Consider the following 253,473-nt stretch of genomic DNA (forward strand, 5'->3'; position numbering starts at 1 on the left):
CATACCCCTCAAAATCGGGTTTAAACAAGAAACCGTCAGCCACTCTATATCTACTATCCCATCACTCCACATTCAACCTCTAAATGCATAATACTAAAAGACAAAAAATGTACATAAGTGCAGTATTACAGACTGGCTGATGTAATACAGGCATAAAGAGGAATAAAGAACTTGAAACATTTTTTCTGAATTGATACTTGTTCAATAAGACCATTGCTTGTTAATTTGGTAACTGGATTTGGTTTCTGCTGTTTTGTAATGCTTATTTCAAACAGTTCAAATGTTTGTTTTTCATACTGTGGGAAAATTGTCATGAGTTCCTTGGAGTTTTGAGTTTGAAATCCCACTTACAGACATAAGTGCCTGTTATAAGTGTAAATGATGGAGATTTACTAAGTGATGATGAAATTGCAATTGTTCCTGAAACCGTCCACAAAATAAGTCAAATAAAAATGAGAAGGGGTGTGTTTGTGGAAATAAATTTGTAATTATGCAAACTTTTTTTTACATGTTCCTGTATGATTGTATTAATTTTTGCAAACAATATGAAACGCTATACTGAAAATCGTAATACTATGTGTAATACTGTAACTAACTAAATTGTTGTGTAATAAAACAGTATTCACGTTTCTGTTGAGTTGTTCTGTCTGACTGTGGTTTAGTTGACAAAACAGTTTTCTGTGTATTTCGTTAATATCAGTGGAATTATATACAAACTCAGAGCTTTTTGTAGTACAGATCAGTCATGTTTTATTTCACCAGATAATTTCTTTAAAATTAAAGAAAATTCATGGTGCTGCATTTTTCTTATTCAATTTAAGCAAATGTGCTTCTTCCATATCTAATTCATTCCAACAAAAACTTCCATTTTCATATTTAACATGTTACATTTATCAGCAAAACACTTAACTGGATCACAGTGCCTTTTTATACCCTTTATAGGAGGATGTGTGGTCCAGCGGTTAAAGAAAAGGGCTTGTAACAAGGAGGTCCCTGGTTCAAATCCCACCTCAGCCACTGACTCATTGTGTGACCCTGAGCAAGTCACTTAACCTCCTTGTGCTCCGTCTTTCGGGTGAGATGTAGTTGTAAGTGACTCTGCAGCTGATGCATAGTTCACACACCCTAGTCTCTGTAAGTTGCCTTGGATAAAAGGCGTCTGCTAAATAAACAAATAATAATAATAACTGAAGCAACAAAATAAGAAAAAAAGTAAATCTATATACTACAGTATTAGTACAATAGTGGCATCATAAACAAAATGTAAATCCTGTCTATGAAGTCTACACTTAAATAATTGTATCTGGGCAGCGGTCTCATTTCATGGCAACTCGAATATGTTTTTAATGCCGTGTAGACAGACAGCATGAATCAGTTAGTACAGAGCAGTCTATGGAGACCTGAAAGTTGCAGTTCATAGGGAAGGAACATTTTAGCAAACATTTAATTGTTTACTTTAGTTTGTTATCCATCTCGCCTTTGACAACTTAGAAGCCCATTCTTGACTTTTTCTTCCTGGGCTGTGAAGACATCATTGACCCTTGAGAGGAAGGTATCACCAAACGGTTTGTCTGCGAGGATTTGGGAATGGAGGATCTCTGTGAAGAAGAAGCCAACGGAAAGGACCAGCTGTCGTCCTCATCCTGCTCCACGCTATTTTGCGGCTCAGACAAGGCGGCCAGGCAATCCTGGGTTTTCCTCTTTAGGTCCCTCGGAGTGCCTATCCTTGGGAGTTCTAAAGAGGGGAAAGCTTTTATACTGGAAGGGCGAGAACATACCGTCTCTTGATCGGAAACTGCTGCTGGATTATCTGTGGCGACTGTTCCAGCTCTAAGACTTGACCTCTGGGTTGAATAAGACAGCGAGGTGGTGTCTGTGTCAGGTAGCGAGGATGGGCCACTGGCTTCTCCAGCACTGCTAGCTGCCGAGGACCACCCTGAAAAGTCGCTGAAGTCAGACAGGTCAGACTGGTAGCTGGCGGACGAGGTGAAGCTTTGGGAGAGGCCCCTGCGTTTGCGAGCCCGGGCCTGCTTCTGCTGCTTCCGTTTCCTGCGCAGGGCCTCAATCTTCTGGTCACGGTTTAACCCCAGCTTATCCTCCCACCAGCTGCTCCACCTGCCCTCCCAGGAAGCAGTGAGACGCTCACTCAGCTCATCAGTCCAGAACGAGGGGTCCACAGGGTCTGGGATAGTGACAATCTCCAGTGGGTGCAGCTGGGTTGTGCTGCTGCTTAATACCTTCCTCTCTTTAACTGCCACCTTCATTTTCTCTCTCACATCGCAATAAATTGTGTTTTCTAATGTTGGTCTGTAATTGGGAATTCTTTTGGCATTGTAAATTCTGAGGGATTTTTTTTCCTTGGGTAGCTTGTGTTGCTTTTTAAAAAAAGTCTTTAGCCACGTTTTCCACTTGGCAAGAGCTGTTCTGCTGGGGATCACCATTTCATCCAGGTGGCAGGTTTCTGTGGAAGGTTGATTGTCGTCGTCTCCAAGGTGGGACCCACTTTCTTGTGTGAACTGTGGTGACCCACTTTGAGGCTCTGTTTGTGCACCCAAATCTGTCTGCTCTTCAGGGTCGTTTACCACAATCTCAAGCTGGTGGGAAGCCCCTTGTTCCTCATCACTTTCCAGAATGTTCTCTATGGCAACTGTTTCAACTTGCTGCTCCACACTTGACTTCTGTGTTGCTCCAGTATTTTCTTCAGGCTCTTTGTTGCTAGACTCTGTTTCTGTATTTCTTGCCGCTATTTCGTCAGGGTTTTTTTCGTGTCTCAACATCTGGTAGAAAATGTCTCCTGCCTGAGACAGCTGGAGCACACACAGGGACTCTGGTGCCCGGTGATGATACAGCGCCGTCAAACCTAATAAAATAAACATATGCATAAATGTAGTGCAGTATTCATAGACACACCCAACTGTCCTCTACATAGTTTGTACATTTTATATTCATTGACTTTAAAAACTCATTCTTAAATGGTAATAGTACAGAAGTTATATGTGTCCACCTATGTAAACATAAAAATTTAAAGTATGGTTCTTTTTATGAAACCACTGGCACATCCGACCCGTGAGGGCTCGGTACGGTACGAGTACGGGTGCTTCACTGGCACATCCGACCCGTGAGGGCTCGGTACGGTACGAGTACGGGTGCTTCACTGGCACATTCGACCCGTGAGGGCTCGGTACAGTACGAGTACGGGCGCTTCTCCACTGGCACATCCGACCCGTGAGGGCTCGGTACGGTACGAGTACGGGTGCTTCACTGGCACATCCGACCCGTGAGGGCTCGGTACAGTACGAGTACGGGTGCTTCACTGGCACATCCGACCCGTGAGGGCTCGGTACGGTACGAGTACGGGTGCTTCACTGGCACATCTGACCCGTGAGGGCTCGGTACGATACGAGTACGGGTGCTTCACTGGCACATCCGACCCGTGAGGGCTCGGTACGGTACGAGTACGGGTGCTTCACTGGCACATCAGACCCGTGAGGGCTCGGTACGATACGAGTACGGGTGCTTCACTGGCACATCCGACCCGTGAGGGCTCGGTACGGTACGAGTACGGGTGCTTCACTGGCACATCAGACCCGTGAGTGCTCGCTACAGTACGAGTACGGGTGCTTCTCCACTGGCTATTTGTCAGGCCGAGTGAGAACCAAACCGTGAAACTCCTGCCTCACAAGACACCTGAATCTGGTGGCAAACTGAGTTAATTAATAACAATATTTAATAACAACTGTCTTTCGTTGCGTGTGACGTCAGTGGCACGTCTTGGCTCTGCAGTGGAAAAACAACCCTGGCTCCCCTTAACCGCACTGTGAGTGCTCGGTATGGTCCTGGCGCGGCTCGGTTGTACAGTGGAAAAGAGGCACAATATACAAGCTTTCAAGACTGCACACTAACTTTGAGAAGGGCATCTTTGGGGGGGTGGGTGGGTGCAATGTAGAGTATAGGTACCTCCTCCTTCCCCCTGGGAAAAGATTACTTTGAGGTGCTGTACACAATTAAAGCCAGCTCATATTCAACTCCAAAAATGTGTATTTACCTGCCCCATGTGATCCCAGTCTCTCATTCACAGCGTCTTCTCTGTGAGGTATCTGGACAGGGAGATGCTTCAGGCAATCAGGAGGGCTAGAAAGTTTCCGAGGAGGAGCAAGAGACTGGCAAGCAAGCTGGGTACCACCTGTTAATAGGAAAGAATTAACATCCAGCAATATGGAATTGTTGTAAAAAAGAAAGATTAAAACATTTAGAAAAAGCAGCACTTTAACATAATAACTGAGCTAATTTGATACAATGTTCCAGATTTTCCTAGCACATTAATACTTTACTTATTGTTCTTTGCTGTTAACAGCCAACAGCTTACCCAGATAAATCAAAATTTGGAATATAATTAATGACAGGTTATGTTCTCTGAACCAATTTCACCAAAGTACTATATTAATTTATTACCCGCAGTACAGCAACATTTCTGAGGTTTGAATTTTGGCGCGTTTTGTTTTGTTTAAAATACACCTTGTTGTCCACCGGTTCTTTCAGTGTATTAATAGGGGGCCCTAGAGTAACTTTTAATCATGGCAAACTGTTTTGTCCGAGGGTCAACACTGAAAACTATATACAAACAGATGGATACTGCAAATGGCAAAATGGCGTAAACGTGGAAATTACAGAAGCTTGTCATCTATAAGACAGAGACTGTTCAATACTCTTTACATGCAACACAGACAGAAAGAACAGACCACGGTATTAGTATTAATTTACAAATACGTCATTTAGTTTTGAAAGATAATAATCTTATAACGCAGTGATAGCTGCCATATTTAAATGCTCTAAACATCTAACTTTGGATCTGGAGCAGTAGTGTTCTCTGACAACTCGGAGGAGTTTGAAGACCCCAGAGAGTGCTCCAGGAGTTTACGAACGACTAGAGTGCCATTTGATGAACGCAATTGTACTGTGATACTAGAGATGTACGATACTGAACAACATGCAATATGACTGTTGTGTTACTGTTTTATTTGCCAGTGTTTCCTCGTTGTTACCTTGTTGTTTACTTGGTATTAGTAACTGACTGGTTTAAAATGGACTTTTACTGCTTAAAATGTCAGAAATGTAAGCAGTTTTTTGTTGAAAGAAAAAACTTTGTATGTAGAAATTAACACTCACCAGTATTTCAGGACCATTTTGAAATATAAAAACGGAACAGTTAGGCAATATTTGGGTAAAATCATGGTTTTTCACTCCAAATAATCACACTAGATGACAAACAAGAGCATGTGGCAGAGGATTTGAATTGATGTAAAGTGGAAATGATGCCAATCACATTTAAAAGCCATAAAAATCCATTACACTTGCATCATTCACTTGTGAAACAAACCCCCTGGATTGACAGGAGAGTTTTACCTGAATACTGCAGCATCAAGAGTTCCTGTGAGCGCTGAGTTGCCAGCAACACCTTGTTACTCCTGTTCCAGGGTTCCCCAGGTAACACCTGGGAAAACATTGGTGGAGACTCCAGCATGTGTTCCCACTTCATTACCGGCAGACAAGGAAAGCGCTCATCCACAATATAGGCTGAATACTGACCAAAAAGAAGAAACAGTAAAAATGTCACAACATGAATTTTAATTCCAATTTTAATCCCAAACCAGAGGCCCTAAAAGTAGTTCTAAAATGTAGTGCTGTAGGCTTGTCCCATACCTGTGTAGTGATTAGGTAGTGATAGGCATTTACATCACTTAGATATTTGGGCAGGATCACTCTCTCCCCTTTACTGCACTCTGAAGCTTCTCCAATTGAAAACAAGGCCTGGCTTTGATTTTCTGGGGACTGTAAAAAACACGTCAAGTGAAAAGTTAATACATGAAGGATCACTAGGCAGCTGCAAGCTCTCAAACAGTTTTATGTTCTACTTTTTAACCAGTTATGGCCACACCTGTGTAGTTTAAAACCCTGTATTGGGAAGGTAAAAAATGGACCATGAGCTTAAGGACTAACCCTCATGTCTGTAAGGTCCACTCCTGACCGGTCAGCATACGTCACCACTCTAGGGTGGGCAGTGAAATCACACCACCTCCAGGAGGACTGGGCATTGAAGTGTAAGTTCTCAGTTTCATGTCGAATCTTATTGAGACTATATATATATAAAAATAATAAAAAGCAAAGAGAATATGCATTAAGTCATTGTTGCACTTTTAACAGCAAAAACAATTATTAAAAGCAAGTCCCTTTTATTATTAAAACATTAAAAGTTCTTCACCCTCTTTCAAGACTCCACAGATATGCAGCTCCACTCTCACTGACGACAAGCATCTCTCCCGGAATGTGGGGACTAATAATAAAAACAATATTATCCACATGTATTTTATTAATTTTGAAGGATAACCTAAGGCACAAAACTAAAGAGCAGCCACCTGCTTTATAGTGATCCACATATTGGTCCATCTCTTTCAACTACAGTTTACAGGTTAAATCAGCAAAATGTGCATAAAAAAATAAAGATGAAGTGAAAATGACACAATGCATCTTAGTAAAGGTGAGTGATGATCATAACAAGCACATATTTGTATAGAAAAATGCTCAGCCATTCCCTGTTCAAACTGTAACCAAGTGCCTTGGGTTACAAGTTACAAATAGGAAAACATTCTGTCTTTGAATGATATACATGACAAACGGATATTCAAATGTATATAATAACACAAAAAGAGTATACCTGACGTTGATGCAAGTGGCAATTTGCTCTGTTTGAATGACCTGAAGGGAGGCTGGTTTCATTTTGCTGTCAACTCTCCAAACACCACAGAGATAATCCGAGCGGACACCTACATAAACTGAAAAAAAGAGTTTTGGGATTATTATGCACACTACCAGAATTGGAACCAGCCTGCTCCCTCCTTTCTTTAAAGTAATAATAGCGAACTTTCATTGGCTACATACGACTCAAATGTGCAGGAACACGTCACAGCACACGCTCAGTTTCTAATATCTGGTACTCTTAGGTTAAAGGAAATTCTCAGTTTCTTTGCTTTACTCCAGGGTTATCAGTTTGCATTTGTACAGCTCAGCAGTATCTTCTAGGTCAAAGCATGTTACTGGCTGAAAGCATGTCAGTCAATAAGGGTAGCAGCAGATTGGTTATTGACAGGAAAGAAGCCAGTGAAGGGCTGGGGACAACTTCACTCGCCACGTGAAATGACCTAGGAAGTACAAGACAGTCAAAAAGCATGGCTTCCAAACAGAGTTGTGCAGTACCGGATAGTATGTTTTGCTACAACATGTGTTTGTTTCAAAACTGTACACTTGAGACCTATAAAATAAATAGATGTGCATGGCAGAGACACTTTATAGAACTATTTTGTGAGCTACAATTACTTGGGATCACATATTAAATTGGGAGGGGAGGGGGAGCTCAAGACCCAAACCGTACCGAACGGGTTTTCAGGTGCAAAACTGTCACGGGTCGGGTCGGATTTTGTTTACTCGGTAACACACAAACTGTTGATTACTATTAAAGAGAGATGGCCATTGCTCTTTTTGGTACTAAAAATCTTCCCCCAGTAGCACATGTCATGGCTTGCAGAGCGCAGCAGCAGACATGTGATGCATATCGAAGGTGTTTCTTTTAGATCATTCTTAAGTCAGAGTAATGGATTTGTTTATGACAAGGAAGTGAAAGAAAAACTTAAGAGGAACCAATTCCATGAACAAAAGCTCACAGAAAAATCAAGTATCAAGTGTTGCTTGCGAGGCAGTTTTTAGCATTGCCTTTTTAAATAGCAATATGAAGAAGTGACAAGACATTATTTGAGATTGTACTTCAGTTAATTTGATTTTCAGATAATGTATTTATCTTTGTATCTTTTACACAAACATATTATATATTTAATTGTACAATCCTCTGTGTAGGTTCATGATGGAATAAACACTGTCTGTAGTTCAGACAGATTTCCAGGTTAATACTGTATCTGGTCAGTGCATATACTAAGATGGGGAAAGGAAAAGCGTTCCACTGTTTTTTCGGGGCCGGGTCGGAACCGGATCTAATAACAAGAACTTTACATCAGGTCGGGTCTGGTAAATAATTGTCAGTTCATGGTCAGGTTGATTAATTTGGACCTGTGAAGACCAATAATCCAGAGTTCATTAGCTTGACAACAGCTGGTTCGCCTGACATTGGGAAAAGTCAAACTTCAGTCCGGATTAAATCACATGTTAACTCTGAGGCATTTATTAAATAATATTTACAGTATTTGTATAAAACTTGACCAGGAAACACTTGCCTTGCTCTTCCACATTCCCCATGCTGATTTGCCGGATGGTCCCATTCAGTTCAAATGTTACAGGTTTGTTTCTCATGCTTAGCTTTGGCGTATCCTCCTCACCAAACTCCACCACAACCTTACGGAAATCTGTTTAGTTAAAGATTTAACAACTCTGAGCTCTGGTCTGCTGTATGAGCATAAACAAAACAAAGGCCAATTTATCATTCAAACAGATTCAAAAACCGTGAAAAGGCTTAATCTGAGTGCAGTTTCTGTTAGCAGGATACTGAGGTAGTTCAGGGCAGCTTTGCTTGGGTAAATCAGACACCCCTCTTGAAAGTGTTCTTTCTCCTCGAGTGGGAAGTAACCCAGGGCGCCCCCTGTGGTCGCGCTGTCAAACAGCACCCTGTTTCTCTGCAGAGCCATCTCCTCATGGATGTTCTCAGCCAGCAGTGCAGGAGGGATATCATAAATGCTATCACCAAACAGGTAGCTCTGGAGCCTCGATCTATCACCAAGAGTGGTAAATGGACACCTGAAAAATAAAGGCGGTACTGATGGCTACTAGCAGCATACAAAGCAATCCCCGAGAGGTAGCGATTAAGATAACTGATGGTGGACACGGCGGAGGCACCTGTACATACATACAGTACAATATGTCACATTTACATTTTAGATTATACATTATTCAACTGTGATGGTACTTTGGACTTTGTTCTAAATATGGGGAGAATTTCAGCTCTTGTAAATGACAGTGCTCAATTGTCGTAAGTATAAAGTCTGCTGTGATTTCTGTTAAGGCTGTACTCTGAAAAGGTGGGGTCTAATGGGACTGGCTACAGTCAGACATGATGCAGTTATGCATTTCCAATTACTTTGATTTCTGGCCACTCCTGGTCTTGCCTACAAATATGATTTTTCTAATAGTCTTACTTACGTTTTGTACTTCATATTCTCTAAAAATTTATTCAGCTGTGACACACCAATGGTAGTCTCTCTTATTCTTCCCTGAAAAGAAATCAAAGTGTTCATATTTTATTGAGATAGTGCCACAAACATATGAACTAGAAATGATACAAGCTACAGACCCAGACACATGCAAACAACCACATAGAATTCTACACTGGCTGACTTTTACCTTGAGACTGCCATCACCAAAATATAGGTGTTCCTCTAGGAGTCCCCCCATTGCACTGAAGGCATCATCGTAGTTATCAAGGTAGAAATTACTCATCTGTAAGATAAAAAAAAAATGAATTAAAAAAGTTAAGCATCTATTAGGGATGGGACGAATACAGCGGTTACGAATAATTGTCCTTTATTATTATTATTATTTCTTAGCAGACACCCTTATCCAGGGCGACTTACAATTGTTACACATATCACATTATTTTTACATACAATTACCCAGTTATACAGTTGGGTTTTTACTGGAGCAATCTAGGTAAAGTACCTTGCTCAAGGGTACAACAGCAGTGTCCACCACCTGGAATTGAACCCACGACGCTCTGATCAAGAGTCCAGAGCCCTAACCATTACTCCACACTGCTGGCCTTTAAGGTCTCACTGAACCGACATGTTTCAATTGAAAGCCGGTTAAACTTCTATATCACACAATTAGGTTGTGCTGTGTGTAGAATCTCAGAAGTGCTTTCAATTAAACAAATTGTCACCTTTTAATCTGTAGACAGGTGAGTTTTGTGTGGCAGATGCAGATCCGCATTATAAACACATAAGCATAACAATAGTGTGCAACGTCTTCATGTACAGTGTATATACATATATATATATATATATATAAAAACGAACCGACATTTAATTTGAACATGGTTAAATTATGTCATTAGGTTCTGCAGAGTGCTTTTGATTCAAAGGGAATTCAGCTTTTAACTGGCCAATTACCATAATGTATGTTTTACCTCATCTCAATTTTAAACCTCAACATCAATAGATCGAAGAATTGTAACAAGAGGGATTTTTTTAAAACCCTGCCTAAAGACATTACACACTTGTTATACTTATGTGTTTATAATAAATTCCAAAAGGATTCAAATAAATGTTTACTTAATGAAATGTGTCTGCTAAAACAGCATCTCATTTACAGTAACTTGTTATACTAGCATCTACAATGTCATTGGAGCAACTTGGAGAACAAAAATGGCCTTCTAATCAGTTAGACTAGCAAGCACTGGTAAAATCAGCTCAGTTTTTATATGGTGCAGAACTAATTTATTTTAATATTTTGTTTATGGACTTTGCAATACCTGCACAGTGGGTGTCTTTAGTAATATCTACAAGGTATCAACAATAACAATCAACCATTTTCTTACAGACTTTAACAAGTCTGGCATAAACAATTTTGGCTGTTAATTAAACCCTTGTGAAAAATAACAAAGAAAATTGCTTAACATAAAAAAAGAACAGTCCTACTACAGTAGCAAATTGGCTTCATCACTGCCATTCTCATATCCACTTTGACACCTGACACATATTTCCCTCGTCCAGCACTTCTTTCCCTGTTCTGCATAGCAGTCTGCCAGATGAATATGTACTGCATGAAACAAATGCGAAAAAACATCTTGGTGGATTTATCTTTTAAAATCATTGACAATTCTACTAACACTGTCTGCAGCGAATGCACATCTTGACCTTTAACTCGCAAGCATTTCCTGCTCAGCTCACGTGATAACTCGGTAAAGCATGGAAACGTCACCTTTTTCCACCAACTCGAGTTGTCCAGCAACTCAAGTTCTGGGAGAATTCAGACCAATTTGAGTCGACTTGAGTTGGCTGTCCATGAAAATGAGGTATTAGACAGAAGCAGTAAGCACCAGAGGGAACCACTTTTTTATTACAAATTAAATTGCACAAAAAATCTTTATATACAAGTACATCATGTGCTACTTACAAGTACAACTGAGCTCGCCAGCCACCCAACACTAAACCCCAGTGAGGTGAAGTGTGGTGCACCTGCCCTATGCAACTCTGCTCATTGCAAAGATTTAAAAATACAATGCACTGCAGCACAATACAATCAGTTTACAGTACAATGTAGTACACAAAACACATGTAAACAGGTAGATTATGCTAGACTGGATAGGGTGCTCACTGCTAGCATTCACAATACCTACACCTGTGCTTGCGGACTGCCCCCCCACACAGACAATTGACAGGAAAACGTTTATTGACTAATTTTAAAAAACTGTCAGTAAACATTTATTAATTACATGAGGAAAATAGCTCAGGTGGTCAATTTACCATCACACTGCTTTTCTACCCCATTTGAAATGCCTAATTCACATGTTACTTCACCATTGCAACCCACTTGTCGAGCAAACTGCCTCTTGCAATGAATACAACCAAGCTCCTGAAGCCTGGCAACGTCAATCCCAGGCATTATGCCCTGCAGTTGGGCTGCCCAATAATAAATGTAAGCCGCTCTGGAAACTACTTACATGTTCTGTGAAGTCTAAAGCCCCTTTTAAAGACTCATGCTCTCCAATGCGTCTTATGATTTTCCCTTTTGTAGTCAGATCTGCTGGGGTAACAGTGGAAACCTTGCAGGCTGAAAAAAAGAACACCTTTCTTATAATGATATACAGCATGCTTCTGTTTACCCTACAGTAATATACATAAGGTATACAATTATGAACCCTCCTACAGCAACCATAATAAGTATGTTGCTAATGGACAAATGTACAGATATTGTAGAAATCGTAAAAGCAAAACCGATTACAGTAACCTGTCATATCCCTTCTGTTAACCGATGAACCAATGGGCAGCAGTGTGGGGCAGTGGGTAAGGGTTGTTTTTTTTTTTTTTTTTTTTTAAATTTAGTCGTCTCCAATTTTTTACCCAGGTTTTCTCCCCAATTTAGTATGCCCAATTATTATCTGTATCCTCAGCTCACCGCTCGCAACCCCCCCCCCCCCGCCGACTCGGGAAACGGAGGCTGGAACACGCGTCCTCCAAAACGTGTCCTGCCAAGCCATCATTTTTCCACTGCAGAACCACATGCACCCTATCGGCCACAGGGGTCGCTGATGCGTGGTGAGCTGTGGATTCCCCTGCCGACCTAAGCCCTAACACCAATTGTGCGCCGCCCCCTAGGAACTCCCGGTCACAGTCGGCTGTGACATAGCCTGGATTCGAACCTGCAATCTCCAGGCTATAGGGCACATCCTGCACTCCGCGCGGAGCGCCTTTACTGGATGCGCCACTCGGGAGCCCCACAGGGCTCTGGACTCTTGACCTGAGGGTCGTGGGTTCGATCCCAGGTGGGGGACACTGCTGTTGTACCCTTGAGCAAGGTACTTTACCTAGATTGCTCCAGTAAAAACCCAACTGTATAAATGGATAATTGTATGTAAAAAATAATGTAATAATGTGTAAAAAAAATAAATAAATAAAATAATGTAATTGTATGGAAAAATAATGTGATATCTTGTAACAATTGTAAGTCGCCCTGGATAAGGGCGTCTGCTAAGAAATTAATAATAATAATAATGAACCTCTGGCATGTGTCATCTGTCATGCTGCTATCAACTGAACGGTACTGATGGAAACTGATCAATGCATGTTTTATTATGGGTCTAAAACAGTAAATTAAGTTCTTAGCAGGATGGATTAGGTTACAGATGGATTAGGTTGCAGATTCAAAAAATAAATAAATAAAAGGAATTCAGTTTCACTTTTTACATGGTGTCACTTCACACAACTGCCCAGATTAACCATGTAAAATAAAAGAAAACAAGTAAGCACATAACTGAAACAAGATTTTTTTTCGCTGACCTCCAAAGCCAGTTTGTGTGTGCGCTTTCTTCATGTTGTTTCTGTCTTGGATTAACACACACTGCAGAAAATAACCTGTTGGATTACTTTGGCAAAGACTCAGAAAGCATGGTAAGAACTGTTTTTGGAATTCTATTGTGTTAATTGCCAAATATTGTATTACAGTGCTTTGTTCTGCAATCATTTTCATTATTTTCTTTGTATAGTATACGTTCATCAGTATTTGGTGTTTATTGACATGCGATATGATATTTGTAAATATCCGATGGACCCCTAGAACCAATAAAATCAGATATGACAGGCTGTACTGTACTGAACGGTTTTGAGGAAGAACTTGAAACTTGACAGACTAAAGAGGTTTTGTTGAGTGGATAACATGCTGTACACAACCAATACACAAGCTGTGTGTGCTGTTTAAGTGCCTTATTTAATGCATTTTTTCGTTCAGTGTATTCTTTCCGTTACCTGAATTCGGTGACAACAGAGGAACTGCTACCGGTTCGACTGGCTTCCATTTTTCTCCCTTTAAACTGTGCTGGGCCTCAAACTTCAAATCAGCTCCCTGGAAATAACAGAAAACACAGTACTGCAATGATAATATTAGAAGCAGATATTGGATAAACATATACATATTATTCAAGCTTAGTGATTTGCCAGAGATAAACACGTTGGCATGGTAACTAAATCCCACACGAGATAATGAAAAAATATCTGACAATAGGCTTTATATATATATATATATACACACACACATACATATACATACATACACACAAAATAATGTCGGAGAAAGGCTATACTACTTGTAACAAGGAGGTTCCGTAAATTCTCTCACAAAATCCAAGTCATTGAGAATGATTAATGCCGCCAGGTTTCAAAACCTGAAATACAGAAGATGACCAACCTGCTAACAACGTAGGATAAAGACCACAATCCACACACAGTACTCAGTGATTAAACTATTGGTACTTACGCGTGACTGGGCTGTACCGATTGTCATAACATGCCCGTATTCTCCCCATCCATCAACTGAAGGGATGGAACTGGGTTTCTTGCGTGGTGGACCGTTGTTATATAACCTGGGGAACTGCACCACTGGGAACTTGTTATTCATAATGTCGTTTTGACAATCTTTAGGTTTTAAACATATGCATCTGGTTCCGAATAGATGAATATCTTCTTACTGTGTCTGAAGTGCTCGTCAAAAAACTATTTTCACACAGGTTGCAGGCCAGCCATCATACCTGTTATAAACAAAAATACATTTACATAACTTTACAATATTTGATCGTTTCATACCACATTATAAACTACTTTTAGCAAAACCTCTCTGGTGCAAACGGAGGACATCCCACATGGTTTACTTCTGGTACTGAAGCACGGCTGGTAAACTAAAGCAACAGGCATAGATGTTAAAATGTAAATAATAGGCTCAATCTGTTAACCAATTAAGACAGGACGATTGGGTCACATGCTTATAAAGACAACTGGAACAGCCAATAATAACCGAGGACAGGATGTCTGATACGGTGAATCGAATGGGACAAATTGTACGTTACAAAGCAAGTTCAGAAACGCTTTTTCCCCCCTTTTTTTTTCTTTACTTAATTTTTAATGCAAACTGACAGCAGTTTCAATCTAAAAGGGGTTAATTCAAAATGAGTTCAACTTTACATTGTCAACACCAATTCTTCACTTTTCTTTCCTGCATGAAATGTAATGTATGTATTTTGCAATTTTTAAAGTAACTCCAAACAACTCTTTGCAAATGCGAATCTGTACTTTACTGTATGCCAGGGCTGGCGATTTAATTTTTTAAAAAAAATCGAAAATCGGATTTTTTTTTCTTTTTTTAATTATGGATTTTTTTTTTGTAGTAGTAGTACCGGAGTTGTAGCTGTACAGTACCTCCAATGGTGGTTTGTGAATAGTTGCATACCAAACTAAATTACACAATCTTACATAAATAAATAAATACATAAATAAAGCAAATTATTTATCATTGTGGCATCCTCTAAATGTGAACTACAATATGTGAACTACAAGAATTTAGCGATGGAGTACGCCAGAGAAAAATACTCCTCAGTCATTCTTTTCTTTACTTTTCTTTCTTTGATTTCCTCTTTCTGTGTCAGTCCAAACACACGCAGTTGTTATTTAGGACTACTTTGCTTTTTATAGTGTGTTCAATTGTTAAAGTTCCTGATTGCACCACTAAATAAACCTGGTTTCAGCGGGTCTTAACACAGTGCTCAGTTGTCTATTCAGGACCCCATTGAACTATCATTAGAATCGCTTCGGCGAGTATGTTAATGATGGGGCAGGCGCTCTATAACGGGGTAAGATGTCTTCACAATACCATTTTTTACGTCTTCGCTCTATTTATGCGCCACAGAACCGGGGGCAGCCATTCGTTTTAGTTTACAGACAGTGAGAATAAGACGTTTGTGTTAATAACAGGTTTTTGAAAACATACTTTTCATGTATTTTCCTTGAGAAACTATATAAAATAGGTAGTAAATGAAAAAAAAAATCAACTGGATTTAAATCAGACATAACCCTGCTGGATCAATGTAAAAGGTTACTATGCAGCGTTTATATAACCCTGCAAATATGAAGCCTCTAAGATATTAGGCTTTGAGAAGAAGGGTTAGCGTTTGTTAGGAACAGGCTTAATTGAATGCAATTATTTGTATGAGGCCAGAATATAAATGCGTTACACACATCCCACGGTGTCAGACTTCTTCGATCACAGATCAAAGTGAAGGTTAGGTTTTCCCAGAGGAGTAACAGTGAAATTACATAAGAACATAAGAAAGTTTACAAACGAGAGGAAGCCATTAAGACCATCTTGCTCGTTTGGTTGTTAGTAGCTTATTGATCCCAGAATCTCATCAAGCAGCTTCTTGAAGGATCCCAGGGTGTCAGCTTCAATCCCAGGGTGTCAGGTGTGAAGTTCACACCTAAAATGGTTAATGCATTAGTGTTAACTTGTACAGAAAGCAGAAATTGTGGTGGCTTTGCCTAAAATAAATGAACTCCATTCACTAGCAGGCTTAATAATCAGAACTGAAACAGTGGCGCTCTATTTTTTATTATTATTATTTAAAAAAGACACAAATTAAACAGTACTGCAGTACAATCAATAGCATAGCAATGACAGTCACAGTCATCAGATGATTATATAATAGAAACACAGTGCGCACTACATAGAAACACAGTAAGGATTGATTTATAGCTACAGGTAACAGTAAGCTTTAGCTGTGTAAATCCTCTATTTTTTCCCCACAAATTGCAGTCACTGATTCTACAGGTCATAGCATTTTCTTCTAACATTTCAATACAACAATAAAAAACAAACATTCCATAAGCAATAAACGACGATTAAAAGAAAAACATACCATGGGATAATAAACAGACACAGATATGTAAATTCAGAGGGCATAAAGTATTGATGCAAGTACATGGATTATCTTAAAAGGTACTGTATATAAAACACAGGGCCATATTGTTTCCCAGCATATTTAAAGTTTGCATCACCTGAACACAGTATACTATACAACAGTAAGAGCTTCATGTTCACCACGTCAAATAAGTCGCATGGAAACCCTTGCTACAAGGGAATATATATATATATATATAAATATTTATAACATTCTGCTTACAGTGCACGGCTTGACTGACTAAACTTATTTCAAAACTGGAGCAGGAACATTCCTTTTACATTTCATCCGAGCGATGTTGCTGTATTATCACGGTTGTGGTTTTCTGGTCGAGCCAGTCCTCCTTGTTCACTGCGGCGGCAGTCATTGTGTAGTCCACCGCCTCATTTCCAGGGCTGAGGTGTCTTTCTCCTGCCGGTGACAGCTTGGTTTTGGCTTGTGAGGGCAAGTCGGAGGAGGAGTTACTGTTAACTGCAGATTCAGATTCTGCTTTTTCTACTTTTTGAACCTCTGGTGTGCGATTCAGCCCTTCAGACAGCACAGATTTTGTGATTTCCACATTTAATAACAGATCCTTCTCTGTGGCATCAAGGGAATGTGTTGTTGCTGGTTCATCTTTAATGGTTTCCACACCAGAAAGTGAACGAAGGCTTCTTGAAATAACTGAACAGAAGAGAAAAAAACGTTACTTAAAAAATGACACCACTGATATATATATATATATATATATATATATATATAATGCAAGTGTCTTATATACATAAATGAGATGCACAGATAGCTCCTTATGTTCCCAGATTCTGATATTTTGTGATAATGTCCTTACCAAGCAGTTGTCTGAATAAAAAAGCAACTCTAAAACGTGACATATGTCTAGACCAAATCCAGTCTCTAATCAAGGGTGCTGAAGATTATGGACAGAACTCATAAGCCACCATAGCTACCTTGCCTCACGATAGCTGTAGTGGTATGTGCAGCAATATTTCTTTTAAACATTAATCCAATAATACATCGCTCAACTAATTACACAAATGTATTTCCCCTAAAAGTGAACTGATCTTGGCCTTTACCTCCTGAAGGGGTGTACAGTTCCTTCTGGGACCCGCTTGTACCGAATGGGTTCACACTTGGGAATACAATCAGGCAAAATGACAACAGGAATACCTGTGGGGGGAACAAATACAAATATGGATCCCGAAAAATAAAAAAATACATAAAACAAGAACTCCAACACTAAAAATACACAGTTCTGCAAAATAGTCCCAATGCACAAAAAAAGAGATTTGCCTTCGTCTTTTTGTGAACAAAAATGAAAGTATGTCTTGCAATATATGTCATCTTCAATGCAACAGCAAAATGCCATAACGCAGATATGCAGTAGAACAATTAAAATGGCTGGTTTTATTCTGAAAACTAATATTACAACCTCTGTATAATTCCTCTTAACCACTGTAAAATTACCAGCGTCTCCATTTATCCACATAGCCGTAAAAGCAGCGAGTGTAACCACATTGCCCTTCAAACACGTCTCACATCTGCCTGGATTAGGGGGGCTCGGTTTTTGAATGAATTTAATAAAACTCATCTCAATTGCGAGACCCAATCCAGACTCCATTTGAGGCGAGAGCATTAACATCACAGTGCCATCTATCTCTTGCTTGACGCTGACTGCAAAGGAGCAGTTGCCAAAAGCCTCCCATATTTGCAGAGCATCTAAGTGCTTAAACAGAATGGTATGAAGAGGAAAGGCTCACCATGATGCAGGTGCTCGAGGTGGTTGATTTCATTGTGGTTTGCTTCACCAGTGTCTGAAGCTTCCGTAACTGCTCAATAAGACTCCTGGTAAGCAGATTGAACAATTTGTATTTATTTTTGTTTGAGCAATATTTGTATTTATTTATTTTTTAAATTAGGAGGTAGAAGACTCCACATAACACCCACAACCTTAAACAATCCATCATGAGATATTGAAACACAGTGCCAAAACAGTTTTAAAAAAAAAACAAGGTTATAAAAAACACACATGAATTACTAAATTGCACGGTCAGTATCAGAGATTGAGAGCTGGTTAGCACATTTTCTACAACATCAGGACAGGAGAGTATTGCACACAATGAGACAGGTTACGAGGAGGCTGTTTGTAAATTGAAGTTTGAATAATCAAGGCTTTTTATATATATTTTAAAAAACTATGGATTTTAACTTATGGTCACATTTTGGAAATGTTTTTCCATTTAGATACAACAAAATGAACAAAGAAATGAATATTCTACTCACAGGTTTTGCTTTTGTAGCTGATTCACCTTCTTCTGTAGCTCCTGGTTCTGAACTGTGCAGGCAGCAACTCTATATAATGATAATAAAAAAAATATTAAAACAATTATATCATATTATATATATATATATATATATATATATATATATATATATATATATACACTTTATAATCAAGGAATGTTAAATGAGTGAAAATAACAAAAGCACAACGATAAACTAGGTGACTGCAAGAATGTAATGCAATTAGGATCAGCGATGAGCCATTAACGTAATTTGTCATGTCTGTTTGAAATAAAAATTACACGAAACAGAATCAGGCACAGTTAAGATATGAAGGTAAAAACAAATGACATTGTTTTGTAATGAACAGCTTTTTCCGAGTTTAATTAGGAAACAGAATCAGCTCAAAAGAAGTGTAAAGGGTCATGTGATCAAAAGTAACACCCAAAAACTTCAAGCCCTAATTCTACAGTACAGTTTACTGCTAGACTATACCCAGGACCTACTATCCTACAGTTATAAGTCACAAAGAGATCCAAGCCACGGGAGTGCCCAATGTAGACTACAATGCAATAACAGGAGGCTGTAATGCCACCTACCTGCTTTCTAGCCCATCCACATAGTGCTTTTTCTTTTTGCGGCTCTCTTGGGCTGACTGCTTGTTGCGGATCTTTCTTCGGATCCTTTTCAGCATGCGCTCCTCACCCTGAAAAGAAACAGGGTTGGTTTAGTTTGAAGGAGAAGTTTCTACAAGTCAACACACAGGGTGATTGTTCTCTTTTGTGACAGGTCATGGGGAAACAATACCACATTAACAATTTTAAACATCTGTGTGTAAAAGTGAAGTCACAGATTAACAGGACTCTTGTTGGGACAGACAGCTTTTGAAGTGTCTTTGTAATGCAGCAACTGTGTATATTATATTAAAATGATTGTGTCAGTTGAAGCAGAATATTGAACCCGAATGTGTCTTAAATGTTTAAATGTTTATCACAATTCTTAGAAATCACACCTATAACTGGCGTGACAACTCGTTTAATCCATTGAAAAAAAACATTCTATCACTAAGCTGTTTTAGGTCACACCTACAGTCTTTAGGAACTCAATACTGAACCATATTATTTGTTTAAACACACCCGTTTTGAATGGAATGCCAAAATGACATAAATGTTACTGGTAACTTCTGTCCAGTGTAGTCACTAAATCTGATAAAAACTATGATAAAACTAAGTCCCATAGTAAAGTGCAAAAGTACACTGTGCACATTCCAAAACCTTTTAGTGTACTTGACCACGTTTCTTTTGAGTTGTGACAATATATTATGATTAAGCAATTCAGAGATTCCCCAGTGCTGTAAAACGCTCCAATAAAATATAGAACTGGGTTAACCCTGCAGGGTGCAAGTTAATCAAAGAATATAGAACTGTGCCACTCCCTAAACAAAATGCATAAACAAGAAGCTTTCGATGTAAACGTGAGAGGAAAACTGACCTTTGTGAGGGGCAAATTAGTTGGTATTGAAATCCCTTCCTTTCCCATAATTCTCTTTTCTTCTTCTGTTAGAACCAGTTCCTTGAATTGAAACTGGATCTGAAAAGAAGAAAAATACAGCTAATGGCTGTTCAGGTATACATTATTACCTCTGATGTCAAACTTTGACACACACACAAAAATATATATATATATTTTTTTTTCTTTTCTTTTTTTTAAAGCAATATTTATGCAGTTGAATTACTTAAAGAGTTGTACAAGGATAACATGTTTGACTTGGTGAAAAAGACAAATCTCTAATTTAAAACAATGCAAGTTAACATTTTCTTAACATTTGTTATTTTTTATGTCACCTATTGCATAACAGTTTAATAACAGTTTAATCCATTCCTGGTGTTAATACAAGCTTGATCAGCCACAGTGTATAGGTAACAAGCTCAGCTGTGATTAAACTCATAGTAAAACCAGGAATGGATCAAACTGCTATGCAATAGGAGTCTTATTTCCATCCCTGAAATTTTTTTATATAGATAGATAGATAGATAGATAGATAGATAGATAGATAGATAGATAGATAGATATTGGATTTAAAAGATCCCTTTCACTATTCTTATTAATCTTTGAAATTGTGTTGAACATCATATAAACTAAAATATAGATACAAACCTATTTTACAAATTCAAAGTCTTCACAACACAATGTTTTATGGCAGAAGTTTTTTCTGTTTTAATTTAGGTTATTTCAAAAAGCATACCTGGCATTCCTTATCAGATTGAGAGAAATCTTCCATTGCAAGAGAGACCGGGGTTTCACTGGAGTAATCTTCAACCATATACTGTGATTCCCAGTCATCTAAGTGGAAATTTTTGTGCAATACAAATATGGGTCAACAAATCAGACTGTACAAGAACATTTTATGTCGAACATTCTAAGTTAGCCTCCTTTCTCAATCCTCTCTTGAACTGACACCTTATTAGCCAAGATCGAGACATGAATTACAGCTACTACATTACATTATATAACTGACCCAAATAACTCAAGAGATCCAAACATACATGTTATTATGATGAATGTAAAACACACAAGCTCTCTGCAAAGCAATACGTCACAGGGTTAGAATTTAGGCGTACTGCTAACTAGCCAATGTGATATTTCAACTCTTGTGATTACGGTGGCAGTGGCCTGACATGTGGCACAAGTGAAAACCTTTACACACCTAAATCGATGGACACGTCTGTTTCAGGATGCTCCGTTCGTACGCTCTGCAGAGTGTCGCTGGTGCTCTGCTGGTCCTGGTTCAGGGAATAGTTATGGTCTGTCTGTATGACCTCGGTGTTGGTTTGAAATTCAGGGCTGTTGACTGGCTGTTCACAGAACTTGGGACTGGGTGATGGTGTGATGTCACTGCTGGAAGAGCTGTTCCAGTTATTGTTATCATCAGATATCCCGCTGTCACTGCCCTGGGGGGACCAGGACTGTAATGTAGCCGGCTCGTCTTCCAAACGGCCCAAAATGGAATTTAAGAAGTCTTCTGTTTCAATGCCATTCAGCATCTGCAATAAATATATAAAAAGCTATTCATATTGCCAAATATTGCTTTTGGGAAACACACACATATATAATTGTCACAACGACGGCCGGAGTGGGTGGCGTCAGACCAGAAACAGGAACACAATAAACAGAGAGATGTGGTTTGTTTAAGCTGAGCGCGTGATCGCGCTCAGCATTTAATAATTAACAGCACAGAAAATAAAAGGTTTTAACAGACAAAAACACGGGACACGGCACTACACGCCAAAATAAAAAGACAAACAAAACGTACTAAACACTAAACAGACGGTGCAGGACAGACAGACGAACACTTTGCCACATATACCCCCCCTTGTGCGCAGCACACATGGCCTCAACGGCCACCTCCCCCCTTAAAAACCCAGCAGTCCAGAACAAAGTCTCGGGCTGGGAAGGGAGGCTTCAGTGGGCCCTTGGCTGGCAATGCTGTCAGCACCCCTGCCGGTAGTGGCACGGCTGACAGCCTGTTGGTCCCATCCTGCAGCGAAAAAGCTGCGGGGGCAGGTGGTCCCCCGACCTCCCCCTTCTTCGTAGCCGGCAGCTCCCTCCTGTGGGGCTCCGGCCACAAGAACTCCTGCAGCGAAACTGCTGCTGGGGAAAGTGGTCTCCAGACCTCGTCCCCCTTCTTCGTGGCCGGCAGCTCCCCTTTCTGGGGCTCCGGCCACCGTACTCCCTGCGGAGGTACGGGCAGCAGAGGCAGCTCCTGCTCCTCTGCTCCTGGCGGAGGCAGAGGTAGCTCCAGCTCCTCTGCTCCTGGCGGTGGTGGAGGCAGAGGCAGCTCCAGCTCCTCTGCTCCTGGAGGTGGTGGAGGCAGAGGCAGCTCCTGCTCCTCTGCTCCTGGAGGTGGTGGAGGCAGAGGCAGCTCCTGCTCCTCTGCTCCTGGAGGTGGTGGAGGCAGAGGCAGCTCCTGCTCCTCTGCTCCTGGAAGTGGTGGAGGCAGAGGCAGCTCCTGCTCCTCTGCTCCTGGCGGTGGTGGAGGCAGAGGCAGCTCCTGCTCCTCTGCTCCTAGTGGAGGAAGCGGTGGAGGTGGCGGAGGCAGAGGCAGCTCCTGCTCCTCTGCTCCTGGTGGTGGTGGAGGCAGAGGCAGCTCCTGCTCCTCTGCTCCTAGTGGAGGAAGCGGTGGAGGTGGCGGAGGCAGAGGCAGCTCCTCTGCTCCTGGCGGCGCTGGCTCCCTCCGCTGTGGCGGCTGGGCTGGTGCGCGCCGTGCTGCCTTCAGCAGCATGAATAGAGGCTGCTGGGGGACACCAGCCTCCTGCCCCTCTCCCCCCCAAAAATTTCCAGGGGGTTGGGCCTGTAACTCCTCCCCTTCCGGCCCTTGGGGCTGAACCAGCAGGCATTTTCCCTCTGCTGGTGGCTTGGGTCCCAGGGCTGTGGAAGCCCCGACTTGCCTCCCTTTGGGCTGTGGACGCACCGACTCCTCCCTTTTGGGCTGTGGACGCACCGACTCCTCCCTTTTGGGCTGTGGACGCACCGACTCCCCCCTCTTGGGCTGTGGACGTTCGGGCTCCCCCCACTCAGGCGTAGGACGTTCGGGCTCCTCCCACTCAGGCGTAGGACGTTCGGGCTCCTCCCACTCAGGCGTAGGACGTTCGGGCTCCTCCCACTCAGGCGTAGGACGTTCGGGCTCCTCCCACTCAGGCGTAGGATGTTCGGGCTCCTTCCACTCAGGCGTAGGACGTTCAGGCTCCTCCCATTTGGGCTGTGGACGCTCAGGCTCCTCCCGCTTGGTCTGTGGACGCTCAGGCTCCTCCCCATAGCTGCGGAAGGGACAGTGGGCGAACAGGTGATCCTGGTCGCAGAGGAGGCACCCCGGCGATGGCTTGTTACATCGCCGTGGATGCCTGGCCCTTAGGCGGCACTCCTCCTCCCTGTCCTTCACCTCTTTATCCGGTTCCTCCTCCTCCTCACCTTGGAAGGGGCAGATCGCCACCGTGTGTCCGTAGACTCCACAGGCCATGCACCAGCCTTGGTCCTCGAGGCCCCCGAGGAGGTCCTCCAGGTCCCGGCAGCCGTCTCTCCAGCCTTCCATTTTCACTTTTTTTTTTTTTGAAACCAGTCCTGTGTTTTTTTTTTTTTTTTTTTTTTTTTTTTTTAAACACAAAACCCCCTCTCCTGGTCTGACGCTTGGAGGCGCTGTTATCCCTCTTCTGACACCACGTGTCACAACGACGGCCGGAGTGGGTGGCGTCAGACCAGAAACAGGAACACAATAAACAGAGAGATGTGGTTTGTTTAAGCTGAGCGCGTGATCAAGCTGAGCGCGTGATCGCGCTCAGCATTTAATAATTAACAGCACAGAAAATAAAAGGTTTTAACAGACAAAAACACGGGACACGGCACTACACGCCAAAATAAAAAGACAAACAAAACGTACTAAACACTAAACAGACGGTGCAGGACAGACAGACGAACACGGTGAGTACAAACAACTATTATTTACGATCTTATTTTACGTTTCTCCTTCTCTCTCTCACCCGTTCTCCACTCTCGAACACCCAACCACCACTGAGTGAAAATGTGCATCTATATATACTGTTGTGCTGGGATTCAATTACTAATTAATTATTCACTTGAATCCCAGCACGTGAATTAATTCTGTGCAACCCCGTGCTCACATATTACATTTAACCAGCACGTGAAGTGATTTGTGCTCTCCTCGTGCCTAAATACAAATCTACACTTTAAATATACGTGAAACACAGACCCGTTTATATCCCGTGTACCAATCTATACACCAACATTAACACACACACGCACGCAACATACAACACAGATCACACAAATGCACACAGGGGCGGGGCACTTTGCCACAATAATAGATGGGCTTCAGTGAGTTACAGGAAAATAATATAATCTAGGGTTTCTGTGACGTCATAAATTACAAGACCGTCTGCTGTGCAGAAAGGATATTACTGCTCTAGAAAGAGTGCAAAGAAGAGAAACCAGAATTCCCGGGTTTAAAAGGTATGTTGTATGCAGACAGGATATAAGAATTGAATCTATTCAGTCTTGAACAAAGAAGACTATGCGGTGATCTGATTCAAACATTCAAAATCCTAAAAGGTATAGACAATGTCGACCCAGGGGACATTTTTGACCTGAAAAAAGAAACAAGGACCAGGGGTCACAAATGAGATTAGATAAAGGGGCATTCAGAAAAGAAAATAGGAGGCACTTTTTTACACAGAGAATTGTGAGGGTATGGAACCAACTCCCCAGTAATGTTGTTGAAGCTGACACCCTGGGATCATTCAAGAAGCTGCTTGATGAGATTCTGGGATCAATAAGCTACTAACAACCAAACGAGCAAGATGGGCTGAATGGCTTCCTCTCATTTGTAACCTTTCTTATGTTCTTATGTTCTTATTTTGTTTTCAGTAAGGAAAGCACAGCTTTTTGAACCCCTACATTTATCAAACCAACTCAACTGCTTAAAAAAGACTTGCTCCCTATCTCCTCTTCTTTTATATACGTGGAGTATGCATCGTGTTTAATAGAAATAAACCTACATCTTGCTCCGAAAGACCCCATTCCTCCATCAGCATGGCCCCGTCAGCGAAGACATCATCATTATCAGCATTCCCATCGTTAAACAGCAGTCCCAACAGATCTGTGCTTTCCATCTCTGGAAAGTCCTGGGTATAGGGCATCTGCAATCGAAAAGCCTCAGTCAGTTTGGGCTATACAGGATAGTGCATGGTATTTTCTGTGCAAAACAGCAAACTAATATTATATTTAGTATGTTTCAACTGTATTGCAGTTCTAAAATCTGAAGCCAGCTATTCATTACAAAAACTGACAATGCAGGAGAAATGTTAAAATTATAAGAAAACCGCCATCATCCAGACCTCCTGCAACACACACGATGAAACATTTTCAAAGCTTTTCAAATTCCATTGGAGTGCGAGGCATTTTTTAGTCTTTTCTGCATTTTAGTTTGTTCGTGACATTTGAATGGATTCGCCCCCTATATAAATTGTATATACCATTATTAAATATTGCAAACAGGCATGGAGTTGACTTAATTAATCCATTGAATACAGTATATGGAAATTCAGTTACGGCAAATTGTGCCTCAGAATAGATTTAAAAATAAATTAGCCGATACATGTTTATTTATGAAGCATTTATGAAGTGTGATAACAAATAGGTTATAATACTAAAATAATGCAGTACAATTGCTTCAACACAGGGTATGAGAGCAAACCTCTCTACCTTGGAAAAGACTTGGCGATTTATGTCATTTTGACAGCCGATACTGATCTGTTTTTTGTTTTTGCATGGTACAGTATTACCGCAGGTTTCAGAATGAAATGCAGCGGACAGCAACTTAAAACCCCACCCACTTCCTCATGGTCACATGAAAGCGAAGCACCATTACATCAGCACAGCCGAAAACCAGCTCAACAGGAAAATGTAACAACATACATTTGTCGTGCAACAAAATAAATGTAATTACTGTGTCGCGAACTCATACAAAGGTAGCTTCTACCATACCATAAACAAATAAATATAGTTTAATAATACGCACAGAAACGTCACTTGTTTTGTTTAAAACAATTGTATTATTCTATAACAAGCTTTAATGTACTTAAGATATGTGTTTGCAGAACTGGTAATCACTATTCTAAAACAAGTTTGCTGGTGCAATGTTAAACCTGGACATATTTATCTATATCGTCATCATCACCTAATCGTCAATGTTAAATAATAATGTTTTATTATGATGATCATGTTATAACTAAAGACAGTACAGGCTTCAAGTATTAATAGCGCAAAGTGCGGTACGTCATCAAATATTTTTTTTATATTTTTACAAACCAACAATCCTGCTGGTATTAAATATGATATTTAAACAACAGAAAATTACCGTACCTTTTTAGAACTCAACATCTGCTATAAGAACTACACAAACGTCTCTCTTTCTAATCGCTGTTGTTGCTGGTTGAAGTCTACTTTCCTGCTGAAATCCCCTTCCAACAAGACAGAAATTACGTAATTGATACCTACAGCAGTGAACAAATACGACATTACCATGCGCCTTACTTCCTCCTCTGAGTGGTACTTTCTAGGAGATGTAGTTTTTCTAGCCTGCGTCCCTCAAGCAGACTCCTTGCTCAGTTTGTAATTACACGTTTATTTGCTGTGTTGGCGATCCATTCTTGCAAAAAGTATTTTCCAGTTCTTTCAAAATAGCCTCAGACAAAATAAATCGTGTCTTAATGCTGAAACACATTACTACAGGTTATAATTAGCACACAATTTAGAAGAAGCTCTATAATTTAATAAAGGGAAGAGTACACTGGGCAAGGCTAAGTAGGACTGATAGTCTATGCAAACAGTAGCAGATGGACACATTTCAGTAATCATACTTATTATGAAGCACAACACACTTCATTTAAATAAGTGAAACCTTTATGTTTATCGATCCAGCAGTGTCATTTTGCAAACATATTCTACATAGACCCTTGATGACGTTTAAAAACAGCAAGGGAGATCCACAAAAAGCCATTTTCTACAAATTGTCATAAGCACCATTTTTTTTCTCAAATGACAAACACTTGAAGCAATAAAACAAGAAATAAATAACTGAGGTATTCCTAAATTGTTTATTTCTAGTTTTGCGTTATCAACAGGTCCTCCTGGCACTTTGTAGTAAAACGCTTTAAGAACTGGCCCCTATATCCTCATTGTGGATGCACTGTTTTAGAAAGAGCTATGTAGACCTCACATCATGTGCAGTTATGAAAGAAACACGTTACATTAAACATATATATATATATATATATATATATATATATATATATATATATATATATATATATATATATATATATATATATATATATATATATTAGGTACATGCTTTGACCAAAGAGTTTTGTGCAACCTAGTTCTTTGACCAAAACACACATTTAAAACAGAATGGATTTTGGTATACATGGTATTGTACAGCTTACAAAATGTAAATGTTAAAAACAAAACATGAACAACTGTTAATTACATTGCATTTATATATTTGCAGTGTATGGATATGTGGTTATTCAATCCGTGACTCATGAGAAAATGCTAAATGTTATTTGGTTATATACTTACAGCTACTGAAGTTGCAGGACTTGGGCTTACTGTATATGTTTTAAAATAAAAGCTTTCCTTCAAAAAAATATAAATAATATTGTATTTGACGTGTGAGCAATAGAGGCTTTCAATAATTACTTGTTGACCAATTTCAAATGATAGTTATTTGAACTAAGACGGTTGTCATGCTGATGCGCTGGGGAGGCTGCACTGTGGTTGATCCCCGGAGCCAGCATCGCAGCCGTTGTGTGTGCTGATGCGCTAGGGAGGCAATAAGCTGATCCCTGGAGCCAGCATTACACTTCAGCCATCAACACCAGACAGAAGGATATCTACATCATCATATGGAAGGAAGCGCAAATGGAAGGAAGCGCAAATGGATGGAGACACAGATGGATCACATTAGTTTACTGTAAAGCTACGTCTTAGTTGGTGCTTATCTTGGCGAGAGCCGAGTTCAAATCAGCATGAAGTTTTAACATCTACTCTTGTGTAATAGAAATCAAATCACATGTACATTTCCAAGCTTTTCTTGAACAGTTTGCTTCCCTGTGCTTCATGATGAAACAGCACTGTGACTTTTTCTGTCAGACACATAGTGTTTCTAAGAAGGTGGGTTTCTAAACAGCTGTGTGCAATTACAAAACCTTCTCTTGATCCTAACATTTTGATTAATTATAGACTTGTCTCTCCATTCCCATTTTAGGCATTTCTAACTTCATAATGAGTAGTAGCTTCTCAATTATCTAACCATCTGGCTGACAATGACCTTTAAGAAAAACAATCACTCACCCTTTTCACAGTACTGAAATGGCTCTAGCAAAAATTGCTAATGATTTGCTGATGATTTCAGGCACCTGATTCTTAGCAATTTTGATCTTGCTTGATCTTAGGACTGATTTGGACACCATTGATCACAGAGAACTTCCTCGCCTCCATAGTGCCCTGTCAGCATGCCTTAAGCCTACCTTGGTCTGACCACCTCATTAGAGGATGAGGGACCAGTCTAGTCGCATCTAATGGTTGGACTTCATTTTTTTTTTATCAATGGAAACAAAAGTTCACAGTGCAATCATATTGAATGGTGTGGTTTGTGTTGTGAACTTTTTCCAGAGGTGCAGTGGTCTAGAATACCACCAATGACAAGCCCATTGTTACTGTTTCTCTACCCAGCCCCAGCATGCTTTTGCAAGTAGTTTACCGCAAGTGACAGGCTAGAGGTAAGCCACAATCACTAATCTTTGCATATCTAAATTATTCAAGCTTATTTACATGTCTACAGGTTTTATAAACAATATTTCAAAAATGGTGATGAGGGTTTGTTTTTATTGTTGAGGAAACATGTCCCCAAGAAAAACACACAATTATTGTGCAGTACAATGGGAGTGCCACTATGGTGATGTACTTCTAATATCCACTAGGTGGAGCAGTTTAAAACAAATACAGAGAGCGTCCCTTTTGTTGAAAAGCACACAAACACAAACCATTGAAATTAAATACATTAAAAGAGATGTTTCCATATTCTGTGTCCGTGTATGTGTTTATGTGTTTAGAGCATCCTCCCGCTTCTATCACACGGATGTGTTCTAATGGATCTCCTCCTAGTGGCTGTTGTGTTAACTGACACCAGCATAAGACGTGTACTTCACTGGACTACAGAGCTTGCTATTTAGCTGAGTGGTAAGATGTTTGTCTTTGATCCCTGCAATTCAATGGGCCGAGAGGGCAATTCGTTACAGTATGTCTGAGGAAGATTGTAGATAGCTTTCGTCTGTAGGGAAGAGGAAGCTCTGTTGGCTGATCTGTTTCCATTACACCTCAGAAATCTGTTTAAGAAAATAATTTCCAGGTCTGCTCAACTTTTTTTTTTTTTAATTTAGTAGTCGGCAATTATTTTTTTTACCGTGTTTTTCTCCCAATTTGAAATGCCTAATTGTATTTAGGCTCAGACCATCTGACTCGAGAGCGGCGAAGAGGAACACACGCTGTCCTCTGGAATGTGTGCCATTAGCCGACCGCTTCTTTTGACTCTGCAAGCCCGCCATGCAGCCAGCCCAGAGCTACAGCGTTGGCGGACAACGCATCTCTCTGGGCAGTTTACAGGCAAGCCCGCAGACGCCCGGCCAGTGCAGGGGTCGCTGGTGCACTGCTGCTGTACCCTTGAGCAAGGTACTTTACTTAGATTGCTCCAGTAAAAAAACCCAACTGTAAAAATGGGTATTGTATGTAAAAATAATGTGATATCTTGTAATAATTGTAAGTCGCCCTGGATAAGGGAAATAATAAGAACAAATAACAAATTATAATAACCACAATAACAGAAATTGATATGTACAAAATATGTCCAGTATATGCAAGAAGCCTTGCAGATAAATATGCTCTTACTGTAGCATGTAGATGTGAAAAGGTTAAGCATTAAACATAAGCTCATAATGCATGCTTGTACTGTAGATGTAGATAACATGAAGAAAGTATTCGTTAGACACCAGTGATTTACACACGCTATATAGCGGATTGTTCAGGAACATAAAGAAGAGACTGCCAGCTTTGCTTCACCAGTTTTGGTTGCAGATTCATTCTTAGGCCAAAGTATTTTAAAAACTATGGAGTCAAAATAATTTTCAAAATAGGATGCTGATTTTATTTAACTACATGTACCATTATAGTTTAATAATAATCTTTTTTATATCAGAGCAGCAGTTCTGTTTAGATAAACTAACAAGGTTTCAACATTTTTATTCTATCCCTTATAGTAATTGTTGCTAACAAAATCTTTCATGTCATGCACTTCTGTTTGCTATATATATATATATATATATATATATATATATATATATATATCAGAGGACACAGTTGGAAATTAAGTCGAGACAAACTTAGGACAGAGGGTAGGAGACACTTCTTTACACAAGGAGTGGTTACCATGTTGATGCTGAAATTGGGATCATTTAAGACCTGACATGACAAAGTTTTGAGATCAACCAGCTACTAGGAACCGGGTGAACACTGATTGGCATAATGGCTTCCTATCATTTATAAATATTATTATTATTATTATTATTATTATTATTTATTTCTTAGCAGACGCCCTTATCCAGGGCGACTTACAATTGTTACAAGATATCACATTATTTTTACATACAATTACATTATTTTTTAACACATTATTTTTTACATACAATTGCCCATTTATACAGTTGGGTTTTTACTGGAGCAATCTAGGTAAAGTACCTTGCTCAAGGGTACAGCAACAGTGTCCCCAACCGGGGATTGAACCCACGACCCTACGGTCAAGAGTCCAGAGCCCTAACCACTACTCCACACTGCTGCCCTATGTCATTTGTATCTTATGTTTCCTATAATTCTGAAGTTCAAGAGAACTATATTACTTTCACACCTTAGCATTTTAAATTACAGTGAGTTCCATAAATATGGGACCGTTTACTTTGCAAAAGTAAAATGTTCGGGGGACTTTATTAACCATGTAATAACAGTGCAGGAACAGTAATAAATGATGATTAGAAACACATATCATAGGATAATAGACAATAGATAAACAGTGCGCATAAGGTTTGGACTGAATGTTTAATTGTGTTTTATTATGAATATTAAACCCAATGTAAATGCAAACATCAATACTGTGCTCTACAGCTAAAGAAGACATCTTATTTGCACCCTGACATCCAACATGACAAACTGTGCTGCACAGACTGTTCTTTATTTTATAGGAACGCTGAAATGACAGAACATTGTCTGGCGGAAATGTAACAAAGTAATTCAATTCTTCAATATAACTGCAAGCATCCAACTCTGAAAACATCAATGACTAACGGATGACCTTGAAATTCAATTACAATAAGTCCTGATATTTGCTGGGAGGAAAAAATGAAATCCTTTTAAACTGTGTGCTGGAAAATAGTGTTCCTCGTTAACTTTACATGCTATAAATAAATAAGTGCACATCCTGCAAAGTTAAAATGTAAGGGACTGAGACACAAATAATTTCTGGTCAGCCACGCAACATAATGCACCAGTGGGGGATTAAAATTTCGGCTGCCATTTTCTAAGCATGCTTTAACCCTATTCAGATCACAACCAGTAAAGCAACTCGTACATGAATTTAATGCAGTGGTAAATTACATTTTCTTTCATCCTATTGCCAGTATTATTCGCAGTATTCTCACTAGTTCCCTTTAACTTCTTCTGCTTAATATATGTTGGTTATTTGTTTGTAATTCCTCAATCTGCAGATATTTCAAAGCTGTTGCTACTTCCTGTTATTTTATGTGTTGCTGTACTGTACTGTACTGTAAACTCACTCCTACGGTCTGGCTGCAATAAGATGTGACCCTACAACAAACACACAGAGATTAAGCGCTTTAGCTGTAGTTTGAAATACGTGCATGTCCTGAAATAATGTAAAAAAACAACAACAACATATTCTTAGAATAATAAAATGAGGACCAGTAATAGTGTTACAAACGGCAGCCAATAATTGGATGGAAATGGATCTTTAAAATCGAAGAACTCCTTTAAGCATTGTTTTCCACAGCAATTATGATCCTTATGTACAGTACCTGTACATAAAGCATGCCAAGATAACAATCACGGTAATAAGAAAATCTATTTCCATCTGGTCATGGTGAGGTGTACAAAGGCTGGTTTTATACAGTGGAATCATTTTCTACATCAGAATGGACTGAGTAATGGGCCTAATAGAAAACTGGACATTGGAGAGCTTTAGAATCCAGAGGTTCAAAACTCATGTTGTCTTTATGGATTTATTGCTTTTGAGGTTTTACAGGGTTGGAAATCCGACTGCATCTCAATTTCACACATTCCAGACTTTAATACATGCTTGATTACCAACAGCATATATGTAACAATCTCAGGTGTGTCTTATTAAACTCATAGTAAAACCAGGAGTGGATCACTGCTGTGCAATCTGCGTCTTATTTCCATCCCGATTTTACCTTTAAATGTATGAAGAATCTTTTTAGGAGCGAGTGTTTAATAATGTTTGAGGGCCAGTTTTAACAAAGCAGTTTGCTGAATCCAGCTTAATTATACTGATGAGAATACATTGAAAGAAAAACAAGTCAAGCTTGCAATCATTTATAACTAACTTAGCTGATTTTCTTCAAAACTCTTCCGTTGTGAAATAGGCAGAGAGAATACCGTTTGCTTGCTAAAACCCTGCTAAATGCTCGGAGTTCTTTGTGAAACTGGTCCCAGGTTTTGATAACAAGCTGATTGATTTGAACAGCATACCTTCTTTCTGAAATATTGCAGGTACAGACAGTGCCGCCCACAGGGGGGCAGACAACCAGCAATTTTGACACCGGGCCCGGCATTACGGCGAATCCCTGACTTAAAAAATTGTCCCGGGACGGAACATTTCTGTGGGCGGCACTGGGTACAGGTTAACTATACTCAATGCTCATTACACTTTTTAAATGTTATTATTATTATTTTTCAAGAATTATTCAAGAAAACAAAAACAAGCAAACGAGGCACTAATTGTATTCGTTTTCTGTTGATATGCAGAATTTGAGTTATTTGTAACCTTGATAATATTTTAATATCTAATCCAACTCTTTTCGAGTATTTATTTTCAAACTACACTTCGTGTTTGTGTCTTACAGTTCATTAGACGTCCGCTTTAAACCGTTCTCTTTAGAACTCAGTGACGTGAGCACATATAGGGCCGTGTCGGTGAATGGGTGGAGTTTGTCTTGCTGATCTCATCAGGGAGTGGAAATCACGAAGAGTCTGACATTAACCAGCACTTTAGAACATCACTGTAGGCTGGGGAAAAAAAGGATATTTTTCTATAATTTCCAACAAGAGGGGAGAAACGGGACCACAAAGAGAGAATTGTAAGCGGTAAGTAGTACAGTAATCCTAAACGTGGTTCTGTAAATTATGCTATCGGTTTAAAAGTTTTGTTGTATTTGGGGTGTGAAGTTAGTGTGTCCGGACTACTACTAGAACGAAGCCCCCACAACGTCTCTATGGGCTTTATCGCCAGCTTCTATAGTTTTGTCCAGTGAGTCAGTAATCTGTCATATTTATTATATATTTGTTTTGTTGTAACAAGTAAGTGACATACATGGTCGCGGTCCTGAAAACCGCGTATAATTTACTTTTTACAAAATCTGACTGGGAGGCGAAGTTGTCTGTGGTTGAGAGTTTGAAAGCAGACAGGAAATTAAAAAAAAAAAATACTTGAATGATCAGAACGGTGCAGTTGGTCTCAAGTTTATAAAAAAAAAAGTTCCAAAAACGGTGCTTTTGTTGCGACTTGCAGATATGTAACAAGCACTTTCTGCAGCCCAGGGATATGCTTTATAAAACGGGAACGAGCGTTTGGTAAGAAAACAGAAGTTAAAAAAACGTAAGAAAGAAGTTTAGACACGGAGGAAGATGAAGTTTGTACTGTTCATTCTAAAATAGATAGGTCTAACGTTTGCCTGCGTAAAGAGTAGTTTACACATACTGTATAGCATTTTTGAACTTTTGTAACTGCACTTTTTATAGTTTTCTGCTATGGTTGATGTAATGGCATTTTATAAACGTTACAGGATGCCAACGGGCCTATGAGACAACACTTCCTTTTTACCTGGGGAAGTGTTCATACATTTAGGGCTTTACAGCTTATTAGCTGAAAGTATGTTTTGATGATAACATAGTGTCCTTAAGAACAAAAAAGCAAAACAATTTTACAGATCTGACGTCTCTTAACTGTCTCCCAAATTGTTTTGGGCTGCTTGTTAGAAGCAATTTTTAAGTGTCAGTCTGGACAATTGGAGGCTTTTCTTTACTTGGTCTATATTGAACATTTCACAAGCTGCTGTGGGAGCAAAGTGCTCTGGCTCTGATGCTCAAGGTGCTGGGCTTAGATTTAGGTATGTATTGATAAAAAACAAGTCTGTTTTTCAGAAAGATGCATTCTCCAAGTTTGCAGAATCCTTAAAGCATGTTATGTATTGGCCTAATATGTAAAATAAACACTATTACCAGATATTGCTGCAGTTTGACAGGGTGTAGTCAACTGCGATGGAGTTGCCTGTCAAGGTTATTCTATACATGTTCTATGAGGTTTGTTGCCAGGCATGGGTGTCGTCCTTTCTGGGCATTTTATGCTCTCGTGTTCCTTTCTTCTGTTCTATTTTGCAATCACTTGTTTTGGTAAATCTTCCAGCAAGTAGAAAAACAGCCAAAAACAGGGCATCATTTCTGAGGTAAATGTGGTCAGTGCTTAAATTAGTATTTTTAAGTTTTATTTTTGGAGCAAACAGTGTACCTCAGTGTAGTTATTTTTCTCAGTATTAGCTAATTTTGTAAGCTTGGTTTGCGTGAAGTTTCTGGTTACATGTGTAGGCTTTTGATGTGGAGCTATCCGGTGATGGCTAAAAGCATTATCGACATGAAGTGACTAGTTAGTCAGTGGCACATACTTTTTGTTGCCTCTGGGGGTGAAAAGTATTTGAGAAACAAGTTTTCAGTGTGGCAGCCAGGGTGTGCCCTTCATTGTTGGACAACATAGAAAAAATGTAATAGCTGCAGGGAAGAGCTATCTGTACAAATATTAAGGCTGATCTCAAACACAGAAGCAGCCAAGAGTGGAACAAATGACTTTAAAATAGCCATTTTTTTACTGTTTAATTTCAAGCTGTTTTAGGATTTTAAAATCAGAAAGTGAATTGAGTAACATTGGTTAATCTGGAACCCCCTTCTCCAAGCAACAATTCCCAAACAGAGTAATAGGGATTCCTTGAATTCTTGGGGTGGAAAGGGTTAAGGAATTTGACATGCTCGCGCATGCAGCTTTGAACCACTGTGGAGTGAACTGTGTTTGGAGAAGTTGCTGATAACACTTCACAGAGCTTGATAACAAGTGTTTAAGTTAAACGCTTCACCGGTTTGCTTCGTATGGTGTGACTGTCCACAGAATGGAAAGGGCAGTATTGGTTAGTATATTAAGTATATATGTAGCTAGTTCTACGCCCGCAATGCTTTATCTGCAAAACAGCAGGGCTGCATTAAAAAAAAAAAACTGAGAGGTCATTCTTAATAGAAAATCCATTGTTAATTATAAATCAAGTGAATCACTTTGGTATTTTAAGGTTTCCTTTTTTATGAATGTTTCTCTTGTTTTTTGGACTGATCCTGTTTGTCTGTTACACTCTACATTCAGAATTCACAAATGTGGAATAAATACTGTTCAGGAGGCAGATACGTCAAATCGGCAACACCACCCAGGGTCTTGCATAAAACTGGGTTGGTTGGCAAGTTATCCTTAGTGTGTTGCTCTGGCATCACCCGAGCCAGGTTGTACACAAGTCTGCTAATAAACCCACCGCAATGTTACTTACCTCATCAGACAAGACATGTTATTTACTTTCAGAACTAAGGCAAATAACTGTTTTGCATGAAGTAGGCCTACATCCTCTCACTCTTGGAAAATCATTTGTCTGGATTAAAGTTGACCTCTTAAGAAATACTGGTCTAAGAACAGATTCATAAATATATAGACTGCATGTAAATTGTCGGTTTCTTTCTTGCCTGTAAGGAATTCAAGATGAAATGTGGATTAAGGCCTCTAGGATTTGACATAAGGGTGTTTATCTGGAATATACTGTGTAGTAAATTTCCTTGTACTATATATCGCAGACACGCCTTTTTCAGTACATACATATTTTACAGCCTAATTTGGCGCGAATGCGATTGGGAAATGCTTCCCTGTTTTACTCTGTGCAGGCCTTCTGCTCTGACTAGACTGGAAAAATGTGGTCAGTGAGTAAATTGGATTACACAAAAAATGATCAGGAGGGGACGGGGGATAAGGACAGGGACTGTCTGATTTCTGAAAGCATTCAGGGCCTCTGACCAAAATGTTTTTGTTTTTTTTATCAACAATTCAGTTACTGTAACATAAACAACATTTATGTAAAACGATATTGGAAAAGAGCCCAAAACATAACCCTAACCTCTGTCTCTGAAAGGTTCTTTATTGTGGAGCAATTGGAAAATGAAAACATATTAAGAGGAGTGGAGATACAGTATGTGGCCGCTCATCAGTAATGTATTTTATATTTTAAGATGGATCATTCTAAATATCCCACTCCTTAATACTGAGCAAATCATTTCTTAATCTAAAGCAGTAGTTTAGCAGGAGGCTTCCTAGTGAAGTTGCATGTTGCATCAATGAAAATATCATCAGTTTGTTTTTTTATGTGATAATTATTTGGCAGCACTAATAACAGTATAAATTAATGTAATTGATTGGATAACTCTGCTAGTTGTAAACTAATAGTTGTAAATATTTTGTCTGGGTTTAAAAAAGACGAGAAACCGACAGCAACTGTATGAGGTATTAAGTATTGCTCGACGTGATAAATTCTATACTGTCTGCTTCAGCTAAAACATTATAGTTTTGTCTTGCAAGTTTTAAATGAGTAAAAGATTAAGTTCCTGTTGGTATAATAATACCTGTTATGTTCTGAATTACAGTTAATCAAAACAAAATCCGCCTATTGATATCTCTTTCAGCTACTGTGAACATTCCCATTGTCTTTGGTTTCCTCATTCTAAAAAAGTGACCTTTTAACTCCACTGCCTCTATACTACAGAATGCCTACATTTAACTGAAATTCAGCTATCGGGAGACAATTTTATTAAGAAAGAAAAAGTGAATGTTTTACTTGTATAAATAACCATTGAGGGATTTGCAATAACCACTGTACAGTATTACTTATTGTATAAATAACTACTGTGGGGTTTTCAATGTCTGTTATAAGAGCATGTGTCTGTGTGTGTGGTTTTTAGTCTGAGAATCTATTCTGAAACAATTTTTGTTTGTCCACTAACTCTTGTCTCCACTCCATCCATTTTATAGATGCAGATTCTGCATTTGATATGAAATGGTGGTTTCTGTACAGACGCTTGCCAAAAGTGAAAGTGGTCATATATTTAAAACAATGTTAAATATTAATTAGTGCTGGGACAAATATCAGAATATTCAAACCAATATTTTTTGACATGTATTCAGATACAAAAATCAGATGTTCGTTTGTTCAGCCACAAAAAGGCACAAGTAAACCTCATGTTATTACTTTATGAAAACATGTCTATGGCCACTGTTTACTGTGGTGAAACAGCAGTGGCAAGGAATGAAAAAATGTAAATAAGTAAAATGCGTTGTCAACTTTATGTACTATTTATTTCAGGAATAAACAAAACCACGTTTAACTTGAACTGCTATTTGGCATCCTTTGTTTTGTAGTTAATTCACTGGGGTAAAGTAAGGCCTACACAACATATTTACTCCTGGGATATTTTTCTACTTTAATGTGTGACATATTGTAACGCCTTGCTGTAAAAATAAAGGCACACACACACACACAGGGACCACGCCCCCCCTGCCCCTGCTGCTATGCTGTCTCTGCCTGCGTTCTGAGCAATATAACGAATATTTAAGTTATGAGCGAATATCCAAACATGAAAGTCCTGTATTCATCCCAGCGCTAATATGAATGTGTACTTTGTACATGTTTTGTGGAAGGTACAGTAGGGACGTTGTGTTTCTTCAGTCTTGTGCTTGTGTAGACCAAGTCCTGGTGATTGAGATTCAGGTCCATGGTCAATCAAAGTTCTGAGGCAAAGATCCAGCTCTGCAGAAAATACAAACACCAACCTGGAGATGGACTGGAATAACCAGACCTAAAGGTGTCTGTGCTGTTCTAACTGGATGATATATTGCTCTTTCTGGACTGACTCAGCAACTGATAAGCATTTTAGTTTCCTTTGCTGTCTATATTTAATAATTTATTTTTGTCAGACACCTTTGGAAATGTACGTACCCTTGCACACACCCTTGTGGAATTTCTGTAAAGGCTCTTGTTCCAAAAACTATAGCGTTATACATCCCCACATGTTACTACAACTGTTTAAATGACGTATCAGTCATTTCTTTTAGTTGTTTTCAGCCTGAAAACTTTTTACAGCGTAATGTGTACAGTAAACAAAAGAAACTAATTTATTATTATTCGCATTACATGTTATAGCTTATAGTGTAAGGGTTATTGCCCAGGCTGCCAAATGGGCAACGCAGCAAGAAGGACCCATGATGTCACACCGAACACAAAGCCAGGGCACTTGTATTGCTATTTCTGATCGCTCTTCCTGCAGTAATCAGGGACATGCCCCTGTTCTCAGACACACGTGCACTCGGCTGACATCTTGAAAATACCTTTGAAAAAGACTTTACATTTATAAGTGTAAAACGTTGTCAGGATGTTAAATGCAAAAGAAAAATGTACAGGTACATCATTTAAACATTTGTAGCAACACATGGGGACGTATAACGCTGTATTTTTCGAAACCCCGCTACTTACTCTTTAAGTGTGGGTTTGAACACTTCATATATGAGTGAGAAAGCTCAGTTATTCTGTTCTTTTCAGATATGTGTTTACAGTTGTAAAACTGTTGCTTATTTAGATAGAAGCTGTACAGGTTTGGCATTGCAGCATGACTGCTCTGGGGGCTGTAATAGTAATAGAATTACACTAATCGTCTTTCATTTTCTTACTGAATTTCAAGTAAATAACAAGACCATGTAAGGTATATTTGAGTCTTACCCAAAAATACCCTGCAAAGCTACAAAATGTATACATTGAAAATCTGGGAAATGTAAAATACTGACCTGGTCCTATTTTTACAAGTCAGGCATTGTTCTGTATTCAGTTGAGTGATCCTTAACATGTTTGAATTTGTTAGTACAGTATTAGTATGAACTGCATTTATTCGTTACCGGTTAAAGACATTTACAAGTACTGAATTTTTTATATAACTTTGTCACAGTAATAAATCCTGTACTGGTCGTAATTCTCAAGCACTTTTAAATTTTATAGGCACTTGGGCCTGAATAACCATCAATTAAGAAGACTAGTACATTCTCACTTTCTGGTTTGCTTTCTTGTAGCTGAATTAATCTACTATACCAACTGGTTTGTCTTGGTGGAAAGTACAGCCACATGCAGTGAAGTTGCCAACCCTAGTCTTTGAGCCAGTGGATTTTAAAGCCATGGAGCTGAAGGGGTGTAGCTGGTTAAGTGCTGTGCTGGTACAGTATATTGTCATGCCGTGATTAGAGATCTGGTCAGAATAATGTCATTCGGACACTTGGAACAGCAGTGGCAATATCCTTGACTGAGTCACTACTGTGATTATAGAAGATTCCATAGATTGTTCAACCCCCTTTAACCTGCCAAAAACACAGTACCCCTTCCCTTAAACACATGAAATACTGTAAAATAAATTGAATTGATTTGAGACATACAGGGGAGAAGCAAATTAAAAGGGAATAGCACATATTTGAAACACTTTGCTTAGTAACAAGGTTACTATTGATGCAAACTGTAGTGGGTTCTCTGGGAATAAGGGTCTCTTTGTCCCAAGGGGTCTTGGTGCAGGATGGGAATCTTGCTGAGTCCTGTGTGGGGGCTGCTCCATCCCATTCACCATCTCTCAGGCTAGCTGCTAATCCTCAGCCTGCAAATGATACAGGCTCCTGACTCCTACAAAAAGAAAACTTGAGCTTCTGCTAAGTTCAGAACAACACTCTGTTGTTGTACCTTGCATGCAATGGATTGTAGCCTCCGATTTAAAGAAAGAAAACAGGAGGTTGCTTGCCTGTTCTGACAGAAACGTCCCCCTCTTTAATGACCACCAACCTAGGTCAACATTTTGTGGAGAAGTTAATGGGGAAACCAATAACCAGTTTTTTATAATGGTTTTTAATGATGTATTATATTCCTTCTGGTACAGTCAAGCACCTGACAGCAATTACAGCAAGCGTTGGGAATCTCGTTTCCATGTTTTTCCAGAACTGGTAAACATTGTCGCATTTCATTTCGCTGATAATTTCATAGTAAGCACGGTATTCACACTGTGCTGCACAGTTATCTTCAAACTGTGGAATGGCCTCAAACACTTCTTTCTCAGCTACGCTGAGATACTTCTCTTGAAAAATGCAGGTTTAGATCGGGCAGTAGAGTTGCACTGCATGTATGTTTACATTTTTTTCAGCGCTGTCAGTTGATTTAAAGTGTGAACGGCTACATTGCAAAGTAAGGCTACCAAGATAGTTCAACATCATTAGCGCAACCGTGAAAAAAAAGCTTTTTATTTATTTATTTAATTTATTTAATTTATTTTTGATTTGTTGTTGAGATAGACATTCAAGTAGTGTTGGTAAAGTTCAATGTTCTCCACTAAAATCACGGACACCAGCAAAAATCACGGAATCTGTGACACCCGTGATCACCGTGGCTTTATCCCAGCCTTAACTATAAGTACACGTGTTGCTAGTTTGGAGTAATTTACATAGCTATTGAATGTTGTAGCTCTTGATGACAGTACACACATACTGTAGCCTAAAGCTATTAATAAGTCATTCCAGTGAAGTATGTTACAGTAGCCTAGGCTTGGATTTCTCATAAAACTTAAGAAGGAAGCTATACCAAACAAGTATATTTTAGCCTTGCCTCTTTTTTTTATTGAAACAATAAAGCCCTGTCTCCTATAATTTTCAGATGAACAGAACATACAGGTTTCAGACTCCATTTGTAACTCCAGTGTGTATCAAGTGTCTCATCTGAACCATCATTACAGTCTTCAAAGGTTCAGCTCCCAGCCCAGGATGGACGGTGTGAAGCATACTGATGCAGCAGTGTCCACACTATGCTGGGCCCTGTTAGCTTCTTTTGGAGTATCCCCTGGAGGTTGAAGACACAGTGGGGGTAACATATTTGAACACTGAGCTGTTAAAGTAGCCGTAAGAGGGAATTCATTTAAAAGAAGCTTCTCTAAGGGGAGGTAAATTGGTAAACCTCAACTGACATCTGGAATTGGTTTTAGTCTCTTCCCTCATTTCAAATTCCATATGCCCCCCCCCCCCCCCCCCATGTTGCAGCTGTTTGGCAGTCCATTTTATAAAATGTTGGTTGGAGCCTAACCTTGGTGTCTTGTACAGAGCTAGTTTTGAGGGTGGCCTTTAAAACCAAGCCTGTTTGTTAATAAACAGAAACTTGTCTATAAACAGTTTACTTAAGGCATCTTCACCTCCAGTCAGCCCTTTTTTCAATATCTAATGTAACAGTGCTACTATTTTAAAATGCGCAGTGCTTCACTAGCAGCTTAAATAACCAATTTATAAAAGCAATGCCAGGAGTAAGACCTTGAGGTCCTGCCAGGACTGAAAGGGTTAAGCCAGCCAAGAAGATAAGTGTCTGAATTAAAGAGCTGTTGTTCTAAATGGGCTCAGTGACTGAACTGATCTGAAAACAGCCATATGTTCCTTTTCAGCTTTAATATCGGTATCTATCTTGAATGTGAAGTAGTGAAACTAAAATAGTATTTTAAGCAATGTCATTGTTAGACTTTACTAAATAAATGAATAAGTAAAAAACTGGTTCCTGTAACCAACGAACCAGCCTTGCTTCAAACATAAACTTGGTATGTGACTTAGTAACACACAAACTGATGCTTTAAAAGAATAGGGTACCAGTTTACGTGAAGAATGATGGTTGGTAATAGAGAGTCATGGAGTACCAGTAGAGAACTCTGAATGTATTCTGGGTGACTCCCTTTGAATAGCCTTTTTGATGATGGTTGTATCCATGTGTGAACTTTAAAGGCCTGGTCTCCCGTAATGATCAATTATGATTACTGTCCGCTTCCTCTGGGTATGCATTCTGTTTTTTGGACTGAGGCTCTATATTAACAGTTTGACCTTTGACATGAAATCCATTCGTTGCAATTCAAGAGACAGAAATAGTGCTCGTAGAAATTGAGGCGAGGGGTTTAGGCCTATGGAGTCCCTAGTGGTGAGCCCATATTTGGAGAAGATGTGCCCTCTGTACCCTATGTTAATGTTTTTAAGCAGACATCGGCTATTGTTTTAATGTGGGCAACAGTTCTGTCTGTTTTCTGACAGAATGCATTTGAATAATCAAGTGTTTTCAGTGTGTATTGAAAATTTGGGAGAGCTGGTTGCTTTTCCCCTAAAAAAAGAAAAAAAAAATCATAAAGGAGGATCATCTTAAAGGGAAATGTAAAGCAGACGCATAATTATTACTGTTTTTTAATAAAATGTTTGTAACTTTCAAAACTTGTATGGTTTGCTAATTTCAGGAAGCATTTTAGGTAATAAATTTAATTTACAAAAGCAATGCCAGGAGTAAGACCTTGAGGTCCTGCCAGGTTAATTTACAAGTGGTAGTAATAAGTTCAAGTGAAATTGCCCATCTGCTTCATTATAATTTTAAATTCCAGGTACACTTTGTCTTTTCTTTTGGAGGGCCTGCTCTATCCCTAGTATGGTAAAATGAAGGCAGAGCCTCTAGAGAATGGAGATGTCATATATTTATGTTCGGGGTTTACCCTGCAGCGGTTTCAGTCCTGTTTAGGAGATTTCAGAGGGTGTTTCATTTCCAGTTGCTGGATGTTTTAAGCTCCTCTGGATGGGGTTCAGCTCCTGCCAGTGTTTGTCTAGAGTCCTTATTTGGTCAAAGCTACACACATTATTATTCCGTCAGTTGAAGAAGAGGAGAAATTATTTAGTTTGGAACACAGGGATTTATTTTTGTGTTAATACTTGTTGGTCAGAGGCTGGCAATGTGTGGCTGAAGAATAAATCTTATCCACTTTCAACTTAGGAATTTAAAGAATTTAGGTCCTCCCCTTCAATTTTAGAACCAGAATGCACATTTCTGATATCTGTTGATTTGTTGTGGATATCAAGAATTGGATTTAGGATAGCTAAAATATAATTCTGGGTGATGCTGGTTATGGCTTAATGTTAAAACTGCATGTGATGTGATAACTTCAGTTAAAACACTGGCCACTTGCGTTCAGATTGGTTTCTGCATCCTTCTGTGGCCCTCCTGTTTGGTTAGCTTCAGTTGGAAACTGTAATTGGGACACCACAGACGTGTATTTCTGTTGCATTGACAACTGGCATTTCATACGTGTGAAATATTGTTTCTATTTTTAGTGGTGTGAAATGATAGCTGTCAGTGCATGTTTTATTAAGGGTTAAAAGTTCAACACAATCTATAGCTATATAGAGGCTGCAGGGCATTTAGAAGGGCAAATCTAGAAAGAAAATTAAGATTGGTTAACCAATTAACCAAATAGAGAGTTTCTAAAGCTGTTGACTGGTTTGGTCCATTACAGTGCAATGGGGAGTTATCCATTTCTCCAAAGGTGTACATTTGTTTCTCCCTGTCTTTTATATTAAACGACAGGAGTACATCAGCCATGTGGGAGTATTCAGGACATGCATGTGAAGGATAGCAAATACAGAAAGAAGGCTTGTTGGAAACACACGTGATCTTACAGTAAGGATTGGCATAATGGGTTTTCTTCAAGGTTATGTATGTACAGTGTCTAGTGCTTTGAGAAGACACTTTGGGGGGGTTGGGGGAGAAGAATGTGTTCAAGGCTGTAAGAAGTTAGTGTATTTAAATAAACAATCGCTCTTTGTCACAGACTTACCCATTGCTATAAGGTCTTATTGCAAAGAGCAGTTGTTAATGTCTTGTGTGTGCAGCAGAGACTTCGATCCCGCCACCCAAGTAATATTAAACTCCTTAAGGCAGCTCAACACTTCACAGGTGCTAATGGGTTTAATCTTTTCTTCACTGCCAGTGTCTCTCTATAGCACGTGGTTGGTGTTTGCATTCACTCCTGTTAATGGCCTCAAACAAAGGTTAAGGTGGGAAATCCTCTGATTATTGCTGGCTGGTGATTGGGAATGAGTTATTGATAGCAGCTCACTGTATCTCTCTTAGCTTCGTGAGTGGCGTTTGACAGTGAAGGGCAATGACTTTACAAAGCAGCTTGCTCATAAAGATTGCTTCTTGGTATTCTGCCCTGTTGCTGCCATGATGCAAGGTGCTTTTGCTGTTCCATAGCAAGATGGAGCTTGCAGAGAGTGCACTAGGATGTCTGTTATGGAATGTTTTTGGGAATGCAAATAATTTATTTCCGTTAACAGAACTCTTTTTGATGATAGACTGAAGTGTGTGTTGGAGACTTTTTTCCTCAGTCTTCTGACAATTAAGAACATTGAAAGCTATATTGATCAGAGTGCAGTGTGAACACGCAGGAAGACGTTATCTAAGGATACATGCATTTCCTCCCTCATGCTTTGTCTATAATAAGAAAGTTGAGGTCATTTTTCTATACAGTGCTCTATTGTATGATAAATTGGCTACAAGTTGTACTGAGATGTCAGACATTGTACAATATGCGATTGCTTTGGAAAAGAGGGATTTCTGTTGATACAAACATGACACACACAACTAAAGAAGTCCTCTTTCACTAGAGATAGTGGCTGTCATAAGAGTCCTTTTGAAATAATTTCATTGATTGTGGAATATTATATTTATCCTCCATGAAGCCTGATATTGTTACCTTGGCAAAATGTAAGCCACTTTATTTTTTCAGACTTATAGACTGATTTCAGTACGTAGTTATATTACAGTCGTTGACCTTTTTAAAATGTTCTCTGTATTTTGTGTAAGCAGGTGTCTCTTTTCTTTACACAGTTGTGTGTGCCTCATATCTGCCCTAGTCAGACAAGCCTTTTTGTGTTCACAGCAGCGTAAAACCTTGTAATTTCCTGCAGGCTTGTTAAGCTAAGCTACGCGCCTTTCTTTCCTAGTACAGTAAATACAGTATCTGTATGCATGCTGTGGAGATGGCGTCCTAGTCTCCCTTTCCCTGCACCAGTAGACTGGCAGGGTGCCTGTTGTGTACAGCAGTGGAAGCAGCTCACATGTCGCAGTACCTGTGTGGCGCGGGAGTAAGAGGTTACAGATTGCAGATATTATTAGCTGTAGGCTTTCACTGGCTGGTAAATACAGAAACCACTAGGAGCCAGACTGGAGACACCTGCCAACCACGTGTGATAATGTCAGATAATGTTTCTGTCCTGTACTGTTTCGGGAACACAATTCACTGTACTGTAATGTCAGATAGCATCATATATATATATATATATATATATATATATATATATATATATATTAGTGGCTCTCAAAAGTATTCACCCCCCTTGGACTTTTCCACATTTTATTGTGTTACAACATGGAATCAAAATGGATTTAATTAGGAGTTTTTGCCACTGATCAACACAAAAAAAGTCCATAATGTCAAAGTGAAAAATAAAATCTACAAATTGTTCTAAATTAATTACAAATATATAAAACAGAAAATAATTGATTGCAGTATTCAATCCCTTTGCTATGACACACCTAAATAACCAATTGTCTTTAGAAGTCACATAATTAGTTGAATGGAGTCCACCTGTGAGCAATTAAGCTGTTTCACATGATTTCAGGTTAAATACACCTGTATCTGGGAGGTCCCACAGTTGGTTAGTACATTTCCTAACAAAAACTACATCATGAAGACGAAGGAACATTCAAAGCAAATCCGGAATAAGGTTCTTCAAAAGCACCAATCAGGGGTAGGATATAAGAACATTTCCAAGGCATTGAATATCCCCCGGAGCACAGTAAAGTCCATTATTAAGAAATGGAGAGAATATGGCACAACTGTGAATCTGTCTAGAACAGGCCGACCTCAAAAACTGAGTATCCGGGCGAGAAGGGCACTAGTCAGGGAGGCCACCAAGAGGCCTATGGCAACTCTAAAGGAGTTAGTCTTCCACGGCTGAGCTGGGAGACACTGTGCATACGGCAACAATAGCCCGGGTGCTTCACAAAACTGGCCTTTATGGGAGAGTGGCAAAAAGAAAGCCATTGTTGAAAAAAACTCACAACAAAGTACAGAGAAATCCTGGAGGAAAACCTGCTGAAGTCTGCAAGAGACCTGGGACTTGGGAGAAGATTAATCTTCCAGCAGGACAATGACCCCAAAAATACAGCCAAAGCCACACTGGAGTGGCTTAAAAACAAAAAGGTAAATGTCCTGGAGTTGCCCAGTCAAAGCCCGGACCTCAATCCAATTGAGAATATGTGGAAAGAGTTGAAAATTGCTGTTCACCAAAGGTCCCCATCCAACTTGACGAAGCTTGAGCAATTTTGCAATGAAGGATGGGCAAAAATTGCAGTGTCCAGATATGCAAAGCTGGTAGAGACTTATTCAAATAGACTCATGGCTGTAATTGCTGCCAAAGGTGCCTCTACCAAATATTGACTCAAGAGGGTGAATACACAATCAATTATTTTCTGTTTTGTATTTGTAATTAATTTAGAACAATTTGTAGATTTTATTTTTCACTTTGACATTATGGACTTTTTTGTGTTGATCAGTGGCAAAAACTCCTAATTAAATCAATTTTGATTCCATGTTGTAACACAATAAAATGTGGAAAAGTCCAAGGGGGGGTGAATACTTTTGAGAGCCACTGTGTGTGTGTGTGTGTGTGTGTGTGTGTGTATGTGTATGTGTGTGTATATATATATATATATATATATATATATATAATATATAATATATATATATATATATATATATATATATATATAGAGCAGTTTTTGAGTATGAAAGGATTAAAGTAAGTCCCGGTACAGTGCTCTTATCAAGCATGGCACACCATCCTGACGTTGCATCTGAACTGACATCTGCATACTTTCTTCTTTGGTGTGCTGTACTTGGGGGCACCTTTTATAGAAGTTTACCATAGTAAAAGCATAGCGTAATAAAGCACAGTGAAAGCATGGTAAAACATAAGTCTGCATTGTAAAGAATAGAAAGGTATGGTAAAGCCTATTAATAAACATGGCAAGCCTGGGTAAACTGTGGTAAATGCATAGTATAACCAAGGGGAAAGCATGGGAACACTGCAAAAATACCCTACAATAATACCATGGTAAACTTGTGTAAGGGCAGTTGTGGATGTGTGGCGCCCCTCTGAGAATAAAGGCCAGGTCTTTGCGTGTCCCAAGAACCACTCAGGCTGCGTTGAGTTATATTTTAAAGGGAGATGAGAGCCAAGTTTCCCATCCGTTAATAACTAAACACACATAAGGTTCAGGGATACCAGTCAGATGCTTTTGACAAAGTTGAAAAAAGGAAACAAAGGAACAAGGCTAACTTGGATACCGATGACCAAATACTGTGCAATGACTTTTCCACCTCTGCGTTAATGTGATTTTTAAAGCACTGGCTTATTTTCCTGTCTTGTTCATGCGTTGATGACTTGGTTAATGGATTTAGTGCACAAGCCGCCTGACTCCAGGGCAACTGGAGCTCTGTGGCTCTTCATGTGGCCCAGCAGATATCACAGCAGTTTGTTTGACACGATAGCCCCTGGCAGCCAAAAGTCCTTGAAGAATGAAAACATTACACAGTTTAATTGGATTAACTGTTATTGGTTGCCCCTTTAGACTGGGAGCGAGGGATTCCCCCAGGCTTATAGACCGCCTGTGACAAGGATGGTGAGTGGTGTGTGTTGAAAGGAACAATAACAAAAGAAAAGATTATTTAAACAAAAACAAGTCACTGCTGTGCAGTGGAAGCGGTGAGTCAGGGTTAATGCTGGCTCCGTGGCTGCAGCTCCGTTACTCCTCCTCCTCCTCCTCTGCAACAACAAAACAAAAACAAATGCAGGCTCCGGCCTCCTATTACACATTCAGCGTAAGGGGCAATACTCATGTAGCAGCATCCCCTTTGTACTATCCAACTCCTGCCTGCAATCAGCCCGGCGACTGCCTTTCTCCAATCGCTGCCTGCCCTGTAGCCGATCACAAGGGATTCGCTTGGTGTACGTGCCGCTACGCACTTCCGCCAAGCTGGCCAACTTGTATTTTCCGTCCACCGTCGAGTCAACCTGTCTATGGGGAAGCATACCGTCTACCTTACACAGCGCCCTTTCTGGTCGGGAGGGAGGTTTACAGGTTGGACTCTTTCTCTCTTTGTCGCACCTCCATAGAAAAAAAAATTCTTTGAGTAGCCCTGGAGCTCAAAATAAGTTTAGTTCTGTTTTAATCTTGAAGTGCTTTAGTCATTGCCTTTTGAATATAGGCCAGACAATGGAGTTGCAGGTCAGGTTGCACCCTATGTACACAATAGGGCTGTACAATATCCCTTGCAGTCTATAGCATCTGAAAATGCATGTGGCACTTAATTTACCTGCAGTTTTCCTTAGCAATACATCTCAAGATATGAAATAAAAATAAAAAGGTCAGAACTTCTTGGCACTATTGTGCACTGATAGGGAGCACTGCAAGCGATCAGGATGGACCCAGACATTACTGTTTATGAAAGCGGAATATCAGAAGCTTGGTGATTGTAGCCCTTGTTCTCGATTTCCGTATGAAAACAGAGCTTGCTGTTACTGCTGGCTAGTGAGATATACACGTTTTATAGTAGGTCTGGCTTTAGAATGCATGCAGTTAAAAAAAAGAAAATGTAAATAAAGGACACACATTCTGATTTTTGTAGCTACTTTAATGTATACAAAATCTTTCGCTGCCTGTCAAGTTGCACTTTCCTGGGGCCGACAGTTAAGATAGGATCAAAACAACTCCTGCGCATTTTCAGTTATTCACATTCCTTGCCAGAATCTACTGGGAGTGTTGGCTGCAAGCTCTATTCTTACAAACTGCAAAGAAATTCATAACTCTGTCATGAGCTCGAGGAGCTGTTTGAATTTCCTGGTTCTGTTACACCGGCCTGGTATTTGATGGTCATCTCTGTTTCCATGGCAACCTTTACTAGGCGCAGATATGAACTGGACCCTGCAGCATGTCCAGTCCTGCCTTTCCAAAGAGATAGCTGCTTTATAAAGAAGATCCGACCTGAAAAGTTTTATGATAGGGCAGGAAGAAGATACAATATATAGGCTCAGGAGTTTTCATTTACTACCATTTCAATACAGTGCTAGAATTATTAGTTGCAAATAGGTTTGGATTTCATTTAAATAAAACTCATTTTAAATAGATTTTCCATTAAAACATTTTAAACTAGTTTTAGGTTAAACGGATGTTTAAAGTGTGCAAGATATGTATTTCTCCGTACGCACCCCTGAAAGGTAAACTGGTGCTGAAACATGTTCCAGTTTCCCATTCTGACAGCAATATCAATTCTCACCACTCAGCGTGCCAGACAAGCTTGTAGTTTGCTGTTATATTTCTCTGCATGCCACTGGAATTAAGGCATGCTCAGTTTAAACATTTCCAAACTCTTTTGGGAATAAATACATTTAATTTGCTGCTAGAATGCTCACTGTCAGCCAATGGCAGAGGCTGAGAACCCTCTCTCTCTCGTGGTTTAGACTCCGTGGAGAACCATTGCAGGATTCTAAAGGAATGCTGCTTGAAATTCAGCAACAGAACCTTTGGGATAGAGTACTGTAGTCATGATTTAAAATATCAAAGGACTTTGACGTTCTTCACTGTATTTTTATAAGAAATAATAATAATGTGTTGTAATTAATGGTTGCTAAGGATGGGCCACAAACAGATTTTACAGACATACGTCTGACAGTCCTAGGTTCACTGACTGTAGTTCAGGATCCAAAGAGTATTGAGAATAAGACTTAAGACCCTTTCACACTGGCACCCTGTGACAAGCAGGCTGTAGTGGATGACTTCAGACCAGAAAGGAATACACAGACAGTAGTGGAGTGTGTTGAAACTGAGTCGCGGCAGTGCTCTGTGTTTTAATTGAACAAAATAAAAGGTTTAAACAAAACAGAAGACAGGACACGGCACTTACGCCAAAATAAATAGACAAACAAAATGGACTAACACTCAAACAAACGGTGGACTAAGAGACAAACAAACACGTTGAGTACAAATACTACCTACCAAACACACAAAACCCTGAGTGAGTGAAACGTGCATCTATATATACTGTTGAACCGGGATTCAATTACTAATTAATTATTCACTTGAATCCCAGCATGTGGATTAATTATGTGCAACCTCGTGCTCACATATAAATACTTTTAAATGCACGTGAAGTGAAGTGCAATTCCCGTGCCCAAATACAATTATACATTTTAAATAACTTGTGCAGCCATATCTATACACCAACATTAATACATGTAACATACAACATATAACACACAAATGCACGCAGGGGCGGGGCACATTGCCGCACACCCCTACCCGGGTTCTGGCTACTGGGTCGCAATCCCGCGTAGTGTGAAACCACGTACCTGGGTTGACCCGGGTCCCAGCAACCCATCTCAGGATGTGGGTCGACAAAATGCATGACGGCTGTTCTAAAGCTGACGAAATAACAAACAGCCACGCCTGCGTGAAGGTTTCACTTCCACAAGAAGCGTTTTTATTTATCCTGTTTTTAGCCATATTTTTGTTGCTTGAGATACACCATGAGCTAGATTGCAGCAGGGATGAAGAAACATTTGCTCTAATTAACATTTGGGCCAAGCTGCTTCCGAGGCATTGATACGTGCATGGTTTACTTTAATCAGTCAATCATTCTTTATTTTTGTATAGCACCTTTTAATGAGGGCCGCCACAAAGCACTTCACACGAAAAAATAAATAAATAAAATAAAATAATCGGCTGAAAAAAAAAAAAAAAGAAAGAAAAAAAAAATAGGGTCAACCCTGCTTCATCAAAAGCAGTGTGAAATCACATAGCTGTCCCGTATGACACCGGGTCCTGACCCGGGTAGGTTCAGACCCGGGTAGACCATTCCAGTGTGAAAGAGGCTTAAGACTTGAGGTCAAGTTGTGAGGAGGAACATAGTGTCATGTTAAAAGTTTAAACCTTACATGGAATCTCAAACCGCGCCCACTAGCTAGACTTTTTTAAAATTTGGAATCGGCAATTATTATTTTTTCTTGTTTTCTCCCCAATTTGGAGAGCCCAATTTTATTTATTTTTTATTTCAACCCCGCTCACTGCTACCACCCCCGCGCTGACTTGGGAGAGACGAAGACGGACACACACGTCCTCCGAAACGTGTGTAGTCAGCCGCCCGCTTCTTTTCACACTGCAGGCCTGCCATGCAGCCGCCTCGGTGAACCACTCGGGTCTGGGCAACTTACAGGCAGGCGCCCGGGCAGTCTACAGGAGTCGGTGGTGCACAGTGAGCCGAGGACACCCTGGCCGACCTAAGCCCTCCCCACCCGGGCGGCGCTCGGCCAATTGGGGGAAGGGATTTTGACAATGCTTGGAACTGTAATATTTGACTCCGAGTGAATGGGTTGCAGCTTGACTTTTTTTGTACATCTCCTTAAACTGTAGTATAGTTTCCCTGTTCCAATTTCCTGGCTTGGTTCTGCTTTATTTTGTATGGATTGATGCTTGTCTATTTTATGGTTTTAACGCAATCTCTTTTGGCTACCTGCCATTTATGTAAATTTAAGTAAACTGATGTGTTTTTGGTGACAGCCTTGCAACATCACGTACAGGAGTAGGGTAGAATGCAGTTTTTCTTCACAAGTTTCAAGTTCACACAAGCGGGCAAGATCTTGCATATTTGAGTGACTGAAACTACTCTTATTGTGGACAGATGAATAAGACAGGATATGTGAAATGACATGGTCTAACAGTCTGAGGCTGAGCTACAGAAAAACAACACCATTGTTTGACTTAATTATTATTCCAAACACCAGTAACAAGACAAAAGTTAGCAACTTCTGTGTCCAGGGATGGAAATAAGACTTTATGCTTGATTAGCACCAGTGTATTAAGTAACTAGCTCTGGTGTAAAGCCATGGTGTAAACTGCTATGCAATGGGAGTGTTATATCCATTCCTGGTTTCTAATGTGAAACCTTTCATCACTGTACAAATACATGGGGCTCATACCCTCTGCTAAACGGCTGATTCTAGTACAGTTCTTCTACACTAAAAATGAAGAAATTAAAATGGCATGTGTCATTTTTTTTAAATCTCCTAGTGTTTATCAGAAAACTTGCCTTATTAATCCAGCCCTTAAAATAGGGGACCTCAATTCTGTTTCTGCTAGTCCCAAAATACTGTCTGTATGCACTGCTTTGTAGTGCTTGGGACACAAACCTTGACTTGCTGCGGTCTTTGATTTATAGCTCAGTGCAAACCAGCTGTAAAGTGTCTTAGTCAGCTGCAGAGCATACTGACCTAGGGATGTTCCAGGGACTAGTGTGCATTTTAAATGTCTTCCCGTGCGTATGTGGAAACTGACAAATAGTATAACCTGTATTCACTGCAAACATTAGACATTTATGAGCCTGGATAAAGCCCCAGTTATAATTCTCGTTTTCTAAGCATTCATACAGAGGTACTGCTTAGAGGGCTAATTGTAATAATCTTGAGTGCTAACCTTAGGGATACAAAAAATGACTATTAATGATAATGCTGAACTACATTACACAATGATAACACTAAACAACATTACACAATGTCTCTTAAATGACATTCTATTTTGTCTTGCATGTTCTGTATCATGGGTTAGACGTGAACAATAAAACAAAGAACAAAACAGGTTGATTGTGAACATCAGAGAGTAGTTATTAGCTTGTAAAGATTTAAGATAAATAAATGCCCTTTAGCAATGAGGCAGAGTTTAGAAAATAATAGCAAAGAAGAAAATAATGAATCTCGGGTCATCCAGAGAAATGCAGGTAGAATTTGAGAGCCGTCCCACCCCCTCCTACATTTACTGTTGCTTTCTCAGTTACTTCTGCAAATCTTTCGAGCAATTCTCAGTTCAATTTTCAAATTATAATTTGCAGACATTCTGCAAGTCCCAGTGAGCACCGATGATTCTCTTTCTTATTTCTCAGCAGTGTGTCAACTCGTATACGTATTTGAAAATTTTACAATTCTAATGTATAAAAAGAGCGATTTTAAATATACATTAAGTTATTTTTCAAATGAATCATCACCTACACATCTATAATTAAAACAAACATGTTCTATAGCATTAGAAAGTATAAGGAGGTGTTTTTCAGTGCAAAATGATCCATTATTTAATTCCTATTTGTCAGTTCAAATTTCTATGTAATTTAGAGTACAAATGTATGTGCGTCTCCTAATCTGTAAAACAAACCATGTATTTGATACTGGATCTTTGGTTATTTTGCTCTGTTGGTAACAGAAGAAATTGGCAATATAAATGCAAGGTTAAAATCTGGGACAGACCAGGATCGCCACATGCAGTACTTCAAGCTGAATAAGACTTGCTGTGGAAACAGTTGAGATACGGATGCTTTTTTTGTACACCAAAGAAACAGCAGGCCAGCACTGATAGATGGGGGATATGGGGGAGTGATAGCCATACAAGTGACCGCTGTCCTTCAGATCCAGGAAAGAAGGATGTGATTCAGCATTGTGAACCAAACATAAAAGGCTGGCCTTTCTTTCCTTCTGCTTTGTATAGCGCTTGCTGCCATTGCTTTGAGCTTGGTTGCCACTCCACTGATAAATACAGAATAAAAAGAAACTTGCTATGTCTGAGTGGTGCTGTCTTGTTATAGCCGTGAGGTTTCTCTGCAGTAGCAGTCTTGTCTACTCCAGCAGATTGGGAAACTTTGACTGATTTTTAGTGCTTCAAGCCCCTCCTTAGAGACTGCTGAGCTGCAGAACTCTATTTGGGAGTGCTGTTTGAGTATTTCCACCTGGGTCCCAGTACAGTCAATTTAAGTTGCAAGGTACAGTAGCTGATGCTGCAAGTGGTAGCTGTTGACACATTGCTTGTTGAGAAGTGGCAGGTTTGCAGAATCAAATATTGCTTTAAAAAAATATTTCCAGGAGTTTTGTAAATGATTCATTTCCATTTATCTGCCAGACTAATTCATCCTTCCTTCAATAAAACAATGCAACCCCCTACCACTCAAGCTGGGCGCTGAACTTGCGACCTTCTGATGTGGAGTCAACACACTCAACCAGCTGCTAATTACTGTATCCTTTCCCAGAAGCCTGCAGTTCCCCCTCTACACTAAAATGATTAATACTGAAAATGATTGGGAGAGTAGTGAGTATCGGTATGCTTTATGTACATGTTTACTATATTAAAAATAGCAGCTACAATATTTGCAGTCTTCAGATGACTTTGTAACAGTCCACCATATATTAGTCATTTGTTGGTTGTATAAAGGTGACCTTCTGGTTTGCTGCCTGGTCTCCTCAGAAGTTGTATTACAGATTGCCTAACTACCACAGTCTGTTCCAGTTTACATTTGAATGGGAATAAGGCTTTAGTAGCAAGTCATTTTCATATATGAAATGTATTCATTAAATGAATCCATTAATGCTTTGAAATTGAGTCGACAAGATTGTTAATGGACGCATTTCTCGTTAAAAATCTTCACTGTCGCAGGTCACATACATCACTACCTGCCTCAACGACTAGATAAGGGGAACAAGTTAACATGTTAACAAGATCAATAAAAATGAATGGAAGCATAAGTCACTGTTATGGAAACTGCTAGCATACAGGGAGGCGGCCACATGGAAATAAAAAATAATGGGAATATCTATGTTGTCAGTGGTGACACTTGGTCATGTCCGTCCCCCCCCCCCCCCCGTCCCCCTGATTTTTTTGGCTTAGCCACTGCGTTACAGGAAAAAAGTGCTGAAAACATTTATTTTTTTTCATGCTCTCCATACACTACCGCTTTCAATTAGTATACACACGAACCGCCTTTTACGACCTTTTGAAAATCCTGTTGATTTTAGAAAAGTATATCTTAAAACGTAATATCATTTTGATCATCTGCTGCATTAAATGTTTTAAATAACTTTGTATGACCATTTGTTGATTCATTCTTTTGTTATGTTTCATAAAAAAAAAAAAAAGTCAATTTTTTAGAATGTAGTTATTTCTTATACAAGTAAGAATGCAAGGTTATTCTGACCAGTACAATATTGCATTTCTTGGTGTTAATTATGTAGGACATAATCTGTCAAATTGTTTGGAATGCACATAAGTATGTATTACAGAAATATGACTGTTGTATATTTGCCAGCCAGGTGCCTGAGAACACCTGTTTGTTTTAAATTGCAATATGAGACTATACCATAGTAGTGGCAGCAGCGCTGTCTGGCTCAGATAAGAAGTCAGTTATGTGCCAGCCTCTACACACAAATAAAACCAGACATGAAACATCCTTCTATCAAGTTAATGCAGGTTCTGCACAGACATGAACACACCAGAATATTTGGGTGGGGTCCATCATTATTTCTGAGAAAACACTGCGTTATTGTGTACCTGCTCCCTCCCAAGTTATGCATTGTTATTACAAAATCTTGTTATCCTGATGTAGCAGAACATGGATAAGGAATTGCCTTAAAATGTCATAGTATTTTCTTTTCTGCAGTTTTAAACTGACATGTTTTGGATTTTCCATGCAGAAGCATGCAGAACAATAGTTCTTTAGAATTGCATTTGTATTCAAATAGTTTACAGCAAATTAACTGCTGCAGAATAAGCAGTATAATTGCTGGCCTTTTTATATATTGTGAAAACAAAACTAGATTACACCTGGGATAAAAGCCTGTACTGTATGCAATTGTGATGAATAAGGTTGACCGACATTTCCGTTGGACAGTAAAAAAATAAATATTGTTTGCTTTTTTTATAGTCTGCACAGAGATGCCTGCGATTATTTATGATGGTGTTTGCTAAAAGTAAATATTGACACGCCCACAACTTTACTGTGAATAATTGTCATTTACTGCTGGCATACTGTAACACTTATGAGCTGGTGCTTGTGAGTAATGTATTAATGTAAAATAATGTCCAAAGGCTGTCTCTCTATCAGTTTGTTTCTGTTACTTGTGTGTGTGTGAGGAGAAAGCACGTGGGAATGTGCCTGGGGCCGTAATTGAATGATTAATGTTTAATGAGGCTCCATCACAGGCGTGTAAGAAGGGGAATCACGGGTGCAGGTAAGGTTAATGTCGGTGTTGGTGAAGGTGTGTGTTGCTGTCCTGTTTTTGTTTGTTCCTGTATTGTGAGTTAAACGTGTGTATAGTGCTTCGAACCTGCAGCTTCTTGCTTCCGAGTCTGTCTTCCTGCCGGTAACAGCTGGGCTGTGATGCTACCCTGTCACACTCCTGTATAAAACACAGTTTCTTGGGTTTTTATGGACTGCACTCTTTAATGTTACACTAATTACAAACATGCTAAAAACTGTTGGGTTACTTTTATATTTTATTCTTGGCTATAATATGGTGTGGACATTAACAGCTCCCTTTAGTAATTTTTTTTATTTGTTTTTAGTATGAGGCAGGACGTCAGGACTTCTGGTTCCTATTAGGTGATGTAATTTGCTGCATTAAGTGCTAATAGCTAACAAAATAATTCATATAATTGTACCCATTGTCCACTTCCATTTGCTATGCAGTTTTGATAAATACACATTTTTTTTACAGTTTCACTTCAAAGCATGTTACTGGCTGAAAATCATGTCAGTCAATAGAGGAATTAGACAGTTGGTTAAATGTCATTAGTGTGGCTCACCTGGTAGAAGCGCAGCCTCGTGGTGTGCAGGGTGAGTCGTGCAGCGCAGCCTCGTGGTGTGCAGGGTGAGTCGTGCAGCGCAGCCACGTGGTGTGTAGGGTGAGTCGTGCAGCGCAGCCACGTGGTGTGCAGGGTGAGTCGTGCAGCGCAGCCACGTGGTGTGCAGGGTGAGTCGTGCAGCGCAGCCACGTGGTGTGCAGGGTGAGTCGTGCAGCGCAGCCACGTGGTGTGCAGGGTGAGTCGTGGTGTGCAGGGTGAGTCGTGCAGCGCAGCCTCGTGGTGTGCAGGGTGAGTCGTGCAGCGCAGCCTCGTGGTGTGCAGGGTGAGTCGTGCAGCGCAGCATCGTGGTGTGCAGGATGAGTCGTGCAGCGCAGCCTCGTGGTGTGCAGGGTGAGTCGTGCAGCGCAGCCACGTGGTGTGCAGGGTGAGTCGTGCAGCGCAGCCACGTGGTGTGCAGGGTGAGTCGTGCAGCGCAGCCTCGTGGTGTGCAGGGTGAGTCGTGCAGCGCAGCCACGTGGTGTGCAGGGTGAGTCGTACAGCGCAGGTTCACGTCCTGGCTGTGCGAAGTCTGGTCTTCGCTGGGGACTCCAAAGGGAGCGTCGTATTGGCCCAGGCGCTCCCATGGGTTAGGGAGGTAAAACCTTCAGGGACACTTTCTCCTCATCGCTCTACAACGAACCCTGCCTGCCAGGTGCCCAGTGAGCTCAGAGCAGACACCTGCAGGGCTGACCTTTGTCCTTCAGAGGTCGGTAGCTCGCTGACATCCGTTCTCGAGTTCCTGGGTGAAAAAGGAAGCTGGCTTGGTCGTGGGGTCAGAGGACGCCCACTCAACCTTCAGGTCTCCTGAGCCGTTTGGGGAATTGCTGCGGTGAGGGGAAAAACGTTTGGGCATTCCAAATTGGGAGAATATCGGGGGAAATTATAATTGGACAGTAAATGAAAGAGAACATTTTTATATATATATATATATATAAGTGATTATATATAATGTCATTAGTGTAGTACCATATTTTAGGAAATAAATACATTTGAAAAGTAGGTAATTCAATGTGATGGGTTATCCCATTTACAGCACTTTTATCCAGTGAATAACTGCCCAGTGTCTCGTCATACTCATCGCAATGTTTCATAAATGTCATCCCAGGGTTTCTAGATGACCCATGATGCTAAATGTGATCATTTTAAAATAAGCTGTACTAATGAGTATCCGTTTCAAAGTAAGTAGTCCAGTAACATGCAGTGACCATCTGCTGTGAGTTGTATGCTGCTAAGTAACTGCCTCTTTTTTTTAGGAGTCTGAAGGTCTCATGTATATAAGCCATAATTAGATGCATGACTTGAGCCAGCTTCCTTGAACACTCGAAGCTTGGTGGTGAATACTTGGCCAGATCCTCCTACTTGATGTGCAAAGTGTGTTTTCGTTGACTGGAGTTCTGTGCTTAGCCATACAATACACAACATTAATTAAAACTTCAAAAATACTTATAGGGGCTAAAAGTAAAAAGACATTTCAGGTAGCAATAGGAATTTCAAGTCCAATATTCGTGTGTGTGTGTGCAGGGATGGAAATAAGACTGACCCTAGCCCTAACCCTACTATGAGCTTAATTACAATGGCAAAAAAGAGGTGTTCCTATAAGGCAGGGCAGCAGTGTGGAGTAGTGGTTAGGGCTCTGGACTCTTGACCGGAGGGTTGTGGGTTCAATCCCCAGTAGGGGACACTGCTGTTGTACCCTTGAGCAAGGTACTTTACCTAGATTGCTCCAGTAAAAACCCAACTGTAAAAATGGGAAATTGTATGTAAAATAATGTGATATCTGTATAATGTGAAATAATGTATAATGTGATATCTTGTAACAATTGTAAGTCGCCCTGGATAAGGGCGTCTGCTAAGAAATAAATAATAATAATAATAATACGCAGAGACTACTGTACTGTAAGTCTTTTTGATTTAGAAGCCATTTCAGACATTCTTTTAAGTGCATTTTCTGTTAAGATCTTACAAGCCTTTGTACAGTTACAGTAGTGAGTACAGAACCATTGGCATCTTTTAATTTTATAAAAATGTTGATTTTGATTAAATGTTTTCAAGAGGGCATGGAAACCTCCTTGATTTTAGTTCCTGGTCCATCTCCAGGTCTGAATCCAATCCAGCATTACTGGATCCACTTCAAGTATTGAGCCATTCAAACCATTTGAGAACTTGCCCTTAATCTGAAACCACAAGATGTAAATACTTGTGGGCACCACTTTCTATACAGTACAAAGATAGCTCTCATTGGGTCTTGGGGTCTATTTGTATAATATAAACAAAGGTGGATCTAAATTCCGCCACCCTGAAATTTCTACTCTTGTTTGTTCATGGACCTACTTTTAACTTTTTTTTTTTTTTTTATTGTAAGCATTGATGGTAAGTGGGTCAAAAACAAATCCTTGAGAGGGAAAAACCATAAGGATTAATATAAAGATGTCTGTAGACTATTAAAGTTCTCCATGTCTTTTAATTGGTCCATAAATGCTGCGTACAATTTATTGAAGTCCTAAATGAAGGCTAGTTTTATTTGCTTCCCATTGGAATTGCAAGTCGTTATTACTCACAGGATAAATATATATTTTTTATCCTGGCTTGTATTCCTTGGAACCTGTCATCCCGAGTTGTTGGGTCTAGCTGACACAAGAAGCTATTTCTAATTTCCGATTTACAGCTCTCCTCACTGTGCAGTTCACAGCTGTTTTTGCAAGTCAGATCCAGGTTTCCTGAAGACATTTGTGTTGGATTGCATTTTCCACTGTGGCGGGTGCCAGTGTCTGGTTGTAGATAATTCTCTACCCTGGCCTCTCAACTGCACATGGCACACACCCACTGCGCTATTTTACTGTCATTTTAAAATGCTGGCTGTACTCCAAACCCTGTTCAAGGATGTGGTTGAGTAACAGTGTAGCAATGAAGAACTGATATAATTACAGCTGGTTATGTAAAGTTGTCAAAAGTCTAATGTAAGTTACTGTAGTTCAGTAGGCACTGTATTGTTTTTTCCCAGCATACCAGAATGTCAGAGATTTGTATCTCGTTTAGGTAACTTGCCCTTTTTGTGTTTACTGGTATCGTCAAAGCTAAATACGTGTACGTTTTGTTTTTGTTTGTGTTCTATGCGAATGCTCACTTTTGGTTGTTGTTTGTTAATTTTAATCTAATACAGCTCTTTGCAATTAGGTTAACATTTCTTGTAATACTGTGGGGGATTCTGCAACAGGAAGTCTTAAAATCCAACGTTTGTTTTCATTTCACAGACGGCTAGGTGTGAAGACAGTCTTTTGGTAACACTTCAGAAAATTAAACAACTTGCCAAAACCATTCATATAGTTTCACATCACTGACTTGAATTGAAATGAATGCCATTTGGCTAACCGTAGACTGCTGTCGAATTTCCATTGTTGATACGGGAGAGACAGTGAATCGTCCCTTCAGTATCGAAGTGCTCTTCTTCAATATGCAGGAGTTATTTTACGTTAAACTGGTATTGCTGCCTTCTACGTATCTATTTTCATATTCAGTACTACGGCATCGGTATGCCACTGTTCTTCTCTTTTCACTATGTGTTTCTTCTCTGGGTTCTCATCATGGTATGCCACTGTTCTTCTCTGTTCACTATGTGCTTCTTCTCTGGGTTCTCATCATGGTATGCCACTGTTCTTCTCTGGGCTCTCATCATGGTTTGACACGTTCTTCTCTTTTCACTACATGCTTCTTCTCTGGGTTCTCATCATGGTTTACCACTGTTCTTCTCTTTTCACTACATGCTTCTTCTCTGGGTTCTCATCATGGTTTACCACTGTTCTTCTCTTTTCACTATGTGTTTCTTCTCTGGGTTCTCATCATGGTATGCCACTGTTCTTCTCTGTTCACTGTGTGCTTCTTCTCTGGGCTCTCATCATGGTTTGACACGTTCTTCTCTGGGTTCTCATCATGGTATGCCACTGTTCTTCTCTGTTCACTATGTGCTTCTTCTCTGGGTTCTCATCATGGTATGCCACTGTTCTTCTCTGGGCTCTCATCATGGTTTGACACGTTCTTCTCTTTTCACTACATGCTTCTTCTTTGGGCTCTCATCATGGTTTGGCTGTTCATACTTGGTAATTCCCATTCCCTTTGACAAGAGAAGGAGGTGCTGAAACTTCTTTATAGTCGTATCACTTGTTTGAGCCTCTGCAACTTTAGATTGATTAGAATAAGGGCTTTACAGTCGCACAGTGAGTTTTCCAGGTCGGCAATCAGCAGTAGCAGCTAGCGTTGGACGGTTGACGTGACCTTACTACTTTTATAAAGTATAAAGGCTACTGGATTTTCATAAGTGTCTGGCTACAGTACACACCCTTGTTACCCTGGCAGTTGAAGCAACTAGACCAGTAGATCAAGCAAATACAATAACAGAGAATATTCTTGGGGTTAAGTTGTACTGTTTGCCCATGACAAGAGGTTCCCAAACTTTCTTGGTTCAAGGAGCCTCATGACATTCGGCATCCTGCCTGAGGACCCGCACTTGAAATGTTGATTTTGTTACCTTTAGGGAGAGAGGTTCGTTTGTGCCGCTAGAACCACTACTGCTTTAATTATGTTCAGTGTCATTCCAGACATTTTAAGAAACCGCTCCATAATAACTGTAATTAGGCCTTGGGTTTTTTTTTTTTTTTTTTTTTTTTGGTCAGGGTGGCATGCGTTTGTATAATAGCAGGGAAAGAGTTCTGAGGAACAGTGAAAAGACACACAGTCTCTGTGTGTGTGTGTGTGTGTGTGTGTGTCTGTCTGTGTCTGTGTGCGTGCGCGTGTGTGTGTTAGTGTCAGTATTGATCATACTGAACTGCAGAGTTCATAATAAGCTCATGAGAAGGTTTTTTTTTTTTTATAATTGCAGACTTGTAATTTCTCGGATAGATTCATTCATTAATTCATATATATTAATGGTAAACTGATTGGTGTAAATTGCAAAGAGAGAGGCCAGCATAAATGGCTACAGGATTAAATTAATGTAAATGACAATGATGTGTTGCATGATCCCAAAGTTAATGGTACAAGTAAGCTTGTTCTGTTTAGGGAAATGTGAATTTTGGGTCTCTGCCTTTTGACTACTGTAGTTCCTTTTAATACTGTATTTCAGCAAGATATTTTGAGTTTATTATCTACTTCCTAAATCTCAAGCTAAAGTGTTGGTAGCATTTAGAGTTTTTTTTATTATTTTTTATTTCCTGTTCAAACATCCTCGTACATTTTTTACTACAAACTCTAATCATACAGGAAGAAGGAATGTCAGGAAGGTGAAAGTTCAGCACACAGTGCTTGGCCTCAACAGATGGAGAGAATTCCCTTTTAAGGAGCTTGATCCTGGTGTAAACAGGAAATGACATCATCATGAACTGTGTTGCAGGAATAAATAACATGGCTCCAGTTTTTAGTGGCATTCCAGACACCATTGCTCACTGGTGAGTGTTTTTATATTATTCCTTGAGGATGCCCCTAGCCTTTTAGTTATATTATTTCAAAAGGTATTAAGCAAAATGGCTTAGAAGTAGAGTAAATACATGGAGGAACTGAGTGGTCACAACCTTTCTGGCAAGAAGAATCACAAAGACCAGATGGTCATCTAAAAACCACAAAGATATATAAACTTTAAAATTAAATAAAAGCATAGTAAAACTGGGATGAGCTGCCTTCCTTTGCACCAAGGCATAAGACCCTGCATCACAACCAATTATTACTATGGCCCCATCACACGATTTTCTCTTTAGTGTCAATATGTGGAATTGCACTGACTGTGAATTGGGTATTTTATTTAAAGAAATAATTCAAGATTATGTGCTAAATGATAAACATGTTTTATTCTAGTAAATTGCGTATCTTGATATCCCTGGGGGTGGGGGGAGTAGGAACTTTACTTAAGGCTCTTGGGCATTGCATTAATTGAAGCAAAGCAGTTGAGGAAGGAGACGATATGTTAATAACCTCTTACACTGCTGTCAGAGCCTTGCCGTGCCAGTACTGTAAATAACACCATGGTGGTAACGAACCAGGTTAGCTTGTACTGAATTAAAATCTAGCAAAAGGGCCCTGTGTCCAATCTGAAATGAACACACCAGGGGTGTGCAGACTGGGAAGGCAAACAGACTGTCCCATTAAAGCATAGCAGTACAGTGTGTGTGTGTGTGTGTGTGTGTGTGTGTGTGTGTGTCACTCCCTGGGAGTGGCACTAACATATGGTGCTTGTTATGTATGTAATACCACAGTTCAATACCAACATGCATCATTGGAGGGGGGAGGCAACACTGCAGCTTTCACTTAGAACGATCGGCTCACACAGCAAGACTGGCCACTTGTAACTATAATCTGGGCAAGTTTATCCCTGAAATATGCCCATGAAGCAGTAGAATCTTTTCTGTGTCCCTCGTAACTTAAATGATTTAAGCCTTTACAGCATATTGATACAGAGCTGCACCATGCTGAACGCTTACTTTAAACTACCTTATTAACACTCTGTAGTTCTCCCCAGACTGCAGGAATTTGAATGATGGCTTGGGCAGTCTACCAAATCAACTATTGACTGCAAATCCACCAATAAGGACTGTAGCTGTACTTGAAAACAGAGGTTGTTACTGCTGTGTGTGTTGTCAATACAAGGCTCTTCAGTCATATAGGGTAGGAGTGTGGATGTTCTGTGAAGCCTCAAACAACATATTTTCTTTTTAAAACCGATTATAAGTTACATTATGTGCAAAACAACCCCCATCTCTGCCATGAGGTCAAACATGTACAGTCGTAGCCTAGTTTGAGAAGTGTAAAGCATTGATACTTCAGGGAGTGTTGGCTTTTTTTTTTGGTTTGATCCTGTTCAGAATATAAAACAGCTGTCTTAAAAATGTGGGTCTCCTGGCACTGGTGAAAATCATTTAAAATGAAAAAAGCTTTTGTGGGGATTCAGCAAGTGGCACTATTTCACTAAACTTTTATGCCTTTATCAGGGTTCAAATTCAATTCTGGTCACTAGTGAAACGAGTTGGCTGGTGTCAGCCCCGTGCACATTACTGTAGTTTAGATAACTAGCGCTGCATCTGAAAAATGTAAGATCGATTGAAAGAGGAAATTAGTTTTCATTTGTTTGGAAAGTCAGGCTGCAGTGTTCGTCTGAACAGCACCGTAGGACTGCAAAGCTGTGTTTCTCTAGCCCAAACACTGTTCTGGAAACTGTTCTCAATAGGCTTGCTGTTTCAATGCTTGTCCTGCCCTCCCATTGCAAGCAGGTTCATTCAGATCTCAGTGAGAATGGTCAGGATTGTTATATCTGGGGCTTGGGGTCAGAGGTGAAAACTCCACTCCCATTAGTGCTGCACGTAATTTCCCTTTTTGGACATGGGCACATTCTAATTAAATACAGGTCCGCACCTCAATGCAGGTGGAAGTGATAAATGTCTGGCCTCCCGGATCTGAACACAGCAAAAGTGAGAAATGTTGCTCGGGCTCCTTAAGCTTTTACTTTTATTTTATGTTAATCGGTACAGCGATGCATAGCAGACTTACAAAGAATTTAGCTTCATGAATTTCTTTGTTGGTTGAACTATGTAACCGTTACATTAATCAACAGTTCCATGAAGGACTGATACTTTCCAGCCACACATTCCCTGTTTCCTCAAGATCTTTATATATAGTTTAATGATTTCCGTTGCTGTGGAAGTCCTGGATAATGAAGCATAGGACGTTGGTACTGTGATGGTGCTTTATCACTTCCTGTCAGGCCCTTTAACCAAGGGGAGGGATACAAGTATGGGGCTGCATCTTAATAATTGTGCAATATTTACAGATAACCCACAGGCTTTCACCAATAAAAGCTGCTTGTTTGGGGATTATATTTTGGAATTAGCATGCAATGTGTTGTAAAAATAGTTTTATAAAATATAAACTAGTTTGATAGAAAATTTAAATAAAACAGGAACACTATGCCTTCAAATCATTTATATCCCTGATTCATTTTGTGTCTTTTCGCTAGCCTGGTTGATACAGTATGTATCTCTTACAACGAAAACTACAGTCCTATAGCATTCTAACTGCAACTGAGAAAATAAATGGCAATAAAGACGGGTGTGTTCTGTGTCTTTTTAATGACCTTAAGAGTTTGTTTTCACAGTCCTAGAATTAAGAGGCTGTGCTTGTTGATGCTACTGGAAATGGTATCTTTTTGCGGTCAATGACTATCAGTTGTCTTGTTTGTTTCCCAGGTACGAAAGCTGAGGAACCTGTCGGTGTGAGTCATACAGGGAGGAGGCCCCCCCCCCAGAATTGTTTACATCAGGTACAGTAAGAGCTCCTTGAATTCAGACCCCCCCGCCCGCATTTATTGTTGTTGTAATGAAACATGCTTGCATTCAAGCACTCTGCTTCAAGTGACTTGATAACAGGGTTTCATTGCTCTTGAATTTTTAATGGGACAGTTTGACATAAGCAACCCAAACACAAAATGTACAATAGCTTGTAAAGCCAGTTGTGCAATAAACCATAACCCATTTTCAGTAACTCTTTACCTTGATCACATTTAGGGAATGCCAGGATTCACAAGCATTTTACTAACAAGGAATGTCTGTTTTCCTGCTTTAAGCTACTTACTGCGGTGAGGGGGGTGGGGGGGGAAGAGTAACTTGAATTCTGCAAGTAGCAGGCATCGGTTAGGACTACATTTGTTTTGTATATAAAGCAAGCTGTCACAGGCATCCATTTAGTCTTCTCCTGGATCAGGACGTACGGTTCTTTACGGAATGTAATTTCAGGTGTTTATTGAATGTGCAGGATTTGATTTAACAAGATAATACTATGAAAGCCTGACGTTTCCATGGGGAAGGACCACAGGGGATATTGAGGCCAAGCTTAAATAATTAGGAACTGTATTTTCTTTTTATCAATGCCAAATATTAAACATACTGCAATAATGTAGTTATTTCTTTCGTTCTGGGAGAAGAAAACTTTTGGGTTTCTTTCACTGCTAACCTGATAAAAACTAACAGACTTTAATAAGCAGCAAAACTATTTCTTTTGTGTTCTGTCATTTGCATCATTGGTGATTTTGGTAACCCTTGACCCTAATTTCTTATAACAGAGGCTCTATTTATATGCCATGACTGCAGTATTTTTTAATTCTTGTCACTGGCAGATACACAAACAAGTTGTGAAACTGCTTATCCCAAACTGGACATTTCAAATAAAACTAGTTGTTAGCCGTTATCCCCACTGTGGGTCCTGGGCTTCCTGCTTCACTCTGCTATCCAAAGAAATAAGCACCCAACGATTTAAGAACAGTGAGTATTCAGCAGATACATACCAAGCCAATGAAGTTTCCAAAAAAAGAACAGAAAAATGCACTCGGCAGCTTTCTCTGACCTTTTTTTGGTTTGCTTAGTACTGAATATTGCTTAGCAGTGGCTAAGTGCTGTGGTTTTCAATCCAGTTGAAAATGCAAGCAGAAGATTTGATGAATTTACAAAAAAAATTCTGGATATAATGTGGTTTGTCATTGCTCTAGCCCAGCAGTTTTAGCTAGTGCACAGCACCACCCCCTGAACCAATCAAAAAAAAAAAAAAAAGGAATCGAATCCACTACTTGGAGTCATCAGAAGGACAGTAAAAATCAACTTATGAAACAGTACCTGTGAACTTCTCATAGAAAATTTCTGTTCTGGAGTTTTACTTTTTCAAATATAAAGAGTAAAAAAAAAACAAAAAAACTCCTACTCAAGATTGCAGACACCTCTCTTTCATTGTTTAACCAGACAGTGGCTACATGAGGTCCTAGGATATTACATCACTAAATAACTCCCAAGAAAACATATGTAAAGCAAACAGACATAACTGTTGGTGCTCAGTATTTAAGACTCCAGTAATTCAAGTAATTGCCAATTTTTATGTCAAGGCATTTGTATTAGTCCCAGCTATGGATTTGCCTGTACAAATTTAGAAAACCAGTTATCCAACAGTGCTGAAACTTGGTAAGGACAGTCTGGAGATACACTGCAGGAATAGTAGAAGTCTTTTTTTTTTTTTTACATTATTTTTAAATTTACTGAACAAACCTGCTTCCCAATCTTGTAGTTTGTCAGTCTTTCACCAAGCTTTGGCTCTTCCAAGTACTGCCAATTAACGGTCAGGCATTAACTGGGTAAATCAAGCCGATTACCCTTGTGGAAACCTCACAACAAACCCCCCGTTCAAAATGTGAAGTGCCCCTTTATTGATCTAGAAATACTTCTTGGAAATCTGCAACGTTTATTTTTTTTGAATGAATTTAATTTGCCAGCGGGAAGTGATTTTTCGATGAACGGTCTCAATCTTTGAGTTGAGATGAGATCACTTGGACTAGAGTGGGATTTTTTATCCCAAGCTGCAGAGGTCCAGAGTGTATTCTATTAATACCACAAGTACTGGATACAGACTCTTCCCTAGGCAGTGTTTTAAGAATTGTACTGCAAGTTATAGTTTGCTGTGTAATGCTTCCTCATTAGAAGGTGCACTCCAAGGTACTGTATAGTACACATTTAAGCTGTTTTGAACATATATTTTACAATGTGTTCTAAATATTAATATATGTTTATTTACATTATCGTATGTCTTCTGAGCAGCATATTTTTAGCAGCCATTAGCTGTGCGCCCATTCCAGTTTACAAATCAACAAAGAAGTGTGGTGACATAGTCTCACTAGTGGGACAGACACAAACATGAATTCAAAGAAAGAGCACAAAAAGTTTATTAAAAAAAAAAAAGAAACCCTGATATATACAGATGTGCACAAATTTGTTGGTACCCTTACGGCTCATTGAAATAATGCTTCATTCCTGCTGAAAAGTGATTAAATTAAAAGCTATTTTATCATGTATACTTGCATGCCTTTGGTATGTCATAGAATAAAGCAAAGAAGCTGTGAAAAGAGATGAATTATTGCTTATTCTACAAAGATATTCTAAAATGGCCTGGACACATTTGTTGGTACCCCTTAGAAAAGATAATACATAATTGGATTATAGTGATATTTCAAACTAATTATTTTCTTTAATTAGTATCACACATGTCTCCAATCTTGTTATCTGTCATTCAGCCTATTTAAATGGAGAAAAGTAGTCACTGTGCTGTTTGGTATCATTGTGTGCACCACACTGAACATGGACCAGAGAAAGCAAAGGAGAGAGTTGTCTGAGGAGATCAGAAAGAAAATCATAGACAAGCATGGTAAAGGTAAAGGCTACAAGACCATCTCCAAGCAGCTTGATGTTCCTGTGACAACAGTTGCAAATATTATTAAGAAGTTTAAGGTCCATGGAACTGTAGCCAACCTCCCTGGGCACGGCCGCAAGAGGAAAATCGACCCCAGAGTGAACAGAAGGATAGTGCGAATGGTAGAAAAACAACCAAGGATAACTGCCAAAGATATACAAGCTGAACTCCAAGGTGAAGGTACGTCAGTTTCTGATCGCACCATCCGTCGCTTTTTGAGTGAAAGTGGGCTCCATGGAAGAAGACCCAGGAGGACTCCACTTTTGACAGAAAAACATAAAAAAGCCAGACTGGAATTTGCTAAAATGCATATTGACAAGCCACAATCCTTCTGGGAGAATGTCCTTTGGACAGATGAGTCAAAACTGGAGCTTTTTGGCAAGTCACATCAGCTCTGTGTTCACAGACGAAAAAATGAGGCTTTCAAAGAAAAGAACACCATACCTACAGTGAAACATGGAGGAGGCTCGGTTATGTTTTGGGGCTGCTTTGCTGCGCCTGGCACAGGGTGCCTTGAATCTGTGCAGGGCACAATGAAATCTCAAGACTATCAAGGCATTCTGGAGTGAAATGTACTGCCCAGTGTCAGAAAGCTCTGTCTCAGTCACAGGTCATGGGTCCTCCAACAGGATAATGACCCAAAACACACAGCTAAAAGCACCCAAGAATGGATAAGAACAAACCATTGGACTATTCTGAAGTGGCCTTCTAATCTGAATCCTATCAAACATCTATGGAAAGAGCTGAAACTTGCAGTCTGGAGAAGGCACCCATCAAACCTGAGACAGCTGCAGCAGTTTGCTCAGGAAGAGTGGGCTAAACTACCTGTTAACAGGTGCAGAAGTCTCATTGAGAGCTACAGAAAACGTTTGATTGCAATGATTGCCTCTAAAGGTTGTGCAACAAAATATTAGGTTAGCGGTCCCATCATTTTTGTCCATGCCATTTTCATTTCTTTTCTTATTTACAATATTATGTTGAATAAAAAATCAAAAGCAAAGTCTGATTTCTATTAAATATGGAGTAAACAATGTTGGATGCCAATTACTTTTGTCAGTTTCGAGTTATTTCAGAGAAAATTCTGCATTCTTCGTTTTTTGTGGAGGGGTACCAACAAATTTGAGCACGTCTGTATATGTCGCTAGCTTGTCTGTTGCAGGCTCTGGAGATCAAGGGAAATTTTGAAGTGTTAACTGTTTCCACCAATAAGGTGATAACATTTAAATGTGTTTCTGGTTTTCTTCAAAAAAATACTTAAGATCAACCTATGTTATGTTTAATTAGAAGACAGAGATGATGAGACTCGTCTGATGGTTTCTGTAATGTATAATATGTTTTATTGACACATCTTTAAATTGATTTAAATCAATAATTCTGGGGTTTTCAGCACCACTGCCTGGTTGAGTTTGTGTGAGATACATATGTGTAAATGAAATTGGAGATAAAAAACCGTGGGCTAGTGACAGGATTTTATTATGAATCAGTGTTTGTACTAGGGGAGGGCAAAGTTTCCAAGTATGCGAAGGAGGTGAGAAAATATGTTGGTGGGGATTGTTTTATGTTCACACTGTGTGGGAGAGTGAATTGCTAAAAGCACACACTTCCCAGTTGGGCACAATGGCATATGATTTTTAGACCCAATTTGTATTCCTACTAGATTTTTTTTTATTTTTTATTGCATTTAAGATAGCCCATCTTGTTACTTTTAAATTGTCAGACTCAATCTTCTCAGATTGAGTTCTTCTATTTGGATCTCCTATTATACTGTATCTCTCAATTTCTATCCCCATTATAAAGCATTGCGACCGAGTCAAACTTGCAGGTAGAAGTGGGAGTCTCTACATGTCCAGGTTTGCTTCTCTACTTCAAGATATGCAGGTTATACCTACTGTACTGTGTGGAGCACTTGGGGATACATCTCACACTGGCTAATCAGATAGAGATGTGAAGCCATTGCTACACTGCACATTCAGATCCCAGCCTGATGAGTCACAATGAGATGGATCTCTTGGTAGATTGGATCATTGTAATATTCTCTGATTCTCAAGCATATGCAAACTGTTTTTCTTTGTCTTGCACAGGAATATTAGTTTGACAAATTTGCATTAAAGTATGGATTCCATTTAAAATATATAACTTATACATGTGTGTGGGTTTTTTTTTTGTATTCATGAAATGGTTAAACAGTTTTCCTAATATAAATAAAACTAAAATAATTATTCATTTTTAGCTGAATATTTTCTAAAACCACTTGACCAAGGTTGTTTCTAAGGCACACTGTCTTTAAAAGGCATTTCTAGTTGCCCCCTACCCGAGGCACAAAAAAGTAGAATATAACTTGTAGGATTTTGGTTTTATTTAACAGTGAAAACAATCAATCAATCAATCAATCAATTAGTGATTTAACTGGTTCACTAAATTCTTCAAGATACACAAAAGGTTCCCTGTGACCCCACGTCACCTCAACAAATTTATAATATACTTTAAGGAAATGTTCCTTTTAGTGCAGTTTGGAACACGTTTGCTAGTAAATTATAAGTAACCTACTAAGAGTACAACTATAATAAGCAATGCTTGGGAGTTATTCAATTATTAAAAATAGTGTCTGCCTGTTTTTTCCCCACTTTCTGCATCAGCTGAATCCAACCAGATTTTTAAAGGACTTGTCAAGTTTCTCTGCATTTTTTTCTGTTTTTCTACCAAAATGCACGCAGTATTTACAGTAGGCGCCATCAAATTTTGCAATGACACAATAGTTTTTTTTCCTTTTGTTTATTTCTATTGTATTCAACAGTACAGTATTTTACCGCTATTTTTCCTCATCTAACATCTTGTCCCATGATGGCTAACTGGAACACTGCTGCAGCAGGGGGATCCTGGTCACATTAATCCCAGAACTTTGCCTAGTAGTGTCTTACAGTATGACAACGACTAAGCAGCAAAAAAGACATGGCTCGGTAACACATTCCATACACTTCCGGTGGGATGGCGGTGGGGTAGGATTAAAAAAATGGGACGACTTCTATGTCTGACTTGCTTTGTTCTAGACTGTCTGACTGTCTTCATAACTTCATCCATTTTAGCCCTGGGATCAGTCTACTGTTGCTGTGCTTTTTGCTTGACTCCAGAGCCACAACCTCATTTTGTTGTGTAAAGACCAAATTGAACTCAGTAGTTTTGGTCTCTCCAATGAATTAAACAACCTCACCAACACCTCCCGACTTTTAATTGCTTCCTCACACTGCATGGTTGCGACTGCTGAGGTATGATATTTTGACTAAAGTTCTCTGTCCATGAATGCAGTGGTTGATTAGGGTCACACACATACAGTCAATAGAGGACTATTGTTTCTTCTATTTGTTGACCAGCAGTTAATGTTTGACATTAATGAAGTCTGGGTACCACTTTGCAACCCGAACCAGGGCAAGTGTTTATGTTTTCCAGGCAGGCTGGTCTGCCAGTGTTCACTCCGCTGCTGTAAGTACACAGCTCGTCACCAGTTAAAAATAAATGGCTCCAGGGAGACTCTCGGGTATGCATTCCATACTATACTAACACTGTACACTGCCTCTCATTTACACACAAGACAGTCTTCCAGCGCAGTGAGTAGAGAATGTAGAATAATTCATCAAATAAAATTGTATAACTTTATGAGAATCTTGACACTTTTGAAGTCAATCCAACATAGCTCATGCATCCCCAGTAGTGTTATTCTGGATTTTGCATCATGGAAACTATTGTTGCAGCTCTGTCTCATTGGTCAGCTGCTTGTGTGAAGTTTCCTGACCACCGGATGATCACAGGTCGCTGGGGATGTGAGCAGCGCAGTATTGCTGAAGCAAAAATGATTCGACATTCTTCTAGAAAGCAGAAAAGAAACCACGCTCTGATATGACAGACTGCACAGGTCTTCCAGTGATGCCAATCTCGATCTATATTGTGTTCCGAAACACGTCGGGCAAGGTGTTCTTCTGAGAAGCCACAGGGATCAAAGATGTGTGAATGCTTCAGTGCCTCCCTTCTTTAGCCTTTAATTCTGTCCCTGTTTTTTTTTTTTTTTTTAATGTTTTTTGAAGATTTATTGAGCTCTGAAACAAGTTTGTACTATTTACTGTGAACTGTTAACGTTGGTGCAAATATCTTCGGAATATATGAACCTTGCAGGTAGCATGATGTTAACACTAACCGTTTTATTCTCCATTCGACAAGATAATGCAAATTGAATTTTAGAGCAAAGACAAAAATGAGTATTTTAGCACACGAGTGATCCTGTATTACATTAAGAGTGATACAGTGGTGCTTGATGGTTAGGCACAGTCCAACTATACATGGAACAGATGTCAGTCTTATTAGATTCAATGCACACTAAAATCTGTTTAAGTACTAGATGTTGCCGGTTCACAATGCTACAGTTCTGTTTTTCCTGTAGGTGCTAGTGGTTCATGCTGTGCTCATTCCGTTTGACTGCATGTTGAACAGCTGTTGAGATTTATTTTATTTATGAATGATTACAATCTCAGTTACTATTCTAATCCCCATATTGTCCCACGCAGTGTTGTTGGCTTTTTTCAGCTCTATGTAGATGCTTCTTGGCATCGCAGAATAGCCGTTACTCCAAAGTTGTCGGCAAGTCATGAATCTCTACCCACACACTGCATATTGAAAGCCGAATGAGCTGTACCCAATCAAAGTAGTGTTGGGCAGCATCAGTCATTTACAGTAGTACTGCATGAGAGAGAGAGAGAGCGGTGGCTGTAGCACAAAAAGCAGGACTCTTCCAAACTCTTATCTTGTAGTCAATTCAATAACTCTTAACTATTTGTATAATAATAATTAAAAAAATAATAATTATAATACCATCATCATCAACAACAACTCCCACCATGTCAACTTGAAATGGAGGAAAGGTTGGCGTGAGGAATATTTATTTTTGGCTTTGCTGCCAGTAGAAATGTATTGGCACTCAAGACTCCTCCTTGCTGCCAGCACTGCTGATTCCTGTTACACAGAGTGTTGTCAGGACTGTTCGTTGTGGGCCATGTACATCCTACAGCAAAACCGTTGCTGTAGGAATGAGTTAACACAATTTTGAAGAAGTTACATTTTTGTACTAAACTGCAAGCAACGGTAAACATGACGCTGTAGTAATGTTAGTCATGTGAGATGGACTAAACATAAACTGTAGTCATGAGACTAAACAAAAAAAACAACAAGGATTCATGAGGGTCAAACAAATGGTACTCTAAAAGTTGAGTGAAGAAGTACGGTATTCTGTTCACTTCTAACAATAAATAAATGTAAAAACTTTCGGCTAATTTCATTGTCATGATGAATTTACAAAATGATTTACTTCCCTATTAATGAAGGTAAAGGTTTTCAATATCAGATTGCACAGAAATGTAGCCTAAAAGGGGAACTGTATTTGGTGTTTTTGTGACAAATAGGAAGAGTTACTTTTGTAAGGAAGAGTTACTGGCATGACCAAGGTGTCCTCAATACTGCCCTGGAGGAAACCCCCTCACAGGATAAGAGTGTAGCAAACATCTATCCACAAACATCTCTCCAGAAACACCTATCCTTTCTCATGTTAATGTTGGGTGTTTGGTACACGCATTGAGATATTAGAACGTGCATGTCTGGTTTTTGATGAACCAGTTTGCTTGCAGTTGTTCGATATTCTATTCTACATTGCAGGACATGGTGAATGACATCTGTAAATGTGTGTTTTGCTTTTTTTTTTTGTTTGTTTTATCTCGCCCAGGGGGATATGAATATTACTGACGTACTGTACCATGGTTTTAGTTGCTGTTGTTATCAACTTAACAGTCATGACCACCTGGTCTCAAACTAACCCAGCAATCCTATCAATTCATTGGTGGTCAGCTTTGTTCATGCATATCAGTGCCCTTAGTGTGTGTGTGTGTGTGTGTGTGTGTGTGTGTTGTGTGTGTCGCGTGTTTTTTTTAAGCGTGTTGCAAAAACCAACTTAACAGAATTAAGTCGACACCATCGATAAGGGAACATGTTTCGTGTTGCACTTTAACTTAATATTAAAGTTGTTTTATGCAAATGGACAGCTTGGTGACTCCAAACAATCTTAGAACACAAAGCTGCTGAATTTGCTAGTTTTGAGGTGATATACACTCTATTTTTTTTTTTTTTTTGGAGAGTATCATGGCAGCATGAATCGGATTATGTGTCCTGTGAAGTTTCCTAAAACTCTTTTCCAAAATCATGTTTAACCATCTATATGGGTCTGTTGAGGTACTTCGAGCATGTCAAAATATGCTGCTTACACAACAAGCACCAGTTCTGTCTGCAAACTGTTGTTGTCAAAATAGTTTCTGTAAAAAAGCAATTGAATTCCCTGAAATACTTCAGATGTCAGGGGTTAATGTCATAGAGCTTTTGATTCCTGAATCCAGCAACTTTTATTAATGAGATCAGAATAATGCAGTGAGTCAAGCTGCATTATATAAGTCTGAAGTGCAGAAGGGAGTCTAGTATGTATTTATTTATTTATTTATCTATCTATAACTTGTAATAACTTATAACTAACTATTGGTTTATTTAATAACAGTGGTATCTTTAATGTGTTGTCAGGTGAAGTAGCGGAGCAGAGAGAAGACAGTCGCCATGGTTGCCCTGTCGCTGAAGATTGGCGTGGGAAACGTCGTGAAGACCATGCAGTTTGAACCTTCCACCATGGTGTACGACGCCTGCCGCATCATCCGGGAGAGGGTCCCCGAGGCGCAAACTGGCCAGCGTAAGTAGCCGTTTCTCAAAGTCGTCAACCATTCCTACAGCTTTGTAAGTGAACTCCATAACTCGGGTAAAAAGGAATGCTGTCTGAACACAGTCAAGGGTTGTAGGACCGTATGTTATTTTTGAAAGGAGATAAGACAGCCGTTCATTTTACAAAACTATAATCAAAAGTACATTGTAAGACACGTGGCAAAGCAAAACCGCAAAGAACCCAGCTGACACCCAGAAAGGACACGATCAATATAGGAATGTGTGTTTTGTTTTATAATGCTGGAATTGAATTGTGTGTGCACCGTTCTAGCCAGGGGTGCTACAGTAATGGAATGATTCAGTTCCTCAAATAAAAACAAAAAAAACTAAACAAGCAACACAGCATAATAATTAGTTTCCATTGTTCCAAGGTCAGTGCAGTATCTTTGCACATGTGGTAACAATAACCTTGAAGTCTGTCATTTTTATACACCATGCTCTTACTGTTTATTTAGTATACTCGGCTGTTTACAACATATAAAATTCTGCATTTGATAGTTGATGAAAGTCTTGCTTTATATGATATCTAACCTTTATGACTTTATTATTAGATAATTTTTTTTTTTTAAATTCAGTTGTTTACATGTAACACCAAATCTTTAACCATGTGTTTGGTAGTTTTTTGGCTGTACTAAATAATCTAAGCACTTAAAGTACAGACAGACAGGCCTCATTTATACTGTAGGAAGTAAGGCAGTTTAAATGTGTAAGCATTGGGTATTTAAAAAAAAAAAAAAAAAAAAAAAAAAAGAGAAATTAGTAAAATACTGAGACCATCATGTTAACATGCAGCTGATCCATGCTGGAGCGAAAGAAAACCCTGTCATTTCACCCTTCCCATCCCTGTAGATTGGATCTTTGGGCCTTAGTGGATGGGCCCACCCTTGGCTAAGGTGCAATTCTGTAATATGTAATCAGTTTTCCTTGGTTACCAGCAGTCTGGCCATCTGTTTTTTAAAAGCAGAAAGCTAAGGAGTAACAAATGCCTCACAGCAGACATGCGTTACAATTTAATCTTGTAACTCCAGCTGCGATTGGACAGTTTAGCATTAACAGCATTTTCCCCCAGTCGTTTTCCTCCAAGCAGTATCATATAGTATTGTTGGAATTTCAAATATGTATATTAGGTGTATTGTCAGTTTCACCTCCCTCCTTGTTGCAGGTTTTTTCCTATTGAGGCACCGTATGTGTTATGAAGTACCTCATCCATTACATTTTAGTAGTGACTTAATATGACAGTTGAGTTGTAATAGTTTTTTTGTGTTTTCAGTGTTTTTCGTCTAATGTTGACATGTTTTACTTGAATTCCATTTCCTGAATGTGATATACAAGAAGTACACAGGATTTTTACTTGTATCCAGAGGATGCCTGATCCAATTTTAAGATAAAACTGTGGTTACACCATTCAATTTATCGAGAGCATACAAACCTAGGGACATCGGAAGGACCCATCCTTTTATGTACAGTAGATACAGTATGGAGGATGAAGGTTGTTTTCATGTTACCATTAGCTCTAATATTGTATGTACAGAGTGGCAGGTGATTAAGCCAGACGCTCATTGTTTTCTTTATGCAGACATTCGCACACAACTATTTAAGGTATTGTACACAGACTTCGATAAAATAAAATGTATACTTCTGAAATAATTATGCCCAAAAGTCTGTCTGACGATACTGTTTGTTTTATTAACTGCAGAGAAATGTAATAGTTTTGTCATGTTCTGCTTTCAGCTAATGATTACGGATTGTTCCTGTCGGATGAAGACCCTAAGAAGGGGATCTGGCTTGAGGCTGGGAAAGCGCTTGATTATTACATGCTGAGGAATGGGGTGAGTCGGCAGTAAACCTGTTGCAACAGAAATTGAGCCGTGTAGCAGCGGCATGGTCTATCTGCCTACAAGTTTTCATGACAGCTGAGGCTTGGGGGGTATTTCCCATGCCAGTAGTATTTATTATTTGTCACCAGTATATTAATGAAGTATATTTTAATATTGCTGATGTTGCATCACATTGCAAGTTTTAAGTTTATAATGGGATGCTGTTGGATCTCAGGTATGGTGGGCTAGGGTGTGGTTGGCACACTCGGAAGCCTTGCATTGAATACTGTTGCTGTTTTCAGGACACCTTGGATTACAAGAAGAAGCACAGACCCCTGAAGATCAGGATGCTGGATGGGACTGTTAAAACAGTTATGGTGGATGATTCCAAAATTGTTGGAGATATGCTAATGACGATCTGCGCCAGGATAGGTGAGGATTCTCTTTTGATTCATCAGAGACATAGGGGCACATTTCCTAAGCTTTTACTCAAGTGTAACAGTTGCATCATTTCCCCCCAAAAAAACAGTTCAGACTAAGTGGTGCAAATATGACCTCTGTTAGGCATCTACTGTGGTATTTTAACAAAAAAAAAAAGCTTCTGTGCAACACATGAAATAGCTGCAGATGTATATGCACAAGTATTACAAAGCCCCTGTAAATATCGGCCTAACTGGATACCAAGAAATATGGTGTTTAGTTAAATATAGGAACTCGGCAGAGTCAAGCACAACCTAAGATACACTCACGTTGTCCTTTTTTGTATTAAAATATTTGAATATATTGAAACCAAAAATTCTAATCCTTGTTATTACCGTTTCAGTCGAAGAAAGATACTACTTAACATGGAAGATGTGGTAACTTCGTATTGGGTAGCAGTGTACAGTACAAGACCAATATAATAAACTACAAGTTATTGTGTTGAGGGTTTATTTTCCTGTGTAGTTACTTGCTGTCGAAAGGGGTCCCTTTTTAAATATGAAATTCCACCCACTCTCGTGATTGTTTCTAGCGATTACATTAGGTAAGTGTCAGTAAATGGAGTGTGGGATGGTACACTGGAGTGCGTATGAAAAGCAGGTGTACTAATCCATTTCATCTAATTGTCTTGCAAATTGCATTGCCTGTTGAGCACCTCTTGTTCTGCATTAACACAGGCATCACAAACTATGATGAGTACTCGCTGGTGCACGACATTGTAGAGGAAAAGAAAGAGGAGAACTACGGGACCCTGAAAAAGGACAAAACACTCATGCGAGACGACAAGAAGATGGAGAAGCTGAAGCAGAAGCTCCACACCGACGATGACAGTGAGTTTTCACCCTGAGCTTTCTTTTCTGTCTTCTCGTTTTTAAATGCGTTGTGTTCGGGTGACACTGAAGAACCTGTCATTTGCAGTGAACTGGCTGGACCACGGGCGCACGCTCAGAGAACAGGGCGTGGAAGAAACAGAAACGCTGCTTCTGAGGAGGAAGTTCTTCTACTCCGATCAGAATGTGGATTCCAGAGACCCAGTGCAGCTCAATCTGCTATACGTGCAGGTAGGGAGGGGGGCACTTTGAGAATTTGTGAGGGAACCCAGCGGAGCCCATCTTAAATAATATGCATTAAACTGCGGTAGTTGCATTGCCTTAATTAGTACTACCCAAAATGTTATTGTCTTTGCCAGAACAAACACTTAAATGAGCTCTTTGATGGTATTATAAACACAGCTGAATGCAGTTCATTAAGCCAAGACAAATAATGTCCTTCCTGCGTCAGAAATGTTTTTCACTTATTTGTTATCCCCTCCTTAACTGCTTATCGATGACTGAACTCTTAAGAAATTACAGGAAATTATTTCTTGACGTTTAGAGTAAGCTAGAGATTAAAGAAGGTTTTTAAAAAAAAAAAATTTTGAACCGTTTTAGTTGTATCCTTTGTCATTGTAACTTTTCAAAAGTAATGTTACTGAAAGGGAAGTCTGCACTACTTTTAAGGCAGTACAAGTCCTGGTTCTAATTCAGATTAAGTTATCTGATTAGGATATATTCCCAGCAAATATATCTTTCAGTCTTTCTCCCTGAACGCAATCAATGTTGTGGCTTCTGTCTTACAATCCCACACTTGAAACTTCAAGATAATTGTTGGTATTTTGATTATTTTCACGCTTTGCAAAACCTAAACTGCAGCTTTAGCAAAGCTCCTGGAGTCTGGTTTTATGCTTGCTGAAACAGATCATCTTTTCCTCAAGTACTTGACTTAGCTGGATCTCTGCATTAAGCATGTGCAACAATCCACAGTCTCCCTTGGTGTGAGAACAAAGTATCACAAGAACAGAGTAAAGGAGTGGCCAGTCACTGCTGCTTTCTAAACTATTTTTGACTTCTACAGTCAGCTGGTCATCACGGTAGTTGTGCAATTTTTTTAAAAAAGCAGCCAGGGACTTTCAGTATTATCTCTGAACCCAGTTTGCCAATCCCTAGAGGAAATGCAAGATACAAGCATTTCATAAATTAAACACAGCATACAGATTTTAAAGGAGCCATAACTATATAACCCAATCCATTTCACTAGAAAATTGAGGGTAAAAAGCATTGTAATATGAAATTATGTTGTTTGATACAAATTGGCATTTGTGGTTGATGCTGCGACAAGAATGGGTGATTTGAAAAGAGTACTATGTTTTATCTCTACAATACCTAACTAATATCTTTCTGTCAAAACAACCATTTTACAGTGCATTTGTTCTACAGTACGTGTGATGCTACACCAAAAGGAACTTTGAGTATATATCGTCTTTTAATTACATATAAAGTTATTTATTTACTTTTACTCTTTATTCGCCAACAAATTACAGTAAGGCTGCATTTTTTCTATTTAATGATCAATTTAAAATTATCACCCGAAATGTGTTTTGAAATAAATAGTTCTTTATTTTTTCATGTGAAGGCTCGAGATGACATCTTGAACGGTTCCCATCCTGTCTCCTTCGACAAGGCCTGTGAATTTGCAGGGTTTCAGTGCCAGATTCAGTTTGGAGATCACAACGAGCAGAAGCACAAGCCTGGATTCTTGGAGTGAGTACCACTGGCTTTATCTTTTATACATGTGTCTAACAGGAAACCACACCTTTTGTTTAAGCATTCCTTAATAAGTAGCTCAGGCAGTAGTAACAGACTGGGTTGCTGTGCAGAAGGTCATGGGTCAGATCCTGACTTAGACTGTCTTTTGTATATGACCCTCGTTGACGCAGCTGTGAATGGGTCCCTTATATAATATCAGCGACATCTAAAGGCAGCAGGCGTTATATTGGCCTTATCATGCCAAAACCACATGCTGTAACACATCTACACACATGCTGTGAAGGAATTTGCACTAAATTTAAATGTTATATATTTTTGTTTCAGTTTAAAGGAGTTCCTGCCAAAAGAATACATCAAAAACAAGGGAGAAAAGAAAATCTTTCAGGTGAGTTTCTAGAACAGCTTGTTCTGAGCATGACATCATGAAGCACAGCTTAGACCCGTCTGGCCTGTACTCTGTTAATCACGTTCAGATCTTCGCTCCGGACCCATTTTGTTCAGCCGTATTTGGTCATAAGACAAGTCCTTTATGCCCATTCTCTACATAAAGGTTTGATAGCTCATTAAGCATGTACACCCAGTAGTCAATACCGATTTTTGTTTAAATGTCTTGTGCCTCTATCACATAAATGTTTTTTTGGTAATCACCAGTTTGTTGGTGCTTTTCACCAAATTCTTGTGTTTTCTATGGACCCCTCTCTCTTGTGTTAGTTTTAATTTTTAATTTTCATTTTATACATAACTTGTGAGTACAGGCCGGTTCAAACTAATAACTATAATTTTTCAGTTACCAGGAAGGACTTTTTTTTTTTCTGAGATTACACTGTTATATACCGTTTTCTTTCATGGCAGGCTCACAACAACAGCCAGAGCATGACAGAAATTGAAGCAAAAGTGAGCTACGTCAAATTGGCCAGGTCTCTTAAAACCTACGGAGTGTCATTCTTTTTAGTAAAGGTAATATGTTTTACAAAATAGAGAATACTATATATAGAATACTATTTAAAAAAAACTAGACAAATGTTGCATTTTTTTTGTGATCGAGTCCCCATTTGACGTGTGGATAAAAATAAGAGGATATATGTTTGTCAAACAAGAATAATACGGGTGGGATATTTCAATTCTGAATAGAATTACAATGCAAAAAATGAAAGAATTGTGTCACAGAAGATGCTGTTGTGAACAGCATGGGTTGTCTGTTTTGTGTTGATAGTGATGAAAGATTTTTTTTTTTTTTTTTTGCAGGAGAAAATGAAAGGCAAGAACAAACTGGTACCCCGCTTGCTGGGGATCACGAAGGAGTGCGTGATGAGAGTCGATGAGAAAACCAAGGAGGTGATCCAGGAGTGGAACCTCACCAATATCAAGCGCTGGGCTGCGTCTCCCAAGAGCTTCACCTTGGTATGGGAGGCGCTTTTCATGTTACACTAATAACTTACACAAGGATTTCATTTGCAGCTCACTTCTTTGTCAAACAGTTTGTAACTTCATAGTTAAGATCTGTTTGCGTTCATTTTAATAACCAACATGTCTCTTGGGTTTTCAGGATCTGTGTTAATGTTAAGACATGCTTTATCTTGCTGTACAGTGCTTGGGGGTTTTCATATTGCTCTAGTCTACTTCCAGGGCTGGCAGTTTCCTAGATGATGATCAATAACTACATTTCTATGATCAGGATTTCGGTGACTATCAAGATGGCTACTACTCTGTTCAGACAACCGAAGGGGAACAGATTGCACAGCTGATTGCTGGCTACATCGACATCATTCTTAAAAAGGTACATTGTTTAACAGCCTTGGGTAGTAAAGTAAAGCCTGTTTTATAGTTAATTCTTACTCTGATGCTGATTTGATAACAGATTTTTCTGTAGGTGTTTTACTGCTGCTGGTACAGATAAAGGGCAGTGATGTCAATTTTGGTCTCCGTGGAGATTGGAGATTTGGTTTTCTAACCAAGAGATATATTTAGAAGGTTTCAGTTTTATTATCAATTCCTGAAAGTGTTTTTTTTTATTATTTTTTTTATTTTTTATAATTGACTGATTTCAGCGACTGGTCTTATAGTAAGTTCCTAAAAAATGTAAGAAGGAATCCAAAACCCATTGATTCCACCATCACACTAAAAATCTATATATAATTTTTTTGCATTATCGTAACAGAAAAAAAGTAAGGACCACTTTGGCTTGGAGGGAGATGAAGAATCTACCATGTTAGAGGATTCTGTGTCGCCAAAGAAGTAAGTTGATGCTTAATAACATAAGGGGGTATTTATTTATATTGGGTTATGATGTTGCAATAAGATATCCTTGCCTTTTCTGAGAGAGTTCTTGTACAAGCATGTCTAACCTGGCTACTGCTGTGTTGATGAAAAGACAGACAGTGATTTTTTTTTTTTTTTTTTTTAAACACATTTTTAATCTTCTGTATTAAAGTTTCTAATGATTACAAATATTGTGTGTGTGTAAAACTGAAAATGAATGAATATATATATATATATATATATATATATATATATATATATATATATATATATATATATATATATATATATATATATATTAGGGCTTAAAATGTTTGATCGGTTAATCTATGAGCATAAATTGATTAATCGGTAGATTAACCCGTCCACATTTAAGAAAGGTAACAATCTTTTATAGCGGTAGAATTGTCTTTTTTAAAAGCATTATTATTATTATTATTATTATTATTATTATTATTATTATTATTATTATTATTATTATTATTATTTATTTTATTTTTTTTAGTAAATGTAACACATTTTCACAGAACAACCGTTCATTCGGGCCACTGTCAGTGACATATGTGAAAACACAAGACAGCTGAGCTGCGTTTACCATGACAGCTACGTACATGGCTTCCTGTACTTTTTCGTTTTTATTGCATCTAGCAAAACCTGAAGAGATTAAATCGTTCTGAATCTTGCTAGAGGCACCCGAGACATGTGATTGCTTAACATGCTGTTGTAGAAAGTAATTCCACATAATTGCCTCTATGTCGGTTTGGGTATTTGTGGTATGTATCTCGTTGTCTGACATTTATTTGTACAAAAGTAAATCCAAATATGACTTTGTTCTCAATATAATTCTCAATGATGCTCTATAATAAGCAATATCGCACAAAATTCAGCAATTGTTACACCGCTTAGGGTCTCGCATATTTATGTCCCACCTCTGCTCACTCATGATTGGACAGCTGCAAAACCAGGGCAGATCTTTGACTCTCCCATTGGTTAAACTTACTCAAGGCTGTCAGCTAAGGCAGAGAATACCTTCAACTGTTTGTCCCGCCTCCGCTCACTTATGATTGGACTGACGCGGAGATAATGCAGATCTTCTATTGGTTGGTTTTATTTTATACACAAAAATAGGAATCTGCACAATTTTTTATTGTAAAAAAAAAAAAATGAATCCAACAAAGGTTAAGTAAAATGTGGCGTAGTTTCTTGTGATTTTCAACTAGCATGCCCCTCCCTACTTCCTCTCAGGTCCACCGTTCTCCAGCAGCAGTTTAACCGGGTTGGTAAAGTGGAGCACGGCTCTGTGGCCTTGCCAGCCATCATGCGCTCTGGAGCTGGCGGCCCAGAGAGCTTCCAGGTGGGCACCATGCCACAGGCCAAGCAGCACATCACCAGTGGACAGATGCACAGGGGGCACATGCCTCCTCTGGTAAGCAGCCTTTATTTGTACACTCCCAAGCACCATCTATTCTTCAAGCTAATTTTTGCACAAATATAATATGTTCTTGATCATATCGACAGCAAGCTTTTGGTCGGTATGGCTATGGCCGTGCAGACGCCTTTTGAGCTGTGTGTGTTTTTTTTTTCTTCTAAAAACAGAAAATGTACTACCGGTATTGTTTTTCAAAACTTAACCTTTTTATTAGGCCGGATTATCAGTCTTCTGAATGTTTGTGTTACAGACCTCGGCTCAACAGGCTCTGATGGGTACCATTAACTCCAGCATGCATGCTGTGCAAGCAGCACAGGCCACGCTGGATGAGTTTGACACATTGCCACCTCTTGGGCAGGATGCTGTAAGTACTAAACTTTAGAACAAAATCTTCATTTTTAAAATGTATGTATTTATTTCAAAGCAGTTTTATATAGTTTTCACTTTATTTTGGAAGTGGTGGCGTCCTCTAAAAAACAAGTATTTTTTCTTTCTTCACATATTGTACTTGTGACTTTTTTGCAGTACGTTCAGATTTGCAGTGAAACTCTTTGATAGCTTTAGTACTTTAGAGGTGTGAAAATGTGGTTACACTGCACATTTTACTTTTCCATTTGGCATACACAGTGCTGTTATTTTGAGTTTATTTTATTAAAAGTGAAACAAAAGAATATACATTTAAAATTAGATCTGCTACAATAATATTGGCCAGCTAATTTTAAAAACAAAAAGTGATAGGATGGTAACTATACTCTTGTTCCTTGTCAATCCCAGGCCTCCAAAGCATGGCGTAAAAATAAAATGGACGAATCCAAGCACGAGATCCATTCTCAGGTGGATGCCATTACTGCAGGGACCGCGTCGGTGGTCAATCTCACTGCAGGTACTTTTAAAACCATATGTAACAGGATAGCGGCAGTAATGAGACGCGGAGGCAAGAAAGCTGCAGTTTAACGTGCTAGTGCACACGTTTATTAACAAAACAAGCCAAACAACACACAGGAACTGAGATCAATTACCCACATATGAGCACTCTTCAAACAGCAGTGGACTAACATTCAGCTCTTACCACAGCAGCCTGTTCGTGGGTTTAGCTCTTTACCTTTGTTGATCTACAAAAGCATTCCAGGCACTTATTTCTATCCTTCCTTTGGGAAAGCAACCTAAATTACCAGAGTCGACTAGGCCTACCGTATAATCGTGCATATAGGCCCATGGTTTTATACTTGGTTTTATAAAATGGCAAGAATAGAGGGAGCAATCTCATTGGCTAACAAGTATTCTGCCCTTTTTTTTTTTTAATATGTCGCCATACCAGCACAGCTCAGAACTTTTAGAACCACTCTAAATCCTTTGATTTGCAATAGAGCTTCACATTTTGCAAAACAGTCATGCATATAAGCCAGTGAGTTCATCTTGTGTATAAAAATGCATTCCCATTACATAAGAACATGTGCAGATTTGCAAGAGTATACAGTAATTCAGAGTGATTTGAAAATTAAGCACACTGCATTCACATTGTACAAAGCACATAGATGCTTCAGTTAATTAAGCTACTCTGACGGACCCTTTATTGATTTCATACATCAGTATATTTTTGTACCTTTTGTTCTAATTTCTGATTTATTTTGCTTTATTCAGGGGGTCCAGCTGACACAGACTACACAGCGGTGGGCTGTGCTGTGACCACCATCTCCTCCAACTTGACAGAGATGTCCAAGGGGGTGAAGCTGCTTGCGGCTCTAGTGGAGGATGAGGGTGGCAATGGGCACAATCTCCTTCACGCTGCAAAGAACCTCGCCTGCGCCGTCTCTGATATGCTCAAGACAGCTCAGCCAGCCAGTACTGAGGTAACCCAGGACTTAACTACAGTCTGCTATAAATAGCTACTCTAGAGCCATACTGAACCAAATGCAACTTTACAGATAATAGCTAATGACAAGTGGAATCGTGCCCAGAGTGGAAGCAACACATACCAGATTCTATATTACAACCCAGGACCTTTTTAAAGTAAAATCCATAATTATTATTATTTATTTCTTAACAGACGCCCTTATCCATGGACGACTTACAGTCCTAAACAAATACATTTCAAGAATCACAGTACAAGTAATAATACAATTAAGAGCAAGACAAATACAATGACTTTGGTTCTAGCAAGTACAAGTAAGACACAATACGATTCAATAATGGAGCAGATAACAGTGTCAGTGTTAGTTGCATCAGGATATAATTAAATACAAAATACTACAGATTAAATAACATTTGACAGATTACAATACTCTAAAGTACAGGATTAAATGCAGTAAAATAGGGGGCAGATAAGAGCAAGTAAAGCGCATAAGATGTCACACAATAGCTATATCTAGAGGACATACTGAATCTCAGAGGAATCTCCCTGTATTGTATACATCCAGTAGTTATCGCTTGAATAATACAAAGACAGTTTAACAGTTTTGCTCATCGTCTTTTCAACAGCCCACTATTAAAGCAAAAAAATTTAAATAAAATAAAGAATTTACTAGGATCGACTGGTTCTTGGGTATCCAAATATTGAGCCTCCAAGAAAGCTACCTTTTACTAAACTGTGTTTGTGTTGACTGCCTTAGCCCTCCTGTGTCATTTTTTCATAATGTATAACTTATTCCATAGATTTATTAATTTTTATCTTAATTATGTCAGCCTCGTCAGGTCCTGCTCCAGGCAGCAGGTAACGTTGGCCAAGCAAGTGGAGATCTACTGCAGCAAATTGGTGAGAGTGAGGCAGACCAAAGATTCCAGGTAAGTTAGAAACTTTAACCAACTAAACATACAAAAAACAGGAAACTCATCTCAAGGCGCAGGGTCCTGAGTGAGACAGTGCTCTTCGAAAACAGATAGGGTTGGTCTTGCAAATTTTTCATATGGAATCCCTCTAGTTTTTCTGCAGTGTTAATAGAATTATGCCTAGCAGTGCTCCAAACAGAATGTCAGCCAGGATTTAATAACTGATGTCAATCCAGATGCGAACTGTGATTGACTGGAGTTCTAGGGGAAGAATGGAAGTGTGAATGATTGGGCTCTGCTAGAGTTAAAGCAGATGCTGCAGATCTTGGAGATAAAATAACAACCTCCTTGAGAGAACTTGAGAAACATGTTTGAGTCCATGAGTGCTGTGAGGAAATGCTCCAGCTATGTTTAACACCAGCGCTGGGAGGCTCTGTAGCCAATACAGTGTAATTTTAAAAAGCATGTGAGGAACCTGTATAAAATCTGTGGGCCTTTCTCATTCAGATGTAATCCAGATCAGGCTTCTTGTGTTACTGCCGAAACCAGCCTCACCAGGATCGGCAAGCAGCAAGCATTAGTTTTATCTGAGCTTTTAGATCCTGACACGCCTTTGGAAGTTCCTCTTTGATAAGCACTACAAGTCCTAGACAAGGATACAAGCGTCAGAAAGCATTCTGGGAATCTGTAAGACAAGCTGCAGCATTTTGAAACCAAAGGGTTAAATTGAGTTTTGCCCAAATGCCAATGTATCTTTGTACAACTTAATAGGATTTCCTTCATTTGAAGGAGGAAAGGTTAACTCGCGAGTAATAGTGGAGAGATATATAGGGGTCTTTCTATTCATTTTCATATACAGTACAAATACCGACCGACTTCTTCAAAGTGGTCTATCTATGTGCACAGTGTACATGTATTGATATTGGTTGAACAGGTCTAGCTGTGTGTTCATAGTACAGTTACAAATATTTCAACTGGAATGAATAACAATATTAAAAAAAAAAAAAAGTTGGCCACCTGAAATGCTTCTGTTGAAAATGTTTAAAAATATGCCATTTTTCAGAGGGTTTGTAAGTGAAAATAAGACAAAAGCAGGTAATGCAGCACTAAGCATGCACTATTCTGCTTAAGGGTTCTTAATGACAACTATCCTATAATCCTAGATTGATTTTCTGTTTCCTATCATTTACATTATTGGTTCACCCACTTGTCAGTTTGCAGTGACTGTTGTTGTTGTTGTTGTGTTTTTTTTTTTTTTTTGCTACAACAGTACAAAGTAGACAACTGACTTTTATTATTTCCCTATACTGTACATACACAATTCTATTGCCAGTCTTGAAGAATACTTTTGAAAAATATACTGTACATCCCTTGAGTCAGTGCACAGAGCCTAACAATAAAGGAATGGCTGAACAGAAAGCCTGATTGTTTTGCCTTCCAGAGCTGTAATTGACCTGTGTGTTTGAATCTGAACTAATTCAGATATACAGTACCATCCCCACAGCTGGCTTGAATACACTGTACTGAGGTAGATCTGGACACTGTACAATTAAACTCAGACACAGCTAAAGTTACACTGATCTTTTTGTTGTTCTTGTTTTTTAAAGCAGCAATGTATTATTAGAATGATAACATGTCTCTTTTGTGAATGCTGTGTGCAGTTTTTTCTAGGTAAAGGATCACTTGGAAACACAACACAGAAAGTCTCCTCTTATAGTCAAAGGATGGTAAAATAGCCGTCACAATGATAAAAGAAATTACTAATTTTAAAAAAAATAATAATAATAATAATAATTAAAAAAAAAATTCTGGGGCTGACAATCAATTGTTAAAGAGATTACGTAAATTTGGTCTAATCAAGAACTAACTAAAACTAAAAATTAACTGCTTTCAACTTTTCAGAAGGGTGAACAGGTTATCCCCTAGAGAGCTGTTCATTTATGTATATTACATTTTAGCTGAAGTATAATGGGACTGACAACAAAATACTTCCTGAGCAACTTTTGAGAATGTTGAAAGCAGTTCCTTTTAGAATAATGTATATCTATTATATATACTCAGGTATAATTACTCTGGTCAATTTTGGTCACCAAAGTTTTTTTTCCAAAATTGTTAAAGAAATATACTCAATTAAGTTGGTATTAGTCATCTTTTCTTCAGAAATTGAAATATTTTTTATATTACTAACAAAAATGTTAGTTTTGCTATAGAACTCATACATTTGCTTATTAGCTTTAGCATCATATTCCTTAAAACATGTTCAGTTGTAGCTTTTTGTATGCCTGACCTGTACCTGAGCATATATAGTACACCAGATCTTCTATTTATTGTTCAATATGTCAAAATGTGGGACAATGATACTTAAAGGGACTGTATTGGTGTGTTTTGGTTTTTTTTATAGGCAACATATTTTTATGACCCCTGCCCTCCAAAAAGTTATGCTGCATGTTGCAAGGGATTCAGGATTCCAGCATTCCCTTCTAAAAGTGTGCCATGGTAAAAGCATAGCAAAGTGTAATCAATATTAAACGCTTATCTGTAGTTCAGTAATTGTGGCTGGGGGACAGCAGTAATACTACTGCATGTCTAGTCCATACAACATTAATCTAGCCTAGGCCTATATGTAGACCAAAAGGAATACAGTCTCTTTTTAACTATAATAATAAAAATATGATGATGGGGGTGGAAAAGAAATGAGGATTTGAAAGTGGAATATAATCATTGCCAGTTCAAGCAATCTACAAGAAGTAGTTGAGTGGGTAGTTCAGCTAGTAGAATGAGATTGATGAAACTGCTGAGTTCTTAACCCAAGGCCATGTAAAATATCCCAGGAATTTCCTTTGTTTTGATGAGACCCTGAAGGAAATTTCACATGTGAAGGAGTAAAAGGCACCAGCTAAAAAGTGTTTACAGTGAGAGTTCCTCGCTTGTTGGTTTGTGCTGAATCTAATATATATATATATATATATATATATATATATATATATATATATATATATATATATATATATATATATATATATACACACACACTATTTTTATACATATATATATATACTATATTTTTATACAGTGACATGTTTCAGAACCTCTCGCTTCTTGTGTTTTAATGTGTTTTATAGCATTCAGAAGACGTTTCAGTGGGTTTAATTTAATTTCCAGTTACCCTGCTACTTCAACTATCTTCCCAGTGTTTCTTTGAAATGATGTTCACATGCTTCAATTTTGTTGTCATGTTCTTTGGGGTTGCTTCACAGCTTACAAATCCTATTCTGCTTGTTCTCCAGGTTCCCAAATATATTTCCAGAACATTCAAGTTCAAGAAAAATTCACTGAGAGAAATTAAATATAGCCCAATGGATCATTCTAGCCACACATTTTAAATTACAAACTTAAAGGTGTAAAGGTGCAGTGTCACATATAGTTTTAAAAAAAAAATATATATATATATATATATATATATATATATATATATATATATATATATATATATATATATATATAGGATTGTAGTTTTCATTTATATGGCCAAGTTGGAATAAAAACAAAAAAACTAGAACTGTATTCAGCAGAGACATCATATTGTATTGTAGAATTAAAACAGTGAGACAGCAGTCAAAACAAACCTTCAAAACCATGTTGTTCTGTTCTGACAAATGCTTGATGACCTTAAATACCAATAACAAAACACATGGATTAGCTTTAATTGAATTTAAGAGTAGTGTCACTGCTGTTTTAACAGTACTGTACTAACTGGGCTCTGCTGTTACTAGCCTGGGTTCCAAACCACACACATTACAATCGTTAATTAGTGCTTTTCCAGAAGGCATAACATTTTATTAGCTCTCGCCTTTTTTGAGCAGCTGCCTTCAAACAAACCTACGTTACATACTGTGATAATTATATCTTTAACCAAGCAGTATCACAGCAAAACCAGAACGGAAATTTAATTTGTAGCTTTTTTTTTTTTTGTTCAAGATTAATCTCTCCACTAATTTAATAGCATTTTATTTCACACATAAGCTGCAACATGTTTCATGTTTAGTGTTGGCTAAATATTGTTTCATATGTGGTGCTGAAGCTGAAATATTTTCTCTAAACGTGTTGTACTCTCAGGCGTATGAGTGTTATCCATTTGGTTTCCGTTACTGTGATCATATCAAACCAGTATTGAAGTTTCAGCATCCCGGTTGGAGCCAATGACATAGTTTCACATGGAAAAATCATGCTCTTATTGAAGAGCTGGCTTAGCTATCGCTGGCCGGTTTCCCTGCTCTGCTTCTTGCTTGGCTGCAAAGCTTATCAGTTGCACAAAATATTAATGATGCTGTGGCAATGTGCCCCGCCCCTGTGTGCAATTGTGTGTTATGTGTTGTATGTTGCGTGTGTAAATGTTGGTGTATAGATTGGTACACGGGATATAAACGGGTCTGTGTTTCACGTGTGTTTAAAGTGTATAATTATATTTAGGCACGAGGATGGCACATCACTTCACGTGCAGATAAAATGTGTATAATGTGTGGCACGGGGTTGCACGTAATGAATTCACGTGCTGGGATTCAAGTGAATAATTAATTAGTAATTGAATCCCAGCACAACAGTATATATAGATGCACGTTTTAGTCACTTGTGGTTGGTGTTCGGTGAGTGGAGAACGAGTGTGGAGAAGGAGAGTTAAAATAAGAACGGAAGAACGTAAATATAAAGTAAATAGTGTTTTCACTCACCGTGTTTGTTCGTCCCTGTTTGTTAGTGTCTGTCCGTTTTGTCTACCTGTTTATTTTGGCGTGAAGTGCCGTGTCCCCTGTTTTGTATTCCATTGTTCAAACCTTTTATTTTCTGTTCTGTTTATTAAATGCTGAACGCGATCACGCGTTCAGCCTCATCATCACTACCGTCTCTGTCTGTGTATTCCTTTTCTGGTCTGACGCCACCCACTCTGGCCGTCTTTGTGACACGTGGTGTCATCGTGGGATAGCCGCGCCTCCAAGCGTCAGACCAGGAGGGGTCTGGAAAAAAAAAAAAAAAAAAGGTCAATGGCAGAAGACGCCATCAAACTGCGGGGCTGGTTCCTAGAGAATGCTGGGCTGGAGGCCCAGTCTCTGCCCATAATCGTCCGGGCCCTGTGGATGATGGACAGTGAGAGATGGGAGGCCTATCAGGAGGAACACACCCCAAACACCTTGGAGGAAGGTGTGGAGTTTCTCCTCAGCTACCTGGAGGCAACGATAAAAGGAACAGCAGCCCAGGTAGCAGGCCCACCAGCAGAGGGTGAATGCCTGCTGTCCCCATCTCCACCAGCAGAGGGTGAGTACCTGCTGTCCCCATCTCCACCAGCAGAGGGTGAATGCCTGCTGGTTTTGCCTCCACAGCCCAAATGGGAGGAGCCTGAGCGTCCACAGCCCAAATGGGAGGAGCCTGAGCGTCCACAGCCCAAATGGGAGGAGCCTGAGCGTCCACAGCCCAAATGGGAGGAGCCTGAGCGTCCGCAGCCCAAGCGGAAGGAGCCCGAACATCCTACGCCTGAGTGGGAGGAGCCCGAACATCCTACGCCTGAGTGGGAGGAGCCCGAACGTCCTACGCCTGAGTGGGAGGAGCCCGAACGTCCTACGCCTGAGTGGGAGGAGCCCGAACGTCCTACGCCTGAGTGGGGGGAGCCCGAACGTCCACAGCCCAAGAGGGGGGAGTCGGTGCGTCCACAGCCCAAGAGGGGGGAGTCGGTGCGTCCACAGCCCAAAAGGGAGGAGTCGGTGCGTCCACAGCCCAAAAGGGAGGAGTCGGTGCGTCCACAGCCCAAAAGGGAGGAGTCGGTGCGTCCACAGCCCAAAGGGAGGCAAGTCGGGGATTCCACAGCCCTGGGACCCAAGCCACCAGCAGAGGGAAAATGCCTGCTGGTTCAGCCCCAAGAGCCGGAAGGGGAGGGGTTACAGGCTCAACCCCCTGAAAATTTTTGGGGGGGAGAAGGGCAGGATGCTGGTGTCCCCCAGCAGCCTCTCGCTATGCTGCTGAAGGCAGCACGGCGCGCACATGCCCAGCCGCCACAGCAGAGGGAGCCAGCACCGCCAGGAGCAGAGGAGCAGGAGCTGCCTCTGCCTCCGCCACCACCACCGCAAGGAGCAGAGGAGCAGGAGCTGCCTCTGCCTCCGCCACCACCACCGCAAGGAGCAGAGGAGCAGGAGCTGCCTCTGCCTCCGCCACCACCACCGCAAGGAGCAGAGGAGCAGGAGCTGCCTCTGCCTCCGCCACCACCACCGCAAGGAGCAGAGGAGCTGGAGCTGCCTCTGCCTCCACCACCGCCAGGAGCAGAGGAGCTGGAGCTGCCTCTGCCTCTGCCTCCGCCACCACCACCGCAAGGAGCAGAGGAGCAGGAGCTGCCTCTGCCTCCGCCACCACCACCGCAAGGAGCAGAGGAGCTGGAGCTGCCTCTGCCTCCACCACCGCCAGGAGCAGAGGAGCTGGAGCTGCCTCTGCCTCCACCACCGCCAGGAGCAGAGGAGCTGGAGCTGCCTCTGCCTCCACCACCGCCAGGAGCAGAGGAGCTGGAGCTGCCTCTGCCTCCGCCACCGCCTGGAGCAGAGGAGCTGGAGCTGCCTCTGCTGCCCGTACCTCCGCAGGGAGTACGGTGGCCGGAGCCCCAGAAAGGGGAGCTGCCGGCCACGAAGAAGGGGGATGAGGTCTGGAGACCACTTTCCCCAGCAGCAGTTTCGCTGCAGGAGTTCTTGTGGCCGGAGCCCCACAGGAGGGAGCTGCCGGCTATGAAGAAGGGGGAGGTCGGGGGACCACCTGCCCCCGCAGCTTTTTCGCTGCAGGACGGGACCAGCATGCTGTCAGCCGTGCCACTACCGGCAGGGGAGCTGACAGCATGTCCAGCCATGGGCCCACTAAAGCCTCCCTTCCCAGCCCGAGACTTTGTCCTGGACTGCTGGGTTTTTAAGGGGGGAGGTGGCCGTTGAGGCCATGTGTGCTGCGCACAAGGGGGGGTATATGTGGCAATGTGCCCCGCCCCTGTGTGCAATTGTGTGTTATGTGTTGTATGTTGCGTGTGTAAATGTTGGTGTATAGATTGGTACACGGGATATAAACGGGTCTGTGTTTCACGTGTGTTTAAAGTGTATAATTATATTTAGGCACGAGGATGGCACATCACTTCACGTGCAGATAAAATGTGTATAATGTGTGGCACGGGGTTGCACGTAATGAATTCACGTGCTGGGATTCAAGTGAATAATTAATTAGTAATTGAATCCCAGCACAACAGTATATATAGATGCACGTTTTAGTCACTTGTGGTTGGTGTTCGGTGAGTGGAGAACGAGTGTGGAGAAGGAGAGTTAAAATAAGAACGGAAGAACGTAAATATAAAGTAAATAGTGTTTTCACTCACCGTGTTTGTTCGTCCCTGTTTGTTAGTGTCTGTCCGTTTTGTCTACCTGTTTATTTTGGCGTGAAGTGCCGTGTCCCCTGTTTTGTATTCCATTGTTCAAACCTTTTATTTTCTGTTCTGTTTATTAAATGCTGAACGCGATCACGCGTTCAGCCTCATCATCACTACCGTCTCTGTCTGTGTATTCCTTTTCTGGTCTGACGCCACCCACTCTGGCCGTCTTTGTGACAATGCGCATACGCAGTTTAGGGACACCATGCGGTAGCAGAACAGCAGTCATGTGTTATTGGTGCTTAAGGTCCCCAGGTAGCAATGCGTCTCTCATATATATTTTGAAAACCAACAAATCAAGCCATGAGCGCAACCTTTGACAACAATAAAAAGGAGATCACAAGTACCATAAAGGATATCTGCAAATGCAAGCTGATACGCTGATCAACTTTGCAAAGTAAATACCTGGCACACCTGGTGCAGTAATTTAATTTAACTCTCAACACTGCTTATCTGTGTAGAGGTCTAGTAGAGAACTTGCCACAAAACTGCACACCACCAGGACTATTGCAGAGATTCAGTACACAGTATACTTTATTACTGAAACCACTTTTAAATTGCCCAATACCTTTAATTTAGGGACAAAATTGTTGTTAAAATTGATTGAATTTAAATGAAAATTTTTGAATGACCAAAGAACTCAAGAAAATAGTGTGCATGGAAAACAGTTATTAACCAGACTTCTGTTCACAAACTCAAAATATTTTGGGACATTTCTGGTGATCTATTCTTGCACTGTAAGACTTGCTTTTTTTAAATCTCATTATGAGACATACAGGTAGGTAAGCCAATATGTTCCCGGGAACAAACCAAAACCCGGTTAAATGTGAAGTGAGGCTTGTCCGGTGATTCAGTTTAGAATAGCTTAACGCAGGGGGATCAGGGTTTCTCTCCATCAATGTTTAATGCTCCCCTGCTAGCTAGCTGGCTGGCAGGCTGCCAAGAGCCTCGCATTAACCTGCCCTTCTCTTCCAGGATATGCTGATGCATCTGGCCAAAGCAGTAGCCAATGCTGCGGCCGCTCTCGTGCTTAAAGCTAAGAATGTAGCCCAGAAGACTGAGGACTCGGGGCTCCAGAACCGCGTGATCGCCGCCGCCACCCAGTGCGCCCTCTCCACCTCCCAGCTTGTAGCTTGCACCCGGGTAAGGAGACTGTCAGTGCATTATTCAGCAAGGGACTGGCTTACTCTGGGATGAGGCACAATGCTGCACAGCACATGCCTTTTCAGCAATTACAAAAACACTGCTACTTTGGCATTTCTGTAAGTTGTTTTGGTAAATGAGTGTTTAAATCCATCATATTGCTCTGTTGGTCAGTATGAATTCCTTTACATACTTTATTCTTGTTTTAATTAAGTATTTGTTGACTTCTTCTTAATCATCTATCTCTGTTTTATTTTTAATGCATTTACTTAATATTACATGCCTGTGTGTATTTTGAATAGAAATGTATCTAGTAATTATGACTTTTAGAAAATAAATGCAGGCCGTTTAAATTCTTCCCTCTTATTCCAAAATACTGAATTTAAGTATATAGTAAAGCTAGATAAAAAAAAAATATGTTATCTGGTTATATATTTAGACATTTCCTAGTCTTCAAATAGATTAGCCTACATTTAAGTACTTAAGCTCAGCAGGAGAGGCATAGTAAAGAAGCTGGATTGTGATTTGTTAATGTGGCCATTTAGCTGTCGGTCAACCTGGTCTATGTGCCCTTCACAGGTTGCTTGACTTGGAATACTAGTTCTCAACTCCAGTCCTCGGGAACATGATTTAGTTTCAACTGCTAACTAAATATTTGTTTTAAATTTGCATAGCTTTCCAGTGCACAAAAAAATAAAATAATCACACGCAGCTCAATCCGAGATTTAAAATATTCTGTAACCAAAGTTATCCATGATTATTTGCCCTTCTCCCAGGTGGTTGCCCCCACCATCAGCTCCCCAGTATGCCAGGAGCAGCTGATCGAGGCGGGGAAGCTGGTGGCCAAGTCAGTGGAGGGCTGCGTGGAGGCATCCCAGGCCGCCACCAATGATGAGCAGCTGCTGAAGCAGGTGGGCTCGGCTGCTACAGGGGTGACGCAGGCCCTCAACGACCTGCTGCAGCACATCAAGCAGTACACCACCGGCGGGCAGCCCATCGGGCGCTACGACCAGGCCACGGACACCATCCTCAACGTCACCGAGAACATCTTCAGCTCCATGGGGGATGCAGGTACCAGTATTGCTTCAGAATGCTCCAAAGGTGTGGGGAGGCTGGGACTCTGTTTAAATAACCCAGTAGAGACTACTCTTATTCTATTTAACAGTACATGCCAGAGAGGCTAGAGAGTAGCTCACGTTTTCAATTTTACGTGTTCATGTTCATTAGTTCACAGGAATAGTAAGTAAAGCCTACACTAGACCAGACACGATATTCCTATTAGTACCAGCTTGATGGGGTCTGATCTCCAAGCATTACACTTTCTTTCTAGACTGGAATGTGTTCTAAATGGATGAAAATTGGGACCACTGTGCCCCAAATACCGGCTACTTAATTTTTTTCCTATTGTTATTTAGTAAATGCTAGTCACCAGTTTTCATTCTTGTGAATGTGGAAGCCTCTAGTGTGTAACAAAGTGAAGCCTTCATTTTGCCTACAGATCAGATGTATAGTAAGTTCTTGTAGTTCTGTCTAGCTTTTTGAGACAGTATCATTTATGTACCTATCCGTGTCAGAATATAACTAAACTGGCTAACCGTGCTACATGTTGTCAAGGCAGCTTCTTACCCAGCCGTTTCTCTGCTCAGGTGAGATGGTGCGGCAGGCTCGCATCCTGGCCCAGGCCACCTCGGACCTGGTCAATGCCATAAAAGCCGATGCTGAAGGCGAGTCTGACCTGGAGAACTCCCGCAAGCTGCTTTCTGCAGCCAAGCTGCTTGCCGACGCCACAGCTAAGATGGTAGAAGCTGCCAAGGTAGAGATGGTGAAAGATTACGCTGCGATTGCCAACTTAAACATGTTTAAAAGATTTTATGCAATAAAATAGAAAGGATACATCATCTTACCCAACACTGAGGGGGGTTGCTTTAAATGCAATTACTGAAAGTAGACACACTCAATAAGCATGGGTTCTCCTTAGACATAAGTCCAGTATTATTATAAGCTAGGGCTGCCTTTTTAAAGTAGAGCAACGTTCTGTATGGCATAAGTCTGAAAGCTTTTGGATTATTAGTGGATGTGTTTTTTTTTTTTTAAGATCTTTCCTAATTTGAGTTTAGTGATGTAGTCATGTAAGCACCACTCTGTCCTCTCTTCAGGGAGCAGCCGCCAACCCAGACAGCGAGGAGCAGCAGCAGAAGCTGCGGGAGGCGGCCGAGGGGCTGAGGATTGCCACCAACGCAGCAGCCCAGAATGCCATCAAGAAGAAACTGGTCAGCAAGCTGGAGGTGAGCGAGAGCACAGGATTAAACCTAAATTATACACCATCACAACCAATCAGATTGCTCCGTAGGATATGTCACAATACACTACAGCTTTTTTCTGTAGTGTATGAAATGGAACAAGTTTTAAGTTGAGAAATTTAAAACATTCCATCACTACGACAACCGTAAAGACTACCGCAGAAGAGAAAGTATCTGGATTTATTTAGGTATCTGAGGGAAATAAAAAGTGAAGTAAATCAAACATGTTTTAAGGTATTTTTATTGTAAATTACTTGTGTATAATAGCGATGATTTATTGTTAAGTGTAGTGAATATTCCAAATTCTAAACTAAGCAGACCTTGACGTTTTATTAGAATTCAGAATGTTTACCGCCTTGTATGCTACTCCTAAAAACACAATTTTACTACCCAGTGCCTTGAGTTGTCCAGCCAGAGGATACAAACTTGTAGAAAGAAGGCAGAGAATTTTTGACTTTCACCATGCTTATTGTGTTAGTGTTCTTCAGTGGTTGCAATCTTAGTGAACTTTTTGGGGAAGGAAATGCTAGAGTTTCCTCATTTTAGGGTTAAACTGTGAGCTAACTGGCTGCTGTATCAATCACTCCCCTCCCAGCAGATGACAAGCCTGATAATGGTGTATTGATGAAAGGTATCATGAGAGGTGTAAGATTTTGAAACATTTAACAGCTGGAAAAGATCCATATTTGCAGCCGTTACTTAATCAGCAAGTTTGGGAGCAACCTCATTTGAGTACACTGGAACCAGATAATTGCAGTCAATAGAAGCTGACTGGTTGCAACATGTTTCTGTGTGCTGTAGGGGTTTCTAGCTGACACTCGTTTCTTTTCAACACAGGGCATATTTTTTCAACACTTTTTAAGTTAGTTGATATTTTTGAGGAATAAAATAAAATTCTCCAGAAGTTCTAGAAACTGTTTTATACAGATGTTAAAGAGCAACACCAGTCTAGAAAAGTTTTAATGAGCATGACATTTATTTATTTATTTATTTATTTATTTATTTATTTATCGGATTCTGCCGAGTCAACGCCCTGTTTTGAACGATTGCCCCACCCCAACTTTTGGCTGAAAAGTCACATTTTCATCATTAATTTCCGTTTTTTTAATAACCTAATGCAAATAATGCCTGAGGGGAAATATCACGGCTCACGTGAATAGAAAATGCTGCCTAGAAGTAGTTGCTCTGTGCGTTAATGATTCAGACCATTGCTTATATCATCAATGGTTCAGATGACAGAGTTTGGTGGTTTCAGATCAGATGATACAGACTCCACAGTCTGATTGATTATGCTTTCCTGTTATAGTGCTACTTTGGATGTTAATTTAATATTTTGTGTTGTGTTTTCACACTGGACACTGCAGTTTGTTACTTGGAGAGATTATGTAAAGCCCATTGTTTTAGTGGACCGAAATGTTTTCACATGTTTATATATTTTAAGCATGCATAATTGTAAACGTAATCAATCTACCTAATGTTAAAACTACTCCCTCTGCAATAATGCCTGTAATTTCGCCCAGCCTCAGTCTATGCCCCCTCCCCCCCCTCCACACTTTTGCCTTGACTACTTTACGCCCCCTGGGCATTGCCTCGGCAGGATCCGGTATTTTGATTAATAAACGTGTGTCGTGACGAGGATCCTTGAATTCAAAATCTTATTACTAATGCATCTAGAAATTCTTGACTAATATGTCTTAACATATGCCCATAAACTAAACGGTATGATGCAACAGAGAATACATAGATTAGGGTATTTGTCCTAGGTCAGATGTATAGTAAAGCAAAAACAGATCAGACAGGAAATACTATAGTGTTTGAGAGCATTCTCAAGGGTACCAGTGTTCGTCGTATATAACCAGAAAGGAAGGGATTTCCTGTTTGTGAGCACTGTGTGGTTTTTTTTTTGTTTCCTGTAGAATGCAGCTAAACTGGCTGCTGCCGCAGCCACCCAGACCATTGCAGCTGCTCAGCAGGCTGCCTCCACCAATAAGAACCCAGCAGCACAGCAGCAGCTTGTCCAGAGCTGCAAGGTGAGACGCAGAATGACATCAGCTTTATTGCTTTCACTAGCCGAGCCAGGGGTTAGGAATCGCTTCTCACTTACAAACTGCCTGAAGAGAAAGGAGTGTTTTAAAAAGAGGAGAGCCAAAGTTTCTATTTTGTCAACATTTATATTAAAAATCAATTTTTAAAATGTTTTAAAGCTGTTTTAAAAGATGTATAGAGAATTAAAAAAAAAAGAAAAAAAAAGTTGAGCAAGGCTCAATACAATTATAGTACTTTGTCTATCTATCTATCTATCTATCTATCGATCTATCTGTATCTATCTAATATTTATTTTTATAACTACTAAATAGTTTGAGGAAAGAGTATTATTGCATATCGAATATATCTTTTTTGTAGTAGTCCTATTCTGGTGAGTCTGTTTAACATTACAAATATCCATGAATGCAGAAACAATAATAAATTATGATCATGAACACAATGAGAATTAACAGAAATATAATATTATGTAAATTCAGATAACAAAGTATTAATTGTAATGCAGGTAATATAGTTCAGATAAATGACCCACAAAGTTTTGCTTAATGTCTGCAGCACATAGTAAAAAGTAAACGGATACATTATTATTATTATTATTATTTATTTCTTAGCAGACGCCCTTATCCAGGGCGACTTACAATTGTTACAAGATATCACATTATACATTATTTCACATTATACAGATATCACATTATTTTACATACAATTACCCATTTATACAGTTGGGTTTTTACTGGAGCAATCTAGGTAAAGTACCTTGCTCAAGGGTACAACAGCAGTGTCCCCCACTGGGGATTGAACCCACAACCCTCCGGTCAAGAGTCCAGAGCCCTAACCACTACTCCACACTGCTGCCTACATACATACTGCATCATCCTGCCATAGTCTCTATAACCTATACACTTTTCATTTATAAAAAAAAAAAACTAAAACAAGCAAACCTTAGGCTGACTGTGTAACTTGAAGACCCCGTTGTGTTCTTGAACAGGCTGTGGCGGATCAGATTCCCATGCTGGTCCAGGGAGTGCGAGGAAGCCAGTCCCAGCCTGACAGCCCAAGCGCTCAGCTAGCTCTCATCAGCGCTGGCCAAAACTTTCTTCAGGTAAGAGGTTTAGTAACGCACAACAGAACCATCTGTACTGGCAGTGGGGCTGTTCCATGTGCTCCGAGACCCACAGGGCATTGTGGATTCTTCAAGCATCTTGGTTTTGTTTTTAAGATGAGCTTCACCCTATTGGGTAGCACCCTAATCTCCCGTTTTGTCATCTCTTTCATATGAAAAAGGCAATCGGTGGCAATTCTAGGAAGTTTATACTCTGAAGCAGTTTATGAAACACAGCTATAATAATCTAATCTCTGCATTTAATACAGTATAATTTAAAAGTTTCATCTTTACCATGTCATACCAAAGACCTCACTCATTTAATTTCGGAAGTAGTGTAAAAGATAGAATCCTGCACATTAGCACCACAGATAAGCAGTAGCTCCACTTAATTGTAAAGTGATAATGCTAAAAACTGGCTACAAGCTAACCCCTTAGTTTTTCAGCTGGGTAGCATTCACTAGGAAAAACGAATAAAGATTAGAAATATGATTTTAAATCAGTCGTTTTGTATTTTCAAGGTCTACGGCCCTTACTGCATGTTCATGCGTTGTGAAAAATTACGCTTCAATAAATATTAAACTAATATAGTTATTTATCCCCAACAAATTAAGCTAATTTGAATCTCTGATTTCACTAGTTCTTGTTGTTGTCCTGCTTGGAATGATGCTGTCAGAAATATTCTTCTATACCTGTTGGCCGAGTTTGATGTGGCTGTAAGAACTGGGTCAAACACATTTCTTTGTCTTCCACAGCCTGGAGCTAAGATGGTCACCGCTGCCAAAGCCACTGCTCCTACCATCAGTGACCAGGCTTCTGCCATGCAGCTGAGCCAGTGTGCCAAAAACCTGGCAACCGCTTTGGCTGAGCTCAGAACTGCTGCACAGAAGGTGAGAAGGATACCGGGAGATGTTTTTTTGTCGCATACGATATACAGCTTTCCTAACAGCTCATGGATATAAACAAACTCACTCACAGACCCTTTAGGACACCATGCTGAGGTAGACAGAACATGAACATGTGTCTAGGTTAAATCCCCAGGCCTAGTTTTAACATGCAAACTTCTGTTTGTGCTGCCTGCTGTCATTGACAGCTTAACAACCTCTTCACCTCTTCTTTTTTTTTCTGCAATGATTTACAGGCACAGGAAGCCTGCGGCCCACTGGAAATAGACAATGCTCTGAATGTCGTCCGGAACCTGGAGAAGGACATGCAGGAAGCAAAGGCCTCGGCTGTGGAAGGGAAACTGAAACCCCTGCCTGGAGAAACGGTGAGGCTCTTTACCAGCTATGTACCAGCCACAGTAATGAGGGTTCAAACCCACAACAGCTGTTAGCATAAACACACACTGCATGACTACATCACTGCATCAAGTGTTCCTCTCTGTTTCACTGTGGACCTGGCAACAGGTCATTATCAACTCAAAGATTTGCTTGCGGAAAGTTCTAAAAACAAATACTTTTACAAGTCTATTCTGGGATTTTATAAGCTCCCCCAACACCTGGTCTTGCAGACTGTGTTAACGTGCTGTTTTTCTTTTGGTCCTTTTGCCTTTGACTCAGATTTGACCCTTTTTGCCACAACACATGTTTTGATAGAGGTACTTGTTTCCCTCACTGCTTATTCACTTCCTGTGTCACACATAATAGGGTCCCAAGTATTTTCTAATATGCTAATATTACAATAAAAGTGTAAGTGTTTTTTTTTCTTGTGGAGGGGAAAAAAAAAAGCTTTGTGGGTGTATCAGTGAATAATATAACACTAATGAGAAACAAGGAGACCCATAAGTATTTTTCATATATAAATTGATTATTGAAGCCTGTATCTCCCAGTATTTTGGAGACATCATCATGTCTGGTTGACAGTTTGAATGCGAGTTGTTTCTGTACATTGCTCTTCCTAACCAGCCTCTGAATTTTCCTTTGCTCAGTTGGAGAAGTCCTCTCAGGACCTGGGAAACAGCACCAAGGCTGTGAGCTCTGCCATTGCTCAGCTGCTCAGCGAAATTTCCCAGGGCAACGAGAATTACACAGGTACTGACAGGGACTGTCATAATGGTATGCTAATGCAGACACGCATTTTCCCAGTGTCTTTAATGTCTGAAGATTATAGGTGTAACCACTGTATTCCATCTAAATGCCAGCAATGGTAAAAAAAAAAAAGAAATTGGGCCTTGCCTCAAACCCCCTTTTGTGTCCTCAAATTCTTCAATCTCAGCCTGCATAAACTGGAACAGAGCATTCATGGAAACTTAAAATGTTGCATTTTTTTCAGTAAGGCATTTAAAAAAAAAAACAAAGCAATGTAAGGTATGTCTTTTAATTTGCTGTACCCTTGTAATATTTTCATAAATGCATCTTCATTTTATTGTATGTACCTATTTATTTATTTATTTTACTTTTTTTTTTCTAAAAAACATTAAATGAGAAAAACAGCAGAATGCAACAATGCTTGGAACTGTGGGAGCAGCCCTACACCTCTGTCATACAGGAAACTCCTTTTTCTGGCAGGAAACTCCTAGTGTAGAAGTTCTGAAGTGCCTTTTCCTTCCTAAGCATGAAAACTTATAGTATTTGATTAATTAAATACTACACACTTTCATTGAATAACACTCTTCTCCAGGAAATATTAGTTTAATATACATTATACAGTTTGGATTTTGTTTAGTGTTAAAGTGACCCTGGTCACTCTGGAAGAAATCATCAATGTATTTCAGCCAATAGATATTTTATGATGAATACCATTTGCTTATGTTGCAAGCCTGCATCTGTTAGCATCAGCATACTGAACAGTTGCATTTTATAGCTTTGCAATTCTATCTTTTTTTCAATGTGTTGAAGTTTCCAACACAACATACAGTTTTGAAAATAACCCAGTCTATAAGTCAACCTGCTTTCACAGGCTGCTTTTGACGGCTCTTGTCTGAATAGACAGCCAGGCTTTAGTTAGCTGAACTGTTAGTGACTCGCATGGTGTTTTCACTTGATAGGAATGGCTGCCCGAGACCTGGCTCAAGCCCTGAAAGCTCTGGGCATGGCAGCTCGCGGTGTTGCTGCCAGCACCTCCGACCCACAGGCCCGCAATGCAATGCTGGATTGCGCCAGCGATGTCATGGATAAATCAGGCAACCTGATAGAGGAGACAAAGAGGGCAGTGGCCAAGCCAGGAGACCCAGACAGCCAGCAGCGACTGGCACAGGTAGGTACAATAATGGTGTAACGGTGTATAATCATGAATGAAATAAAATAAATGACAATACATTAACTCATCCGATGATGAACATGTTTCAAAATGAACAAATAATAGTACAAAATTGTGACAAGGCTATTTTGATATGGTTATTATTTTTTTGCCTGATAATGAGACTGACGGAACAAATTAAACATACATATAAAAATATCCTATTTATACCAGTTGTATTTCATGTTGCTTGTGTTTGGTTTTGTGCAGAAAGAAACGTGTTCACTGTTGCCATGGTAACATACATCATTGCTAGTTTCCTAGGAGGCCTGAGTTGTTTTGTTGCTAGTTTTGTAAAATGAACACTAACAAAAACCGTTGCACATTTTGTGTGAACACCATGGTAAATCTGTTTTAATGCATCCATATAGGCCAGGTAATGGTAAAACATTGTATTCTATTTTCATTGATTCTAGTCTATTTTTAGTTTATCACCTTTTACCTTGGCCTCATGAGCCAGTGAGCAAGCAGGAGATAATAATTAGTACTTCTGTGGGATTTCATTATTTTGTAATATTGTTTTTTTCTTTGCAGGTTGCAAAGGCAGTATCCCAGGCCCTGAACAGGTGTGTGAACTGCCTGCCTGGACAGAGAGATGTGGACAATGCCATCAGGACAGTGGGAGAAGCCAGTAAGAAACTCCTGGCAGACTCGGTAAGTGACAGCCAAGAATCAGAGCGGCTGCCAATAATTTCTCCACGTTTCGCATATTAGTTGCGCTTAAGTGTTTTTAAACCCTGGTTTAAGATGGCATCTGCGCTAATCATTCATAATTTTCTAAAAAGGCAGTTGTTGGCAGTGATTGCCAACTGTGCAATCAGCTGGCTAAGCTTTCCCCTGGCTGGAAAATCATATGTTTTCATGAGCTGATAAATTTAGCTTGCAGTGTGGAATTCATATGCATGCCTTCTAGTTGCAAGGAAGGTCAATCTCTGCAACATACAAATCTTGGAAGACTCAGTCCTACTATAACTCTGTTTACCATAGCTACACCAACAGATATAGTTGCAGTGGTTGTAGTGTCCCAGATATAAATCAGAATTTTGTAAAGATCACGCACATCTCTCAAACAAAAAGTGAGGTCCCAACAATGAATATCTTGTTAAAACCAGCTGCTGCTGTGGTGGGATCCAGGAAGAGAACATTTCATAGTCTTTCGTATTGTTTTTGGAGCCCTTCTGAAGCAGTGTGTCATCATTGTGGTGTTCTAAACTGAATTGCTTTACCTAACTTGGTTAGAAACTCGATGTGGTGTTTTTGTAAAGGTTATAAAATGTTTGACATAGGCCTGCAGTGTCAGCCAGTAAGTATTCAAACGTTTTGTTTGTTGTTTTTCACAGTTCCCCCCAAGCTCCAAGAGCTTCCAGGAAGCCCAGGGTAATCTGAACCAGGCAGCCGTAGGGCTGAACCAGTCTGCCAATGAGCTGGTGCAGTCATCCCGGGGCACCACTCAGGACCTGTCCAGGGCCTCTGGCAAGTTCGGACAGGACTTCAATGAGTTCTTACAGGCCGGCGTGGAGATGGCAGGACAGTCCCAGGTAGGTTACACAGTCTAGCTGTCAAATCCCAATCAATCGTCTCCACAAGGGCTGTCAATTATTGATCTGGAATCGGAATCAGACCAACAAATCTCAATCGGTGCATCCCTAGTCTTAACCGCTGGATCTGTTTGGACACGTAACTGTAGTAAGAGATTATCATTGTTATCTCGGAGTCAGGGATTTTTGTAGTAGATATTGCACACAACCTGGCACAGTAGTTGCTCCTGACAAATTTTTGAATAATGTTATCAGCTATATACAACACATATAAACATGTGATCTCTACAAATGTTTTTTTTGTTCTCTTGAGAACCGCCATATTTGCTTTTATATACCTTCACGTTATCTCATTAGTGGCTCCAGTAGAAGGTGGATTAGCAGTCCTGTGTCTGTCAGTCTTCTGACAAGATGCCTTAACTAGCTGTTGGGAGACATTACCTCCTCTTCCTTGTTATCACTTGTTTGAATGTATCCTCACAAAAATAACAGCAGTTCCTGTGTCATAAAATATTTCTCATGCCAATTGTAAATTTTTTTATTATTATTTTTTGTTTTCTAAGGGAAGAAAGGGGTTAACAATCTGAAGTAATCTGCCTTATAAATACGAGCAAACACATATAAGGCGGCCCCAAACATATACAATTTAATGTTTCCTTTACTAAATTTTGCTTTTCTTTGGTTTTAACGGGCTATATTCACAAAGCTTTAAGTCATAATTAAACCAACAGTCATTAGAAATGTTATTTTATTAATAAGAAAAGCACTGTTTAAAAAGCTTGGTGCATAGGGCCCATTAAGTCTTGCCAACTGTGCTAAATGCCATATTGTTAAATACATTTAATTACAAGGTATTTTGCCTTCCGCTTGCTGCCAACATTTTCCAGTATTATGTAAGAGCCCTGATTTCAGTTCTTGTTGTCTCTGTTTGTTTACACTATCCTATACAGTCAAAGGAAGATCAGACTCAGGTGGTCACAAACCTCAAGACCATCTCCATGTCTTCTAGCAAGCTCCTGCTAGCAGCTAAAGCTCTCTCTGCAGACCCCAGTGCCCCCAACCTCAAGAACCAGCTTGCAGCTGCTGCACGGTAAGGAGAGAAATACATTTTGTCATTAGAATTGTTTGTATGTTGTAACTCCTCCTCCTCCTAGGTAGTATTAATATTGTGCGTGTCTCCTTCATCTCTATGCAGCGCTGTCACGGACAGTATTAATCAGCTGATCACAATGTGCACCCAGCAGGCCCCAGGCCAGAAAGAGTGTGACAATGCCCTGCGAGAGCTTGAGGTACGGATGCGCTTTTATTACTTTTCATTTTACATGCACGTGGTATTCTGTGTACTGCAGTACGCTGCATATGTGGAATATGTATGCAGCAGATTGTGTTTACATGATAAGGAATATGCTCTTCCTCTAGAATTTCCATTTATGTGCAACTTTGGTAGAATGCTGAATACTGAGCCCCGAAATGCAGGAAAATCTTTTACCAGCTCTTGCCAGCTTACCCCAGGAAGGATGCTGTTATTCAGCACAAGTGAAATAACACCTTTTAAGAAGCAGACATAGACATTCAGGTTAACGGGTGACACTGCAGCCACTTGCATCCTTGCTCTGCAATTCACATTTCACTTTTAAAGGCTCTCGGTCTACTGTTAAGTAAACTGAACAAATGAACAAATAGGGCTACCAGTTACTATCACTGTTGATCATGTTAACAAAGAGAAGGTTCATTGTTACAGATTAGATATGATAGAATGGATTTGTTAGTTGATTTAGATCTGTGATATACCACCTAATTTATCGAAATTAACAAGAGGGTAATGTAATTGTTTTAACCAGTAACTGAGACACTTGATCATTTAAAAGCTGATTAAAAGTAAATAAACAGCCAAGTGTAGTACTCAAGCTGTTTTTTCAATGTTTCAGTGATATTTGTTTAATAGATTAATAAATGTCTTTAGCCTTACAAAAACAAAATTAACTTTGTTCAGTGTATAATATGATGGGTTTAATCATGTCTTTAAATAATATATCTTTATCTTTATTTAGGAATAGAACAGTATTTAGTAAGCTAACTAAACTTGCAAACTAAATATAATGAGCAAGTAATATACTTTTTTTTTGCTCGCTTAATTTTCAGTCTTTCTACCAAAAAAATACTTTGAGTACAATTTGAGGTTAAACCTCTTAACGTTTAATGTAAAGGTAATTGCTCTGTGAAATGTAAAAAAAAAAAAAAAATGTGATGCAAATCTTATTATTTTTCAAATTTTCAAACAAAAAAAGGATTAATTTATTCTTGAAATGTATTTTTAGTTTACGACTGTAAGTCGTCCTGGGTAAGGGCGTCTGCTAAGAAATAAATAATAATAATAATAATAATAATAATAATAATAAAAAGGTGCTTAAGGTAATTGCACTGGTATAGCCCTAGTTGAATAGGTATTTCAGTTTGACTGGGCGGTTAGCACCAAATGGATAAAAAAGACACTTGTTCCACTCATTAATATTTCACTTCCCCAGTAAGCAGTATACATATTAATTCAATTCACTGACACCCAATCTTTGATGCTTCTAGCAGATTGTGGTAGCTGGGGTTTCTTGTGAGGGATAGGGATAGAAACAGCAACAGGTAGTAGTAGTGTAGAGTCAGGTGGAAGATACAACAAGAGCAAGGGAGTTCATATTTTGTAGGATCTGGCTTAGTTACCTAGCCTGTAGGTTTTTTGCATTTCATTTCTGCTGCTGTTCCTGCTAAGGGAACATTTTCAGTAAAGAGATTTGTATTAATAAAGCGACTCTGGACTGTTATTGAGGCTGGGAATTAGCATATTCATCTCGTCAAGCCCTGTGTGCTGTTGTCTTGTGCTGCAGTGTTTGAGCTGAGCTGCACTGTGTTCTGGGAGATGCTGTTCATTAACTACAGTGTTAACCTGAACGTTGCCTTCCTACAGACCGTCCGTGGCATGCTGGAAAACCCCACAGAAGCTGTGAATGACCTCTCCTACTTCGACTGCATTGACAGTGTAATGGAGAACTCCAAGGTAAGCCAACATGGAATTAAACAAAGACAAGAGCTCTACTAAATATTGCTTTGCCTTGTGCTGTCTGTACACTGTCAAACAAAAACATACAGTGACTTTCCCTGAGATCAGCCGTGAGAAACAGAAGCTCTTTACAGTGAGATACAACAGACTCTTTTAAAGTAGCTCTTTGTAATGATGATCTACTTTATGATCTAGTTGGTTATTTTAAGATTTGATCACAGTATAGGGTCTCTTTCATGGCAGAGCATCGCGAGGTCCTAGATTCTGATGCTTGGTGGTTTTATTTCTTTGCAGGTTCTTGGAGAAGCCATGGCAGGAATCTCTCACAATGCGAAGAACAGTAAACTGCCTGAGTTTGGAGACTCTGTCAGCTCAGCATCCAAAGCTCTGTGTGGGCTCACCGAAGCTGCTGCTCAGGTACAGTTAGTGACCCTTTTTAAGATGTATGTTTAAGTTAACCCTGCAGTTTAAAATACATTCTTGACTGGCTGCTTAACTGTACCATCCACCCTTCTCCTCTTTCTTTTTAGGCTTCCTACCTGGTCGGCGTTTCGGATCCCAACAGCCATGCTGGGCAGAGGGGACTGGTGGATCCTTCCCAGTTTGCCAGAGCAAATCAATCCATTCAGATGGCCTGTCAGAACCTGGTGGATCCAGCATGCACCCAGTCACAGGTTTATAAACTTTACAATATTGGCTTTGATTTAATATTTAGTTTAAATGTCTTACTGTCAGTTTTGATTACCATGAAATTAAGTCATGAATGATCACATCATTTACATATCCATTATACATTCCTTGGCAGCAATAATTGGTGACATTTATCCCTCATATTGACACCTTTTTATGTGTGTCTCTTCTTTTTTCATACACATTTTCATACAGTTATTTAAATGTATGTTAGTGTTAAGCAATGATATAGAATGGATTAAAGCTACATATTTGCAAATCATATTATTTATTGTAGTAATTGTTTTAATTAATGTGTAATAAGCTGATGTTCCTCTCCACAGGTTCTTTCAGCTGCTACCATTGTTGCCAAACACACTTCAGCACTGTGCAACGCTTGCCGTCTGGCTTCATCCAAAACTGCAAACCCTGTTGCTAAGCGACAGTTTGTCCAGTCAGCAAAGGAAGTGGCTAACAGCACAGCTAATCTTGTTAAGACAATCAAAGTAAGCATTAATCAAAGACTTTAATTAATGAGTAATACAGCAGAGGTTCAACAAAGTGCATTGTTTCAAGTATTGTACAGCATAATCCCTTTATTCAAACCCCCTTTATCCCAACCACTCTATTATTATTATTATTATTATTATTATTATTATTATTAATATCTTTATTTGTATATAGCACCTTTCATAGTTGATCACAAAGCGCTTAACTGGAAGCATGTCCTCCGATAGATTTATTAATACCACAATTTGTTGAAACGTCAGTTTATTACATTTTGTTAAACGTCTGACCCCCTTCTCCCCTCATGCAGGCGCTTGATGGAGCTTTCAGTGGAGAAAACCGTGAGAAGTGCAGAGGCGCGACCGTGCCTCTGATTGAGGCCGTCGACAATCTGACCGCCTTCGCTTCCAACCCAGAGTTTGCCAGCGTTCCAGCACAGATCAGCCCGGAGGTCATTTTTTGTAGTCAATTTCATCTCATCTTTTGAAATGCTTTTATGCTGGAATGATCCTTTTCTTGGAAGTCACTGAATAGTTCCAAACAATAGCAGTATATATTTCTTGTTTTGTTTTTTTTTCGCTGTAGGGACTCCAAGCAATGAAGCCCATAGTTGTTGCTGCCAAGACCATGCTGGAGAGCTCAACTGGGTTGATCCAGACTGCCCGCTCACTGGCTGTCAACCCCAAAGACCCACCAAAGTGGTCAGTCCTGGCTGGACACTCCAGGACAGTCTCCGACTCCATCAAGAACCTCATAACAAACATGAGGTAGGAGGTCCTGTTTTCATTGTAGGCATGATAATAGGTTCATTGTAGGCATGATATTAAACCATCTTGCCTGTGCTTTGTTCTCTCCATCTGTGGCATTGTATAACATGTTGGGGGAATATGTTTTCAATGGGTTACTTAGTTTTGTATTTTTGTTTCACAGAGATAAAGCTCCCGGACAGATTGAGTGTGATGAAGCCATTGAGGTTCTCAATAGGTGCATCAGAGATGTGGATCAGGCATCACTAGCTGCTGTTAGCCAGCAACTTAACCCAAGAGATGACATTTCACAGGAGGTGAGTGTAGTGGTTTAATTACACACTTAAATTAAACTCGGTAGTATGTAGAGTTTCTTTTTAATATGACCTTTCTTTCCGGTTCGGAAACACGGAGATGTCTCATATTGTATTGGATCGAAACGTCTGTAGAGTTTATCATCGTTCTGAATTGGTGTGGGTTTCTTGGTACCCAGCAGTGACCTCTTCACCTTTACTATTGCAGGCCCTTCATGACCAGGTGGCAGCTGCAGTGCAGGAGATCAGCATCCTGATCGAACCCATCGCAGTGGCAGCCCGGTCTGAGGCGTCCGAGTTAGGACATAAGGTAAATAAATACCCAGCAGGAACTGTAAAATGTTTTACTACTATTGTGATTACAGTTTTGTATTGCTTTTTGGAAGCTTTGACCATCGTCCTCACATTTCGGTTGGGCAAGTCATAAAACAAATACTGAAACAGAGGAAAATAAGTGGAGCTCAGACGTCTGAAAAAATGGATACTTTAATTATATATTTTTAAATATGATGTAGTATGCCAGGAATAATTGTGATTTTAAATATTGTGTCTTACCATTGCATTAATTTCAAGTTCAGTAGCAACAGTCTTTTATTTATTTTATTTTTTTTCAAGATTCTGGGCACTCTGACTAAAAAAATATGAGCTAAAAAATATGAGGGTTTTAGTGACTATAAAAAAAGACAATATGTTAATAGACGTCTAAATGGAAAGATATATAAATTTCCTGGCATGTGTTCCTTGTTTCTCAGACACAGCACTGCGGGCTGATGGTAGTTGTAATATTGGCTTTGGTCTAATTGATTTACTTCCATACATACTGAAAATGAAAGGGAGCCATTCAGAAATCATATGAGTACTGCATGCAATTAAATCAACTTTCTGTTTTTAGCATTTTTGTAAAGGCTAGTTTCTTTGGAGGTAAGAAAATGGAAATGTCACAGTGCAGCATCTTCATGGTAAGATGAGGATGCTATCGCTTTCAGGGTCTGTCATGAAGAATTTGACTGTGACTCATGCCTTTTAGTTTAATGCTGGATGTTACTCAGGATTTTGCTTTTGTTTTGATGTAGGTGTCTCAGATGGCAAGCTACTTTGAGCCTCTTATCATGGCGTCTATTGGAACAGCCTCGAAGATCCTGGACAGCCAGCAGCAAATGAACCTGCTGGATCAGACCAAGACGCTGGCAGAGTCTGCTCTGCAGATGCTCTACACTGCCAAGGAGGCAGGGGGAAATCCTAAAGTAAGTACAGCATGTAGTGTAGCAGTCAGAACATTGATACCCCTGAAGACCTATACCCTGACTGTTAATCCCCTATTAAGAACATGTGTATTGGCAGTGGTCAAAAGAATATGGCCAAACGTGTTGTGTTTTTGGCGCCAGTATAATCACAAATAGGGGATCAGAGGAGTATAAACCAATGCCCAAAGGAACTTTCTTCTGCATCATGCTTCTTAAAGCTTGGTTGTGCTGACCCGCATGTGACCTTGTCTCTCTCCAGGCAGCCCACACACAGGAGGCAGTGGAGGAGTCTGTGCTGATGATGAAGGAGGCTGTGGATGACCTGTCAGCCACCCTGGCAGAGGCAGCCAGTGCTTCTGGAGCTGTAGGAGGCATGGTGGACTCCATTACCCAGGCCATTAACAAGGTGAGGAATGCCAATATTACAAGATCAAGCTCTAATGAGTATGTACTGCAGAAGGCTGAGTTTCTGGCTTGATTAATCCTGATGGGTGGTGCCACCCCCCACCACTTAAAGATCCTTTTATCCCAGTAGAGGGCAATCTCTCCAGGACTCTGTTGGATTCTCTTCCAGTGTTTTAAAATAAACAAGTGTACCAATGTAGTGCAGACTTATGTGGTTATGGAATAATAATGAAGTTTACTAGTACACAGGCACGTCAAACTGATAATCGGGAGTAACTGGAAATATAAACATACTCTACCACATCCAGTACGGCCCCCAGAATCAAGCACTTTAAAGAGTTTCTTGGTAATGTTGTTTAACAGATTGATGAAGGCCCAGACGGTGAACCAGAGGGCACGTTTGTAGACTACCAGACCACCATGGTGAAGACCGCCAAAGCCATTGCCGTCACTGTACAGGAAATGGTAAGAGTTTGGAAACCTCTATTGTGTCATCCATTGGAGCAATACTTTTTGACAGTATCCTAAGGATACAAATGTAAATGGACTCAGTCAGGTTCCCTGATCTAGTAGGAATTAAACATTCTTTCATTCATTGTGTATTATTTTTTTTATTTTTTGCCCTCATTGCTAGGTTACAAAATCCAACACCAATCCAGATGAGCTGGGCTCTTTGGCTAATCAGCTCACAAGTGAGTTTGGGCAACTGGCTCAGGAGGCGAAACCTGCTGCTATTACTGCAGAGAACCAAGAGGTACAGTATGCCGGTTATTACTCTTAATGAAGTATGAACCAGCCTTTAGCTGAACAGCTCACATTGTTTGAATGTGTATAACAATCTCCAGAAAAACTTTGTAACCTTTCATGTTTGTGTTTGCTGTTTAAACAGATTGGATCCCACATTAAGAACCGGGTGCAGGAGCTGGGTCACGGGTGTGCCACCCTGGTTACCAAGGCCGGGGCTCTGCAGTGCAGCCCTAATGATGCCTTTACCAAGAAGGAGCTCATTGAGTCTGCACGCAAGGTCTCCGAAAAGGTAGGCCTTCTATTTTATTTTTTTATTTTTTGCATTTAAAGGTATTTTGAAATATTGGATTGTGGGGGTAGATTAGACTGTCATATAGAGCTGCAAGTAAATGTACACTCAGTTTTCCCTAGTAACATCTACTTTGAGATTGGAGGACCTCCTGATTTAGCCACAAGTGCTTTCCCTGACTGCACCTTCATAACTGTTTAATATTAAGCTCCCTCAGACATTGGTAAATAAACAATTGGACATTTTAACAAAAGCACATTTGTTTTAACATTTCTCTTTTTTTCTGTTTGCTAGGTGTCTCATGTATTGGCAGCTCTGCAGGCTGGTAACCGTGGTACCCAAGCCTGCATCACCGCTGGCAGTGCGGTGGCTGGCATCATCGCTGACCTGGATACCACAATCATGTTCGCAACAGCTGGCACCCTCAACCGAGAGAACGCTGAGACATTCGCTGATCACAGGTAAACACTAAGACTTAATCAGCTTGAATGAAGGTACTGTTTAGCTGTTCAGAACTTCATGCGAACCATACAGAAACTCCACAATTCTGAACTTGATTCAAAACAGATATTGATTGCATCAAGCCTCTAAAATGTAGCATCCCGCCAGCATTAATGACCTGCATTTACCTGGGATGGTCTGTAGAAAGTTATAAACCACTATTCCATATATTAATAAGTGACCTTCCTGCCTCAACCTTCTTTACATCACTTAATTCTTCTAATGGAGCTCTGCTTTTGTTTTATCCAGTGGGCTGACTGGTTCAACTGGTGGGAAACTAGAACAATTTCTCCCTCTGATTTTAATAAATAACCCGATCCCCCTCCATGCTTCCAATGACACCTCGTTTTAAAATGCTAACCTCATGCTCTTAACCATCCAATTCAAGGATGCTTGTTTTTAGTACTTTGAAGAGATACTTTAGGTGTACTAAATATTTCAGTGATTTGCTTTTGATATCTCTGCCTCTTTCTATCACTCCCTCTGTGTAGGGAGAACATCTTGAAGACTGCCAAAGCTCTGGTGGAAGACACTAAGCTGTTGGTATCTGGGGCTGGGGCAAGCCAGGAAAAGCTGGCCCAGGCAGCTCAGTCATCAGTCAACACAATCACCAAGCTGTCTGAGGTAGTGAAGCTGGGAGCAGCCAGCTTGGGAGCTGAGGATCCAGAGACACAGGTAACAGAGATTTTATATATATATATATAATATATAATATATAATATATAATATATTATATATATATATATATATATATATATATATATATATATATATATATATATATATATATATATATATATATATATATAAGATATTTTATATATATATATATTGTTTATGGAATAGCCTGTGAAAAATGTGATGAAATCAAATATGTTGGAGAGACTGGAACCACTTTATATAAAATAATTTAGAACCACCTTTCATTAATTAGAAATAAAAAAATGAATGAACCAATAGTACAGCACTTCACCAGTCAAGGACATGACATAAATGATGTAAAGTTTGTAGTATTAGAACAACTAAAATTAGACAATGCGACATATAGAAGAATAAAAGAAAGTAAATGGATAAATAGACTGAACACGATTATGCCAGCGGAACTCGACAGGAAAGAATGAACTAATTAACTTCAATAAATATATAACATTTAAATAAATAAACACAATTCATTCAAAAGTTGTGCATGCTGATGCGCTGGGGAAGCCAAATCAAGACTGATCCTCAGAGCCAGCATTGTATGATATAATAAAAATATAAGTTGTCAGTCAGGAAAACTCTTAGAAAAGCAGGTAAAGACAAGGCCAGACACCCCCCCCCCCGAATTACCGGCCTGGATTTGATGTGTCTGCGGGAAATGGAGGCACTGTCCCCTGACACCACGGTCGGATTGGTGCGTAAAGTCTGGTTCGATCGTCAATTTAATCTGTCACGACTTGGACGCGACGGTGTCCAACAACTAACAAAAACATATTTTGAGATCCAAAAGGATGAAAACGTACTAGAATATGTGTGCCTCGCATATAACGAGTTCACAAACTCACTTCAAGATCCGACTTCAATCTCCATCGCAGCTGCTCTCCTTACTTCCTTGGTGTCATTTGAAGCTCCGCCATCATCACAGCTTATGCCCAGTCCTCTATTTTCTAGTGAGATGGCACTTTCAATGCAGAAATTCACAATAAACGAACATTAATAAGCGAACAATGAATTAAATTGAATTAAATTTCGGACTATATTACACTGCAGGTGTATACACAATAAGTGTTTCTGATTTTGTCTTAATTTTAATTGTGTTAATTATTTTTATTATTTTTCTTCCCACAGTATAAACGGTATAAACCACTTCGGGCCGTGCGGTTCCGATGATATATATACCACCCCCGTCGTGGTTTATACCTTTTATATATATATATATATATATATATATATATATATATATGTATATATATAGTGAACAAAAAAAAATGGAAACACCAATGTAAAGTCACTTAATAGGGCGTTGGGCCGCTATGGTATCCCGCTCTGTGGGGTTCTCGGCAGACCAGTTGTTGATGAAACTGGCTGCTCGCGCCCTAGGTTGAAATTAGCAGTCAATTGATCTGCAGTTGCTCGCCTGTTGTGCCTTGCACTTCGAATTAATCCACAGATATCACAATTCTGGAGTATGCGCTTCCGCCCACTGTTGCCCTTTGCTGATGATGTCTTTCCCTCTGAGTTCCATGCCGACATCACCTTAGACACCGTTGCTCGTGAAACAAAGTTGAGCTGTCTTGGTCACTGAAGCTCCTGCTAAACGCGCCCCAACAATCACCCCTCTTTCAAAGTCACTGAGGTCTCCTCTTGCAGCCATGATAGCCATGATTATAGGCAATCAGGACTGTCCAGCATTTTTATACATGACCCTGAACATGCTGGGATGTTATTTGCTTAATTAACGCATGAGCCACACCTGTGTGGAAGCCCTTGCTTTCAATATACTTGTACCTCATTTACCCAGGTGTTTCCATTTTTTTGTACACACACATATACTATCTATCTATCTATCTATCTATCTATCTCTCTCTCCTCTATATATATATATATATATATATATATATATATATATATATATATATATATAGATACATACACACACACACACACACACACACAAGGAGGTTTCAAATTAAGTTATATTTATTGATGCTGTTTTCAGTTGAAAATATTTTCTTGTGAAATATACAGTAACTACAGAAATGCCTTTTATCCCCTTTTTCGTACATGACAAAAATAACCACATCCTCATTTATTTTTCTCTGTTCTATATTTGTTATGAAAAAGGAACCACTACTCACTGCAGCTGGAGTTTCTGTCAGTCAGGATGTGGGTATAGTTTGTGTTTGGAAACAAATGGAACTTGTGAAGACATTTTATAGCATCAGTGAGTGTGTGTGTGTGTGCGTGCGTGCATATGCTTCATACTTTGACAAGACTGGGATGAAAAAAGACGCTTCGTAGGGTCAGGTTCATAAAGCATAAAAGCTGAGACTATGCACAATTTAATCTGTAGTAGACTGAGCAAGATAGGCATTTTATCTAATGCTTTATCCAATTCTGCCAGCAGTGGGAGACATTTTCTAGCTCTCCATTCTTCAACGATATGAATATGCTGGAGATTTGTATGGCCATTGGCCCATTAGCAGTGATTGGAGATGCAGCAATTTCATCTACACTGTTATCAGAATTATAGCAGAGGATACTGTATGTCAGTCTGGATTCTAACAGTTATTTAATGTTTGTTGTATTCATTTTGTTTTTGCCTACTTGCTTTACCATCCATTACAAAAATATGATGTACTTTTTGCTCAACTTTATTTGTGTTTTGTGGTCTATTCATACTTTTGTTTTCTCTTGCCAATCATGCGTTGGTCCCTCACACAGTAAAATAACATGGATCTAAAACCTTAGAATTCTTTTAAAGAAAAATATGTTGGAAATATTGAAAAAAAAAAAACACAACAAGAATTGTGGTAATCATGAAAAGAAAATCCATTATAACTTTTAAAATATAGAAACATAACAAATAAATAGATAGATTTACTGTCTAAAGAGGGTGCATGACACTATCATATATATATATATATGTACCATGCAATGACTTCCTAATCTAGGGACTTGCTGTAAATTCATTAAGGAGATGATTCACAGAAATAATGATACCAAATGCTGTAGTGTGTGCCGAGCAATAGGTTAATTTTGAATCCAGAAAATGTATTTCCAGAATTACTTTTAAGCCAAGAAGCTGCCCACAGTCTTAAGTATTGTGTGATCTGTATTGTGACGCTTTGTAACTGTAATGGTTTAAATGTACAGTATGCATATCCTTTAAGAAGACAAGCGTTTTTAAGGGATTCATTTGTTCGAACCAGCTTATTCCAAAGTTGCAAATATACAAAACAGTCAGTGTTATGAGGTGCAGGTGCAGAAAGGAGTGTTTGAAGCCCATGAAATGCCAGGGTACTTTTTGTGAAACCTTTCCAGGCGACTTATGAACCAAAATTAAATTTAAATTTAAAAATATCAGTTTCAGGTGGTAACTAGTGTATGAGACATGTGGTTGTCTTTATTCATTCTTGTTTTTTGGCAGTGGTATCTGATTAAAATTAAAAAGCTGTTTTCAATTGTATTTGCTTATTAAAAATGATCATTTATTATGATTTTAATTGTAATTTTTTTTTTTTACTACCAACATGAAAACTAACTTGACGAATCATGAAAGCTTTCCAAACCCTGCATTTTCATGTTTTCATGGACTTTAGGCACGTTTTGCTTGTTTTTGCCTGCTACTGCAGCATTGTGATGTCTCATCTGCTTGAATTCTCCATTATGGATATATTATCAACATTCCAATGAAATCAAAATACAAAGCTGCTAAGTGCTTCCATGTAATATAAAGCCCACCGCACACAGCCTGACTCAAGCCGTCCTGACTCATCTCATCTCAACAAGCCGTACAGAGTGAATCGTATCAGTGTGCGTGCCCTTAAAACCAAGATTATGCAGATTTGTCGGGATGTCTTCAGATTTGAAGATTGAACATGTTGAATCTTTTCAGACGCAGTTTCGTTCAGATATGATCAGTCTGTCTGTGTGCAGCGGTTGCCGACCAAGACTGACTGAGACCGATTAGTCGTCATAAGGGTGTCAACCAATGGTGAAGCAGGTTTAAGTGACGTAGCTTGTCAAGATGGCGGAATATTGACAGCTTTAGTTCAACAGGTAGTGTCCTGAATTCAAACATATCAGATATGTGTACATTTGAATAGGTTTTTTTAAGTGTTTACTAATCAAAGGTAAATTATCAATTTACCTTTTTATTATCAATCTACTGGCAGCCTATATTTTCTTACTGCGCTAAAACAGAAGTAACCGGTGTGTCGATCTAAGCCCCTAGATCCACACGCTGAGAAAAAAACAACACCAAAGTCAAATAAAAAATCAACAGGTTGGATTTTATTTACCACAGGCTAAAGTGTAGTAGACAAGCTATACAAAAAGTCAAACACTGCCTGAAACGTTTGCACGGTGTAAATGGTCAATTAATTAATAGGCTAAGCACTTCTTTTGGTTGCCTGGCGGCGCTGTCTCCGCCGTCTAATCAGCATACGATGCCATGCATAATATGAGGGTCGCTATGTTGAACTAAGTTAATACAAAAATGTGTACAGGACAGTATTAATTACATTTGCATACATAGTAATCACCAGGATCTAGTTGTGGTCAGTAATTCAGTCTTAGCAGTGTGCGACACCCAGTCGGGAAAAACTCAATTGTGACGTCAAACCAAAACTGAGCACAACTGATCGCAAAATCTGTGTATACTCAGATGAGATGAGTCGGGATGGCTTGAGTCGGGCTGTGTGCGGAGGGCTTAAAGGGTGTTGTACCAGTGTAAAAAGCAGTGTAAATGAAGCATTGTTCTGGAAAAGACCCTGTCCCATTATTTAGGGAGAGGAAGAACCCTAATTTAGGGTGGAATAGCGGCAAAAGTGTGGTATGATATTTCCAATAAGGGCTGGATTAAATTAGAATTATGTTGCTTCATAAAAATATTAACCAGAAATTAATAAATGAATAAACGATAGAGCATGACAAAATGAAATGGCAGGTTTTAAAAAGGTAGTATTGTATTTTAGCCACAAGGTGTCAGTAAACCCTAACAGTGCAGTTCACCAATCTGTCCTTCACTTCAGTGATGTATTGTCTGTGCTCTCCTGGTAGGTCGTCCTGATCAACGCAGTGAAGGATGTGGCCAAGGCGCTTGGAGATCTCATCAGTGCCACAAAGGGAGCCTCGGGGAAGCCTCATGATGATCCTGCTATGTTTCAGCTCAAGAACTCTGCCAAGGTAAATACAGAGAACCATACGTATGGCCTCTGCACAAATGGAGGGATGAAAAAAAAAAATTAAATTAAAAGAACATCTATTTAAAACAAATATGTGGTAAAACAAACATTTGTATTGGTTTGATATTGATCCTCGTTTGTATTGGTTTGATATTGGTCCTCATTTGTATTGGTTTGATATTGGTCCTCGTTTGACCTGTGAAGTCCTTCTTGAAGAAACCTAGAACTATTCACGCATCAGAGAAGAAAAAATAGAAAAATACTCAATACAATTATATACCCCCAATAGATGGTGCATATCTCTGGGAACAGGCGTTATAGTGGAGGCACTATGTGGGTGTACCTCAGTTTTATAGTTTTACATACATCTGGAGAGCTGCTTATCCATTTGTAATGAAACGTGCCAAAGACATTCTATTGAGAGTGTATGAATCTCTGGGTATATGGATGTATGTGTAAGTCAGCATGTACAGTTTTGTTCTCTCTCTCTCTCTCTCTCTCTCTCTCTCTCTCTCTCTCTCTCTCTCTCTCTCTCTCTCTCTCTCTCTCTCTCTCTCTCTCTCATATATTCATATATATATATATATATATATATATATATATATATATATATATATATAATATTATAACCATGCGACTGCTTTTTGCTGTATTAATTTATTCCTACTGATTGTCTTGCTGAAATTTAGTTTGGGAAAGTTATCAAAACCTGCAGATATGTAGAGCTAGGCTTGTTTATCCATTGACCTCTCCTCTTAGGTGATGGTGACCAACGTGACTTCGCTCCTGAAGACTGTCAAGGCTGTGGAAGATGAAGCAACCAAAGGAACCAGAGCCCTGGAGGCCACCATTGAGCACATTAAGCAGGAGCTGGCTGTGAGTCCCACTTTTACATTGTTCAAGTGTGTGGAAGTATTTCCCTTCTTCAAAGGCTTTGGGGAAACTAGAAGATGGGCCATGTTAGCTGCAAAGGGTATGTTTGTGAAATTGCAGTCTGCAACCTTCTAATCGAGGGTTAAAACCAAATTGCTTTTGTATTGCGTGCATAACATGAAAATATCATAAAATAGCAAATCATTATTACTCATTTACTTGATGTAGGAGGTGGAAGACGGATGGTGTTGCATTGTACAATTTCAAAGCATATGTTTGTTTTCTCTACAGGTATTCAACAGCAAAGAGCCACCACCTAAGACTGCGACACCTGAAGATTTTATCCGCACGACCAAAGGCATCACCATGGCGACTGCAAAGGCAGTGGCTGCTGGGAATTCGTGCCGTCAGGAAGACGTCATCGCTACGGCTAACCTGAGTCGCAAAGCCATTGCTGAGATGCTGAACTCCTGCAAGGTGAGGGAATAAAATAAAATGTGTACGTGCTGTGCAATTTGAGTGCTTTTAATAAGAGATTAAGAACAGGCATTTTAAGGAGGATTTTATTGAGATTAGAAACTGATAAAAGTACATTTAATTTTTTTTTAATGTTGCCCTTGCAAATGTTTCTCATAGTAAAAGCATAGCAAGGTGTAATGAAGCATAGTGGAAGCATGGTAAGCACTGTAAAGCACAGTGAGGTATAGTAAAACACATTAAAAAGCACATCAAACCAGGATAAACCATAGTAAATGCTTAGTATAACCATGGGAAAAGTGCAAAATCACTGTGCAAAAATACTGTGGGAAACTTTTCTAAGGGTGGTTTACATGATAACCATGTTTAAAACTGGTTAAATAAAGCAATAGTTTGGGCCAACCCATTTGCAATCTCAATCTAAGTCTGAATGAAAATAAAAGCGATATAACTCTCTTGTTTATGCAGCAAGCTGCGTATCACCCTGAGGTGAATAAAGATGTGCAAACCAGAGCGCTCCGATATGGAAAGGAGTGTGCCGTCGGGTACCTGGGACTCCTGGAGCATGTGCTGGTGGTGAGTACCTGCTCGCAGCAACGTCCATGTCTTGATGACTGACAACATATACGCAAGCGCTGCATTGGAGCCCTTTCTTTAATTCTGAGGGTATTTTTTATTACCTGAGCAAAGCAAATTCATTCATTTTTTCTAATGTAGGTTTAAACCAACACTCCACCCCACATGGTAAATACTTTTTCTTAAGATGTTTCTCTTGTCATTACATTAAACTTAGTTGAATCCATACTCATTTTTTTCTTGCAATGCATTGTACTTCGGATCCACAGCCATAATGCTTTTACTGGGAGCTCTGAAAATAGATGAACTATGTAACCTTGTTGAAATGGTGTGAGGGATTTATAACACCCAGGATTAGCTTGTAGCATGAGGCACTGTTTTAGCATGATGTAGGTTTTCAAAGTTCCAAAGACTATGTTCTAAATTATACAAGATACAGAGCAACTAGAAGCCTGGTGTCAAAAGGGACAAAGTATTTATCTACATTTTAAATTGTTGGAATGTGTCAGACTTCTGATCTATGCATAAAGATATGCATTACATATAAATGTGGAAGTCTCTCTGTGGGGGTGTGATATAAAAGTAGACTTATGCTCCCGAGTGGCACATCCAGTAAATGCGTTCCGCGTGGATTGCAGGATGCGCCCTATAGCTTGGAGATCGCAGGTTCGAAACCAGGCTATGTCATTGCCGACCGTGACCGGGAGTTCCCAGGGGGCGGTGCACAGTTGTCCGAGCACCACGCGGATAGGGAGGGCTTAGGTAGGCAGGGCAATCCACAGTTCACCACGCACCAGTGACCCCTGTGGCTGATAGGGCGCCTGCAGGTCTGCAGTGGAGCGGGTGAACCGGGATTAATAATAACACAATTGGTGATTCCAGATTGGGGAGAAAAATGGGGTAAAATCATTGGCACTAAATATTTTTAAAAAAAAAAAACTTATAAACTGACTAAGAAGTAAATGATCTCATTTTATTTGTTTTACATACTGTTGCTACCGTACTTTTCTAATTTTTTAATATCGAGTTTTTTTGTGTGGAAATACTAGAAGTGAATGAGGGTTAATTTGCCTTTTATTTAATTTATTTTACTTTCTAATTTAATAATTGATTTGTATTTATTTTATTTATGTGTTGTTTTTTTTATTCTTTTTGTTTTTCAATGTGATAGCCGGTGAGTAGAAAAAACAGTAATGTTGTAAGTTTCCTGGTCATTGGCATGAGAATTTTGGATCTGCAGTGTCTTTCAAAATGGTCCATAGCGTAGTTTTAGCACATAGTTTTGTGTTCCCTTTTTTAGGTCCCCTTTTTAAAGTAGCTGATTCAGCACTGTATGTAATCTGTTAAGTTGTATTCCCACATACAGTACATTCCTCATGCATGACAGTAGTCCATTCAGTAGCAGCAGAATACCAATCATGTAGATAACCACGAAAACCTATGGTGCCCAAATTTTTATTCCCCCCCCCCCCCCCACAGTATGATTTCAGAATATTGTTTAAACTTAACTTATATATATATATATATATATATATATATATATATATATATATATATATATATATATATACATACATACATATATACACATTTAAAGTTAAGCTTGGTTTTCGCTTTGTTTTGAACAGATTAGGAACTAGTGAAATGCTACGTGTGAGCATGTGGTGTTTAATGCATGTACATTCTTGGAGTGTGCATAGGGTCAATGTAGTTTCAGGTTCTGTGTGGTTGAGGGAGGATTACATGTACATTATCTACCAGAAGGCTTTATTATATATGTTAGCATATGGTTACATATGGGAATGTCTGTTGGTTTTGAATGTGTTTTTTTTTTTTTTTTTATAAGAAAACAAAATTGTATACAAAAAATATATATTTTTTATTCATGGTTTTGACATTGAAATGCTTTCAGTATATCGGAGGGGTTGTGAAAGTTGTATTTACTGTAGTTCCATATCTTGCATGTTTTTCAGAAGCATATATTAAGTGTTTTGACCACTTAACATCTCTTGTATGGCTAGGTTACTTTGGAAAGAGCTACATTATGATGATATTATTGCTGCCTGCATGAATAATCAACCTGTTTTTCTGTCAGATTATTCAAAAGCCGTCCCATGACCTGAAACAGCAGCTGGCCTTGTACTCGAAGCGAGTGGCCGGCTCTGTCACAGAGCTCATCCAGGCAGCAGAGGCCATGAAAGGTAAACCTGTACAGGCTCCGCAGTAGCTGCCTTTTTACCTCTCATTTTTAGTTGTCGCCATCTTGTTCTGTGCTGATCTAGAGCCAAATTATAACTGAATATTGTTGACTGCTTGATCTGGAGGAATAGGTTAGTTTGGATGCACTAGACTGGGGTGAGGATGAGTGTTGATTTCCACATACTATATGTTCAGCCCTAGACACCACCTTTGTGAAACTGAATGTGCATGAATTTTTAATTTTAATTTATTTAATTTTTAATTAATTGTAAACTTACACACACATACAGCCCCAGTATATATGTATATATCATTTTAACAAGTTGGAGGGGAAACTGGATGCAAAGATGTCTGAGTCATTATAGGATACATCTATTAAAGTAATTTTAGCTTAACAAAATAGTTCCATAAATTCTGACATGCACATCAATTCATTATATAGGTCTCAAGTGTGCAGTTTTGAAAGAAACACTAGTATTTTCAAATATATATGTCTGGTACCTCTCTAGCTTAAATAAATCTCTGTCCGCAAGCCATGCTTTTAGATTGTCTTGCACTTCCCAAGTCATTTCACCTGGAGAGTGAAATTGTCCCCATCTTTCCTGTCAATATCCAATCAGCTGCTTCTTCTGTTCACTGACATGCTTTCAGCCAGTAATATGCTTGACCCAGAAGACACTACTGTGTTAAAATTACCCAGGAAGTGCAAATGCATACTTTAACCTAAAGTAGTACTGTACCAGCTATCCTGTTTTAAAATGAAAACACAAATCTACTAATAATGTATTTCTTTCAAAACTGCACATTTGAGACCTATTTAGCAGATGGAACTACATAACGGGCAAGATTTATGAAATTATTTTGTAAGCTACAATTACTTTTAAGGATCAGTGAGGTTAAAATCTGTTCTGTAACGTTATTGTGCCATGAATATTTGTTTCCTTGATGAAATTTATAAACCTTTATGTTTTCTGTTTATGCCTTTTTTTCCTCTGCAGGCACAGAATGGGTTGATCCTGAAGACCCGACCGTTATTGCTGAGAATGAACTTCTTGGAGCTGCTGCTGCTATTGAGGCTGCAGCCAAGAAATTGGAGCAGCTCAAACCTCGAGCTAAGCCCAAGGTACAGGAACACCTGCTTTTATATGCCCTTTACTGAACTACCAAATCAGGGGGGGTTATGAAGCACTACTTTGAAGTTTGAGTACAAGACAGGGTCATCTGTGTTCATGAAATCACATATAAACACATGTTGTTGATATCATAATTCCCTTCGCTTTATTACTGTGTGAGTGTAAAAAAACGAAAGTAAAATAAAAGAACGTGTCAGAAGTGTACATTTTTATATTTAAACAATAATTGGAATTAAACTGTAAATGTACTTTTACGTAAGTTTTTTATATGATGAACATGAAAGGAAACAGTACTTTAGAGAATCAAATATGTATTTATTTATATTTTATTTTTGACAGGAAGCAGACGAGAGCCTGAACTTCGAGGAACAGATTTTGGAAGCTGCCAAATCCATCGCCGCGGCAACCAGTGCTTTGGTGAAAGCTGCCTCTGCAGCTCAGAGAGAGCTGGTGGCACAAGGAAAAGTAAGCCAGCCCTGAACACTTGGAATGAAAACCTCATCATTGATTACAATGACCGTATGGTGGTTTGTCCTTGATGCTGTGCTTAAGTTAAATTCCTGTCGTCTTCTTTTCAAGGTGGGCGCTAGTCCAGCCAATGCTGTGGATGATGGGCAGTGGTCTCAGGGTCTTATTTCAGCTGTGAGTATCTCCATGAAATGTTTTTTTCTAGCATGTTGTATTTGAGCTAGTTGACATATTCAAAATAATTGCTGTTTATTGAACATTTGATGGTTGGTATTTGTAAAGGCAAGAACCTTTAAGATGGTGCCTACAGTATAACATAACAGCATCCGTCCCTTCTGCATGATCATAAAGGGCAGAAAGGATTTCATAGAAGCCTAGCAACTTAGTGTAACGGGGTGATTGGGACATTAAACTAAACTGAACAAATATGAATTTGCTTGAACTGTGCAGGTTTAATGTGATGTTCTTCTGACAAAGGCTGACCCAGCATTACATCATCTTTCTTCTTCAGGCCCGAATGGTTGCCGCGGCTACCAGCAACCTTTGCGAGGCAGCTAACTCGGCCGTGCAGGGCCACGCTAGCGAGGAAAAACTCATCTCATCTGCCAAGCAGGTGGCAGCGTCCACAGCTCAGCTCCTGGTGGCCTGTAAGGTGAAGGCTGACCAGGACTCCCAGACCATGAAGAGGCTTCAGGTAAAGAGTGTCTTTCTTACATGCCCAGTTATACACGATCACTCAGATCACAGATGAAATCCGCTCTGAGCTGCTCAGGAGGAGTGGAACTGAGCATGCCGTAGCGTGGGTTCTTTCACTGAGCTGCTCGGGAGGAGTGGAACTGAGCATGCCGTAGCGTGGGTTCTTTCACTGAGCTGCTCGGGAGGAGTGGAACTGAGCATGCCGTAGCGTGGGTTCTTTCACTGAGCTGCTCGGGAGGAGTGGAACTGAGCATGCCGTAGCGTGGGTTCTTTCAATGAGCTGCTCAGGAGGAGTGGAACTGAGCATGCCGTAGCGTGGGTTCTTTCACTGAGCTGCTCAGGAGGAGTGGAACTGAGCATGCCGTAGCGTGGGTTCTTTCAATGAGCTGCTCAGGAGGAGTGGAACTGAGCATGCCGTAGCGTGGGTTCTTTCACTGAGCTGCTCAGGAGGAGTGGAACTGAGCATGCCGTAGCGTGGGTTCTTTCAATGAGCTGCTCAGGAGGAGTGGAACTGAGCATGCCGTAGCGTGGGTTCTTACACTGAGCTGCTCAGGAGGAGTGGAACTGAGCATGCCGTAGCGTGGGTTCTTTCAATGAGCTGCACAGGAGGAGTGGAACTGAGCATGCCGTAGCGTGGGTTCTTTCACTGAGCTGCTCAGGAGGAGTGGAACTGAGCATGCCGTAGCGTGGGTTCTTTCACTGAGCTGCTCAGGAGGAGTGGAACTGAGCATGCCGTAGCGTGGGTTCTTTCACTGAGCTGCTCAGGAGGAGTGGAACTGAGCATGCCGTAGCGTGGGTTCTTTCACTGAGCTGCTCAGGAGGAGTGGAACTGAGCATGCCGTAGCGTGGGTTCTTTCACTGAGCATGCCGTAGCGTGGGTTCTTTCACTGAGCTGCTCCGAGCAGCTTCGTTACTTAACGCACACAGTGCCTTTCCTTAATTTTCAATCTACTAATTATCTGATTTGGAAATCATTTCGTACGTCAGTGTCCAATAATTCCACATGTTTTATTTTGCGTGTGTGTGTTTGTGTGCGTTTATACATACATACATACATACATACATACATACACACAGTTGTAGTCAAAATTTTTCTTGTAAAATGTATAATTTCTAGAAATTTCTCGAATTTGCATTTTTGGAGTTTTGAAAAAATAATTGTAGACATGAATATGCGATCGCTGTAGATAGTTTTATGTGTATATCTGTCGTTCCAGATAAGCTGCTGGGTGTTTTTACAGATCTGAAAAATCTGAATTATGCATGATATTTAAATTGAGCGTGTAATGAATGCGCACAGCAATTTTTCTGCACAGCTTGCGTTCGCATGTTATCAAGCTTCTTCTACTTTGTTGGTTCCTGGCATCTCAGTGGTCAATTTGTTAATGTACTGCATGCGGTAACTACAGAATGAATGGAATGAATCGGTCAGTATTTATTTTATGTAGTGCCTTTCATAGTGGACCACCATCACAAAGCACTTTACAAGATAGTGAGGAACAATGCATAATACATTAAATACAGTGAATAGTACATTAAATACAACATTAAAAAACAATGCAAATAAATTAAATATAGGCATAATACATTAAATAAAAGGCTAGGATGTGAATTCTAAACATTGTGGATGCGTGTGTCAAGCAGAATCCTACAAATAAGATGGAGTGAAAAACCTGAAATAGCAATTTAGACAACAGCTAATAACAGATACCAGGCTTGGAGAGCATTAGAAAGCAAGAGAGAACAATGGGTCTTGATAGGTGATTTGAAGCGAGCGACTGTGGGAGCTGCATGCACTAAAGCTGGGAGAGAGTTCCAGAGAGTCAGGGCCATGAAGCTAAAAGAGCGCTTTCTGAGTGTAGTGCACTTTTGCTTGGGCATAACCAGCAGGCCTGAGTCAGAGGACCTCAGCTTATGTGCAGGGACATAGCGGGTCAGCAGGTTGGAGAGATACTCTGGACCAGTGTCATGGAGGGCCTTATAGGCAAGCAGGAGAATTTTGGAAGGAATCCTGAACTTAACAGGTAGGCAGTGCAGTTGGAAAAGACGGGGTAATGTGATCATGTTTTTTACATCTGGTAAGGATCCTAGCAGCGGCATTTTGAACCAGCTGCAGTCTGTTTATGGCGCGTGACGGAAGACCATCGTAGAGAGAGTTGCAGTAGTTGTGAGAGTTGTGCAGCTGCTCGGACTGCTTGTAGCCTGCCTGGGAATTGCCAGAAACATGTGACCAGTAAGTCCAGGTTTTCATTAAATGTTTTAGTAAAAATAAAACCTACAGCATTCAGAGCTGTTTTCTGTTTTCCAAATAAAATGTAATTTTTTTTTGACGTGAACTGCTGTTCTGCTGAACACAAGATGTCACACTGTTATAGTTTTGATTGGCTCTACACATTGAAATAGGAGAACCTCCTGGCTACGCACTGCTAATGTATGGAAAATAACTGCATTGGAACAATGTGTAATTCTGTACCTAAATGTTCCGTGGAGGATGCAGTATTTTCAATGCTAGCTAGTTTGGCAGGGGCTGCATTTCTAATGTGTGTGAATGTGTCCAAATAATGAATTGTTCTAAGGCTTGTGCTTAATTTGAAGTGGTTCCTAACCGGTATTATAACTACCCATCCAGGCACATTGCTTTACTTGACCTTGTTTCATGCCTACATAAAGTACAAGGTTAAGTAGCATCCAAAAATAGGGCTTCAAGGGAGGGAAATGTGAGTTTTGAGTTTCTAGTGTTTCATATTGACATCCCTGTGAGTACAGCTGTCCCTGCTGGATTAGAGTGAGCCCTATATTTAGGGTAGGTTGTAGTGACCCTTTTATCTGTGAAACTGTTTAATTTATTCCATTCATGCAGTAGACGGCAGCAACAGGCTTCTGGAGCTAAAAACTACAGTCTTGAATATACACTTTGTTATGATTAGAGAGGAGTAAACATGAAAGCAATTTTTTTTTGTATCTTAAAGGAATAATTTATTCACCCCACTGCAGCGCCGGGAGGGTTCTGCTTAAAAAAAAAAAAAAATAAGTTCATAATTCCATCAGGTCATTCTCTATAGTTAGCATTCATGTAAATTGCAAGATATTTGGTATATGTCACACAGTTTGTATATCTCAGTGAAAGGGTTTGTAGTTAATGCAGCAAATAAAGTTTGTTAATAACATTTTTGCTTTGTTTAAAGAAGGGTTTGTTTTGTGATACAGTGAGTCCTGAATTAACTCATCACCAAAGGAAGCGAACATTGGTGGCTGCTTAATAAACGGCCCCTTTTGTTTCAGGCCTTTACTGGCTGGTAAAGTCAGGTCACTGGTGGTACAGTACAAGGCTCCTGAGTTTGAATTTGTGAAATAAATGATATGCCAGTTGGAGGGAAAAAAAGGTCCTACCTAACTGTGCATTACAGAAAAGTATTAAACGAATGTACCAGAATGTACCAATGCATTAATACAATATAATGTTTGTTGCACTAGTAAGTAGTTTTGTATCGGACGATTTTGGAAACCCCTTGATTTTGGGGGTTATGGGTAATCCAAACACACAAATGTGTTTCAAAGTGCTGTGCTTGCCTTAGTCTGATATTATGATGACTTAACCAAGAGATCACACATTGATGGAATTGTCATGCTGTCTCTTAAGTCCCATATTTAACATGTTTTGCAAGGTTAGCATTGCTCAATACATTGTCAGGTAAACTTACCTCTGCCATGGTTTGTCAGGTTGTGCCCGTCTGTGTGTATGATATCCAAACAACGAGGAAGCATATGATAGTGTATGTGTAAGTTTTGATATTAAAATGCTAGCGATGCAGTGTTATCTTTTAACCTACTTTTTAAATAGAAATGTGTCCCACACTCAGCACTGCTGTCATTTGAACTAATCCCTCACCCCATCAGCTGTGACTCAAACCAAGTGCCAGCAGCTGCTAACTTCAAATTTATATTAACCTGCCAAGTGATTCAAATTCTCTGCCTCTGCATTCCATTGAAATCTTAAACCTAGATACTAAACTGTAGATGAAGCTACAGATTAAATACAGTATCTTTTTTTTTTTCACCTCCAGTTATCTTTTGAATAAGAATGTTCTCGTGAGAAGATGGTTCATAATTAGAAGTTATTTAAGTAAGCTGTTCCTCCCACATTGATACCTGCCACATCTCAAGGGCAGTGGGACAGACTGCAGTGCAATCACTTGTGGGATTGAACTGTCAGGTGTTCAGAAGAGGCTGACGGGTGGATGAGAAGGACAAGGGCATATGGCTTAGATAGAGGTCCTTAACTGGATATATTTCCATTAATACTGAAAGTTTAAATTATCTGCAAACCAAGGTGAATATTCAGTTAGATCCCTATGGTGAACTGATGCTATGTTGGAGTCTGATCATGTTAAAAGGAATTCTGTGCATGACAGCAGGCTTGAATAGTCTTCAAAGTGTATCGAACTTCAAAACATTGAAATAGTTCCCAAGCTTTGTGTGTAGGGCCCACTGTGTGGTGTAGTCAGGTACCAGCAGAGCTCTGGCATTTAAGCATGTGCTGATAACGCCCAACTCTAAATAACAGCAGTGAAGTCCTGTTCCAGCTCTCGCTTCGTAACTGCACGGCCCTCTCTCGATTTTTAAAACCCACAAAAGGCAATAAACACACAGAATCTAAAACTCTCTGCCAAATGGGCCTCGAAGATTAATTGTGTTTGTGTTTTTTGCTAATGAATCATGGGTGAGCCAGTTTCTCCTCCAGCCTACCTTACCATTTAAAGCGTTGCTGGAGGGCACAGAAACTTCTGTTTTGGTTCGCTCTCTGGCTTGGCATGGAGCTGCATTCCCTTTGCAGAGGACTGGATTAACTAATGGTGTATGATAAAAACAAAACGGAAATAAAAACAAAAATGAAATAAAAAAAAAAAAAAACTCTTGGATATATATTGGCCACTGTGCTGCTCCCGTGGAAAATGAGACAACAGACCAATGAAACCTGGCAGGTTGAGAACTCCTCTTTTGTTAACAAATGACATGTACGACATGCAAAATTAAGCAATATAACCCTGAATGGAGACTTGTGTGTTACATTACCGTCTGGTACTGACTTGGGGAAAGTAAGAGCTACCATCCAGACAAGTTCGACTGCCAAGATAACGCCCGTTAATCACGGTTTTAATGTTAGTTATTTTAAGCATTTTATTTATTTTCATTGTTTTGCTTTGCTTCCATTTTGCTTTTTTAAAGCTAGATGTTCCATCTGAAAGTTCTACAGTCGACTACATTGTGATAGTGCCCTGCAACAGAGCTGTCTGATTGGTGGATGAAAGTTCTGTGGTTTCTAATCTTTATTAACTCATTCCTTTGCAGTTGTCCAGTCTAGAAAACAATCCAGTTCTAAGCTATGCAGCCGTATGAATTTACAGTGCTTCTTCTACGTTGATTAACTGAATCGATCTTTTTTGCTATTCAGGCTGCTGGGAATGCTGTGAAGAGAGCTTCTGATAACCTGGTGAAGGCGGCACAGAAAGCAGCATTCGATGCACATGACGATGAAGCTGTGGTGGTGAAGAGCAAGATGGTCGGCGGGATTGCTCAGGTGGGTGGAGCCTGATAGTAATTGACGTTTCTTATATCGACTGGAGAGCAATAGAGTCAAGAAGCATTGCTGTCAATCCCTATGTATCTACACTTGATAAACAAATCTCTGCAAGATAGGATACGTGGATTTCCTCTCCCAAATGTTTTTGTGTAGATCCCTAGGAAGTACAAATGTTTGTCGATTTTAACATTGAGAAGCGCCAGAGCAATTTGAAATGGAAATATCAAGGGCTATCATGCCGAGGTGCTCCAGAACTACGGACAGCTTTGTAATACCTGTCTTAAGTGCTGGAATTAAAACGTACACCTGCCTTTCTTTTCCAGATTATTGCAGCCCAGGAAGAGATGCTGCGGAAGGAGAGGGAGCTGGATGAAGCTCGGAAGAAGCTGGCAACGATCAGGCAACAGCAGTACAAGTTCCTGCCCACTGAGCTTCGGGAGGATGAACAAAACTAACAACCTGCACCACCGGATATATTTATATATTTAAAGAATATACAATCTTCTTCAGTCCCCATGGGCTGTGAAACAAAAAAAATAGAAAATCATCAGTACATTTGGACTGTAGCAGGGTCTATGAACAGATTGATTGCTTTAAAATAGGTCAACATTAAGAGAGATGTCTATTTTTACATTTAGTTGAAAGTTGTTAGGTAAAACATTGTGAATTTTTTTTTTTTGCATTGCAGATTTACACCCGTGCATCTGTTAACCTTGATAATGCAAATGATTTTTGATTTCTTGTTTATTCTGTTAAAAAAAATTATGCAATTTAACTGGCTTTACTGAACCATTTAAGTCATTCTACTCCTTAGATTAATCAAACATGTTATTGATCGTGTTTCTTCTTTGTTTGCATGTGCTATTTTAGTGGCACTGGCTTTCATTTTTTTTTTTTTATAATACAGTGCACTTGTTTGCTTGTAAAGCTTTTATTGTACTATAACTAATATATTTTTAACGGATGCAACACATACAGGTTTTTAGCTTACACTTTTCCATGGCTGAATTATTAGTCTGCCACGCTGTGCAAGATGTGTTGCCTGTGGCTTCACCTGCTGGACCAAAAGAGCATTGCAGCTCTTAAATTAGGTAACAGATAAAGAACGAATGAAAAAGTGCTGGCCAGAAAAATAAAATTGTTACATGCTCTGTATTTTGTAATTATGGAGTCATTATATTATATATGTGTAAGTATCCCAAAGAAGTCAGAGGTTAAATGGCTTTGGGATGGCCAGGAAGTTTATCTCGGCCAGCCCTTATCCTAGTGGCTCTAACAAACTTGGTGAGTGTTAGAATGCAATGCTGCAGGGCTACGGTTCTTTTATACATAAATTAATAAACTAAACTTATACATATCATTATAAAAACTATGAAAAACGGTGTGCTATTAAAGTAACCACACCCATAAAATTCATATCTAAATATTGTCATGAAACTTTTGTAGTGTTTTTTCTTAATATAAAGTGCCTGGAATTGGATGCACTTGCTTTTGTCAGTTCTGGGCCTTAATGTGAGAATGTGCTTTTGAGAAATGATCATACAATAGAAAAGGTTACGTTTTTCATTTTATGTACCGAACAATGTTTTAAAAAAATAAATAATAATAATAATAAATCTTTGTATCAACACTGGGGCTTTTGTCGGTAGATTTTTTCTGTACTCTTCACCAATATATTAAGATATACATACTGTATTCCACATTTAAGCTTTTTAGTTTGGGAACCTTAGAAAAACAGTCCATATTTTAAGGATTTTATTTTTTTGTATGTATTGAACAAGAACAAGTTTTGACTTTGAAACATGAGTCCTAAAGTTGAGGGAACTCAAAGCCACTTTTTCAGGAACAGTGGCTTGAACCCTGGTTCCAGGAGACTGGGAGACCTAGTTTGAGGCAACTTTGCTGTATCAAACTCCAAGTCTCCTCTGGTGTGCCATGCAGTGGCCTGTAACCTAGTCTCCTGAAACCAAGTTCCAAGCCTTCATGGTCCCTCAACTTAACAGTGTGTAGGAGGAAGATTGTAATGTCAACCTGTTGTGTGTCATGCTTTTGTCATGCGCATTCAAAGATGTATTAGTTTCAGCACCTTTTGCCAATTTTGTATTACAGGTAATTCTGTTTTAAATTCTAAACTTTAGCAGAGAAACCTGTGTTTGTAATCCTGTTCACAATTATTCTTGCTCATAAAAAAACAAACCCAAATTAGTCCCTTTGCCTCTCACCCTGCCCTCCTCAAAAAAACAACTTGAGCTTGAGGTTTGCCTACTTTGCTAATGCTGCCGGTATATTTAGTATATATTTAGTATATTTTTCAGCCTCAGTGTTTTGTTTCTTCAACATATCAATTCATCGAAAAAGTGCCTGCATATGTATTTTTAAAAAAGATTCTTTATGTAATTAACTTTTGTCAGTCGTTAAGTGCACTTATCAATATGTTTAACTTAATTAAGATCACATAACTCATCTGCCTTTTGTTCTTGCAGATCTATTATATTTTGTATTCTTCTGTTGGCAATTTTGTGAGATGCAACAGGCTTGTTGAAATATAAAGAGCCAGCATTAAATTGGTCCATTTTTTTTGTACTCTTGCCTCTGTTTAACATCATTTAATGCAGGGTGTTGTTGCCTGTTTTTTTTTTTTTTTTTTTTTTTTTAATTTGTTTTCATGTCACCTTTTTAAATTTTATTTTGATAAGCTTATTAATGTTAAGGGATACCAATTTTTTTTCCCCCAATTAAAATTTATGGACAGTTTTTGTGTGTTTATTTGAAAGTATTAATGTTCAATAAAGCTGGTTTTCACAAAGGGCTGTTAGCATTTTGTTTATTGCCATGTAATTCAAGTGTTTATTTATTTTTTATTTTTTTTTGGAATCTGCAATTATTTTTCTTATTTTCTCCCCAATTTGAAATGTCCAATTATTTTTTTATTTCAACCCGGCTCACCACTGCCACCCCTGCGCTGACTTGGGAGAGACAAAGACGGACACGTGTCCTCCGAAACGTGCGCCGTCTGCTTCTTTTCAGTCTGCGGGCCTGCCGTGCGGCCGCCTCAGAGCTACAGCGTCGGAGGACTATGCAGCTCTGGGTAGCTTACAGGCAAGCCCGCAAGCGCCCGGCCAGTCTACAGGGGTCGCTGGTGCGCGGTGAGCTGAGGACACCCTGGCCGACCTAAGCCCTCCCCACCTGAGCGACGCTCAGCCAATTGTGCGCCGCCCCCTGGGAACTCCTGTCCACGGTTGGCAGTGGAATAGCCTGGACCAGAATCAGCGACCTCCAGGCTATAGGGCGCATCCTGCACTCTACGCAGAGTGTCTTTACCGGATGCGCCACTCGGGAGCCCTCCCACGTTTCTGAACCCTGTGTTTTACCTTGGTAGGACAAATCAAACCATTAGAGTACTGATCCTGACCTACTATAAAGAAATTACTAAACAAAGAACTTAAACCCCTGCTCTGCTCATAACACTGGCCTGTGGTACTACTTCAAGTGCACTACTGTACAGCAGTTAAAATAAAGCCATGTAGTGTTAAAGGTAACTAATCAATCTACAAAGGAGACACAGCTGCTTTGTTGCAGTGTTATGTGTAAGCACGATAAGACAGTTGGGAGCGACTGTGTTCATGTCTTTTGACAAGTTGTGTTGACAACTACATGCTTCAAATGTTTCATGCTTCTCGAAAACCCATTTCAAGCATTTTGAATGCACCTGTTCATGTTTTTTTTTGTTTTGAATTTTTATATATATATATATATATATATATATATATATATATATATATATATATATATATATATATATATAATCTGCAAAAGTGTAATAACTACTATATAATTTTTTCCACAAGCTTTCTTTTGTCAGAGTAGAGAGTAACCATGTCAACGCAGCAGTGTGGAGTAGTGGTTAGGGCTCTGGACTCTTGACCGGAGGGTTGTGGGTTCAGTCCCCAGTGGGGGACACTGCTGCTGTACCCTTGAGCAAGGTACTTTACCTAGATTGCTCCAGTAAAAACCCAACTGTATAAATGGGTAATTGTATGTAAAAATAATGTGATATCTGTATAATGTGAAATAATGTAATATCTTGTAACAATTGTAAGTCGCCCTGGATAAGGGCGTCTGCTAAGAAATAAATAATAATAATAATAATAACGCATACAGAAAGGTTAATAGCACACACTTGGATTTAAACGTACTATATTAATACTCTCAGAAAACAGCTGACTCTGTCAGTAACATGGATACACCATGTTGTGATGTACTGTAATAACACTTCTGACTGGCCTTGCTTCTGGTTTAAAATATGAATGCACTTCAAACACTTTTTAAAATAATGAAAATAATACTATGAACTATGCAAGGTTAATATAAGGTGACTTGGCTTGGGCTACAAGCAAAAATTCTGTAGCTTATCTCTACCCATTGCCACGTGATGAAATTTGGTACTGGCACTTAACAAGCTTAGGGGAATACAGTAATACAATACAAATTGCCTATAGGGGGTGCTATTATGCACATCACAAGGTACTTTAACTATGGGCTGTTTTGTAGCTCTGTTTGAAAGTCCACCTCAAATAATTTAGCATTGTATCACCTGTTGATGTTAACATATTTAATTAATAGTAAATATATGCCCTATAGGCATTTCCTCATTGTGGCTTGCCAGTGCCAAAATGAATCTGTGCTGTGTGCTAGATCAGCCACACAGCAAGCGTGGATCTACCTGAAGCGACTTCATGCCACTTTATGTATACCGAGCATCAAAAGAAACTTACGACTAAAGCATTTATTTTCTTTTTAATCACTCAATCATTCATCCTTGACCATGACTGAAGCATATGCGCTTAATCACCTATTTAGTGAGACAGTTGATTGGACACTGGATATGGAGTGATTTCAGCTGTTGAATTGCACGCTGGACAAGGGCACAGTACTGTGGCTCGCCATCTTGGGTGCTCACAGCCAGCAATTTATTATTATTATTATTATTTATTTCTTAGCAGATGCCCTTATCCAGGGCGACTTACAATCGTAAGCAAATACATTTCTAGTGTTACAATACAAGTAATACAATAAGAGCAAGAAATACAATAACTTTTGTTCAAGCAAAGTACAAGTGTGACAAACCATTTCTTAGCAGATGCCCTTATCCAGGGCGACTTACAATCGTAAGCAAATACATTTCTAGTGTTACAATACAAGTAATACAATAAGAGCAAGAAATACAATAACTTTTGTTCAAGCAAAGTACAAGTGTGACAAACCACAATTCAATAATACAGCAGATAATAGTGATAGTTACATCAAACCTGGCGAGACTGTATAACCAGACACAACTCTGTTAATGACAGGCCACGAACTGGGAGACCAAGAGTCACAACACCTGCCCAAGATCGACAGACCATTTTGCAGCATCTTCGTGATGTCAATTGTTAATCAGCACAACAATAAGTCACTGCACCTGCTGTAAAACAGAGTTTGTCATTTTTTTATAACATCTGGTGAATTTTATCTAAATATAAGTGATAAGTTTCTTTTGATGGTCAAATATAAGTGATATATTTCCTTTGATGCTCCTATAAGTGATATGTTTCTTTTGATGCTCAAATATAAGTGATAAGTTTCTTTTGATGCTCAGATATAAGTGATATGTTTCTTTTGATGCTCAAATATAAGTGATACGTTTCTTTTGATGCTCAGATATAAGTGATAAGTTTATTTTGATGCTCAGTATATAACGCTCATTATTGACATAACCTCTAGACATGGTTCTTGTTCAGTATAGGCACGGGCAGGTCATAGATCATGAGAATGGGCCTATCGGAATGCACAGTATGCAGTTGTCAAAGTGCACATGGCAGCAGCTGTTTGTGAGCTGCGGGGACGAATTCACAAAGCACTCCTGACACTCAGCAAGCTGCAAGCAAAATGCCAAACTCTCTTCTTTTCTACTTGTTTCACAAAAAAAAAAAAACATTTGAAGACCAGTGTATTTTATGTTCTAGAAATCAGACCAGCCTGTCTAAATGATAAAATAACAGAAAACGTTTTATTTTCTTCTATGTAATGTAAAATTTGTAAAATTGTCTTGTGACCAGCAATAGTTGAGAATTACAACGGAGGCTGGTGTTTTCTTATTGAATACCAAGCTGGTAAGGAATTCTAGCACAGGTTTACAGTAAAGGGTGTAGAAGGGTATTTGACTTTTTTTCCCCCCAAACCAGCAATAAAACTTTACATCCACGTGACCAGTTCAAAACCAGCACATAGGGCTGGATAGACTAGTGCTTCCTGCATTTCCAACAAGGAATTGCTGTTGTCTGCTTTTGTCACTTCTTATGTTCTTTGGAAAACTGTGAAACAATCAAGAATGCTAGTTAACAACCCGTAAAAAATAACTGAGAAATACTAGTACTGTAAATACGAAACAGTGTGTTGGATTTGAATTACAGATACATTACAATGGATAACCCACCTCTCCCCATGCCCAGTGTATGGGATGTTCTGACACCCTCCCTGCAGAGATATATTTAGGACTAAAGTTCCATTCCATTGAGAGCAGAACATTAAAAGAAATCGGAGCCTCCCAAAGATGGACAAAATTCCTCACCGCATTCTGGAGGACAAATCACCAGAGGCTAACGTCACTACCACATCGGGGCTACTCAACAGATCTTTCCAAAAAAAGTCCTGGGTTGCTTTAGAGAGAATTCCAGCCTTCCTTGTTACCAAATCAAGAGGGGCTGTTTTATCTCAACACACAGTTCAGACTTGCGTTTCTCATTTCAGTTCGGTCTGCTCTCCCTGACGAGTGCGCTCCTGAAAGTCAGTTTGTTCCTCCGTTACTTTTCTTCTACCGAGAATTAGAAATAACAAGCAGCCATGGATGCCATCAAGAAGAAAATGCAGATGCTGAAACTGGATAAGGAGAATGCTATTGACAGGGCTGAGCAATCCGAGACCGAAAAGAAAGTATCAGAGGACAAGGTCAAACTGGTAAGAAGAAAATATAGCATCTGTCCGACACAAACCAGATTTATGAACTTCGTCAAGGTCCCGAGTTGTTTTAGCAATGTACTGTAATTTAGTCGGTACAGCGCAAAGCATTTACAGTAACCTTTTTTTTTTTGTAAAAAGGAAAAACTGAAACAAAATGTGTAAGAAACAGTATTCCTTTTATATAGCCAACACAACTGAGGTCCGTTTGAGTTTCTTGTTATTACCGTAGCTTTATAACAATTGCATTTTCCTTTCGCAAACAAATTCCACTTAAGAGTAAATACATAATTTATAAATTAGGCCTGGCTATATTCAATATGACACGTTGTTAATTGCCTCATCATATGCCACTCATTAAAAAAAAAGAAAGAAAAAAAAACACCACAATATTTTCTTTTCACATTACACATTTATAAGAAAAAACAAACTTTCAGCTAAAAATGAAAAATGTATTTATACTTTTATTCAGAAAGTGTTATGTTAACAGAGTTCATCTTTCAGTGTTTCTTGTAGAAAAAAAACATAACGTGCCCTATTAATCTTAACATCCCCACAATACCGTGGAGGCGTCTGTTTGCAGCCTACGCTCGCGTGTTTCAAGTTGTATTGTGTTTTAACTTGTATTGGAGTTGGAGTTTACCACTAGCTATTGAGAGTATCAATCAGGGGGATATATGAAGGATATGTGTCCGTCTGTTAATCCGTGTTTTATTTATGACATATTTAAATGTTTTTCATTTACATTCTGGGGATGTATATGCATATCCTGTAGGTCATGGAATTCTACTGATTCTGATAGTTCTAATTTGAGAAATTTGAGAAAACCGTCTACCCACAGCCTTTTTTTTATTTCACATTGCTCCTGAATTTATTTTAGTACAGTATAGCCACTATTCACACTGGCCTGGGGTAGACTAACTAAACGTGATATGTTCACAAGTGTTCTGAAAACCACAGTATGCGGAGAAATGACTTACAGCAAGCATCTTTGTTTCAACCTGAAATTGCTCTAATGTTTGTTCGCCGTGTTGACAGCTGGAAGAGGAGCTGCAGGCACTGCAGAAGAAGCTGAAAGGGACGGAAGACGAGCTGGATAAGTACTCCGAATCCCTGAAGGATGCCCAGGAGAAGTTGGAACAAGCGGAGAAGAAGGCCGCCGATGTGAGTATCACCGCCAAACGAACCACTGTTGCTGCAATAGCTGACACTGTCTAACTGAAATCCATACAATATCCATATCCAACTGTATAGGTAGGTTCAAATGTCATGCTTTATTGAAGTCGTGTTGACCGAGCTTCTCTTTACATCTTTCTACTTTAAATTTAACGCTAAATTTAACTCACATTATTTAAGCCTTTTGTTTAACTTTTTAAAATTTTTTTAACGTTTTGCTGTTGGCTTCAAAGATGGATCGTATAGTTTTAAAACACTTACAAACTTACAAACACAATATGCTCTACTGTACACTTATTAATCCACTAGAGGGTGCAGGTGGAATAGTTAAATCATTCATAAATTAATAAAAACAATCTTATATTAAAAGCTCGATTTTGATTTTGTGCTAGTAAAGCTGAATATCAAAGTGCAGTGATCAGGTAAGGTCTTGTAATTTACTATACATCCACTAGAGGTCACGAGAGACCTGGCTAAAAAAAAAAGTCCCTGCCATTGCTGTGGTAAACTTACTTTCTAATCACCCATGTAGATCGCCTAAATGCAATTGGATGACTATATATATATATATATATATATATGAATATGAATTCAATGAAAACTATATTATGCTAAATAATAAACCCCATATGACATAAACATAATTAAAATTAGAGTTTTAATTTCTCTTACCTATACAACTGTTCACACAGACACTGAGTGAGTGAGGCTTTTCTGATTAGGATACACATGCAATAACAGTAACACTACAAATCGATATACTTTGAATTACTTCAACTGAGAAATATAAATAGATACTATTCATTCACTGATTGAACCTCATTCTAACTCAATTCAGTAAGGTGGATGTGTTATTTAAACCTGTGGACCATGGATAAAATACCTTACCAACAGTAACACCAAATAAACATTTTTCTCAGGAAAAGCTGTAATATGTAACAAGTAACTATAGAATTCTGGTGCCCATTCAAAAGAATGTGGTAATAACAGCATGCTGTGACTCATAACTTTTAATTACCAGCGCTGTTCATAAAGAATTCAGTGCACCCTCAGGAATCAGGATGCTCACTGCAATTGTATAGGGATGATGACGTCCTCAGTTATTTGTCTTATGCACACTTTCACGTCTGACTTTGCCAGTTTGCGCTCTTGTAATCCACTTCATTGTCCAAACAGATACAGGGTACTGAGAATAAACTGTGTAAGCAAATTGGAGATTAATTGTCAGGAACAGCGGGCAAAACACAGCTCCCAAAACACAGGAGTTGTCATCCCTAAAATAGAATGTATGATATGATGCAGCCTAAATTAGACTTTCAGAAGCGGCTGGCTGGTGTTAACATATAAAGAATGCCAACGCATCTTAGAAAGTAAGCAGCTCAGATTACATATAGATCATTCTCTTTGTTCCTGTCCTCTTACCTTGTATGGTATTGACAATCATTCTGAGGGGTTCTTTCGTATTGCAATGACTCAAATGTTGTTTTTCTGTTACCTTTTACCTGAGTTCAGAGCTGCTCTTTAATTCAAATTGCCTGCCGTATGTAACATAGGATAAATCAGCCAAAGTTTATTATAGTAAAAGTAGCCAGCACCACTTTTGCTAACAAATGTCTATGGCAGGCAATTAGTACTGAGGATCAGCTCCAGAACTCGGCTAAAATGTCCTTGATAACACAAACTGTATTAAAAAGTGAAAACAAAAATCGAACAATATTTGAATAATTGCAAGGGGACAGTTGGAAAAAATATAAAAATGTCATTTAAACCTACTGACGCTTTAAGAGGGAATTAAAACGTTACACCAAGTCGTGAATCAGCACTTATTTAAACTATTAATTATTTTATCAATATCATTTGGTAGATGAGAGCAGACCAAAAATACTGACCAAAAATATTTGCGGTGTATAAAATCACTCCTACAAAACAGCTGAACTCTTTACTCTGAGGAAGGCCTTAGCTAAAACGCTTGCCTGCTTGACTTTCATATCGCCTTAACTCAGACCAAACACAGTTCAACACCACAACAATCTCCTTCGATGTCCAACTGAATACTATTTATATTAATGAAACGCTGCGTTATCCAGCAGAGCCCGTTTAGAAACTCTATGGGCCCCTGGCGGGTTTTATTTGTATTTATTTATTTATTTTTTTAAGTAAGTATCTCGCTACAGCCGAGAGTGGCCGTCACTCAAACAGACAGCCTGCATTTGACATTCTCATTAATCTCAGAGAGGACGAGGGCAGAAACTGATCTCTCTTCTGACAGCTTGTACGGAGAAAGTAGCACCCTGCTGGCATCTGTAAACATAAGATAACCCTTGTCAGCACCTCGAGGTTTGATGGTGTAAAGTGAATCTATTAAAAAAGAATTGGGCACACTGACTTTTATACCAGACAACTTTTATGATTAAATAGCAGCAGAGCTAATTGTTGCAATACTCCCTCCTTATTTTACCGTTGGATAAATTGAGACTTTGGTTCATTCATGGCTAAGCCATGTTAACAGTAAATTGTACATGCTTAAGGTGCCCTTCACTAAAATTCAATATTCATTATTTTTAATATTTGGCAATTTTGTAATGTTTTTTAATATTTGGCAATTTAGCAAGTTACTGAGGCACTGTACTGCCAACGTCAAAATGTAAAACCTACTATTTTCTTTCCGCAGTTATTTAATTTCACCAAGTGGTTAGTACCATAGGGGTCTCCTATTACCAGTACAAACACTACTGCTAGTAAGAAACCACAACAGGATGGCTGCCAGTAGATTAACATCAGGGCTGAAGAAAGAATAACAAGGAATGATAATAAACATGGCAAACCAGGTTAAACTGCTGGAAATGCATAGTATAGTATAACCATGCAAAAAAAGAGAAAAAAATACTGTGGTAAGCTTTTATAAGAGCAGTTTCTAAATGAACTACTTCTACTTCTTAAGATTTGCCAAGTTTTGTTTTTCCTCAGTGAAGTTTGTAAGCATTCAGTGCAGACCTGTACAGGTTTACAGGGGCCTTGTAAGAGGCTGAAACATTATGTGTGAAGGTATCAAACCGCTCCAGTGGTACCCACTCAGAGCAAGAAACTGTTAACTCATTACAAATACAGGTGTTTTGAAACTTCAGACACATTTTTCTCGATTTAAAAAGACTTGTCGTAGCAATTCTTTGGACTGATGGCGTTGATTAAAATATCACAGAATCACAGAAACTGGACACCCTGCTACACTAGGCACGGGAGACTGAATGAGATTCTCCACAGAGGTACTGTATACTGAAACATAAACCCTGAACCCCTTTACCTGAATCTAAAAACATTACCAATTAACATCAAGAACTTCATCTGACCCACTAGAGACCTTGTTCTAACCTAAATGCCCAAAACGGTCATTGTCATCAACCCATGAGAGTCATAAGATTAATGATGTAAGACAAATGCAAGCAGGACCACAGGTCTGGAGATATTGAAATCTATTTGTACCTGTAACAATGTGGAACTTCCATTTGTGTTTGTTATTTTTCCATCTTTTTCTTCACTAGGACCTCATATAAGCAAGATCATTCAGTGAGTTAAAAACAGTGGGCTGGATTCTCAAAGCTCTTTACTCCTAATCGTCGCTAGCTTTTTTCTTTTCAGAAAGGAAAAATAACACCTAATAAAGTTACCAAACCACAACTAAACTGTTTAAATGTTTAAATGATGTGTTTGCTAACAGACTCAGGATGTTCTTTTATTATTTAGAATGTAATTTGCGCTTTTTCCTTTCAGATTAAAAATGGGCTAATGACGATTTGGAGTAAATAGCTTTGATAATTTGCACAATGTGTGTGTGTTTTATTTTTTTTTATGAATTTCATCCTAATTTCATACAATGTGGCATTCCTAAAAAAAAACTTAATTCCTGGTCCTAGTTCAAGTTAAATTAAATTGAAGATTATCTTTCAGTCTTTAGTTTCATACCTTATTAATACCCAAAGTCAATGAATTCTCAGGTATGTTATCTATACCTGCAGAGGTGTTGGAATGATTTTGCCAGTCTCTAAAGGTAATACCCATAATAGCCACTTAATATAGATCAACAGGCCACCTCTTTTTCCCCTGTCAAGTCAATCGCATCTTTTCATGCACCAAACCTATGAATCTAAGCAATGGAATTGACCCAGTCACTGAACCGTGAAGGCACCGACCCAGCCTTGACGAGGTGGCTGCTGGAGCGTGATTAAGCTAACCAGCCCTGCAGAAGTGCAAAGCTCAATACAGCTATCTGTGTGGGTCCCAAACCCAGATCAGCTTCCTGTCAGTGAGTAGGATTCGAACCTCGCTCACATGACTCAACCTGCCCTCCAAAGGCAGTGCTTTTAATAGATGAGGACTATAACATTTTCAGACTTCACATTCACTTTGACTCATCCTGTCACAACACTATAGGTTAGCTAGAGGTGCTTCCTCTCCCCATTCACATCCTGTGTTACAGGTAACATGCCCCGGCCAGGTCAGTGTAAATAAAGTCTGGGAGACAAAAAAGATCAAAATCATATAGGCCTGATGAAAGAATAAAACACGTAAAGCCATGGCAATAGCATTCTTAAGGCTGTAGCGCAAAATAAACATGCATGTGAAGAGCAAACAACAGCATTGATAACAGTGCTGACATCATTTTGGCAGAGGGCAGCTGTGTGCTTGTTTACTGAATCAAGCGCCACACATCTGTTACAGCTGCATGGCATGTGTGGGATATAATTGAATTCATTTATGATCTTTGTATTAATGAATTTATTCAAAAATGACTGTGTTTGTTGTAACATGTAAACGAAAAAAACAAGAAACTACACAGCAGCGCACTTATTTTCCACAGTCATTGTTTTTTTGTTGTATAAAAGTAGGTCATTTTTTTTACTTGGGTTATACTTTAACCCACAGCGGGATTTTTACTGCCAGTTTTTATGGTAATGGCAAAACCATTTACAATTTGGACACTATTAATATGGCACTTATTTGTATTAATTCACACTTGAATGGATCAGCTTAGAGGATTGCTTGTGACTTGGCCAGCTGAAGTGCTGCTAGGCCCGGCATGGTTCATCAGCTACCAATTCAATATTTCCCAGTGGGGAAGATTTTAATTTAAAGTGGGCAAAGCTTGGTTTGCATCTCTTGGTTGGTTCAAAGTTCAGATCAAAACACACACTAGAAATTAAAAAAAAGGCTAAATATCGACACTACTACATACCAGTTTAGTTACCAGGCATACATCAATTTAGGCATACATCTTCTATAACCCACCCTGTCAATGCACTAGAGAGAGAGAGAGAGAGAGAGAGAGAGAGAGAGAGAGAGAGAGAGAGAGAGAGAGAGAGAGAGATATCTTGACTGCTGTTCAACCATTCAGAACAGCGGTACTGAACACCACAAAAATAAAGGTTCCATATGTTTCCAAAGCATATCTTTTTGCTTCTTATAGCTGGCAACACTTTTTAATAACTCAAGTTCCAAGTGAATTTATCTACCAGGAATGCAGTTTGGTAGGACGAAGCTGGGCACCAGCCCCTTATTATGGTAATATCTTAAATGTTAACAAATCTTCTAGTGGGTTTCAAGACTTATGAGAGACAGCAGAAGCAGAGATTACTATACAACATGGTTACACAATCAGTTAAATACATCCAGTATACTGTAGTAACAGTTGGTTCCACGGATGCCCTCCCAGCCCTTTCCTCCTTCCTCTGGGGCCTTCCTCTACTCTCACCACCCTGGTCTGTCCTGCCCTGGCACTGCCTAGCCAAGCTGCTTTCTGCACAGCTGGGATGATGTAAGCATTTTCCTTGCCTTAAATGGTGGCCTGCAAGTCACCCTCCACAGGCAAAAACATTAGACAACCCTGATGATTGAAAGGGCATCCTGTCTAGACTGGCACACATCCAAGGACCTTATTCATAAAACCTAGCTTCTTTCACCAACAACTGAAGGTGACTGCATGTATTTTAGGAGCTCTTCATATTTTAACTTGCTTAGCAAGGTAACAAGCTGCTATAAATGTTAACTGCAGTTCAATTGTGGAACATTGCTAGGGTTTATAAATAAGTCTGAGGTACATTTTTTCCTCTTTGTGACAGGTGAGGAACATATAGGAACCAAACAACCAGCCACTAAAAACTAGGATCAGAGTAGCTAGGTTAAAAATATATGCACTGCATCTGCAATGCACCTTATGGACCCAAACAACAAAGTGCTTACTAGTAGTGTAGTCACTACACTGTTTATGTGTAGTCACTTCAAACACCAAGGTCAAGGACAAACACCTTGTTATGCCTGCTATTGGGTTGTGAATTCATGTGCTTTGATTTATGCACTGAGCATTGGCTGGAATGTCTGCAGTTGTCTGGACCATGTTTTACAATGACAGTGAACACTAATAAACAAACCGGGTGTTCTAGCATTGCATAACATGGGTACCCATTGACAATGTAGGGGTGCATTTAAGGGTAATAGGATATCTCAGCAATAGGTTTTCTTCTTCTAAAGTTGAAATGCCCTTCGGCATCAGATACTGTGAGAGGTCCTCAGTACGAGACTCAAACCCTTTATCGACAGTGTTTCTACCTGCCTGCTGGGTCACAAGCTCATGTTCCAGAATGTTTATGGTTAATATGTCCAGGGGTGAAATTCTGCCGGTACTCACCAGTACTCCATACCAGGACTTATTATTATAAAAATATACTTTTATAAAGTTAAAGCTTTGTGACGAAAATACCTTTAGTACTTTTATTAAAAAATAGTCTTCTCAGTTCCCACACATAAAGCACAAACTGTGCTCCTCTACAATGTGTATTACTGCAGAATTGTTACTGAATGTTGTACTTTAATGTTACAAGGGGAGAAGAGAGTTCAAATCTTGGTAGGCTGAAGTTTTGGTAGGTGTTGGGTTTTGTATTGGGAATGGGGCACTCCCTTTTTGTAAAAGGGCTGACATCATTTTACCAAAGAAGGTAAAGTATGCCAGGAATGTAACTGTTTGCTTGAGCTCTAGGCATTCACTCATTCTGACATAATCAGCTCGTGCCCCCTCTGGCAACGCAAGGGAAGAAATCCTCCACTGTCTCAGTTTAAAGATGCAGAATCGTTTACTGGAGCAAATGAATGAACTGAAAATGTCATTCCCACACAAAGCTTCTTTTTCAAAGAAATTGATTTGAATATTCTTATTTTAATGTGGCAAACAGATACTTTAAAACCAGTCATGGCAGAGGAGACACATTTTTCCAACATAGTCTAATGTGTTTTAATATTGTGTGTCTTCTGGGAGCTATCGTTTGTCAGCTAATACTTGCAAACTGGCACACCAACATAAACTAAAGAAATGGACTAGGCGTTAAAGTTGAGATCAACATTCTTTCACTTTTCATGTTTTAAACTTTATTTGTATGTTGGTTAAAATATTTCTCGTGTGAAAAGGATCTGCAACATGCAAAAAAGCAACCTTCCTAATGTGGCCCCTCTAATCACCACTAGGGGCCCCCTATAGCAGGGATCTTCCATCTATTGCTATACATTTTCAGTTAAATTACAAGATAGAAAGATTTAGCTACCAGCCAAACAGTCGACACATATTTGTGACCTAAATGAACTTTAATGACATTTTTTGACCTAAATTAACTTTTTTTGACCTAAATGGTCTTTAATGAAATACCCTGTTGAGATATGTTTGCCTTACCCTGTCAGTGCCACACACACATCTGCACCGTGATGATACAGTAGATATAATAAAAAAGGGAGTGCCCCATTCCCCATACTGTACTGCATTAGGAATTTTATAGCCTACTGTAGTCCTAATAGAAATGTACTTTAATTAAAAATGCATTATTTGGGTCATATGTAGAGGATCTACTTGCAGTTTGTTTAAATATTTCATTAACTTTATGCGTAACCACCTCCAGCGTAGAGCCATACTGTATATCTGTTGGTACAGTATACAGTGCAGTGCTATTACAGGGGTGTTCTTATAGGTTAAGATGAACAGATACTATCTTACGTTGGTTCTGTTTTTAAAGAAAGAGATGGATTCGGGGGTGTTTTGGGTCAAACACTGAATTGTTGTTTGACATTAAACAATCGTCCTTGTCTCCGCGTACCTCAGGGTCACCTGGTTGTAAACAGGAACCTGCTTGAAAAGAGTAGTAATGTATACACCAAGATCTCCTGGTTTCTCATTCTCACTGTGTACCACTATACCACAGTGTAGAGGAGGTTCACACTGTGTACCACTATACCACAGTGTCTACAGTGTAGAGGAGGTTCACACTGTGTACCACTATACCACAGTGTCTACAGTGTAGAGTAGGTTCTAGTGCTAGATATTTTGTACTCTGTCACGTGTCCTTGTTAAATTCCCATCATACCTTTGTTGGGAAGTTCTTAACAATTGTATAAAAACACGCTATAAATACAGTTTGTCTATTGTGAATTAACCACATAAATGGCTTCCACCTTTTAGGTATGTTTCAGTTTTAAAGGGATACTTCATAACATCTACCTTTTCTTACTATTTCATGTCATATTACATGTGTTATGCATGCCGCTCTCTTGTGGTTTCTGCTATAACTGAACTTGACAACTGTTTCTGGGGAAGTGAGGTGGGGAAGCATATTAGTGTTACGCTGTGCACTGAAGCCCATAGATGAAGTATTTTACATTAAAGCTTGTGCAACTGATATGCTTCCCTGACTCAGGAAACCAGAAAAATAGTTAGAATTATAGAATTTAGCACAGAACTGTTAAAATAGGATAACTACAAAAAAACCAAAAAAACAACTTTTATTTTACAGGTAAAAGCTGATAAACAGTAATGTGCTGCTTGTGCTTAGAATGTTTGCATCATTACTTTCTGTCCATCTTCCCATCTCAATGCTTTGTATCACGAAAACAAACTTATGTCATGGAAGACATTTTCACATAGATATACAAAGCAACAGGTCAAGGTCATGGAACACCAGGCCAATCCAGGGTTTTCACCAGCGAAAAAAGTAGAACCTCTGAAGATACCGGAATAGGTGATTCCTGTTCATTCTGTTTTTCTTCACTGAGCATTGTTTGAGTCTAGCAGAGTTTCAAAGACAAGCAAATGATCAGACACTAGGTGGAAATGGACAGCATATGGCCAGTGGCTTCCTGTATGATATACTGTATGTTTACATGAGTGCAAGGCTGGCTGTTATCTTAAGGATTGTGCACTTCCTTTTTATTTGCAGCTAGGCGGAAACCTTAATAGTATGTGGTTCAGGGGAAGAGCTATTGAAAGCAGTCGGTACCAAGCTGGACAAATCTTTTTGTCCTTTCTTGAAGGTATTTAGAACAACCACCATTTAAGGCTGGGAGAAAGTTGCAAAACCAGGAAAATCTAATCAGTAAATAATGAATTTAGCCAAACGTGACAGGATACAATAGCAGAAACAAACAAACCAAAAAAATCTAGGCAGTTTTTTTAACCTTATTGTCATTTCAGTCAATACATAATAACACACTTGGCAAATTATACCGTGCACTTCCTTGTTGTCTGAAAATAACAAAGACACCATAAAGCACTTCAGATTTGCTTGTTTGCTTCACCTCAAAGGTTTCAAACAGTTAATTGCACCCCTGTCTTACTGCATTGTTAGCAACCCCACAAACCCAGTAATTTAGAATCTCCCTCTCATTATGAGGCCTCAGCAATCATATGACTGAATGTGAGAACTCTTCAGGCGGCCATGTTGCTGTATTTGTGTAAAAAAATATATGTATTTATATATACAGTAAAGTGGGGGAAGGGTGAACTGTAGTTCAGTTGTGTCCATCGTGCTCAGTGTGTTTCAGTAGTTTACGTCTGAAAAACAAGTGGTTTAAATCTGTAAACCAATACAAATTTAGGCACTACCGCTTATTCGAAATTGCAACAGATATTTCTGTGAGGCAGCTTTATAATAGGTGGCAAATACATCAAGGCACTGTCTTTCACTGTCTTCAACTGTCTTCAACAAAACTGAAATCAGTCTGACACACTTCTAGCTCACAGCAATGCAATCTTTAAATGAAACAGGGGTCTGTGATTTAATATCATACTTATGAAGTAGTCCCGTACTTCTACAGGCCCAGCAGAATTTCACATGTTAGTTCCAATGGACTTACTGGCAGCACAAAAGTACCTCTGAGGCAAAACTGGAGCAGGGTTTACCTGTCCTGTGGATGAGGGGCCAAGGTGTTGATCAACCACACTGACACTGAGTTGAAAGGCAGAAAAGTTATAGTAAACCAAAACTGAATAAACGGTAATGATGAAAAGGAACACATGTGAAATATGTTGATGGACTGACGGTGTAGTGTCCCATACGGGAAAAGGAATTGTTTATGTAAGAAGATTGTTACAAGGCCTGTGTTGAAAATATCAGATTTTTAGGTGTTTACTGTCAAATGTTATTAGTATAACAAAAACACCTTACATAAAAATAAATAAATAAATAAATAAATAAATAAATGAAAAGTTGAATCCCCTTTTTGAAATTCTGTTTTGCAACAACATCTATAACACCACATAACTGTGTGATTTCCAACCTCCAGCTTGTAATGAATTGGCATCTCGGCCCATTGAATTGCATGGAAAGGTGAGGGCTAGACTGTCTGTCGTTGAATCGCAAACCATATGGTTCAAGACAAACGGTTTACCATTCAACTAAAGAGCAAGCTCTGTAGTCAAGAGGTAAATACTGGTCTAACGCTGATGTCAGTATTATTAACTCATCAGCTACTAGGAGGTGATTCATTATAAGCTGCACCAAATAGTAACATGAACATACCTTTTGGTTCTTAATGACATGGTGGCAAGCAAGTTTCAAGGAAGGATGAAGCCCATGTCTCTTTTGCCAAAACTATTGCAGAGAAAAGTTAACACAGTGGCCTGTCAACAAACTCAGAAGGCAATTGGAAAATGCAGTTAAAGAACACCAATATACCAATATATGGGTCACTGCAGTTTTTAAATATCAATACTAATCAATGAAATAACGAGTATGTCGGTAACATGCATCCACGACTGTGCATTCAGAATCAGAGCTATCAGTATGATGAATCAGGTGATGACCATGCCATATATCAACAGCATGTACAGAATAAGAACTAGCAATGAAATGCTTCTTTACAATTTGACACGTGGTTCTCCAGATAGAAGTGTGACATACAGACGGGTGGATGAACGGAGAGACAGACAATTCCGTATATCCCCAGAATGTGGATAACTGAACAGGTCCAAACAGAAGGACAGTTGATATAGCTATCAATGGAGATAAACTATAATCGCTTACTGTACTCTTCAGAGTGAGTCAATACGTACTATAAATCATTTGGTTTAATTCAGTGCCTCCAGTATTTACACAAAGCTAGGCTTTATGTTAACTTTGTTTCCCATTCATATTTTCCAAATGCAGCTACCAAAACAGGAGGTTATGTGGAGTTTGTCTGTTATGCAACCAGATGTCTGTTATATTCAGTCTGACACAAAAAACGATACCGTAGGAATCTACACAGCGGTCTCAGAATGAAGATCTTATAGAATATTGTAAATCTGCCAACATTGTGGAGTAGAAATCCAGAAGATTAGCTCAGTTTTCGTGGAATCCAAACAACAAGCCAGGGGCCAGAGGCCATCAAGCCCCCATAAGCCAAATAGTTTTAGATCTTTAAAATTCAATCTGTGTGTTTTTACATTTCATCTTGAAGGGAGATGGGTTTTTTTTTCTCTTTATTACTGGACTTATTTAACCTGATTCAGATTTTTTAAAAAAACATTGAAGTATGAGTTGGTATGTTGTTTAAGAAACATACATTTTTTAGTTAATTTAAAAAGTATCAGTAAATATAACAGAACAGTTATTTATTGAAGATCATCTCCTGGTACACAGCACAGTATATAAATACAAATATTTATCAAGATCCTGTGAATATGCACAATATTGCCAAAGGAGTCCTGTTTCTTAATCTCTCAATTTGAACAACAATGATATGCAGCACACCACTGATTTTCAAACTTATTTGTATGCTCCTCACATCAGGGCCAATGGAGCAATTGCAGTGTTTGTTTTTAGTACAGTACTGGCCTCCCCTTGCCTATAGATCTCATGGATTTTGATCAACGCCTCTAATTTCACAAAGAGCTACACACACTTGAAGAAATAGCACTATCCTTTGCTACTCTTGTAATGGGAGAGTAATCCAATTGAAAAATGAGTTCACACAAAAATACGAACAGTGCCTTCATTCAGATTATACAAGGGATTCATATTTTTTTTCTTAAATCTAATTTAAACACATTCAAGATTTTAAAAAATAAAACAGGTCCCTGATACTAAAAGACTACTTTGTGTTGAACATCGGATTTTTAATATGACATTTTTCAATAAATACCTATAGTGTAATTCAGTAAAGCCTTTTTTTAAATTTAAGACTTTGTAGGTTTGTACTGGTTGTCCACAGGGTTAGAAATGCAAAGTAGTACAGCACCCAATCCTGTTTAGGTAAATTATTGCTATGACCATGTAAGCAATTTAATCTGCATGTTCTTGAGATATAGCAGTATTTAAATGTACAAGTGTGATATAATGATACACCCAATAACCAGTGACAAAGAATATCCTTAGCAAGTTCTATCAGAATTTGACATGGATTCTCTAGATAAATGTAAAATAAATAAATAAATCCATAGGGTGTAAACTATTTATTTAACTGGGGCCTTAATGCTCAAATCTGATAATTCAAATAATATAGTGTTCAACAGCGTTGTCCTGTTATCAGGCTTGTTCTTGAAGAGTGTTAAACAGGCTTTGGTTTAGTCAAAATGGTGTGATATCCAAAGAGTAAAACACATTTTTAAAGCCCAGTCGAATAACAATAATCAAAATACCTGTGCTGCAGTGTTTGATAATAAAATATATTTATTTTTTCTTTTGGCACGGTTATCGAAATTCCATATTTTAAATGCCGTGTTTTACTGTTTTTGTTTACATCGGTTTAAAATTAATTTTCTTTCATTGCAGCTTCTGTACTGTGAATTTCTTCAGACAGCAAAATGATCACTGTGTTTTTAAACTAGTCGCTATGACCAATCTGCAACATCAATGGTTGAAGAAAAACAAAGGGGCATGGGTAGCTGTGTGTATATTCGAGTAATGTATATTGAAACTCGAACCTCGTACTTAAAGGGAAGCGAAAATGTTCTGGTGATCCAAACCACCAGAGTTAACTTGGAGAAAAAAAAATGAGTGAGAGAGAGAGCGCGCGCGCAGGTCACTTTTTTCATGCAAGACGTTTGAACAGTCATTCAGTGTGTGAGTCAGTGGTTCTGCAGTGAACAGTGCGATAGCAGCGGCGGTCAGGGCGCTGTGAACAATTGACCCGGACAGTGCTGAAACTTTAATACTTTATAATAAGGCTTTAGTTAGGAAATTGTAGTAATACATATAAAATGGCTGGGGCTACTTCGATTGAAGCTGTGAAAAGAAAAATCCAGACCCTCCAGCAGCAAGCTGATGATGCAGAGGAACGGGCGGAGAGGTTGCAACGGGAGGTGGATGCAGAGAGTCAGGCCAGAGAAAGAGTATGCATTTTTTTGTAATATAATACAATATAGTTATATATTTATAGTAAAATAACAAAAACAAAAAACTTGTGCCTTTAAAATGGGTGTATAATCAAATATGTGTTGAATGAAAAAACACAGTGCAGAGTGAGGGTGGGACCAGAGACGGGCAATAGCATTGTGCGCTACGCGAGAGTGAATTTCTGTTTATGTGAAAGTAACATGCAGAATATTGTGTTGGGTTACTATGTATCTGTTTGATGTGGATAGAGGTTGCAACAGCAGATGGCCTCAACCCATTTGCGATTAGATTTGGGTTTTAATTAATTTGATTAAGAATTGCGTAGATTGCTGTGTGTTTCACACATAATTTGGTCGACAGCACCCAGCTGTGCAGCAAGACTTTGTACTGGACTGTAGTTGATTATTAAGCGGTTTTTTCTTTCTATGTATGTATGTTAGCTAAATACTGAAGTGGCAGAAAAAAAAGTATGATTTGCATTTACAAAGACGTAAAAAAGTATAATATTTAATTCACTTTAATTAAGAATTAAGCGAACATATAATTACATATATACATTACAATGCAAACCCGATAACCATTCAAAACAGGCTCTATATGCAGTCGTCTCACTGTATTAAAACGTTTGCAGTTTCTAACTATTGTTTTAACAAGGGGCTGCTGTAATTTAACGAGCATTGTTTGCAATGAGGCTATTTGGACATTAATCTGAACATTAACAATTCTCAAACGTTTAATAAAGTTAAAATTGTACATTGGAAATATACAATTTTATGTGAAAATGTTTGATGCAGTCTCTTAGTGGTACTATAATAAACTGAAAATGAAACATTCATGATGCGGGATCTAGCGAGACTGGATTTGCCGTATTGTGCATTGTTTCAAAATGCTTTCAAATTTTGCATGTGAAAAATAAACAACGACCTGGATCTGGAATCGGATCGATTTCTTCAAAATGGAGGGTGGGTGTTGGCCGGACAATTGAATGAGAAAAAGGAAAGAATATTGAGGTAGACGCGTTCGCGTTATGATACTGAACGTGTGCAATAGTATTAAGCGGTACTAAATTACAGTGTAATTATAATGAACTGTTAGCATTAAAATAATTCTAAAAGAAAATGTAGATCATGACAGTGCAGCAGCCAGGCAAAGTATGGAGTTAGAATCGGAAGTTTCTTACAGTTGCAATGTTTCCATGCATAGCTGCTGACATGAAATGCATGAAATAATGTGCATGATATATATATATATAACCCTCTCCTGCTCACACCACTACAATCTTAGCAATGTTCACACGTATGACGTATTGAAGACCAATTGTTATATTAATATAATTGAAACATGGGGATACTGCCTTGTTGTCTGGTGTCCCTGCTGCCCTTTGATTTGTAACTGTGACCCTTGCATAAATGTGTGGTCTATAGACTATAATCATACTATTGTAACCTACAGAATTTTAACTGTGGCTCCTGACTACAATATTAAAAGGGGGGCACAGAACATGTTTCACTTAGTTCTGCATTACTGTATGTTAATGTTTAACATTAGTTTCATAAATTAGATGCAAGAGACTTTAGTTTACCTTAATAAAACCACGTCCTTGGGCAAAAGGTTAATGGAATTAGCTTTAAACTTTCAGTTTCTCAGTACTTCCCTGTGGGGTCTCGTAATAATACCCAGCTTCTGTGTCGGTGTCTGCTGTTAACCTATTTTTTTTCAGTAGAATTGTCTGATTTAATTACGACCTTTGCATTTTCTGGGGGTTGGGATGGAGTGCCTGGCTGAGAAGTGCAAAGAGGTACAGGCAGCCCGTCTACACAGAGTCATCGTCTACACAGAGTCATCACATAGCTGCAACCAGGGGCCTGAAACAGGGTGGTGACATCTAAAAAAAACTTCATCACAGGGCTTTATATGACTTTCAGAGCTGTGCTTTTTATTTCCTGAACTCACTCCTGTGCAGTCTTCATGGTTCATGTTCTTGAATATCGTGTGTGATTTTATAAGCATTTTATTAATAGTTTCTGTGTAAACATTTCTAGAAGTGAAGTCGTGGAATGAAGAAAAAATCTGTAAAATAAATTGATTTAAAAAAAAAACAAAACATTTGCACGTGTGAAAACGTTTGCTTAACTTTCACCTTTCACAAATTCTGAAATGACTCGTTTACGGTGTTTGGGTAGTGTACAGAAATGCTCTATGTCAAGCCTAATAACATCTCTACAAAACCATAACCTCAAATTGTTTGCACGGATTCAAATGCTTGGATTCATAGGGTATTTACAGTGCCTGCCAGTGTGAATCCTTACCTGTCTGATCTGTGAGAGTCTCTTTCATCGGTGACCCCCCTCCCTCTTGACCCGTTTGGAGTTTTCACTTCTTTTAAACCCTTTGAACAGTTAGCTAACCTAAAGTACTTTACTCATTTTGGTGCTTCTTTTTTGAGTTTGTGCGTAGGTGGAATAAACCCAAGACCTCCTAAGCCAATCCAAAGGGGTGAATGCTGACAACTACACCATGTCCTAGCCATCTGTGACATATTATAATTTATAATTCTAGAATGAACGCAAATCACTCTTAAAAGCTCTGCCAAATGTTGCGTTGGATGAATACTTTTCTGAAAAAAATTGGAACAAGTTGTTATTCAGGCAGTGGAGAAGCTGTCCCACCTCGCTCTCATCCTTTTAGTTTCCTGGTCTCCAGCCTCAATACATATCCCTGCTCCCACTCGGCTCCAGCAGTGTTTAACTGGCTCATTGTTCCCAGAGCCAGTGCATTTAGCTTCAATATTTCCTGAGTGCCACTGGAGCTGAGGACAGCCGTGGGAGTTCGGGCTCATGCAGATGTTCTTTTCTAGTGGAGAAGTCACTTCTTCAGAGCACTGTTTCTGCAGTGCTAGAGAGCTGTACTACTACTGCAGGTCAACAGGTCTTCTAGGGTTGTGGATATTCCAAGCCATTCATTACATGGGGTGACTTTGTATATAATGTTTTTTTTTTTAAATATTGCAGTAATGGTACACTGTGCTTCCCTTTTCTGTATGACCGAAGACGTCTGCCGTATTGGAATATGTGACTTTGTTTTGGTTTCCTAACGCTTTGAGTTCTTGTCGTCATAATAGGTCCTCAGCTTTATTTTCTAGAGCTAGTTTGATCATATGTATAGTACAAAGTTATTGAAATTTGAAATTTATTTTAATGAAGTTGCAGCAAATCCTAAGCTGCCACTGTTGTAGATCCATATACTGCACATGTGAGTGTGAACAAAGAGAATTAAAGACCAGGACTGGTTGTCTCTGCAATCTTTAGTGTTTAACTGCTGTGTATTGCTACATTTAAAAGCATGTTCTTGAACAGGTTGTGTCACTGTCACAATACAATTTTAACCCATCTTCTAGCCAGTTCAATTGTCTAAATAGTTGTTAAAGCACTTTACATGGTAATGCTTTCTCCACGCAGTCCAATGGGATCCCAAAAGAAGAAAACATAACAATGGCTGATGTTTCCTTTGTAAGTCTTCAGTGACTTGAATACAATAGCTGAGCCATGCCCTTTACTGTTGCTAAAGCTGGCACATTTTGTAGTTGAGTATTTTTGGGTTGAGTTGGGGAGAATGGATTTTGTTGTCTGTTGATGATCATTGTGTACTGCTTTTAATCAGTGTGTAGTAGATACCTGATTGGCCTGTGTTTACTACAATGGAAATTAACACACTCTCGAAACCTAAACCTGCAAGGCTGTTGAAGTTCTGGGCTCACAGATCATTTACCTCTTGAAACTGTAGAGTTGTGCAGCTCTCAAACGACTGCATGCTAATTTACGCTAAGGCTGCTCTGATACAACTTGTACACACAGTAGTAATGAAGTGCTGGATAGTCCCTGGGGAACCCTGAGGTAGGAACCCAGTGAAACATGAGCAGGGATCTGGAATGCATTCTGTGCTAGAATTGACATTCCATAGTTCTCCAACAAGTCCCTGAGGAATGGGGCTGCATTGATCAAATAGACTGGAAATAAGCATGGTGCAGAACTGCTTTACCTCTGTAGTCTAACTGTCAATCAATCATGTTTGTCCAGCCATTGTACGGTATGTGATCTCAACATCAGCGCGCTTTTGGATACAAGTACTAATCGTTAAACAATCAAAAATTGCTTTAAACACGGCAATAAATCAAAGTCAAGGGAAATCGGAATGGATATTGAAACTCTGAAGAAATTTTCAAAGGTGTCCTTTCAAGAAAAACAGACGGAAGGACTTAATCTATAAATGACTAACATTATGTAAGTAAAATCAAACATTTTATTAACAGTTATTACTGTTTAACATGTGTTATGCAGGTTTCGCTGAATAGCGATTTGTCTCACTGATTTGTGTTAATGGTAAAACTGAGTTTTGTATGCAATGAAGCTGGACGTTGAACTTAGCAATTGAATATAGTGGAACATGTTTGGACATTTTGGCTACTTGTGGTTAGCGTGAAAGCGTAATGGTCTTTGTACGGTATGCAGTTTTGTGTAGCTACTAATTTTTACTATTTTGCTTTTAGTCTTATATTCCATGTTGTGCTTGTGTTAACAATTGAAGTTCTTAATTATTTAAACTACAGTAATAGAGGGAGGGAAAGAACAGTACTGTTATGTTTGTTTGTTTGATATTGTGCTCCTTTGTACAATATAACAAGTACCATAGAACAATACTGGTTTGTGTTTTATGCATTTTATGCATTGTGGCCTGACAGTAATACCTACCCAGACATGTCATCCACCGCACGTCACTGGTACTAATACTCAACTGACTTTACAATACTTGCAATACTTGCTGTACCACGAAAGCAATAAGGTGATATTACTTCGACATTAGCAACGTGATGCGTATCCTGTACATACTAATTGACTTCACTAGGATGAGTTTTGTGTGCAGGGTAGCTTTGCAATGCAGGGATCATCTTTCTTCCTTTCTACATTTGCTGTACAGTACCTGTTCAGTGGTGTCCAGCTGATAACCCCATTTTGGGCCTCTTTGGCTGCAAGAGCTCAGTATATCAATTCGTTGTGAGAATGATTAGTATAAAGTATTTGCAGATTAGAAAAGGGGTGCATAGCCACTGACATTGCAAACAGAATGATGGTCGGTATTCTGTGGTCTTGAGTATGACAGCGGCGGCGTTGTCTTTTGTCATTTCTTCTTCCAGCACAGAAAAATAACAGTACTTGTTAGAGGAAGTCTATTTTGAGTATATGCCAATTATTTTCAATGTGTAATTGGGTCAAAATTAAAAGTTTGTGCTGAGGCAGCTTTCTAGAGATTGTATAGGAATTATGGGAAGATAATATATATTCTGGTTTTCTGTTATGAAAATGAATGCCATGAAAATTGCCGGTACTGTAATTCATAATTTTTCGTTATGTTTGCAAAACATTTTGCAAAAACTAATGTTAACAAAAGAATATTGCGATGAAGACCGTTTAATGACTTGTGAGTAACGTAATTGTGAATAACCGTACAACAACTATAAATTATGCATATTAAAAGAGACACATACTGCACTGTGACGTTTGTGATTGCAGCCATTGCTTTATGCATGATGATAATGATATGAAGGGTGATATCAAGGGCCATGACAAAACTAGTAGGGATTTTAAAGATTGTCAGAGGTTAGAAAAGGGAACTATTTGAAGCTAAATCCAGTTTCTGTGCATGTAAAATAACTGGAACTAGCTGTATTGTTGTTGACCTATTTTTCTAGTTATGAATTTCCTGACAACTGAAACTTATGTGGACTTTTCTAAGAACACAGAATACTTCACTTCTGTTAAGTTGCCAGATTCTGTATAGTGAGATGCAGTTTACTGTAAATGGCTTAAAACCGCAGCAGTCCGGATGGTTCTGCTTGTACAGTAGTTAATGATTAGAGTGAAGGTATTCTGGGACCCTTGAGAAATGCTATTGTAATCAGGAGGTAAATACAGAACAGTTAGCATGGGTTGGCACTGGCAGTGACATTATTGGTTGATTTGAAGCCTCATGCATTCACTTCCTTTGCTCCTTACTATGTTCCAGTTTCCACCAACATTAGTTCTGTGTTTTGGGTGGTTATTGTTGTAGCTGACAGTCCTGCTAACGTGAAAGTGTGTTTATTTGAATAGGCCTGTTCTGAATTTGGAGGGTTTGAGAGCCGAGAAGGAAGCTGACCTTGTATCACGTTGTGTCTGATAACTCTGGGGTTTTGTAAGTTAAAAAAATCTAAAATAATTTCATCATTACCCTTTTTAAAAATTGAACTTAAGTGACCACAACTACAGTACCTTAACTAACTTAGAAAAAAATAAAATAATAATTGGCAAACCTTAGACTTGAAATGCCACAATGGTAATACATCTTTCACACTGCTTTTCCAGGTGTTATAATTTGCCCATAGGTTACAGTAAGTGAATTTAATGTACTGTATGAACTCTGAAGCCATTAACCTTGAAAGTGATATAGTTTGCTATGTTTGTGATTGTTTCCTGTAGTAAATTGATGGTACTACAGTAGTTTTCATTTATGTCGTATTCACAGTGTATTATCCTTTTCATGGATGGGATGTATTTTTTGGGTACCAAATATTACTTTTAGCTTCTGGTGATGAAGGGTTATGGTATTGCTTTTTGAAATTGAGGTTCTGAAATTTCGGATCAATTCAGGCCACAGACATTACATAATGTCTGTTGGCTAATGCTATTCCATACTGTATCTGTCACTTCCCTCTGCCAGTGCACACATATAAGGTTCCTCATGATCTCTCTACTAGAAATAGGAACAGAATATATTTGTATAAAGTCAACAGTTGATTTGTATAAAATTCAAATGTAATACCAAAGGTCTGTGGGAGGCGAGGAGTCTATGTTTAGGATTAAGTGTTCTTGGCAGTTATTGTGTGAGTGACACACAGATTGACAGAAAGAAAAACGGACATGATCTGTGCTTTCGATTTTTTGAATTTTGAAATCCAAACCCTAAAAATACTTGGGCAGTGTGTTTTAGTTGCAGTATTGGGTGTAATGAAAATGTTAAACAGATGCAGTAGAATACCAGTTTTAAGAGCGTGGTGAGTGCGGTAAACTGGGATATTTGAAGAAGGCTTCTTTCAGAGCAGCACCCCAGAATATTGCATGCCGTCAGCCTAACAGCATTTCATTACACAAGAGAACAAATTCCTCTTCTCCACTCCCTCAAAGCCCAGATTGTCTGCTGAGTTTCTCGTTACCTACGTTATCTGGGTGGAATCAATGGCACTGCACTTTACCAGCTGGCCTGCAGCAACGATTCCTTTAAAATGACATGGATTGACAAAACCTCAGTAAATGTCAAACGTTTTACGTACTGTGAAGGATGTAATAAATAGCTGGCAGGACATGCAAGTCATTTTTAAATAGACATTAAATGTTAAAAAAAAAAAAAACAACACCCTTTTACCTGTGATAGTTAATTGCATCACTACTGTAGGTGCAGCGTGTGTGGAGTCGGTCAGGGGTGATTTGCTTTTTTGTTAGCATGACAGTGAAGGTGACTGTGAGAGAGGGGCCCAAACAAACATACCAATCAGACTAAGATTTAAAAAAAAAAAAAAAAAAAAGCAAATGATGCATCAAATGTCAAACTTTGACTTATGTTCCCTTATGGGAAAGGTTGTGTAAATTCCTTAACCTTGAGTCAAAAATTGAAGTTTAACCAAAGTCAGCATATGGACTTGTATGTTGTCTAGCTGCCCTGGAAATGTAATCCCCCTTTTTTTTTCAAGAATGTAGGGAAAATAATTTTTTTTTTTTCTTGCTTTTGTGAGTTTTGGAGAGTATCATCATTGCAACTTGACGTTAAATTTCTGCTGTTTTTTACTATTTATATTCAAATAATTATTGATGGCTCTGCCAATATGACCTACAGGGGACACAGGTCTAATAGATGACATCATTAAATCCTGCGTAGGGCGTTTAATAAAACAAAACACTTTGTTTGTTTTGTGCACTACCACAATGAGAGCACTGGCCGAAACCTAAAGCTACTTGACTTCATTTTACTGTCATCTTTTTAGGGTAATACAAATGTAAAAAAAAGTGAGATTCCTGGTGAGTGTGACAAAATAGCATCAGAATATAAAGTAGCTACAGACTACAGAGAGGGTTTTTAAAGTCCAGTGTAAATCTGCAAAAAACATTAAGTGATAATCTAGCTGTTAACATGAATTCCACAGACCACAAAAATGTAGGGCAAGTTAGTTATCTGTTGTATTAGTGTTCTGGTCACATCATTGCAAAAAATGATCCCAAGTGTTTAGGGTTTATAGAGTTTCCAGAGACGTAGCTCTCTTGATGGCAGCTGCTTCGTGTTTGGAAATCTTGCTCTCCTAATGCCTAACTTTGCTGTAATGTAAACTTATTTTATTCATTATTAGGAGGTCTTGCATGTTGAGATGTGTCCTGTGCTCTGTGCTGAGTGTTTGCCTGGCTCTCTCTCTGCAGGCCGAGTCAGAGGTGGCCTCTCTGAACCGTCGTATCCAGCTGGTGGAGGAGGAGCTGGACCGAGCCCAGGAGCGTCTCGCCACCGCCCTTCTAAAACTCGAGGAGGCGGAGAAAGCAGCAGATGAGAGCGAGAGGTGAGGAATGCAGGAGTCTTAGGTGTATATAGAGATACAGTTTATATGTATTCTAATTATTAAGGGATTTCACAATTAGTAGTGATTACAGTATATAAATCCTCTGTGATGTTATCCTCTGAAAATAACATCAGATTTACATGCTGTGACAAATAGTAGGCCGTTAATTCCCCCTTGATTCAAGTTCCGGCCTGAGGTTGATGTATATAAGCAAGCTTGCAAATGAGACTGTGTTCATTTTGTTTAAACAATAATTATTTATTTGTACAACATAACAAAACAACAATAGCATTCAGCTTCTATAGAATTAACTATAAGAGATTTTCTCAATCACTTGGCTTAAATTGCTTGCAATTACAATGAAAACTTTCATGTGTTTCCCATACACACACAAAAAAAATGATTCCGTAAGATATTCTCCACCAGTATGCAACAAAGTAACTTCTAAGATATTACAAAGACATTCTCTAAAATGACTTCACAATGCATATCACAAGTTACCAAATTTACAATAGGATCTCTTTCATAGGTTCCTAAGGGCAAATCAAACTGTACTGGAAGTACCTTAATTCTTCCTAGCATCTTCTTGAGTAAAGTAAGGACTTCTCAAGGCATCACAACTGGGCTCCTCTGAGGAGCGATTTGAAGAACATGGTAGAGCACTAATAGCTTGGAAGCCATTTTTGGCTATAACAGCGGTGCAACAAGAACATGCTTACAGATGCGTTTTGAAGAAGCATTTTGTTGCTAAAACTCTTATTTTATAGGATTCTGGAACAAAGGAGCTAGTACAAGTTTCTGATTGGCTAGGTCACATCAACGTTCACACTTCCTTGAAGTGAAGGTGTTAATGCTCGTCATGCTTGGTCTGGTTTCTGAGTGAGTTACCTTGATCTAATCAGATGACTTGGTCTGTATGAATTTAAGTCTGGATCGTTATCTGGTTTGCCAAAGGATCTTCCTTTTGAAGCAAAGGTGTCAAGGCTTATTGTTTAGACCTTGATTACAGTACTCTGAAGTACAGGATTAAATGCAGTAAAATAGGGGGCAGATAAAAGCAAATAAAGCGCATTTAAGGAAGGGTGATAGTGTCCCAGGGGAAAAACAGAGGAGTTCTACAGGTGCTGTCTGAAGAGGTGTCTAAAGGAGGCGCCGGAATGTGGTCAGGGACTGGGCGGTCCTGACATCTGTAGGTAGGTCATTCCACCACTGCGGAGCAAGGTTGGAGAAGGAGCGGGCTGTGGAGGCAGGGGAGCGTAGAGGAGGTAGAGCCAGTCTTCTAGTGCAGGCGGAGCGTAGAGGTCGAGTGGGGGTGTAGGGAGAGATGAGGGTCTGGAGGTAGCTGGGTGCAGTCTGGTCAAGGCATCTGTAGGCTAGTACAAGAGTCTTGAACTGGATGCGAGCGGTGATCGGTAGCCAGTGGAGTGAGCGGAGTAGTGGAGTTGCGTGGGAGAAGCGAGGCAGAGAGAACACCAGGCGGGCAGCGGAGTTCTGGATGAGCTGGAGCGGACGGGTGGCGGACGCAGGGAGGCCAGCCAGGAGGGAGTTGCAGTAGTCTAGGCGGGAGAGTACCAAGGCCTGGACCAGGAGCTGGGTGGCGTGGTTGGTGAGGAAGGGTCGGATTCTTCGGATGTTGCTAAGGAGTAAATTGCAGAATGTTCCTAAGATTCAGTACTACTGTGGTTGTATTCATTGTTTCAAGGTTGCTGGAGTTTGGCTTGTATCCAGTCTCTCCTTACAGTTTGATTGGTTTGTCATTCTGCTCTGTGATAAGCTCTTCTGTTTAACGCTTTGAATGCTGTTGAAATTTTAATGTGGCAACCAGGTTCTTGCTGTATGCGCTTTTTTTTTTTTTTTTAGGATATGCAAGACTTGACTAAAACACCAAAGGAGGCAGGATCAAAAGCAATCACCAGTTTCATGTCATTTTTGCCAGTAGGAAAAGCTATATAAATAACAAAACAGTTACAGTGCAAGAACATTTCAGTTGTAAGTTACAGGCTTAAATGAACAATCCTTAATTTAAAATTATTTCTCTATTGCAAGTCTAATAAAAAATACATCAATATACAGACCGGTAACAACTTTCCTTCCCTACAGCACCACTCGTAATTCAAGTGCAATGTATAGAGGGCTTCTGATTTTCGGTTTTAACCGATAAAAAATGATAACACCCCGATTTAAAAAAAAAAAAAAAAAAATGAAATCGGTGTACAGCCAATAAACACGGGAAAAACACTGGAAATGGTTACTCCATTCCCGTTGACTTGACCCCTTTCCCTATGAAAAAAAAATAATAAAATAACATACAAAAAAAAAAATCCTCCCAGCGCAGTTGGGCACGGTCCCTCCTTCCTGACTTGTATCTCGCATTGATTCGTTCTGAATACTTTAAACCCACCCCAACTACCGAGTGGCAGCAAATTCCTACATTTCTATTGGAGGATTGTAACATGTGTGCAAGATTTAAAACGAGATGTTCTTGCTCGTGAGATTTAAAGCTATATTACAGAACTATAGGTAGGATTTACACGCTCGTGGAATTTAAAACAGAATTGCAAATTGTGGCGAAATGTAAAAAAATGCCTGAACACAAAAAACCCAGAAGAGTGTGCCTGTGACCATAAGGATTTCGTTGTGGAAGAGAAAAAAGGAAAGAAGTGTGCTGTTGAGTTCATACATATTGTGGCAGAAAAAAACCAGAAGTAATCGAAAACATTAATTTCATACAGTATATAAAAAGCAAAAGCCCCGAAAAAACAATTTACATATACAGTATTCCTTTGAATTTAACATGAAACTGTACTTTAGTGTGGACGCTTTGAGCTGAATTAATTCAAACGTTTTTGAGTACGATTCTCGAGATTGATTATATAATGTGGACAGGGCCTTACAGTTACCCTCTTGAAATGAGCAACAGTACAGTAGTCTCCGTGTATAGGAACACCTCCTAAGAGAAAGGGAACAACCTTGTGGTGAAATGGAATTTTCCCATTGTAATTGCTCTGACTAAAGGAACAGGAACTTTGCTTAAAAGAACACCTTTAACTCTGTCTTGTCTTTCGGCAAAGAGAACACTTTGCTTGCTTCCCGAGAGCCAGAGACTACTGTACACCCATATCTGCAAGTGGATCTATGTGTGAAACAATAGTACTTTGACAGTTGTATGATGTTTTTGCAGCTGTTGATTGGTTGCTACCAAGCTACAGTTGTCCCAGGAGACAGTAAAACTGATATGAATAGCTGAAGTGTTGGGGCACCAAGAGGTCATTGTTTGTAAAGATTAGATCACGGACAATCCTGTAAATGCTTGGTAAAGTACAGGGTTTATTCCTGTGTTTATCTGGTACATCCACACAGACACCATATGCAGGGATTGTTTCTGAGCATTCTGTGTGAATACTACATTTAGGATACAGTGTTATATTTCAGCTCAAGTGGACCAACGTGGGTGTCTCGACCCCTTACGTCAGGGGTGGCCAAACTTCCTCATCCTACGAGCCGCATACCAAAATGTTAATGTGGCTCTCAAACATTATAACAGAATCTTGCACTTACTCTGTGCAATACAGTAGTTATCTCTTGATGGAAGCAAAATACACAAGAACAAGGGAGAACATGTAAACTTTAAATGTAACACCATGGTGTTTTTCCATTATTTCTGTTTATACTGTATGTATTACGCATGTTTAAATAAAATATATTCAGTTATTATGAAGCAACGTAGGATAACTGCCCTGATTTACACCAAAAACACCACATAAAACACATTTTAATAAGGATTCTTTTTTACAAGCTCTTCCCTTGAAGATCTGAATGCTTGGTTTAAAAAAATAAATAAATAAATAAATTCTACCTGCTCTGGCTGGTTTAAAAGCCAGTGTGGAGTCACCTCGTGTTCTTGATAAGAGTCCTGCTGTGTGTAAAATGTGTAAGGCTCGAATTTACAGGGCTCCAGACTGGGAATGAAACGGTTGCAAATGCAACAAAAAAAATTGTAAACAGTTTTTTTGGGGTTAAGCGACTAGTGCCTGCAACACAAAAATGCTGTCTCTCCCTTTAAAAGCATGTGTCGCTATTTATTAATGCGCTATGATGTCGGTCTGTGGAAAAAGTATATATCACACGTTTTAATAAACTGAAGTGCGAGAAGGACGGTAACAAATACACATAATAATAATAATAGCAATTTCATCAAATAAATGCATGCAAGTGCAGATAGGTGCTGTATTAACACCAGCAGAATACGGTAACCCCAGTTTCATGCAACAGTTGTGACGGTGCCCAAACGTGTTTGAGTGTTGTGTAAACATTTAGTATTTAATATCGTAAATAGCAGAACCAACTCGCTGCAATTTAATCTTCTTTTTACTGAAAAATAAAACGGTAACAATGGTAGCTGTCTTTGTTCCATGTTGTCAGATCAGGAATAGACTGACACTGAGCATGGGAGCTGCAGCATGCTATTTCTCATGTTACACTGTACACAATTAGAGGTGCCGTCACCAATTCCAGACACAACGCTTGCAAAATATTTAAAATATAAACAAGCTGAGTTCATTGCAGTCATCAGCTGCACAGATTAACCATTCAGGAGAATGTGGCAACAAACAAGTGAGCACAGGCATTAAGTTACTGTTTTAGTATCACTTTAGCGTCTTTACAAGTTGTTGTATTTTACGCAGTTGAATATGATAGCAGCCAACTTGCTCCTGAAGTGGCACCTGATCCAGGAGGATATTCGGATGAGAATGTGTTGTGGTTTCTCGCCTTGTACCGATTAGAGTGTGTAAGCGGTTTGTTGCAGAGGAGACACAGAGGTTTGCCACTGTTTTCACTGAAAGCACACTCTTCCTCCCATTCTGAAAGCCTTGTACTTTCGAGGTGATGGAAATACGCGTGCTCAAGCGTGCGGTGTCGAAGGTCATCAAGTGACGAAATGTGCAGTGAACATGCAGGCTGAAATAAACAGGGGAGAGAAGAAAAAATAATAAACGTGTTTATTCTTACTTTTTTTTGTTTGTTTGTTTTGTTTTATTATTCTTTCTTAATTTCATTTGAGCCGCAAAGTGTGCGTCACCCAGCATTTCACCTGGAGCCGCACTTGGTTTGGCCACCTCTTCCTCATGTCAATGACTTGCATCAATTCAGTATTTTAAAAAAAATAATAAAGTAAAGCCTGTTAAACAAGCTTTAAAATAAGAACATTCTTTTTCAAGGGCATCAAGTTTAGTCATATTTCAGAAGGCATTTCAGATACTGTAGACGCCTTATTAACAGGTTTGCAGATGGCCTTGTACCAGGGCTGCAGTTTGCACCGAAGGATTTGGAAGGTGCCGAAGATTTATATATTCATTCCATCAAAAGTTCTCTTTTTTTATATAAATACAGTATTTACATGTATAATTCCCACAGTCAACTAGTTTTATGGTAATGGCAATTTAGACTCCTGTTTGTGCTTCTCCGAAATCTATTCTCGGGTGTCATTTACACAACACATTTGAGTTACAGTAACTCCCTCCCAGTGCTACAGTACTCAGTGCGACCGTGTGGGTGGGTGTGTGGGTAGGTGTGTGTGTATTCTACACGTCATTTTTTTGTTAAATGACATTACCAATGCTAACTAAGATTTAAAAAAAAAAAGTGTATGTACAGTACACGCTGCATGATGCTGCAATTGTAAAGCAATCTCTTAGTTAAGACAGATCAATAACTAATTACCTGTAGCTGTCAGATTACTTTGCACTGTTTAATTTGAATACACTCGCAGCTAAATGTTATTTATGCATCTGTCCGTCAGGGCTGTGTGAACTCATTCAGTGCATTTGATGCCAATCAGTACATGAAATGATAAAGTACCTTTTATAAAATATTCCAGACAAACCCATCACTTATTAAATATCATCATAATAATGAGTTTGTATAAAACCCTGTACATGATCACTTTTCAGAGTGATCCTTTTATTATTATTATTATTATTATTATTATTATTATTATTATTATTATTATTATTATTATTATTTATTATTATTATGTTTTCCAGAGGTATGAAGGTTATTGAGAACAGAGCATCTAAGGATGAGGAGAAAATGGAGATGCAGGATTTGCAGCTGAAAGAAGCCAAACACATTGCTGAGGAGGCTGACCGAAAATACGAGGAGGTAAAGGGTCTGATTCTTCTTTTATCTGATTGATGACCTCAGTCCTGGGAACGCTGCGTTGGGCCTAACTGTGTTTCAAATACCAAAGTGCAAAATAGTTTTTCAATAACTGGCATACAGCACTCCAGATAAGGTTTTGGGTCATTGATTAATTTTCTGTCCAATTTAAACACTATGTGCGTAAACTAAAATGCAACATTACCTTGAAGTCACGAGTACATCCAATAAATACAGTACATACTTTAATACTAACGTATGGGGTATGCATTAATGACAGTCTTGCATTTTACCTATAATGTTAATTTGAAAGACTGTACAAAAATGTGGTCTTTTTTTGTCCTGCCTTAATATTAATTTGTTAGTCCGAGGAGTTGCTACTCGATGTAGTTAGCTACTACATTCACAGAGTCTCCTCCCATCATAGCTCAGGCAGCTAACATATAAAGTCTGTTTGGCACGCTTGCGTTACTGATCCCTGTGAAATGCTGTACACCACAGAGCATGTGCAGCTGCCAGGATATCGAGATACAGGCGTTCCATGTTAAATTAACATGCCATGTCTGCTAGCAGTTTCTTTACTGTCTGTCCACACTTTATTAATATAGCGAGGATAATAAAATGGATCTGGGGAGGTCTGAAACCAAGGCTTGTGCTGTAGACCCCCAGCGGTTACAAAGCAGTGTTTGCTACTTGTGCTGAATCAGGTGTTCACACATGTTGGGTTTTAGCTGAAATCTTGGTCCTTTTGTGAGGTGTGCTGCAGTTTAGCTGATGGATCAGTGCCAATTGATAACTTAAACAGTCAGGTTTATTCTGACACACTCCCAAGACTGTCTGTTAAAATTAACTCCACCTGTGTTGAGAAACGAGCAAGATTTAAGTGTTTGCTCCAGAGCAGTCTTCTTCAAATTATATAATATATATATATATATATATATATATATATATATATATATATATATATATATATATATAAAATACTGTTCATTTTCCAAACCTATTAAACAATTGAGATATAGGTAGAAACAGTTCTACTTTTCAACCATTGTTGTTGTTTTATTGTACTGTGAAGTGAACTTCAGCAAAATTGATTTACTACTGTGTAGTAAATATAGCCAATTGTGTAATGGTTATAAATCATCTGTGTCTCCAGTTTCACTGAGCTGTAATACATAGTCCTTTCAAAACTATTGTTTTGCATAGATTGCAATTGGACCACTGCAGTGAGTTTGAACTCCAACATGTGAAGCCATGCGGTACCAAGAAGGGTTTGCTGCAGCTTTTCATGTGTAGAGGTGTCTTTAAGATATCTGCATTTTCCAAAATCTAAAATACAATCCAAAATATTTTCAACAGACAAAGTGGGATATAGCTAATGCTAACGAGAAAGAAGATGAGACATGTTTATGCACCCTTTATTAATGAAGCACTATATTTGGTAAACAAACAACTATGTATGTACTGTGCCACTCATAATTCTGTGTGTGTGTGTGTGTGTGTGTGTATATCAGTTTGAATGTTGTACCAGTCACCTGTCCAGAAACCACCTCAGTCACTCTGCTGTATTCTTCTGTCTCAGTAACCACTTCAGAGTTTGAGGCAGGTAACCAAAGCTGGTTTGCATTGTTTTTGTAGGTTGCTCGTAAGCTGGTCATCCTGGAGGGTGAGCTGGAGAGATCTGAAGAGCGTGCAGAAGTTGGGGAAGTGTAAGTTTTAAAAATAAATTAATAGAAAGACACTAGAAGCATGTTAGCATCTCAAACTTGAAAAGAGCATGGCTATTTTAAAGAACCAGTAAGCATGTTTTACTTTGTGTTGTGTTCTCCAGTTTGAGGATCAAAGTCTTGGGCTTGCCTGTAGTCTGATGTTGATGACTTATCAAATTAAACAAACATTGTATTTTTCATGGAATGGCACTGCAACAGCAGAGCAACAATATTATTTAAATATGATTTATTGTTTAGCGGTTTATAAATGTAAACTATGTGTGGCGTCTTTCAATAAAGATAGAGCCTCAACAGCATAAGTAATGTCCATCCTTTTGACAGTAATCAGGGCTGACTCACTAACTGGCCTAATTGAAACCTGATGCTTTTCCACGCTGTGGTCCAAGTAATGCTTAATTATTGTAATACACAATGCAAGTCCTTTATGGATCTCGCTGACATTTGAGTACTGGTACTTATGATGGGATATGTGAGGTGCCACTTCCTCTTACCTGAAAAACATACATTCTGTATTTCAGCCGTGTGCTGCATGTGATGACACTAAATACAAGTTATATAGTGCATTATACAGGTTGCTGTGGTATTGCTACTTTAATCCATTACTTTGTGAGCACACAGCAGAAAAAAAACCTTTTATTGAATTTGTAAAGCCGTAACACAATTCCTTATCAATTAAAGAAAAAAAGTAGTTTACCAAATGATTACATTTCAGTCTGCTCAAAAATCTTGATTGAAAGATTAGTTTGATGGATTTATGATGACTAACAGTCACGTCTTTGAATAATCCAAAGACTGCACGGACCACACTAAACCTGTTTGAATGTCAAGCGCTGCTCTGCTCCTCGTTACTAAGGAAAGTCCTGTTTGGAGGCCCCCATTTATTTAATCATATTAGCATTTTAATGAATTTGTTTTTATGCAAACTGAATATGCTGATCGCCGATTTTGAAATTTTGGATCTGCCATAATCCCATGTGAGAACCCAGCTAAAGTTACAAAGTGAAAATAGTTTCTGTGATTATGTACTGTACAGTAGTCCATAAGAAATATTAAACCGTGGTCCAAACTTCATTTTGGCAGGTCACCAAATACACATTAGATGTGTCTTTTGCTGGGGTTTTTTGTAATGTGGTGGCTGGTGTTGCAGACTTTGGCTGGGTTGTCAAGGTGATTTTCATAGTGTTGAAAAATCACTCAGCAGTTTGTTTTGCATGCAACTAGAATGGAGAGAACTACATTTATAGATGTGATGTATTGCATGTGTAGGGCTGAGACTGGAATATTCCCATGATGCACCCATTTTTATTTAAATATTAACCAGTGGCCAATCCTAAAATGAGTCCAAGGTTCACAATGAGATAAGCAACAGTAGGAAAGTGAATACTCCACCATGTAACCGGAGCGCTGACTGTGGGACATGCGTGTAAGAGATTCATCTAAGCACCCTTCAGGCTAGGTGCAAGGTCTCCTATTTACCCTTTAGTACTGTATGCAGTGCTGGAGGTCTTCTTTATAACTGGATTAAAAATATGGTGTTGGATAAAGTTATACAAAATTAAATAAGTGGTACAGTCATTTATATTTCATTATTTAAGTGTTCTTCAGAACACATACTTGAACTGGTTTGTTTAGAAACTAAATAAGTAAAACATGCAGGCCTATTCACAAAGCAATCTGTATCTTATTTGTTTTTTATATTTTATGGCATAAAGAAAAACCTCAGACACCTTAAATGAATCAGTTGTCCCGTACTAGTTTATTAAAATTAACAGGTTTCTTTTAATGAGAGTAAATTAGACTGGAGTTAAAGATTTTGCGCCCCATATTCATTGAAATCCGTTCTGGTTTTGTCACAAAAGCTTTCACGGGAATACAAGAGTGGATGCTATTGATACAAGAATCTGCTCTTTAATATAGGGTGCCTGTGGTTGTTCCAGTTCTTGTGTCCCTAAATAAACCTAACAAGTGAAACAAGAGACATTGGACACACTAACGGCAGCAGGGCACTTGGTTTTGTTTTGTTCTCTTCCCTTTGTAATGCATGCCTCAATGCACCCCCTGGGAATTGCGTTTGTTGCTGCCCTCCCTTTGCTGTGGACTAACCCAGTCGAGTAAGGCAGCTGGAAGAAGAGCTTAGAATAATGGACCAGAGTTTGAAATCCCTGATGTCCACAGAGGAAGAGGTACTGCCCAAATAAAAGCAAAACACCTCAGCTACCTCTAACAGTTCCTTTCCTCCGGCTAGTTTCCTGCTTCCTCTTCCCTTCATGCTCTTGGTTTCCTGTGGCAGAAACAAACTAACTTCCTCTGGCTCCTGCTACTCTTCAGTTTTTTCCCGCAACTGCTTGCTTTGCTGAAGCATTGTTGAGACGTGGGTTCAATGCAATAGAGGCCCATAGCAAATTAATTGAGGGCAAAAGTTGAGATACCCTTGGTGTAAAAATGTTTTTAAAGCAGTAACCTGTGACATGGCGGTAGTGAATTGGATGTTCCTAATTCTAATTGAATAATAGTTAGGTGAATCTATTATTATTATTATTATTATTATTATTATTATTTATTTCTTAGCAGACGCCCTTATCCAGGGCGACTTACAATTGTTACAAGATATCACATTATACATTATTTCACATTATACAGATATCACATTATTTTTACATACAATTACCCATTTATACAGTTGGGTTTTTTACTGGAGCAATCTAGGTAAAGTACCTTGCTCAAGGGTACAGCAGCACCCACAACCCTCCGGTCAAGAGTCCAGAGCCCTAACCACTACTCCACACTGCTGCCCTTTATATAGTTTATGTTTTTGACAACATCTATTATTAATTTATAATCTAGGACTAAAATAAGTTTCTTTTAAAATCATATTTTTATTATATAAAACGGAAATCAGCAAATTAATTGTTTTTTAAAAGTTACTTGATTAGGATTTTAGCAGATGGTGCTTTTTAAGTGGTACAAAACCTATAAATATAAAATCACAAGTTTGCTCAAATAGACAATATATACCAACCAACCATATTGGAATTCATGTTCACTTTACTTGTAGTGCCCATTTTTTAAATAAAAATGGAAATTTTCCACCAAGGTTCATCTGCTTTGTCCAGGCCTTTTTTAAAAAAAAAAATAAAAGAAAAGAAAAGGTAAGGTTCTGATTTCAAAAAGACATGTATAACGACATTCAGGCGGAATGTCGGTTGTTCTTGCTGACCGTCTTCACTGGCCTTTTCCACTACAGTGGTTGCTATGGGTTTCTTCATGCGTCCTCTGCTGCTTCTCCATCTTCTCAAGTCCTCTCTTCCTTCCCTGTTTTCCACCTCTCTTGCTGTTGTACAGTAAATCTGCTGATCTTGAGGAAGAGTTGAAAAATGTCGCCAACAACTTGAAGTCTCTGGAGGCCCAGTCTGAGAAGGTAGGGAGATGCTGTGTAATGGATATTTAGTGGCTGATTTACTAAGCTTTTGCTCCAGTGTTTGAGATACCTTTTTTTTTTTTCTCTAAAAGAAAAAAAAAACAAAAAAGACTTTAGTTTCATCATAGTTTTGCTTTTAAGAAAAAAGAACATTAATATAAAATATACACTGGAACAAAATGTTATTAAATTGGGTCCCTAATATTGCCACAGAAAAAAAAAAGATGCTGTCTGGCTCGTATGGATTATGATTTAGCAGTGGCTGACTGACACACCCAGGGTAGTCATGGAAACATTGGAATTGAGCCAGTAAGAACTGGGCTATAACAACAAAGACTTAACCAGTAACAACTGACAATAACACAGTAGTTACATAATGGCAGTCGACCCTCTCCTTAAAAGAGATAAAAAGCGATACACAGGGTGTAATTGTCCTCTCTTTCCTATTGCGGAGGGTGTCTATTTTGGGCCTGAACTGTCTTCTACAGGCAGTAACTGGATTAGAGTACAGTTACAATGTCAGGGGAAAACCATTTATTTATTTATTCATTCAGATTTTTTTTATATATAAATATAGCTAATGGATAAAACCATTTTAAATATTATTTAAACCTTCTCTGTTGCTTGTTAAACACTGGTATTGGTTCCCAGGCACTATAAAAACTATTATTCGTTACATCTATTTAGCTCTAGTATCAAAAAGTCACATACGACTATAAAAGGCATGTTTTATGAATGAATGGTACAAAAATCTAATTGTACTGGAGCTAGTTTTATGGGGGTTGTTTTTCAGTGTAACCAACAGACACAACCTTTCATTGGTAATCCATTGCACAGCTAGGAAACAGTACCCTGGGATTCCAGGCAGTGGCAGGGAATTAGCATACTGTTTCAGAGATGCTTTTATTTTGTAACTTTTTTTTATGTTAAGTAATATTAAAATCACAGGGGAATAGCATCCCCCTTTTCTAAGCTCTACAAAATGTTGAACTCCCTTCCTCCTATCCTGCTTTTTTTGCTTCAGCAATGTACATGTTTTTAGTTTTATTATGTAAAGAAATACAGTGGTGACTATTTAATGTGTAGGTAGAATAACATGAAGATCCCTCTTTCATATGTTTGTTTTCAAATACACTTTCCCTTGACAAAGGTATGTTAAACACACTGAAACGTTGGGGAGTAATAGAGGGAGATCTGATTTAAATGGACTGACAAGAGTAGTCCTATGGTCACAAGGCTGATTAACTGTGTAAGATCTCCAACTTAAATGAAGATAATGACACATGCTTGCCAATGCTGGCAGCACACAAAGGCCATGGTTTCCTAGAACAATCCTGACAAAAGTCAAGAGCCAAGAAGGATAAAATTAGGCCTGTCCATTTTATACATATGTTACACATTCAGTGTTTTAATATTGTTCCTTGTTTTGTTTATTAGTATGCACAAAAGGAAGATAAATATGAGGATGAAGTCAGGGTCCTAACGGATAAACTTAAAGAGGTAGGTGAATACATGTGTATTTTCACCTCGAGGAAATTTCTTTCAAATATATAACATTCTAAATAACATTCATAGCAGCAGAAGCCCAGCATGTCATTGGTTTATGCAGGTGTTATTTGTATTTGAAGAGTGTCTTGTCTGTTTTGACTCATTATTAGTGACACGTTTGGTTGCTGTAGTTCTGCAGGGTTGTTTAGGGTCTCTGACAGAAGTAAAAATTAAAGCATGGCTTTGCAGTTCTGTTTAAAGCTGGCAAGGCAAGCGTAAGGCACTCATTAGGACAAGAGCAACCAAACATCTTTTACAAATCGTATGGAAATCAGATTAATTTGTTCCATTTCAGAAATGTACCCTAAACAAGATGTGGAAAAAGACCAAGTTGATAACCATATTAAAAAAATATATGTAGATTGTCCATGTTTTAGTTGGTGCTGCCATTGAATTTTGATTATCAAACTCAAGGGCTCTAAGATCGGAGAACCTGTGTGGTTTTGTACAGTGTTGTGACACAGCAACTGTAATAAATGAGGAGAACCAATTGACTGACTAGACCCATACATAAAAACCTGTTTTCTGGATATCTTTTCAATTTTTTTTTATCTCGTCAGTCAACTAACCTTTTTTTCCCCCTTAGGCTGAAACCCGTGCTGAGTTTGCTGAAAAATCAGTAGCAAAACTTGAAAAGACAATTGATGACTTGGAAGGTATGTTTTTTTTTAATTTTATAATTTTTTTTTTTTTTGTGTCTGGCACGTACCCATTGCACTCTACACATCTTGCCTTACATTCCAACCCCGTTTAACAATGCAGTTGTTTAACCTACCGGGATTTAGCAGTCTTTTTCAAATTGCCTGTGTTTGCTGTGCTGACCTGTCGGTGGCCTTGACTTGTGTGCAGTATGTCAAATGTTCAGACAGCCTTATCACATGCAGTGCACCGAAAATTATGTGTTAAGGACTACTTTATTTTGTTCGGTATGTGATAGTATAGTGGTGTTGGAGTATTCTGTTCTGTTGGTTAAGTGAATATGCACAAGGCTATGCAAATGTAATTTGAATGTAAGATAGCTTATTTACTGAGTTAGCTGTGGTTTAATGTAGTGCATACAGAATAAAGATAGGGTTTCTCATAATCGTGTTAAACATTAACCTCCACTCCCCCCCCCCCCCGAAACGCCTATGCCACTGCATCACTTTGAGAACCTGTAGCACTGCCTTGTTATTACATGTAGAAATGTGAGGTCATAGCAGAAGAAACAAAGGTAGAAGTGTTCTGGTAACATTTTATACAGATACTAATTCAATATTTGCATTTTGAGGTAACAAGCTTCTGAAAGATGTCAAATCTAAAACTATAAAGGGCCCTTTTAATACGAGATGATGACATAAGTGGAATATCACCTGCACTGCTGTGGAAGTCAAGGAAAGACCCCTGATTTGGGTTGTCTGGTTTATTTATACTCTTGCCCTTTCCTCACATTTGCTGTGCACCTAGAGGGTTCAGAGAACTTGTAATTGCTTTTCTGCAACAGTGAGGGTATCGATTTGCGGGAGTGCTGACTCCTACAATAAATCTACTTCAGTCTTTTTCATTCCCACAAGAAGATGATTGGCTTAGGGGAGAGACCAGCTTCTATTGCTATGAAGGGGAAATAAAGATAATTTGAACCTTGTACAACTCTGCATGCATTGCGGTGTAACCCAACCTAACCCTTTTCCAAGGAGCATAAGAGATAGCTGCTGTTTTTAAAACAGTGCCTTATGGGCTGTTTTTTGTAGAGCTTTCATACTAGTTGGTTGATTCGTAGGTTGTTAAGTGTGTGATGTACAGTATTTACTGTATTTATGTACCACGTGACATGGCTTATAAAGAGAGCATGGTTATATGTCTTATCTAACTTGTATTGCTTGAAATACACTAACATTCTGCAGAGCGAGTGTGTGCTTTGGTGACACGGCATGTGTTTTTTATAATCTGATATACTGGGCTCCCTCTATGACACCAGGTAAGGTGTCCATTTTCTTTCTTTGATTATTTAATCTTGGAAAGTCAAAAGTCATTGTATTTGGAGCTAGTGCACAAACTCTTCAGTGCCTCGTTAGATCATCAAAGCGGTAGATTAATATAAATTTGACAACAGCAATGGTTTCGTTGATTTTATCACAAGGACGACAGTGTTTGTGGTGTTTGCCACGACACCACTATGTGAGCCAAGTAAAAATGTTGTAATTTCAGCAATAGAAAGTTTATCTCCTTGTTTAAATTAAGTAAATTGGTTAAGACTGCTTATCAGAAAAAAAAAAAACATTGATTTAGTTTTATTTTGTTCTTCAGTATTTTCATCAATATTTTTTCTTTTCTTTTTACACATCCCTTTGTTCTACACCCTACCTCTGTCTGTCTGTCTGTCTGTCTGTCTTGTCTGTTTTCTTCCACCACTATTTGCTTTATGTGGCATCTCTTCACTTCCCACCTTTACCCCCTGTGGTGCCCTTCGTCTTCTGATCCTGCAGACGAAGTGTACGCCCAGAAGCTGAAGGGCAAGGCCATCTGTGAGGAACTGGACCTTGCCTTGACAGACATGACAGCCCTCTAAAACCTGCAACCCTCCACCTTCTCTACAACTTTTCTAGCCTTTCCTTGTTTCTTTATGGCCTTTATATCACCTGGGGGGGGTCTGCACTTTTTATAAACATTTATTTATTTATCATCAGTAACTGGACACATCCAAGCACTATAAAGTAACTTTCTTCCCTCATTTCATAAAATATTTTATAGTATTATCTGAATGCACAACTTGGGATCTATGGTGAAGGAAAACATTTTCGGATCAAATGTTTAGTCCAGTTACACTTTTTTCACCCTCACATAAGTCATCAGCCACTGCTGCTTGTTTAGTGCCAAGTTGAGGTTTTAAAATGTTCAGTTTAGATTTCTTTTATTTGTATTTCTCTCATGCCTCTTATTTCTGTTCCTCTGCTGCCTCTCTCCAGCCCCTCTGTCCAACTTTTTGCTCAGAAACTCAAATACACGGAGATCTCGGGCAGTATGGGAGAAGCCCTCACAGAACTCTCCTTGCTCTGAACCCCTCTCCCCTAGCAGTGTCTCCTCCCATTCTCCTGCTGTTTCCTTCTGTCACTCTATACCTAAGTTCTGTTTTGGTTTTAAGGGTTGTCACATTTTAAATGATGTTCCACAGTTTTGTTAGGTGACCTGCCTTGTCTCTCAGCAATAAAGAATATGCTCCCCTGTAGGTATTTTGCACTGCAATAATATCATGTGGTTTGTGGGCTTTAAATCTGTCGCAGAGTCTGAAATCACAGGGAAATGGTATCCTGTGTTTTCTCACTTACACCAGCATGCTGATCTGAATCGGAAGAAGCTAGTGGAGAGAATCCTGTTTTGTTTTAGGCAGCTTTCTCCCACAGAGACCACAGATTGTGTTTCAGATCATCATCTGTTATATACCTGAATTTAGTCTCTGAGAGAGTTCTGGCCTCTCAGACAAAGAATATTTGCATTTACTTGTTTCTTTTGTTGGGCCTGTGAGTAATATAAAATACCATTTGCCTTTTAATTGCAGACATTTGGGACAGGATAATTAGGATTCTTATTGTGTAATATAAGTTTACTGTGGATTAGATTGTAGAATGATGACGACTCTTAAATTTCTCTTTTTTTTCTGTATTTCTTGCATTATTCCTTCATCTGTAGACATTTGTATAATTGTACACTAAGAGGTTAAATACCGTTTTTAAGTTTTTTTCTTTCTCCATTTTCCTTCTGTAATAAACATCTGCAACTTGATATGTTTGTCTTTTCTTTTACTCTTCTTTTTTTATTAGCATCTGTTAACACCATTTACTTTTCTGACTGTTTTCATAAAGCACACTCATTCAATATTAGATCAGTGTTCCTCGTTACCAACACATTCTAATAGAAGGGTTTTGAATTCCTAAGCTCACCTGGTAAAGATACCACAGGTTTGCATCCTGGCAGGGCCAAGTCCTTGATCTGGGCTGGGCATCTCCCAGGGATCATTGCATTAGGCGTTGAAGCTCCTACAGGTTGCAGGTCAAATCTTCAGGGATGTGTTTTATGCATGTGTCCTCTTTCTGTGATTTTGTTGCGGTTTGATTCCATTTGATGAAAACACATGTAGGTCGCATTAGCTTTTCATTTCGCCGGCTGAGAACACAAAGACTCAGATGTTGAGGGCGCTTCCCTTTTCATAAGTGGATTTGTTCTCCTCTTTATTTGTGCTGCTGCTGCTGCTTTCAACTTCTGATGGTATCTTAGTTGGCTTTGTAATCAAATGTGAGTGTTTTCTGCTGTCTGCTTGCTACAATTTTTTAGCGCCTTTCAATTTTTACCACCTGACTTGGCTGTGCAGGTCTGAATTATTAGTAGTATTATTAGTAGTAGTATTGGTGTTGGTTTTTTAGTTAGTTAATTTATGCTAAGTACAGTGCACCCCTTTGATGCCTTCAGTAAAGCACAGTTCTACTGCAGGATTAGTATAAAAATTTCCAGCAGAGAAAAAAGGTCGCTACTTCGAGCACTGTCCCTATCACATTCTCATATGGGCTACATGAATACATTGTAGTCTCCTTTTAACTTTTGTTTTTTATATATATATATATATATATATATATATATATATATATATATATATATATATATATATATATATATAATATATATACAGACGTGCTCAAATTTGTTGGTACCCCTCCACAAAAAACGAAGAATGCACAATTTTCTCTGAAATAACTTGAAACTGACAAAAGTAATTGGCATCCACCATTGTTTATTCCATATTTAATAGAAATCAGACTTTGCTTTTGATTTTTTATTCAAAAATTAGGGCAGCAGTGTGGAGTAGTGGTTAGGGCTCTGGACTCTTGACCGGAGGGTCGTGGGTTCAATCCCCAGTGAGGGACACTGCTGCTGTACCCTTGAGCAAGGTACTTTACCTAGATTGCTCCAGTAAAAACCCAACTGTATAAATGGATAATTATATGTAAAAAATAATGTGATATGTGAAATAATGTATAATGTGATATCTTGTAACAATTGTAAGTCGCCCTGGATAAGGGCGTCGGCTAAGAAATAAATAATAATAATAAAAATGATGGGACCGCTAACCTAATATTTTGTTGCACAACCTTTAGAGGCAATCACTACAATCAAATGTTTTCTGTAGCTCTCAGTGAGACTTCTGCACCTGTTAACAGGTAGTTTGGCCCACTCTTCCTGAGCAAACTGCTCCAGCTGTCTCAGGTTTGATGGGTGCCTTCTCCAGACTGCAAGTTTCAGCTCTTTCCATAGATGTTCGATAGGATTCAGATCAGGACTCATAGAAGGCCACTTCAGAATAGTCCATTGTTTTGTTCTTATCCATTCTTGGGTGCTTTTAGCTGTGTGTTTTGGGTCATTATCCTGTCACTGGGCAGTACGTTTCGCTCCAGAATGCATTGATAGTCTTGATTTCATTGTGCCCTGCACAGATTCAAGGCACCCTGTGCCAGGCGCAGCAAAGCAGCCCCAAAACATAACCAAGCCTCCTCCATGTTTCACTGTAGGTATGGTGTTCTTTTCTTTGAAAGCTTCATTTTTTCGTCTGTGAACATAGAGCTGATGTGACTTGCCAAAAAGCTCCAGTTTTGACTCATCTGTCCAAAGGACATTCTCCCAGAAGGATTGTGGCTTGTCAATATGCATTTTAGCAAATTCCAGTCTGGCTTTTTTATGTTTTTCTTTCAAAAGTGGAGTCCTCCTGGATCTTCTTCCATGGAGCCCACTTTCGCTCAAAAAGCAAGGGATGGTGCGATCAGAAACTGACGTACCTTCACCTTGGAGTTCAGCTTGTATCTCTTTGGCAGTTATCCTTGGTTCTTTTTCTACCATTCGCACTATCCTTCTGTTCAGTCTGGGGTCGATTTTCCTCTTGCGGCCGCGCCCAGGGAGGTTGGCTACAGTTCCATGGACCTTAAACTTCTTAATAATATTTGCAACTGTTGTCACAGGAACATCAAGCTGCTTGGAGATGGTCTTGTAGCCTTTACCTTTACCATGCTTGTCTATTATTTTCTTTCTGATCTCCTCAGACAACTCTCTCCTTTGCTTTCTCTGGTCCATGTTCAGTGTGGTGCACACAATGATACCAAACAGCACAGTGACTACTTTTCTCCATTTAAATAGGCTGAATGACTGATTACAAGATTGGAGACATGTGTGATACTAATTAAAGAAACTAATTAGTTTGAAATATCACTATAATCCAGTTATTTATTATCTTTTCTAAGGGGTACCAACAAATGTGTCCAGGCCATTTTAGAATATCTTTGTAGAATAAGCAATAATTCATCTCTTTTTCACAGTTTCTTTGCTTTATTCTATGACATACCAAAGGCATGCAAGTATACATGATAAAATAACTTTTAATTTCATCACTTTTCAGGAGGAATGAAGCATTATTTCAATGAGCTGTAAGGGTACCAACAAATTTGAGCACGTCTGTGTGTATATATATATATATACTGTGTGTTTTATGTGATGGGCTTGTAAATAATCTAATCAAAAAGAAAGTGCATTAATAGATGTTTAATTACTGTATCTGTTAGTAATGTGGAAATATACCAATAGTGCCACACTACTGTAATATACAAATTATTATTATTATTATTTATTATTATTATAAAACTTGCAAAAAAGAGTGTGTTTCAACATTGCTGGTAAAGCACAGAACCGTTATTTGTTGTTGGAATGGCTTGCTCCAAAGCACAGTGACGTGTGAATTAGAAGAGCAGCACTGTTTTCTGCTGTGGTCAGATGTGTAGCCTGCCATTCATTCTTACATAAACAATGTACACTTTTATGCCAGTGATTTGCTTAGGTTAAGTTCTCTATCTACAGGAAGCTGTGGTAAGTCTACCTGCTGTGTGAGGTGACACACTCTTCCCTCATGTGATCATTCTTTACCCTTCCTTCTAACTTTCTTACCCAATGCTGATCATACTGTTCTGTGATGCAGGCTGAACTATACTACTTATTGGTAGCAGATGCCTACCTTGTGGTAATGTCATATAGCAAATGGATAGCAGTTGATCCCAGAGTAGGTTTCAGTGTAGTTGCTTAAATCATTATTGCAACCATTGTATTGAAGTGAAGATAACAAAATGGCTTCATAGTGTATGTAAATACTTTTAATAATAATAATGGACAGTAATGGGTGTTTTCTGTCTTTTTTTTTTTTTTTTTAAAAAAGAGCAAATCTCTGATGAGCGGCACAGCATAATCCCATTGCCTGCGCTCCATGTAACCATTTCTTATTTACATTCATTTTCTTTCTTCCTCCCAATAACCTTGATAGATGTCTTTGTCGATGTCCTATGATCTCTGTTTGCACTAACCGCACCCTCTCTCTTTCTGTCTCTTCTCATTGGCTGTCACTGATGCTGCTGCCGCTGCAGATCGTTTCCACAAGGAGGTTGAGAAAACCCGCGTTCTCAGTAACGAGCTGCGGGTCGTGCTAAACGACCTTAACAGCTGAGTCTCTGAAGGCCCTACCCATGTAGCAACATTCAACATCTAGTCTCTGAACTACAAAAAAATAAGAATGTACTTGCTACAGGGATGAAACTTTTGAACCCTTTTTCTTACGTACATTAGAAGGTTGACCAGTTTGTGTTTTATTGTGTGTTGTCATGGGGCCTTGAAATTGACAGTTCTGGTGCCACAGTGATAAGTAATTCAACACCTATGTTTTGCGTAACTTCCTGATATTTGTGCTATGAGAGGGTACACCTATTTCTCTAGCCCTCTCTTGCTCCTGTGGTGATGTGGTGTTTTTTTTTTTTTTTTTACAAGGCCAATACTAAAGTACATGTTTCCTTTCTCAAACAATAAATTCAGTCTAATACTTCTGCTAAGTAGCACTCGCACACTAACATAACAGTGACATTTATACAAGATAGTTAACATGGGGAGTCAGTACTTACTATAACATTATTAAGTAATAAGATTCTTCTGTTAGGTTGGTGACTTACAGTACAAACCTGTGACAAGCAAAGCTGAAAAAAACTTGTTTTCCCTTCAAACATGGTGTATGTGCCGCACCAGAACCGCAAGCCTCATGCTGGAGTAGAGACCCTGTCATTACCAGCAGAGTACAACTTCATTAAAAATCCATTTAAAAGGGACAAAGGGTTCAACGTTTCTGTCAGAATAACGAATGTTAAATTACTTCAAAACCATTAAGGAATGTCAAACATCTTGTTGCTCTGTTCTTTGTATTGTCTTAGAAAGCAGGTAAAGCAAAACCAAACGGCACAGTGATACAATAAAAAAAAAAAAAAAAATAACATTGCGCCGATAGGTTTCGCTGATGTTGACTGTTAAATATGTTCACTAAACTGTGTTGGAAATGAATACAGCATATGATTAAAAGCCAAGCAGTTATGCCCATTTGCATCATATGATATATTTACCAAACTCATTCATAGAATTGACCCTATCCTTTCTGCATGTGATTGCATATATATATATATATATATATATATATATATATATATATATATATATATATATATATATATATATATATAATATTCATTCCTAGTGTTTACAAGCTATATGAGCTATTTTGTGGTAATTAACCTAATATAGGTCTTACATAAGTTGCAGCCTCATTTAATCTCCCCCTGAGAAGCATTAACAATTTTACTGCTTATTTCTAAGCACTGCATGTCAAGATCTCCTGCATTTAAAACAGAAAATTAATACGAAACAAACAACCATATCTAACAAAAAAGTATTTAAATGAATGACAAATAACATTAATATCAACACATTGATTGTGCGTGTCCTACACAGACCCTCATCATTAATATTACTATTAAACGACTGATTTAGGTATATGTATTTGTCCATAGAAGGGTAACTTCAAAGCTTACTGTGTTTCCATGTAGTTATCAGCACTTAAAAGCAAACACTGCTAAAAGCAGCACATGTTAAAGCTATGTCAGTAGATGCTAGTTTTAAATTTAAAAAAAGTCAGATGTATGAAATGCTTTTAGTATGGGTCTTTTATTAGGAAAAGGTGTCTATTGTAAACCTTAGTTTAAAAGTACTTCTTTATAGTGCAGTCAAGCAAACATCTAAAAAAGCATTCTTAAAAAAAAGAAAAAAAGTACAAGTGTACTTGACTATTAGAGTAAGTAGCGGGGTTCTGAAAAAATATAGCGTTGCACGTCCTCGCGTGTTGCTACAACTGTTTAACGTATCTGTAATTTTTCTTTTCATTGTTAACATCCTCACAACTTTTTACACTTATGACTTTAAAATCTGTTTCAAAGCTTTTTTCAAAATGGCCGCTCTAGTGCACTGATAGAATTATTGCCCACATTGTCAAACAGGTAACACAGCAATAACGATCTATGATGTGGTATGAACAGAAAAGACAGAGCACTTATGGTTTTTTTCAATCGCTCTTCCTGCAGTGATTTTAAACCCTGGTGCACTAGAGTGGCCGTTTTGAAAACAGTTTGAAAAAGTTTAGTTATAAGTGTAAAAGGCTGTCACAATGTTAACAATGAAAAGAGAAATTCCAGGTACATTGTTTAAACAGGTGTAGCAACACATGGGGACGTACAACACTATAGTTATCCACACCACACATTATGTGGTCACTAGTGTAATGTTTCACTGATGTGGTCTGCTCAATTGATCTAAACCGTCAGGGATCATTGTTTAAATCGTTTGAAACCTCTTTCCTGGTGCTTTTCATATACACTCAATCAGGACGTTTACAAACACTTAGTATAACACATATATATCACTGTGTGGAATCTATGTATTGCGTTTACGTGATGTGGAATATGCCATTCCCCTAGAATTCCCCTGCTTGCATGCAACTTTAGCAATGGTAATTAGCGTGCAAGGGCGGAAGTCCAAAACAGTTGTGTACCATTTTTTTTATTTATTTATTTATTTTTTTAAAGAATTCCGCTAGTGTGCTGCATTGCGACTTAGGGTTCAGCGTACACAGAGGATCATAGAGTACTGTAGTTATTTCAAGAATGAGGAAAGCCAAGTAACCCACAAGCCCCCACCCCCGAAATAATCACAGAAACTCTCCAAACCTCCATAGAGTTTTAACTGTGTAGAACATAAACAAGTATAATGTATGTGTAAGCCTGTTTTATAACAGCTGAATTCGGAAAATAACGTTCCTCAGCTTGAGCTCTGCGTCTGCTTAGCAGCACGTCGTAATTTGAAACTTTGCAATTGGGCCGGCATTCTGTTGTTGGATTTGAATGAATGCAAGATAGATTCCAAAATGAGATTCTGTTTTAAAAGAAAAAAAAAAAAAAGAAAAATTGTATTCTGTGCTATATCACTTAATACTGGCCTAAACCACGGAGCAAATGCGACATTCTCATATTTTCAATATGAATGAAATATTCATATTATATGGATTTTGTGTTCTACATAAGCTTACTGAATATGCAGAATACTAATCTAATTTAAAATGCATGCAAACGTGCTGATTGAGTCACGTGCAAGGTTAAATGTTTGATTTTTCTTAACCTTTGCCTTATTGGATCAATTAAATAGACCCCACCAGTATGTCTGCCTTTGTAACGTTTTTCAAGATTAAGCACACCTCTCAAATAGACTTGGGCCTCCTGCCACCCTGTTAGCTAGCTGTAGAGCAGCATGAACAGGTGTGGCGAGGACCTGGGGTGCCACTAAGTTCTCTTCTGCTATTGTTAAAATCTGAAAATCTTATTCAAATCTGAGACACAAACCTGTTTATGTGTTTTATAGTAATGTCAACCTAACCACGCTTGGTGTTTCCAAGTTAAATTCCCATGTTATGGACCTGAAGTCCACGTCTGAGACAAATGCCTATTAAAGTCTCACCTTGTATACACCTTCTTTTTTTTTTGTTTCCCGCCAATAGAGAAACTGGCCCATGCCAAGGAGGAGAACCTGGGCATGCACCAGACTCTGGACCAGACTCTACTGGAGCTCAACAATTTATAAAGAGGGTGTTTTAACCTGGGAGGAGATAAAGAAAAAACAAAACAAAAAGCTTTAGAAGTGATGTAAGATCCTCCTCTTCATGCATAAACGCTTCAAGACATCGGCCAAAGTGAGAAACATGGTGTTGGGTTTGTAAATTCAAATCACTTTGGGATTGACGCAAATGTGCATTTCCAAACAAAAAATTAAAAAAAGGGGGGGGGGGGGGGGTAATTAAGTCTTAATTTGTGAAATAAAAAGGAAGCCCCCCTCCAGACTAATACTATTGCCCTGAAAAATAACATCTGTCTCCTGTTTCTGTATTGATTCTGTTCTCTCCTCCTCCTCTCTTAACAAGCTTTGATGTTAATTTAAAAGGAGGGCATTTTGACTCCTTTCTTGCTTTCACTGTGCAAAAGGCATATACAGCTTATTTTTTTCTTTTAATATCAATTTAGTGATTGCTGTTTTTTGAAACTGAAAAATTGATTAGAAATATTAGCATTACGGTTGATTTCCCCCTAATATGAACCTTTTTTGTTTTAGTTTCAACCAGTTCTACTTAAGTCGGGTGCATTTTTACAACAGTTACTTAACCTAACGTTTTATTATTTCTTTTAATTTGGACAGAACAAAAGGGAAACAAAATCAAGTCAGACAGCAAGTCTACGGATCTGAAAAGAGACACTAAAAATGACACTAAATCCCTTTAGTTTGAAATGTTTAGGGTAGTTGGATAGGGCTTTTACAGCTTCACAGAACATCAAAGCTTGTTACTTCCAAACTTGAAATGTCTTAAGATTGTTGATGCTCACATAGACACTGTTCCCCAGATTTCAAAATGTCTTATTTCACCTAGGTTTTGTTCTGCTTCTTTTTAGTAGGTTTAGTAATAAAAAAAAAAAAAATCTGAAGGGAAATTATTTCTAAAATGAAAAGATAAACATCACATGAGCATAAGGTTTTTAATAAATGAGGTTAAAGTCGACCATTGTATAGTCCTCTACTGTAGTACTTTCTACATTGCAACATCCTGAAATATAATGTATGCCCACATAGATACACATGTATACAGCTTTCTCAATGGGATACTATATTGGCCTGGGTGTTGTCTCTTTAACAGTTTTCACTGCACCACAGCACTTTAATACAGCAGGAAACATTTTAAAAATGAAAGAACACGCTTGTCTTAACCCATTGTTCAAAATGGCTCACGTGATGTTTTCTATTAAACATTCCTTTTTAGAAGGATTTCCCCAGAAAAACTGCTTTAAAAAAAAAAAAAAAAAAGTTTAGTCAATGCCCAGTTGTGAAAGAATGACATTTAAAAACATTTCTTCGGTTGTGAAAAAATCCACGTCTGTTGCAGTATTATTTTTTTTAAAAACTGTAAACACATACAGGCATTTACTTCTGAGACATAGAGGCTTTCTCTTTCTTTAACATCGGTTACTTTCTGCAGAGCCAACCCACACGTGTTTCATGTTAGAAAAGGACCGCTGCAACAAACCTGTATTCATACTGAAAGGTATCTTTATTCTTTAAAACTGAGTTTCCCCGAGCTCCCTGTTGCCTGTCTGTGTATCCTATGCAATTACCTGTGCAAGCTCTTTGTTACAATTTATTAAAAAATGGAATACAGCATGTGATTGCAGTTGTCTTCTTTGCAGTGTTGGTATAAACATTTAAGAGGGGTTAAGCTTTTCCAGAGTGAATGCTTTATTTCTTTCAACGCACACACCTTTTTAATATAATACCAACCACACTATTATTTTCTTTCTCCATCAGTGTTTAGTACACAGTAAGTATTGATATTTAAGGAATTTTGTGTTTTTTTTCCACCTTTTGCAACATGAGCATCATTACAGTCTTTAAAATGAAGAATGGGTGAAAGACAGGCAGACCTGAGTGAACCTTTACCAATGGGTTATGGGACACAGGCCAGTTGGTCCAAAAGGATATGAAACGTGTCTGTTCCATTGATCTGAGCCTGTCTAGTTATTTAACTGAGCATGGGTAACATGCGTTCTCTCAAGGGAAAGTGGCATTTTTAAATACATATCAAATAACTGTGCAACATACTATATCCATTAGAAAAATGTTTTAAGATGGTTTTATTTTGAAAGATCTGCCGAACTCTCATTTAAAACAGGTGCCGGGGCTCCCGAGTGGCGCATCCAGTAAAGGTGCTCCGCATGGAGTGCAGGATGCATCCTATCGCGGCCCTGGAGATCGCAGGTTCGAATCCAGGCTATGTCATTGCTGACCGTGCCCGGGAGTTCCCAGGGGCCGAGTGCTGCCCGGGTAGGGGAGGGCTTAGGTCAGCAGGGCATTCCACAGTTCACCGCGCACCAGCGACCCCTGTGGCTTATAGGGCGCCTGCGGGACTGCAGTGGAGCCATTCATATTTGTGTTGTCCTCCGGTACTAAAGGTCTGATGGCTTTGCTTTGTATTCGCTGTGTATCTGCAGTGCGAAAAAAGATGACTGGGCAGGGACACGTTTTGGAGGACGTGTGTGTCGGCCGCCGTTTCCCGAGTCGCCGGGGGGTTGCAGCGGTGAAACGGGATTAATAATAACACAATTGGCAATTCTAAATTGGGGAGAAAAATGGGGTAAAAATCATTGGCTACAACTAAATTTAAAAAAACAGGTGCCACTGAGTTAGTTGTATGCAGGGTCGTGGGAAGTTTTAGCCACTGTTCATGTGAACTTTTTTTTGCACTTTAAAAAGAAAGGCACTGGAGAACACAAGACTTGGTTTCATCTCTCACAATTACAAAGGGAATACCATGCTGAATAGATTAATTACTTTGTAAGTATCTTAACTGTGCAAGTATCTTAAAATACATATAAAGTGAGTGAGCACTGAAATCTATGTGATGTATTAGTTGTATGGCATGGCCTGTATTGCACAGAAATGACATCACAATACTGAATCGGAAGGCTCATTTTTTCTTCTAATTGCAGCAGATTATAAAAAAGATATAATATTAAGTTCACTAAATACAAGCTGGAACAAGCCATACGCAGTCTCTCCTCCCTCTCGGGGTGCTACACCAGCTTGTATTGTTGAACGCTTTACTGTTTTAAAGTTTACACACATGAATTGCTCCAAGAGATCTGTAATGCATATTGTTTACCTGGGGACCCATTCTTAATGTAATAATGATCAGAAACTATTGGCCAGGTGCAGTTAGGTTGGTAGAGCTCATATTTGTTCATGAAAATAGTCCAAAGAAAATGTGCGAGAGTGCCAGAGGAAATGAGGTCCTGTAACAGGAAAAGACAGGAGTGGAATGGAGGTTTAGCTTTACTTCTCTGTAGATCTCAAACGTGTGCCAAACGCCTGGGACAGGATGTCATAGAAGTGCAGTATAAAACCGATAAAAACAACCAACCCAGCTATTTATAATCTGATTTGTAGTCAAAGTAATTTCAATTGGCCATAGGCTTAAGTAATGCTATATATCTATATATAGATATATAGATATATATATTCAATGGCAAAAACTTTGTTAAAGTAACGTTAAGGTTTGGTTGCAAAAGTCCAAAAGGTTAGCAAATTGCAAGTTAAGGTAGCCACACAACCTTAACTGTGCACCCTTATGTGTATGTTTCCTGTCACACTTGACATCACATGACATATGAGTCAACATAAACTCTTAGGTCTTTTTCATAGATTCCTTCTTCAATTTAAGTATAATCCCATATGATATTTATAATGCACATTTTTATTGCCTGCATGCAGTACCTTACACTTTTCTCTATTAAATGTAATTTGTCATGTGTCTGCCCAGTTCTGAATGCTGTCTAGATCATTTTGAATGACCTTTGCTGCTGTAACAGTGTTTGCCGCCACTCCTATTTTTGTGTCATCTGCAAATTTAACGAGTTTGCTTACTATAACAGAATCTAAGTCATTAATGTAGATTAGGAATAGCAGAGGACCTAATACTGATCCTTGTGGTACTCCACTGGGTACCTCGCTCCATTTTGAGATTTCTCCTCTAATCAGAACTTTCTGTTTAGTACTTATTAGTTTCCCCAGTGTTGAAGGCACAAACATTATCACGGATTACCAGTTTTAATCCAGACAGAAACACAGATGTGACCCGTGTGTGCTGAACTATATATTCCATGTCTTACTATTAAGTGCAGTGGAACAGTCGCAAGACACTCTGCCCAGCAATGACGTCAGACCGTTATCTTTGGGGTTCAATTTCTGTAAAACTAGGACCCCCCCCCCCCCCCCCCCAAAAAAAAATATTAATACCCCTTTGCACATCTACACTCCCGGGGCTATGTGTTTGCCAAGCGTGGTTCCTTTGCTATACTTTTTGAGATACAGGTGTATAAAAAAATGTCTTAATCATTTCTAAAAAAAAAAAAAAGAAAAACTGCTGTTTTTTCGCCACTCTGTAACTCAAAAAGTATTCAACCAAATGCTACCCCGTTCACAGGGTTTGTAGAGCCTGCCAATCCGACCACACATACAAAATGTAATGCACATTGGTGGGGTTTTACCCCCCCCCCCCCCCCTTTTGAGCTGGTTGTAAAATCGACTTTAAACAGAACCTTCGTTCGAACCTTAATTACGTCTGTGTGACCGCGCAGACATAATAAAGCTACTTGTATTTACTTACTCTCCTGAGCTTTTCACTAGTCCAAGTACAGCTACGCTGCACTGATGAGCCCCAAACAGGGCAAAACATGTCTGCAGATACTGTGCTTTGACTTTTAAAACGCTGTAAATGTAGAAGCCTTTTGGCGATTTGATTGACTCTTGTAATTCTGATGTTTGCATAAATCCCGATTACCCATAATTCTATAGTTACTGCTTTCTCCCACCTTAACTCAAAAGCTACTTATATATATATATACACACACACATTATATATGCTTTCGTAAAATTGCTGTTCCATGTGCCCAGTTTACTAAACATTTATAATGTTTAGTAAAGTTTAACACCATTGTTTTTAATTTTCAGATATCACAATAGCTTAAGTTTCAAGGTTTGGATATTTGGTCTGTATGGTACGAATAAAAAATGCTTACTCTTCCTTCCACAGGCACGCAACAGGACTGCTTGCTAATGTAAGCCCTAGGAATAGATTTGCCTCTGTCTTGGCACGGTTTATTGACATTTCCAGCTTACAATAAAGGCCTGCACTTTGACTTCCCGCTGCTTGAATTTAGGCCAGCTTTGTAAAACAATAGGGGTTCTTTCATTAGACAACTGTTGCGGTTGCCATGCCAGTGAGGCCTGCTTGGCATTCACGTCCTGCACTCGCCAGGTTTTGTATTCAACAGAATGCTTTGAAAAGCTTTAAAAACATTCCTAGTAGATACTCATTTATGTGATGCTGCTGTGGAAGGCCCTAAATTACATCCACCTCATTGATTTTCCCATAATAAAAACATGTCACTTTATATTCAAATTATATTATATACACTTACACCTTCCTATATAGTCATTACACTGATAAAAATTTGCCATGTTGATAATACTTCAGGATTATGGTCTGTTTGATGTGGGTAGAGAAGAGTACAGTGCTCCCTCATTGTATCACAGTTCTAGAATGCTGACATGCATTATGCTTTACTGTGTAAGGACCCTTCACTAATTCTATGTCTTAAATGTTGTATATACAGTATGTTTGTATGTTCAGGCACAAATAGCAGAGAGAACACTGCTGGTCACTAGACTCTAAAGTAGAATTTTCTAAACAGGAGGAGAGACAGCCCAAATCAAACTCCCAATTAGCCTAAGTATTCTTAAAATAGCTTGGTTGCCAAGTTACAGCGGCCTCTGTGCACCATTGAGATTATTCAGCTCATGAAGAGAATTCATCTTGGAAGATATATTTCCATGACAGACTTACTATGCACGCAATATTATTATTATTATTATTATTATTATTATTATTATTATTAAAAAAAAAAAAAAAGTAAATAAATACAAAACTTGTCTGGCAGCAGCTACTGTTTTACGGCTTGATCTCCAGGGCACAATATATTATATTACAGACTGCTCTCCTGGCTGCCGGTATTAGCTTTCAGCTTTTGAACGATCTCAATATATCAGGTTCTGCATGTTGGCCCACAAGTGTGTGGTTAGGTAAGTAGGCAGGCCAGTGGGAGGTTCATTCTCTGAGAAACCTTATTGGCAAAAGTTCACAAGCTCTAAAATCACCAGCTGTAAAAGCTGCACAAGATGTAAATTAATAAGACAGGTCCAGTAATGCTTGTGATTTACAACAGCTAACCCACTGATTAACCACAAAAGGGATTTGGAATGCAGTAAAACAAGGATTCCGTTTCATCCACTCAATGAACTGTACAGTCAATCACAATCCAATCAACCTCAATTTCCCAAATGGTCGGTTTAACACAATAATAAAACACCTACTCCCCTTACCGTAATAATGTTTAACCTGCAAGTGCTGTTTTTATTCAACTGTTTACCCTGCAGTTGCCCCCTGATGTGCATATGGAGGGGCTGGTGTACAGTGGTACCCGGTGAAGATCTGGGCCTACTGGGTAATCTACATCAACATCATTCTGTGTCTTCACCAGAATTTGCTGTTCTTCTGCAACCAACTCCCCCAACCACTTCCACAACTGTCTGGACCCTCTCATCATAGGGCTTGTGTCACTACCTTCTATAGGGCAAAGCTCCAGGCCTCAGATCTCCCTTTTTTGATTTTCAGTATGGCTTCCTTTCCTCCTGTGGTATCTGCTCTGAGTCGCATGAGACTTATCCTGGACTCTTCAGGTCTCCTTTCTTCTGCCTGTCTACTTCGCTTTCCAAAGCCAGTTCTAAATGCACAATGAATTACAAGTTATAACGAAGTCCAGATTTATCCTGATAGTAGCTTGCTTTTTTAGCCTCAGGGTCGATAAGGTTACATTAAAGTGTACAATGTTGTGCTTGATAAGATGAGCATTGTGCTGTGAACTAACAATGCGGTCTTAACAGTGTGTTCAATGTATCCCGGGCCGTGTAGGAGGCGTGCTCTATTATGTCCTAAAGGCCATGAATACCATTTAAAATGTTTTATCACCTTAATTTGCATTAGCTTCTTGCACATCTAGTATTGTGTTAAGGAATATCCAGAGGGTAAAAAGTGTCAACTGGTACATTTTCTGGTTCAACTGCTTTGAAAAATAAAAAAATATTCAAGTTACAGACCAACTGCCTGGTATCAACTAGAAATGAAGGATGCAGATTTTCAAAAAGAGGAGGATTAAAACATAAAAGTGCTTTGCAGAGCTACACTTTTCTCCATAGAGGAATAGTAACATAAACTGTGAAATCTCTGCCTCCCGGAGAGTCCTTTTCCCAGATAAAAGAAGCTCAGGAAGGAATGTCCCTGACCAGATAGAAGCTCTAAAAACAGTTTTCCTTCTCGCACAGATACGGAGAGAGCCAGCGCAGTCCCTGCTTCCGCCAGATTAAACACATTTCCTGTGGGACTGACACCACCTGGATTGGAATATCATTAACTCAGCCTGAAAGGCACCGCACCCTGGTTTACAATAATATAACAGCCACGATTATTATTTTCCACAAGGGAAGTGGCTACTTTTTGTATGATTGACTTACCTGCACAAACAGCACCATAATTATATGTATGCTATTGTGTATATTTATACCATGAGTGTGACCATATACAACACTGGCAGTAAACCATGCCATTGAGGAACAGCCCAAGTAGCTTTTTAAAGAGGCTAAATAGAAACGCTTTTTCCTTTGCTCTGTCCCATCATATTGTTGCTATACATGTTTCAAAATAACCTGTTTGTTATAATATTTTTAGTCCCACATCATGGTGATACATCTTTGTCATTTACTCATGTTCTGGTTTTGCCCACACAGTTCCTTGGTGGTTATACACAACAGTGGCTGGGTTTACATGCACATGAAAATCGACTCTACATTCATGACTGTGTGACATTGTCACGTGAATACATCGTGAAACAGCAAAAGAACATCCTTTGGTCAGCAGGACTTTAAGGGCAGGGTCAGTCGCTTTCTCATGATAAAAATAGCTGTAAAAACTCTTATAAACCAGAGTCTCACGAGATTTGAGCAGTCAAGATCCTGTTTAACTAGCGGAATATCACGTTATTCCTCAGCAAAGCCACTGTGGGCATAGTCATTTTGTATGAGCATAGCAAGCTACTGATGGGAGAGTGAAGACATTAAAACCCAAAGCGCAATCAGGACAAACTGGAGAAAATACCCCAACCCATGGATTATACCCAACCCAAGTTAGGAAATGTTTTGATTAGAAAAGTCTTCATTTCCAAAATAGATGTAGAACAAACCTGCATTATACTGCCACCTGATGGTTGAAAATGAAAGAGTACATTCGGCACCAGGCAAGAGAATCTGAGAAGCGTGCATTTCCATTTCCATCTTTGCATAAAAAAGAGTGAAAATGTATTTTATATTAAAAGGGAGTATACAAGAAATTAATTGCCCTTCAATTGTACAGTATTTTAACTTAAATTCAAAACGCATGCTTCTGAACTCCTACAGATGCCATGATAAAGTACAAAATTGTGAACTGTGGCAAATCATATCTGGTAAAACAGCTTCAGTAAACCATTTCCTTCAAGGTCTTGATTTACTGTTTAGTGCCTGTACACGTTTCCATAATGATCAGTTTGTACATTAACTTCTTATTGTATTCGTAAGGTAAAGCTGTTATGGTCCCGAAAACACAATAAAACGATGAGACTACTTTGTTCACTCTGAACTTTGCTCACTCTGAACACTGGAAAAAATATAATTTTTACATGCAAGTAATGATCTTTCAAAAAAGAAAAAAAGTGGTGGTTGACACCTGATTTTTTGTAGCGCCATACAGCATTGGTGGCGAAGGGGGCTACAAAGCAGCGGTAGAACGTGGACAAGCCCCAAGAACCCACGCAGCTGCCGTTGATCAGCTGGGACGGGCCAGCCCTGGGCAGCGCTAATCTTATCTGGCTCTGTGCGGATGCCCTCATCACCCAGGAAGCTGACTTCCTGCTGCGTGAAGCGTCACTTGTCTGCCATTGTAGCACCATGTGCAGGGAGTACAGAGCCTATTCAAAAGATGGCCCATGTACCAGCAGATCATCTAGATACACCAGGATGCGCTGCGGTGGAATCCCGTTCAGTGCCATCCCCATCAGCCGTTCAAACGTAGCAGGTACATTACACAGTCCAAATGACATTACTCTGAACTGCCATAGCCCTCGGCGAGCTCTACCTGCCAATAGCTGAACCAGGATAAGCCAGCAACCAAGTCCAGGGACTCGTCGATATGGGGAAGGGGGTAGGAGTCTTTGAGGGCCAGAACTGCAACTCCCCAACCTTCTTCGGCACCATGACGGGCTGTCTGATGGCACAGTGAGGTCCGCCTCCTGCATCTCACGCAAAACCTTCACTGCTGTTTCTTGCCGGGCCAAGGGAAGTCAATGGGGCCACAGCTTGACTGGGGCTGTGTCCCCAAGTCATTGTCGTGCTGCACCAGGTGAGTCCGGCCCACTCCCTCTGACTTTGTTGTGAAGCTGTGCTGCAGTGAAACAGCTCCCGGGGGACTAGAGAGAACACAGATAAGCTGCAACGTTTCTGTCTGCGCTCGCCGTTAAATTATTATTATTATTATTATTATTATTATTATTATTATTATTATTATTATTATTATTATTATTATATGTAGTGGGAAATGTGGGTGAGTATTTAACATTTTGACTGGATAGTTTTTATATCATCAACCTAAAGTGCTGGATTTTAGCTCTGTTAGTAGGCTACCATAAGGATCAGAACTGCTAAAGCTACGGGTGTGTAGGGACACTTGTACTGTGGCAGAGCAGAGACTGCACACTGAGATTTTTTTTTTTTGTGGATGGTATCCATCTTGGATCAGGCATAGAATAACAGTCTTGAGCCAAGATGGCCGGCTTTGCACAGCAATGCAATGTAAATTGGTTTGGAAATATTTAATTGTTTACATGTTAAATTAGCTTATTCAAATGTGTGCAATGGTTTTAATTGATTAATGGGAAAAGTGTGGCATGTGGGCAGGTGGTGATTGAATTGTTGATTGATCAATGAACACACTGGCGCAGCCACTAAGAGATCAAAGAGCGCCTGGATGTGAGGTAGCAACATATCAAACCCGGAAGGATAAAGAAACAGGTTGAAACACAAAACTACTAAACGCAGCAAACAGCATCTCTGTGTACAGTTACCATAAGAAAGAGGAGAAGGGAGGCAGGCATACCGGAGCGGAGGACAGGGACTGCGAAACAAGTAAACAAAAGCGTGGACTTGCTACTAAAAAATTAATTGTTTGGCTTGTGCAACTTGTGGACTGACAAGGGATCTTACTCATGGAGAACAGTATACAATAACGGAATCTAAAGAATATATTGTACAAGTTCGTCAGGAATAACATTTAAACATAATGTTTATCACAAAATCGTAAAGGAAAACCAAACGTATAAAATACAGTACGGTCTGTAGTATGTTTCCTTTTTAAGCACAGCAGTAGAGCGTGATATTTGTTGTCTTTTTAATTCACTTTTGTCATTTTTTTTGTTTTGTCGTGGCGTTTAAATGTTAGGTAGATAGCAATGACCCTAGCTGTGTTTTTCGGATGTTCATTTATCGCTTTTGGGCCAGCGTTTGCCCTTTTTATTTTCACCATCGCCCGAGATCCACTGCGAGTGATTATCCTTATCGCTGGGTGAGTATACAGTAAACAATCAATAATATTTAATAACGATTTAAAAAAAAATAATTCATTCAAGTCTATATATTGTACTGTAATTATTAATCTTGTTTAAAACTGTTGCCACAGCTGCAGACACGTGTATTTGATTGCTGTAAATATACTGAACATTGTGCAGTAGCAGAAGTTGAATTATTTACATGTGATGTTTGACTTAGCATAGTTAAGCTTTTGAAGAACGACTAGAGACTTCTTACTTGTTGGAAGCTGCAGTAGAATGTACAATAGTATAGATACAACAGGTGCACAAGTTGTACTGACATAGGGATGTATTAGTAGTCTTATTAAATATTGGTAAGAAGCTGGTGGTGCCATACACTTTGGTTTATTTCAGGCTTATGTTACTGTGTTAAATGCTGTTGGTGTAAGCGCAGAGTATGGTTCAGATGTCTAACGACAAAAACACTCTCAACTTCCAAGATAAAACTAAAGGGCTGTTTGGATGAACCTATAATACCCCTGATGCTGCAAAATGCTGTAAAAAAAAAAAATGCAGCTGTGGCTTATCTTGGTGTGAAACAAAGATATGTTTAAGAAGTCAAAACCTAGACCTGGAAACTTTTCTATACCACAGAAGATTGCTGACATTCTCTGCAGGTTTTTACAGCAACTGTGGTTTCAAGATTTTATTTTTTAGTTTTTCATCATCCAACTGCTAGTGCACTGAGCTTCCTCCTTTGTGGTCAGAGAGCCACAACATGATTGTGAATCAGAGTAATTACAGTAAAATGCGAGCAAATTTCAGAAATAAGCAACAGCCAAGCTTGGAATCCTAGTTCAAACCTGCAGCCACTACACCCCACCTTGTATAGTAATGATGTTGGCCATTCTCACCACCCCTAGATGCAAGGTAGGTCAGGAGGACCGTCTGTTTGCAGTTTTTTTTGTTTTTTTTTTTGTAGTTGGCTTTATACCTCAACAGGTTAGACCGCATGGGAGCGTACTTTGTTGGAACTTGGATTGCCTGAGGAAAGAATCAAGTCTGAATCAATTATTGTTTTTGAAACTCTCAACTACCGTGTGTTCAGATTGTTACCTAGAAAGTGGTGATTTTCTTTTTTCATTCATCAAAAGGTCAGAGCAGTGTTCGTTTTACCACCATGACCATGACGCCTGCCCCCCCCCCCCCCCCACAGCCCCCCCCCCCCCCCCCCCTAGGGTAACAAGCTACAAAGGTAGTTCATGGTAAGGAAAGAGGAACCTTCTGCCAGATCACATTCACAGTACATTGCCTATGCAATACATTGTCACAAACTTCCCCTTCCAAAGTGCAAGTACTCTAGTATATTTAACTGCTGTGTGTTTTTATAAGAATTTTACTGTGCCATTGTAGGACTCTACAGCATGTGTCGATCCATAACTACAAAACACTTGTTATTTGGGAATGCTAAAAAGTTTTTACTCTATGACAGTTCCCTGTAGAACTCTTTCCATTTAAAACATATAGAAATAGGTCTACTAGTCAAAACTAATGTGGTGTGTTGGATATTTTCTCACTTTACACTCAAGTTAAATGTCCTTCTCCACCCATGTGTGAATTCAGCAGCTGGTTGGGCTTGTTTTATTAAACCTTAGATCTACCTGTTGTGGCATGTTAGGTTGCAGTTGTTTGTTTTTAGGCAATAAAGGGATCATCAGTATAAAAAAAGGCTTTGTTACAATAACAAACACAATTGGGGCTAACTTGGTGGTCACCCATGTTTAATGTCAACGAAGACATGTTCTAATACATTTACAACAACTGCCAGATTTGTGTTTTGAAATTTAAACTGGTCCCTGTTTTGAGACTTTACATTGCTGATCCTTTTGTAACTTGGCATACATAGGCTTTTTCTTTGTAGGAGGCAGTGTGGCCTAGTAGTTAAAGTCCAGGGCTTGTAACCAGAAGGTCACCGGTTCAAATCCCACCTCTGCCAATGACTGTCTCACTGTGTGACCCTGAGCAAGTCACTTAACCTCCTTGTGCTCCATCTTGCGGATGAGATGTTAAATCAGTGCCCTATTGTAAGTGACTCTGCATATAATGTACAGTTCACAGCCTACCTCTGTAAAGCAGTTTGTGATGGTGGTCCACTATGAAAGGTGATATATAAAAATAGAGATTATTATTAATATTATTATATTGGTGATTTCTGTGTGTCAAATTGGAATTTATAAAATTGTGTTCACCTTAAGAAAGCTCTTGGCCCATATTAAAACTCAATTGAGTAATCCTCCTCCGCCTCTGTTTTGCACTCTAATATTTCATAATAAATGTTTTCCGGTTACTTACCGGTACATCCTCGGTTACAAAATTAGCACTTTGAATTGTGCAAGGTCTCATAAATAATATAATTCCCTTGCTCTGATGCCCATTTGCAGCTAAACCAAAATGTGAACTGGGGGAGGGAAAAATTTGAAATATCAGCCCACTGAAAGTCTGTTGGATATTTTGTTTTGCCCATCACAATTGAAACAGAAGAGTGTGCTACATATAGAAGCATGACAGGACAGCATCACTGGCACGCTGATTCTACCAGGAAGGAAACTCAGACATAAGAAAGCTGCAGGTTTAAATGTGCTAATGCGCTTGTTTAATCAAAAATAACAAGGACCAAACAAACGGGCACAAGGGCCAAACAAACAGTTTAAACAAAAATAATATGTACTTTTAAAATACCGCGCTTTTAGACCGAGGCGCCGGTTTCACTCACAATACATGACTTCATAAAACTCCCTTAAACCCCAACGATCGATTATAAAATATATATTCACCACACACAAAACCCTCACCTTCACCGAAGTCTTGCCATCACTAATTCTCTCTAATCCCTGTGAACAGCTGTTTTATACCCCCGTGTCTGGGTCCTTAATTTTAATCATTTAAACATTTATTCAATTGCTGGCTCCAGCCACATTCCCACATGTATTTGCAGAGATGATTTTAATTCCCTCCCTGCCCCCCCAAGACTCCCCACACCACACGCATCAATGCTGTGGCAGGGCTTTCACCCTGCCGTGCTGCCACACACTTACCCTAATACTACTACACAATTCATTTAAATAATAATACAAATAAACACAGGGGTGGGGTGCACCTTGCCGCAAGAAGTTAGATACTTCATTTAAATTTTAAACTTTGGGGGACAGCAGTGTAGTATAAATGTATCAGCAGAAAATGTGTGTTCATTGTTCACATACAGTACAAAATGTGACTATTTCCAAGAGTGTCGCATGTCTATAAATACAGCCAAAGTGATTTCAGTCTTGTTTCCTGTAAAGTGCCTAGTCGCAGCTGGTTCTCGAGAGCAATTCAAAGACTTTCTTTAATTGAGTAGCTGCCATCAAGAATCAATCTTCAAGTCTGTGTCTCCTGTAGACCCGGTGCAATCAAGTACATTTCAGGTTTGCATGATTCTCCTGGATAGGGAGGATTTCACTGTTGCATTATAAGGAGCTCTAGGGAGTGGTTTGCCATTATGTGAGATGTACACCATTGGAGGCAATGAGGATGCCTTTGTTTAACTGGGCAAGTTTTAAATTACAGTGATGGAAATAAGACTCCCATTGCTTAGTGGTTTGATCCATTCCTGGTTTTACTATGACTTTAATAAGCCATACCTGAGTTTCCCCCTATACACTGTGGCTATCAAGATAGTTGTAAAACCCGGTGGGAAAAACTGCTATGCAGTAGGAGTCTTACTCCCCTCAGACTTGTTTTGGTGTGTATGAGTGTTTCCTTGCCCTGGGGATGGGGATGGGGTTGGGGATGGGAACTAAAGATTCCCAGCCTCCTGATTTTGATTTTTTTTTTTTTTGGTTACCAGTTTTATTCTCGTTTTCTGCCCATTTGAAATGCCCAAATCGAATGTTATTGTTATTTATTTATTTATTTAGCAGACACCTTTATCCAAGGCGAGTTACAGAGACTCACTAGTGAGAATGTTGCCTCACTAACTATGAATTAGGAGGACTGAAGATCATGGGGTGACCACTTTCCCGCTGTCAGTTGCCTCTTTTCACTCAATGACACTAAGTCACATGTTATCAAGCTACTGAACCCTGGAAGACCAGCCTGGGCAGTATCTGACCAGTAGGGGTCACTGAGACATGATGAGGGGAACTGTAATCCAAGAATAATAATACTGGTAACACTTGAGACGAGCTGTTTCAGTGAGTAGTCCTTGTGCATTACATGTGTGTGTTTTATTTTCCCTTATTTCTGTCTTTCAGGGCCTTCTTCTGGCTGCTGTCTCTGCTGCTGTCCTCGCTGGTCTGGTTTATTGCCATGAAAGCCAGCAATGATAAAGATCAGCAGTTACAGAGGGGCCTCCTTATATTCGGGGTGATGTTTTCTGTCCTACTACAAGAAGTGTTTCGCTTTGCTTACTACAAACTATTGAGGTGGGTGCCATAGGTTGCTTCAAAAGCTTACAGTTTCTTTTGACCGTAGGTAAAATGGATTATGCTTTTGGAACGGCCCACCCCAACTACTGAGTGGCAGCTCATTCCTACATTTCGTGTGCGAGATTTAAAATGGGATTACAATTACTAGAAGCTGAGGATTGTTCTTGCTCGTGAGATTTAAAGCTCTAGGGAGTATGTACACGCTTGTGGAATTTAAAACTGAATTAAATTGTCAATTTAAAAAAAAAAAAAAAAGCCTAAACACACAGAAACCTCAGAAGAATATGGCTGTGACCATGAGGATTTTATTGTGGAAGACCGCAAAGGAAAGAATATACAATTAAAGTGTACTATTGAATTAATACATATTGTGACAGAAAAAATGAAAGTAACCGAAAACAATTTTTATACAGTATATAAAAAGCAAAAGCCCTGGGGGGGGGGGGGGGGGGGGGGAACAAAAAAAAACAAAATTACATTAAACTCAAATAGCTAAAAATAAGCACAGAAAAATTAAATGAATAAACAAAAAACAGAAGCCCTAATTATAATGTATTAAAGCCCCTTGCAGTTAGACTATATCATGCAACAAAAATATGTGTTTTGCTTTTCGTCAATGGCCTAACATTTCAAATGTGTTTCTTGGCTGCCCTTTGCTCCCTATTCTCCTGTCAAATACACACATTTACTGCAAGTCATAATTTACAAGGGTGTTTATTGGTGTCTCTGGCAATGTGGTAATTAGTAGCAGGTGTATAGCAGGTGCAGTGCTGATGCAGTAATCCCAAGAACAAACAGACAACAAAGTACGGGTGAAATGGTTGGTTCAATGATTGTTAATCCAATGGTCTGATGACCAGCCAGCAAATAATGATGTGTATTACACAGTAGTAAAAAGGATTGCAGTCCCATAAACAATAAGCACAGTACTAACACTAACACACACACACACACACACACACACACACACACACACACACACACACACACACGATTACAAGTCCAAAGTGAGTGCTCTCAGTGCTTGGGGTGAAGTACAATATAATATGTGCTACAGTTGTGAAACAAGCGGTGATAACAATGTTAATTGTGACTGTAGTGCAGTGTTGATCCGGTTTTGTGCTGTTCCTTGGTGACGGCTCCGGATTCGTGTTTAGCCGTCTAGTGCTATATAACAAAACACAGACGGTTACTAAACAGACAAAACAAAACACTCACAGACTTTCTTTTTTAGTTTGGGAAATCTCCCGGTCCTTCCAGTTCCTCGTATCTCTTAAACCCAAGCGAAGGAAAAGATTTACAGTTCTCCGGCCCCTATATACCATTCCGCATGACCCCTTGGTAAACGATTACAGCTGACTCTATTGCCTGCAGCTCTACCTTCCGGGTCAATACGTTCCTGCAACTGAGTCTTGTCTTCTTCCAGGCTGACCGACTTCCCGACCCAGTAAATGAACTGTCAAGCCTTTCCCCTTTCGCTACGTAGCGCCCTCACAGGTCGGGAGGGGGATTTACAACCAAAACTCATTATATTTCTGAAAGTGTCATGCACTTTTCTGTTGTGCCTCTTGAACGCATTCAGAATGGTTCTGTGGTGTCCCATTCTCTTTATGGCTGGGTTATATAGCATTGCAACATAATGTATTTGAACTGGATTTAGTCATTAATCCAGTATTTTTATAATGAAGCTCCAAATATAACATTTGTGGATTCCTTTTTAACTGTTACCCAAAAATAAATTCTCAATTGCCTGCAGACCCCTGTTTAAAATGTCCCTGAAATGCTCCAGCATGATTTAATGATAATGGCTGAAGCATGTACAGTAGGTTTATTATGCATAACCTGTTCAAAGGTTTAAGATCAGATATTTGCTGAAGAATCAGATGAGAAGGACTTAGAAAGTGGATCTCTGGCTGTGTCATCTTGACTAGTTTGAGCGAGTGTGTTTTAAACTTTATGCAGCGGATGACATGTTCACAACATTTACTGGAATTATTTCTTGTATGTCATTTATAATGTGACGTAAGTTAAAATGGGCTTCAAGTATTGTGTATTCCCTTACGCAAAAATGGACACCACTGCACACAAAATGAAATGCCACTATCAATTACCTTTTCCTGGAAAACCTTCGTATGGGCATTCCATGAGATCAGTTAGCAAAACAATGATGTAATCTGGTGCTGCGCAATTAGCAGTCATTTAAGTTACTGATTTAATTTGGTATTGAATCCTGGGGCTTACCCCATTCTAACAGAACCTTTTCATTTGGCGACAAAGCATTCTGTGGAACTGGGCACGTTGGCCAGACATCCCTTAAGCAAACTGTTAATTTATTCCACTGTAGATGTGTGGAACTTAATTAGCGAAAGCCTCTAAATATACTTTAGGAATAAATGTAATCAAATAAACAATAACCCAAGATCATACTCTCATTTATTTGTTTATCTATCTTTCTTCATCAACAGGAAGGCCAGTGAAGGTCTGGCAGCATTGAGTGAGGATGAGCGATCGCCTATTTCAGTCCAGCAAATGGCATATGGTAAGAAAACAACATATACAAATAGATCCTGCGTATACAGTGTATTTTTTATTTGAGCTTAGTTTGCTGTAGCTCAGATGCAAGTCTCAACAGTCTCATTTGTGCCTTTTCAACACAGCAGACGCCAGGGTTCAGACAGTGTTCTGCACAAAGCTTGATTTAAACTATGGACTCCTCACTCGCTGGCATCACCTCCATCTGGCAGGCTCTGTCTCAATCTTGTTATAGGCTTCTGTTAAGCTTCTTCCCGTTCTTGACACTCTGCCCACTTAATGTAAAGTGTCATTGTAGGCATGATGGAAAACTCTCCAGACCTTAAAGCCATGCATGGTTTTATTCTCCATCTAGTAAAAGATTGGACGCACATTATTATTTTTTTTTCCCCCAATAGCAGGTTATTTTTAGCTTCATCAAACCTTGTGATTTTGCTGACGGATTGACTATTAATCTGGCAAGAAATAGTCAAGATTTTCTTTTTCCAGGAAATGCTTACAGTAACTGAGTTCTGTGTTTTACATGACTTTGGAAGGGATCATTGATTTGAGTCACTGGGTTAAAGACTGTTGGTTTAATAATATTTAATACAACTTTTAGTTGGTGACTGTCTGGCATAAATGTTTGGTCTGAAATCTTGTACTACTCAGTCCTCGGAGTGGTAGCTCACCTTGCCTTGCCTTGCTAAACCATACTGCTCTGGCTCGGAGGCCTGTGAGGAAGTGATGCCACGGCCCTGCATCGGGGACTGGGAGTGTCCCGGAATAAAGCACTGAAGTCAAGTTTCTTTTGTGTGGACTCAGCGGAAGTCATCTTGTCTTATCAAGATATTTAAAGCTGAAGTACTGCTGTCTCGGCAGTTTTATTCAATTTGCTCCTGATTTTTTTTTTTTTTTTTTGGTTATACAGACTGTGACAGGGTAGCGTCACGGCCCGGGATTTTATCGGGAGGGATAGAGACTCTGAGACAGAAAACCTGCAGTAAAGTGCTAATGGACACGTTTTAATAACAAATAAACAAAACACTAAATGGAGCAAAACAAAAGGTCTATACAAAACCCTGCAAAACACTTTAAATACCACACCGCCCACAAAACGCGTACCTCCGCCTCTCACCAACATTAACGATAATCCTTTCTAATTAATACCTGTGATCACCCTTTAAATACATCTGTGGCTGGAGCCTAATTAATCATTTAATTATTTATTCAATTGATGTTCTTTGTGTTTTTGCAGGGAGGATTTGAACCCCCTCCCTGCCACCCAATATTCCCCACGTCAACACATCCACACGTGCACCGGCAGGGCTTTCGCACTGCCACGCTCGCTGAAGTCCTTAGAATAATTTATATTGCACTCCCTACAAATGTGGAAAATATTTTGGCAACACCTGCTTCCAGTAAATTCCGAGACGTTGGGTTTACAGAAACATTTTGTTTTGCTATTCAAAGATTTATGTAAATTCAGAACTTGGTTTTGAATTAAATTCCAATGCCATATAACCATTAAATATTCAATATCATAAGTGTTATTTTCATCATTAAAAGTTTTGTTGAAACTTTTTTTTTTTATGGGTATATATTTATATAATCTAGACTGAGTAGTGGGAAATCTTGTGCATAAAATATATACAATTTTATAGAAAAACTTTTTTGGAAATCATATAAAATGGATACATTTTAACAACTTGAGTAATGTGGATTGATGTGGTTCTGACAGGGGCATTTAGTGTAGCTCCTTTTGCCTGCACTGTGAGTCTGACCTGTTTTAGAATGGAATTGAGCACCTGTGCTGTCCAGTCAGAGTTCTAAAAGGAGTTCTAAAAAGAGATTTCCTTAAATGAAGGTTCACTGCTGGCATCCAGTCAGTACTGCAGTTTCCATTCATTCCTTGGTGTCCAAACTTCTGCCGGCAGAAAGAAAGATTATAAACAGATCACTCCTAAATCGTTTAATTAGTTGTTAACTGCCAGATGAAACGGGGAGACAGCCAGGGAGGACAGATGGTTTTCTCAGGAAGGTGCAAAAAGGGAGCCTAAATAGCACATCATGTCTTTTCAATATCCAGTGTTTAGTAACCAGTTTACTGTCAGCATTAGTTAGGAATAGCTAACCAACAGCAGTGGTAGAAGATAAAGGAAAACTACCAGGTACATTCTGCCCGGCCAGACTACAGGGGTCGCTGGTGCGCGGTGAGACGAGGACACCCTGACCGACCTAACCCTCCCTCCCCCCGGGCGAAGCTCGGCCAATTGTGCGCCGCCCCTTGGGAGCTCCCGTCCTCGATCGGCAAAGGAATAGCCTGGATTCGAACTCGCGACTTGCAGGCTATAGAGCGCATCCTACACTCACGTGGAGCGCCTTTACTGGATGCGCCACTCGGGAGCCCCCATATGTGTTCTTTTTTTACAAAGTCTTTGTTGTATTTATCATAAAGTAATTTTTGTTTGGCGGCACACAATTTGATTTTCCATTTTGTTCAGGGTACTGCAAGAACCCACGTGTCTTCCCAGTCGTTCTTCATTGGTCAATGTTATTTTTAACGCACGTCAAATCAGATCAAATCAGACTTGTTTCGATTCCAAAATTGACTCATCACCGTTGTACGACAGTTACGATGTGCAAGGTGCAATAGGGAATGCACATGATGTTTTTTTCTGTTTAGACGCACGTTAAATTCGGATGCTTTATCGGATCCAGTGTGCAATGGCCTTAAATGTTGACAGGTACTGGTTCTTTAATTAGCCTAAAGACAGATGGTGCTGAATAGCAAGGGACCCTTATAAGGAAGAAAAACTCTACAATGCTTTTGAAGGCAAACCATATCATATTTTAATATTTTACCCAAGAAAATCTGTTATACCTCTAATCAAATTGCTGGGTGGTAAATGTAGTGTTTTTAAAAAATAACTTCTTTTTAGAATCTAAAAAATATGTTAATAAGATTTCGACTGCAAACTTGGATATCAGCTGCAAATCTGAATAACTATTGTAATATTAGTGTCTTCTTTATTAACCTTCTGATACTCTTAAGTTGATGTCTTTCTATTGACTTTTCTGATGATACGACAATCCTATCCCCAGTTATCGCAATCCTACAGCCACAGACTGGGAAAGCATACATTTACAGGTCTCTTGTTTCTATGCGATATGTGCCTTTGGTGGACTTCAATTTGCTGTGAAAGCCTGCTACTATTCACATCTTATGGATCCAGATACTTGTGAGGAGCTGCTGAGGCTTGTAGGACCACGAATAACTTGAAATGAAACTACAGTGTGTCAGCGTACATATCAACAAAACAATGGATTGTAACAGGTTTCCTGTCGTCTTCTGTAGAAGTCACTGTCTTGCATAGTCGAATGATTGATGGCATGCTCAAGAGTTTCTCCTGATGCACTAAGGCATAATGTTTCTCAAAGTAGAACCGTGGTCTACTCCGGGAAATGTGTTTCCTTGTTTCCTTGTTTCTGGAAACACAGAAACATCTCCTCGTGTATGCTGGGCTACAGTGGATACAAACTTTTATTTCCAGACCGAGTGCTTAGGCCTGTCAGAGATGCATAGACTGAAATATCAATCACAAAGAAGCTTGTGGGCGATAATGCATTTGAGTATTTTGTGTAAGGAATTGTCAATTTACCATTACTGCACTGCTTTTTTTAATGTTCAGTATTTTCCAAAGCAGTAAGTAGGATGTATTGCCGTGGTAACTGTAGTAGTGTTATGCAAATGCAATATTCTGTGGAATAAAGACAGCTGGGGACTAGAATGAAGTGTCCTTTTCCAGTCTATACAGTAAACAATTACTACTTGGCATTATTTAGTTAAATAAATAATTTAAATGAAATCCGCCTAATGTCATTAACTTTTTTTTTCAGTGGCTGGACTGGGGTTTGGTATCATGAGCGGAGCTTTTTCAATGATTAACATCCTCGCTGACTCGCTGGGCCCAGGAATAGTAGGGATCCATGGGGAATCTCAGTACTACTTCCTCACCTCAGGTACTAGATGGAACCTTGCTATGCTTTTCTCGGTACAGCTGTTTTTGAAGGATGTTCTGCTATGGTGGCTCAGCAAAAGAAAATAATAAAATAGTAGTGCTGCACAAACTGGTCGACTATTCAGATTGAGTTTTCCAAGTGCTGACGATCAGGTGAGGGTCATTGCTGTAGATTGGGCTGATTTACTGTTCAGATGAAACGAGTAAAGAAACAGCTGCTTTAATTATGTGCTAATTGCTGCTTTTCATGGACTGTCAAGAACAGCAATCATCACAAATCTAAGCAGCTGTTTCTTCACTTGTTTAATTTTGAACAGTAAATCAACCCAATCTACAGCAATGACCCTCACCTTGATTTGACTAATCGAATAATCGGTTTGTGGAGCTGTGCTTAGCAGGGTAGGGCGAGGTTTATATAAACAGCTGAGAAGTGAATCCTAAAGTGGTTTCTGCTGAGTTGAGGGGATGATGGAGACACAGGCAACGCTAAACATTTTGCTAGTGTGCTTGAATTGAAAAGGCAATGCAGTCTTGATGTTTTATGTGTTCTATGTTTAAACCAAAATAAGTTGGACAGTTTTATAAAGAACGGGAGCAGTTTAAATTAAATGGGGCCACTTTTTTTAGGTAATTGGGTATGGAGCATGAGAGACCCAGATATCTCAAAGTGAGTGCGAACTGTCTCCTTGAGCAAGAGAAACTAAAATAAAGTGGAGCAGCAGTTATATTGCTAAACAGAAAATATGATTTCTAAAATTAAAAAACCTCACTATATAACCTTCCCTTAAATGTATCCCACTAACAGTGTATGTCAGTCTTATACTGTACATTTTAGACCTGTTAGTTTTAATTTGTCATTTTAGTAGAATAAGGTAGGAATCCACTGAAGCAGATGAGTTCAGTAGATTTGTGTGTGGGGTCAAGAGTGCCGTTGGTGTTTGTTGGCACAAAGGGGGAGGGCTGAACAGTTGTCTTTACTAGAGAAGGTCAAGTTATTCCAGCCCAGACAACGGGACTGAGGCTAGAGCTAAAAGTAATGTGATACTGAAGGGCGTGCAAACCTCCTGTGGGGCAAAAAATGCACATGCTGTTGTTGTCACACACCATAAGCCCAGAATACCGCTGTGGAATCACTTTCTATCAATAATTCACCAGCGCCATCTGCTGGTGAGATGAACAAGTTCATAGACAGTAGACTTGTGCAAAGTACAATTTTTTCAAGGGCATTAATCATGAAAATATAGCATTTAATAGTTTTGAAAGTACCTTAGAAAAGTGTTGAAATTGGAGTGATCCAACTTGGTAAGGACCTTCTTTGTGGCACTTTATTGATAATATAAAAATTTGGGGGTATATGGAGGTGCCCTGGTCAGGAAATTGTTTAGCTCAAGTTATGAGTGTGTGAGTCTGGAGATCTATTGAGGCATCTGTCTGATAGGTGGATGTAGGTGATTTTTATGATTTTACTTTTTTATTGCAGATAATTGTATGCCACTGATAACAGTAAAAGTATATCATCATATTCACTTCGGGTCTGGGAATAACGTGTGAAGTAATGATAATGCACACCAAACTGTGCATTAATAAGGCTGTAATTCTATCACACGTTTCTGATTACACGAATCACGAGAGCTGATTTAAAAAAGTGTCCAACGGTAACCCTGATAATGTCTTGTGTCCTGGATGTCAGTCCACAGTAGAGAGAATTAAGTAAAGAGATGTTGCCCTCTTTGCTGTACGTCTGCTCTCTTCTTTGCTGCAGCCTTCATGACAATGGCAGTGACCTTGCTGCACACGTTCTGGGGAGTGGTGTTCTTCGACGGCTGTGAGAACAGGAGATGGTGGGTGATTGCAGTTGTCGTCGCACTCCACCTGCTGGTGTCTGGACTGGTGAGCAACTCTTTTCCTATACATTTTCACAGCTCTGTGTCTGGTTTTATATATGATCTGTACAAGTGTAAAATACTCGGTGACAGGATGCATGTGCATGAACCTCCATGTACTGGGACATGTAGAACTGAATTGGGGAATTTCAGTTTACCCCAAAAACTTGTATGCAGTGGTTGCTGACCAGACTGGTACAGCATTCAGTAATATGTTAGAATAACTAAACATTACTCCTGCATGAACAGCAATCTCACAAGGGGTCATGTTGCATGTTTATGAACCTAAACACCTGCACAATTACACAAGGGTCTGCCTTAATCAGTGAGTGAGGGGGGAAAAAGGACGTACAAGAAACCCGGTTTGTTAGTCACTGTCGTTGGGAAGCTGCTGTAGATGCTGTGCACCTATAAGTAAAAGCATATCGCTTGTGATTTTCCTTGTTCTGTATTCTGTTTATTCATTTGCAGACGTTTCTCAATCCAATATATGAGGGCAGCTTACCCCCAGCCTATGTAATACTAGTATCGATGGCTGTCTGGTCTTTCTTCTCATGCGGTGGGTCGCTGCGGAACATTCAGCAGTTGTTGACGTGTAAGTCCTTCTGTTCTTGTTTTGATTAAAAAAATTAATAAACAAAATTAATGAAATTGAACTTAGAATGCAAACATTCATGCGGGTTAAATCATGCTACCAGTATGTTATCAGTACGGAAAGCGAATGAACAAGACTTAATACTAATGGCTTTTTATTTATTTATTTATTTTATTTATTTATAAACACATCCTCATTCTGTTTATTGCAGGTAGGAAGAATGATGCAGGTTCCGAGGTTGCATCGTAACTCTGGAATCGGTTTCCGCATCCCTGGGGGCAGAAGTTCTTGCCAGGACTTTCAGCCGTTCTGCAAAATTCTGAATGAAAGCAGTATTAGAAGGGCAGCATTCCAGTTCAAGCAATACACCTTTACTCCTCACAGACTTGTGTAGGACCCACTGCTCAAGAGAATCAGCAGTACCGTCATATTTGCACATGGACTATGGTTGCGTTTTATGTCTTCTCTTAAGCTGGATTCTGCATCCATATGTGTGTGTGTGCATGGGAAGGAGTGAGCTTGGGGACAGAAGGGTCAGTTTGACTAAGAAATGTATTTTATTTTAATAATGTGCACCTCCTGTGCAAAGGCACTTCAGCAAAGAATGCCATTTTTCCTTAATGGACAAACACATCTTGGTATCCCAGTAGGTCCCTTCACATCATGTTGTACATGTGGTTCTTTAAATGGACACTGTAGGCTTTTGTTATGTGACCACTTCATTTAGTTTGGCTACCAATCACGTTTTTGTTACATTTACTGAGAGTATATTTACTGCAAAGCATTGAATCAACTAATAGAAATGGCTAATTGTAGTCTATGGTCTAGCCAGAGGGTGGCAGTGTTGGGCAGTATATATAAAAAAAAAGTGGTCATGCTTTATTTTAAGGGCTGTTTTTTTTTTTTGTTTGTTTAACTATTAACAGCTAATAAACATGTTCATGTACATTATTTTCTGTTAACAGTCAGTTAATAATATATAAGCCAGCTAAAACTGCAAACACCAGAGCGGATGATCAATACCCAGTTAATCATATGCTTCAGATCGGTTCAAATTGTTACTGTAGTAATGTTTAGCAAATTAAATCAGGTTTTTATTAACCCTAAGCTAAAAATTAACAATGTTTATTAATAGTTAATAAACTAAAAAAAGGCCCTTTAAAATAAACCCTGACCAAAAAAATTAACATGCTGTTACACATCTGAAGGAAATACTGGGCTCGGGCCAGTGTTGTTAAGAACCGGGTCTGTAAATGTTTGAGATCATGTTTCAGAATGTGAATACAGATTCTGACAGAACAGCAGGATTTGTCCATCCAAATTTCTGTGTCTTTTCATGTCTTGTGTCATTTTGACAAAAAATGCATGAAATTGTCACAAATATCTGATCAAACAGATTTTCAAACTACATGGTCAACACAATCAAGGCTTCAGCAAAATATGGACGCATTTCTACCATTTTTCTAGGGAATTAAAAACATTTCAACAACTATACAGAATTTTTGTTAGGGGTGTATTGATGAATTGTGATATTTTTCCTCCCTAACCCACGGGAGCGCCAGAGCCAATGCACGCTCCTTTCGGAGTCCCCAGTGACGAATGCCGATTTCCCTTTGGAGTCCCCAGTGACGAACGCCGAATTCCCTTTGGAGTCCCCAGTGAAGAACGCCGACTTCCCTTGGGAGTCCCCAGTGAAGAACGCCGAATTCACCCTCCGCTCATGCAGCAATTACCAGATGAGCCACTCGAAGACCCCCAACAACTTTATGCTTTGTGCATATTTAGAAATCCTTTATTCTTACTCGTACAAGGAGAGAGGGATACGCGTAAAGCCTCGACAACACATAGGTCAGGTTTTATCATAATGAACAAGTACAATTGGTTTGGCAGGTGCTGTGTGTGCAGAGACAGAGCTACCTTTGTATGAGGTGGTAATGGAACGTCAAGTCTGACGCATGCAAGAGCAGTGTTTGCTCATATGGGGGGGGGGGGGGTTGCTGGCCTGGTACAGCAATCTCTTTCATCCTTGGTGTTAAAAATAAATAAATTATATATATAATTTTTGTACCAAATACTAGTTTTAATTTGAAAGGAGGAGTACGTTAAGTGGTGACGGGTCTATTTATGCAATCTGTCACATTACCTTATTTTTTAAATGTTTTACGCTGGTGCGGATAACTTAAAACAGTAGGAGCAATAGTAAAATACACTAATCGTTGGTCACAATAATTCAATAACTAACTGACTCTTCTGAACCCTTTGTGTGTGTGTTTGTGAGAGAGAGAGAGATTTTGTATTTAGTACAACATAATATAAAAAGTATGTGCCAAAAGAATGGGTTTAATGTCTATTTCTGAAAAGCAAATATTCTGTTTTTTTTTTTAAGATTAAAAAAAAAAAAAAACTTCTGCTCGTCTATTTTACTTGTTTTTAGTTTTAATTTTTTGTTCTGGGAAATCAAAGATCTTTTTGCAAGTGGTCTGTTCACTAACCACCAACATTAACTTGACTGCAGTTTCACAGGAAATTTTTTCTCAGTGCTTCAACTGTGCAGGTGGCAGGGAGCTTGCATTTGAATTACAAACCAACCAGAACACTGTGTAGTTCCTCCAAAGGTTACTATTAGTACAAGTTGCATCTGGAGGCTGACAGCACAAAAGGTTTTCTGCAGCATTTTTTTATGAAAATACAGGCTCCACGCATATTTACAAGTGTTAAAGATGTTTTACAATTCAAATGTAGGCTTTTAAAAATGATAGCATTAATGTTTCGAGGTTATTATGCTAGATATTTGTAGAACTCTGACACAATGGTATGTTGCCGATCTTGTAAGAAAGCAATAAATAACTCCAAAGGATTTGCTAAAAAAAAACAACTAAATTAATTCAGAACCCAACAAAATGTAATTTATTTAAAATGATGTCTTCAATGCAAAAGTGATCCCTTTGATTCAATTATTATTATTATTATTTTTCCTGCCTTGTTTCCTTAGAATCATGTCATTTCTGAAGTGAATTGTGGGATTATACAGTAGTCCCGGGGAAGAAGTAATCTTTGATTTCAAGTAGATATAAATACATTTACCAGTGTGCACAGCGGTAGCCCTTAAATTGGGTCTGAGGAAAGTTATTGTGTATGTAACAAATCAGTTTGCATTTGCTAGTTTGGTATATTTCCATTGCCAATTTACAGCCTTGGTACAGCAGTTCTAATGTCTGCACTCCAGGTGAAGGGAGAAATGTGCTTTTAAATCACTTGTCATGGAAGTTAATTGCTATGGACTGGTGCTCAGTTGTAAAGGCGAGGGAACAGCAGCTTTTCTTGCTGTCAAATTAACATGTTAATTAATGGGCTTGTTTGGTTTAATTTAATACCTGCTGATCAAAAACTTAAAGGGAATTACTCTGGAACATCCCTTGGCACATCCTGACTTTTTACTATATAGCTACACTGTTCAGATACTCTGAAAACTAATATTATTTGGTCTACTGAAAATGTATTTTTCAAGGTAACCTTGTTTGCAATACATAAAAGGTAACTGCCAAATAGCAGTTGTAAAATATGTCATACCCTTATCAGTTAGGACATCTACAATCTTATCAATGTTGTTTTTTTTAATGAAATGTATTATTTGTTTTTGCTCTACTACTCTTCACATAGCATGTCATGGCATCACCACCTCTGGAATGGAATGTTATCAGGAGGCTGGGGCACTGATATCAACTGTCAGCTATGTCATGTATTCACAGTAAATACTCATCTAATTATTTTTATACCTAATTGTGTTGAAATAATGTTCTATTTCTCCCACACTACTCTCTTTGCACAAGATTTCACCAAACTTGTGTTGTGCTAGCCTATAGATGCTACCGATTTTATTGGGCTATACTCCTTCAAGAGATATAAGTATCAATGTGCCTAGTACATGGAGACATTGATACTGAGAATGATTGTACTGTTGCACACATCCAATGATCTGCTGCATAGAATAGAAAGAGGTAATCTACTTCACGAAAAGGACACCAACAGTGGAGGCTGCTTTACTAACCAGGCTTCCTGGGCTTGGATTAAATCAAAATGATGCCGGTGCCATATCTATTATCAAGTATAGCTATTTTGGAGCCATCACCTTTGATTTTCTCCAGGCACTGGTTGTAGAGGGGAGGGAGGCAATCATTTGTGGGAATCTTATCGACTGGGATTTCTTAAAAAAAGGGCTGTTTTCATCGTCTGCTTTTTTTCATGGGGGTTTGCTGTGTGAGTCACTTTGAAACTAGAGAGATTGCATTCTCAGTCTCGGTGTTGTGATTTACACCCGAGTTAAGCAACAATAATTAAGGACCTGCAGGAACAAAGTGTTGCAATGGAGTGCACTGGAGAGTCTAGCTGCCTATCGTACCCCTGACATACACAAACAAAGTACAATCCATCTTGCTTATCTGTTCTACTTGTGCAATTGTTGGATATTTTCTTGGCACTACTACTATTTGTCATAGTTTTTTAATGGTTGATCTGGGGTATTTAAAAATGTCTACTTTGAATTAAGAGCAAAGATATATTTCAGATATTGTACAGTAGATATTGTAAACTTTTCATAGGGAAGTAATCTGTTGGTTTTAACTAGTCTCCTTTTTGTTGTTCTTGGGTGAATATTTTTCTTCTATTTCTTTTTCTTCTACTGTATGTGTACAACTTATTTTACAATGTGGGTTTATTCTTGAGTAATGGTTGCTACAGTTCAGAGAATTCAATGTAAGGTTGCATGGGTTACTCAACCTGGTATATTGCAATATCTTGGCCACTCCTGGGGGAGGTGCTGCGGAAGACAGTGCCTGACAACATAATGTTTCACTTGCAGAACTTGAACATATGCTTGACTAGCAGTATGAAAGAAAGCGTACCATTAACATTGAATCAAAGCAGCATTCTAATTATTCACAGAACACATTAGAGAGGTTGTGTACTGTACACTCAAGTCACATTCCAAATCAATTAGTCACATTTGGCTAGATTCTCAAAGCTAATTACTCAAAATCGTCATTAGCACAATTTTTATCTGAAAGGAAAAAAACACCAAGACTACTTACAAGTTTCTAAGTTTAAAGTCTGATTTGTTTATATTGGCTTTGGTAACTTTATTGGGTGTGTTTTCCCTTTCTGAAAATAATTTTCCTTTGAATGATTTAGAGTAAATAGCTTTGGCAATTTAGCCCACTGTGTTCTGGAGCTGCGGCTGGAGTTTCATTGTGAGGGACGGGCACCTTAACCTTTTTGTGAATCTTAAAATGAGAGTCCTGTCTGACAGATCATTATAAAGACCAACTTGAGATCAGCCTGGTCCTGCTTTGTCATTAAAAAACAAAACAACCGGCACATCCTACTGATTTGTAAAAGATTTCGTACGATTTGGATGTTTTGTTTAATTCAGCTTGTTTGTTTTTCACACATACTGTACATGTAAGTCATACATTAAAGCTATGTGGACGAGATACCCCACATTCTTATTCACAGTAGTATTTGCCCAAGGCGTTTATTCAAAAAGACTTTTTGAAAGCTGTGTAAATAATTACTCATTATTATTCATGGTTCAAATTAACAATTTATCTTTTAAACACCTTTGAATGGTTTCTTAGATCAGAGGTAGGCAAGGTCTTTGTTTCAACCATAAACCAAATAAACTCTTATAGAAATTTCCCCATAGTAAAAGCATAGCAAAGTTTAATAATGCACAGTGAAAGCACGGTGACACATAGGCAAGCATTGTAAAGAATAACAAGGTATGGTAAAGTATATTAATAAACATAGCAAACCAGGGTAAACTATGGGAAATGCATAGTATGACCATGGGAAAACTGCAAAAATACTGTTGTAACTTTTATAATGGAACCCCTGACCAGGTTCTAAAACACTTAATAATTTAAGAATATGTTTTAAAACAGTTCTCCAGTACTACAGTTGCTCCTGTCTCGCATGTTATCTGTTGTTATTATTAGCTTATATATTAGATTTATTCAAGGTGACTAGCGAATAGGGTCCAATGTTCTGTACCCAATTCATGTATATGTAACGGGCAGTTACATAAGAACATAAGAAAGTTTACAAACGAGAGGAGGCCATTCAGCCCATCTTGCTCGTTTGGTTGTTAGTAGCTTATTGATCCCAGAATCTCATCAAGCAGCTTCTTGAAGGATCCCAGGGTGTCAGCTTCAACAACATTACTGGGGAGTTGGTTCCAGACCCTCACAATTCTCTGTGTAAAAAAGTGCCTCCTATTTTCTGTTCTGAATGCCCCTTTATCTAATCTCCATTTGTGACCCCTGGTCTTTGTTTCTTTTTTCAGGTCAAAGAAGTCCCCTGGGTTGACATTGTCTATACCTTTTAGGATTTTGAATGCTTGAATCAGATCGCCTCGTAGTCTTTTACATATATATACATGTGTCACAAAGACGGCCGGAGTGGGTGGCGTCAGACCAGAAAGGAATACACAGACAGACGGTGGTGATGAGAAGCTGAGTACAAATGGTAGCACTCAGCGTTTAATAACAAAATAAAAGGTTTAAACGGAACACAAAAACAGGACACGGCACTTGAGGCCAAAATAAATAGACGAACAAAAACGGACTAAAACAGTAGACAGACAGACAGACAGACAGACAGACAGACAGACAGACAGACGGACGGTGAGTGAAACAAATCTCTCTCTCTCTCTCTCTCTCTCTCTTTCTCTCTCTCTCCACTCACGAACACCCATCCCCGAGTGAAAGAAATGTGCATCTATATATGCTGTTGTGCTGGTATTCAATTACTAATTAATTATACACTTGAATCCCAGCACGTGAATTAATTCTGTGCAACCCCGTGCTCACATACTATACTTTAAATGCACGTGCAGTGATGTGCAATCCCGTGCCTAAATACAATTATACAATTTAAATACTCGTGCTGCACACACCCATTTATATCCCGTGTACCAACTACAATACACCAACATTTAACACACCACACGCAACATACAACATATAACACACAAATGCACACAGGGGCGGGGCACATTGCCACAACATGTAACGGGCAGTACACTGACATTACAGATTTTGTCGAGTCCCCTGTCAGTGAGATGAGATAAGGTTAACAGCTCTAAAACCACAAATTTGAATGAGCCTGGCTCTTTTGCATTGTAGTTTAGACACTTGCTTGTGGTACGCAGGGTCGCCGGTTCACACCCAGCCTCCAACCTGTTACATATACCACAGCAGACCTATTTAAATGTAGGTTTTTGTTCATGGTGAATAATTACAGTGCACGTTTATAACAAAAACACTGGTGAATGGAAGCTTATTAATAATAATAATAATAATAATAATAATAATAATAATAATAATAATAATAAAAAACAGTATTTGAAAAAATATTTATTATAAATTGTTTCTTTTTGTATTGCACAATGGTAAATATTGAACATGTGTTACTAAATCTGCAAAGAAAGTCATCTGTGACAATTTTAATGATGCAAACTGCGACAGATCAGATTTGTTTCTTGGGCAATGAGCTTTAAGTGGATTTTAAGGCTGCAAGATTCTTGTAAGAAGACACTCAGTTCGGAACAAATGGCAAAATGTGTCAAGTCTTTGAATCAAGTAAAAAAAAAAAAAGCTTTATTATTATTCTCCCACATGGAGTTTTAAAACCAAATTGTAGCAAACAGCCTAACGCTTTTAAGCAAATAACAATCTTTCAGTTCAACACTTCCAGATATCAAGAAGTCAGTACCTCTTGCAGGTTCAGATTGGAATATCTACCCTTCCTAAGCTTTAAAGCTCTCGCAGTCTGGTTGTGCTCAGCAGGCTGGAGGCTCATCTGTTTTGCTATCATTGAATCCCTGCTTATATTCATGTTTAAGTTCCTCTTTCTAAATGCTGACTCAGATTCTGATATTGAACCAATTTTAATGGGCTCTGCTTAATATGGACCGTTGTTGGTGCACTCACTTCTTTCAAATTGCTGATTCAAAATGTGTAAATGAACTTGAGCTAACATGGGATGTGGTCTGGTGCACTCTACATAACTTGTTCTGACCACATTCCTTCTGTCCCTCTTTCCATAGAAAGTTCTAGCTTTGAAATATGTTCTATTTTTTCATCACTTGCCACCTGCAATCTGTCCTTTCCTCTCCGAACAGATGTTCTAGTTCAAAGACAGTAAGGTCGGAGGACCAAACATTATGACATCGAAAAGAGCCGTTCACACTTATTTCTTCATCTAGGTCACGGTTTGTGACAGACCTCTTGTCTGGGGGAAAACACCAGCAGGATTAACAAAGTTAAAGGATGGCTGTGTTTGAGTCTGGCACTGTTTAGATAATTAATATATAACCTATTGTGTCATGGAGTTGCCAAATAAGTAAACAGGACCAGTGGTATAGTCCTTTAAATTTAGTAATAGCCCATTTTTTTTATTATTTTCTCCCAATTAGGCATATCCAATTCTTTTTAGGCTCAGCTCACGCCTACACCCCCATGCTGACTCGGGAGCGGCAGACAAACACACGCTGTCCTCCGAAGCATGTGCCGTCAGCCAGCTGCTTTTTTTCACATTGTAGACTCACCATGCAGCCACCTCAGAGCTACAGCATCGGAGGACAACGCAGCTCTGGGTATCTTACAGGCAATCCTGCAGGCGCCCGGCCAGACTACAGGGGTCGCTGGTGCACGGTGAGCCGAGGACACCCTGGCTGACCTAACCCTCCCTCCCCGGGCAGTGCTTGGTCAATTGTGCGCCACCCCCTGGGAGCTCCCGTCTACGGTCAGCAATAGAATAGCCTGGACTACGGCAACATCCAGACTATAGGGCGCATCCTGCACTCCACACGGAGCTCCTTTACCAGATGCGCCACTCGGGAGCCCCCCAAAACATTGATTTTCTTAAACAAGAATTATTATACAAATTCACATTTTATTTGTATACTGAACTTCTAGTAATACATATAATAGGTAATGCTATCTAATTTTTATGAGTATTTCCACAAAGTGTCTTTCTTTCGCTTGTCAGAATGCTTTACGTGTCAGTGATTAAGTAGCTTTGTTTGTGTTTGTGTCCACAGTCAAAGTCGATGCACTGCTGCTGTCGTCTTCACTTGCATTTGTAGCCTTCTTAATGAAGTAGTCTGTAATAGAAGAAGTTCCTAATGCTCTTTTCATTGCGTCATGAGGACGACTGACTGAATCAGACAGTTGTGAGTCATGTGACTTAGCTTGCCTATTAAATTAGGTCTCAACTACATCACTAAACAGGACACACACATTTCACAGTATTACACATTATCAGTGTTTTTATACATCCGAAAGATACAAAGTCATTACATTATGTGACTGACACCATTCACAAATATAGTATTATGGTACAGTAAAAAATACATATAAATAAAATATATTGTATGAATTAAACTACAAAACAAAATCTGCAATCATCTCTCTCAGTGGTATTGCAATCTGCAGTATATAAATGGTACATTCCTTCAGTATCAGAATTAAGTATCATTCAAAGATTCCACAAAGGGGGGTTTGTTTGCTGTGTGGAAGAATTAGAGATGACCACAAGCTGAAACTAGTTTTGCTTGATTGATCTGTAGTTGAAAAAAAGTCATCGGCTCCTAAACTACTGACTGACGTTTTACTCCCCTGTTTATTTTTCTTTTGTCTAGGATGTGGATTTTGAATTAACGTTTATATGGGGAAAAGTGTTGTTACATTTTGGACTATCTTTTAGACCTCATTTGTGGATTTTCTGAATGTAAAACTGAATGCATTATCGTTACAGGCACATACTTTATCTACTGTACATTTATCACAAAATACATGAATTGAATATTAAACTGGGTTCCTTCAGGTTATACCCCTTCCTTGGATGCAGGTGTGTAGATAACATTCTGCCTGGTATCCTTTCTCAATCTGTAGAAACAGAAAAAGAGTGATTTGAAATTTAAATGTGCAAAATAATTTGTCTTAAACGTATTTGATCTGGCATCTAACTAGCTAGTACAATAGCAGCACAGCATATACAGCTGACAGATCATCACCACCTGCATTATGTACAGATAATATTTTGATGGTGATTTTAGGGTTAAGCTGAGATTCGCCATAAAAGAGGTATTGTGACTGATTGATTTTTATTCCTTTTTAAATCCCAATGTTGGGGCATTGGAAACCTTAAGTGCATTCCATTAGCTTTTTACAAAGGTATTTAGGAATTAAGGTATCACATTTCTGTAGTGGCCAGACTGATAATTAGCAAACAAATGGCCAAGACATATAGACAAACCTGCACTTGTACTGTATTTCAGAAATCAAATTACCTTGAGTTTTTCTTTCGCTGTTGAACCATGTACATCATAAAAGATAATAATGTCACTATAAAAAGAACCCCGAAGACAATAGCTAATATCTCGCCTGCAAAAAAGGAAATAAACATGATTAAACAATTGTATGATCGCTGTGAAATGCATTATCACATCTGAGCGAAGTATTTATAATCAATTAAAAAGGGTAATTGTTTTATTAAATCAGAAAATACATTTTATCCTTTCATCTGTCAATTATTAACTACTAATAATGAATGTAGTCTACTTTATGATGGGGCAGTAAATGTAATCATGACTTTGCAGGTTTTCTTCCCCCTGTTGTTATTGATAATATTTTCAGTTTCTCATGACTTCAGGAAGGAGCTCCTTATCAGGTTTCATCCAGTTTCTGGACTGCAGAGTGAGTATATGATTTGTTTATTTAGCAGTAGATGTAGTTAGTCAGAAATACTCAGTTAGCAGCCATTCAGAATGGTACCAGAAGCATGGCAATATTAAGATCACTGTTTGAACATTAAAAAAGTCCCTTATTGGATGACTGTGTTCTGTGTTTTGCTGTGGGGTCTTCAAAGATTACTGGGATGTGTTGAACCCCATGTCCCCCTTTCTTTCACCCAAGTAATGCAGTACAAAGATAGTTACCTAGGCCCAAGGCAAACTTTGCATCTGGAAAAGAGAAAAGGAACAAAATACAATTACTCAAGGATTTTAGTTTGTTTCTTTGACTCTGGGACACTGGTAGAGTAAATACAGCATGCTAATTATACTAAAATAAACTGTTTTAATTGTTACTTTTAGAATTAGTACTTAAACTCAATACGTAATAAATATATACCTCTATATGGAAAGTGTGACTGGACCTTTCCAGTACTGGATTTGATATTTACAGTTAATAATACATTTTTATTTATAAAGCACCTTTTCCAATCCCAAAGCACTTAACATAGTTGATAGAAGACAAGATAACAAACGACAGGGCAAAATAAAATACAGTAATAAAAAACAATAAAAAATACATTCAACAAAGTAAGAGACAGCATTAACACAGATACTTAAAAGCTAGTTTAAAAAGATGTGTTTTGAGGCGAGTTTTAAAAATCTCCCCAGTCTGAGTCTCTTATGGAGCTGGGTAGTGCATTTCAGAGGTAAGGAGCTGCACTACAGATGGCTCTATCTCTCATGGACCGCAGCTTGGTAATAGGTGTGCCATAGTTTTTCTGAGGAGCCAGATATAGATCACTTACCTTTAGTGTAGTTGAAAGCACAGGGAAGGTTAGACTAGGCATTGCTTAAAAAAGATTTACTTTCATCAGCCAAGGTTGAAGCACTAGGTGTAAAATACACTATTTATATCTCTCAATTCTTGTTTTTGAAGAAATATATCGGAATGTATCTGATTATAGAGGAGGCTGTGTGGTCCAGTGGTTAAAGAAAAGGGGCTTGTAACCAGGAGGTCCCCGGTTCAAATCCCACCTCAGCCACTGACTCATTGTGTGACCCTGAGCAAGTCACTTAACCTCCTTGTGCTCTGTCTTTCGGGTGAGACGTAGTTGTAAGTGACTCTGCAGCTGATGCATAGTTCACACACCCTAGTCTCTGTAAGTCGCCTTGGATAAAGGTGTCTGCTAAATAAACAAATAATAATAATATAATGATAGTTCATAGTTATTGAACATGTGAACAAGCTATATGTTTTTAACACTTTAAATACAGCAACTGTATATTCGTTTTGACTACATGAAACAGCAGTACATGAATAACGTTCTCATCAGTGAAGTAGTTTAGATAACTAGTGGGTGACAAGCTGGAAGTGGTATAGGCTTTTTGGTTTCACAGCATTTAAAGGTAAAGTGTGAATATACTGTAAATGAAAACTGCTTATCACTTTTAATAATAGCTGTTTCAATTGTTGCATTCATTCATTCTGCTAACCTTCCTCATCTTTATCTGTCAAGTCTTTTTCAGATGAATCTTCACCTGATCCCAGTCTGGCACCTGAGAAAGTATGAGGTTACAACAACCAGTTATCACTTATTTTAATTTTAAAATCAAAGGGGTTTTAAATGATACTTTTTATTCTCACAAATTTAATCAACACAAAATATTGTTAATATAAAGACTTAAAAAAAAAAAGACCTGAAATTGGTTTAAACATATGACTGCATTTAGAGCTGGTACTATTACAATGGTTAAAAAGACACAAGGTTAAATCTTTAATCTGTTTATTATGTTGTCATTGTCCAAAGTAAGTGTATTTTTTCTTCTGCTTACCTCGCTTTGAGGATTTTCCACTTGAAGTGTCTTCAGTACCTGTGTGGAGACACAAAGTTTGTAAGGAGCATGTTCCCAAGCATACAGTAGCTGGAAGGCATAACCAATGTTGTGTACAACTGCTCACATAGATGGCAAAGAACTACAGTACATACAATATACATGATACAGCAAAGGTAGAGATGTACAACACTATAAGAAACTAAGGAAAGCACGTGGCGCCGATGAGGCAAGGAAAAGGCTCGCTCTTCAGTTTTGCAAAATTGGTGTGGCGGTTTTGTGATGTGGAATAATGCCCATCAGTCAATTTTTAAAACCATTTGTATTTTTTCTTTTGTAATTGCAATATAATGATTTGTTTCCACCACAAAAGCCACAACTAACCCGTTATTTTACCAAATTATACTGTGACAAATCAGTCAGGTGAACAGCTGGTGTAAGTCAAGCAACCTGTTGGCTTTTTAATAGAAGCCATCATGTTTTCATCTAAGTTCACTTCCAAGGCAAACTCTATGAGTGTTTTAAACCAGCTTTGTTAATGATTGTTAAAGACCTTAAAGAAACTTGTTAAACGACGTACAACGACTACATTTTAGAAATATAGGGGCTAATGCTGATCAAGCGATATGATGATGACAGACACTGTTGGCACAGTGAGCAAAATAACTTTCAACACAAGCTTTGTAAACTTATTATTTTACCTAAGCAATGCTTGTCATATGAGTTTTAGAGCATGACCAGGCATGAACTGTTGCTATAAGGAAGATTGTCTTTGTTAGTCTGTTTTTGACTACACTGCAAAATACTTTTTTGACTTTACACTGCAAAATAGCAGATTTTTTTATGAGTGACAAGGACCAACTAGTTCTATGCAGGCAGGAGGCTGTTCTGTACAGTTTAAAAGTTAAACTTTCTGAATGATTGCCATCTCTCATAGACAAACACACAAGTGTGTCAACCTTTCAAATATGGGACAAAGGGTCTCAGACCCTTCCAAACCTTACTCACGTCATAAGTGTCATGAGGTTAGCCAGCCCTTCACCTATGACTGAAGGGCTGGGGGTCCAAGGAGAAACTCTCAGGGTGTTGCCACCACTCTGTCTGATAGTAATCTGCCTTTGCCATTCTCCTTTCATATTTTCAGTTGGTCGTAGACCACCTGGCTCTTGTATGTGTATGACTAAAGAGCAATAATCTATTGGACAAAGCAGCAGGATTGGCGTGTACTGTATGACACATTTATCGAATACATATTTAATGTACCCTTATGGTGTGTAGTTGTACCAGCACACCAAGGTTCAAAAACCTCTTAGCTGTATTTACTGAGTGGTTGTATGAATAGGTGTGAACAACTAGGTGTGGTGTTTCAGTTTCTTAGAAACTCCCCCACCATTGGGCACTTGAAACCATAAGAAACATCGGCCAGCTTCCACCTTTATTAACAAAGCGAACCTGCTGAGCCACTTCATGTCCTTGCACTTCAAGCTGAATTGAACTGATATTAACCACACTTTCCCTTCGAGATTTACCGGGGATCTGTTCTAGACCCATCAGAATCAGAAGAGTCCTTTGTTCTGACTTTATGTGCTTTACATTTTCATGGTTTCTGGATTTTTCTGCAATCTACTGATAGCATAACTGCTGTCAAATTAAACTGTATAGTTGTGTAAAAACAACTTAACCAGGTGATTTTTTAAATTGTTGGTAATATAGTAATTTCCCTCATGCTTACTACAGCACATACTATATTTGCATTACTTTGGCAAACCATAGTTTTTACCATGCTTTACCATAACACGTCTGTGTTTTAACATACAGTATATCACAGTAAATGGTGGAAACCTGCCTGTAAGTTGGGTCCATACCTATGATATTTAGAAGAACATCTTACTGCTGTGAGCTAAAAAACATATATATATATATATATATATATATATATATATATATATATATATATATATATATATATAGGTTGATATTATGTATAAAACACAATAATATATTTTAGCTCAAAGAGCCAGCTGCCCATCGTTTCGATATGTTGTACATATCTTTCTCAAGGGAGCCTGTGTTTGAATCAAAACATTGGAGGTATTTATAGGTTTTTGACGGCATGACAACTACTTGTTATCGTTTACATTCAAATTTGAGAAAGATATGTACAACATATCGAAACGTTGGCAGCTGGCTCTTTGAGCTAATTTATATATATATATTAAAGGTATTGATGTCCCTTACCCCCACTGCTCACCCCTCCAGGACTGCTGAGTTCCTCAAAGGAAGACAGAACTCTCCTCCCATACAGTAACTGGGAGGCTCTGAAGTTCTTGGATAGTACTGTGTCATGTCCGGCTTTCAGTGTGTCCTCAAGTTCTGAAAGCTGGAGAGAGAAAACAGAACATTGCAGGTGCTACATTAAGCAAAGACGAGCACGTCACCAAAAGCAAAGTCAATTGCGATCATTGATAAGAATCTTATTTTTTAAATATTGATATAATATTAATGTAATCATATACAAACTGTGTAAGCAAGTGTTTTTCCATAAACTTTTGCTAAACAATGGCAAGCACAGAGCCAAGGATGATGTATGCCAGCTGAGCAAGAGATAAGAGACACAAAGTAGGGTCTGTGTAGGCATCGATGTATCTGTAAGATAAGATAGCCCATACCGTCCTGTAGGTATTACTCCATGAGTGAATGTGGGCCCCTGAGACGGAAGAGAATGGTATCATACTGGCACAAATCAGTCGTTTTATAATTAAAACTAGACTTACGAAACTGTAAGTTTGCATAGCAACAGAAGTGATGTAATGCTACAGAGCTCTATTGCATACACCTGCTTGTTGGGACACACATATAAATCAAGAGATTTGTGAGAGACAACTGACTTCCCCAGACCTTCATATCGCTAAGGTTTTGCCAGTGAGGGGTCTCCCAGTTTAGGTAATATTGATCAATTATCTAAATTGTAAGCTAGTGACTAATATTTCTTGTCTAAAGAGATATTTGCAAATAACTGTTTTGTTCAGTACTATCAATAACCATGGATATTATTGTTGTTTAATAAATATAATTTGATTATTAACATATACCCTTGTTCTTGTCATTGATATTTAACAATTCATGTTCAATAATTAATAATTAATAACACTATGTAACACAATTTTTGTTCCTGAGTAGTAAGTGTTATTTCCTAATTGCTTATGCCTCAAAAGTATAGAACATGGCTATTATTCCCCACAAACTTTGCTTTTGTGACCAGGACAGTGATATTTTGAAATGTACCTATTTCCAACGAGAAAACGGGCGAATTTGTGTTTTTTCGTTCACATAAAGTCAGAAAAAACAACATATGAATCCAAATTAACATGTATTTATACTAAAGTAATACAAAAATGACTACAAAAGATTTAGAAGTGAGTAGTTTTTCGAGATTTACGATTATACTGTAAATCACTTTCACGAATCAGCCCCCAAATGTAGTCTCCCATCATGTTCTCGTTATACTGTCCTTGGTAGCGGCGTTCAAAGTCCAGTATATCCTGGTGGAAGCGCTCGCCTTGCTCCTCCGAGTACGCTCCCATGTTCTCCTTGAATTTATCAAGATGAGCATCAAGGATATGGACTTTGAGGGACATCCTACAGCCCATTATGCCGTAGTTCTTCACCAGAGTCTCAACCAGCTCCACATAGTTTTCGGCCTTGTGATTGCCCAGGAAGCCCCGAACCACTGCGACAAAGCTGTTCCAAGCCGCTTTCTCCTTACTAGTGAGCTTCTTGGGGAATTCATTGCACTCCAGGATCTTCTTTATCTGTGGCCCGACGAAGACACCGGCTTTGACCTTTGCCTCAGACAGCTTAGGGAAGAAGTCTTGAAGGTACTTGAAGGCTACCGACTCCTAATCTAGAGCTCTGACAAATTGTTTCATAAGGCCCAATTTGATGTGCAGTGGTGGCATCAGCACCTTCCGGGGGTCCATTGCGCCTTGGTGTCCCTGCTGTCCCAAAGGCAAAGATAGCAGGGAAACTTGGTAAAACCGCCTTGGAGACCCATCAGGAATGCCATCATTTTGAAGTCTCCTATGACCTTGATGCCATCTCAGAAAAATGCAGATATGTATCCACTTAGGCAGCTGGAACTGCTAAACTGAACTAGTGGGCTTAAGGCCCCTGTATTTATACTACTATTTATATTACTGGAAAGTTCTAGAAAGTTCTAGAAGTTACTCCAAGTTTACTCAGCACTGAATCTATCTGGAATGTTCTGGAAAATAGGTAAATTTCAAAATATCACTGTCCTGGTCACAAAAGCAAAGTCTGTGGGGAATAATAGCCATTTTCTATAATTTTGAGGCATAAGCAATTAGGAAATAACACTTACTACCCAGGAACCAAAAAAAAAAAAAAAAAATTGTTACACAGTGTAATACAAGGTTTAGGATAATTGGTATAACAATAAATAAAATAAAACCACAACCCTACAAATGTACAGTAACTCAGTATTAAGGGCAATTGGTATAGAAATGAAGGTTTTGATAATGTACTCATGCCTTTAGTCTTCAGCAAGTACAATAAAAGTTGTGTTTGTGTTGCTCTTGCAGCTCTGAGAGTGCACCTCAATCCTGACCTGCATACCCCCAGCCCTTCAGCCCTGGGCTCTCAAATAGAGACTGTCACATTGTACCAGACTGTCTGGAAGTTTGTGATTTACACAAGGACACTGGTTTCACCGGAACAGTACAGTTTTTTTTTTACACACTAATACTGTATGGTATTTGTATTGCACTGCAGTAGGTTAATCTCTTTAATGCATTAGCACTTTGTTTCGTAACACGGAAGTTCATCAGTTGTATTACTCACTTGTATGTCTGTCATGGGAAACAATTAGTTTAAGAAAACAAAACTGTTATTAAAACACCTTCATCTTCAGTATGACAAAGTTCAGAACTATTGGGCAAAGCAAGAGTTTCAAGTGGGGTGAGAGAACTGGATTAGTGCTTACTAACCTGTTTTCTTGAAACTTTGACGGTTTCATTAAAAATAGTCCAATTAACAGTCTGAAAACACGGAGGAGTGGTGAGCGACCCATTGTAGCGGTAAAAGTGGTCCAGATTGGGTGGCAACAGAAACCTAACATTAAAGCCAGGAATCTCTGTATCCGATTCTGAAAAAGAATAGACTCATAAGCAGTTGGAGAAAACATTATATTCTACGTTCTGTACCCCAGCAGAATTTATGTTTTCATTTATTAAGCAGCCTCATCAGAGAACAGGAAGTGGCACATCTTGGTGAATATTGTGTCTTGTGTAGTCAAGTGATGTAAACACAAGAGTTACCGATTGCATCAAAATAAGCATATTTTTTTGCTACAATCTTAGCATTGAAAAGTTGTTTCATATTAGTGTAACAATATAAAAATCGACATAGCAGAATAGCCAACATAACAATAACAATCCATTACCTAAAACAATAAACAGCAAGTCTGTGTTTTTTTATTATTTATTTCTTAGCAGACGCCCTTATCCAGGATATCACATTATTTTTACATACAATTACATTATTATTAATTTATTTTACACATTATTTTTACATACAATTACATTATTATTAATTTATTTTACACATTATTTTTACATACAATTACCCATTATACAGTTGGGTTTTTACTGGAGCAATCTAGGTAAAGTACCTTGCTCAAGGATACAGCAGCAGTGTATCCCCCACCTGGGATTGAACCCACAACCCTCCGGTCAAGAGTCCAGAGCCCTAACCATTACTCCACACTGCTGCCCATTGACTTAGTTACTCTCTTTTTAGTATCCTTACAAAACGGAAGCATAGTGCATGATTTGTTAGGTCATCTGCACTCACACCCTCCAGGCATGAGAGAACATGAAAATGTATAGCCTATGTGCGCCAGCTCAGCAGGGAAAGATGAAAAGGAATCGCCTTTTACTGTCTTACAATTAGATGATCAGGAAAGGCCCCAAGGAGGTTTCAGTTGAAGTGCTGCTAAACTAAATGGGGAAACTACCGCTTGCTTCAATAAATGCATTCATTATCCAAATTGTAGTGATGGCTTTCTGCATGAGTATTGTGTAAGTTTCGCATTCTTTCATTTCCAGTTGGCAAAACCAGCTACTATTTGTTTGGCATAGCCTAACACGACTGGAAGTCACAGATAAGTGTTGGAGCTAAACACCAACAGGCAGGATATTAGCAGTGATAGTGTGAGATGGGGGGAAGGGAACTGAAAGACAAGAGGGATGCACCCTGCTAGGTACAATGTGGTATTCAACCCCCACTTTTCCCCCGCAGCAGGAATGTGCAATGATAGATTGGTAACCCCTATCATTGGACAGAAGTAAGACAAATGGGAGTGGTCAACAAGTGTTTACAAAGGTATAAATGCCTAACATTGTAAAGTTTCTTCAGTCTTTTCATCTCTTTCGAATTGACTCCATGGATATCCGTGCTTTCTAATACAAACATATGCACTGAGCTGTACCGAAGCCTTGTCCAAAGTCAGTTTAAATCTTGCACTTATATGATTGTATTGGAGGTATACCTTTCTTGTACATAAAAGTGTTTTTGAATCAAAAACCATTTGTCAGCTTAATTTCTTCACTACAAAATCACAGATTTATAATGAAACATAGTCCTGGAATACATTACAGAAAATATACAGCCGTCTTATACTTTGTTTCGCTTATATGCAATCAACAAATATGAATAGATGATATTTCATGAAAAACAATGACACTCATGCGTTATTCTTTTTTCATATCGGTGGGTTATAAAATATATGTAATTGCCAGGACTAATTACTGTTTTCAAATGTTGTCCCTGTCCTCTCTTTGGATTGACCTCTACAGTATGGCTATGGTTAAAAACTTCCTTTTTGGTTTCACAGATCTATAGCACTTTACTACAAGCCTTATATAATGCTAGATCTGTGAAACCAAAAAATGAAGCGAAGAAGAAGAAGAAGAAGAAGAAGAAGAAGAAGAAGAAGAAGAAGAAGAAGAAGAACTTACCTTCAATACTGACATCAGTCAAAGATGAAAGGATGTTATCATAGTTGGCATTTTCTTGTGGACCAATCTATATTAAAGAAGCATTATTTAAAAACTGTTATTTTAAATTTGAAGAAAAAAAACAACTTTATAGTTATTTTTTACAGAAACAGTTTATTCTTTTATGGCTTTGTAATTGAACTTAAAGGCTTTTTAAAATTATTATTCGTTTATTTAGCAGACGCCTTTATCCAAGGCGACTTACAGAGACTAGGGTGTGTGAACTATGCATCAGCTGCAGAGTCACTTACAATTACGTCTCACCCGAAAGACAGAGCACAAGGAGGTTAAGTGACTTGCTCAGGGTCACACAATGAGTCAGTGGCTGAGGTGGGATTTGAACCGGTTATTAACCCTTTTCTTTAACCACTGGACCACACAGCCTCCTATATTTCACAATAAATAAATAAATAAATGATAAGGCTGTGTATATTTCCTATTTATAGACACACAGGCATGTGCAAATTTCCTTCTGTGAATGTGAAGGTGTGGTGACTCTAAAATGTCATAAACCCGATGTTATTATATCTTGTGAAACTCCTGTTGCGTTCTTGCAAGGTCAGTTTACTAATCAAAACAACAGGATAAAACAAAAGCTTGGCTCCTGTAGTTAAAATGATAAAAAAACTTTATTAACTGATTACAACAAGTACAAATTGACAGTAAAACACACTGTAATGCACTGACATCAACAGAGGCTTGTAACCTCTAAACGTCATGGATAGGTTTTTGATCTTGATAACATGTAACGATCAAAGTCACCCGGCCATTAAGAGCCTTTGAAAAGCCTGGGTACTATTCCCAAACCTTTAACTTCAGAAATAGGATGATAAAACTACATCCCTTTGAAAAACCTGGGCACTATTCCCAAACCTTTAACTTCAGAAATAGGATGATAAAACTACATCCCTTTGAAAAACCTGGGTACTATTCCCAAACCTTTAACTTCAGAAATAGGATGATAAAACGACATCCCTTTGAAAAACCTGGGTACTATTCAGAAACCTTTAACTTCAGAAATAGGATGATAAAACTACATCCCTTTGAAAAGCCTGGGCACTATTCCCAAACCTTTAACTTCAGAAATAGGATGATAAAACTACATCCCTTTGAAAAGCCTGGGCACTATTCCCAAACCTTTAACTTCAGAAATAGGATGATAAAACTACATCCCTTTGAAAAGCCTGGGCACTATTCCCAAACCTTTAACTTCAGAAATAGGATGATAAAACTACATCCCTTTGAAAAGCCTGGGCACTATTCCCAAACCTTTAACTTCAGAAATAGGATGATAAAACTACATCCCTTTGAAAAACCTGGGTACTATTCCCAAACCTTTAACTTCAGAAATAGGATGATAAAACTACATCCCTTTGAAAAGCCTGGGCACTATTCCCAAACCTTTAACTTCAGAAATAGGATGATAAAACTACATCCCTTTGAAAAACCTGGGCACTATTCCCAAACCTTTAACTTCAGAAATAGGATGATAAAACTACATCCCTTTGAAAAGCCTGGGCACTATTCAGAAACCTTTAACTTCAGAAATAGGATGATAAAACTACATCCCTTTGAAAAGCCTGGGTACTATTCCCAAACCTTTAACTTCAGAAATAGGATGATAAAACTACATCCCTTTGAAAAACCTGGGTACTATTCCCAAACCTTTAACTTCAGAAATAGGATGATAAAACTACATCCCTTTGAAAAACCTGGGTACTATTCCCAAACCTTTAACTTCAGAAATAGGATGATAAAACTACATCCCTTTGAAAAACCTGGGTACTATTCCCAAACCTTTAACTTCAGAAATAGGATGATAAAACTACATCCCTTTGAAAAACCTGGGTACTATTCCCAAACCTTTAACTTCAGAAATAGGATGATAAAACTACATCCCTTTGAAAAGCCTGGGTACTATTCCCAAACCTTTAACTTCAGAAATAGGATGATAAAACTACATCCCTTTGAAAAGCCTGGGCACTATTCCCAAACCTTTAACTTCAGAAATAGGATGATAAAACTACATCCCTTTGAAAAGCCTGGGTACTATTCCCAAACCTTTAACTTCAGAAATAGGATGATAAAACTACATCCCTTTGAAAAACCTGGGTACTATTCCCAAACCTTTAACTTCAGAAATAGGATGATAAAACTACATCCCTTTGAAAAACCTGGGTACTATTCCCAAACCTTTAACTTCAGAAATAGGATGATAAAACTACATCCCTTTGTTCAGACATTCTGGCCATCACCATATGCACAGGACAGCAGTGCTATATTACTGTAGTATGCTAATGCTTTATGCATATTGGGCAACAAAGAAAAGGGTCTTGTAAATTACTGCTATGCCTTGGCAGAGATATGAATATTGATGAAAAAAACAACAACACTTACCTCTATGAAAGCACCAAGCACAGCTAAGCCATCGGTTTTGCTAGCTGCTTCTGACAAACTGTCATATTTAGTATTGTAGTGAACCACGTGGATCTGCAACAAACAGATATTGTATACATATAAATATTTTTATTGTTTTTATTAGAACAAATAAGAGCCCTAAATACTCTTAGTTTGCTAAACACATACAGTGGTCATATATTGCAGAGTATGATAAAAGACAGAAGTTGTACTGTAATTGTGTGATGAAACTCAACATAATCAATGCGCTCTAAGAACTGCAAGCAAAATAATAGTCAAATGCATAGGGGCGAATGAGTACACTCAAATGTAATGTAAAAAGTTGATTTTACATAAAAAAGATAGCTGGAGGCTGTCGGTACTCTTCCAGGCTGGTTTATTAAAAGTAAATGTGTTTACAGATTTAGACTGAAGCTCTGTGGTGCTTTCACACAAAACCAGCTGAGAAACAGATAAATATTCACATATTCATTACCGTATATATATATTTTCTTAGCCCCTGACACAGTAATATTTATATTTGTTTATTTTTTTTTACGAATTATACTTTATAAATCATGTTACAATAACAAATAATTTTAAAGTAAGGTTGGATGAGATAGCTTCCCCTGTGATATGAATTTAGGATAAAATATAAATCCCAAACAGAACATTATTTTCCATACTACCCTCATTGTGCAAACTAAAGCAAGCTATAACCTGAAACATAGTTAAGCTGGAATACAGGACGTAAGTGTGTTTTAGTTGCAGCCTTAAGCACACGTTGAAGGCTGCACTTAGAATAACGTCTTCAATTCGGGTCCCCACAGTACAAAAAAGACATTGCAGTCTTGAAGAGAGTCCAGAAAAGAGCAGCCAGTCTAATCCCAGGGCTTAAAGGCATAGTTATGAAGACAGGCTGATGGAACTGAATCAACTGAATTTATTTAGCTTAGAACAAAGAAGCACGGGAAGGGGAAGTTTTGCTATCTTAAAAGGAGTTGGCAAAGTCAATGCTACCCACTAATTTAAACTAAGACCAGCGGACACAGTTGGAAATGAAGTGGAGGTTGACATAGGACAGAAGGTATGCGCATACCTGTCAACATTGAGGTTTCAAAATACGGGAGCTTTTGTAAACTGAAATCTCATACCTGTCAACTTTTGAAAATACAAAATCGAGAGCGGGGGTGGGGGTGGGGGTGGGGAGGGTGCAGGTGCATGGCTACGTATGTGAACTTGCCTCGCGCACTGAATGCATGCCTGACACAGGACTCCCCTGGGTCCTAAACCCTGCTATGTACAGACTGGGATTGCAGTAATCACACGCTGGCCATGAATTTTGTAGACATTAAAGGTTTGCTGACATAAGGGGGTTTAACAGTAGAATACGGGAGCAAATCTGTCCCGGGAGATGTCTGGGAGAAGGGTCGAAAATACGGGAGACTCCCGGTGAATACGGGAGAGTTGACAGGTCTGTATGAGTGCTGAGTGTATGTAATGGCTTACCAAGCCACGATGTTGATGCTGAATCACTGAGAGACAACTTTTTGGATTCATCAGCTACTAAGTGAGTCATACCTCTGCAGGAAAGTGGAGCCCATCGACAGTGTGTTCTGATCCTGGAACCTTTACGGTGCCCCAGTGGAAGTGGAGCTGGGCGGCTACAAACACGTTGTCGAATCCCCTGACAATGCGCATGGTGTCAGGCAGACTCAACTGCACTAAAGAGATGACAGAAAGTACTGTTATTATATCTGCTGCCCTTCAGTGAGCATCTCCTACAGCAGAATGACCCCACATAAAGCAGGTCTTTCCCAATAATAAATAAAAAGTGCTCTGCTGACTTTCTTATTCATAAAATCATATTTTGCACCAGCAATAATAACCTTTTTAAAAATATATTTATTCCATTGTAGATATTTACAATGTTAATAACAATTTGCAGGGCAAGAATAAACAGATGCAATCTATTAGCAGTAAATAGAGAACATGCTTTAAAAGCATTTTAGCACCTGTTAAGTACAACGAAATCTGTTTATCATATCTTGACAACGCAGTCTCTTACACTAAAATGCGTCAAACAGATTAGAACATAACAAACACAAACACTTTAAATGCATGTTGAATTAAAAACAGACAGACATTTCCCACTAAATATACTCAACTGCAAACTGATAACAGCTACATTTCCTTGCCTAAATCCTATATGTATGTTACCAACATGAAACTTTCATTACTGAGAGCTGCATTTGCTTAAAAAAAGGCCTTCATTTTCATCTCACCTTCAACAGAAAAACAACCTAACTTTTCATCAGAAGAAGGTAAACGCTGAAACTTTTATGCTTCAGTGGATTAACTACAGAGATGAAAGATGAATATTCAAATGCGGCTTTAACAGTGGAGGAAACTTCACAGCATTTTTCACCTGGGAAACTGCAGTACCAGTCAACCTATACACTGCTGTAGAGTGGATACATTCAACAGAAAGGCTGACTTGGACTTTGGAACCATGCAATGCTGTCATTACCTGTTTAAATGCAAGTCCCGAGAAAAAGACCCAGGCTAATGATAAATTGTGACAAATCTTTCACAACAATGCCCCCAGTGGTCACTTACAGGTGTGCCCGTTGTTTTGCAAAGTCAGTTTCTCTTCATCTGACAGATCATATCCTTGCAGAACAATCGGAGGCAGTGCTGGGGTGAATATGGCTGCTCTGGTGTCAATGTTGATGGGGGACTGAGATTTTCCACTGCAGTTTTTAAAGTCTAAGGACCATGTGTCCTGATCTGTGGTCAAAACAAAAGACACCATTATTTAAGATGAGATTATTTGGAAACAAATCAATTACTCTTAATTGATCCTTAATTTAATGCATAAGGATTTTAAATTGAAAGATTTTGGATTAACTACAGTATGGATCTCAGCTAGATATAGGATTCTAAAGTCTAGATTAGTCTTTTAAACTGGAGTCCGATCAGAAAACTACAAAAGCAGAGTGGGATAATGCTTTACACACTCCTTTAAGGACAAAAGGTTCTAAAAGGTCTGAATATACCTTTGTCAATGTACTGTAATGTCAACACATGAAAATGCTAATATAATCTCATACATCTAAGGCTGTGAGTTTATCCTCTCTAAACTGTTAGATTATCCATTGATACTGTGTGTAATAAGGATATATATTTTTTTTTATTAAGAACAAAAAAATAAGACAAGTTGTAAGAAATATTTAATAATTACCATCGTATTTCCAGTGTCCATGGGATCCACCTTGAAAAAATAAATACAATCAATCGTTTCAGGGATGATGCAATAAACACTTTGCAGAAATATGCAGGTGCATGCTTTGCTATTTACATCAGCCATATTACTCATTACCCACACTGTGCGTAGCTGTTTCCTTAATGTGTTTACTTGTTTAGCTGGAGGAAGGTTCATTTTTTTTCATTTACCACTGAGAACATAAACACTGAACAGCTCTAAAGGTAAAAACAGAAGGTTTTGGGAAAAGAGAACGTGGAAATGGGAACACAAATACAGAGCAAATCTGTCCATTCTATAAGAGAAGTGAAGCTGTGGTCATTTCGATCTCTTTTGAATGATATTAACCACACCAGCAGCTTTGTGGAATCTCCTTCGTGGAAGTAATTTCACATGCGATGTTCCACGCTAACAATAAAATGTGCCAAAACGTATTTCATTTTTAATTATTGTCTCATACAAAATCCAGTTTGAAAGCCCTAGCTCCTGTCTATCAACCAGATAGACAGAGCCCCTTCCTTCCTTCTCTTCATATTTGGAACGAATGTGAACCAGACAGGTTAAAAAAGACTAGTGAGGGGCAGTGCCTGCCTTAGACTATATATGATGATAGTAACAGTACTGTGTAAAGAGAGTTGGAGCTTCTCTTTAGGTGTCTTCTGAGGTGTAAGTTCAGGTTTGAGCCTAGCTGCCCCAGTCTCAGATATACCTACTGCGACAACAGTGGCAAAGTAAAAAAAAAAACAAAACCTATAGATCCTTTAAGGCTTATCTTTTTGTTTATTCAACAGCTCATCGACTCATTTTGAAAGTGTTTGTTTGGCAGTATTGGCCAAACAACTAAAAACTGCCCTATTGAAAAGCATTTGCTTGTTACCTGTGGTTCTGCCTGCTTGCTTCACTGAACGGTGTACAGTGCACCATAGCACATGCATATAAAATAAATTCAATATTAAAATATAGTTTATACTAATATACTGTGTACCGAAACAAGATTTAAACTGCTTACCAAACAACTAGTAATTTAAGGGATTTTAAGCACTCTAAATTTGTTTACATTTTGTAACATTACTTTCTCCTATTAATACGTAGGCGTTAATTGAGACTGGAGTAAATGGGGTGGTTATCAGTTGTCACATAATGTTAACCAAGCAGATGGCTTCTAACATCAGTAAACATCTATAACAGGGGTTTCCAACTCTGGTCCTGGAGAGCCCCAATCCTGCAGGCTTTCTAGAAGTCTTTACATCATCAAAGGCTAAAGATCTGGAACACCATTTAATCTTCACTAATTAAGACAATAATTGGTTCAATTAAGTAAGAGCACTAAGTTGAAACAAAAACCAGAGCTCTCCAGGACCAGGGCTGGATAGGTTCATGCAAATCTTTTATTTCTGTCAGAAACAATATGTAAAATATGAAAATGCTATGTGTTTTTCAAGATTCTCTTCCGTTTAGATCGATTGAATAAACCCCATTGTTTCTCTTTAAAGTAGTAGGAAGAGTACAATTTTTGGGCTCTAATAACAAAAACATTCTTCAAGGCCCTATGTCAATGATCCTTATGACTGTGCTCATTGTATCCTATACACTGCAGGTATTATTCAAGCCAAAGAGTAGAAAAAGTCTTCACCGCATTTTTTTTTCCATAATCCATCAAGGTTAGAGGGTGTGGTCTTGTTTAATTGCTAACCTCGATCTCCTCGTCATGTAACACGATGAATGCTGCTAAAGATTATACTGGCTGCAGCACAAAAGCTCCAACTGTAATCTCCAAAAATAAATCAGAAAGGAGCACATTCTCTACACCTGGGCTATTCCATTGACTCATTTCTTATAACTGGATGTTTAACTGCTGTCACTTTCAAAATGGCTGCATGTTTTGCAAATCAGAAGCTGCTTCAGGTGAGTATCGGCCCCTCTTGCTGCATCATAAAGCAGCATTTGTGAGTTTTATCTCATCCACACTTTGTACGTTGGATGGAGGACTTACTCTAATTAGAGTACTCATTAACCTTAGTATTAATGGTAATTTATTAAATGAAATATATTAATGATTTATAAGATTCCACCATAATATTTACTATAGTATTTACTTACTCTGGCCTCATCCATAGGAAAACCTTTATTGGCCAAATGATGATTGAAAGAATGAATGAATGAATGAATGAATGAATGAATGAATGAATGAATAAATAAGAGTTCAGATAGCAAGGCCTTTTAAATCTAAACATTTTGATTAGAGCTGATTCATGGTTTGAGAAAATACAGCCGCTGTTTCCTACACTCAAAGAAAGCAACAATACTAAAAGGTACTGACTACTGTAACACAGCCTCCCAGCTCAGGTTTGTTTGCCCCTTTAAATTCAGCAGACCCAGACATTGAACGGTCCTTTTTAGCACTCTCATTGTTTACAGAAATAAAAATAAACAAACAAAAACTTAACTCCCACGTGGAGTGCGAAACTAAACTTTTAGTTGTATTCTAACTATCCCACTAGATGGCTAAGCCATTTACCAGCCAAACAAAAAAAAACACTTGCTTCACACAGGACTTTGATCTTCACACACAGACAACACTGAACAAACCTTTTGGTCTGTTTAAATACCTGCCTGCTAATCCCTCATTAAAATCAGAGCCAGGTGAACCTTGTCCTGGCTCACTCCCAAGGCATTCTGGGGAATGTAGTCCTGCAGCACCCTCCTGGACTACATCTTTTCTCCTCCACCCCCTACTCTGCCACACTACATTAACTAATTTGCTCCAAATTATCAGTATCGTTAATACAGTGGGGAAAAAAAAATCCTATAATGTTACCAAACCTGAAATAAACAAGTCAGAAATTGAATTTCAGGAATTAAGTAGTCACTTTGAGTTGCTTCCATTTAGTTGTATTTTTCCTTTCAGAAAGGTGCGACAGTATAACTACTGGGAGTGAAGAGCTCTGAGAATCTGGCCCAGTATGAAAGGGAATGTAGCAATAGTAAACACATGTTGTTTATGTATAATATGTTTCCATAACTTGGTTATCCTACCAATCAAAACATTGTGTACCAAATACAGTAGTGCAGTTTGGAAAATACCAATCACAGTGTAGTTGAAGTAGTTATATTTTGAAGTTTATTGTATACCTACTACAAAAAAAAATATTAGAATAGCTTTAATGCAATAATATGATCATTGAAGTAATTCTTAACAATTATCTCTTAGTATGTAAAAGTAATAATAGTAATTGAAAATGTAAGCAATTACATGACTGTACTTGTGACTTCATTCTATAGGGTGTTAATTCTATAGGGTGATGGAAAACTTGGCCATAATCGCTGTAGATGTATATATATATATATATATATATATATATATATATATATATCATCCCCCCCACACACACACACTTGTAAAAATTCCCACAGATATTCTTAATAATTCTAACATTATTACCTGCAGTATAATACAAGTTCAAGGTGTACTGATTAGAAATATTGCCTGGTTCATAGTTCACAGTGATAAAGGTAGTCTGCTTTAAGTTTTGCAAAATGATTAATTAATTAAAATATGGATTGATTATGAAATCAGCAAAATAGTTATACCTTTCACAGAATTCACGGGACAGGAGCAATGGCTGTGACGAGTAAGGCCTGGGACTTGAAATAGGAATGATGTGTTTGTGACTTTAGGAAGATGACATGCTTTCCCCTTGGCTCGTGGAGAGCCACCCTCATGGAAGTGAGACTGAACCAATAGGCTTCTAAGGCTGGGAAGCAAGCGTTACTTCCAAGGGGAAAATGAAGAGAAGGATAGTGGATACATTTAAGAAGACTAGAAGTCGCCCTGACTAACAAGCAACGCCTACGTTCAGGAGATCGGCACTCTGCCAATAATGCTTACCCTACTGTATGTAAAATTGGTCCCACAGTACTTGGAAATTTGCCCTGCTATTTTGCCCTTTTACTATGCTTGTTTTTACCATGCTTGTAACATGCTTTATCATAGTTAGCCATGTTTTATACCATGTTTTAACAAACAGTACTTTATACGCGGCGGTTGCAGATTGTCTGTGCTTAAGCATGATTTCACTTTCATTTACTTCTATTTAGTATACCGCAGTATATGTTGGTATATTTGCTAAAACTTTCAATACTCTTTTAAAAAAACTTTAAGAGACAGTATCACATCCAGTTAAAACAATACCTGTAAGGTTTTGAAAACACATCTCTTAAAAAACAATTTCCAAATGATTATAACAAACAGGATCCAAATAACTTATATTCTTACTATTTCATTTAGAAAAAAAGCGAACCTGAATTTCGTTCTCCTCTTCTGACAAGGTGGCAGTATTTGAATGACAGGTTACTTCCAGTCATTGAATAAGAAAATATAAATAGCACATTAACACTGTCTAATATTTATTTCTGTTTTTATCAGATCTTTCTGGTTCTGACAAAGCTGGCCCTTTCAAAAAAACTGGATGATGCGAATTGCATGCCTGAAAACTGGAGATTGTTTTGTCCTTGTGAAGCTGTCATTCATGGCTCTCTACATAACATTCTTGTTTTAACTTACCAGTATTCATTGTGATCAAGGGCATTTTATAGTTTACACAATAGGTTAATTGTAGGGAGGTAAGTATTTAGTCAATACTTAGTCAATATTTCGTTGTTTCCTGATGAAAATCACAGATTAAACAACTGAAGTATGAATTAAAAAAATATATATATATCCTGTATTCATTTTTCATTTGAGCTGTTAATATCATAAGAACAGTTCAATTACACAGGCCTTACCAGTGCCTTCAAGTTAGTCTTTTACTTAAATTTGGAAGCACTGCTGTTCATTTATTTAGTTATTTATTTATTTTAGTAATATATCTGAAGTTTAGTTTAGAGCTGCAAGCTATTTAAACCTAAAAAAGCTAATTTTCCAAAGGTTTTCCATATTTCCTTGCTAAAATGGCCTGCCATATGGTACCAGTGTACTTATTTAATCAATATAGACTTCATGAGTTTGAGCTTAATGAAAAAAATTAATTGCACCGTGTAACAATTTTTTTTTTTTTTTGGTTCCTGGGTAGTAAGTGTTATTTCCTAATTGCTTATGCCTCAAAAGTATAGAAAATGTCTATTATTCCCCACAAACTTTGCTTTTTTGACCAGGACAGTGATATTTTGAAATTTACCTATTTCCAATGAGAAAACGGGCGAATTTGTGTCTTTTCGTTCAGAAAAAAACAACATATGAATCCAAATTAACATGTATTTATACTAAAGTAATACAAAAATGACTACAAAAGATTTAGAAGTGAGTAGTTTTTCGAGATTTACGATTATACTGTAAATCACTTTCACGAATCAGCCCCCAAATGTAGTCTCCCATCATGTTCTCGTTATACTGTCCTTGGTAGCGGCGTTCAAAGTCCAGTATATCCTGGTGGAAGCACTCGCCTTGCTCCTCCGAGTACGCTCCCATGTTCTCCTTGAATTTATCAAGATGAGCATCAAGGATATGGGCTTTGAGGGACATCCTACAGCCCATTGTGCCGTAGTTCTTCACCAGAGTCTCAACCAGCTCCACATAGTTTTCGGCCTTGTGATTGCCCAGGAAGCCCCGAACCACTGCGACAAAGCTGTTCCAAGCCGCTTTCTCCTTACTAGTGAGCTTCTTGGGGAATTCATTGCACTCCAGGATCTTCTTTATCTGTGGTCCGACGAAAACACCGGCTTTGACCTTTGCCTCAGACAGCTTAGGGAAGAAGTCTTGAAGGTACTTGAAGGCTGCTGACTCCTTATCTAGAGCTCTGACAAATTGTTTCATAAGGCCCAATTTGATGTGCAGTGGTGGCATCAGCACCTTCCGGGGGTCCCAGCCGTACTCATCATACTTCAAGACGTCCAGCAAGGTCTTGATGCTGTTGTAATCCTCTTTGAGGTGCACCGAGTGAGCCAGGGGAAGAGACGGGTACTTGTTACCATTATGGAGCAGCATGGCTTTGAGGCCTGGATGAGCTGTCAATAAAGGACAGTATAACGAGAACATGATGGGAGACTACATTTGGGGGCTGATTCGTGAAAGTGATTTACAGTATAATCGTAAATCTCGAAAAACTACTCACTTCTAAATCTTTTGTAGTCATTTTTGTATTACTTTAGTATAAATACATGTTAATTTGGATTCATATGTTGTTTTTTTCTGACTTTATGTGAACGAAAAGACACAAATTTGCCCGTTTTCTCACTGGAAATAGGTAAATTTCAAAATATCACTGTCCTGGTCACAAAAGCAAAGTTTGTGGGGAATAATAGCCATTTTCTATACTTTTGAGGCATAAGCAATTAGGAAATAACACTTACTACCCAGGAACAAAAATTGTGTTACATAGTGTTGTTATTTAAATTGGTAAATTTGCCATATATTTTTAAACAAACGTAAAGTTTGGTCTAGACTTGCTGTGATGGTTGCCTCCTGTCATTCTGAAAGGATGTGGTCACTGAGAAATAATTTCCTGTATGTCAGCACTATCGTAACAATATCCTCAATCAGTGAGCGATTACTGGACGTTTACCCTTGGCTGATGCAAAATCTCTCTCAGCTGACTAATTAAACTATAACTCAGGGTGACCCCTTCTCAGTAAAAAAAACAAAAAAACTTGATGATTCATTATTTGGTGAAGTCAGACAAATAACACAGAAGAAATTATTTAATGTCATCATAGCCTCGCTTATTTGGAATAAATAAACATGAATAAAAACAAACTCAGCACAATGGCTTTAAAACAAAGCTCATACTGTATATTAAAACTGATCTAGATATGATGTTTAAGAAGGGGATCTCCGGAAACATGCCTTGCATAGTTAACATATGCTTGAATGAAATAGTTTTACTGTATCCTACTTTAAACATGAATTTGCTTTTCAAGAGCTACCATCGAGGGATTTTCATAACACCTGTACAACCTTCTGGAACCCCTTCACTATGCTTGTTACTTCACAATCATTGTTTGTGTTCGATGATCACACCATCATTCAAAAAGACGTCTGGGACGCGTTCTTCTCTTTATGTTTAAACTTGTACACTATGGGTTTTTTGAATAACAGGTGGAGGGTGGCTGGTTTTTTTTTCCACCACAGAAATCTAAGAGCAGGCAACAGGATTGAGAGCTTAAGCAGCACCAACAACCTGTCAAGTCAGTAACTTACATCTCCTGCCAATGCTATAAATACAGCTTGTCACTTTGTATATTCAAAAAGCTTTTAAAGCAGAACTGTAATAGTTGGCAAACATTGTTGGAATTATACTACCAAGTAAACAGTAGCTCTATTTTTTTTTTAGCTTTTACACCAGTGTAAAAATGTGTGCCTGTGCTTGGTGCTGAACTAACTGGCATTCCTAAGCTCTAGCCATTTTTAAGAGAATCCTATATTTAATTTAATTAATTTAATTTAATTGAGCCACGTGTCTTACAGATTTGAATGATGCCAACAATCTTTTTAAACCTTTCAGCGAGGACGAAATCTGAGAACCAAAGAAGTCCTTGTTCTCGAATGAAAGTATAAAGCTCTTTCACTTCTCTCCATTTCTCTCTTGGCTGCACTCCACTCCATGTTTGTTCAGTTATGCATTCAGCCTGACCCCAGTCACTTCACACATCACTGAACATAAGAACATAAGAAAGTTTACAAACGAGAGGTGGCAATTCAACCCATCTTGCTCATTTGGTTGTTAGTAGCTTATTGATCCCAGAATCTCATCGAGCAGCTTCTTGAAGGATCCCAGGGTGTCAGCTTCAACAACATGGGTTTGATACGCAGTTCAGTGCTGGATATATGTACTGCAGTTCAGTGCTGCATATATGTACTGCATATAAACTGCATTATCATTATCATTAAACATTTACTAGGTTCCAGAACCTCTGGGTCAATAACCAAGCTGAATGGAGGAAAACTCTTTGAAATAATGTCAAAAAGGTATTAATTGTTTTAAGGTTCTAGTATTTGTGGATGTGCCTTGTGGATAAATACGCTTCAATAGAACATTTGTCTTAATCACTGTTATTACCTGTTATTAAAACATGGTACTATATCAATAAAAAAATGACACATGATAATTTACACATGGCTTAAAATACACACATTTTCTCTTTATATAAAGAGAAGTACTACACACATTGCACATACAAATGTACGTATTATATTTGTTTTCATCAATTTAGTAGCAATTTTATTTATGTATCTTTTGCTCATCTCTCCATGTCCCTTTACTTCCCCAGCACTGATTCAGCTATCATCTGGTATAAGTTACATTAAATGATTCCTAGAAATTTTCCAGTTGATTCATTCAGTCAAAACGCAGAGATCTGCACGTACTCTGTTACCACTGGGCCTGTTACCAATAAACATGAATCAGCAAGTTAGTAGGCTATTGCTCAAACCTGCGGCACTGAATTATTTATTTAAAAAAATGTAATGTATTTTTTATATAAGGAGAAAACTAGAAAGTTATATTATGTTAAAAACACTGGTTACACATTAAGATACACTTTTGATAGTCTTTGAAAGCATATGTAATATGCATTTCTATTGATAGGGTTGCATAACCAAGGTAAATACATGTTGTTTATATATGTAATTCCCATAGTATAGTTGTTCTCACAATCATACACTTTTGTACAAAATATGTGTATTTACAAAACTGCAGTATAATAGCTTCATAATTAATGCACTTTGAAGTGTATGCTAAACATGCTATTAAAACCCTCTAAAAAACACTGAAATGTTAATACATTTCTAGCCAATGCAGTTAAAATGGTAGCGCTGTAGAAAAAGATAGACCCCGAAGTTGCTGCCATCCGCTATCAGTCGTATTTGGTAAAAGCCAAGTTAAGTTATAAAATTCCACCTGCCACAAGACTTCAAGTCCGCAAACATTTTCACCGACCCTGACTGAGTGCTGCTACTGGTTACTGGTTCCCAGCTTCTGTGTAATTGTATCTTCATTTCACGCTGAAAGATGATTTTTTTCCTGAAACATGACATGCTGCTGTGTCTGATTACTGCTCATTGCAGCTGATATTACTTTGCAGGCTACGGAAGAGCCCATGCGAGAAAAAAATGAAAACTTGAAATTTCATCTTTGAAAGTTGAAATTTCGTCTTTGAAAGTCAAAATTTCGGCTTTGAAAGTTGAAATTTTGTCTTTGAAAGTCAAAATTTTGGCTTTAAAAACGCAAAATTTCGCCTTTAAGAAGGGATGACATTTTGAGTTTTAATTTTTTTCTCACATGGCCCTAGGGCTCTTCCATAGCATGCATATATAGTTAACTAAAACAAAAATATGTTTTATGTTATAGTATCACATTTACTGGTAGTTTCCAAAATTACGATTTGAAAATAGGGGAAAGAAAAAATACTGCTCAGACTTTTATTTAAGTATGTTAAGTGGATGATGTATGATATTGATTCATATGCTGTTTGAGATGTCATGGGTTTGGGGCTGAAGATAAAATAGATAATAAACAATACCGCTTTACATGCTTCTTGTCATTTCCATTTCAGACAGTACATCTCATTGACAGTACATAACAGCACATATTACACAAATGTATTGGTTAAAAATATTTTAAAAACCTTTACAAAATACAAAACAACTTTTTTATAGAAAAAAATAAATTTAAAAGCCCAGACTATAGCTTGTCAATATCAATTCAATTTTCTAAATAGTTTGTTTTCTCACTCATATATATATTAGCTCAAAGAGCCACACACACACACACACACATTTCATAATAAACTTACAAACACGTGTTAAACCAATATAAAGACTGTATTTGTGAGTCTGAAGTTCATTATAAATAAATGTCACTGTTCTAGTCATTGTAAGAACACAATGCAATGTAAGCCATCCTTACTTTTGCGTTGCTCTTCGTGGTGGATCTCACTGCTGCTGTCTTCCTCAGAGGAGGGTTCTGGAGACACCGTTGTCAGAAAAAGGCTTTGCAGAAGAAACACAAAGAGCACCTTGCCTCGCATCTTCATTCCCTTGACTTGGGAAAACTTGTATTAGCTGCAGGAGCCTTGAAGTCACTGCACACTGAGCTCACTGAAACCTGATGACTTTTAAAGCTGTGCTCATGTGAGTCAGGCACGGTTCACCTGGTTTGTGATTTTAAGGCAGTGATAGGTAAACAACACTTCAGTCACCAATCAAGTCCGGTTCTAAAGGTACCAACCACCACTTTGTTAGCTGGAATGAAAACCAAAAAAAAAAATGCTCCTATCTGTTCAAGCTACCAGGACAGCTCTTGAAGTTCATTGTTGTGAACAAAGTTCAGTGGTGTGTGTGAAAGGGTGTGATTCACTTTGTGCTCTTTGAAAGAATGAATGGATCAACAGCTTATAATTACACTCACTGCATGACACACACAGACAATCTGAAACGTAACTATGGGTGCTGTATCGGTATAAGTATGTCATAATCATTTTCATGACAGTTATCTACAACTGTCTAACTAGAATAAGTAGATGTTTTATTAAACTGTAACTCTGTAACTGGTCAATGTTAATTAAACTTGTAACCTCTGCTTATCAGTTTCTACCGTTTGCTATTAAGTATAGATGGTTTATCAACTTGGCAGCAGTGTGGAGTAGTGGATAGGGCTCTGGACTTTTGACCGGAGGGTTGTGGGTTCAATCCCAGGTGGGGGACAGAACTGCTGTACCCTTGAGCAAGGTACTTTACCTAGATTGCTGCAGTAAAAACCCAACTGTATAAATGGGTAATTGTATGTATTATATTTTCCTACAGAGGCTTTAAAATAAAATAAAATATAAATAGATATAATTTACATATTTTAATTGTAATCCACACATTTCTTTTTTTTTTTTTGCATAGAAAAAATCATGTCATTCAGGTTTTTTAGGTGACTGTTTTTTCAAAACAAAAATATTAGTAGTTTAATATTAAATCTATTTAGTTTAATAATTTAAACCTATTGTATAAACTGGTAAGTTTTCAACCAAACAGTTAGTTTATAAATAATAATTTTCCTTAGTTATAAACTTGCTTAATTGTTCTGTGTGCTCAACATCAATACAACATGTTTAAAGATGGGAGAGCCCTCAGTGGAATGAGGCTCAAAACGTATGAGATATTTTAGAGCTGTAGTACAAAGATATTTTCCATTTAATTAAGTCAGAATAAACTTTTGACACAATACTGTACCTTTTTATTCTAACTATTTTTTTTTAAATGGTTAGGCTTCGTTCCGCCACATGTTAACTTTACACCATTCATGCATAGTATTGAGGTGGTACGACAGGCAACACCTTGTTGAGGTGTACTCACTCGCTGCATTTACACTTGCGTTCCACCATGTAATGTATAACAAACACTGTGAATATTTAATCGCAATATTTAATGTTACAGCCTAGTTAGTCACGGGTAGGGAGCAAGGGGATGACATAGCTGGCTTGCGTGCAGTGCCTGCTGGGAAGTTTCTGGACTCATTCTGTAACGTGTCCTCAGCGCGGTTACACTGGCAAATATTCCGGCTCTGCTGGGATCAAAACCTCAACTTTTGAGAGGATAAGAGGACTTGTACCCACAAGTGTTCAGTGTTCCACGGGTGCTGGTGTGTAATACAAGATTTCTACAAGAAAGACTTGTTACAATCTCAACTTCAGAGTGATGTAATTAATAAAAAAAATCAGAACCATATAGTATGGGTAATAATTTGTAATAAAAAAATTTGAGTATGATTTGGTCCTAGTACACTAGTTCCCTATCCGTTGGACTAAATTGTGCTGATCTGGAATTGAAAAGCAAATGATGTTTTCTAGTGAGCTGCGTCCTTGTTACACAGAGCAAGCTGCCCTAATCCAGTTGGTGCAGCAGCTAGAGAAGTGTTCTTAGTTCAGCAGTCTACAATGTCACATCCTGTTTGGTATGTCATTGGAGTTTTTTGGTATTTGGTGATTACTAAACTAAAAGTTCAGTTAAGTAGGCATGTTATCATTATTTTTAGAAAATGTGATTGTTTTAGGAAGCCTTGTTTGTAAAAGATGCTATGACATGTTGTTGTTGCTGTTGTTTTTGTAAGTAAACTTAGATTTACTCTACTGTATATTCAGTCAATTATGAATAGTGGCACTGGAACAATTTTTAAAGTGGGGGTGCTGAAACCATTGAACAAAACTGTAACCCCAGTATATGATGGAAGCCATGCACCCCCATCACCCCTCGTTCCAGCACCCCTGATTATGAACCCCAAAGCAAAAACAGAAGGAAAACCGCCACTTTAGAGGAAACCGCTGCTGATCCTAGATCATGTTGATACTTTTCCATGAATCAGAATATAAAGACACAAGGAGTACCATAGGTTTTGTTGGTGTGCAGTACAACACCCCAACTATTGCTGTGAATTCAGAATAAATGTAAAATAATAAGCAGAATATTGTCTTATCTTGTCTTATTAGATTTGTATCTAAGTAGTTGTACTAGTCAAAGTGTTTTTAATCAGTTTCTATTCTAAAAAATGTTTGTGGGTGTGACGGGGTACACCCCGCCCCTGTGTGCATATGTATTTTTTGTATTATTATTATTATTATTATTATTATTATTATTATTATTATTATTATTATTATTATTATTTAAATGTACTGTTTCTGTATTTAAAACAACGCAGTTTTTATTGTTATTATTGTTTACAGCCTGGATGGGGTTAAAATGCCCCATCCAGATAAAATCATGAGAACGCGAGTGCTTATTGATAAACTGGCTGTTGCCCACGCGTATGAGAAACCCTGTGCCGAATGTGGCAGAGGGATAAACTAGGTAATTGAAAGCCAGTTAATCTCTCGACCACAATATAAAAACAAGCAGCTTTGGCTGAACGGAGAGTGTTTGTTCAGAGGCGGAACGAGAGATGTGAGTCGTGAGACAAGAGAGAGTCATTATTAGAAAGCAATAGCTACCCGTGCTGGTTTACACCAGCACCATACTTGTTTTTGTTTCGTGTCTGTTTTGTATCTGTCTGTTTTGTTTTGGCCACTGTGCCGTTTTGTTTTGAGTTCAGTGCGTTTCTGTTTTGTTTGAACCTTTTATTTTTCAATAAATCTGCACACCAGCACATTCATTCATTACCCCATTTCCTGGCCTGAAGTCACACCACAAAGCCAGCCTGTTCACAGTGGGATTCATTTTTCCCCACAAATTTCCTGTAGTGTTTGTACCCCAGTAAAGTAATGCAAAGTGTTTTGTTTTTTTTACAGTCATATTACATGTTATACAATCTAAATGTGAATGGTAAAAAATAGAAATAGTGTCTTAAAAATGTAACTAGGTGATGCATTACATTTTCATTATTGCTTTATACATTATTACATGCAGTACTGTTGTTCACAATGTTGATAAATGGAAATTAGAAATTAAACACCGCTTTGTGATAGGGGGTGTGGGTTAACCGTGGACAGACAGGAGAGACACACGGAGGTCATGTTGACAACACCACTCAGGCATGCAGGGTTTATTTACATACAACAGAAACTCACATGATGCTAGCTCACGGCAGACATACAGCACAACGAACAGGAAGGCAAAATAAAACACTATACAAAACAAACTACAAACAAAAGGTGTCAGGAAGACAGCGAGCACCACTCCACTAACAATGTAGGTCCCACTAACACACCTTGCTCCTATACTTTTACGTGTCCTTAAACTAATGCTTGTTTTTTATAACAAAACATGAACACAGTCCTGCCGCTCGCTTTACCTCAGTGCAGCAGCATTTGTAGCGCTATGTGTCCTCTGCCTCATCTTACCCACTTCTGCTATATTTTGATTCTTGTATACTTCAAAGCATTCATTTTCTTTTGAATATTCATAAACTGATTTACATTCTCTCCCCATTCCTCAACCACTAAAATTATTATATTTTCGTGTGAGCATTTTAGATCAAAATATTGTGCAAATCTTTAAAGAAGTTGAAATGATGCAAGGTATGTATAGTTCTGTTCAATATTCTGAATCAGGTGAATTGAGACATGAATTCTGCATGTCCTGGCAGGGGTGCTGGAACTAGGGGTGCTGGGGGTGCGGTATGGCTTCCATCATATACAGGGGTTACAGTTTTCTTCAATGGCTTTCAGCACCCCCACTTTAAAAATTGTTCCAATTGTCCTGGGGAGGGACATGATGTAGTGCATGAGAAGGCATTACTAAAAGTATAATCATGTGTGCATCACTAGCTGTTGTTTGCCTACACTTTTTGTTTCTGCAAACCTCACCTTGCATAGCGTGCTAATTAATCTACTTCCTCCAATAAAAAAACATTTTAGCAATTAATTCAGAAGTAATAATTCTAATATACTTTACTCTCCAAATAGTAAGGGAAAAAACAATGATTTTACTCAGTGTAGATGTGTGGGAAGATGACCTCAGCCGTGCCCAGCAAGTCTCAGACTTCCAGTTCTCCATAATTCACAGAGTCAGGTGTTTATGGAAAGGGTGCTGTTCAGTGCTTTCTCCAGATAAGGTTTTTTTTTTCCTGGAACTTGTTTGGCTGTGTTTATTTAAAACAAACAAACAAAAAAACTGTAGTAGAGACCAAAGTGATATATGCAATGTATAAGTAACATAAATAATCACTGTTAATGGTTGACTTCCTAATACATAGAGAAGGCCCTGGAAGCTTCAAGTGTTATACTCATAGTTTATGGCTTTGTTTTTTGTTTTCAGTTGTTGCAGGAGCTTGAAGACTACCCCTTTTTGTTTAGCTCGATTGTAAGAGGTGAGGGTAGTGGCTCATTTTCATAGAGGGTGTAGTGACCTCACCTTGCTTGATAAGGAAACACGTACACCCTTTGTTCTTTATGCACCTTCTTACATCAGCCAGGATATCATATCGCACACAGGGGCTTATTTTCAAAAAGTGTAATTTTCAAGTGTAATTTTTGTAAGCAGGACTTACCAAACATAAAAGAATCTGTTAACCAGGTACATATCTATTTTCAAAACATAGCAGAGTAATATTACCTTACCCTAAAACTGAATTGCTATCATGTAATAAGTCAGTCTTCATCCATGTGACAGAGCAGAGGCTTGGTGAGAGTTTGGTGGCGGGCAGCCATCTTGGTAAAGGAAGCTGGAACCAAGATGGCCGCCCTTTGCACAGACGCACATTATGGTTTAATTGTTTTGATTGAATGATTGTGTAATTGATTATGTGAATGGAAAAAGTGTGGAATGTGGCCAAGTGATGACTGGATGATTGATGGAATTAATCAAGCCCCTGGCCACATGGTATAAAAGGAACAAAGGAGTGAAAGAAACAAAGACCGACAGACAGACAGACAGACCGCCTTGGCACACTTTAATTCAACAAAACAAACGAAACAATACACAGGAACAAACAAAAGGTTTAAACAAAGAACATATAAACTCTTCAAAACAAACAAACCCCCAAAACAACCCCCACGATCAGGCTATCCCAGTGTTTCTCTTTCTTACTGTTGTTTCTGTTTCTCTTTCCACCTTACTCATGTTTTTGTTTTGGGTGGAGAAAGCACTTACTCTTGATAAGATAACTGAAATTATTAGGTCTGTTAATGCCCTGGGCACAGAAAAGCATACAGTAGATACAGTTCAATGTGAATTCAATGATATAAAGCACTTTACAGCATTAAAATGGTCTCATTTGTCCACAGGTCACTGATAAAAAATAGGATTGTACAACAGTATGCCACAGGTATCACTAATGTAAACAGTAGCCCACTACATTATTATGATTGACATCTACATCCTACATATACCTGTGTTGTTTGGAATAACCATACCATACCCCAAAAAGATAACTCAATCTCATCAGGGGTGAAGTGACAAAAAAACAAAAAACAAAACAAAAACAAAATAAACAAAACAAACCAAAAAAATACTGGAGCTGTCCTAAAATCAGTAATGGTAAGTCTTTAAATAAACACCAAAAAACACATATTAATAACTAATGATTACTATGTATACACACACACACACGTATATATATGCACTAACTCACGTGGCACAGTTAAATCAGTAACTTGATATATAATAATACATTTACCATTGTTTTGCACTTCCAGCGTGCGTAAAAAAGCAAATGGTAGCCTCTTTTTTATATTTAAAAAATATACTGTATATTTAAAATATATTGTTCAGTTTTTACAGATTTTCACACACAATTTGGCCCATTCAAACAGTTGTTATGCACAAAAAAGGAAAGATGGTTACCTATTTAATGCTCTTCTATCCACGCTTTCAATTTTAGAGCTGCATTTGAAGGTATTATGGTTTGTTTTTGGTTGTTAAAACATTAATACAGTTGCTACATTTATTTTACATCATATCTTAATAATGCCTCATGTTTCTGTAACCAGTTGTTATCTTGTGGTGCCATCTGGTGGTCATTCCCCTCCAGAAATACAGTGTATTATTATATTATGTGTGTTCACTGTCGACCTGAAGAAATCCAGCATAGCCATGAGCAGACCACAGCTTTAGTAGCAATATACACACACAGGATTGGGAAAGCATATTGCACAGTTTCCTGATACAAGAGCAAGCTGGTAATGATATGGTCCTGTTGTACTGCAATTGGTGACCAATGTCAAGATATGACAAAAATGGCTAATTTAGTGCCATTCTAGGTTTAAACCTTGTATCTTCCCCTTTTACTGAGTACAAAACCATTGCATTATTTCATCCATGCCTGGCCAGTCCCAGACTTCCAGTTCCGCCCCTGTCTTATCAGATGTTTGTGGAACAGGGTCCTGGTCAACGTGTCTACCAGATAGCTAGTCTAACTAGAACCGGCTTTACTGTGTTTATTAAACACATTTGCAGTATAGTCAAATTCTAAGTGATAAGAGCTCAAATTGAACGGCATGCAATGCACAAATCCACAGAGATGGATCTAGTGATGTACTGTGCAAGTAACAGAAATAAATAATAGAATGAACAATTTACAGGTAAGTTACATAACTTACCTATACATATTCCTAGGTTAGAACCCTGGAATTGAATAAGAAAAGGAAGCGGCACCCCTATGGAAATCTCACTGTTACTCTGATTCAGTCTACAAATCAATCTATAAAATTATAAATGGCATTGAATAAAACTTAAGATAGAACCATGACTGGGTGTTTAATATTAGTTTAATTAATTTATTTTTTAAAATAAAAAAAATAGTTGCATTTAAAAAATATATATATATATATGAGTAAAAATTTAGAAAATAGAAAATAATAACATTTGGATGGTACTTCTGCTCTATAAATGAAATGTGATTCTCACTGGAAGAATCAGCAACCTGAGATTTAGAACACTGACAATGGAATAGAAAAATGATAGTGCTGTTTTTTTTTGTTTGTTTGTTTAATTCTGACCACTTTTAAAATTCACAAAAGTTGATTTACTCTTTTCTAACCTTGTTATTAGTTTGCCTCTTTTGAATGTCACACTATAAATAATAATAATAATAATAATAATAATAATAATAATAATAATAATAATAATATATTTATTTTGTATAGCACCTTTCATTAAAAGAAATCCCAAAGTGTTTTACATTAAAAATATATAAAATACATAAAAATACATAAATATACATAAAACAATACAATGAGAACTATGCAGTGCAATAAGCCAATGTATACAAATTAGT

At 38.7% G+C, this 253,473-nt stretch overlaps 6 protein-coding genes across 20 annotated transcripts; 3 read left to right on the forward strand and 3 right to left on the reverse strand.

Annotated features, from left to right (window-relative positions):
* Window positions 1-621: 621 nt before the first annotated feature.
* LOC117973147 (TATA box-binding protein-associated factor RNA polymerase I subunit C-like) lies at window positions 622-14,481 on the reverse strand. Its single transcript, XM_058991337.1, has 14 exons — window positions 14,026-14,481; window positions 13,518-13,614; window positions 11,717-11,826; window positions 9,400-9,495; window positions 9,199-9,269; window positions 8,549-8,796; window positions 8,280-8,408; window positions 6,713-6,830; window positions 6,260-6,331; window positions 5,998-6,133; window positions 5,701-5,829; window positions 5,404-5,581; window positions 4,046-4,183; window positions 622-2,860 (listed from the first exon to the last, which is right to left on the reverse strand). The coding sequence occupies exons 1-14, from the start codon at window positions 14,164-14,166 to the stop codon at window positions 1,488-1,490; spliced, it is 3,036 nt and encodes a 1,011-aa protein (XP_058847320.1). The 5' UTR covers window positions 14,167-14,481; the 3' UTR covers window positions 622-1,487.
* A 1,649-nt stretch (window positions 14,482-16,130) lies between these two features.
* Window positions 16,131-26,860, reverse strand: LOC131698637 (cyclic AMP-responsive element-binding protein 3-like protein 4). Its single transcript, XM_058991347.1, has 10 exons — window positions 26,708-26,860; window positions 25,342-25,482; window positions 21,480-21,816; window positions 21,018-21,115; window positions 20,264-20,362; window positions 19,372-19,478; window positions 18,773-18,841; window positions 18,250-18,334; window positions 17,566-17,659; window positions 16,131-17,158 (listed from the first exon to the last, which is right to left on the reverse strand). The coding sequence occupies exons 1-10, from the start codon at window positions 26,723-26,725 to the stop codon at window positions 16,773-16,775; spliced, it is 1,434 nt and encodes a 477-aa protein (XP_058847330.1). The 5' UTR covers window positions 26,726-26,860; the 3' UTR covers window positions 16,131-16,772.
* A 6,022-nt stretch (window positions 26,861-32,882) lies between these two features.
* LOC117973150 (talin-1) lies at window positions 32,883-134,774 on the forward strand. Of its 3 annotated transcripts, none has more exons than XM_058991351.1 (58): window positions 32,884-33,796; window positions 65,637-65,710; window positions 75,277-75,439; window positions 77,200-77,297; window positions 77,588-77,717; window positions 78,443-78,595; window positions 78,684-78,826; window positions 80,217-80,344; window positions 80,675-80,735; window positions 81,203-81,307; window positions 81,596-81,751; window positions 82,026-82,127; window positions 82,509-82,585; window positions 83,855-84,035; window positions 84,289-84,402; window positions 84,813-84,921; window positions 85,680-85,888; window positions 86,721-86,819; window positions 95,215-95,382; window positions 96,159-96,453; window positions 97,029-97,195; window positions 97,539-97,667; window positions 99,599-99,712; window positions 100,714-100,827; window positions 101,583-101,717; window positions 101,969-102,097; window positions 102,758-102,860; window positions 103,817-104,025; window positions 104,602-104,721; window positions 105,408-105,605; window positions 106,556-106,695; window positions 106,801-106,894; window positions 108,562-108,651; window positions 108,949-109,071; window positions 109,185-109,328; window positions 109,668-109,829; window positions 110,141-110,281; window positions 110,416-110,597; window positions 110,761-110,893; window positions 111,099-111,200; window positions 111,964-112,134; window positions 112,394-112,540; window positions 112,903-113,004; window positions 113,174-113,293; window positions 113,429-113,575; window positions 113,870-114,036; window positions 114,568-114,751; window positions 119,840-119,965; window positions 120,724-120,840; window positions 121,129-121,314; window positions 121,783-121,890; window positions 123,986-124,091; window positions 125,088-125,212; window positions 125,562-125,687; window positions 125,802-125,864; window positions 126,202-126,384; window positions 131,839-131,964; window positions 132,291-134,774. In XM_058991351.1, the coding sequence occupies exons 3-58, from the start codon at window positions 75,310-75,312 to the stop codon at window positions 132,420-132,422; spliced, it is 7,623 nt and encodes a 2,540-aa protein (XP_058847334.1). In that variant the 5' UTR covers window positions 32,884-33,796; window positions 65,637-65,710; window positions 75,277-75,309; the 3' UTR covers window positions 132,423-134,774. The 3 variants fall into 3 exon arrangements, with proteins under 3 accessions (XP_058847349.1, XP_058847334.1, XP_058847338.1); XM_058991355.1 differs by having other exon boundaries at window positions 32,884-33,789; XM_058991366.1 differs by lacking the exon at window positions 65,637-65,710 and having other exon boundaries at window positions 32,883-33,796.
* A 3,888-nt stretch (window positions 134,775-138,662) lies between these two features.
* Window positions 138,663-187,607, forward strand: LOC117973166 (tropomyosin alpha-1 chain-like). 12 transcript variants are annotated; one of them, XM_058991406.1, is made up of 9 exons: window positions 138,663-138,963; window positions 140,002-140,127; window positions 162,260-162,393; window positions 168,438-168,555; window positions 170,191-170,261; window positions 172,390-172,465; window positions 175,138-175,200; window positions 175,835-175,904; window positions 182,676-183,566. In XM_058991406.1, the coding sequence occupies exons 1-9, from the start codon at window positions 138,850-138,852 to the stop codon at window positions 182,753-182,755; spliced, it is 852 nt and encodes a 283-aa protein (XP_058847389.1). In that variant the 5' UTR covers window positions 138,663-138,849; the 3' UTR covers window positions 182,756-183,566. The 12 variants fall into 12 exon arrangements, with proteins under 12 accessions (XP_058847389.1, XP_058847377.1, XP_034780440.2 ...); XM_058991394.1 differs by lacking the exon at window positions 182,676-183,566 and adding an exon at window positions 186,170-187,607 and having other exon boundaries at window positions 138,664-138,963; XM_034924549.2 differs by lacking the exon at window positions 182,676-183,566 and adding an exon at window positions 177,714-179,007 and having other exon boundaries at window positions 138,665-138,963.
* Window positions 187,608-196,361: 8,754 nt separating this feature from the next.
* Window positions 196,362-212,823, forward strand: LOC117409577 (gamma-secretase subunit APH-1A). The gene is made up of 8 exons (XM_058991459.1): window positions 196,362-196,539; window positions 196,853-196,975; window positions 201,233-201,403; window positions 203,872-203,945; window positions 207,818-207,940; window positions 209,702-209,829; window positions 210,294-210,417; window positions 210,629-212,823. The coding sequence occupies exons 2-8, from the start codon at window positions 196,863-196,865 to the stop codon at window positions 210,664-210,666; spliced, it is 771 nt and encodes a 256-aa protein (XP_058847442.1). The 5' UTR covers window positions 196,362-196,539; window positions 196,853-196,862; the 3' UTR covers window positions 210,667-212,823.
* Window positions 212,824-219,349: 6,526 nt separating this feature from the next.
* On the reverse strand, window positions 219,350-246,143 carry LOC131698648 (carbonic anhydrase 9-like). 2 transcript variants are annotated; one of them, XM_058991481.1, is made up of 13 exons: window positions 245,686-246,143; window positions 235,763-235,792; window positions 235,138-235,308; window positions 234,100-234,242; window positions 232,519-232,611; window positions 230,083-230,149; window positions 228,052-228,209; window positions 225,284-225,425; window positions 223,046-223,084; window positions 222,713-222,769; window positions 221,417-221,437; window positions 220,769-220,862; window positions 219,350-220,364 (listed from the first exon to the last, which is right to left on the reverse strand). In XM_058991481.1, exons 1-13 carry the CDS (start codon window positions 245,810-245,812, stop codon window positions 220,304-220,306), a joined length of 1,203 nt encoding a protein of 400 aa, XP_058847464.1. In that variant the 5' UTR covers window positions 245,813-246,143; the 3' UTR covers window positions 219,350-220,303. The 2 variants fall into 2 exon arrangements, with proteins under 2 accessions (XP_058847464.1, XP_058847457.1); XM_058991474.1 differs by having other exon boundaries at window positions 221,417-221,440; window positions 222,707-222,769; window positions 245,686-246,141.
* Between the last annotated feature and the right edge of the window lie 7,330 nt (window positions 246,144-253,473).

Source organism: Acipenser ruthenus, chromosome 2 (genome assembly GCF_902713425.1).
Source record: "Acipenser ruthenus chromosome 2, fAciRut3.2 maternal haplotype, whole genome shotgun sequence".
Lineage (NCBI taxonomy): Eukaryota > Metazoa > Chordata > Actinopteri > Acipenseriformes > Acipenseridae > Acipenser > Acipenser ruthenus.

Excerpts from the sequence above, each read along its gene's own strand:
- LOC117973147 (XM_058991337.1), bottom strand. The coding sequence starts at position 14,166 with ATGAATAACAAGTTCCCAGTGGTGCAGTTCCCCAGGTTATATAACAAC. Across the intron at positions 13,615-14,025 it reads TCGGTACAGCCCAGTCACGC|GGAGCTGATTTGAAGTTTGA; the intron begins GTAAGTACCAAT and ends TGTTATTTCCAG. Across the intron at positions 2,861-4,045 it reads ACTGGGATCACATGGGGCAG|GTTTGACGGCGCTGTATCAT; the intron begins GTAAATACACAT and ends TTATTTTATTAG.
- LOC131698637 (XM_058991347.1), bottom strand. Across the intron at positions 20,363-21,017 it reads AATCTGATAAGGAATGCCAG|ATCCAGTTTCAATTCAAGGA; the intron begins GTATGCTTTTTG and ends TCTTCTTTTCAG. Across the intron at positions 19,479-20,263 it reads CTAATTTGCCCCTCACAAAG|GGTGAGGAGCGCATGCTGAA; the intron begins GTCAGTTTTCCT and ends GTTTCTTTTCAG.
- LOC117973150 (XM_058991366.1), top strand. The coding sequence starts at position 75,310 with ATGGTTGCCCTGTCGCTGAAGATTGGCGTGGGAAACGTCGTGAAGACC. Across the intron at positions 99,713-100,713 it reads AGCTTGTCCAGAGCTGCAAG|GCTGTGGCGGATCAGATTCC; the intron begins GTGAGACGCAGA and ends GTTCTTGAACAG. Across the intron at positions 121,315-121,782 it reads AGATGCTGAACTCCTGCAAG|CAAGCTGCGTATCACCCTGA; the intron begins GTGAGGGAATAA and ends TTGTTTATGCAG.
- LOC117973166 (XM_058991394.1), top strand. The coding sequence starts at position 138,850 with ATGGATGCCATCAAGAAGAAAATGCAGATGCTGAAACTGGATAAGGAG. Across the intron at positions 140,128-162,259 it reads CGGAGAAGAAGGCCGCCGAT|GCCGAGTCAGAGGTGGCCTC; the intron begins GTGAGTATCACC and ends CTCTCTCTGCAG. Across the intron at positions 172,466-175,137 it reads TGATGTCCACAGAGGAAGAG|TATGCACAAAAGGAAGATAA; the intron begins GTACTGCCCAAA and ends TTTGTTTATTAG.
- LOC117409577 (XM_058991459.1), top strand. The coding sequence starts at position 196,863 with ATGACCCTAGCTGTGTTTTTCGGATGTTCATTTATCGCTTTTGGGCCA. Across the intron at positions 196,976-201,232 it reads GTGATTATCCTTATCGCTGG|GGCCTTCTTCTGGCTGCTGT; the intron begins GTGAGTATACAG and ends TCTGTCTTTCAG. Across the intron at positions 207,941-209,701 it reads GTACTACTTCCTCACCTCAG|CCTTCATGACAATGGCAGTG; the intron begins GTACTAGATGGA and ends TCTTTGCTGCAG.
- LOC131698648 (XM_058991474.1), bottom strand. The coding sequence starts at position 245,812 with ATGAAGATGCGAGGCAAGGTGCTCTTTGTGTTTCTTCTGCAAAGCCTT. Across the intron at positions 232,612-234,099 it reads GGCTCCACTTTCCTGCAGAG|ATCCACGTGGTTCACTACAA; the intron begins GTATGACTCACT and ends TGTTTGTTGCAG. Across the intron at positions 228,210-230,082 it reads GACTGATGTCAGTATTGAAG|AATCGGATACAGAGATTCCT; the intron begins GTAAGTTCTTCT and ends ATTCTTTTTCAG.